The sequence below is a fragment of the Chroicocephalus ridibundus genome, chromosome 8 (assembly GCF_963924245.1).
Source record: "Chroicocephalus ridibundus chromosome 8, bChrRid1.1, whole genome shotgun sequence".
Taxonomy (NCBI): domain Eukaryota; kingdom Metazoa; phylum Chordata; class Aves; order Charadriiformes; family Laridae; genus Chroicocephalus; species Chroicocephalus ridibundus.
In genome coordinates, this window is record NC_086291.1 from 17,077,924 (window position 1) to 17,366,281 (window position 288,358).

At 38.8% G+C, this 288,358-nt stretch overlaps 5 protein-coding genes and 1 long non-coding RNA gene across 12 annotated transcripts; 4 read left to right on the forward strand and 2 right to left on the reverse strand.

Moving 5' to 3' along the window:
- Nucleotides 1–355: 355 nt before the first annotated feature.
- On the reverse strand, nt 356–22,910 carry ODF2L (outer dense fiber of sperm tails 2 like). Of its 3 annotated transcripts, none has more exons than XM_063344568.1 (15): nt 22,660–22,910; nt 22,024–22,107; nt 18,965–19,027; nt 18,662–18,733; nt 16,749–16,865; nt 13,447–13,632; nt 12,006–12,115; nt 10,371–10,506; nt 9,701–9,811; nt 8,458–8,562; nt 7,145–7,303; nt 4,979–5,100; nt 4,730–4,892; nt 3,704–3,829; nt 356–1,893 (listed from the first exon to the last, which is right to left on the reverse strand). In XM_063344568.1, exons 2-15 carry the CDS (start codon nt 22,093–22,095, stop codon nt 1,765–1,767), a joined length of 1,671 nt encoding a protein of 556 aa, XP_063200638.1. In that variant the 5' UTR covers nt 22,096–22,107; nt 22,660–22,910; the 3' UTR covers nt 356–1,764. The 3 variants fall into 3 exon arrangements, with proteins under 3 accessions (XP_063200638.1, XP_063200639.1, XP_063200640.1); XM_063344569.1 differs by lacking the exon at nt 22,660–22,910 and adding an exon at nt 20,046–20,160 and having other exon boundaries at nt 22,024–22,108; XM_063344570.1 differs by lacking the exon at nt 8,458–8,562.
- Nucleotides 22,911–33,109: 10,199 nt separating this feature from the next.
- CLCA4 (chloride channel accessory 4) lies at nt 33,110–51,527 on the forward strand. Its single transcript, XM_063344567.1, has 14 exons — nt 33,110–33,289; nt 34,852–34,992; nt 35,227–35,377; nt 36,050–36,167; nt 36,895–37,066; nt 38,775–38,999; nt 40,769–40,993; nt 42,485–42,662; nt 44,430–44,536; nt 45,966–46,190; nt 46,357–46,624; nt 47,819–47,983; nt 48,880–49,107; nt 50,427–51,527. The coding sequence occupies exons 1-14, from the start codon at nt 33,131–33,133 to the stop codon at nt 51,176–51,178; spliced, it is 3,114 nt and encodes a 1,037-aa protein (XP_063200637.1). The 5' UTR covers nt 33,110–33,130; the 3' UTR covers nt 51,179–51,527.
- A 7,610-nt stretch (nt 51,528–59,137) lies between these two features.
- On the forward strand, nt 59,138–85,966 carry SH3GLB1 (SH3 domain containing GRB2 like, endophilin B1). 5 transcript variants are annotated; one of them, XM_063344503.1, is made up of 11 exons: nt 59,138–59,335; nt 63,981–64,122; nt 66,745–66,873; nt 68,594–68,727; nt 69,100–69,192; nt 71,301–71,387; nt 72,610–72,633; nt 77,494–77,583; nt 78,128–78,228; nt 83,350–83,581; nt 84,376–85,966. In XM_063344503.1, the coding sequence occupies exons 1-11, from the start codon at nt 59,264–59,266 to the stop codon at nt 84,481–84,483; spliced, it is 1,212 nt and encodes a 403-aa protein (XP_063200573.1). In that variant the 5' UTR covers nt 59,138–59,263; the 3' UTR covers nt 84,484–85,966. The 5 variants fall into 5 exon arrangements, with proteins under 5 accessions (XP_063200573.1, XP_063200574.1, XP_063200575.1 ...); XM_063344504.1 differs by having other exon boundaries at nt 59,142–59,335; nt 71,301–71,339; XM_063344507.1 differs by lacking the exon at nt 59,138–59,335 and adding an exon at nt 59,528–59,899.
- Nucleotides 85,967–105,119: 19,153 nt separating this feature from the next.
- Nucleotides 105,120–133,041, reverse strand: SELENOF (selenoprotein F). The gene is made up of 5 exons (XM_063343479.1): nt 132,893–133,041; nt 129,428–129,595; nt 116,626–116,689; nt 107,695–107,744; nt 105,120–105,265 (listed from the first exon to the last, which is right to left on the reverse strand). Exons 1-5 carry the CDS (start codon nt 132,959–132,961, stop codon nt 105,134–105,136), a joined length of 483 nt encoding a protein of 160 aa, XP_063199549.1. The 5' UTR covers nt 132,962–133,041; the 3' UTR covers nt 105,120–105,133.
- Nucleotides 133,042–133,585: 544 nt separating this feature from the next.
- Nucleotides 133,586–216,559, forward strand: HS2ST1 (heparan sulfate 2-O-sulfotransferase 1). Its single transcript, XM_063344439.1, has 7 exons — nt 133,586–134,028; nt 196,741–196,979; nt 204,881–204,966; nt 208,580–208,718; nt 212,644–212,741; nt 213,773–213,930; nt 214,952–216,559. The coding sequence occupies exons 1-7, from the start codon at nt 133,905–133,907 to the stop codon at nt 215,176–215,178; spliced, it is 1,071 nt and encodes a 356-aa protein (XP_063200509.1). The 5' UTR covers nt 133,586–133,904; the 3' UTR covers nt 215,179–216,559.
- A 63,346-nt stretch (nt 216,560–279,905) lies between these two features.
- On the forward strand, nt 279,906–285,955 carry LOC134519280 (uncharacterized). Its single transcript, XR_010072179.1, has 3 exons — nt 279,906–280,149; nt 284,338–284,420; nt 285,943–285,955. It is a non-coding gene; the product is annotated as an uncharacterized LOC134519280 (long non-coding RNA).
- Nucleotides 285,956–288,358: the final 2,403 nt, after the last annotated feature.

Below are 288,358 nucleotides of genomic sequence, written 5' to 3' on the forward strand. Positions count from 1 at the left end.
AAGTCTAGATTAATAGAATGGAAATTATGGGTTGAGCTGAAAAAATTTCTAATTTTATAACTTAAATCAAGTCACATATACTTTGACATATCTGACATTTATTTGTAGACATTTAGAGGTAAAGAAGTACCTGAAGCTGTCAGCAACTTTAATAATTCCAGATCTATTCCTTGCAAATGACAGGAAGAAAAAAAAAAGGAGGGGGATGGGACGGGACATCTAATTTGCTGGATAGCAAAAGATAGGCTGAGATCAAGTTACCGTACATCTTTGTATCATTTATCAATGAAAAGAGTAAAATTTTCCATAATGACTTTTTAAAAACCAGTCATGGACTGGATTCAACTCTTTATTTCTGAAATCTTTCCTTCATAGATGATGACTTTCAAAAAGGTTTTTATATTTTATAAGTAGCACAAGCAGAACTAAATGAATACAAATATGGTTGTAAGTATGTGTGTGTAATGCAAAACCTCCTGAAATTTAACAGAAATATTTGCTACTAGCATGTCATATGTAATAAATGATAATTTTATTTTTAAAAAGTGCACACAAGCAGATCATTAGCACTTACCAGTATTTGTTAGGATGAATAAGCATTTGCAAAAAAAAGAAAACATCGACATTCTACATATCATAAATAACTAACAATAAAGTAATATGTTTAACAAGCAGGTATTGTCTGCGGATGAATTAACTTATGTTTTCAGTCAAAAAATATATATTACTAAAATACACATTCTAAATTACATATATTTATCTGAATGTACTACTTTTCAAAAAGCATATCACAGCATTTATACAGCATAAAAACAGTTACTTTCTCATCAGACTTGATTTTTGTATTAGCCCTGCGTCAGGTGAATATTTACATGTGTTTAACCTGAGGCATAAGTCAGTCAGTGAACAGCAGTCTTGTACTCAAACACAAATACTTAAATACCTTACTGCGGCTGCGTCACCGTGAAAGGGTGTATCAACATATTCAGAAATTAAACTGTAGCTGTATCTAAAACACTTCCCTACTTATATTTGTAAAGTATTTCTATAGTATACTTTTGATCATAATGGGACATAGGGAAAAAAGGCTGGATGGGACAGCCTTGTGGCGGCAACTATTCCATGCAGCGTGGTAGTTTGGTGCTAAGCTATAGGGAAAAGAAAGGAATGGAACCTAATGCTCTCTAAATTTTTGCCTGTCCTAATAGGATAGATGTTATTATCTTGGGCAATTAGATTTCTATAGTAACAGAAGTATAATGACCAATAAATATTATATAATTATTAATAATTAAAATGCGCAAATTACTGTGCAACCAGTCCACAGGTGTTTTCTTACCTGAGGTGAACTGAAAGGTAATCTGTGATTGTCTGCGTTTTCCATGGACTAAAAGGACGCACGTAAGATTTTACAGCACATGGGAAATTCACAGTCCAACTTACAACTTTGTATGCATACCCCACACTTACACACCTGTCACCACTGTCATGCAGCCTGCCTTTTCACTTCTGACCCATGAATAATACAATTATTTATATCAGTAATACCAGGCAAATTTCCCATATGTGACCAGCCAGTAGGATATAACATAATGACTGACCTGCTTTTCCCTGCCCACAACGGAAGTTTTCCTAGGGAAGAACTAACATTATAGTGCTCAATCCTGCAAGATACTATAAGGTCTCAACAGCCTTGCCTCCAACAAGACTTAGAGACAAACATTGAAAAGTTTCTTTATTGTTAAATAAACTAAACTAAAGAATTCAGCCAAACATTGTTACGTATGAAGCTTTCAAAAACTGCACATAATTCTGGATGCTCTGGTTCTTGTTCTCTGACTTCTGCAGGCTGTTCTCCAGCTCTTTCAAGCATACTTCATGGTGCTTTTCATTCTAAGGAAAAGGAGAAATGCAATGCAACTTAGAAATAAAATACAAATCAATAAAAATCATAATGTAAGGCTTATAAAAATTAGGTACTTGTTGTCTTATTTACCTGTGAAAGTTTTCAGAGGCTGCACAAAACTGAAGGTTCCCAAAAAGGCCTCAAAATATCAAAGCTTTATTTATGCTCAGTCAGGACCAAACTGAACATGTCTGAATAGGCTTATAATCCAGAAAAAGTCCTGGGAATGTAAAAACTAACCTTTTGAATTTTTATCATGAAAGATTTCTAACATCTTAAATCTATTATGGACTTAACACTCTCTCTCACGTTGATCTGTCAAGGAAACACCTGTTATTGATCTCTGATGCAACATGATTTTTGCCGCCTATAGTTCTTACATAAAAACGATGATTAATAGCAATATTACCTGCTCATTAGTTCCATACCTGATGCACACCATAGATCATTTGTTACATAAATACCACAGATATTCAGGTATTTCCTTTTATGTCTATTACAGATTTGAGATGCTAGTTTGCTAAAATAAATTCAGTTTCTAAAAAATGGAATTATAGTCATCAGATTTAAATCCAGCCTTAGAAAAATGTAATCAGGTTAGAATGAATAACTGGATAAAGTTACCTTCACAGTCCTATTTTGTTTCCAGTTTCACTACAGCAACAGGAATAAGACCATTTTATCATTTTCCATAATGCATTCTCAGTTATATGTAAATTTATTTGGAATAAAAAGCAATTAACTAATTTAGAACAGTTCTCTCAGACATATATACCTTTCACATTTATATTTTAACTGTAAGGTTCAAAGAAAATTTTCTTTTTTTTCTATTTTACTTATTAAAGTATACTGTATTCAGAACCATATCTCAGATGTCGTATTTAAATCTTGAAAAGAGTTTGCATTTAGGTTGGCTTGATTTTAATCTTGAATGCTTCAAGTCAGGATATGGAATATTGTTTTTGAAAGTCTAGGAGAGTGATAGTAAACCTTTTTAGTGTCTTTATATTTATTTTAAATAGCTTTGTAGCTTATTATTACTGATCACAGGACAAATCTCTAACTGTATCAAAACTTTGATTATAGAAAATGATTTGCCATCACTAGTCTAAGGAATTCAGCTATGTCTCACATTTTATTAATAGCGAATGTGCTGAAATTTTCTGGATTAGATAAAACAATAAATCAGACTTCTTTCGTTTGTTTGTTTTCAGAAAATATTACTCATCCAAAATACGTTCTTAGACTGTGGCTTTGCTGGATAGGTAAGTATCAACATATCAAAGCCTGGGCATTTAAAGGCTTGACACTTTGAAAAATCAGAATCTCTCTTTTGTTACTAACTACGTTTATGTGCAACATCTGTATATAAACTGAAAGCTTTTCAGAAATTCCGGTATGATCAGATTCTTGTAATCAACTCAGGGAAAAAAAACCAAACCCTCTACATGGAACTGTGATGCATTTATTCAAATCCAGGTATGTTTACTGAACATGATTAATCTGAAAGGGAAATTACAACTTCATACATATTGCTTGATTTTTGCCTTGCTGGGAAAACTGGATTGAGTAAGAGATACAAACTCAATAAAGTTCCAGTGATTTAGATAGACTGGGCATGTTAAGTCTATTAGAAATGTCAATATACAAAGTGTATTGTCAAGTTGAATTATTTTGCTGTTCCCGAAAGTGTGTATCAGTGCTATTAGTAGTGTGTTTTTCAATAAAAGGAACTTTTACTGTAAACAGTGATATGGTAAGTAATTTCTTAAATCATAAGCAGCATTATTTACTCACACGGTGAAATATGCAGAGAAGTTGTTTTTTCTCTTCTTGCCCCTCTCTCACTTCAGTTTCAAGAACTAACATTTTTGTCTGAAGGGCTTGCTCTTTGTATGACATTTTTTCCAGTTCTTCAGCTATCTATAATAGTAATGAGAGAGAAATGATGTTTATTTACTTTCACTTAAAGCCCAAACTGAATTATTTTCTTATACCTTGGCATTAATAGCTCTATTTCCTATTCCATCATCAATACTTTATTAATTTCCCATGCACAGAAATTAAACAAACCTGGTAAATATTATGGCTAAATTTGAAAGAAGTTTCAATTTGGAAAAAAATGTAATATTATTGGCAGGGAGACACTTTTGTAACTCATTTGTAAGTTAAGACAAATGTGTTATTTTTTCAAAACCAAATCAATATCCTCACACAGTATTGTGAAAATTCATATAGTTTATCTCAACATGATTAATCTGAGACAGAAATTACAGCTTCATACATATGTTCTGATTAAACCAATATAATTCACTGTAATCTAATCGCCTACATTTCCTCTTCCATTTGATTTACTGTTTGCATCCTTTCTGTAAATGACACATCTCTGCTTAATATTAAAAGCGTGCAAAGCCTTCCTCTAAAATGAGAAAGATTTCAACACCAAAGTTCTTCTGGGCTGCCTATTACAAAGAAAATAAGAAAAAGGCAAGATTAAGGTTTTTTTTTCAGAAACATTTTACCACGTGTGTGGGATTTAATATTAGGTGGTTAAAGCAACTTGATTTGTCACCAAAAAAATGATAGTGAAATGTTGGTCCACTGAACTTTGTTATTAATTTCAATAGCATCCAAATTCCACAAAGAAGATGAATTGTGCAATCCACGTTTAAACATGCAGAAATTCCCAGTAACTTTTTAGTTTACTCCCTACATGCAAAATAATCTTGTCCCATCTTTTCTTCTCCAGCACATTTGTTTTTAAAACTATTTTTAAATACAAAATGGCACACAAGATTAACAGATGTATTAAATCCTCAATACCATTTTTCTCCCTTCTTCCAAAGCAGATTCCAGTTGTCTGCTTAATCCATTATATTCTGCAATTTTCTCTTCAAGCTGGAATTTACTGCACTGAAGATTCTCATCTTCTTTTTTGAGCTGACAAGCAAGTTCTTCATTTTGAAATTCCATCTTTTCTAATTGCCTTTATGCAAAACAAATTAACACATTATAATTCACTATAGCAGAAAAGTGTAGGAAACAACTGCAGTCAGATTTTTAAAAAGTTACCTTTTAAGATCTTCATATTTCTTCCGAATGTTACAGTTTTCTTCTTCTAAGGAATGACTGCCCATGGAAATTACACTGTCTTCCTCATGTGAAAATGACAATTCGTTTCTAGTTGAAGAGGCCTATATACAGGATATTACAGTGTAAAGTCAGCTTGCCTATTAAAATCCAATCAAACAATTTAACTGTAATTTCAGGTAAACACTACATTATATTCAAGTAAACATTATCTTGTATTTAAAACAAATAAGATACAGCCAAAGTAGCAGACTAAAACTTTGTGTGAACACTTTAAGGCTGAAAACCTGCTACATAACAAAGTGAAGTCCTAACGAAACCCATATGCTGCTCATGCAGCCTTGTGTATTAGGAGTTGGCCGGTTTTACCTCCTTGTGAACTTTGACTCTTAAGCTTTAGATTCCAGCAAAAATAAGTTCCCTCACACTATTGTCACAGGAAGCATAGAAATAATACCGCATATATATAGTTATCACACAAGAACAGTGTAGCACTGGCAAAGAATTTCAGAAAGTAGTGAATATCAAAAAAGACAATCAAGTTCATAAAAAGGTGTATCAGTAGCAGATGCTGAAGAAAGCAGGAAGCCAAACTGTCTTCCCCTGCCCAGCATCCAGACTGACAAACTTTTACATGTTTTCTTTTAAATCCCATAACAGTAGTGATAAGATTATTGCTCTTGCTGCCATCCATCAACACTAGATTAGCAATAAACAGCCACATCACCAGCCTGCTGGCACCCTTATTTAAGGGGCAACCTCCATCATTCACTGGATTACCTCAAACAGTTCAGTCCAGTAATTTGAGCTAGTCTGGCTAATATTGTTTAAGTGAATTACAGGCTGCTCAGCCAGCAGCCTGGTAGTAGCAGAAACCTCCAGCAAAGGCGTAGTAAACTGATGTCCTGGTCCAGCTGAACCCCGAAGAGGGTTTCTGCACGTGTCCAGTTACTTCAAAAGGAATTTTTCTAAATTCTGGTCACAAGATCAAGTATTAGAATCTCTCAAGGGCATCACCAAGATTTAATGCTCACATTTAACTGCTGTTCCACAAGACTAGTGATTATATTCACAAATACTTCACTATACTTAAAGAATTTTTTTTGCATTTATTCAGGAAAATATGTAGTTAGATTAAAATTACATACATCATTTTATATATGCACCTCAGAATTAATTGTTGCTTAAGTACTTTGCTAAACAAAGATGGATTTATGAGCATTCCTGTAAGGAGTATTTAAAATTATACACTCAGGAACAAAATTTGATACTGTAAAGATCATCTTGACAAGAAATTTAAAAAAAATCAAGGCCTGTTTTTTTTGAAAGGCATACAAAGTCTATAGGGACACAGAGACTCACTATGTTTCAGATGAAGTTTTCTCACTGACACAGGAAGATTAAGCCCCTTTCTCACCCTACTGATTCGAACACCTTTGTCATTTGTGCTAGCAGAGTATTCTCTTCTAACTCAAAAGCACATCAAAAGAAAGAGAGAAAAGAGAACAACAAAAAACCCCAAACTTAGCCCTGGCATTGAAATTGATGTCACAGAAAAAAAACCACCTGAGGAATTACCATATTCAGGCCTAAGAGAAAATACAAGCAGTAGTGCTAAAATACGGCTAAAAATAGAAATTATACTATTAAAGCATATTTTAAAAAATATTTTATCAACCAACACAATGTAATCATTAAAATGTTAAAGTTCTACATCATCAACAATATAATTTATGAATATTTATCTGAGCAAATATTGTCTGGTTTATAAATTATTCATTAAAAACAAAACTAATGTGGAATTAAATTATTCCACTAGATAATAACTAAACTTGCACATTTATTTCCAGGGAAGAATTCTGCAACACTTCTCAGGACATAAGTATTCAAAAGGATCAAGAATATATTCACTTAAAAGACAGAATCTAAAAGTAACCAATCTTGTCACATACTGAATTCATGTAAATATAGTTGGCAATAGTTTTACTCGCATTATGCTATTTCTACAGAAGAAGCTTTTGATTTATGAAGCAAGTAACAAAGGAAACCGCACAACTATCACACATGCTAATAGGAAAAAAATGTTCCACAGACTTTCTTCCACATAATTTTCTCATTTATCTTTAAAAATCAGCATGTTCTAAGCACCTGAACCTGTATCTCCTTAAGGGTTTTGCATTTCTGTGCGTGGATTCTTTCCCAGGACACGAGCTTTTCCTGATATCCTTGCTGCTGTTCCTCAGCTGCTTTCAGCAAGTCACAAACATGTTCAAACTCCTTTAACTCAGCCTCCGTTTTGTCCCTCACCTGCACAGTAGCATCACAGGAAAAAAATGTAAGTGTAAAACCATAAATTAATTGTTGTAATAGTTAATTGCTTTCCATGTAAGTAATAAATCTGAAATTCTACACAAGTTGCATAATATCACCTATTTTATGAAATACTGACAAAGTTACAAGTTCACCATTGGAAAAATTTCCATCTCTGACTACATTTCATTAAATGACTCAGTAACATTCACAATAACAATTCACAAAATTATGCAAGTGTTAAGAGTTCATCATGCAATACCCATATTTTGATTTTATTTTTACTGCAATATATTTTAGGAGATGGCATACAGACACACTAAGCATCTTATAGAAAAAAATTTTGACCTTACAACTAGTGCAGTATTTGAAAAGAGGACAACACCTAATGCAATCTGAAGTCACATACAATGCTGTGCAAATATTAGTTATAGGCTAAGAAAATATTATTCTCCATTCTACAACTCGATCATGGAAAAATAAAGTTAGTATGGAATAAAATTAACACCTAAGATGCTTCTCTGTGACTAATTCTGTTCTCTAAAACAGAACATTGCAGGCAATGCAAAACCTATCCCTGCCTCAGCTTTATCGCTTAAAATAACATGTATTTTGCTGAGCTGAGGGAAGTGATTTCCTACCAATTTTGTATTGTTTTCTGATGTTTAAGAGTGTGTTAACTGTATTCCAGTATTCAGATCCATCTGCTGAAAAACTTAAAACTCTTATCTGTATGGATTCTCTGTTTTAACTGCTAGTTAAAACAAAGCAGTCTTACAGTGGGTTTGCTTCCCTACGCAACTTTCACAGCTGTTCTGTTAAGAGACCTAGTTTTAAAATCATCAACAACAAAATCACATTTAAAAGCGAAAAATGAATTCTTGATTCTAAAATAGCAGCCCAACTCCTTAGTCATTACTTTAGGAACCTTTTCTCAACTGTTTGCAACTGTGTAGTATCCAAAAAACCACCAGCTCACAAGTAAGAGTTAGTAAAACATTCAGTGAATTTAAAAACAATTTTATACACAGAAGAAGAAAAAAAAAAGAGCCAATACCTTGTGACTTCTAATAAGTGGATCACAATAATGTAGGAAAGATCAATGTCCTACAGAATTGTTTGGAAACATGCTTTATTACTGCAAAACTTACTTTATCTACTCCTAAGCATTTGTTTTCTGTTACTCTTTTGTTTTCATTTAAGACTGTTCCACATCTGGATTTCAATTCTTCTATTGCTGTTTGCAATTTTTGTACCTAAGACAACATATATTTTTACACAGATTTGCAAGGTGTTTCTTTTAAATGTAGAAAAGATAGAATCATTAGAATGAAGCACAAAGGAACATCTTTGATTTCTAAATAGAATTTCAATATTTATCATTATATGAAGTTATTTATTTTCATTATCTTACTCACCACAGCAACTATAAAAGGTAACCCAGTAAAAGCACTCCGATATCAACATTTTGTTTTAAACAACAGAGAAGGAGCTAGAGAAGCAGCCAGTATGACTCAATTCTCTCTCCCCAAATAACAAATATCACTGACAGTTCCCATCTGGGCTCACCAGAGGTATGAGCTAGGGAATTTCATCCCACTCACTGCTTAAGCATAGCTGCTCCCTGGAACTACATCTCCCATACTAAAGCTGGCAACATTAATTGTCGCTATGCATTCCAGAGACAAGGCACAATGGTTGTATTTAGATTTTGTATCACATCTTTTCTCTTGTAAAGGATTTTAAAAAGAGATAAGTAAAGACTGTCAGTGAAATGGTGCCTATACTATAGCAGAAATATATGCAACTTTGAATCAATGTTCAAAAATGTCTTGTTTGTGAATAAAGCCAAATACAAAAAAAGGAACTGATAAAAAGCCCATTTTAAGTCTGATTTATATGTTTTGCCTGTAGTTTCAATGTGGAGCTACCTATGTAAATAAAAAGACTCTTACAATAGTACTTGAATGCTGGTTTACTGTTCTTAGGAATGTGGAAATGAAGATAACTGGAGAGGTAAAATATCATTGGATGCGTCCACTAAAGACATCAGACTCAAAGTTTACTTTTAAAATATAGCTTACTGGATTGACAACTTCCTTTTTAGGAAGCAAATCTTTTCTAAGCAAGTATGTAGTTAGCTCTTTTTGCTTCAATGAGCTTCAACTGGGCTTCACACAATCCAGTAAGGTTTATGTGTGCTAGTACCAGTGTGGAGACTGTTCTTGGTTATGGTTTGTAATGGTACTCTCTTCTATCATCCTCAATGTTACAACAGTATTACAATCACCATGATAACAAATATGTTTTATTACAAACAAAACCTTTATCATTTCCTCAAAACTGCTTACAAATTTAAAAACCATACTTCAACATTTCAATTATGCTAGTCACCTGATTTTTGTACTGTTCAACAAGGTTTTCCTGCATTTTTGCCTTTTCTTGCAGATTTAGCAGCTCATTTTCAAGAGAAACAGCACTGTTTTCCAATGTAGCAAGGTAAGCCTTGATTAAAATATGGAAAATATAAAAATTGTAAGAGTGTTATTAAAATAACATAATCTACAATGTGATATTAATAGCAAGTGACCTGCAGCCATTACAAAGAGTGACACAATTATTTATCCTGTCAAAAAAAAATGATAGCCCACAGTTCGTCAGCTCATGAGAAGATTTATTTTGGAGGATAAATACAATGCAAAACCTGTAAATCTTTTAAAACTTGAAATTAATAACTGAGCTAAACTCAGTTCTTTAATTTGAAAGAAAGTTTTATAAACACACAAGAACATTTTCTAGTTAAGCAATTTTGTAGCTACCGACAGTAAAATAAATGGCATCCTGGTTAATCAGATGATTAGACAACCCTGTTCCTAGCTTTGCCATAGATTTCCACTGATAAATTTTTAATGTCTCATTTTCACTTACTGTAAAAAATGGATGACAAAATTTATTCTACAGGTTTGGGATCTGTAGACAAAAAGCCCAAAGGGCATTAATGTGGTTACTTCATTAATGTATCAGAAACACAGAGCCATTCAACAGTGATTTATAATGATCTCACCTTTAATTTTTCATTTTCAAGGTAAATCTTTTGATTTTCAGAGTTAACAGAATTTAGCTTTCCAAGAATTTCCTCATCTGAGTTTCTTCTCTGTTCCTCCTTTTTTTTCAGGTCTTCCAAAAGGCTTGTGATCTGCCTTGTTAGATAGGCAAGAACTTCTGCATAATATACAGCGCTTCCAAAACTCTCACTATGCAAATTAAATTGTAACTTAACTCATACTCCTTCATTGTTCTTATTTTATTTAAAAAAAGGGGGGGGGGGCAGGGGGAGAATGCATTTAAGCATCCCAAGAAAGGAGTATCTATTGAAATAAAAAACTGTCCAAAAGAGTGGTCTATCAAGGAAATGGTCCTAGCTCATTTATAAATAAATTCATTACCTATTACCTAGAACAACCAAGCATACTTCTAAGACAACTATGTATACACATCCTGTACAAAATGGAATGATATTAAATTTATAGGGTCTATAAGATAATGTCCTAATAAAAATATTCCATAGCTAGTTTAGGAATGGTACTCTCCATTATTAAAAGCAACAAATTGTGCTTTGCCTCACCATTTTCTTTTCATGTTAATGAAGTTAAACAATGAAATTTGTTTTGCTGTTTAGTAGTCATACACTGACTAGTAGGACAAGTCTTCCTAGAATGGCATGTTTCAAGCAAAGACTTATATTTTCATCTAAAATAAAAACAGCAAACAACAACTGGAAGCAGAATTAATACTTAAGGGAAGTATCATAGATGTTTCCCTTTTCTTGTTCTTTCCTAGGTGCCTCCTCATATACACTGTTAAATTTAAAATATGTTGAAAATATTTTCAGAAATATCAGATTTTCTGAAACAAAAACAAAAGAGTCAAGCCAATTTAATTTGAGATGTTACATATTTGAATACAAATCAAGTTCTTGGTAAACATTCTGCCTTAGACCTAGCATAAAGGCATCTACGACTTTCTTTTGTTTATTTGAATTACCGACAGAAAAGGTAAAAGGATATTGTCATTGTCTGCCAAAGAAAATGACATATCCTTCATGTAAATTAAGATTTGACTGCGTAGTTTGAATAACGTTGGACAATTTTGTGTTGTGTTTCCTTACAAGAATAAACTGTTCAAACATGCATCTGAGAGGAACCCTTCATTATCCTCCAGCGGGGCGAGACATTAGTAGAACTGAAATAATTTTGCCATCATTAGTCTCAAGTAGAAACTAGAAGCCCAAGAACCCTCTTCTATACTGCAGTAGACACAAGGGTTAACACTCAAGCTGTTGAAGCAGTTACTAGATAAGTGGTTTTGAGGAAGCACCATAGTAGCTACTAGCAAGTTCAGGCTAATCAGAAGTATGCAGTGGAAAGAATATGTTCCTTACTTATACGGGGGAACGAAGTTTTAAAAAAAGTTGTGAAATGCAGCAGAAAGAAGGCTAAAAATCTTAAATTTGTTCTAGTCTCCAACTTCTAAATTCTGCTCAGAATTTTTAAAAATAATTTTAAAATTTAAAAAAAATTTAAAATAATTTAAAAAAATACCTAAAATTGTTTACATTGTCAACACTGAGTACTACACTACTAAATATCAACACTGTCTGACTACAGAAACAAAAAATCAGATCAACAGTTTAACTTACTTCTTAAGATCTTCTACTTGAGTTTCTAACGTTGTCTTTCCTTCAACCATTCTACCATGCTGGCTTTTCCAGACATCAGAAGCTGACAGTATCTCAGACAGTTTGAATTCCTAGAGAATACAGGAATTATGAATTATGTAACAAAAGAATGTCACTGAAGAATGCCATCTAGTTCTACAAATTTTTCTAAACACAAGAGCTATTTAATATAAGATGGCTTTATTGGATCTCCCTAGTACAAAACAATGTAAATTTTGTCTTGTCTCAAAAGAATATAAACAAACCTACCCACATTTTAAAAAAGTGAAGTCTAAGTCAAGACTTACTTTCAAGGCAGAGACACAGTAAAACACTGGCACTGTATATCAACAATAGAATACAACAATATTTCAAAATTTAATATGAAAATATTTTCTTACAACAAAAATATTTGTCTCCAATACATCTCTACTAAAAATAAATTACAAAAAATAAAATTCTGCCAAAACACTTTAAGAATTAAAAAATAATAAGTAAGAAATGCAAAGCTAGGTAAATTCTCTCAAAGAAGTATGGATAACTAAGCAATACATGCTATCTTGAAAGTCCACCAGGTCTTCAATGGGGAAAGAAAACAACAGTGCGACTACAAAACATGAAAAGTTCAGGAGTTAGTTGCCATCCCTCTGTACTGATAAATGTACTTAAAGATCCACTACTGTCTTCTCACAAAGATCAAAGAAAACAAAAAGCATTATATACCATCTCCTGGTATACTAACTGGAAAAATATATCTTAAATGCTGACATATCCAAAACAATGGCAACACATCTATGAGCATTGAAAACATGCTCCTATTAGGACATCTAAATAAGGCAGTGAAGATCTCAGCACAGTTCTGATCCATCTGGCCTTTTTGAACAATTACACACTGTAGGGATATGCAGGGCAAGAATCTAAGGAGTAATTTGGACTAAGGAAGTTCTGTACTTGGATTTTGAAGTTTCAGAGCAAGCACCTTAGAAACAGAAAGCTAAGTATCCACATGAGATGTCATACATTGGTAAAAAAAGAAAACAAAGACTTCGAACTCCAGTCATGGATTCTCAGTTAATACACTGTGCTTTTGAGATACTCAGTGTAAATCCAGAAAGATTTAACGGGAAAATCACGAGAGGTGTAACTGAAAGCTGATCATACCCGTCTTACTTACTACAGTTTGAAATGTACAACCTCATGGCTTAAGACATTCACTAAATTTTAACAGAACAAAGGCAGTGAACGTAGTAACAGTTTGCATGTCACTTATAGCAACCTTTTCCTTAAGCAATGTGCAAAAAAATTAGAAAGACACAAACACAGAATGACCAACCAACTTTTCCTATTTTCCACAGGGGAAAGTCTCCCAGTTGTTCAATTTAAAGCAATACAGCACAACATTGCTCACAGCATAGTCACTCACACGTTCTCTTATTCTGGAGGTTAAATTTTCCACAGCTTCTTCAAAGCATTCAGCTCTTTGTTTCTGGGACCTGATTGCTTTTTTCAGAGCAGTCTTCTTTTGCTCACTTGTTTCCCTTAAGGCTAGCATCTGGTGCTTGTATTCACCAACTTGAAGTTTCCACTCTGCTATTTTCTTTTCTAGAGTCTGCAGCATAATTAAACATCAGCTGTTTTCAAATTCTGTACCTTACAGATCATTCTACATGTCACATTATTTTTGTGACATAAAATAATCAGGAGTACCAATTACATTTATAATCTGTTTCCGTAATGTCTTTGTATCTCAAATTTTATGGTTGATACAAGGAGCTAACCAAGGTATGTACAGCAGCAGGCAAGAGAAAATACATGAAGGGAAACTCATTATTAAGATGATCAAGAGATGAGGTGAAGGATGTGCAGAAGCAAGCAAGGGCTGGGAGAAAGAGAGCAATCTAACCATCACTGTGTGCTATTGGAAATGAATGCAGAATTTCAATGTAGAAGGCATGGCCCATTTTTATGACATGGAAAATAAAAGTGGTTTCATAGAATCATAGAATTGCCTAGGTTGGAAGGGACCTTTCAGATCATCTAGTTCAACCATCAACCTAACTCTGACAAAAACCATCACTAAATTATATTCCTAAGAATATCACCTTAACAATGCTACTAGTGATATTCACTAATGTAGTAGTAGTCTGTGTTCTGATTCTATAGTGATCATACACGTAACTAGGGCTGGAGATCAGTATAACTGCATATGAAATTTGAATATGAAAGTTAAGATGTTGGATTTGATTTTTAAGATCTTGCATTTGATTTTTTCAAGTCCAGAGGCTAGAAAAGGCCAGGGTCTTTTCTTGAATATATGTATTACAATATGGTCTGTAATTAGATGACAATATAGTATTTTCTTGCAAGATCTCTGACTTTTTCCCATGTATACAATGGCCCCACTCCACTGAAACAGAATTGTTTAGTGAAGAAACTATTTTTTAATGGAAAGTTATATTTTGTGTTCAATGGATAGTGAAGCAGAAAATACAAAAAGAAAAGATTAAGTGCTGCCTTGCCTACAGCAGAAAATTGTTGAAAGGTAATTAAAACAGGCTGTGATAAAGCTTAAACCACACCTGTAAATCACACATTGTAAGGACAACAAACAACTGTAATGTCCTCAGTGCTTAATTTTGCAGCACTCAGGAAAAATAATACATTTGCATTAAATGTATTTTTAATGCATGTAATTGTATTGTCAAATGTGTACAATGCCATTGAGATGAGAGCTGGGTTCTACAACTGTCATCATATTATCTTTTCTATTGCTGTTAATATTTCTGACTAACTAGATTTTTACATCAGTCTGATGAAGGGAGTGTACTGATCCCATCCAATCCAGGAAGCTGACTTCTCCAACTTCATGACTTTTGTATTTTTCATCTACATATCACTGTTATTTAAATATGAATGGAAAAAGAGACCAGACATTAAAACACTATGCGATGACATACAATAAAAGCAATACCGGACTCTGCTTCAAGGAGAATCCCAGATGTGATTATTTTTAAGGTCCTACAGCTTATCAAAACCCTGACCAAGCTACCAGTAGACAACTACTTTCATAAAGACAAGTGCAAGTTCCATTCATATCAGTTATTATCATTCTGTCAAACTACAGCAATGTAAGTAGGCTAGCAGTGTAAAATTTGTGTCACTGATAAATATCCTAATTGTAAGAATGACTAATGCATGTTTCCTACATTGAAGTTTAAGTCTGACACTTAATTATGTTCTACATGAATAAACACCAGAACGACATGCCATTTACCTACTGACTATGTTAATGTGCCAGCCTTATTCGATGTATGTGGTTTTCCAAGTAAAAGACGGTCTCAGGTACTGAGACTCACCAAAAAGGAAAAGTACTACTTCAAAAAATGAAATGACAAAACCCCACAAATATGCAGGAAGCAGTTTTCATATATACATGCTTATAGGGCATTTAATAAACAAAGACGTGACTTGGGGAGGGACAGCGGAAGAACACCTTCAATAAACAGAGCAAAGAGAAAATCTGAGTTTAGGTAGGGACTTCTTTAACTGTTGGTATAAGTAAATAACTGTTATCCCCACTTATAACCGCAGGAGGTCACAATCACACTAAGAATAAGTGCTCTGGGCATTATTCGGTTGCTGAGGTAAATTTAAATTGAGAATTAATTTCATAAGGGTAATGCTAAGTTTTCGCAAGCTTTTGTCCAGATATTAACAAAATCATCACCAGGATTTAAGCTAGCAACTAACTTCAGCACTTTTTGAAGAGCAAATAAACAAAACCTTTAAATAAAGATCGAATGAAAATACAGTTGCATATCAAGTTACTGTATCTAATGAAAATGTTGTTGGAATTCTATAATTGTACTAGCTAGAACAAGAAAGCAATATTTATTCAGAAGAAAACATGAGGCATTTATAGACATATGTGACTTTTTTTGAAACTGAGTTGCTATAGGTTCCTTGACAACTTCAAATGAGACCATTAATAGGGGATATACGCTACTAGAAAAAGTTCAGAAATTAGAAATACATTCTTTTTTAGCCAATGTTTGGTCATTCATGCCTACATTCTTGACAAGTTTCAAATACTGAAATCCGAAGCCACACACAGCTCCAGCCTCTGACACAACCTCTTCCTTGCCTTGTTCACCCACCAATAACTGATGCAAATGCCCATATTTACCTCTTGCCTTTTTTCACAGAAAATGTAAATAATTTCACCTACCTTAAACAAAGTTAGACATTAGACTTAAGTGTTTCTCTTCCAGTCAGTATTAAGAGGTTTATTGATTCCTTCCCAGTCAATAAAAAGAAAGAGGTGGTGATTCATCACCCTTATCTTACAACAGAAACTCATCCTGGGGAGCTGCCTATCTCTTCCTATTGACTACATGGAGACTGCCTCAGGATCGATATCTATCTTTCAGATAGCACAGTTAGGTCAGTGCAAATGCTTCTATGCTTGCTTAGCTTCTCTTCAGCAGAACTGCTAGTGTGCACAAGTTGAGAAAATGAAAAAAACCAAACCCTTGCGTGGTCAGGCAGACTGTGCAAAATATAAATGCTAATGATTTTTACTGTTTGGGATTTTTCTTTTACTAAGAGTTTGATTTCAAGTGAAACTTTAAGATTTAACTCTCATATCTAAGTTAAACTCTGACGACAATAAGGCTTTGTTAATTTTTTTCAAATAAATTGAAACACAAGTAAAAATATGTTGACCTGTATTTTCACTTTTAATTCATCATTTTCCACTTCTTTTCTTTGAATCTGATATTGCAGGTGAGCTTGTACTGCCTTTACTGATCTTGACAGATGGCCTTCTTTCTGTATATTGACCTAAGAAAATGAAATAAACACAAATCTATTGGTCTATGGAGACAGGCTGCATGATGCTATCTATATTCATTCTACTTTGCCGTAGTTTCTAACTGACATTTGCATGTTCTCAAAAGCTGGAAAAGATAAAACATGCTCTACAAGTATATTCACAAGCAGTAACTTGTTACTAATGTCGCAATCACAAACTTGAAAGAATGTATGTATAATTGATGCCTCATATTTAATCTGACTCTTTAAGTAGTAGAACGAGGCCTGGAAGCAGGAACTCAGAAATCCAGGCTGAGCAAAGGCATCTAGCTACCAGGTTGACCAAAATTAAGCCACACTGATCAGCTCTGCCCTGACTAATTAGACCTGACCTGATCTTCATTAAATACCAAAGATCACCACCTGCTATTAGATGTATTGATACACTTAATTCAAACTCTAATTTTGGGGGGATACATAAGGCACAAGGGAAAAGGCAACTTATGTCGCCAGAACTTAGGTCAGATGATTCTATGAAATTTATTGCAACTTGATTCCTTTGGCTCATTCTAAATAAGAAACCATGAAAACAGGCAGAAAGAAGTCATATTATGAGTTTAGACAATGTAATGCACCTGTGCAAATATTCATTATAGATACCAGTAAGAAAGGCAGACTCAGACTCAGTCAGGTATTGATGAAAATGCCATTTATCGGAGATAACATAAGAAGGAACAAGGGTATATAGATAATCATTTATCCCTTCAGATGCTGGGCACCCTAAATTGTTCTACATTATATAGATCTCCAGTCAGGTCATGGCATGCTGCACAGATACCATCAATGCTGACATTTGCTGACATTGTAGTCTTCAGAATCTTTATAGGCTTTTCTGTTCAGCATTTCTACTCTCAAGCAAAAGATGCTTCTGTGAAAACATGCTGCTTCACTTCAATATAAAGACAAGGACATGCCAACTGCCAGCTGTGAAAGTGGGCACCCCCACAGGCTCCTCTATTACAATCAGCTTGCTAAGTTTATCCTGCAGCCAAGGGATATGTTCTGTTGGTTAAGCAAAGAAGAATTCTTAAAGAACAACCATGTCTCTCAACAAACTCCGAGGAGTTACAAAAATCAAAGTACACCATTGTCCCCTTAAAGGTTTAACAGAGCCTACTCTGTTCCTTGCTAACACTGAACCATGCTGCATTGCATACACGTAAAGTGCACTTTAGGTATACAAGTACTGGAACACAGATGGCTAAACTAGCAGTAAAAAAATTTTGAAACTTTTGAAACTTTTATAGTAACTTCTTATACAGAACAGACAATTCTTCTTTTCCTATGTTGGTTTCCACACTGAGCCCCTTCCTTTGGTTCAGAGAACGAATGAGGTCTTGTCAGTCTTCGATGATATTAGCTATGCTGTCAGTACTACCTTTACCTATTCACTGGGCTCAAAGAACCATGGAAGCTAACTGTGAACAGTATCTGTTTAGTTTACTCTGTATTACTTAATTTTAAGTATTTTTTTTCCAGAGCTATTGCAAATTGTAAATGAGAAGCCAAAAGCCACTAGTCTAGATGCGTGACCCTCCGTGAACTGTGGGATATTAGTGTTAAGGACAACTTGTATCCTTAATAGGTTTGGATACAGTCTTGATGGCTTTAGGATATTTCTGTAGGAAACATCTTTCAGGATTTTCCTTTTTTTTTTATTTTTCATAGATCTTTGAAATAATTGCTTTTCTCAACATATAAAATTTGTAAATAAGAATGTAGTACATTGGGAGAAAACATTGATTCCAACAGAACTGGTCACTCACTTTTTCAAGTTGAAGCCTGGATGAAAGTTCTTTAACATGTTTCTCCCTTTCAATTATCTTTCTCCTGAGATCCTTCATGGAAAAAAAATAACAAAGCAATTATTTTAATGTCTGTAGACAGCAATCCAGCATTAATGCACACTGATGACCATTTCAGCTGTAAAACTGAGATTCCATTTTGTGATGATAAACCACAAATGCACCCACTTTGCCACTGTCACTTGAACTTGTATGTCCCATGATGTAGCCATTTTCAGACATACAGCATAGAACAAAAAGAGACAGAAATTTTAGTTTACTTACAGTATTTTGGGTTTCATTTTCACTTAACTTCTGCATCAAAGTGTCAATGTTTTTACTGTTTAACTGCAAGACAGAAGCAGGAAACGTTAAAAAATTACTTCCAATTATAATTAATTTAGAATTTTTTCAATGGTTTTGAATTTGCTACATTTTCAAATTTGGTACATATGAATATAAAAGCTCACATACTCACAAGCTACTTAGAGTTGGTAGTTTAAACCCTAAAGATTCGATTTATTTTGTGCACAGATATTCGTAGCTGAAGAAAACAAACTAGGGTCATTCCGTACACCAATTTCATTCTTTATTTTAGTTAAAAGGACTCTAAATACCATAAATACTTCAGTGTTATTTAAACACATAGTCAAATAGTAAAAGCATTTTTACAACTTGTAATATTTTAAAGATTAAAGTATTAAAACCTTTCAGAAACTTCAGTTAGATAAGAGAATTTGAAGACTGAACCAGAAAGCATAGGCTGGGAGAACACAAAAATCAACCTACATTAACTTTTACTAGAAATCCAAAAGAATTTATGTGCCTATAATATTGACAACTAAACTTCTCATTGTAAAATGTACGAATCTGGGGGGCGGGGGGTAAGTTTCCATTTAAAACAAATAGACCTGTGGGACTTTCAGACTGTAAATCCTAACCATTTTAATTTCACTAGTGAGAGGATAAACCCACTGCCTCAAGGCGGAAACTCTGGCATCAGAAGTTTTACTACAACTCCTTGCAAAGCATTCATCTTAGCTTAGCCTGCATGTTCTGAATGTACGGTATTCATTCCTCAGAATGTTCTGTAATCTTGATCCCATGTTTAACTGTAAAGCCAGTTCATGGACCCCAATTCTACACCCAGGTTTCCACCTCTGCATGCACAGCAAACTTATAAACATTGTATTCAGTAGTAGCCCTATCCTTTCCTGATTACACGGAGTCAGATTTGCTATCAGCAAAAAACTAATATATACACAGGAATGGTGTTTTGTGACCCCACAGTAATTTATTAACAAAACCAAGTGCTTAGAAGACTTCCCAGAATTAAGAAGTGACTGGAAACCTAAATTACTCATACCATCTTTCTATTCTCAGGAAATTGTCTTCCCCACAGTTTGTTCTCCATGAACTTTCTCTCTAACAATCAACAAAAAGCCTCATGCTGTAAGACAGTTAGCATTGTCTAAGAAAACCTGAAAATCAAGAATATTATCTTTAAAATTTAAAAAATAAGTTCAGAATAAACACACATCTCTTACAGCTTGCAAGAACAAGAGGTTAGCTTTATGACGTCCAAAAGAAAGCTAAGACAGTTAGCAATGACAAATCACATTTAGTTTTAAAAGAATACTACATTCTTCACTCCATCAGGTTTCTGTGTGAGTTCCATACGACACTACTGTCAAACAGGAATTCACTGTGATCCACCTCCAGTTTTAACATACATAGCCCACCAAATTCCCTCCAACTTTGCAGAACAGGGCTATGCTATGCACGGGACATAACAGAAAAATCTTCCCAATATGTCTGTTAAAGAAGATGGTAAGACTAAATGTTAGTTTAAGACTCATGTAAGAAATGTACATTTGCGTTGGTTCCATGTTTATGCCTTACATATACTTGGTGATCTAGACTGCCAGATTCTTTGCTTAGATCAGTAAAATATTCTCCATCTTGGGTGGCTTTTGTAGTTCTATGGTAATCCTTTTTATACAGAGTTTTTCTGCGTCTCCACGTGGCACATACGTTTTTCCCTCAAATAGCGTTCACAATTATGTAACATTTAGCATCACTCACAGTTAGGACACTGATCTTGCTAATTCAAGGATGTCAACATAAAACAAGTTAGCTCTTCAGGAGAACCGCTTAGGAGAAATTTTAAAGATCAAAGAAATGTCTCATTTATGACTTCCAGCAAGGGTAAAAGCCTGTGATATCACAGGATGTACCCTCAAACTGATCACTCATAGAACACACCTAATCTACAAGGTAAACAGTTTACTTCCAGCGAAGGTGGAGGCCAAGTCCTGGTCAGACACTGATACTATGTTTCACAGTAGAGTTCTTCCGATTTGGAGGCAGCAATGGCTTTTCTCATTTCCCAGTTTGGAGAGCTCCTCATCAGGCAGGGCTGCACAGGAATATGATGCTGCCTGTGTCATGGCAAGCCCAGAGCCAAGTATCAGTGCCTACCACCTAAACGCATCCCATTCCCTCCACTTCCTTGTCAAGCACCAGCAGCCTGCCGTCACCCTCACCCCTTCTCCAAATATCTCTCTCCTGCCTCTACCCTCACACTCCACCATGACTGATGCCCTTGCCAAGCACAAAGTTATCTGTTTACTCTGCTCAGTGCTCCACTGACTACTCATTTTTCCGAAGTGGATTGTCTTGCCTTCTCCACCCACCAGGACCCATTTCTCCTGCTTTCAGCCTGTGCCAGGTGCTTCTCCATCAAAAGGATTTGTCAGACTGAGTTTATATTCTTACATCCGTATCTCCTTAGCATAATTGAGACAATGAGTAACAGAAATTGAGAAGTTCCCAACTAAAAAACCCACTTCCTCACAGAATCAGAATGTAGATGGCTCTGCTTCCAACTGTTGCCATAAGGTAAACAACTACACTCCAAACATCTACTGTCTTTTTATTTTTTTAATATATATTTATGCGTCTTGGGTTATCACAGGCTGTGTTTCCTGGCAGACCTCAACTTGTATAACACAGTGCAGGTCTCAATAGCTTTTTGTTGGTTATATAACCAAAACTCAGTTCTTGAATGTAATTATTTTCATTACTTCTTCTTTTATCCTAGCCTATCTATGTTGGCAGAAAAAGACAAATAAGAATTTTTCCACAGTTTCAGTATACTGTTTTTATGTCCAGCACTCTCACTTACCCATTTTTTGAAATATCACCTACTTACCATGTGTAGCTCAGAAGTATGTTTTGAAATACCTGCTTTGAATCTTAACAAAGTAAACAGAATGAAAAAATCAAGCTTAACAGGAACAGAATGAACTTGCCTCAGTAGCATGAGGAAGAAGAAACCCTACCTGAAGATCGAAGTCCAATAAAGGAGCAGTAGGGTTACGTAAAGATGAGGATGACTGTGATGATGATAACATTTTGTTTTAATGCTGTATAAAAAGACAGTATACGTCAACATATATTGGTGTTCTGTGGATCACTAACTGAAACATTACTGGCATCCCAGGTTGTTCCCTGGAAAAAAATACAGTGTACCAGGCCAAGCAAACCCCAGCCTCATCAGAGATTAACACAGTTAATGCAACTGAAATCTTGCACACATATTCATGACTTGAGCAGCACTGAATTCACACATTTGGCGCACAGAGATCAAATCCCTCAACAGCAGAAAACTGAATACACAAGGAGGATGGAGTAAAGCTTGCAGCTGCAATTTCCCACTTCCCCGCTCCCCGGTGCGGCGGGCGAGGAGCAGGGATGTAGGCGCAGGCCACCCAACAGCGGCCCTCACCCCCGGCCCTGCTTCGGGCCCTCTACCCTCGCCAAAGGCCCCTGCACCCGCCTGCCTGCTGCTCCTGAGGGGTCCAGCGGGGCAGTGTCCCCTTGTACCCCCTCCCGCGGGGCGGTGTCCCCTCAGCACCCCTCTGGGGGGGGCAGTGTCCCGCCCCCGGCCTCCCCGCCTGCGCCCACCGTCCCCTCACCGCCGCCGCCGCCGGTGGTGCCCGCCGGGAGCCGTTGCCGAGGCAACCAGCCGTTGCCGCCGCCTGCTCCTGCCGTGGCGGGCGGGAGGCGGTGGCCTCACCACAGCGGGGCTCGTCCCCGCCGCCCGGTGGGGGCCGGCGCTCCCCGGGAGCACCCACCGGCCCCCGCCTGGGGCCGGTGCGGCCGGCGGAGGCCCGGTGAGACGGGGGGCATTGGAGGCAGCTGCGCCGGCCGCTGCGGCCTCCGCGGGCCTGGAGAAGCAGCATCGGCCCTTCCCCGAAAGGAGGAGGGTGGTGCGGTGGGGCTTCACGGGCGCTCCGGGACGTGGCCGTGTCCACCACCACCCCAGAGCTTGTGCAGATGGGGCCGCGTTCGTGCCCGCCCGGGAGGTTATTTTCAGAGTAGGGAGCTTTGGGTCCTCTATTTGTTTTCTTTCAGGGCGTTTCCATTAATACATTTTTTCTGAGGTTAAACAATACGTATTTATGTAACCTGACGGTATGTGAAGCTTTTTTTGCCCACGCATTGTCTGACATTGTAGAAAAGCCACGTGTTTTTAAATAAACACATTCTGATGAAAAAGAAACCAATTCCTCTTACATCACATCACATGAGAAAGCACTAATGACACTTGAGGTGACACTTTATAGAATACCTGAGATACCGCAATAGATGTATGCAAAGATCACTTTCAGATAATGAAGTGTGCAAAACGGAATGATAATGTGAGACAAATATGGTATGTGTAGATACATGTATACATACATACAGATATGTACATAGATACATACATATCTACGTAGATACATAGGATCATACACAATGATAATCTGCACATTAATTTTGTTTAGAGAAATGCATACTGACAGAAACACTACTTTTTAATATCTAAAAATGTGGGGATTGCTTATACAATATAGCAACCACTATGCATTGGTGAGGGCTAATTAGCATGATAATTAGCATTGCATTCTGTATCTCATAAACAAAGAATGACTTACAAGTTTCAGTCCTCAAAACTGCGTTTTAATGACTGTGGCACAATACACAGAGTGGAAAATAATGAAAGGAAGTATGTCATACAGTTCTACAATGACATTATTCCAAGCCTTAATAAAAGAGGTGTGCTGGAGAGAGGCTTCTTTAGAAACCACAGGAACTCTGCTGAGCGTTTGTCACGGCTCATGACTTTATCTGCTCCAAAGGTGTAACTGAACCTTTCATTTCTGTGTCAAGAGTCCAGTGCCCTTCTTTGTTCACTGTTTAATTCTGGCAATAGCCTGCTATCACAAAAGTCTTACAAAAGCAGCAGGTTTGTTGTGACCCTGTTTATACAGTGTTCCTTCCCCATCCTTTTATGCACCGCATGGTGTAATACTGACCAGAATTTCTTTCTCCCAGTAATCCTTAGACACTCACTGCCTTACATAGAAATTTATATCCAGTGGCGATGGAGAGATGACAACATTCCTTCCCACATACTCTTGTAAAATAGATGTGGTGGGTTTTGCTATTTCCCCAGCCTGTTTCTCAGCGTCTCCCACTCCATGTGGTGGCGTGCCAGCTTCTCAAGCGGGTAGACAGGAAAGTCCTTTGCTCTACACTGCAGCGGGCAGTGGGGCGAGCTGCCCCGTGGAGTTATATGATGCTGTAGCGCTATTGAGTTCCCCATGGACAGTCGCCCACTCAAGGAGCCTCATCTGTGCACAGATGACTTAGCAGGAGCAGTGCAAAGAGCAGCAGTGGGTGTTTCTGCACCCTCTTAAGGCAAGGAAGAAATATAAGGCAACTGGAAGGTACAGGGAAGTAGCAGGGAGGGCTTTCTCCTGAACAGCATTTTACATGGCAGCAGGGCTGGGTGCCCTTCATTTGGAGACTGTGGATACAATGTTTGGCTTAGCTTTTGGCCAAGGATGCTTGGGAACATCTTACTCCAGATGCAGGTTATAGCAGCTCCAGTGATGCAGAACTTCCTTATTACGTGTATTAACCTGCCTGGATCAGAGTTCTCAGTGCTAATTGTTCACCACAACTCCAGCTGTACAGGTGCCACTCCTCATTTCCACATGAGTCATTTCCAGCTCAGTCAGATATCTCAGCTGTTTGCAGGAGACTTTTTGCCTCTTCAAAGGAGGCATAAATAGCTTCAATTTATTTCTCTTTTACTAAACAGTCCTTAAATCCACTTGCATTCATTCCTCAATTTAGACTTTCTCCTTGTGCAATGCAACCCAGGGGGTGAGTATGATCCCCATTTGTTCCCCTTACTTACTACGTGCATCTCCTGCGAAACAGCTTGCTCCAGTTCCTAAATTGCTACAGCCCCTTCCTCACACTGCAAAATGGCCAGAGAGCAGGGTGAGGTGCCAGAACTAGGGCGGGTACCACAGGGGTCTGTTCAAGTCTTGGGAAATGGGATAGAGACCTTAAGGGTGGAAGAAAGAGCAAGAGTACACACTATAGAGTAGAGTTCCAAGAAAACGGTAGAAACAACAGGGAGTGCGTTGTATTTTCAAGATTAAGGTAGCTTAATTTGTATAAATACAGTTTAGTTATTGAAATTCCTTTCCAAGAGAAAGTGGCACACTCCAACATATAACTTCAATTTTAGACAGACTTTTGGAAGGCCCAATTCTTTATCTGGCCAAATTGTCACTGTTATCAGTGATGGCCCATTAAAAAGTAGCCCTGGAAATTCTGCTTTGCAGCGAGCAAAGGGAGAGACTCTTTTGTGCATGGGTGGAGCAGACAGCCGGGCTGCGAGTAGTGGGACACAAAAAATACCTACAGGAAAATGAGAAGTTCCTTGGAAGTGCTTAACGTGGCCAGCTGGAACTGTGAGCGGAAGCCTGTCTGGATGTCACACACCATAACAAACGTGAAGCCATTCTCCCTGTGTAAAAGCAAGGATCCCATACCCAGCTGCTTGTTCTTGGTGCTGCTCAGGGAAGATACTCTTAAACTTCTGCTCAAGCCCCAGTATCCTATAGGTTCCCCGGTCCTGGGCACTGTCTGTGGGAGCAGCAGTCCCTATGGCTAAAACCTGCAGCTTTTCCATGGCAGGAGGGCTGACCGTGGTGGGAGGGCTGACCTTGTCCTCACTTAGCACAGCCTGGCCATACCTTTGCAGAGGCCAGCCCCACATGGGGCACTGGTAGGCTTTGGCTTTCAGGATTTTGGCAGCACTTGGCCAAGGATGTCTATTCGGGAGAGAGATGGATCAGAAAGGCCCTGACTCATCCCATGCTGGGAAGCTGGGAGGGAGCTGGGGATTGCTGCCCACGTGGGGGCTGTTCCCAGGGCAGATCCAGCCTGGGAGGAGGGAGCCCGGCAGGCGCCCACTTCACCCTCCCACACATGGGGCTCCAGCCCTCCACACCCTGCGCCAGCTCTGCTCAAGTGTCCTTCACACTCACAGGCAGGATTTGGTTTTGGCATTTCTGGTTATCACCAATGAGAAATCAAAACACGAGTCCTATGAAAAGTTATGGCTCCAAGCCTGTTGTAGGAAATAGAGCGCAAGCTCTTTTACACACATTTATAAGCGCGCTGGTACCTTAAATTTTGATATTTTAAATTCTAAAAGGTGATGTGAAAATTTTTTCACATGAGAATGCCCTTAAGAACCAGCAAAATCATGATCTATGAACCACCATTAGTAAATACGTAAGTAATGAGCATCAGTAACAACATCAGTAATAACAGCTGTACCATCCTGTTGGTTATAAATGAACAAGGGCGCTGGACTGTCAGAAGCTACAGGTTAAATCTATTGTAGTCCATAAATGGAGTCCTTACAAGCTATTTAATCATTTTAGAAACCTGGCCTGGGACTGGTCTGAATAGCCTTGGTCTCAGTAGCATGTCTGGTCTGAACATCCTTGTGGATACACAGTTTCATTTCTCCACATTTATTACACAGAATAATCACAGAAATACACAGAAAGGTCAGAAACCTTTGCTTATGAGTTCCAGTGGTTTTTCCCCCCTTTACTTTCTTAAACCATCACCCCCCAGATAACTCCTGTCTGGCAATTGTGCTGAAGACAGCAGTAATACTTGCCCAGGTGGAGTTTCAGAGTCATTAGGGAAGGCCTGGCAAGAAATCCGAGGACAACAAAGGCAGATTGTTGCTACAGAGGCAGAAAAAGAAGCCGGGACTAGTTCATAAGAGTTGGCTAGTTAGCCTTGCTTATCCACGTGCCACTTTTCACTTGTGGCTATCATAAACTGAGTGATGATAAGAGACATGTCCGAGGTTTGCCTTCAGCTCTATCTGAAGCAGAGGTAGATGCTCACTACCAACCCCTCTTATTTGCAAGTGCCAACTCGCTCCCTCCTTCGGACGACTGCTGTTCTCTACATACATAGTGGCAACTCCTTCTTGGAAACACGGTGGTGACCTGTACACCCTACAACCTGAAGCGTGTGGGAAAATGGGAAAATATATTCATTTCACACCTAACTTCCTAGTAAACGATTATTTGATAGACATCTAAGGTGCACAGGGTAAATTACCTAAATCATTTTACTTTTCTGGTTTGCCCTCAGTTGTCTACAACTTGTCTACAAAAGACCAAAGAATATAGAGCATATGTTTTTTAACCCTTTCTTGTATGCCTCACACACATCTCAGTAGCATGTACTGCTGCGCAAAACCTGTATGTATAAATAAAAAAACCCTAAATGTATAAAGGTAGCCTTTTGTTCCTAATCCCTCAGTAGTGTGTCTAATGGAAAATGAAGCATTGGTTTGTTGAGGTTAGTTCCACTTACAATGACAAATATTTAATTACAATATGACGTGTGGTTTACTCTCATGTAAGTGTATATTAACAAGTATCTCTGTTTTATCATACATTTCTAGAGACTGAACTGAAGTTCAAACATGTAATGGTAAAAAAGGCAATCTATCAGACATGGGGGAAGCTTCTAGCAGCTTCTCACAGAAGCCACCCCTGTAGCTTCCCCCCCTACCAAAACCTTGCCACTCAAACCCAATACATCTCTGAATTCATCTTCACACATTTCTGTGGCTGATAGTTTGGCAGCGTTCATGGGCACGACCTTCTTCTGAACTGACACCAGAAACTTAATCACTTCTGTGCTCTGCCACCAGAGAGGAAATGGTGCTTGTACAGAAATCCCCCTTCCCCCCTGCTCACGGTGTTTATCTATCTAAGCTTTTCCTCTTCTCACCTCTCCCTTCTCCGAGTACACTGCAACTTTGGGGCTTTCCTATTTAGCTTCTGGGTCTCTCTTGCTTCAAACTCTTTTTCTTTTCATCTTTTCTACCTCTGCACAACTTCCCCCCATGTTCTCACCATTGCAGGAGTGCCTGGCTCAGTATCTGCTTTTCCCCTCTGTCCATGTGGCCAACGGACCTCAAGAAATCAAGTTTTGTTACAGCATATTTGACCTGCAACTCACTAGCCAAGTGCCTGTACATTTGGTAAACCAGAACGCCATTTAACAGGCATTTTCCAGGGTACAGCAGTATTTGGAAGTGGTAACTACTGAATTAATAAGACAACTTCTGCAACTATAAACTTTAAATCTGTAACTGTAATATTTTTACTCAGACAATAGACTGGAGTGATGGAGAAGAAAACAAATTTTCTGTCACTTTGCAATATATATTCATATAGTTTTACAGGGATAACTGTTTTATGTGGGCAGACTGCAGACCACACTCCAAGCACCATTAATGTCAGCAGTATATTCAGATGGGGTTTTTAAGTGGAAATGTATTCTATTTTAGCCTTAGCTGCTTCTCTGATCTTACTGGTATCTATATCTGTGAAAAAAATCCTACACTGAAGGTAATTGTATCATTAATACAGCTAACATGGCTTTTTAAGGAAAGATGTGCATTTATTTATGAAAGAAATGGAACTGCAGAATCGTCATTAATGTGTATGCAAAGTTTATAATCTGTAAGTACAGATATAAGAACAGATTTCTTTTAATGAAACATACTGTCATAAAATTTGCTATATCCTCTTTTTAGAAAGGTAAAATTTCAACTTTTATGTAAATCAACTGTAATGCATACTGTTATTAATGTAAAATGAAGTTTTCCTTCAGCTGATGTCTCAACTATATAAATCAGCAGTGAAGATTTATTCCCATCTCTATTTTTATTTGTTACTCTTCTGTTGCTTACTTCTGATTTTTGTCTATTCGTTTATCATTCTGTAATGAGCATAACCAGAACAGAGAAGCACCCAATCTGCAGAATCGAATATGGGACTACAGAAGCACATGGGAACTAATTAAAAACTGTACAGATTTTGAAAATAATCTATTCTTTAGCTTTCTAATGAAATAATAGATGATTTTGCTAAGAAATTAGAATATCCTTGAGTTAAAACACAGTTCAAAAAGGCATCAACTTCAGACTGCAGTCTTCTCTATCAGTTTTAACATACCATCAAAACCAGAGGAGCTACACAGATTACATATCAGAGAATAATTTTCCTGTTATTCTTATATTCTAGATAAATGAATTTAGAAAGCATAAGTACAACCATTTTTGTTTGATCTTAATTTATGTCATTTTTATATCTAGGTTCTGACATGGTTAAGAATGATGGTATCTATTCCAAGTACTTGTTTCCTTTCCCTCAGAATGGCAGATACAGCATGAAAGTTCACATCCAAGCTCATAGAACTGTTGTGCCACAAACTGCAATGCCATGGAGTCGTGCCTTGTCTGCACCAGGTCATGTAGAAAACAGTACAACAAAGTAATATTGAGAAAATTGTGCAGCTATTTATTCCAGCACCTGTATACATCAGGTCCCTTAATAAATACTAAGAGTAGGCGTTAGAGCAACAACAGCTAGCTAAGAGGTATTCCGTTTTGAACGCTTTCCAAAACTTGAAAAGTCAGTATTTCCCAGAAGTATATTTAAAGTAAACAGCTACAAGAGAGCAGCATTGATGTAATACAAATCAACAGGATTTGTGTTTTGTCTATGAAAAGAATAACTGTAGGTTTATTAACCAGAGTACTATAATCAGTCATCATAAATTAAGAACTGTTGAAGTTTTAATAAATTAAACTCGCCTGTAATTATTTTATAACAAGTAACAGTTACTTCAATTTCATATTAGCTTTTTTAGTAATTAGCACTTCTTGAAACTGTAAAGAAATAATTATTGCAGTAGAAATTAATTAAGGTTAATGGATTTTTGAGACTTAAAATCACAGAAATGAGGTGAAGTTCAGGCCACCTGCATACTACAAGAGTATGCATATACTTAAGATTAATCAGCATTTTTTAATCTTTTAGGTAAAATCAAGATGAACCCATCAAGACCCTCAGCTATTAAAAATGATATTCAGATCAGAAGAGGAGGTTTCCATAGAACAGCTGCAGCAGGCTCCTTCATAATATCTGCAGTCCCAATAAGACCTAAGGCTTATGTGTTTCTACCACGGAAAATTATTGATCCTGACACCAGAATAGAAGACGATAAGGTCATTTTATCACGGACTGCCTCAGGAAATTGTTTTGATGAAGGCCAAGGTACATTTTTGGCTTGCTATCCTGCCTCCTGCACAAGGCGAAATTGCAAAATGAATACATTTTCTGAGAGCATTTTAAGTGAGCTCCCAGCCTTTATCAACAGCATTTCGTTTCATCTGGAAGCACCTGTACAAGTGCCAGCTCAGTTTTTGTCTGTCCTTTGTAGCAGAAACTGAAGACTCAACATTTCTTATTCTTTATCATTAATTAAATTTTTGTTGACTACAAATGACTTAAATGTGCTATTCTAGTAATTCAGTGTGATACACATCACACGACACAGGATCTGTAATGGAGTTTAATCTCACTGACACCAGTGGGAATTCTGTGCAGTAGTTCCAGGGCTTTATTCTTGCTCTGCTCTTGCAAAGCTTTTAAATGGAATTAGCCGATATGTTTTTAGAAAGAACTTCTTCCAATTTTGATGGAAGGCTCACTTTCACTATGTTGTAGTAGTTTGCTATTCATGGAAGAGAGACATATATTCTGTGAATGTAAGGAAAGAGTGGAAAGAAATATCAAATTTGGACAAGAAATAGAAATTTTACTTCACTTAGTGCAAGGTCAAATTCAGTGAAGCCAGAAATACTGAGAGACTTCAGTGTGGGTTCATGATGACTGCCATCATCTATTAATTTCTGTGCTGTGCTGTAAAAATTTAATCATTCGAGCACTTGATTTAGGTAATTAAGATTTTGCAGATCTATCTGCCTTGCTGCATTTATTTTTCCCAGTAGCTGAACTAATGAAACTTATACTAAGTAAGTAATATTTTGAAAGTATCTTGCAATTAAAGTATTTTGAAAGATCAAAAGTTTGAATTATAGCTAACACACATGACAAAATTTCTATTATTTTTCTTTTCAGCTGCAAGTTATGAAATCAGAACAAGTGAGACTGGAACTAAGAGGCAATTTTTATAACACTGCTTTTGTGACTACTGCCCCTCTACCTGAGCACACTGGCTGCAAAGGTAAGTAAAAAACTCACTAACTAGTAGTGTGGAGGTGTTTAAAAAGGAATTAGTCATTACTATTTCCAAGGCTTCAGTGACTGCTAAAGACAAACTGAAAACAAGCATAATTTATACTGGTATGAAAAAAAACCCCAAACCACACACAGAAGAATTTAGGTATTTTTTCTGGCCAATATTTCAGAAAAAGTGAGATGATATAGTTTCAAAACATAACCATCAGGAGTTATTTTTTGATATACTAGGAAAACAGATGGAGGTATATCTTCAACCTAGTACTTTTAAGTGCATGTGCCTGGAAAATTTCACGCAGGAATTTTAAAAGAATTGCTTAAGACCTTCAGCAGCAGTTTAGTCTCTTGATTATTAATGACTCTTACAATATCACCAGGACAATATAGTATTTTGAAAAAAGGTAGAGGGCATGACCTGCAAAATTATGGGAAAATCTGCTTAACATCTGTTCCACAAAAATAATAGAAAAGCCGCTACAGAATTCAATCAATAATGAATTAAAGGATGAAAAAATAATCAGTGTCAACCACTACCATAAATTATGAATTTAACTAACAATACAGCTACATCATGAGATATTTGTGAACTGATTACCGTGTGATAGTCCAGTTCAAAATATGGTACTATGTGGGATTAACCAAGCAGCGCCTTAACAAATTAGGAACTACCTAGCTGAGAGATCTCAAAAGGTAGCAGGTAGGGAATCAACACCCAATAGACATTTCTCAAAGGATTGCAAATCAGTGATAGGCGTGATGCTATTAAATACTTTATCAAGGAATTGGAATAAAATATAAAGTCACTTCTGGACAAGTTTCTTCAAGTATGAAATAAGAAATGATGTGGAGGGATAGGACAGCCACACAGAGTAATGTGGCTTGCTTGACAAACTGTTCCCACTCAAGAAAAACACATTTTATTCCAAATGGGATGGTTATTAATCTAAAGTCAAATAATGCCTTTTAAAAGGGGAGATTTTACATACCAAATACTGTATACAGAATTTCTCAGCATTTCACTATCTCACTATCTAATCTTGCTTTTCCTATTGTTTCAATTCTGTCTTATGTAATTATTGCTGCGTTCAGAATTTCTTTTCCAGGAAATTCCAATTATGTTTTTGCAATTATTTTGCTCTTCTAAAACGAATAACAGAGTATAGATCACTTGAAGAGGGATAAGGAAATTAAACTGGGGTTTTTTAGTTCACAATAAAATATCAAGTATTTCCTCCTAAAAGTAACACATAACTAAATGCAGCCAACACATCCAATATAACTGTACTTTCATAGAACACCAGTGTCTTGTTGCCAACATACACCTCTTTTCAACACAAAGGTGGTGTTAGGAGTGAAAAGCAGGTGCGAATCCCTCAGAGATGAGGTACAACACTCAGTGAGTGAGAGGTTTGACCTTATGGAAAGTGAAGCGTTACCACAGTGGGAGTCCCGCCGTGGGAGCCCTGGGACACTGATACTAATCAAAAAAGGGACCCCATGCAGCGGAGCCCTGCTTGGGAGCGAAGCTCAAGGGAGAGCACAGAAGGGGTGGATAACAAAATTTGCACTGATTAACATATCATACACATGCAGTTTCCTGTTTGGCCCACTAGGGAGCTCGCTGATGTAATGCAGGTCTTGTGGTCTGACTACCGAGATCCGCAGCTGGCCGTCACATTGGCAGCCATGCAATAGAGGGGAAGCAAAGGACCCTGGGTTACAACGAGATAAGACACTCTTGGGACTCTACGAACTCGGATGGGAAGAAGCAAACTATCCTAGGTTGCATAATGCGTAACAAGATAAGATGTGCTGGGGCCTGTACATACTCGGATGGGGGGAGGCGAACTCTCCTGGGTCACCATAACAAAGCCTTCTCACGCCCTATGGGCGGTCATATAAATAAGACTGATAAGCCATCGCTTTTCTAACCAAGAACCTCACAGTAATGGAGGTGATTAGGAGTTTGATATTTTTGCTGTCTTTTCAGCTCCTGCATGTGGTGAAAGGTTCAATGGTAAGGTTAAATGAGAATGGCTATGAGGATTTGGTTGTTGCAATTAATCCCCACGTGCCAGAAGATCCCAACATCATCCTGAACATGATGGTAAGAACAATTAATTATTGTTGTTAATTAATTGGTAAAAACAATTAACTGAAAGAACATCCTATGAATGCTTGTTTAATAGCCATTGATTATACTACTGTTTGTCATCAGCTAGTTTGTCTCATAATGTTCTGTTAAAAATTGTAAAGGAAAAAAAAAAGGTTAGGTTTAGTGGCATTTCTGGGTTTAGCTTTTATTTCAATCCACATGGATGCCTCAATAGATAAATTCCCCTAGAACAGGGTGCTGGCCAGGTATCAAAGCAAAGAAATTGTTTGACTACAAAATCAAATCACTAGAGAGAAAACCTGCTGAATGGGCCACGTCTGACAAATGCCCAGGTTCTGCAGTGTCTAATGCCTACTAGACGCTGATGTAGGATTAACTCAGCTCCTTGTAATCTCTAAGATCAATTATGAAAGGTACCATGCTTCATTCAGACATAAATTTTTTAACATTTCCAGATTTCTTTCATCTTTTGAGAAGTTTACATGAAGTAAAAGTTATAGTTTGCTTTTTACCATCAGTCACTGACTGTCCCCTTTTTTAACAATAAGTAGAGTTTAGATCACTCCGTTTTCATTAAGGGACAAACCACTGAGTATTTTAGGGTAGATGTGTACAAGTTGACAGTTACTGTTACTGTGAGATACCTACCACATATTAAATTCAAGTTATAGCTGACCTTATGAGAACTTGCTCTTATAACATTCCTTCAGTTCCCTTGAACTAGTTAAAACTGCTCTGTTCTATCTGCAGAGCAGGCAAGGGGTGGCGTGGGGACAGCTGAAGTGGCACACCGCATAGTGGCACACTGCTCAGCTGCTCGTGGTTTAGCACTCTATCACTCTCAGTCCTGGCAAACTGAATCTCTTCAGGAAATCTCCTTTAGCTGAATTTGAGGTACAGGTAGCATGGATATTTGGTTCCAAACCCTCTGTCACAGCTTGTTTCTCAGTTTATGAAAAGCCTATGGGACAGATTTTAGTTCCCTCCTTCCTGCTTGTTTTTTTTCCCACTAAACACTTAGTGGAGAGAAAAATAAACAAAAGGAATGCTTTTTCTGATGCCCTACTACAAGAGAGGTGGTAAAAGAGTAAAAGGAAAGGAAAGTAATGGCAGCATAGTAGCCATAATACAAATAAGAAGACATGTAAAACAGCAAGTTTGACAGAAAAATGATTACAGTAGTAAGATAAATGAAAAGCAGGTGCAATGTTGAATCTTGCCTGCACTTGCTGTCAGGCCACTATAAATTTAAGGCTAAAATCCTTGTATTTAGTAGTTTTCATCTCATATGAGTGTGAATTTTGTCATAATCTCTGATTAAGAGCAGGGTTATAGAACTGGTGAGAGATTCCCAGAATTACAGCTTAGTCTTTGGCTTCTTTGTTTATTCCTTTCTTAGTGAAGTTCGTAATACTTTCTTAGTTTTGTGTGATGTGCTTCATTCTGCTTTACTGTAATGCTGTTTCTTGATAAGTCTAAATTATTCATTGCACATAGAATCAAGTTTTTAATATTAATATTGACATTAATATTTTATTTCTTTTATTCCATAGAACATGATTAAAAATGCTTCTAATTACTTGTTTGAAATGACAAAACATCGATTTTTCTTCAAGTCTGTAAAAATTATAATACCTAAAACATGGAAGAAAAACACCACCTATTCAAGATTAAAAACAGAATCATATGATAAGGTATGATTTAGAGAACTCTTTTTGATTAGAACAACTAGGAAAAGCTAGACTGACTGATAAGGCTACATTAGAAATCACAGCAAAATCTGGGACTAACCCTGGAAGTTCTTACTCAAAAATGTTGAGAGTGTTCGTAGGATAAAAAAAAAATTGTGGGACTGAATTTATTCAACAAGAATCGCCTAACTCTTCTCTACAACCATGTTATGTATAACTCTGGTCTTACCTTTTCAGGCAGATGTCATCATAGCAGACCATTATATAAAACATGTAGATGATCCTTACACCTTGCAGTATAGAGGATGTAAGGAGAAAGGACAATACATCCATTTCACACCTAACTTCCTGTTAAATGACAATTTGACTAAAGTTTATGGAGAAAAAGGTAATATTACAATTTAATTTAATTGCCTGTTTTATTGTTCGTATGAAATGACCAAGATTTCTGTAAGTAAGTGATTAATGCATTTGGGTACTTTAATTTGCTTGCTAAAATGAAAAAAACTTTGAGAGACGTATTTTTCAGAAGTAGTAAATACCTGTGAAATATCTGAAGTTAAATATTCAAGCACTGGATCCAGAAGTTGTTCATCCCTTTGAAAACCTTAAATGGATATTTCTTTGTACATAACTCCTGCCATTAGCAGTAGCCTTCCTTTTATGACTACTTACCAAAGAAACTGTCCAGTGTTTGCGTATCTGATTTTGTACTACACCGTGTCAAAAATATAAGGTTTGCTGCTCTGTGGGACAGAAGCCTCACAAAATCAAAATTTTCTTAGGTGACTTTTACCAGCTTTGGAGAAAGCCTCTACAACAGTTCTTGCATTTCTGAGAGTCAAATATGAATAAAAATTCTAGTTGTGGTTGCTAAACTGATGCCTTCCTAGTTTTACCTCAAGGAAAAATTATTATCCCAATTGTTTATGTATTTCATAACCTTCCTGTATTACCTCAGATAAGAATTATTTTAAATTGTTAGAATATCTAAGTAATACACTGGTTAACTTTTAAACAGTTGTATTTAGAATGTGCATGTGCTACTCTTCTTCAACAGGTCACGTTTTTGTCCATGAATGGGCTCACTTACGGTGGGGGGTGTTCGATGAATATAGTAATGACGTGCCTTTTTATGTGTCTAGAAATTCTAAAAAAGCAAGTGTTGAAGCAACAAGGTATTTTTTTTTCATATTTCTGCTTTTACATGACACAGGTTTAAATATTCCAATAACATTTTCAATATTCTCATTGTGCTGAGTTTGTATTTTGTAGAGTATTCACAACCTGTTCATATGATTACAAGATGCTTAGTCAGCAACATCTATTGCCTGCTCTGCAGCCCAGAAAACCACAGCTGCCTTCGGTGCAGTTTTGTAAGAGGTTCAGGAGATCAGGCTGGATAATCTTATGCTCTGTGTGCAACTGCAGACTTCGGCCACCATTTGTTTCATACTTATTTAATATGATTTTATTAAAGAGCAGTTATCAGCAACACTGAAATTGCCTGCTGAAACCATTGTAATTTTAAACAGCTTCTACAAAGAGGGACAATAACTGAATCGATGTAGAGAATTAGTTCAGGCTTGCCTTTTTTCCTAGCTCAGGCATGCCAATACAGTCTCTTTTATTGCAACCAGTAGCAGGATGTCTTTCCTGCATACCCTATAATTATCACAAGGAAGATCACAAAAGACCACAAGTGTTTTACGATTTTAACTATTTCTAGATAAGTTTGAGGACCCTGCAAGGCTCAGAAACAGCCGAACTATGTACTTGTGCAATGTCCAGTACAGTGCTGTGTCAAAAGCAATTTGGCTTTGCACAGACAAAATTCAAATAAATAAGCAGTTACAGACTATATATGGGTTCCTAACCAGCCCTGCCTATCTGCTTTTCCCTTAGCTGTCCAGCTGGTGTGACTGGTAGACCTATTTTTGTAGAATACAATGGAGACAAGTATGAGTCAAGACCCTGTAGATACGATGGTCAGCTGTATGAAAAAGGATGTGTATTTATTCCATATATACGACAAAATATCTCACATTCTGTTATGTGGATGCAAAACATACCTTCTGTAAGTATTACTCTTCCTTTCTGGACTGAGAGTTGAGTAACATTTGGGGTCTAGTCAGTTATTTCTGCTGGGGCCAATCACTTCTATTAAAATCTGTTCAAAAGGGAAGACAAAGGAGCTACTGGAAATGATTTGACAGATGTTTCCTGTCAATAAGGGTGAGATGTACTGCAGTCTCAGCATCCTTCTTGCTCTGTGTCTGGAGAATCAGGTCAACAGGCATAAAAATGAAGTATAGAATGACAAATGCCTTGCCCATATGATCAAAACTGTAGGTTTTGATCACACCTTATGTAAACTGGCACCTGAACTGTGCTACCTAGTTATCTCTGTTACACTCCATTGCACAGCAATCTGGTCTGTCTACCCCTAACACAGAAGCAGCAGCCCACCTCTCTTGAAAGCAGCCAGGACAACCAGAGAGGCCTGTTCATGCCTGTTCTGTACTGTTCCAGTGTCTGGGAGAGGGTGCTGGGACAGGGGTTAGCAGGACGGACAGTCTTCTTGCAGCCTAGATGTCTGTGGTACAGGATCACAATTCCTCCAGCTATTGACTTTATTTCTTTAGGCAAACTCTTTCCAAGAACTTTATGGGTGTACTGGGCCTGGCTAGGATACAGTTAGTTTTCTTCATAATGGATCATATGGTGCTGTGTTTTAGATTTTTGACCAAAACAGTACCAATAACACACTAATGTTCTAGCTTTAGCTGAAAAGCATCAAGGTCGCCTCTTTCTCACCCTGGCCCGCCTAGTGAATAGACCAGGGGATGCACAGTAGGCTGGATGGGGACACAACCAGGCAGATGACCCAAACTAACGCAAGAGATATTCTGTACCATATAAAGTCATGCTTAGCATTAAAAGGAAAAAGAGGGGGTTTTAGGAGGATTAGTCAGCTTTTGCTTGGGAACTGTCTGGGCATCAGTCCACCCATGGGAGGTGGTCAGTCATTGCCTTTGCATCACTCATTTTGTTTTATTTCTTCTCTGTTTTCACTTATCCTTCACCTATTAAATAGGGTTTTTTTGCTTTGTTTTATTTTATCTTGACTCTAAAGTTTGGGGTTTTTTAAATTTTATTCCTCCTTTCCTCTTCTGCCATCCTACTGGAAGGCAGAGGAAGTGTGGTGCTTATGTGCCCGCTAGTGTTTTAACCTACAACAATGGTCATGGCCTTCCCTCAGCAGTACACCATGGACATCCTTAGACATCTAAAAGATTATTTCCTGCTTCTCTCAAAGTCTTGACTTTGTATCTTTTGCATGTTTCCTTATTTCACTCAAGAAAACTTATAGGAACTGGTCCAAGACCATCAGCTTAACCCAAGAAGTTGGTTAAATATTCAGGCTGCTAACTTGTGCTGACCTCCATGCTGTTCACCTACAGTATCTATGTTAGTAGGCTTAAATCTAGTAGGACCTCCGTGAATCTGCCACTCCAAGGATCTCAGTAGTTACAGACAGAAAGCTTTGTTTTTGCATGTCACAACATGCTTGTGCTTATGTAAAATCTGAGATAAGTTCTTTTGGAGCACTTTCTTTGGTTGCCTCTTCTAAGATCCTGGCTGGCCAGGTACCGTGGCATGGAGGACATTCGCTGGAGAACACCACCTCCGTTTGTCCTGTCCCACATCATAAACTTCATATTTTCTGAGATATTTTCTTATGCTCACACTGTTGGCTTCAGAATTATTATCTGCCTTTTTAGATTGAATTTTGTGATAAAAACACTCACAATAGTGAGGCTCCAAATATGCAGAATAAGATATGCAACTACAAAAGCACGTGGGAAGTAATTATGGAATCTGACGACTTTCGCAACTCGGCTGTTGTAAATGCTTCTGCACCCCCCTCTGAGACTACCTTCACGCAACTGCAGACCCAAGACAGAGCGGTCGCTTTAGTACTGGATGTTTCTGCGAGCATGTCAGAGGTATGAATACTTATTTTATAAGCAATTGTTAGCAAAAAATGTAAGAAAAACTTACAAAATAAAAAAAAAATCAGTCAATTCTGTAATTAACTTGATTATTTTAGGAAAAAAAAAAAGGACTACTCTCATTCCCCTTGGTAATTTTATTTAGGAATTCCTACAAGATGTCACTTAAAAATACTAAGAATTGTAGGCCAGACTTGGTCTTTTTTTTTCTTGTAAAATCTCAGTTTTATATACTTCCTTTGTTCCAGACCTAGAATGACAATGCAGTTGTATTTCTTCCAAGCAGAAAATGTATCATAGATGGAGTTTCACATTGTATTTTTGTTATGAATGATTCTAAAATTTAAAGTAAATATGTAGGTCACAATATGTCAACAAATTGTTCTTTCTTCATTACAATATTGCTCTTTGTAAACAAGAATGTGAGCTGGCATAATGTTATATCTTTTTAACAAAGCTGAGGTTATGTTTCCTTTTATTTTTTCATAAAACTTTGCATAGGTTTATTCTTTCACTTCTTGTGGCATGAAATACTGAGCTTTTTTATGGATGCAACATTTAGTAAATGTCCCTGAATATGAGCTTATTTACACAAATATCCTAATATTTTTATAAAGCTGTAAGCAATGTGATGATCTGTAGGAAGATGACAAAATTATCTGGGTAGGTAAGGCAGCTATCTCATGATTTATGAATAGACTTCAAACATCTATGCATACTCTAACAGTTTTTAAAAATCAGCTTATATATTCTTTTGATTACATACTGCATTTTCATATCCATAACTTACCTTTTCCGCAGTTCAGTAGTGAGCCATTACTCTCTTACTGAAAATACTGCAAGTTCAATGTTTAATTTCTCACAGGAAGTCAAGCCTAAAAGTAAGATTATTCATCTAAAGAAGGTAATTCAAAAAGCTCAAACATGTTGAGAAATATTCTTAAATATTTGACAGTCATACCTTAAACCAAAATATACATGAAGAAACATAAAGCAGTATATGCTCCAATTCTTTAGTTGTAGCATACATTGTGGGATTGTGGGATTCTCCCATAGTGCACCATCAACAGATCTATTTCCATGCTGTTCTAATCCAGAGCTGTTCTTGAGACTGATCTTCAGTAAAGACCTGCAATTGTAACAAATTATATTATTTTTATTGTACAGATATCTACCAATCATAGTGCATTTTATTAAATCAGTTACTAAATAATAATGGAATGCTAAAAACCAAAATGAAGATAATTATGAAATAAGAACTGCAAGAATAGCTAGCTCTAGATAATGTCTAGATAAATGTTTTGAAATATAAGGTTTTTTTTTCAGTAATTCCTTTGAATAGTTGCATTTAAAATAGCCATACTTTTACTTTAATATTATTTATATTTTCAAAATACTTAGTCTGTAGACTAACCTACTCCTCAGGCATCGTAGGTGTTGTCCTTTTGCATTGCCAATAGGCTATCAAAAAAAAAAATTGACGAAAATCTTGATTAGGTATGAAGTCCTAGCATCAGAAGATGGATTTTGCCTGATGACATCTTTTCTGTAAGCTGCAGTTTGCTGCACTTTCACAAATACCAGAATATGGTTTACATATCCTTTCTTCTAGAACTGAGCACACATATGAGTTATCTTATGGCAGATAGTTTTCAGTTTCTAATTACTACCTGATCAACACCAAAAATTTCTGTATTTTGTTCATAGGCATAGCTTTTCAGAAGAGATTGCATTCTAAGGACATTGTTTTTCTTCACATACAGAGTGACCGCATCGGACATCTCCGTAGTGCTGCAGAGGATTTTCTGCTCCGTGTTATTGAAATCGGTTCCTGGGCTGGAATTGTCACATTTAGCTCTGACGCATCTGAAAAAGCTCCTTTGCAACAAATAACCAATGATGCAGCACGCGAAAAACTTGTTCTGTGTTTGCCTACAGTTGCTAGGGGAAAAACCAATATCTGTGCGGGCATACGTAAAGGACTTAAGGTAAAGTACAATGTCGAAATATCTCCTGGAATGTATAAAAAATGAGGAAGAAGCGAGAAACATACTTGATAGCCCACAACATGGATTTCCTATGCAATGGCAGAGTTAAGAAAGATAATACGATTCTTGAATCTATCAGGAGAAAATCTGGAATAGAAACTATTTGGCATTACCATTATATGGCATTAGAAAGAGTATTACCAGAAAACAGGCCAGATGTGATGTCCATGCTTCAAAACGGATATTGAAAAATAAGATTAAATTCCAAAATGAGCTACAAGAATGATCTAAACTTTAGCAGATCAAATTTCTAGTTGGAAACCTATGAAGCTTATTCTATTTAGTTGTTTAAGAGAAAGTTAAGAGGTTACTTTAATACAGTTTTTTAATTACTTCTAGAGGAAAGACATATGCAGTACTGCAGTCCAAACTCTGACATGACTGGATAAACTCACAGCCCAGTCACATTGCTGGGTGTATATACAGAGAAACGGCTGCAGACCAACACACCAGTGAACATCATATTGTATTTCTGCAAATTCTAAGATTTTTTTCTAGCAAAATGCGGACTGAGGAAACACCAGAGATCTGACTCATGAATCACTATTAACGTATAGAATAAATAAGTATTAAAATGGGAAGCTGTACAATGGTAGTATTGTCAGTTCCCACAGTTCACTAGTCATGAATCAAGCCCTTAAAACTTGAACCCCCTTGCAAATCATGAGATGGATAGATATTATTATTTATTTGTCTGTTTTACTTCCTTGGGCTATCAGTCTGAAGTCCCAGAAGGTATTACCTACTTTACATGCAAAACTGAAAATCAGGAGCAATGGGTAGGAAAAGGGAAGAAAGTGAAAGAGAGAAATTGTACAGAGAGGGATGAGACTGCTGAGGTAGCTGAGAGTCCAGGGTGGAGAGGATGCTCAGGACAGGGGGATATCAGGAGGAAGCCTGACAACCAGAACAGGGATGGAACAGCCGGGACAGAGGCCTGCCCCATGGGTACTCCCTACCCCTTTCTGCACCACCTTCAGTTACCTCAGAGTCCACCCTTAGACACAAGTCTGTCCTTTTCTACTCCTGAAATTTTGATTGGAGAATAAAGAGTAGTTCCAGACAGTGGACATAAATTTTTAATATGGTACTCTTAAATGTCCAGTCCCTGAACCAACAAAGCATATACAGGCAGAATGCTTCTGACATCTTCAGTTTGGGACAGGTTCTTCTAGGAAAATATATATTAAATATTCATTATTTATAACTGAACACTTACTAAATCTACTCAATTAGATGTCGCAATATCAATTGCAATAATTAATATTGTAATAGTTTCAGTGTTGAAAATTCAAACACTTGTTAAAGAATAAACTTGTCTTATATTTGAAGTATGTAAATGCATGTAAATGCATACATTGACTGCTCTGGGATAAACTAGTATTTAAAAATTATTCTGCTGCTTATGTAATTAATTCTTTCTTGATGCAGTTAATTGCAGATAAAATGACTACTACATATGGTTCAGAAATTGTGTTACTGACAGATGGAGAGGACAGACATATGGCAGCTTGCCTTGATTTGGTGAAAAAAAGTGGGGCAAAAATTCACACTATTGCACTGGGGCCAGACGCAGCCAAAGAATTAGAAGAATTTTCAAAACTAACAGGTAAATATTCTAAATACAGTCTTTTGCTGGCATGCATATTCAAGTGTGAAAATGTAAAAGTATGACAATTCATTGCTCTGAAAAAAAGAAACTTAAGAAATTTAAAACAAATTTAATTTTAAAGAATTTTGGGTTTCACAACAGGCTGTTTTAATACAGAGAAACAGAACTCTTTAGATCCATAGATTTGCTTTAAAAGCTGCCTTGGTTTAAAAAATGCAATAACCCGACAATACCCTATTACTAAGGAGATTGAACGATCATATTGTTATATAACATAAAAAAGAATTGTCTAGAATTTTATTTCTGGCATTACATGCAATGACTATAACTTTCTATATGCTTTAACTTCTAAGCATTTTTTATTACCTAAAAAATAATAATTTTCTTCAACTGTTGCAGCTGAAGTGCACTGGCTAGGAAATTGTAAACACAGGGACTACCCTTGTCATTAGCAAGTATAGCTGTCAGCTGAGCTGGAGCTACAGAATTAGTTTGAAAACAACCATTTAAAAACTATCCATAAGGGTGTTGCTTCATGCTACAGCACCTGCAAATGCCATGGAAGAATGAAAACTTGCGTAGATCCAGAAAGCAAGCTGACTCCAAAAAAATATGGTGAATAAATACTCTTTTTTGAGAGGTGTCCATGCTGTGCGTTTGCAGACTACAATCCACTTGTTTTAGCAATTCAAGTAACTTGGAATACCCTTATGCACGCTTCAACATCATTAGATCAACAGGACTAAGGGAGAGTCCAGAGTTGAATTATGTTCTGTCCTGCGTTTTAAGACAGAATTTGTTTAAGCTTCACTTGCAGAGTATTTTTTAAGAATGATTTGTGAGCTGGAAAGAAGCCACGTGGTCCTTCAGGATGTAGTCTTCAACCAGCAGGCCTTCCTGCTTAGAAACAAAAATCAATTTTCCAAAGATACTGAATAGATCTCTGAGCTAACACCTCCTCTGGCTCACACGACTCCACGTGTTCTCTCATGAGACGGAGCCATTCACCTGATGTAGCCGGCACACTGTATGTCAGCCTGTGCACAAGGGAGGAGGGCAAGAGGCATTTGGTGGTAGGGAGGAGCTGTGGGCAGCCCCTGCACACCCCAGGTAGGCTCCCCAGGGCTCAGCAGTCTCTCCCTTGCTCTGGGATTCCGGTAACCTGTGCCTGAGGGGCACAGTGATGGCTCAGTATGTCTGGCATGTACGATCCTAGTTTGAGAGAGAATTGCAACAAATGCATAAAGTGCATATGCTTCAGTAGAGCAGTATGAAGCCATATTCATTAATGGAGCTGCGCTGAGTATGAGAACCTTCAATGAACTAGAGCTGCTTGAACTCAGTATGCATGAAAAGACATCTAAACTTCACATTTGGAAATAAAGATGATCTGGATTTTAAGAATCAAAAACCGTGGAATGCCACTGTGTCTTTTCTGCAGAGGTATTTTCAGAGCAGAATTTCACTGAAGGGATAATATGTGACACAAATGTACTAGGGAAAGCCTAAAAATGCTGTACATGATGGTATGCTGCAGGGAGTGATTTTTTTGCAAACTCTGACAATGACAGATGAGTTGATCACACAATCCAGAATTTACTATGACACGTGCATTAACACAATAATAAAAGCATACATTTCTTCTTTTGATTTTGTAACAAATTTGCTGTCTCATTTGAAGATTCCGTACTGGAAGTCACATAAAATTTAGCAATTTTAGAGTAAAAAAATAGTATCTCTAATTCTTTTGCTCTTGTCTTTCAGGAGGTTTAATGCTTTCTGCTACAGATGGAGCCACTCCCAGTAAATTATCCAGGATATTCGGTGTAATTACCTCAGGAAGTGGAGATATTTCTGAACAATCTATTCAGGTCTGAATTTCAACACTTTTTCGTCCTATGCTTTTACTTCATCAGTAATTGAATTAATCTAGACATTAATGGTCCTAATTGTCAGTGACTCAATTTGGAAATAGGAGCATGTCGCAGATGGAGCGACGCACTTCATTCATAGAGAGAAGCGGGAATACATTAATTCATATAAAACAGGGATTTAACAAAATTTGATGGTAAATGTGACTATGTTTTAACAAGATTCAATGGCAAGGCACACTTGGTTATTTACTGCATAGAGGACAGGGCCAGACAGAACTGTCAGGGAGATCCTTCCATTGAGTTAAGGTTTCAGGAAGGACCTCCTTGCTTTCTAAACAACTTCTCAGAGAGGAGTCTAGGTGCAGCTGGATCCAGTCCTGGTCCCAGACTTGATCAATGGTTTATATCTAAAGGATTATTTATGTACAATAAATCCTTTCTATCACTTAGCTAAGATTTCAAAGTTTAGTCACTTACCAAGGATCTGTTGTGGCAAGGAATCTGTGAATTTCAAGAAGCAACCTTGAGCGGGTGTCCCTGCTCAAGGGGAGATCCTGGCGTACAGCCCACTGCCATTCAGGAGAGCTCAAAGGGCTCTTGGGCTGTTCATTATTTACAGAGGTAAGATGATTACCTATAGTCATATTTGCATATTGATGTATTACTCAAGTTAGCCTTGGCTATTGTGTTGTTATCTGTCTCCCTGAAACCACGTTGAGCCCAGATGCAGCCATCACAACTAGATGCACCCATTGTGACCACCAAGAGTGGTTATCACTTTGGCAGGGTTACGGGAGGTAAAGGTCAGGTTGGCACCTGGGGAGAGGGAGAACACCACCACAGAGCAAGTACATTCTTTAGTGATCTTCTACATTTCACTGCAATGAAATAAATGTATAATTTACATAATTTCTCTCTCTCCCAGGATTTTAAGACAGGCAAACTCCAGTGGAAATACAGTTTACTGGCCCAATGCTTTAGATAGGTAGATAAATAGTTTAGATAGAGAAATGAAGGACTTACCCTTTATGTAACTTACTCTGTTTACCATAGTTTTACACTTAAAATCAATGTTACTATGCAAGCAGCCATTTCATAAAGTGAATCTGGGATTTTATTAGTTTTCTTCATTCAACAGTGGTACCAAATGGCTCCTAATTTTCCTGTACATAGAAACAGCAGAACTAAAAAGCCTGCCATCTTCTCGATATGATTCCGAGTTGTACATAAGTAAGCAGAGACCTTTTTTCATGCTAGTTTCCAAAACACGTAAATGCTTTTCAGTTCTCTCCACCAGGACTAATCCATTTAAAGTCAGCAATGAATAGATACAATGTTGTACAATGGATGAGGAATCACTCTGAAAATATATTAAATGCTTCTTTACTAAATAGCAATAAGACAAATTTTATTTCTCTAACAATAGCTTGAAAACAAAGAGCTAGTTGTTCAGCGTTCTGGATGGATGAATGCTACTGTGCCTGTTGACAGAACTGTGGGAAATGACACTTTCTTCAGCATTTCATGGAGTCAATCTCAACCATTTTTTTTCCTGAGGGACCCCAAAGGAAAAGAATACGGAAGCTCAGACTTTACAATCAATAATTCAAACCGAAAGACAGCTAGACTCAGTATAAGTGGCACTGCAGAGGTAAAGACTGAACTTTTCTTTTATTTTCTGAATTGACATTTCCTATAGACTAGCATATGGCTTTCCTTTAATTATTTTTTTATTATATAAGGGAAACAATGACCCTGTTAGAATATGAAGTTTGCTAGGTTTTTTGGGGTTTTATATTTTTGTATTTTATTCACAGGTGGGTGACTGGCAGTTTTGTATTAAAAATGTTCATACGGCAACTCAAGGTATATCAGTAACAGTTACCTCTCGACCAGCATCTTCTGATGTTCCTCCTGTGAGGACTGCAGTTCACATGAGCAGGGCAAACGGAGCATTTAATCCAGTTGTTGTTTATGCAGAGGTTAGCCAAGGGTTTTTGCCTGTTCTTGGTGCAACTGTGATAGCCACCATAGAGACGGACAGTGCTGCAGCAGTAACCCTTGAACTTCTTGATAATGGAGCAGGTAAGGTTCCACATACATAGTAAAAACCTTTACATTTATGCATTTTGGAATCCAAGTCTGCATGCTCCCCTCAGGTTTACCACTAAGGACTGAGTCATGGCTATGACCTAAATCAAGAAGAAAATAAAAAGGGAGACAGAGAATCCCACCGCTTTAGGATGGAAGTAAGCTACGAAGCTTTTTATTGGTGAGGAAAACAGACATGGGCCTTTACCTGAAAAATTGTTCTGCTTTCTTTCCTGTGCTGTGATTAAGGGTGAAATCAGAAGAACTGTGCATGGTAGAGGGTACGTTGCTCATATCTACTTTCTGAAAGTGTGCTTCATGTAATGATCTGCCCTCAAGAGGCATGGTGAAAAGAGAACAAGCTGTTCTGTTAGTCCATCTCATATTCTATGAAGCTGGACTACAGTCTTAACATTAGCTTGCCAAATGTTAACTTTATCTTTTTTGTATGTTAAATAAATGCATTACTCTTTTCAAGAATACTCTTTCTTAGAGCAATAGCAAGATATTTATGGCATTCAGCATCCCTCGATCTCTTTTCATCTCTTCTCTTTTCTCTCACCACTGCTGCAGACCTGTAGCTTTATGAGTTCAGTAGTAGGCAGCAGTGGCTCCTCATTCAGTCCTTGCTTTCACATTGCTGTACTTAAAAATATAATAAGTTTTCAATGTATTATCCTGTGTTTCTTAAACATCTTCTATTTTCTGAACCCATGAGGTTATTTTTACATTGCTGCCAGGCTTTAAAATAGTTAGCTTGGATACCACCAGCAGATCATCTACTACAGCCAGTCAGGTACAAGTGCATAAGTTCACTTAAAGAGAAGGAATCCTGTCTTGATGAATTCCTGGCCAAAGGTTAAATTATGACATTTTTCTAATTTAAAGGTGCTTCATGTAGTAGATGGCAAATAGGTATTAACTTGGTGATTCTATATAGTAAGAAGAGATTTACCTAGTTAAAAGTGTTAATGCAAAATGGTTCTTTTTAAAAAAATGCATATGAAATGCAGGCTGTCGTAGTGGGACCACTCCTATTTTTAAAGATGTCCACATTACAAAAACACTGCCAAGTTTCCTGCATAGTAAGGTTCAGGTTTTGCGTTTATGTATGAACAGCAAAAATAACCTTGTTTACCAGCAAGGTATCTTGTTTGAAATATTAATTCTCAATAATTCTATACCAAGGTGCTGACACGATAAAGGACGATGGAATTTACTCAAGATACTTTACTTCTTTACAAGGCACTGGAAGATACAGTGTAAAAGTGCATGCCCATGGGAAAAATATAACCACCAGACTTGGCTCCAGGCAAAATCGAGCCTTGTATTTACCAGGCTACAAAGAAAATGGTAAAGTGCATTTATGAATCAGACAATTCTTTGCATGATTTGATGTAGAGGGGTGTACAGGTTTAGCAAATGGGGTCATTTAGATTCACAAAAATTGCATTTGATGTTAAAAGATGTTCCATCTATCATTTTCACTACAAAAAAAAGCCCAAACGAAACAAGCCAGCTGCAACTACTGTTTCCTGTGTATAAGAATAGCATAGAACGTTGTCTTTAATCTAAAAATGATTTTCTCTTACAGCCATGAGGATAAACATTGCTCAGAATCTGTATTGTAGCATCTCACAACAGGAATTTCAAATATGTAATTCTTCTTGAGACTTTAAAACAGGGATTTGGGGTAAATAAATTCAGTGTGCAATGTTAGTATACGAACTAATGCTGCTAGAAAACTTAGCTTTTAAGATTTCTTAGTACGTTTTAAGATTTTTTAGTACGTTTTCATCTTAATGCTTAGAAAAATATTATCTGTTGCAATTTAATATTCTCACACTTATACATTGTGAAATTTAGAAAAATCAGCATAAAAATTGTCTAAAACCCTTACAAAGTATGGCCTATATAACTTAAACTCTCTTAAGGCCTGCAGTATGGGTGAAGAGATGGATAGAACTACCTTATTTCAGCTATGACTCACAAACGTCTGCAACCTGCTTTACTGGTTGCATCATTTCCAACTTTTACGCATTTCAGACTTTGTCTGCCTTTTGGGTTTCCTAAATTTTATGCTGAGAATCCTGAGATCACCCTATTTTCTGTCTTTACCTCACTAACTTTCCACTAAATTTGAATAAGCCAAAGAAAACTTACAGGATGAGAAGAGACAATAACAGATAGCGAAAGAACATGTAATTCAGAGTTCTGTCATGATGAAAGTTGAAAAATGTTTTAAACAGGTAAAATTTGTATAAATGCACCAAGACCTAAATTTACTGATAAAGAAGCCCAAGCCACGCTGGGAAGTTTCAGCAGAATTTCAACAAGTTCCCTTGTAGTGAATACAAGAGAAGATTCTGCTCCTGTTTATCCACCCTGTAAAATTACAGACCTTCATGCTCGTATAGAAAACAACACAATAGTCTTGTCTTGGACAGCTCCAGGAGGTGACTTTGACAATGGAAAAGGTGAGTCAGACACTACATTTTTGTGACATGAGGTTAATATTTTTATCAGAAAGGACATACCCTGAGGATGACTCTTTCCCACCTGAAAATGTAACCAGACAGAAAGTTAACTGTTTTAGTTCTTAATTTTTCATGTTGAAAAAAACCCAAACTGGATAAACTAAGGAATATTATAAACAAATCAAGTAAATAAAATTATCATACAACCACCAGAGACTTTAGCAACAAGTCTTAGTCCAAGTCTGTGCAAAATTAAAAAAAAAAAAAAATCAGCCAACATGGACAATACAAATATTTAGTCTATTTACAAGGACGTAAATGGACTACAGAGATGCAGTAATGTTCTGTCCAAAATACTAATTTTAAGGTTGTTGTACAGGAAAAATGAAACCTAATTACAGATGAAATGTACAAGCATTTCCTTGCATAAGCCAGAGATTGTATGTTAAAATATACAACCTACAGTTATGCAGATTACAGTTTCAGATTAAAATCTTACATTTATCTAAAATTTTTAATAACCAGACACATAAGGAAAAATAATAATAATAAAAGAAAGAAACTCAACTTCTTTTCTTGCTATTTATTGCTATTTTAGCAACTATTTATCTAAAAGCTTTTATAGCTAAAGTGGTCAGTTATTGCATTATAGTTTAAGATAGCAGGTCCTGCACTGGTTTGGAGCTGGGTATATCATACACATCCTCTGCTATCTAAAGAGGAAAAGATATGCATAAGAGGAAGCGAGGGGGAAGAGGGGAAAGTCTTGAAAAGCTACAGACTTGAAATTGAAATGGCAGAATTCCCTCAGATTAATCAAACACATTTATAGCAATGTACCTACCAGTTTTTTGATTACAAGTGGGAGAATCATTTTGTGTCTTTTGCAGTTTTTGCTATCAAAACCTCATGTTGAGAGAGAGAATACAGATCAGATGCAAGGCCCACCCCTGCTATCTAAACATAGATATTAAATTGCCATTTCACCTGATGTTTGTATTTGGACAGCACGGTTTCTCATTCAGCTACATTTTGCACAGGTCTGCAGAAAGCTAACAGTGTTGGTGAAACAATATTTTAAGGCCAGTGAAAAGAAGGAATTCCCAGACTAAGCAACAGTAGACCTTTGACACTGTAAAATAAGGTTTAAAAACAAATTTGCCAACCCTCCATGCGGAGCAATACAGTCAGTAGTAAAACAGGAATCATTAGCACATTCTTTTACAAAATGTCTCTAGAAGTCCTATACTGTCACCACAAGCAGGGATATCAAAACATATATATTAATTTGTTCTTAACATGCACTCTTTTTTCCCTAGCTGATCGCTACATAATAAAAAGCAGTGAAAATCTTCTGGACCTGAGAAATCATTTTGATCGTGCTACTTCTGTGAATTGCTCTAATCTCATACCTAAGGAGGCTGGTAGAGAAGAATCATTTAAAATTAAAACAGACAATTTTGTAATAGAAATTGACACCATAATCTACTTCGCTATACGTGCTGTTGATCATACCAAGTTGATTTCAGAGGTGTCTAATATAGCACAAGTCACGTGGTTCATTCCTCCAAAAGCATCTGTGCCTTTAAATTATGACAGCAACAATGATAGCACTAACAGTACAGTAACACCAGTGCCTTTAAATTATGAAGGCAACAATGATAGCACTAACAGTACAGTAACAGCAGTGCGTTTAAATTATGACAGCAACAATTATAGTGCTAACAGTACAGTAACAGCAGTGCCTTTAAATTATGACGGCAACAATGATAGCACTAACAGTACAGTAACAGCAGTGCCTTTAAATTATGACAGCAACAATGATAGCGCTAACCGTACAGTAACAGCAGTGCCTTTAAATTATGATGGCAACAATGATAGCGCTAACAGTACAGTAACAGCAGTGCCTTTAAATTATGACGGCAACAATGATAGCGCTAACAGTACAGTAACAGTGTCAATAGCAGCTCTGTGTGTAGCAGTTGTCTGTACTATTGTAATTTCAACTCTGTATGCTTTACAAAAACAAAAGGGAAGACTGGATATTGAAACAATGCAAAAGCTTGTGTAAAATAAAATTAACAAATAGAAGGAATTTACTGTAATTTTTGCTACACCAGTTTCAAAGTAGGGAAAGAGGTATTTGTACATTCAAAAAATAAGCACATTGATTTTAAACGAAGTATTTGTCTTTTTTGATAGGCTTATAGATGTAAATTCTCAAAAGTATGCAATATATTCAAGCACATGTACACTGATTAAATGTTAAACATGAAAGCATGTACTCAGAAATACAGTAAACTATAATATGTGTACCATAATTTGTATCTATGTGACAAAAATACTTAACTCTTCTGTTATCTGCAAGATTTTTCCAATGCAGTTTTTTTTTCTTAAATAAAGAAGGCAAAGGAATGTGATACTTCCCTTATTTTTATTCTCCACATAACAACCAAGTAAGGTGAAGTGGGAAAAAGATCAGAAAAATCTTCAAGTAGTGCAATGATTTCCTATGTATCTTTCACATGTTTTCAGTTTTGTTTTGTTTTGTTTTTTAAATTAAAATATGTACCTCCAGGCTGATTATTTTAAAAAAAAGTATTTAAGTATGTATATCTACAGGTGTGTGGAAGAGTTCAGTATATAAATACTTTCAGAATGAGAGTTGCAGTGTACATGCAAATGGGCACATGGAAGATGTACCTAGGTGGAGACTAAACAAAGCTGTAAGTTTGGAGCTAGAACAAACCTTTATACAACAAGAGGTAATTTAAAGGCTGCTAATGGAGAAGGAGTGTGAGGGATACAGGGAGAAGGGTAATCTGTACGACTCTGAGCTTGCTGTCTAGCAAATTAACAACTGATTCAAACAAGAATGCTTCACACTTCTTACATGGCCAAATACTTTTTACCTCTGCCTTCCAAAAACTGGGAAAAATGTACAAAAACAATGAAAAAATGTTAAATTCAACAGTCAAATTATCATTCAAAGTCTAGCATTACCCAGTAAATATAGCATGTCTAGCAAACATGAGTACTTTCATTTACAAGCTTGATAATATTGATGCAATTTCTGAGCTAGGTCTCTTCTTTGAGAAGAAAAGGCTCAGAGGGGACCTCATCACAGTATTCCAATACTTAAAGGGCAGTTACAAAGAGGATGGATGCTCTCTCTTCACACAGAGCCACATGGAAAAGACAAGGGGCAATGGGTACAAGAGGAGTTTCATCTTCATACAAGAAATTTTTTTACAGTAACAACAATCAATCAGTGAACAACCTCTCCAGGGACATGGTAGAGTCCTCATCACTGGAGGTTTTCAAGATGGAACTGGACAAGGTGCTTGGTAATCTCATCTAGGCACCCTAGTTGGACCAGATGATCTTTCAGTGTCCCTTCTAGCCGAGGCTATTCTATGATTCTATGGTTTTCCTGCAAACACCAACAAATCTATGCAAACGTTGAATAATCATCTGAAGTTTTCTTCTCTGTCTTTAAATCTGCAACATCAAATTTTGCCCTTTGTTCTACCTTACCTTTTACTTTTTAACTGCACCAGCTTTTTAATATTTAAATGGAATTTCTCTACCTTTCCTATATTTATACTTGCCACAAGTTCTGCTTTTTCTTTATCTAGGTTTCCCATTTTTGTAGGCTTCTGCACTTCTACATAATGCCATCTTTTAACGGACCTTACTATTGGATGTGTTTTCAGATCTAAAATTCCATTTCCCCAAGCAATAATAAATGTCATAATTTCAGTTCATATCAAGGCCAGAATAGCTGTCACATTTTAGAGGAGAGAGACTCCTTTGGAGAAGAGAGTCAGTAATAAAAGAATTATTTGCTGATATCACCTCCCTCTAATAGTTTTTAAGTCACTGAATGTCCATTTATTCAGAAATATTTCCTTTGGTTTCTTCTGAAGTGTTTTCCTATTCCCTAAAGTATTTCTGCTGCATACAAATGGTTTGGTAGGAACTACATCATACAATCAGAATAAATGGGTTGCAGCACTGTTCTTGAAATTATTTCCTAGAGTTACATAAAAATATGACAGACCTTACACAGCCAATCTCCAAGTTCCAAGACAGCTCATCCATTACTCTGAAAACACCCAATCCTACCTGCCTAGCGAGCGGAGCGGCAGTAGTCTATTGTGTGGCGACACTGACATCTAGTGGGCTCCAACAACAATTCCAGTTTTCCCAAATGTTCCAAATACCGGTTTATATCAAAGCATCTCTCTCTGGGGTACTCTGACCGTAATATAAATGCATATTTAAAAGTACAATCGAAAATGAACAGTCGAACATTGAATTTAGTACTTAATGCTGGCTATTACTATAGGAGCATGAAGAAGATTTATTTAAATTGGGAGCTTCAGTATACTGACTTTTTTCTATAGAAAAAGCTCTGAAGAACTTAGTTCAAGTAACACAGGATTCAGCACTCCTCCAAACATGTCTGCAAAAGACAGACAAAATTTGTTCTTTCATGCTTCCTGACAAGCAAGTGCAAAGTGACAGGATAAGATTGTTCGGCTTATTTCAATGATTATATTTACACTAACAGAATGTACGCTCAAAAGCTATCTGGGCTGGCATCCCAGTTGCTGACACAACTGCCATGTGCCAGTTCAGGCTAGCTAGAAAAGATACAATAGTTAAAGTCAAAACCATATAAGCTTTGTTCCTCAGCATGTTCTTCCCATGCTCTTTAAATAATTTCAGCTTCCAGCTTCCTACACAAGACCTCACAGTGTTTCACGGAGATGAGTTTAGTTATTCCTATACCACACGTGGAGAAACCATAGTACCATGTGACAAAGTGACTTCCTCACAGTCATCAGCAGGGAAGTGGCAGAGCTGCAATTAAACCTCCAGTCATTAAACTATCATCGCACAGAAGGAGGAAGAAACCCCAAAACTTTAATTTTTATTTCCATAGGGGACAGTTATGGCCTACAGAATTTTCCATACAATCTTCCTCCAAGTATAAGGCAGACAGCTGGGGTGCGGGACAAAAGTATTAACCTGCCTGGGTATCAAACTAAGCCACTATGGCTCCAGGAAGTATGATACCGAAAGGACAAAGATCACAAAAACCACACATGATTTACCTAGTCCGGTTCCCTGAGATTTCAGGACTTTCACTTACTGAATGTTTTGCCAGTTGCTGCTTGCAGTTCTAGTACAACTCCAGTTTAAGTGTTTAGGGGAAGCACAGCGACAGCTGCCGTAAGGATCAGTAGAAGAGTGCACTAATGTGAAAAGGAGCATTAATTCTCACTCAGATAGCTGCAGTTTCTGAGCGGAAGCGTGCTGTTGAGAACAGCTGTTTTCTGGTTCTGTCAAATCCAGTCCCCAGATTTTTCATGAAAGCCTGATTGTACACAGGCCAGGCAGCTGGCACTACTGATTTTATAATCTTTGCCTTCTTATTATCAAGCTAAGCTCACAGTTCTTAATGTTGGCACAGAAATATAGACTCACACACAAACAAATGCCCTTACCTATTTCAGTAAAACAAGCTTTGACTGTTGAATGGAGGTAAAATTTAATAATGTTTGTTTTAAGTGACACATTCTGCTCCTTTTATTCTTCTATATCGTTTCACTACATTAATAAATGTTAAATCAAATTTACCTTCAGATTTTCATGCACATCTATTTTGAAAATCTGGTTCCAGGATTGCTGCTATTCTTCAAAGTATTTGTTGGAGTTCTGCACAGTTGTGACTGGTAATACATTGCCAGAACGTTTCATTTCCCGCTGTTTAACTGCATTAAAAAAAGGACATAAATACAAAAATATTCATAAACCAGCTGGCTTATGCAAATATATGCTGCGGTTATGTAATCATGAGTGGGAAGGGGAATAATGTATATACACGCAGTGACACAAGATGTGACCCATATAAGTCAATGTATTAGAGAACTAAATATATATGAATTCCAACGTGGATACTACATTATTGGGATTACACATACTACCAAAATGTGTTTGTTTATTTATTTTATCACATTTTCACAGTGATACAAACTGACTTATGGAGGCATTTTGGGGCTGTCTTTGTTAAATCTTTAACTCCAAAGCCTTTGATTTAAACACTACCTTCCCATAAAGTCAGAAAGCAGTACTGGGAGTCAGCTTAGAAGCAATTAAGTTATAAGATATTCTTCTTCATATAAAAATATTTTATTGTCTTAATTATACTATAAATCTTTATATTAATACAATTTTGATTGGTTGGTTTGAGTTTTTTTGGTAAATGTAAGTTTTTAAGCATATGGTCCAAGACTCGCTAGCATTGAGGAAAGAATATTGGAAGCACTCCCAATGAATACACTAGATATTGGTAAGTTGTATTCAAAGGATTGCTTTATAATGCAAATATTTTAGGATAATCATACATTCCAAACAAAATAAAAATTTACATTATCTATCAACCCATTCTGAACCATACTAAACTGTGCTAAACCTACAATTTTTCTGCAGTAACCTTAAAAAATGCTCAAGATTCCACACACTTTTAATGTTTTTGATTTTCATCAAGCTTTTCAAGAAAAGTCTAATGACAAGAAATAAAATCTTAAGATTAATTTCTTCACAGGTAATCTGCACACAGAAACAAAGTTAATACAGTGCTAGTAACAGCAACTGTGCTCCAGCATCTAGTTATTCAACCTAGAGATCTCAAGGTTCTTGCCCTATTTTACAGTGCAATCAAATGTAATACTTTCTTGCAAAACTTTATAGCTACATGATCAAGATTAAGGTAGACAAATGTAATGATCTGTAGAGATAAAAAGGGCTAGAACTACAGCAATTCTAACTATTGGTCTTATTTGTCTCCCACTTCAGGAACGCTTAATCAGAAATCCTCAAAGCCCTCACTCAAATTATTTCCAAGTAACAGTATTGATGTTCTCTATATAAATTCTACTTCTGATCATAGCCAGGGATGTTCCAGGGTCTGTTTATATCCAACAGCACAAAGCTGTAAAAGGTTATTTCTTCCTTATTTCTTCTTTTTGGATGTGTTATAAGCAAGACTGAAGATCAGGCAGTAGGCAAAGTACAGTGTTCATTATACCTGCTGGTGCATTGGTCACTCACCTCCTTTTTAATTGTCAGAGATGAGAGGACATAGCATGCTTCAATTTCTTTTTCAGCCTGAGATGATTCTGTAGATTCTCCTGTGGCTTCAGTACTCTTACAAGTGACCAACCCTGCCATCCACCCTACACTGCAGAAGAAAGATGCTGTTCCTCCAGCACAGGTGGCAGAAGTAACCAGCTGTTTGCAGCTGATTTTATCAGAATGAGCTGGGGTATCTCTACACACTGTACATTCTTTGAATATACCTTCAGAGCTCTCTCAGTCAGTATCTAGCTTGTAACTAAGCCCACGTGATAGGTATGGCTCTCCTTACCTGGGCCCTGACACTGATTTTGGCTCTGAATAGCAGCTGTAAAGAGGGGACCTCATTTCCCACCAGAATCAGATATTGAAGCTTCCAATAAAGACAGGACAGACAGCCTGCATGTGGTAATCTCTTAAAGTGACAAAGGAATCTCCAAGATTCAGCTGTTAACACCTGAATGGTTGTTCCTTCTAGGATGCCAAAAAAATTTCCAGAGTTTCTCCTGAACACTAAATTACAGGCCTACAGGTTGTGGAGAAAGTGAATTTCAAGAAAGGGAGTAACTCAGAAGTGTTTTAAGAGTAGTGGTACACTGTGGAACTCAGGAAGCATGGACTTCCACTTTGTGATCAAATAACTGAATTTATTCTTACATTGTAGGATAAAACAGGGAAAAAATCATCCAAACTAGGGTTTTACATGAAATATATAAACATGGACTAGAACAGATCTTCCTCTTAGATAAGTGTAGTAACCATTAGCCTGAAGAGTTATTTTCTCCCTCTCACTCACATTCTGACTGCTTAAACATTTGTGAAAAGAGGAAGGATGTTAAAAGTGAGAACTGAAAAAACACATCCAATGCCCCACATATGCCAAACAGCCCATCTGCTAAAGGTGGAAATGCCGTCTCCTTAAGGCATTTTCCTAAGAAGTGGTACAGTTGTGTCTATGGCTCCCTAGGAAAGGAGTAATTAAAAGCAGGTATTCCAAACCCTACAAGAACACTCTAACTCATGGGGGCTTAAAGGATGGGAGCCTTCTTCCTCTTCCATCTAGAGGGAGGAGAGGAGAGGTTATGCTAGAAAGGAGAGGTATCTAACCATTTTGTGAAGGAAAAAGCAGAATGTCAAGACTGTCAGTGAATATACCACAGAACGCAACACTGTCTTCTCTGGCAGGTGAGGCTCACATGTCATGGGCAGCAACAGGGTGTAAGCTTCAGGGAAGAACTTGCAATATTTTGTTTTAGGAAGAGCTATACTCTGTTGGTTGCTGTCAGCGTCAGCCTGGACATACCACTCTCCCAAGCCATTATTGGGATACATGTCACCTGAGGTGGTGCTTGCAGTTGTTTGGCATCTCTGTCTTTTTGTGGAACTCCATCAACAGGAACTGCTGATGTTTAACACCAGTGAAAGCTATGAAATGAAATAATTGCATCTGTGTGTCCAAATTTAAAATCTTTGATGTTGCTGTCTTTTCACATAGCCTACACTGATATCACAAGAAATTGTAATCAGCTCTTATATGACCATGTAGTGCTGAGCATTACAAGAGAGACCCATGGGACCTTTATACACTAGTAAAACTCATTTTAAGAAATGGAAACAAACTTGCCATATAGTTCTTATATGTAAGACTTACACCCATGTATAAGTGAGACAATAAAAGCTGAAAAAGGTAAAATGTGTTCAAGCAAAGCAAACACATACACACAATAGCTTTCAGGCCCTCTCCTTATCAGCACTAAAGGTACAATGGGAACTTTACAGAGCCTGGGTTTTGTTTTGGTTTTAATTCCTGGAATTTGACCGGCATGTAAGCAAGATTGCATTGATTGTTACAGTTATTTCCTTTCTCTGGAATCCACTTCTTGTCGTAACGCCCTAGGATTTCCTCTGACTTTATCAAATTTAGCCAAACTTTACTTTCTATTTGGATTATGAAGTAAATAACTGAATGACCAGGATCATTTTCAGGCTGGCAATACTAGATGTTGCCAATGATGCCACATTGTAAATCTGTTGTCTAATTGCTAGCCCACTTCAAAGGTCCTTTCTTCTCCAGCATTTGAAAATCATGATGAGAGATGGAATAATAATGGAAATTATTAAAATTAGAGGCTATTTTCTTCTTGCCATTTGCTTGATTAGTGACATTAAGTTTTATATATATATATACACACACATGCTGTTACTATACTCAAGGTGTCTTCAAATAGTCCCTTTGTGGTACTTTGGTGCTATTTTATACTTGTGTCTCGGTAAACTTTTATCTACACAAACTCTTTTAATAAGCAGCCTCTTTCTGAACGACTTCTTCAAAATCCTTTCCCAGTTTACATTTCCACGGTCTGTCCGAAGACTATTTTCCATGAAGACAAACAAGATTTGACTTACAAAACACTCGAGCCACGGGGGCGGGGGAACCTTGCCCTCTCAGAGCCGGGCCGGGGGGTGCCAGCCCCGGCGGGACAGGCCAGGCCGGACCCCTCCCCGGCCGGCGGGGTTTCCGCGCGTAGGGTCGGGGACAAACGTGCCCCGGGCGGGTCACCACCGCCCGTACAAGGGGACTCTGCCTTTTTCGCCTGCCCCGCTGTGCGTTTACGGTAAAGGCCGCGACGGGCTCTTGGGAGGCGGAGACAGCCACAGCCGCAGCCGCCAGCCCTGGAGGGCACCGATAACGGCCGGGGCTCCCTGAGGCGGGGCGCGTGCCGCAGCCCCAGCGGCCCCACCGCCCCCTCACGGCGGCGCGGGGTGGGGCGGGGCGGGGCGGCGCGGGGCGGGGCGGGGCCGAGGCCGAGGCCGGGGCCGGGGCGGGGCGGGGCCGCCGTCGCTCCACGGGTCGATCCGGGCTCTGCGGCTGACGCCGCGGCAGCGTCCAATCCGCTGCGGCGCCGGGCTGGGCCTGGCACCGCCCCCCCGGCGGCTCCCCACAGGGACGGGCCGGAGCGGCCGCCGCCGCCGGTGCCTGGGCTGAGTCAGCGCCCGTTCCCCGTCGAAGATGAATATCATGGACTTCAATGTGAAGAAGCTGGCGGCTGACGCGGGCACCTTCCTGAGCCGCGCCGTGCAGGTATGCCCTGGGTACCCGGTGGGACTGCGCTTCGCCGCCGCGGCCTCAGCTGAGGGAGGTGGGCGAGGCCGCGGGTTGCCTCCGCGGGGCCGCCGCCGGGCCCGGCGCGGGGCGTTGGCCGGGGAGCTCGGCTCCGCCCCGGGCCGGGGAGCGGCGGTCTGGAGGGGCCGGGCTGGCGACTGAGCCCGCCGCGGGCTTCCAGCTCTGAGGGAGCAGCAGGCCCGGCCGCGCTGGCGAGGGTGAGCCCAGACTGGCCTGGCTGGGCAGCGATGTCCTGATCGTAGAATCGGAAGGGACCTCTGGAGATCATCTAGTCCAACCCTGATGTGAGGCGGCTCCTTCTCCCCCGGGTCCCCTGCTATCCCAGGGCTTGGCAGGACCCCGGGATTTCGCCCAGGCTGGTTGCAAAACAGCTGGTCCCGGGGGGGCAGCGGGGGAAGGCTGAGGCAGCCCAAGGTCAGGACAGGCAACGAGGGGAGAAGGCGCCTGGGCCGGGCGTGATGGCTTGAGCAGGCATCAGCTGCGCGGAGACACGGTCGGACTTTATGCGTGAAAAGGACAAAGGTGTGTCTCGCCTGAAATAAGTTGGTGGTTTTTACTGGCTGCTAAAAGTGTATCCTGCTGCCGGATAGGTAAAACTCGAGCTCTGATGTGACACGTGAAAGCATCTGTCTGCTAAGCCTTTTTCTTTGTTGTTTTTTTCGAGCTTTAGTATCGTTTTTAATCTTGTTTGATATCCCATTGTTTCTGAATCAGCCTTCCTCTTTCTTCACGCTAAGGGTACTGTAATTGGCTTTTGTTCTTAGCTGTTGCCTTGAGCCGTAATCCCCTTTTTTTATATAATCAAACCTGAACAGATTTCCTGTCGGGAGAGGGACATCCAAGCAGCGCATAGTAATCCACTTTGGTTTCTCATGAGTTCTCGCTGGGTCACAGTCAGGTTTGGAACGTGATTAAAGTTGTTATCTGGTCTGATGTATTGCCCTAAATCTCAATACTCAAGCAGAACCAATGATCAGCAGCACAGCACAGCTCTGAAAATGCAAACTCGTCAGAAAACATCGTTCTTCAAATTTAAATGAACTTAAAGCAGTCATTGTGGCTTCTCTTTGTGATGGAGATCTTTCTATGCTTCCCCGCCTCCCCGCCCTCCCCCCCCCCCCCCCCCCCGGCTTCTTCCAGGTCTACGTATTTCCCAGACCGTCTCTTCCTTTGCAGCCTCCACCCCTTTCCCTTTTCTTGCTAAACAAGGAAAAAGGGAGATACGGTTTACCCTTCACTGTAAAATCCTGGGATGGGACCTTGTGATTTTGTCTCCTTTATCTTGACTTTCTATGTTTAAATAAGCTTATTGCATTAAATCTAATGTAGGCTTTTATAGTCTGTCATGGTTTAAAGGTGGTGTGAATTGTGGTTTACTTCAGTATGCTCTATCTGCATTGTTGGTTTACATCTGAATAGCTACATTAGTTATCTGCTTAATCTAAAGTAAAATTCAGTGGAAATGTGGAAGTAATAATTTTGCTCTACCAGTGGCAACTTTCCCCTAAAATTAGAAGTTTAATGAAGCCATTGAGGGGGAGGAGCAAATCCCTATCATGCTTTTATAATCTGAGTAATTTATGGTTTGTGTGCTACTGTTGTTTCCCCTGTTGGTTTGTTGTTTTGTTTTGTTTTGTTTTTTTTTAAGTTACTGTGTAAGGTCTACAGATAATGTTATGGGGTAATAATTTTGTGGATTCTTTTCTAATATAATTTGGGTACAGATTTTGTGTCCCCCAGTAAAAATGACAGTTTGTATTTTGAGTTAAACTCCTATGTGTCAGACATCGCCGCATGACATGGTATGATCTGACACTAGTTGCTTTGAGACATTAGAAACAAACAAAAAAACCCACCCCAAACCCTATGAAACAGTTCAGCAGCCTAAAATGGTATGTAGGAAAACCACTTAAAATTTCCATTTCAGCTCTGCTTCAACTGTTCTACAAGATGGTGAACATCTTGTTAGTGTTTCACAGGCTTATCAGGCTTTTCTGTTAGAAGGGAACTGGGGCTGTTTTACCCAAAACTGCCTGATATTCAGGTTCCAGGAAACCTGTTCCTTCTGTGGATGAGATTATACTGTATTCAGACTGACACATTCTGGCTAGTAATCTACAGAAAAATCAAGCCTACTGGCCATCTTCATCCAAAGCCTATCCTTCCTTCTGGCAGGCAGAAAATGCTTTGATGGAGTCCTCCTCAGTCAGTCCTGCAGTAGTTGCAATTTGTGGAACAAAGTAGCAAATGGGTATAGTTAGTGGTATCAGAGGTGAAATAAATAAGCCCATAGAGAGTAGAAATAGGAATGCGAGTCCTTTCTCTTGCCAGGCTCTGTATGGACAAGCTGCCTGCGTAGTGCTTGGGAATGAGCTGGGATTTTACTCTTTGGTAGCAGAAACACTTTTATTGTTCGTGACTTCTACCTGAAGTTAGAGGCTTATTTTAATGTAATTTCTCCTTCTAGTGATTTTGCAGTGTAGGCTTGAAATGTCGATTGGGCTGTGATAACCCAGTTGTATACAAAACAGTACAATTTCCTTCTGCGTGAGCTGGTCACATTCAGGCAACTTGTGTATATATTTTGAATTTAATAAAGATAGATGGATGGATTAAATGATTTACTGATACAATTTGTTCCAGCAGTGCTTACATTAAGTATTTCTGTATGACATGTTTTAAACCTTAATAAAAAGGAAAACAAAACTTTTTAGAGCTCTAATTGAAATAGAAAATCATTAGTGTCTGCCTATCTTGGAACAGTTTTTCTAAGCAGAAGGAAAGTTATTGATTCATAGCACCACTTTGCTTATTTTGATCTTATCCTTAAGAAGGGATGGAGTAATATCTGGAAAAGGTCATAAAACAGAAAGACCAGTTCAAATTTTAGGTTTCAGGGTAACTGAGATGGGAAATCAGAGCGGCAGTGTTGTTGCATTACAATGATGCTGGAAACCATACTTCTGTCAAACTACTGTTTACCACACTGCTCACTATTGCTAAAACTAAGTTTTTGCTTTAAGTGTATACGTGAAATCTAACATTGGCTAAGCAATCTTCACAGTGCTGAGTAGATTTATTGAGATATTAATAGGAAAACCCTCTGTAATTAGTAAAAAATAATTTCAAAACCATTTATACAGTATTCTAATGAACCTGTAAAAATTTTTGAGAACAAATTATAATAACTGACTTCTTTTTAAAGAGCTTTTTAAGCAGTAGCAGTAATAAATCCATAAATAAATTCTATTCTTCCCTATACTGCACCTGAACTTTCTCACAAAGGCAGCTTGCTTTTATGTAGAACTGCAAATGCTGCTGACTTTAGATGTGCATGCTGTCAAAATTGGTTTTATTCTCCATGTGATGGAAATTAAAACAAGCTTGGACAATGTAATTTACTTGTCTTGTTTTCTTGTTTCTCACTGAGAGTTTAAATATCCCACCGAAGAACTTACTAAGAATGAAGTTTGACAGTCAAAACGTTTCCAGTCCTATTATATTCTTCATTGTTAAGCTTGTTAGGAATTTAGTCGTAAGCCAGGTTCTTCTGAAAGTGCCTGACTTTGAAGTGGCTGTTAAGTGATGAGATCATCATCGTCATGAGGAACTACTGCTCTGAAGAGAGGCAGGCAAAACCCTCAATTCCGGTTTTGCTTGGTTCCCTGATGTGAAACACGTGTCTTTCCCCTCGCCCAGAGAATTGTGATTGAAGTACAAACTGATTGTGGATTAATAAGAGTTGGCATGAATTTAATGTCAAGTGAAATTTGGTTTATTTAGCTAAATGGAGTTATATTCTATTTAATTGTCACTGAAAACACAGCTTGGAAGAGAACAGCAAAAGTCGTTTTACCATTCCTGTAAGGCATAACAGGATCGGTTATATCTAAACACTTCGTCAAAGATTGATTTGTCCTATTCTAAAAAGCAAAACACCCCCCACCCCAGAAGATATTTATTCTACAACTTCCCAGGGAAGTCTATTTTAGCTTTTAATTCTTGTCTTTAAAAGCTTTCTCTAACGTCTAATTCTAATTTAAATCTTCATGCTGGAGTTTAAGCTCACTACTTCTTGTCCTGTTTGTCATGGACAGGACAACATTTTTTAGACACATTAAAGGTAGCTGCAATGGGAATCAGTTGTGTCTTGAGGTTTTGCTGTGGGAGAAGGGACAAACTTAATTAGAAAATATACAAGATTGAAGTAATCTTTTAATTGCCTTTGTTACCTCTGGACTCTCTCATTTTGGCTTCTGTTTCAAGGAGCACTATGCAAGATTGGACAAAATGCTTCAAAATGCTTCATCAAATTCTTCAATGCTACAGAACTCTCAGTACCAAGTAGAGCAGAGGATTTCTTCATAATGTTGTAAATTACCTTCCTCATCTTCATCTGATTAACACCCTCCTGCCCCTTTTTTCCCCTGATAGTAAGGGTGCAGTGTTGTACTTAACAACTTTCAAATTTATCCTTTTTTTATTGATGACTGGATAATGTGATCTGCAGCTAGTATGAGTGAATGGTTACTGCCTTAAACTTGTCCTGGGAAATTATTTCTGTGGATTAACAGTATTTTCAACTTGTCTGACTAACTCGTAGTTCACAGAAGAAAAGCTTGGTCAAGCAGAGAAGACTGAACTGGATGCTCACCTGGAGAACCTTCTCAGCAAAGCAGAATGCACCAAATTGTGGACAGAAAAAATAATGAAACAAACAGAAGTATTATTGCAGCCAAATCCAAGTAAGGAGCCCTTCAAGTTTTTGTTTGCAACTTTTGAATTAATGGATTTGCCAATGTAAATGTTTACTGCAATAGGTATTGCATAAGTTATGACTAAGTATAGGAGTTTTAAAATTTGAAGGCTGGAGTTAGGGAAACCACATTTTGAAGAGCTACTGAGAGTCAGAGACACTGTACCACTTGCTGTTTCTTCCTCAACCCTTCAAACGGTAAAAGCTTTAGACATAGCTCTTTATAGCATTGGTTCCATACTCTGGTCAGTCTCAGGTTGGCTGGTTTTTGAGTTGTCTCCTGTTTAATTGAATTTCCCACTGTAATTCCAGAAATCTTAGGTAGCAGTAAGAACTCTGAAGTTCTTCATGGAGTGGATGCAGTTGCTCAAGAAATTTCATTACTATTTCATTACTTTAAACTATCTGCATAATACAATTCTGCTTGAAGCAGGCAAGATGAACTGAAATGTCTGTCTTTAACAATTCCTTTACTAAAGAATGATTTTCACCAGATGCTGAGTCTTTATCATTTGCCAGCATTTTATATACCATACTTAGGCAACATAATAAAGCTTCAAATATGCTTCCGGCACTGGTAAATCTATTACTGTAACAATAACAGAAAAAACATAGAAGAAATGTTGCTTTCTGGTGTGTTAATTTTATTTGTTTCTGAAATTGCTGCTATGACTAGTTATGTTGAGGATATCAGTTTCAGACTCATATCTTACAGTCATCTGTACCATTTGTGGCAGTTGTACTAGAGTTGGCAGCAGTAGGAATTTGCGTAGTGTATAGATCTAGATTTCAAGTCAAGACCTGATCACTAGCTATGGGGCAAACTACTGTTACCAAAAAAACCTCTTAAACTTCCTTTGGGTTCCCTCAAATGGTAGAATTATAGTACCCCTAATATCTCTGCACTGAAAGCATAAATATTCTCCTTGTAGTGACATACTGAGTTAGGATTTATTAGGACAGGTAGATCGTAGCACTTCTCTAATGCCAAATAGATACATTCTTTAGAATGCTGATCTTTGAAGTATTATTTTGGAAGTCTGCTGCATAAAAGCAGTGTTTAAAAAACAAACATAAAAAATCGGAACAACTAATCCTGTGGGAAGGATGCAGTAGAATTTACAGAATAGACCAGAAGAAATAGTTGTCTTGTTCATTAGTTCAGTATTTGTAATATGTATTGACTCTTTCAGAAACTTGTAACTGTAGAATATTGAATGACTAACTGTAGGCTGGTAGAACTGCATGGGGAAGATTCAGCAGAAGGATAATATATAGTATTATCTCAGTTATGCTGACCAGTCAATTTTCTGATGGCTAAAAATACTCAGTGTTAAGCAGTGGTCTTCGTCTCTTCAGCTGTTTGGCAGCCTACTTGGAAGGACTATCGCATGCTGTAGAGAGCTTCTTTTGGTGGTTCTTAATGGAGCAGCTCGGTCTGGGCAAGGAAAAATGACTCTCAGTCACATTTTCAATTGTACCTTTAGGTCAGACCCATGTAATAGTCCAATAATTTTAGATTACTTTTTGGCTCTTTTTTCATTTAGTCAAAAATAAATATTATGGATAGAGTAAAGAAAAAACAATGAATTTGGATCATTTTTGGTTCACCCTTGGTGTGAATGCACTGGTATCCATGTGTGTCTGTGTCAGGTTAATTTTTGTGACCTTCATGAAAGAATAGTTATTTAATTCAGTGCTAATGAAAGTTGTCTAATTAACAGTATTATTTTTGGTTGCATCAAAGTGGCAGGTTTGCTTATTAGAGAGCTGCTTTGTGGTTCTCCATACTATTGCAGGCTGAAATTAGTTCATACTGACCGCATAAATAAAGCGAGCTAATTATGAAGTCAAAACAATTGGTCAGAGAAATCTGGTGTTGTATCTGAGGACTTTGGTATTGTAATTAATGCTGTTACTGTTTGTCTGGGATGCTTTTTCACACAAGAACCATACTGTGGCTTAATATTATGATCATATAGTCACAAGTTTTTTTGATAATTTTGTTGCTCAAACTGAGGAAAAGATGGGAATACGAAAGAAAACAGTTTCTAATATCTTTAGTGGTTTGTTTCCAAGCATTTCAAGGATGCAGGTGGAGTGGGAGAGAGAGGATATCATTTCTGGGGCTACCACGCTTTCAGAATTACTTAATAGGGAACCTACAACAGTTGTTGAACTTAATTCTTACACTGCTATTCCTACACTGCTAATTCTAGTGAACAATTTTCACAGCTTTTTCCTAGAGAGGGGAAAAGCATTCCTGGAGGGGGGAGGAGAAGCATTCTATTATGCTCTTACAATGCAAACTTCTGGACAAAATTTTGAAAAACTGTATAAATATACTTGTAGAAGGGAGAGGAAAAGTATAATTTTTCACTTTTACAGACGGCTCTAAGAAACACTTGAACATAGCGTGACAAACATGGAATATGGTCAGTTCCCAAGAACAGTATTTTCAGATTAACATTGTTCACTTAATGTTGAATTTAATGTCTGGATTTTGAAGTCCTTTTTTATTTTTCCTTTCCTTTTTTGTTTGTTTTTTCTGTTTCTATTTCTAACTTGTGTTTTGACTGGCAATAACGATTTCAAATAAAAATCTTTTTAGATGCCAGAATAGAAGAATTTGTCTATGAGAAGCTGGACCGCAAAGCACCAAGTCGCATGAATAATCCAGAGTTACTAGGCCAGTATATGATTGATGCTGGGAATGAATTTGGCCCAGGAACAGCATATGGTAAGTAGAAGCAAAAAATACGCCTTGTGTTGCAGAAAAGAAGGGGGGAAAATGCACATATCTATATTTTCTTAAAAATGTAAAATGGTATTTCCTGTCTTCCTCTAGATGAGACACTTCTATGACTTTTGTATCAGTTTGAGATGACTTGCTGAATAACTTTGAGCATTAGGAGATCAATTATTACATTTATATCCAAATCTAGAAATAGAACCTGCTGTTAAAATGATAACCATCTTTATGGATTTTCTTACCAGAACAAATAATTCTGGAATTTAGTTTTCTCATTAAAGGAACACATTTGCACATCTGACAACACTTATGCATTTTATTTGTGTTGTGGAGTGAAAATGTTATTCAAAATTAACTTCTCTAGTAAGAATCCTCTCTAACTTTACTGTATTCCTCCTTTTCTTAATATATAATATTTTGCTAAATATGAGATGAGAACATAATCTAAATTTTCTTCCTTCTCCAGAAAATTTATATACCTATGACAGGAGGGTTGGGGGGGGTTACATCTAATGTTTTTACACTGGCATTAATTATAAAGTCTAATTCTAGTGTTCTCTACAACTTCTTAAATTGATGATAACATATTTACCTGTTAATTTAACTTAACCAAATGAAATGCATAGGTGTCTGTATATAAAATACAGCCTGCAATCAAAGCCTGAAAGCTAATTCTCTTTTTTGCCTTCTTTAAAATTGCAGTGTGAGGAAAAAGTTTTGTTCTGGGAAGAATGAGTTCTTTATATCTGGAAATAATGGGGTTCCTTTTTAAAAGAATAAAGTGCACTTAAAAAGAGTAAATGTTTTATGGAAGACTTATGGATACAAAATCAATAATGGCAGGCATTGTTCCTCTTACTTCCACATGGTTTTATGTTGTTAATCTGTGGCCTGCCTTCTGATCATCAGCCTCAAGTCTTGCTTTTTAATGTCAAATAGAGTTGTACTTACAGGTACACTGTCCCTTAACTTGCAGATTTTTTTAGAATTCAGACAAATAACATGGACTACTAGCATAATGATAGATATGCTGTTAGCTTTCATATGGTGTCACAAAATATTATAGTTCTCTGAAAACTTAGTGTCTTTTCTAACTCGGCCATGTCAGTCTGCTGAAACATAATGATAACAGCTGTATTCTTGATACACTAACTTCAGTGTCAATACCTAACTTGCAACCAAATTTCTAAGTATTGTTCAGTTAATGTACAAATGTGTATTTAGAAGTTGGAGTTGATGGGGCAGGGAGAAGCACATTATTTTCCAGTAGTTAGGTGTGACTTTTCCCTGCTACCAACTACTCCTGACTTAAACAAAAATGTGGTATAAGGGGAGGAGATTGTTGGTTTAAAATATGAAGATACGATATCCAGTTCTAAAATAGGTGTTCACAATGGAGTTGCCATAGTTAGTGCCACTTCTACAATGCTGTATCTATTCCCATTGAAGTCTTGCCTTGACCTGTGATTATTATTAATAAAAATTGTTTGGTTTGGTGTGCGGGTTTGTATTGTGTGGCTGGTTTTTTGGGGGTGTGTTGTTTTTGGGTTGTTTTGGTAGCTGATTCAGACTTATTTTGAAATCCCTTGTGATGGCATTGGATTATATTTCAAACTGCTGGCCTAAACTTCCCTGCCTGTAGAACCTTCTTTTGTCAACCACCTGGCTGAATCACTATAAAACTAATTTATCTTTTTTCCCTTTGCAGGAAATGCACTCATTAAATGTGGAGAAACACAAAAGCGCATTGGGACAGCAGACAGAGAACTAATTCAAACTTCTGCTATAAACTTTCTCACTCCCTTAAGAAACTTTATTGAAGGAGACTACAAAACTATTACTGTAAGTTGAATTGTGCATTCTTCAGCATTTGATAATAATGGTAACTGTAAATCTTCAAAATGAAGTAGTAGGTAATTATGCATTATTGCTTTCCTCAAATTGATATAGAAAAAGTCAGGTAGAATTCGTGTCTTTGGTATATTTTCCTTTATTTTGACCAGGTAAAATAAAAATAATTCTGAAAACTTGATTTTTGTGACTGTTGTTCTATTAAAAGTATGTACCTTGAGTATAAAATGCGTGAGAATTATTAGGATCTAATTCAGCCCCTCTAAGCTTCTGAAGAAGCTTTTTGTATCTAGTACAGGTAGACAGGCTTTTGCTTTTGAGTATGTGTACCTGTTCTCACGAACTAACCGAACTTGCTTTCAGAAAGAACGTAAACTGTTACAAAATAAAAGACTAGATTTGGATGCAGCGAAAACCAGATTGAAGAAGGCAAAAGTTGCAGAAGCTCGAGCTGCAGTAAGTAGAAAATTTTTTTTTTAATTTGTCCATAATTTTCAAACTTATTGACATATATTTATAAACTCGACTGCCTGGCTATGTTTCCAGTCCTAGCTTCTTACCCTCACTGTTTTTCTAGATACTTTGTAAGAAATGCCTCAGTGGAACACAAGGAAATGAAAGTGAATTGCTGGTCAAGGAGTTAGTCTTTTATTTTTAGATGTTCAATCAAATTGAACTTACTTGACTGAAGTAAATATTCTCCCCTTAATCTATACTGGATGAGCCTATACTGCCAAAAATTACTTGCTACAATCTGCCAAGATGGTTGTATGTACGTATCATTCAGAGGTCAAGTTTTGGCATTTGAACCTCTACAAGTGTTGAAGCGTATGTATAATTACTTCCAACTGATGAACCTGTCTAGACTTGACCCCTCTATATCAAAAATATTTGTAGCTTACTGTTTCTATATTGTTTACTACTTTATACCACCAAACAGGGCAAGACTCTTAAACTTTTAACCGTTCTTTTTACCTCAAGAAATGCTTGTCCAAAGAGATTAAAATTAAAGTAAAAAAAGGTTTTGCTTTTTAAACTCTTAAAATGCCTTTGAATGGAGGAATAGGTAATTGAATGTGTGCGATTTCAGCAGGGTATGCTTATAGTATTTTCATAGCTATCTTTTGACTGCATTCCTAGAAGTGCAGCAACTAATGATGGATAGTGATTTTTTTTCTGTAAGGGTTAATGCAGACAGATGCGGAAGGGATACAGGCAACTTAAACACAGAGGGACAGTGTACATGATGAAGAGGCAGAAATAGGACTGTCAAATTTTGCTGCCTTTTCTGAATGGATTGCTGTCCTGAAAGATCTCAGAAGCATCATATCTGAGACTCAGCTTTGTAGATGAGGCCACTCTCATCTTTGCGATGGTGGTCCCTCTAAAAAAAACCAACATTATCTCTAGCTGATAGTTCTGTTTCTGTGTCTCAATCCTCCATGTCATGCACAATGTCCCTGTGTATTTCAGTTGTCTGTATTTAAGTCCATGCATGCTATTTCCCCTTATTATGTAAACTTTATGCAAAAAAGTTACTTCTCTACTTGTCAAGCTTCCTTAATTTGTAATACTAACAATGGAGGGCAGAGCTAGATTTTAGTCAGCTAGTTGTGGAATTTGGAAGCAATGGATAGAGAAGCAATGGAAAGTAAACTGTAACTTTGCTTGGATTTGTTCAGACTTAAGTTTCCAAAAAAAAAGTATTTTGGTTATTAACTTCCTTGTGGCATGATAGTAAGTATATACCTTACTTTCTGAAGCAATAGAAAGACCATAAGGGAGTTGTTCCCTTTGAACTCAATATTAAAAGAAAGGCTCTGTACATGAGGTTTAGTTCTGTCACCAGCATAATCATCCAGAGCTTGGTGATTGGACAAAATTATTGCCAGTTGCTGCTATGGCTACTTGACCAGTCTTAAATATTCATATAGCAAATAATTCACAGTTCTAATCACAAATGATTTCATGCTCTTAAGAGCATGAAATGCTAGGCCTCTTACTTTGCTACCTTGCCTATACTTCAGTTTTAATTGCATTTTAACAGCAGTGTGCATGTTTAAGAAGTACTGGATTGTAGAATTCCCAGAGAATTAAAAAATTGCACCTATTTTATCCTCTGCAATCTAGAAATGAGGACTAACCTGGATATAGGTGTGATGCAAATGATTCATTTTCTGCTCTCTCACTTACATATGAGGGAAAATATTTGACGAACAGTGCCCAACTGATAGGTTAGCAAAGTGTATTCAGTTATGATGCAAACTTTCATGCTTCACTGCTTTCTTTGACAGGAAAGAGTAATAAAATGCATCTACATTTGATTATTTTTTCCCCTGTTATAAAAATATGTAATCTTTTATGAAATCACATTCTCCCCTGCTTACTGTACAACTGAAATAGCTTAGATCACTATTTAAAATAGAAATCGAAACAGTTTTATTTACCTATATTCAGCTCACAGTCTTGCATAGCTTAAACTTGCAGTGCTTTGTGCCAATATTCTGTTCACCTGCTATATTCAGTGTTGTAACTTGATTTTGTCTTTTATCTATGCACTTAAGCAACTAAACACCTCTCAGCCTGAAGAGAATAACATTATGGTAAATGTCTCTTACGTGCTCAACTTGCTGCATGTAAAATGGCTAAAGGTTTGTTGGCCTCCTGTGTTCATTCATTTTCCTATCAAATGTTTCCTCTTGCTATCCAGCTCATTTGGTCCTGTTTCAGATGTTCTCGTTCCAAACTGGATTGGTGTAGTGTACTAAGTACACTTATGTCAGTACAGCATTAGATGTTGTTTTTTTATCAGAATATTTCTAATAATGTAGCAAAGTTTTACGAATAACTGAAACTAAATAATCTCACATAAACTAATGGCTTAACTTAGAGTACAGTATATTCTAAACATGTTGCAAGGGCTCATCAGTGCAGCTGTTTTTAGCACCATACCTGTGAAAGTGGAAAAGGAAGGGGTTAATTAATGATGTACAATATAGACTGTGCTATTCAGCCTGCCCTTGTTTGGGTGTTGGATCTGCACAGCATGGTGGGTCTCATCTCAATTAGTGTTCCAGATTTCTCAGTCATGATCAGATAAAAGAGCGAATACACTTGTTTGTTACAACTTGCTCCTGCAACCTTTATGCACATTTCTTTCTACCAAAGTCCTGATTGTGTCATCATCTTACAACTGCAGAAAATGAAGGTTAAAGGAGAATTGTATTGCAAGAGGGAATTTGAACAGCAAGCTGAAGTAATTAACTTCTAGAGTAAATTCCTTGCAGTTCTATCATTTTGCTGTATTACTTGCTACTACTTTAATACTCAGTTTGAGATACCTCTCTAGCATTTCTAATTAAATTTACGTTTCAATAAAAATGCTTGTGAAATAAGAAACCGGTAATGGAATTAGCAAGAGAAATCATTCGTCTGTTTCATCCTTTACTTAACAAGGTGTTAAAATGAGAATAGCTTTCCATAGTTTTCCAATATGTTACCACATTAAGGTAACTTAAATTCCTTCATAAGGTAAATTGGTTTGTCTGAGTCACGTCATTTTCTAAGTAGTTATGTCTTATGTTGTAATAGCTTGTTTTAAATAGATTCTTGTAACATATAAGTTCTGGAAGTCATACACTCTTCAGTATCTAATTTATTTCATAGATATAGTGTTACCCATACTCACTGTAGTTTCATTGTACACATTAAGGGCTTTGGGCAACTGACTTATAGCACTCCTCAAATCCCTGTGAAGTTCTGAGGGCAGGAAAGTAGTTAAAAGCCATAGTATGGTTGTATCCTGTATTCAAGTACCACCAATGTCTAAGTTTGTATGTTTTTATTTTTCCCCCCACTCTTAATGCTGACTAGATATGGGCTGAGGAAGTGACGAAAGTAAGTAAACATTTAGAAATTGCAGAATTCTGAAACCATAACTTGTGCTGGTCTAATGTAATAAAGGATATTGCATGTTGTTGATTTCAGTCTAATGGTGGCAGCCTGGTGCATTACGTCTGAATACATTGGGTCCCTTGAGGGCCTTTCAAAAACTAGTGGCAAAACAATGCCTGGGGCATGTCCTATAGTAAGCTGTTTCTGGCTGTCAGATAGTACCATACGATTCTCGTGTGACAAGATACAATAGAAAAAGAACTATATGACTTGTCTCTCAAAACTTACTGGTATGGCATCCTGTTAGAAATGACTTCTTAAGAATGCGCATATTTGAAAATTTTCAGAAAGGTTGGGGTCTAGTAATCTAAACTGTCCTGAAAAACACTGATCTTCAACTTTTACCCAGAACATGGAACAGTAACTAAAATACTGGAGTACATACAAGAAACCTCAGAGAAAACTCTGTTTTGGAGGGTTGGGTTATTTATTTTTTTTGCCCTGCCTTTCTCTCCAGTGTCACTAGAGAATGCTGTGCTGATCTTAAGCAACTGAAGTTAGGATGTAGGCACATCTGAAATCTGCACCTGGGCTGAAGGCTGGTCCATAACTATAGCATTAGCCTTGGGGTGGGGGCTGCAGCCTTCTCTTGTCACACCATCCCTTGCACAGGGACAAACTCAGCGGAGGTAGTGGAGTGTTATGCGATAGCTGCTCTGGTGCCGGGAGCAGGGCTGTTCTCAGCCTCACTGGCTCTGACAAAGCAGTATTGGGAACAGGCAGTGAGAAGCTGCGCTAACAGTTAAAAGGAAATATCTTAGGGGATTTCTATCGAGGAGAGGAAATAAAAATTAATGGTAGCAATAGAAAGTAAGGGTGACTGGGGGAGAGGGGCTTTGGAGTATGTTTTTTAAAGGGGGACTAGGTTTGCAGCTGTGGGAGGTGTAGGGAGTTGCTATTAGAAACTGGGATATGGAGCTTTGGGTGAAATCTTGAGGGTTGTGAGAGAAAATAAATGAAGGCTTCTTCTATTCCAACTTTCTGAGAGTCATGGTGCAAACAGGGTGGTGTATGTTTATAGAGTGTAAGGTGAGAGTGTAGGGGGAACAAGGAGTTTAGAGATTGAACTGTAAAGGGTGGGTTAGGTCAACTTTGATCCCAAAGTTTCAGAATTATTTTACTATTTAAAGTAACAATTTGGAAGCAGCAAATCTGTCTGCTGGAGTACTTGGTACTATTTGGGGAAGAACATGGCAGGGGAGCAGTACTACTGGAACGAAAACTAATCTTGAAGCTATAAGACAATTATGAATAAAACTATTGACTTTTCAGAGATGATGACAAGCAACTTTAAGGATAGTGAAATCTAACAGATTGTGTCTTGGAGAGAAAAAGAAATAATACAAAGTGCTTAGCTATAGCATAAAGGAGACCAAAAGCTTTGAATCCTGTAATAAATTATGTAATTCAAAGTTCCCTTTTTTTATTAAGTGAATAAAAAGCGGAGACTATTGAGAAGAAACTACAACACACGTGTTCTGCCAAAGAAACAGTAATCCATCCAGGTTTCTAAAGGCAATCTGTCATTGTGTGTTTGAAAGCTGGAGGAAGAGATTCATAGATGTTTTAAATTTAAATCTAAGAAGCTTCCCAACAAGGATTTCAGACTGTCCAGTAATCTCTAGATCAATCACAGGGTCTCTTTGAGTTAAAACAAAAGATCTGCATGCTGTCAGTGACAAACTTTCTTCAATTTAACTTCCCTTCTGAAATGTGGAATCAGAGGATATTAAATACTGCATCCAGCTCTGGAGCCCCCAACATAAGAAGGACATGGACCTATTGGAGTGAGTCTAGAGGAGGGCCACAAAGATGACCAGAGGGCTGGAGCACTTCTCCTGTGAACACACGCTGAGAGAGTTGAGGTTATTCAGCCTAGAGAAGAGAAGGCTATGGAGGGACCTTATAGCAGCCTTCAAGTACCTAAAGGGGGCCTACGGGAAAGATGGGGAGAGACTCTTTATCAGGGAGTGGAGTGATAGGATGAGGGCTAACAGTTTTAAACTGAAAGAGGGGAGATTTAGATTAGATATTAGGAAGAAATTCTTTACTGTGAGGGTGGTGAGGCACTGGAAGAGGTTGCCCGGAGAAGTTGTGGATGCCCCATCCCTGGAAGTGTTCAAGACCAGGCTGGATGGGGCTTCAAGCAACTCCCCATGGTGGAGAAGGGTTGGAACTGGATGATCTTTTAGGTCCCTTCCAACTCTAATTGTTCTATGATAAAACACGTGGGATAGGTACTGATATGACACACTTTATAAATGTATGGATTTTGTTAGGAGTCTTCTGAGGTGTCTGATGTAGTCAGTCAAAAAAGCAGAAGCTTTCAACACGTTGAAGTTAGATTGGTTTTGTTCATCAAGAGGAGCTTCCGTCTTTGACTACAAATGAGACAAGAAGGCCCAGCTATATTGGGTAGCATGAATATATCCATTATCACTGTTTTACTAACAGTGTGTCTAACAAACAACATTAGGAAGGTAATTTTATTTCCTATGATTATGTGTTGTCCTTTAGCTACAGGATTGCACACTATTTCTGGAAGGTCATATATTCTTATGTGAACTTTGGTGATACTATGAACTTCTGAATGTTCATATTCTGAACTTGGGAAGCAAGTACTATTTTGAGGGATCTTCATGGGAGATACCCCGTGAGGCTTTCTAATTGTTCTAGAAACAAAATATGACTGCAGTTGGGTGTCACAGGAAAGTTTAGGCTTGTAGTTTGAGCTCTTCATTCTGTTCAGAAACAAAGGTGATCGGGCCATAAGCTTCCCAGGTAGAAAGTCAGCTGTTTTTCACCTCTACCACAAGGTATGGTAGAATAGATGTGCTGTCCTGCTACTGTTTACTTCGCAGTACTGAAAATGGGGATTAGCAAAACAGATTAAACACACCATCACATAAGTCAGTTTATGCAAATCTCTACAAAACCAGTGCCTTTGGCTTTTGTAAAGCAATGTATTTAAAGTCACTCTGTACTAGATAGGTTAATACGTGTTACCACATTACTTACTCGCTTTGCCTTTTCTTATAGAAAGTAGTTGATTTGCTAAAATATTGTTGAAACAAACAGAATAAATCTGATGGATATTTCCCCTTCTTATATGTTCCTATTCTCATGTATTTACTTACCTGGCAGGAAGAAAGAAACAAATTAGCAATGCTGACTTTGGAGAAGCAAGAGACTAGATTATTTATCTCTAGATAAATGGTTTACCTGTGATTTTGCTCGTTTTTTTAAAAAGGAAATGAAGATGTTGCTGATACAGAAGGGAATCCTTTTCTTTCCCTCTTGGCTATCAAATCTGGTTTTTTTTCCACACGTTTGCCCTTATATTTCTCTCAGGGACTGCCAGCTGGATTTCACTGATATTTATACAGATTTAATAGGAAAATTCCAAGGCAGGATTCTTGCCTCAACGAACTTTGAAAACGTAATTAGTTCGTAACTTGATACATACACTGCTATCTTGGTTTTAGTAAGAAACACACAGTACCCTATAGCTGCTTCCTCACTGTTTAATTAATGTGTAAGCCTTCCCAGTAGCAGTGACTTCTGATGAAAAACATTTCTTGGGTAACAGCGTCATTCTTCTATGCTCATTTCTGAGATTAGGGTCCTTCCATGCAACTTTTCATATTGATTAACATTAGTGGAATGCAAGAGCAGAATTTTGCAAACACATAAAATCCTTTTGAAACCAGTGTTTTATCTGTATCACCTCATTAAGTTTCCTGAAAATATATTTTCTTACTCTGTTTTGTTGAGAAGAGTAACTGCCACATCTTTGACTTACTGCAAATTGTTGCCTTTATGTTTGTTTTTAGAGACCAAGGTACTAAGTGCATATAAGCATTGAGGCAAGGTAATCCAGATTCCAGGCTGAGGACATTCTGTCTTGGAACAGTAAATCTTAGATATTACAACACAAATTTTTATGTATTTGTGTGTTTTGTGTAGTGTCCTTTTTTTCACCAAAAAAATACTCTAAAGTAACTTTGGCTTGTGTTAGAAGGAAATCCTTTAAAACAACTATAATGTTATTAACTTATTTAAAAATTGCTTATAACGATATGTAGCAAGGAATAAATACAATGGGAATTATTTAAATATGAAACTTAAATACAATAATTTTAATAGAAATTTTACTCTAATTGAAGTTAAAACATTCGCTATAGTTTGGATTTACTTATTTTTAAAGACACCTCAGTTATAAGCTCCAGAAATAGTGTAGTAGCTTGGTGGTCAGTATGAGACATTAATTTTTGAAATATCCTGTTAAAACTTGCTGTCAAAACTTACGTATGGCTGATTGCCGTGCAGTTACATGCCAAAAGTAATGTGTGGTTTACCCTAAGCTATTTAGTCAGAGCAGAGCCCTGTTAACTTAAAGTACGGAGAAAAAAAAAAAATTACATTGTCCTTGGCTGCCACTGCTATGCTGGCAGAACCCCTTGGTGCAGACACTGTTACACCAATTAACGCTCGGTTTGTTACTGGGAGAAGTGGGATAATACTGGCAGAAAAATGCCTTCCTTTTGGACACGTTGACTCTGCGGTAGGTGTCTGATGATAAAGCTGCTTGTTGTATATGCAGGGCCTCAACGTTTCTGAACCCAAAATGCAATTACTCTTTTTGTCTAGTAAAGAACTGCAAAGAAAAAGCACGTGTTTCAAACACCTAAGCTCGTGATTAATGCATTTGTCTGAATAGCTCTGAATAAAATAGAAGTGTTGCAGTCAGAAGGTGTAACAGAGTGCATTGTACAAATACTTAATATGCATCCTTACTTTTAGTCTGAACAGGAAGTACGAATTACTCAGAGTGAATTTGATCGTCAAGCAGAGATTACCAGACTTCTGCTGGAAGGAATCAGCAGTACACATGTGAGTACCCAAAAGGGGGGAGAAGGGGAAAGTCAAAATCAGGGCACTTTCTAAAAATAGCTGTAGTAAGCTACGTGGGATCTTTGAGCTACAAGGTTTTACTTCAGCTTGTTAAAAGCATCAAACTGTGGGGTATTTTATTTTTTGAATTCTAGTTTAGTATCTACTGAATTTAACTTTAGTCTCATGTTAACCTTGAGAATGCAGGAGCTTTCATTTTTATCCTTTAAACTCAGCTTCCCAATCATCAAATCAACTGAATGTTGAAACCACAAAAACATGCTAAAATGTTTACTCGGTTGTGAAAACAATATAGGTAAATGGTATGATGCTGGTACAATACCTGGGGTTTTTTTTTGTGCTGAAATATGTTAAATTTTGTGACACTTTATCCCATATACCTGGTAAATCCAGGCACTATGCCTATGTGGCATAAATCCCTGTGTGCCAATAGTGGTGTTGGCACCTGATTAGGAGACCAGTCTTTCTAATGCAGCGTAGTACTTTTACAGACTAAACACTTGAATTCTTTGCTGTCTTGTAGGCACATCATCTTCGCTGTCTGAATGATTTTGTTGAAGCTCAGATGACCTATTATGCACAATGTTACCAGTATATGTTGGATCTCCAGAAACAACTTGGAAGGTAGTAACACTGTAAAAACTTCAGGAAAAAAAAATAGTTTTTTCTAAGTGCTTATGAATAGTAGGAAAACTTGCACTGATATAACAGTAGTGAACACACAGGCATGCTGGACTGAAAGGAAATATATCTGTTCTCTGGTAATTAATATGTAATTACCCCAGAGCAACTACTTGCCTAAGCCGACACACAGCACTAATGCCTTTTGAGGGTTGGTTTACTGAGACTTTGTATGCTTTGTAATTGAGTTACCTTTTTGTAAATGGTAACCTCATTTAATGGCACAAAAAATAATTTCTATAGATTTAGTTGTAATCATTCAGTTGTCTTATGCAACGTGGGAAAAGTTTCTGTACTGTTTGTAAATTTCTGTTACCTCTTAATTTGCTATGGGACACTACCTGATTTTAAATGAAATGGCATTCTCCACTGTTAAGTCAGTTGGCAGCATAAATATTGTATCTAGGGAGAAACGTACTTCATAATGCCTATAATCAGTAATCTATAGGACTCACAGTGGAACAAGCAAGTTTGTCTAGTCTTATTGTTTTGTGGGGTTAGCATTTTTAAAGTCAGAGAAGAAACTATCTGACTTCAGTTTGTGCTCATAATCCTTCTTTTTTTTTTTTGGATTAGATAGGTAAAGATATCTGTCTTTAGATAGATAGTAGATAAAGAGATCTACATGCTTACTTTTTGTAAAGTTTCCCTATTCTAATTCTTCTTTACGAATCAGCCTTTCTTAGGGTTATATCAGCCCATGTCATTTAGGTGAGCCTATGTGTTGAAGGATTGTCTGTACTTAGGAGTTTACTGTAGTGTCTGTTCTAGATAACTGTCTCTGTAAAGTATATCTGTTTATTTTTTTCATGACAAGGAAGTAAAAACAAAAGTGTTCTCCAGTCTTGTCCTTTTCCTGACTTGCAACTTCCTGTGGCATTTGATTTCATTTCCTCTGTTTGTTTGAGTAGGTATTTTAAAGACTTTATTAAAAAGTTTTTAAAACTGTGATTATTTTTTTTAAAAAGCTACAACTTTTAAGTTACATTGCATTGAAAGAAGTATTCAACTATAAAATTTGGTAGCACAAAACAAATGCAAGTTGTAGAATTGAAAGCTTGAAAATAAATGTTTACTGGATTAAGGACAAGTGCCTCAAATTAGAAATTAAGTATATTTACACAACTGTTTTGAGAGGATGTTTTTTAAAATCTGTACTCTTATCCTAGTATATTTAACAAACAGAAAGCTTTAAGCCTAATACTCTTAACCTAAGGAAGAACAGTCCTCTTTGAAATGTCTTGCTTTAGGATGTATAGCGTGTCCCAGAACAGCTGTCTGTGTTTAAAATGCATGTAAACTGCTACCAGTTACTAAAAAAAAAAAAAAAAAAAATTAGAAGAAAATACTGCCTTTAGGAAAACAAAAGGATGTGTCTTTATGTGACTATGATCTGATTAGTATTTTTGATAGAATTACTATTACTGCTAGAAGACCAAAGACATGGAGGCTTTGCAAAATCCTAAATGCCTCAAACAGCCAAATGAAGTTTCTCTGCCTGTGTGGATTAAAACAGTAATAGTATTAAATCTTGGGTGTGTCGGTGTGTCTTTCCTTCCTTGTGTAAGGAAGTCCTCCTGAACTGTAATGGAGATTGCTGGGATAGTTGCTTCTTGCTTTGGAATAGTTCCTCAGTTTATAGGCACTCGTGGTGCGTAGCACTTGCATTAAATAAACAGATGAACAGGATATGTGTAGTGTTCTTCCTGTGTTACATGTAGGCAGATGTAGTACCAAATAAATAGCTTAGGCAGCTCAGCTAGGTTTTGGTTGTATTTGCCAGTGCTCTGTTGGTTAACAAGGGATAGATAGTGCTGAGTTACACATGTTCTTTTCACACACCTAAGAATGACATTGTTCCATGTTCTCATATGAAAGAGAACCAAGAGCTGTAAGGGGCTGATTTTTGTTTTGAGGTTGCTGGTGAACCAAACGTGTTCAGCCTCTAAGTGGGATAATTTGTTGCTTGAAACAGAAACCTGGTTCTCAGAATAGATGCATATTATATATTTTAACTGGATCAGAATCTAGGGTATAAACCCTAAGCTGGTTCACATTGAGACTATTCAAGTTCCAAAGCTGAGCACTGATTTTCCTGATGTACTCTCCAGAGTCAGCTGTAGGGAAGGTGGAGAGAAAACCTGTGCTCAGTACTTTTTATATTAATAGACATGGTTTTCTGCATGTTTCTCTTCAAGGCAGCATCAGCTGCTTATCTACTGCCCCCACCTCCTGTGGGGCTGCTTAAAGAATCAAATCTCCCAGGTTAAAAGCAATCTCTCTCTTTTTTTTTTTTTTTTTTTTTTTTTTTTTTTTTCAGTTCCCCAGAATGAACTAAACAAATGTATTTCAAATATTCTGGTACTCTGACTGCTTTTTTTTTTTCTCATGCTGATAACGGCTTTTGCTCTGAATTTTTCTCAGCTTCCCTGACAGCCAAGGCTTAGCTTTGGCATCATTATTTTTTCAAATTATCCATTACTATAGTCCCCTACTCTGTGAAACTCCTGCTACTCAAGTGTTCAAAAAAATTCCAGACAACCACTGTGTAGCTGAAACTTTCCAGTAACATGCCTACATATGGCTTTGCAAAAAGAGTGAGACTTAATGTTTTACTGATTGACAGAGTGGTTATAAAGCTTTAGCTTTCTTTTCCACTAGCTGTGCAAACCAGTGACCCTTTGAACTGAGCAGATTGATTTACAAGTAATTACTGTGTTAACAGAGAACAGGTTTAGCAGTATGCTAAACAGTAATTTAGCAATATTGAGAAACAGCTGATTGTCATTTAAAATTAAGTCCCTCTGTTTGAATGCCGACTAATCAAGTAATAAACACATCATGAAGCACAGCTGCTGAGTTATCCCTACAAAAATGTGGGGTCTAGCTTTTCCTTCTGTTGTTTTGCTCACTTGATTTGTTCAAGGAACATGGTGAACTGGTTTGAAAAACTGATCTGGCAAATGAAAACCAGGTTTTTTTGGTGAGTTGTAGTCTCTTCTTGGTGAGTTGAACCAGCTCTTTATGATCAAATGAGGTCAAGGTAAGCCATAGGGGGAAGTGGGACTTCCCCCTTTTGATGGTGATAAACTGCTAACTAAACTCACAACAGTCTCTTGAAAAGAATACATGCAATTCAGTCTAACTGTAAAGGAGCTAGTTCTGTCCTTCACAATATACTGCTGCTGTTTGCCTTCAGTCAGATATAACAATTGTATGACTGCAAAGTTTAACAAAGTTCTGGTAGAGAGTTAGCAATCTTCTTCATGATTTTTGTTAGATCAGATCACTGAATCAACTCAAAAGCAACAGATTGCTAGATCTGACTCAAATGACAGAGAATGAGCGTTTGCACAATAAAGGGGTAAAGGACTGGGTCCACCCTGTTTGGTGGCAGTGTAAATTTACCAGATTAAGTACAGTTTGAAACTGTAAACTTGTGTGCAGTGCTGTTGCAGCTGATACAGATTTTAGCTGCCTTAATTCCACCTATGTTTATGGCCACACAACCCAAAAATTAGTCACTATACTGTTAGACTTAGTGTTCATCTGCATCAGCTCCCTACATCAGCTCCTGTTATGATTATATGAGCACCAATATGCTGCAGACATGGGTGTGGGAATAATACTGATCTTGATTCATGTGGTTAAAGTTGCCAGTGAACTGCATTTTTAAGAAGAACTTAACTGGGGAGCGTAGCTGGGAAGGGATGAGATGAGACTATTTTCTGACAGGTTCATGCACACAGTATGAATAGATCTCCATTATGCCAAAAGACCAGGCCAAAACGAAAAGGGGGGGGCAATATGTCCACATCCCAAATGTTAATGAAAAAGCATCTATGTAGAAGGACTGATGATGAAAGTTATGTCTGGGAATTGACTGACTAGTTGATGTGTAAACTGGTCAAAAGAATGGCAGGAAATGCAGCTACAGTTCCACATCACCCTGACTCAGTCTAACTCCTTATTTTCTGACCGTTTTTCACTGCATCAGCTCTGCTGCTTTTCAGAGCCTTCATTGACTTGCTTTTAAGGTAGAATCAGATGAGTGTTGGAACAAAGGAAGGCAGCTTTGTCCCTTTGACAAAGAACGACTACATCAGCTGCTAAATAAATAAGTTTAGTCTGCCATGGAACTGCATTCCACGATGTAGGGCAGAGTGATGTGAAACAATCTCACAGCTCATCATTGCCCCCAATGCTGTTCCATTCCATCTACCCCACTGCCCTTAAATCTCTTGCTTCTTTGCTCTCCTCTCTGCTCCTTCTACTTTTCAGCCATGTTATTCTGTCCTTTCCCTTGTATCTGTCTCTCATCACAGTTTTTTTTGTGATTCAGCTCATTAACTTAGTAGAGGACTGTACACTTTTTTTTTTTGAACCTTTTTTTTTTCAGGCAGGTTAATGAGTTGAATTGACTTCATGGAAGGGTCTGGCAAGCACTGCAGCTGGCACAGAACAAGCAGCAGCCTAGAAAGGAAGGGCTTAAGTTGATACAAGTTCATATTTAATATAACAAATACTTCTGTTTTACAGCATGCAGTTAGCTGAATCAACAAAGTGATTTAGATTACAAAAACAGTACTGGGTTTTTTTTTTCCTTTCAGACGGAGGCTGTGTTTTTAACCTACATTATATTTCCCTGATCTGGTTCACCAGCACAATCTTTTGTGTAGCCACATAGTTGAGGAATGAGCGGGAGGAGGTGGAGGCTACTCTTACTGGCAGAGCTGTCAAAAGAAATGTTTATTAAAATACAGTCTGAATTAAATCAGACCAACAATGCTTTCTTCATTTTGCCTCTTTTTTAAAGAGGTAATTATCAAGTTTTTTTAAGGTGGCAGTATTTCTTTTAAAGTATATTGGTTTGATTTATACTACACATCAGGAACAAGTATCTTTATTTAGGTTTATAAAAAAATATCAGTGCTATTCTATTACTGCTGTCTACTGGTGTTTATTCTGTAGTTGATAAAAGCAAGAATACTAATTTAGCCATGGAGGGATGTATAACTCCCCGTGTAACTGATTCACTCAGAAGTCTTTTGTTTTCTCCCACAGCTTTCCATCTACCTTCCTCTCTAACAATAATCAGTCTTCCTCAACTCCTATGCAGAGTGTTTCTACTCCCTCAGTCTTGGCCTCAGCCTCTGCTTCATTGCCTTCAGTAAGCAATTCAATAGTTACTTCAGGCATCAGTGAACTGAAGTCATCGAGTGGCAGCAGGAAAGCTAGAGTCCTCTATGATTACGATGCTGCAAACAGCAGTGAATTATCACTACTTGCAGATGAGGTAAGAATTTTCTATGTACCTTGATCATTTAAAAGTAAAATCAAAATGCTTGTGACTAGCCAGTTAAGATGTGCTACATCAAGAAATCTGTGTAGTTGGTTTTATTTTTTATTAAACTTCAGTAGTACTCTTAAAGCATTGTCCTGTACCTTTATGGCCTAATATTCTATAGTAAGAGCTAACACCATCTTAGTTTGCAAGAACATTTGCTTAGACAATCAAGATGCAATTCTGCTCTCTTCTTTTTACCACACCTTTAGCACTGTTATCAGTAGAATTAGTCTTTTAGATGTTAAATATTGCAATTGGGGACGAATATGAAGATACAACCACTTCTCATTTTGATGATGGTGGTTGTGCTGTGTTTATTTCTCTTCCAGTTCAATTGCACTCTTAAGTCAGAGCCTATACAAAGCAGGCAGAGATATACAATGAAGCAGGGCGGTGGAACAAAGTTCCACCTAGTAATGTGACTGTAGCTTAACTCTGAAGACGAGCATCCACAGAAAAGTTTTCAGACTTTTTGGTTTTTAAAATGTGCATTTCGTATTTTTTCTTATCTAGACAGTGGCTTAGATAGAAGCTGTGGCCTAAGATTTTTCTGTTAAATAGAAAAACGTCAACCCTATCATAATGAAATAAGTTTTATGAACACTAGATTATGTTCCATGGATGCTCATATTAAATGCTTTGTTTGACTTGGTTAATCTTAGTTCTAAGATCTTGGAAATCACATGGACTGTAATATTTTTCCCGGCAAGGAAAGGTTATAATAATGTGTTTCTGTTTTTTAGGTGATAACAGTGTACAGTATCCCTGGCATGGATTCAGACTGGCTGATGGGTGAAAGGGGAAATCAGAAAGGCAAAGTGCCTATTACTTATTTAGAACTGCTAAACTAAATGGTTGGCCTGAATAAAGACTGTCAATTATGGCAACACCATATTTATATACAATTAACGTTATGTAAGCAGGTTTTAAGTGTCTTCCATGTTATTGTCTTGAGGGACAAATACCAGCCATTACAAACTGGCTTTTCTGCCAGCATGGTTGCATGGTAAATATTCTATTCAAACTTAATGTGTTTAAAGCTTTTACTTCATGTGCCAAGAACATGTTTCCTACAGATTTGTTTCTACTGAAGTTTTCACTAATACAAGCTTCTACTTTTGAGTAATCTAGATTGAAAGCAGGAGGTACTGTTTTCTACTGAAATTTTTCATTAATGGCAAAGCTTTTCTTCACATAAAATAAACTTATTGTGAACTGATGAAGGTGTAATGCACGTTATTTGAATAACCAAAACCAAATGTGAAACATAAACCATAAAGAAGTCCATACGGTTCTGTTCCCAACACCTGTGGAGTACAAATGTGCTGAGGCATATATGGCTATCTGCTGAGTAACTCGTGCATTTAATCACCTTTGAAAAATGGAAATGAATGTTTTCTCTCTGTTGAAAATTTAAGGCAAGTTGCTAGTATGTTGAGATTTTAAACTGCACCTAGGTGGACTGACACAAGCTAGTGACATAAGCTCTGACTTGTTTTTAATCTTGCCTTGTATTTTTTTTCCCTTTAATTGCTTTCCAGAAAAGAGGCTAATTCAGTTTGATTAGTAATTAAGATTCTTTCAACTGCAAATCAGTCTTTGTGTTAAATTAAGCACTACATTTTGCTAACTAAATATGCACTGTCTCTCTACGTATAAGTAGTTCTATAGATGAGCATCTATTTGTTCAGATTATAGATTTTAATGAAAACATGCATTCACAATTCTTATGCAGCAGTTTATTGTCGTGTTCTAATTGGATTCAATTAGCATTACACTTTTTCTGTTTTGCAAGAGGACCTCCTTTAAATATGTGAGAAGGAAAAAAATATTGTTTGAACCTAAAAATCGCTTTAACTAAGGTAGTATTATTTGCAAATAACATAAATTTTTCCTAAACGTTGCACCCTTTAATGTTTCATAAATAGCAGATTTTTTTAAGGCTGTAAAAAGATTAAAAGGATAGATTGAAGGGAATTTTCTTTTTCTTTCTTTTTTTTTTGATGTTCTAGTATATTTATTTAATTGGGTTTTGACTGGTGGAAGGAAATTCTTTACATTTAGAAGATTATTCTCCTTGCAGAAGATGCAACACTGACAGAAGTACACTTTAGCTCTCAGAACACTGGTACCAGGTGCTTAGCCTAACTGCTTCTCGTCGGCAACTTTGTTTGTTTGCAATGACAATTCTTTAAAGAATTTTTGACATTGTCATTGCAAACATAGTGATGAAACTTTGTGATACAAATTACTTCAGTGGAATGGATAAAATTGTACTCACTTAGGTGATGTGGTTGTTTAATTAAAAAGTGATAATTTTTCCTTTGAATTGCACTTCCAGAAGTAGTCTCTTTCATTTTTAGAGTGCAGAGGTTACATTAAAACAAATACATTGAATTCGTTCATCAATTGCAACCTTTCTGGAGTAACTACCAAGCAAATCCTAGGTTTATCTGGTCTGTTAAATGCAAAAATTAGAGGAAACAATAGTAATAATTACTGATGAATTAGAAGTAACCATGAATAATTCATGATGCATTAAATAAAATTAATAGGAGGATAATGCTGTACAGATTGGAAGGAAATATACTTTAACCACAATGAGGTCTTCTCCAGTCCTCTTTAATGTGAACTGCCATCAAATGTGTTTAAATTCAAATCAATATTATTCATTTGACTTAACTTATAGCATATTCAAGAATACATATGTAAAATAATTAAAAATATAATTGACTCTCTGCTGTGCTGGACCGTTTACTTCCTATTTAAATGCAATAAAATGTTATAGAGCAGCATTTGAAAAGATGATAGGGGTTTTGAGAAATGTAAATAGTACAGCAGTCAAAATGACTTTTTGTTATACGTCAGCAGTTTAAGCTGCGTGCAAGAGAAATTGTGATTTACCCCTTAGTCTAAAAAACCTGCAAATCCTTATTCACAGTTCTCCCTGTTTCTGTTTTAATTTCAACCCAAAAGTAATTTTCCTCTTAAGTAGGGAAAGCTGTTACTGTTTCCCAAAATTCATCTATCTTGAGGTTCTCTGTTACACCATTGAGAAGGGAAGCTAGTAGAAAAGTGCTTGTTTAACACTAGTATTAAATTGAGCAAGTAGTCCCAAAACTCAACCTCTTTAAATGCCATTTTATGGGTAACTTACAAACAAAAATTGACTGAACTTCTTTAGTTTTGCTTTCCAACTCAATAATTTTTGCAGCAAATATGAAAGTAACTGAAGTTGGCTTTGGGTTGCTTATTTCTTCAATCAATTCCCTGTTGTCTTAGAACAAGCTTTATTGGTTGAAAGGAAGAAAAAAGGTAAACCAGCCCAGAAAAACCCTGTATGAAAGTTCCAGATGTTTGGGAAATCAGATTCCAAACATGGAAAAAAGCATAGAATATGCATTACCTTATATTTAATAACTGGTTTGGCAAGACAAGTGCATTCTGAATTGATACCTAAGGATGTGTGCACAGGGGGATAAATACTTCTGTTGCTGTTCAATGCATACCTTTTTTCTATGTTTACTGGCATTTTACTTCATTTTTCTAATTAATGCTAAGATTTTGGATAATTTCAACTGGAATAGCCATCCCTTACATACTCTGTAACAAACTTGAGTGAGTTTTCATCAAAGATTATCGGCTTGTGTGGCAGATGGGATAATGTACGACATCATTAGTGTGAGTAAATGAATGCTTTTAGAAAACTGAATAATAGCTTTAAATAGTTTCTACCACAATTGCTGTTTTTAATACTTTCTTAGTCAGGCTAAGTTTGAAAAGTAGCTCCTACTGATTCTTAACAGAAATCCTGTTTTGGACTTTTTGCAAATCATGAGGTTTTTATAATTGCTATATTGCTTCTGTTTCTTTCTAGAGTAGTGTTGTATCTTGGAGCAGAATTTTCTACCATATGGAATTTTGGCTACAGGTAAAACCATCAGTATATAGTTTCTTAATTCAGGCAAATGCGTGTGGGAAGGTGGAGGAAGGAAAGAAATATATCCGTGAAGTACATGACTGCGCAAAGATACTGAACTTAGCACAGGGCTCTGCTCAAAGTAATTAGTCTTCTGAAATGCATGCATAATTAGCCCACTAACAAAGCTGTTATTACAGCTCTACCACCTCTGGGATTGGAGCTAGCATCTCACATACAGTATGTGAAATAGTGTACTGACATATTAATTCTTACATTGTCAGTAGCTCAGGTACCTCTATAATGTGCAATTTAGTGAACTTCATGGAAGTTGCAAGAAAGGATAGAGCTAAGCCCCGTATATTCTAGTTGCCACGATATCCCATATCCTGGAGGAACACCGTAAGGAGAGCGTCTTGTCTTGTTACAATGCAGATACTGTAGCAGTAGACCAAAGCAGTAATATGAAGATTTGAAAAAGATGAAGTTTAATAACTGTAGGTGCTCTGCTAAAACAGAATTCAAGAGAATTACTTACAAGCTGCTTAGGCAATGACCATCAAGTCCATATCCAATATAAACTTCCAAAAGATGGTTGTGATGTGCTGAGGAAAAAGAAGCAAAATGGGAAATGCCCAAATGTGAAACCTAAAGATATTTTGACAAAACTGTGCAAGTAATTGGAGTTTATGTATATGCTTAGCATATGGCTTACAGGAAGTAACCACTGAAATAGGTGTATTCTGGAAAAAAACATCAGCAGAATACACGATGAGAGTAATTCAGGTTCAAATACTTGCATATGGTAGTTGTAGTTTGAATTTTTTGGCTGTGGGTAGGTGTACAATTGAACCCTGAGTTTGGCCACAGGATGCAGCTTCATAATTGCAATTTCCTGTATTGTTCTTAGTAGAAGAAACATACATGATAGTTCCATTTTTAAATCTGGCCCAGGGATGAGGTAGCATTAAAACCGTTTTGGTTCTGCTATCAATAATACATTTAGAGTTTAATCTGGGAATTAATTATAAAGCATCAATAGGTTAAATGAGATTAAATAGAAATCAATTAATTCCTTAGTGTTTGGTTATGAACAGTGAATAATAGCCTCTTAGATCTCAACTCAGTTCTTTTTGGAAGATAGTGCAGAAGTGACCTGAGGTGTATTCTAGGACCCTAGGTGTGATAATATATGGAAAATTAGTTAATTTGCCTCTATAGTGCTGCAAAATAATTAGCAATACAAAAACTTATAGAATCATAGAATAGAATCATTTAGGTTGGAAAGAATCTTTAAGCTCATCAAGTCCAACCATTAGCACTGCCAAGTCCACTACTAAACCATGTTCCGAAGCACCACATCTACACGTCTTTTAAATACCTGCAGATGGTGACGCAACCACTTCCCTGGGCAGCCTGTTCCAACGCTTGACAAACTTTTCAGTGAAGAAGTTTTTCCAAATATCCATCCTATAAACCTCCCCTGGCACAACTTGGGGCTGCTTCCTCTTGCCCTATCACCTGTTACTTGGGAGAAGAGACCGACCCCCACCTCGCTCCCACCTCCTTTCAGGTAGTTGTAGAGAGAGATAAGGTCTCCCCTCAGGCTCCTTTTTTCCAGGCTAAACAACCCCAGTTCCCTCAGCTGCTCCTCATAAGACTTACGCGTTAGACCCCTCACCAGTATCGTTGCCCTTCTTGTACTATGTGCAACTTCAAGCCTTGATGCTTGTACTATATGCAACTTCAACGCAGTTGTGTAGAATGTGGCTTTTTTACATCTGGCCTTTCCAGTCTCCTCTTAAAGAATGCTTTCTACCCAGCAGTTTCATTCAAGCTCATTCTGCAAGTTTGACAGATGTTTTCTCTTCGTCCTTAGTAGTTGCACTGATGCATCCATAGAGCCACTTTTAACACCGATTGTCATTTTAATATCCCATGACAATGCCTTTTACTATTGTCTCAGTCAGTTGTGACACAAAATAAGCATCAGAAGTACAATGTATGTAGCTGCTTTTGCCAAAAGATCATGGTCATGATTGCTTGGTTCTAGCAATGAGTTCCTGCTGTCAGCAGTCTGTCCATCTGGCTTTTAGACTTGGCAACAACACAGACATTATAATGATGTTCCCTTTCAAGCACAGGCATTTGAGAATATATGCTGACTCCAACAACTACTGGTAATTACACAGTACTCTTAAATACAAGGTACTACACAGGGTACCCTAGCAGAATCCACTGGGGATATGGGTTGTTCCATAATGGTTCTGCTCCTTCTTAAGAAGTCGTCATACCTTTAAATATTAAGATGTCCATGTTATAATTTAAGGTTTAGTATGACAAGAAGTCTTTGTATAGAACTGTTGCAGTATAATGCCAGTAATCACAGGAAGATACATTTAAGACATAGTATATTGAACAGAACAAAACTGGTGGTGTATTTTTAGATTAGTGGTGCTCAGGGTCTGGGTTTCTAGGAATCTCTCTGGCTACACTGTCTCATCTGTCTTGGAAGAATTCTCCTGTTTTTCTGTATATCTGGTGGTACTGAATATAGAGACATCTTGAATTTATATTTTGCTTTGTTTGTCTGTCTTAGCTTACTCCCAGGTCTGACTCTTGGTGTGAAACTGGCCATCGACACTTTTATAAACTCCCCTTTAAAACAAACTCAAGTATTTAGAAGTAAATAAGCAGCTGAAGAAGGCAGGAATTACAAAATCCTAAAGACTGCAGTATTGGAAGAAAGCCTGAGTGCAGTCTGTTGTGGATTTTTTTGCAGAGCAGTGAAGGACACGGGGCACGAGCACCAGTCAGCAAGATATGTGAATGATAAATTTCTTCTTTAAAGTGTATAGTACAAAAGTTCCTTTAGTGCAGGATATAGTCTCCTGTATCCATACAGATCTGTCGGCCAAACCTAAAGGAGAACTATATTTAGGACTTACTTTGCTGTGCATCAAAGGACTCCCGTCAGCTTTGGTGAGGGCTGAACTAGTCTGATAGCTTACTGATAGTCTAACTGTGGTAGACCTGATCTTTACTCATGCATGTAGCATCATAGCTAGGGATTTAAATGCGATGGCTTAGGAAAGCAAATTGGGCAGGATTGGCCTCATCTGTATTTTGTACAGTGAAGATGTGGGTACTTCAGATTTTACAAGGAGCTTGCATGGGCTTCCTGAATGATAGAACATGCCAAGAATATATTGCAATTTGGAAAACATAGGAACAAATATAAAACTTGTTAGGACTTATGCTGGCTCTGCCTGTACTGTGGAAACACCTTGTCTGGGATTTCAGAATCAGAACTATTATTCACTGTAAAGAATTTTAGTACTGGCGTCCACACAATACCATCAGAATCAATTGAAATAGCTGAACTGTGCTTCATCCTACCTTGAAAGCTGGGAGGGCTTAAAAACTGACATTGTGAAATAGGTCATCAGTCTGGGGTTTAAGCCAGGTACTGCAGTACTGTGGAATTGTACGGGAACAGCAACAAACTTCTTCCTTTGTTTTCATTTTAAAAGCCCCATGAATTTGCCATTTCAATGTTGTACACAGAAAGGGACTCGTGACAACCCACGAATATGGAAGGCTTATGAGACAAAGTTCTCCATTCAAAAGACATCGTATTACTTGTCTGGTGCAATTTTCTGGTAGGAGTCCCATTAGTAATTTTTATGCTTCCACCTGGAAGGAACAGGCAAAAATATTCCCATTTGTATTCAGCACAAAATACTTGAGCATAAAGGGAAACAGGTTTTCAGTTCCCCAAAACCGGAGACTGAAATTGTTGGTGGGAAGTTGTGAAGACCTGTGAAATTCTGCAGTGCAACCATCTTTCAGGATTTGTGGAATGTCTCCACCTAGCCATGCAAAACTACACATTAAACAGAGCAAAAGCACTTGATGTTTGAATCTAATAAAACTGATCAGTAGTTGATGATAATGTTTGTGGCTTCCCTTATCCCATTTCAAAGCTAGTCTTTCATAGAGGGTCAGGCAGTCATCTGGTCTGAAATAAATACTGCTGGGAAAGGGTATAGGGTTATCAAAGCGCCGTCAGCCCTAAATAAACTAACTCCTGGAATCATGTTTCACAAAAGCTCCTGTGAGAGTTAGTAGATGAGTTTGTCTGTATATGAGGTGATGGAAAATTAGTCATTGCCTCTCTGGCACTATGGTCACAAGGGCTGTCTAAACAAGGACTGCAGAATTAGGCTGTCTTATTTTCTATGGGCTGCCAAACTTATATATTTAGTTAGGGTCAAGGTCTATTGAGTTCTGGGAGACTAGAGTTGAATCCCCATATCTCAGAGCTACTTGAAACCATTTTAGTTTTTTGCTCCAATTCATTCACTTTAAGAATTTATGAATTGCTGAAAATCCTTGCTAAACTTGGCCTGCAGCCCAACCCTGATCCACTTCCTTTTTCTTTAAGTAGAATTCCTAACCGGATATGTTCTAATATAATGGGCTGTAACCAATTAATCACACAGCTATTAATGGAAGTACAAGGCAGCAGTACATTGCAAGCTTGTTAGTTTCACTTGGCCATGTGAATTTGTATTTGGTGAAAACGCAAAGACATCAGTGAAGCTTTCAGACAAAACCTCAGTCATCTCCTGTGCTACTGCCCTTGCCATTGTTCAGTGACATGGAGCATTCAGCATGGCAGCTGGCAACGAGAAACTCCTCCAAACAGATTGGGTAGCTTGGTGAATTCTGTACCTTAGCTGAGGGAATGGCAAGAAAATGTACTGTGGATGAAAACACTAAATTACCGTACGAACGTTGCACCTTTTATAAGTAGTTTCCTGCCAGAAGTGAACGACAGGAAACACATTAGCATGGGGAGCTTGCATGCAGTTAATAATCTGAATGCTAAGAATTTTTTTTCCTACTGACAGCACAGAATTGTTTTATAAATTTTTTAAAAATGTGAAATAGGTGTTTGACATGAGCGATTAAGGGAAGCTATTTAGAATTGCAAAATGAATTAAAGCTTTGAAACGTCTTTACACAATTATAGGCAGAAGCAAAAGTACTAGAATTGGAATAATGAGCTAGGAAATTGCTTCTTCGAAAGGAGAAACATCTGAAACCAGAAATAATCTTCCAATTTTACTTCTCTGAGTTAAATTGCTTTTAATTCTAGATACTCAACAGTGATGTTGATATACCTCAGGAGTCTCACAAATAGGGTTGGGGTTTTTTCTATGTTAGAAGTTTTTGAACGGTTGAAATCCCCTTTTTGGAGATTTTAGGGAGTTACGTTTCTTGCATCTTTGGAAAAGGGAAAGGCCAATGCCACTGAGGCTTAATTTCACATTTCCTTTACACACTATCCAGTGGAAATAGCATTGGTGTTTCTCATTGAGAATATTAAGAATCTGGAAGAGTCTCTAGGTTTCTAATCCTGTTCCCCCTGCAGAGAAACTATTCATTATTATTTTCAGTGTAATGCCTCCATACTGCTGATCTTAAACTTCCTTTACAAAGGTGAGTGTCATTGTTTACCTGGGAGAAACTGCAGCACAGAAATGGGGGATGATTCATCTGCGTTGTCTTAGTGATGTGGTGATTGACCCTACCATTTATTAATGGCTTGTCCCTTAGTCACCTCCTCCTGTAAAGGCTGGCTAAAAGATGACCTCTCAAGGGCTGTCCTCGCATTTTGTGTTGATAGCAAGAGGGAAAAAATGCTTCAGATCGAATTCATTCTCAGTCGTTGTCCTGAAAGGAGACCCTGACATTATTCTATTGTTTCCTCAAACTTTCATTTTGCTCTGTTGCTTTGGTTCTTAGACAGCACATTTAGAGAAAAAAATAAAATTAAATTATTAAGCAGCAGTTGTGAGAAGGTCTGGCAGCCACTCAGGGAACACAGAAGTAGACAGGGTCCAATCTGGATCAGAACAGACGTATTTGCCTTGTGCTAATAGAATAATTGCTAATGTCAACTTAATAGTGGTGGGGTTTTTTTCCTATCAATTAAAAGCTTTCTAGCTTTTTTAGATCTGTAGATTTTAAGATACTTCTAGAGGCTACAGTATTTCTCTCAAAAGCATTATACAGTGACTCTAGTGCATCAGGTGAAGATCTACAAGTTACCATGGCTACCCTAAGGCTTTTCCAAGTCGCACTTGACTGAGCTCACACAGCTGGTAGCGCTTGAGTTTGCAGCTGTGAACGACAGGAACCAAAAGGCAGGCTGGGTTCTGCCTCCACCAGACCCGCTCTGTTGCTGCACCACTGGAGTCTGAAGCTTCTCTGCACCATTTGTGCCGCAAGAGATGGCTTCTTGGAAGTGCAGATTCTTCCTCCTTGCAGCTTCCCAGACAGGCTTCAAACCCTGCCGTTATTGGAGCGCAAGAAGGTAAGAGGTTGTAAGGTTACGGATGGTGAGAAATGAATGATTAGAAAACCAAAATCCAACCTCACCTGTCAGGGTCTTGTGGAAACCCTGTGGTTCCAGTTGCAATCCCAGTCGGGGTCATTAGGTAGCGTGTGTTTGCGAATATGCTGAGAGGCTTGGAGAAATCCATGGTAACAAGGGAGGAACATAAAGCTTTTTTATAATTGTGTTACTCCTGTAAAAAAGGCTGTAGATAACACACTTTTTTGGTGAGTTTTTTTGTTTTTGTTTTGTTTTTTTTTTTTTTTTTGTTTAAATTAAAGACATGCTTAAGGATAAATAGTATTCAGGTAAATCTGGCATGGAATGGCTGACAGAATAAATGAGGAAACTGGTTAAGATTAGAAATGAGGGGAGTCTGGTTGAATGTGAGTTCATGGATAGGGTGTGATGGGCTAGGCTGGGAGCTTAATGTCTTTAAACCACTGTAGAATTTGACCAGAGAGGTATTTAAGTTTCGGTGCCAGATGAATATTGAGCAGGTGTGCAATTAGTTTCATTTAATTCTCCTGGAGACTTCGATCACTATGTATGTGAGACTTGTATAGATGGTAGTTCTTCCCAGACTGGACACTTCCAGCTACTTTCTGTCCCAATAATCCCTGTAGGCTACTGCTTCTCTGACCATAGAGGACCAGAGCCAGTGGCATTAGTTTCTGTGCTCCACTGAACTGCTCTCAGCTTATGCAAAATCCTGCATGTTTTGAATTTAACCTTTATTTGCCCTAGTTTAAAAAAATGCTGATGTCTCAGTTCTTTGCAATTACAAGGTATAGCATACTTATGAGTCTGAGTCCAGCAAACCTTTTAAACGTGACTATACGAGTAGGATGGTTTGTACATTCAGATTATGTATATTTGTAAGGTGTTTGCTCTATGGAATAAAATGCTAGCTGCTTTGCAGCAGTAACCATTTGAGGAAAAAAAGTGAAGAACAGTGTGTTATTTTAGCCCACTCTGTGGCACTGCTGCCAAATGACGATTCTGTCTCAATGGTGATTACTGTAGTTGGTTGTCATCCTATCAAATCTGTAGCAAAAACCAGTGTAACAAATATGCTAAGTATAATTTTTAAAACCACGCAGTAGGATCGTGAGCAATGGTGACAAGGCTGTCCATCCTTAAATGTGCAGGTGTCAGGCGCTGCTGTTTGTCAAATGGCTGTGCTCAGAGGAAGGGAGACTTGGACAGGGTTTGATTGTCTGCATTGGTGTTGTGGTTCACAATGGGAGTGTGCTTTTGATGTGAACCTCCCAATTGTCCTCGCTTAGTGTGGTTTGGTTCACCGCATTGTGGTCTTAGAGTAGGTGGTCTGGATTCCTTTAATGTGGAATGAAAGCAGGAGGTGTTTCCTAGGAGCACACCTGGCATGTGCTGTCTCGTAGGTGTTGGATTCTCAGCACCAGCTCTTTGGCTCTGCAGTCCTCTCCCTCTGTGCCATGCTAATGTACACAAAGGTGGTGAGAGGAGCTGTAGAGCAGTGAAAACTGTTCAGAAAGTCTCACAGCTCTCTGAGCTTGGATGAAGGTTTTTTACTTGAGTTTTTAAATCATTCTTGAAATGGTACAGCTTTAAGCAAGATCACACCTTTAGCTTGTTTCACAAGCACTGGCATTCAGCACGGGCAAACAGCCTCCCTCCTCCTCAAAGACAGACTATTACCATAACTAATACCTGTTAAAAAACACTGAAAATGCCAGCATCTTCATAGTATGCTCCTATGTCAACAGAAGACCTGTCAGAGGTATGCTGACAGGCTCTGCCCTTTGGAAGCCTCTTCCTCCTTGTGAAGGTGCCTGACCAAGAGGGGGCTGGCAATAGGCAAGTTGTCACTCAGAACACTTCACTGCAGGGCCGTTCACATACGTGCCTTTCTACGTGTAGAACTTATCTGCTAATGACAGCAATTCTTACCTGGATGGCAAACTTTGGATCACGTGAAAATGGTTGACTCTGACACAGAAATTAATCCAGACAGTTTTTTAGTCACTGTTTTAGTAGCCTGTTTCAATACAGAGTTTACACACCAATATGGTCATTAACGACAAGTAACCCATGAAAGATGTCTATAATTGTGCAGCTCCAATGCAGACATATCTGTTATGCATGTGTGGTCTTCATGGTTCAAATGGCCCTTTTCTCCATCCCTGGTTGACACAGTTAATGCTCTCAACCTGGGGAGATTTGATGATGAAGTGATGCTTCCCTCTGATTTTGTAACCAAAGATGCAAAATTAAACTGGGGTAAAATTTCTCGCTGAATACAAATGCAGAGTGTGTAAAGCAATGTTCCCTGTGAGTACATTTTAAAGGAATAACTATCTGATAAAAATGAAGAGGGATATGATTACGTGTATCTTAACAAAACCAAAGAAACTCAGGCTCGCGAGACCTGTAAGGGGGAGAGCACTAGCAGAGCCACCGCACAGCTATAAGCAGCAGGTGATAGCCTGAGTTTTGCTGAGAGCAGGGTCGGTCCCTGTCACCATGCTCCAGTCCCAGAAAAGGTGCGAAATGGGGGAACAAATGCTCCTAGTATTATTAAAATTTGTGGCTTTGCAGTGCTTGTACATGCCTGAATGGTGAACAGCAGCAGTGCTCATGTTAGGCTAAGGGGCAAGTTTCACTTTCACTGAGATAATTTATGGCGATCCCCAACTATTGAAATGACAAATGATGATAAATGAAGTATTTTCACAGTGAAGAATCTTTCAGTAAACTAAGCAAAGGGTGAGCCGGGGAGGCTGCAACTGGCTAGAGGTGAAGCTGTGTGTGGCTCTGAGGCTTAGGACAAGCAAACTCAATGTCCTTTTAGACTTACTTTAGTTCTTTTAAATAAAAAAAGGTAAGAAAAGCCTACTCTTATACCTTCTTCCTTATGTGTTTCTGGCTCCCAGATCACCTTAGGAAAGTGTGTCAAGGTCAGCCTGGCATTAGTGAGTGCCCTCGGCTGCTGAGGAGACCAGTCCCCTCAGCCATGGTCACTGCTGAGGGCAGCCAAGATGGCGCCAGGAGCCTGCAGCCGGGCTGCAGAAGAGTGCAGAAAAAAGTCCCTTTTGTATATACACACCCGCCTTTGTGTGGGTGTCAAATGTCCTCTAACATTTGTTCCATGGCAATGTGTGCTTTGCCTGATGGCAGGATCTGCCTTTTGTTCCAGTGATGCAGAAATGATCTGTAAGGCTTATTTCTTGGCCTAGCAAATCTGTTTGAGGGCCAGTGACAGCTGCCATGCTTTTCTTCGGCAAATCCCAAATGTTTGCAGCCAGGATTAAGTAAAAGCTCTGCTTGATTTAGTTTCTCCTTATTTGCTGTTCTGACAGGCCGTGGCCTCTGGTGTGACAGGAACGGGGCTCCAGAGGGAGCTGCTGTGGACGGCAGAGGTCCAGCCTGGCCCTCAGCCGGCGAGACACATCTGTCTGTTCCACACAAGGGGCAAAATCAGATTATGAATATTCTTTGTCACAGTCCCTTCAGCGACCTTTTGGCAAGATGAAGGTGGCACTTGGCCGTTCCCCCGGGGGCCCGCTGCCTGCAGGCAGGGCCGGGCTGCCAGGGCCGCGTGTGGCGTGGGGGCCGGCAGAGCTCAGAAGTGAAAAGTCATAAAACTAGAGACTCTGTGACCGATGCAGATAATCTAGCAGAAGCATTAGCGAGACTACCCTCTGGAGACACAGCTGCTTAGTTTGGGGCGTGCGTGGCTGAGTAGCACTGGAGTGTGAATGCGGGTGTTTCCTCGCTGCTGGGAGGGGAGGGAAGCTGCGGTTTGTCACCTTGGTACAGCTCTGCTCTGTCACACCCAGGAGGGGGAAAAAACAAGCCAGCAGCATTGAGTCCGTACAGTCTGACTGGAAACTCTGCAGATTGAAGCCTGTCTGCACTGAGTAAGTACAGGGGCCCTGAGGTGTTTTGCCATGAGCCACCTAAACCTGCTAGTTAAAGACGTGTCTGTTCTCAAGACCTCTCCTTATCGAAGAAAGTTGCTTTCCAGAAACTGTGTCGGGTAGGCTAAAATGTAGAGTAACATTGGAGAAACCGAGTCATTGATTGCAGGGGGGAAAAGGCAGGGTAAAAAATTATGTTAACTATTGTGTTTTGTGCTTATCCTCCTGCCCCAAAAATCTCTGTTTGCCCATGGAATTTCCAGCCTAGTCAGAAAATGTAGCCTAGAGATAGGTTTAGTAGACATCCTGCTTTAAAATTACATACGTCCTGCATCAGAGAAAACCGGAAAAAATTTCTGCCCGTATTTAAAGTGAGGAATGCTTTGATCCATAGTTGTTCCACTGAAATAACTACATGAAGATAATACTGGGTTAAAAAGAATTAAACTATACCAAAACATGAATGCCCTCCTAACCATAGCTTGGCCCCAAGCATGCAGAAGCAAATACGGAACGACGTGCCGTGCTACCAGTCTCGCTTTAATCTTAGGGGTGGAGTCAGAAAGGCTCCTAGCTAACCAAATTAAATCCAAATCATTGTCAAGAGAACATCAAGAAGTCAAGAAATGTTTTTTCAGGATAGAAAACTTAAAAATAATGGTATTGAAATTCCTGAGGGGTGCACCTAGAAGTACTTTTAAGGAAAAATTTGCAGCTGACCTTCAAGTTTATACCCCAGAAAACAAAAGCCATAGCTCCCCTTAAAGGTCTTCCACTTTTAGGTACCACTGAGATTCCCTTCTGATTAGGTTTTACCCATCCGTATTCCTGATTTTGTGTTTCTTGGAGACTGATTGAGGTTACCTGGCAGAGACGGTCGTGCTGCTCTAAGCCACAAAGCTGTGCAGTCCTAATGTCTTCCCACTTTCTTCTTGTTTAGAGTGATTCCTGAATAGTGGTTACACCCTGGCATGCAGGTTCTGCCGCTGTCGCCCGCCCTGTGGAACCCTTTTTCTGCAGTTACTGAGACATACTGCGTAGATTACCTTCCCACGCATGGCTTTCTAAAAGAAAGGATGAAGTATTCTTTTACATCCTTCCTAACGAGGCACCTGCTTGGGCCCCATCTACCAGGTAGGTAGAAAAGTGCTGTGGAATGTCTCTCTGCCCTGTTCTCACCCATGAACACCGCCTTTGCTGGCGACTTCAGAAATGGTTTCTTTTGTGCTTGATGCACTCAGCCCCAAGGGGGGATGTATTCCTGGCACCAGGGTATGTGCTGTACAGCAGTGCCAGATGCTGGCTGAGAAGGTCAAGGTATGGAACTGCTCCAGTGAATCATTTTGGAAATGTTAAGACTTCTACCCTGTGAATCCATTATCCAGTTATTCCTATGTATCAAATACCAACACAGCCGCCTCTGAGGATTTCCATGATACAGAAACTAGGAAATATATTCTTAGATGAATTCGTGGTTTTACAGCAAGACTGATTTACTCCTTCCCGTTCCATCCAGCATGACTTATAGTGGGACTTCACCACAGTAAAATCTTGGGAAGAATACTGAGAACTAAACAATTCTCATAGTGTGCTGTTAGGATGTTGACTCACTGGAGTGATTGCTTTCCTGCTGCTGCTGAGTAAATCAGGCACTTAAAACTAAGACAAAGCACAAGTATCCCAGCCTCTGGAGTATGATTCTGATAGTTTGTTAACCATTTTTTTTTTTTGTGATGCATTTTGTATGGCACATGAACATACAACTACTTTTCTTTAGAAGAATAACTTGCTGAAAGCCTGTGTAATTAATATTGAGTAAATTAAGCACGGCTTTTAAACCAAGAAATTAAGGTTCTCTATTTTGTGTACAGATCTTTGCTGTTTTATTGAGATCAATCCCATGAGTTACTTATGAGAAAATACTACACTGCTTCATAGCTTTGTGGTATCCATTGATTTTTACTAAACAACTTAATTCTTACTCAAATTACTGCTCAGTTGTTACTGTCCTGCTGCTTTCAGTTCATGCCTTTGTTCCTACTAAATATAAAACACTGTTAAATGTGCCTATGAAAAATATGAAATTGTTTTCCCCTCCACTCCATTTCTAAAATGTTCTTTTATTTGCTGTCACTTTTGGGAGATGTTCAGAACAAAAAGTATCTTTGTATTCCGGAAATGGATAAAGACAGATAAAGCAGTGAACGGGTAACCCTCCAGGACACAAAGCAGCAGCGCTGAGGGCGCAAGTGCAGCACACTGCAGCAAAGACATGGTTTAAACTTGCGTTACGTGTGCTTGGCAACTCTGGTATATACTCTAAGATCCCTCACAGTATTCATGGCTTGTAATGATACTCATACCAGTGTGTCTTAATTTTTTGAAGCTAGTCAGACTACAACTTCCCAAGGCACAGCATGTGCTCTTACCTGACTTTGATGTGGGACAGACCTACCCAAACTTATCACAACCACCGAAATGCTCATCCTGGCAGGTATCTGCAGCTCTAACTGAACTCCTACACACTGGCATCACTTCCCTTTATTCTTAAGCTATATTAAGCGTATATGACCTCTGAAGGCTGTCCGGATAAAATACTAATATTGCTAAAACCTTCCAAAAGATGCACAATTAATAAGTTATTAATACAACTTTGTCCTGGGCCCCTGTAGAATATGCGTGTGGCGTGTATTTTCAAGGAAAATCACTGGTAGGAATCCCCATGTGAGGGTATGTGCGTCACCACTGTCTGCTTGAAGCTTACGCATTAGGCTGTCTAGGTTATCTGGGACCAATGCAGTGCTGCAAGTGCTTTAAAACAAATATGCTTGACAACACAGCCTGAGCGCAGGCAAAGGGAATGATGATTCAAAAGAGGCACTTGCTCCATGCAAGGGTAAATCACGGGCAACTCTTTCAATCTTGGCTGCCTTAGCAGTGGGAAGTGTTGAGAGACATGTTCCATTTCTCAGTGTTCATAAGCTTTGTTTAACTTGTATGTCAGTGGACACAAGTGCTGCTGTATGTAAGGCTTTCAGTGTACAAGGGTGCAACTGAAATCCAATGTAGTTGGATACCTTGCTTCTCGGACAGCAGCGAAGCTGACAGGCCTCGTTCAGCATCAGGAATCCATTTCAAAACATATCGGATAATCAGGATCTCTTTGAGACAGCCTGTGTTCACCTGGTGCCACGGTTCCTATTTAAATCAATAAATGCAAGAATAATCTGACTGCTTCTGTACTTTGTCTCCTGTCTGAGCTCACTAGGTGAGTAATTTCATAATGTGTTTCCTTCTGTCCATCCTTTATGACAAGTGATAAGGAGAAAAAAATTGCTGAAAGTATTCTCCAGCTACCCTCTGCTTAGACTTTTTGCGAGTGCATTTGGGAGGGAAGCTCGTGTTCAATAACATAACGTATCGGCGGGCTGCCTGTTCTTTGTCTCCTTGGCTCTCTTGTCCCTTGGGCTCTTCGTCTTAGACATGACAGCAAATTTGTTTCAAAGTAATTGCATTGGGCCTTAACAGTTAACAACTCAAGGAAAAATGCACAAATTCAGGAGATGGTGTTTTCTTTAGCCACTTTTGATATAAATATTCTGTGTTTTATTATTTGATGGACCCGTCTCAGGCACACTTGACAAATTTCAAAGTCCATTTCCTTTAAGTGGTCAAAGCACCTCTGGCAAAGAAAACCTTGTACTTTGTCTAACCTTCCTTACACACCGTAAGAACCAGCAAATGATGTCGTTCCTTGCAGTGCACTTTTGAAACTATCTCAAGTTAGATTTGAGCCTGTTTGCCTTCATGAGTAGAGTATCGAGAAGTTCTAATGCAGCTCTAAAAATCCAGCTTCCATGCTAAAGAAGCAGAACGACAATAAAGCATTTTTTATATTTTTTTATTTCTCTTTGTTTTTTTGGGGAGAAGGGGGTGTAATCTCCCTGGCTGAAGAAGAATATCAGAAGACTTACTTTGCTTCTGAAAGCTCAGGTTCAAAAAAAAGTTACATTCTCAATAGGAGCCCAGGTTTCTGAACACACAGACTTTTTTGTCTGTGTGCTCTTCATTAAGTTGGCAATCTGTTCTTGTTCTATTTATGTGATGAAACAATAAAACAAAGACTGAGTTGAATACTTACTTTCTTCCCATGATTTTAACGTCTGCCGGAAGGTTTCTGTTAGCTCTGAAACGGATTTTTGCCTGCTGCAATTGTTTTGTTCTGGTTCACATGCAGGAATCTATGACTAAGCAGGTACCCAGGAAACCCTTCCAAGTAGCTTGTACGCTATGCTTCAAATTCAGCTACATACCATATGTAGAAAATGGAATGTACAAACCTTTTTTTCTTTTTTTTTTTTTAAAAAAGCACTTCTACCCTCTCTTGCAAGATGAGTTGCCTTTTTTCTTTCCTCCTAAAAAGATAGGAGGGGGGAGATGGACACTTCATGTTTCAACTCAGTCATGCATGCTGGGTGCTTTTATTCTTCCTTTCATTAATTCTCTCAAGATTTGGCACAACAAGAGCATTATATAAGACTAAATAATTCTTACATAAATCTGAGTGAATGCCTTTCATGAAGTACTGGGTGCTTATCATGGCTATGAGTAAAAATGAATCACTTCCTTTTTAAACGGGAGCTTTAAACCTTGTATTTTGTATAGTTAATTGCCACAAGCCAAAATAACCTTTTGAGCTCTATGAATTTTCACAGCTGCAGACTGGAAGAAAAAAAAACCACACACCGATAAATAGAAACTTAAGAGTTTCCAAAAGAAATTATCCCCTACTCCAACTGCCTCTTTTAGCACAAAGCCCAGCTCATTTTTTGCCAGAATGTTAAGTGTTCCTAGCACGTGTCTGTAGAGCCAAGAACCTGAGCATCATCTAAAGGATAGAATGAGAAAGAATTAAAGCAGGGACAGTATCAATCTGACACTTCAAGAACGGCACAGAGAACAGTCAACAGGTCAAGAAGCACAGGTAATTAAGCTTTTGCTAGAGGCTAACAGATCAAGTAGGTTCAGAGCTCAGCAGCTCAGTAACAGAATCATGGAAGACTCTCAACGTGTTCCTATATATAGGGAAATACAGGGATTTCAAGATAAGAGAATAAATACCTGTATTAAGAGGCAAGATTAGTACGTGGAATAGGAATCAGCAAATCAGGAATCTAGGAGGAAAACTGGGATAAAAGATAATTTCCAGTCTCCTTGGTGAAAGTAAGTGAGAACCAGTACTGGAAAAGGTCAGAGGCTGCAGAAACAGTTTTGGGACTGCAGTCATAAAACCCAGTTATGCTGGAGGAGGAATTCTTTAGGCTATCATCCTCCTCCTCCACTGTGGGATGGTCATCTCCTGGTACAAGAGTGAGTTCCTTGCTTCAGTGAAAGACAAGCAAGAGCAGGAGTGAAGACCCTGGTGTTGGAAGAGGAAGTTTATGTAGGGAAGTAGTGGGCTGGCAGTAGGAAGACATGGAAAGAAAAGGGAGGTTGAAGGTCAGAAACATACTGGCCATCACATTAAGGAGGAGGAGGAAGGAAATAGGGAGAAGTGGTGAGAAACATTTGGTAAATATCAAACGAAGCAAACAATCTCTACCTTCAGTGGTAAAGAGGACCTAAGGTTGGGGAGAAAGACAAGGTTAAAATATTCTGCTAAAACAGCATGATAAATCATCAACACAGAAACTGAAATCCCCTGCTGGCAAACACAGGAATAAGTAGTATGTGATACAGTCAGTATAGTAAAAGACCAGTGGATGGCAGCATATTTTTTTACTACCAAAATACTGGGTTGTCACGCAACATGTTTTGGTCATTGCTCATCTGCTGACTAATACATCACATACCCCAAGAACAAATCCATGTTTGACTCTGATAAATTAGCGTACGCTACAAAGAATTGCGCTTTGCGTGTAGAGTTCATATTTCTCTAAGTCAGTGGTGACCACTAATGCAGCTGTCCCACATTGAGTCATCCGGGAGATGAGCAGCATGTTTTACAAGGACAGGAGTGAAAGGTATAAAATGCGAGAGAGAGAATGACAAGGATCACATCACATGACCTAGCTGTATGCACCTTCTAAAAGTTTGTAAGAATATTTCAGGAATAAAAACTGAGAAGGCTACACCTAAAGAATCACCTTTGTGTATTTACTTCTGATAACTCAGTGTGGTCTCATTCCCAAGTTTGTTGTTCATTGCTATGAAGCTGAAGATTTTTTCCTCAAAAGTTGGGAATAAAACCTGCAAGTTGTAGAGAAATTTCTTGAGCTATAAAATTGTATATGAAGAGAAAAAACTGAGTTCCAATTCAGGCCACCGTATAACATCCATCCAACCAAAAACTGGTGTGCATGAAGTAGTTAAAGGGAAGACTTATCTGCTAATTAGACTTCAGAAAAAAAACACGTTATTCTTGCTTACCATATTTATTCACTCTAAGTGGAAAAAACCTGACAAGTCATAATGGACTTGACATACATACTGTCTATATTCCCTGTTCACATAAATTTCAACTGAGAAAGAAAAATATACATTTTAAAAGAACAGTTTATAAATTCATTTGATAAACAGACTTCCAATAAACTTGTGAAAGTTAGAAGGAAAGGTTTTTGAAGACATAGATCTCATGTTTTCTGAAGCAAAACACTTAATGTAAAGCACACCTGACATCTGACTTCCATATACCTCAGAGGTTTTCTATGTAGTCTTCACTAAAGTGTACTTACTAAATGTTTCACAGTACCAGAGCATGAGTTCCTCCATCAGCTTCAAAACCTGCGATCTAGATACTCACTGTAAATAATGCTGCTGTAAAAAGGACAGTTCAAATACAAAAAAGAAGAGGGCATTAGCAGTCAAGTTTCTTTGGGAGATAGTACATTGCATTTGGTTCTGACTTTCTTATAAAGAGTAGCAGACAAAAAGCATGGTAATCATTTCAATTATTTGAAGCTCTTCAGTTCTAAGAGCATTTGTAAAAACAGGTCCAATTATAGCAAACTGATATTTGCATAATTAATTCTGAAACAAAGCATTTTGTTAGTGATAAATGCATTAAGCGCTGAATATTAAGACAAGCTATTCTGTTTGTCAACTTGTCAGTTGTGTGCTGAAGCTTCCCCTTCTAATTACAAGACGTCTAGTACAGCACAACAGATATTTTGAAATTAATACAGAAGCAGAATGTTTTTTCAGTTGTAGCACACTACATCTGAAAAGATTACCATGACAAAACATGAAGAGGAAAGCGGATTGAAAACAATGATTTATAGGCGTTCTAATTTTTCACTTAGAAATTCTTCCACGCTATCTGTATTCCACTTGAGGATGCTCAGTTCCTCTGCAATGTTCCCACTGTCGTCCAGCAGCTTTAGTACAGGGTCAGAACCACGCACATACTGCAGGGGGGAAAAAAAAAAGTCAGTTACCTTGGCCTGGGAAATGCATTAAATGCATTCTCCATATTAACACCCCCCTACCCCCTCAATTTAAATCAGTTAAAAAGATGTCCAAGCAAGAATAGTAAAAAGTCCAGAGTGTGACACTGTGAAGTACAAATAATTAAGAAGAGAGCACTAAATTAACTCAGAGTATTCTGGCCAAACTTTGGCAATACAATTTGTGCTAAGAAATCAACCTAAGCTTTGGCTTTTTAAGGCTTAGAATTCTTAAAAAACAGACAAGCTTGGTTGTTTCTGACAAAGCTCAATGCCATAAATACCCTAGTGGCACATGTTTGGTTCTGATTTCATTACTGCAGTGTTAGACAACAAGGTATTCTCTCTTCTTGAAGAAAACAGATCTATAAAAATCAAATTAAGCTTATGAGGTCAGTCTTTCAGCTTGTTCTAACCTATGCTGCTACCTCCTCTCCTCCGATATCTTTTCACCTACTGTCCAGATTCAAAAAAGTAGATGTTCAAAGCTGGAGTTTGTGTGCGTGTGTGTATGCAACGGAAGAACAGGTAAGAGGGGAGACACGATACTGAAGCTTTAAAGACAGAGATGGTGCAGGTGGCACACTCGGCCAGCAGCAGTTGGCCAGTGTTTGCAGCTCTGGATTAGATGCTTTCTTGCCTAGTCCCAAGGAATGAGGGTGGGAGAAAAGAAGGAAGCATAAGGGACAAAGAGGCCTCATTTCGCAGGAAATTAAAACACATTAATTTAAGAGCAGTAAATGTTTATCTTGAGATCCAGAACAGTTACTCGCCCTAAATAAACCACCTAGCTTCAGTTCAGACTTGCATTTAATGTCAAAGAGAGGAAAGTGGAAGAACAAGTCAAATGAAGAGACGTGTGCACATGTGTAAGAAACATCTACTTGTTCTCCTTGGCCCACTACACAACTGAATGCATATGCAGGGGAGCAGTGCCATAAACCTAGCTTTGACATATGGTATTCTACTGCAACTGGTTGAAGTTACTGAAGTTGGATTTTTGAATCAAGCAGCTGAATGATTTTTGTCATATAATCAATAGCCTTTTTAGCATTTTAGAAATTTCCAGTCGTTTCAACAGCTCCGCTATCAATTTCTAATGTAATCACATTCCTTCCTGCTGTGTTGTATCTGTCTAGTAGGCTTTGCTGGTAACATAATACTTTAATGCTTCTGAAGACAGAAGCACAGTCACAAAATATGTAACGCAAATAAAAGCTTTTAACAGTATTAGAAGGCTCTAACCATTTAAGTTTATGGAAAGATTTCTCCAGGAGTATTTTACTTTACCCTACTGAGCTAACCTAGTTGGTTTTACTTAATGAAGCTAGTGGCACCTCTAATCTGTTTTCCAAAAGTCTTGTAAAATAAATACCAGATCCATTTGCACTAAATTTTTTCTGGTAGTGCTCTGTACCAATTGTAGTCTAGACTGCTTTGATGTTCAATACAGCTACAAAGTTTAAGATAAAAATGAAACAGTCAGACATGCAGGAGAGAAGGCCTTTGAAAGAAACTGGAGGACACAGAGACATGAATACATGAGACAGACAGAGGAAATCTGTTTTAGATGGAATCTACTGCTGAGAAGACAAATCACTTATTGCAGCCATGCATCGCTACGAAGTGATTCCAGATGGTGCTATTTGGTGAATAGAGATGGGAATACAAGATGTGAGAATCAAGATGTCTATCTGTGAAGTACGCTGGAAGTTCACACAGGATTATAAGAGGAAGGTGAAGTCTTACACTAGATCTTGAAACCAAAGAGTTGTTTGAGATTAAGGCAGTGAAGCTTACGCAGCTTTGCATATATGTAAGTCATAAGAAACACTATTCAGTATATGCATTTCTATAGAGCTGGACGATTGACGACTATAAAGAAAAACAGAATCACAGAACACAGCAAGGAAATTCTGAGAGAGAGGAGGAAAATCTAAGAATGACGGAATGCATGGAAATGACAGCTCCATCAGAAAATGAGGGGCAACCAGAACATAAGAAAAGGAAACTATGGCAGAATAAGCTTGAATAAATTCAAGATATCCACAGAGTAAGGACAGAATGCAAGCATTCCTCACATTCTTTTGCCATCTGCTATTACTTATGGATTCCAGTATATTTTCTATTGCATTAAAAAAACACAACCAACCGCAAAAAAACCCACCACCACCAACCACCAAAAAATTGGTACCAAACAGTTACCGAGCAATAACCCAGTTAATATTAGCAGCAGGAACTTCTAAAGATTTATATGGGCAATGCTAATATATGTCCTCTGCTAAAGGATTACTTGATCAGCAAATAAGGAACAATCCACAGAAGGACTGTCTCCACCAAGCTTAATTCTTCCTAACATCCCAAATAAAAAAAATTACGTTACTACTCACCTTGATTTGCAGTCCCCTGAAGAGTTTTGGCTTATCGCTCCTGACAAAAGCTATGGTTCGGAGAAAAGAAAGAAAGATAATCAAACTCTTCTCCACTTGCATAAAGTAGATTTACATTCAAGCTAGTATTCCCTGAATTATTTCTTTTGGAATAATGCTTTAGAAGGTATTTTAATGTTAAAATTGTTAATATCCTCACAAAATTAATAATATTAAACCTATTATGCCTAAGGGACATCCTATTTTTGCTAGTATTCCAAACAAGCTTCATATCTGCTTGGATTTGCCTCCAATACTAGTGCAACTGTCTAAATCTGTTTATCTGCATGTACAACTGACAGTCTTCAGTAGACTGGCCCATATGCTGCTGTGATATGCAAATGTGAGGAAAAGTGTTAAAGCAATCAAATCTGGCTGAAGATAAGCTTTGTAAGGGAGGGTAAATACGACCCGCGTCCATCAGCACACTCCACACAGGCTGCAGCAGCGCGGGTGAAAGGGCGCAGAGGAAACTGTGGGTAGAGGTGTTATTCTTGTAAACAAGACGGACAATCTTTGTCTTGCAGAGATCTCTGAGATTACATGTCAAAAACCAGCAAGAAAACAAGAAGAGAAGCTGGTATCTCCTCTGCTCTTGACACTCCTAAAGGCAATCAGGTTTAAGATGGGCTCTACAGCCTGCATGTAGGTATGCGGAGAGAAGTTCAGGTCCGAGGTGGGCAGATGATGGACAATTCTTCACCTGAAGTGCCCATCAGCAAACAGTGGGCATTAGCAGCAGCACAGTCCCTGTATCCCTACAGCACAACTCAGGCCTGTGTTAACATTAACTTTTAAAAGAAAAGACAATATGAATTATTTCAGGACAAAGCGTGAGCATAATCCCCTACTTCCAAACACTTTAGCCTAATGAATGTCTGAGTTCTAGAAGTATTTAAAATTTATTTAGAAAACAGCATAGTCTTCATTCCTCCTTCTTACATTCCGGTTATGCTAAAGACTGAATTTAGTATCTGTACTGCCATTAAGTGGATTCAGGACACTCCTGTAGTATGTCAGCAGAGTCTCCCCAAGGATGAACCCTGTCAGTACAGATTGACTCCCACAAAGGTACTAGCTGCATGCTAAAGCTGCTCTTTCAAGGTTAGACAACAATGAATCTCTCAGGAATTGCAGTGCATCCAGCTGGTGCATGGAGATGAGTGCAACCTCAGGACTAATGTTTCATACTGCCTCACAAAGCATAGTGCTTTCCTCAGTAATTGTGAAGATGTCCCCTGGCATCTTTATACCTAGCTGTATATTACTGTAGACAGTTACCTTAACACTTTCCCAGTATGTATATACAGAGTGGCATTTATTTTCTTCCCTCTTCCACTGTGCTCCCGGTACAGATCAAAATCATATACTCCTCCTGCTGCACCAACCACTACACACTAGAAACAAGCTGAAAAAATACCAATGGCCCAATGAGCTGCCAGATATACTAGACCCCTGAAGAAGAAAATAAGGCTTGTCTTCATTCTTCCCATAGAACTATATACTGATGTCATATTGTAAGCTGTACTTGTTTAACAATTTCAAATAGCACTAAATAACCAGTACTTGCTCACATACTGCTGTTCAATTCTGATGTAAACTCACAAAGACATAATTTTCAGTGTTCCCCCCATGTCCTTGTGGCCCGGTAGTTTTCTTGGCTGTCATCAACAGTAATGTGCAAGTAAGTGGCAAAGATATTTCTTATTCTTTGTTAAGTCCACAGCATGTTCAGCTATTTCATGGGGAAATTTTACACATTTTTTTCAATTTAAATCTAAAGCTGAAATCAGTCTCTAGGGCTTTGTATGAAAAGGAGGTTGTAAGAAGCAGTCAGTACAGTGGGTAACATGAAATGCAAAACTTAAGAACTGTAAGAGCATAGTAAAATGGATAAAGTTTCAGAAGCAAATCTGAAGTGTGGAACTCCACTGTATTAAAGAATAGCCCTTGGGGGTTAACTCAGGTTACAGTACTTAAAGCTTATAACAGGTGTGAGGATTTGTTATTTGAGTGACAGATGAAAGCTCATTTGGACGTTGGTGGCTCTTCTCTGGCTGCAGTGTTGGGCTGAACAAGCTCACATAAAATGGGAACAAAATTAGGTGGAAGAAGAAAGTATTCTATAGGCAGTATTACATTTTGTCACTTTAAAAGTAGCTATTACACACTTGTATCAATGTCAAATGTCTAAATCTTCTGAAAGCTGAAGCACTGCAGAACATTTTTCCTGAAATTTTAGACAGCTGGAACAAAATCGGTTTCTGTTAATGGCATATTTATTTCTAATGGTGATCATAGTGACCTTCTGCATTAATCACTTGAATTTGCAATGCAACAAAGAAAAACACTCATTGTACAAATAAAATTTGTATATTCTCAATTTTGGAAGCTAAAGTGAGAAACTAATACAGTGTCATGCATTAAAGATACAGATTATCCCATCAAACACTTTTTTTTTTTCCTTTTTAATTTCTGCAAAATCATGCCCTAAGTTGAATAAACAGCCTTTGAATGGAACTGATGGGGTTAAGAAGTCAGAGGCACAATTTGGGACACCCAGCTGGTTGCTTATCATGTGATGTGGTGCCCATGCTCCACCTCCAGCACTGCCCCAACAGCTTCCCTTCTATACCTGGACATCAACATTGTGGCTTCCTATGAGACTATGTCTGAAGGCTACTTGCACATCTTTACACCACTATTTAATAGTTTGATGTTGAATACTAAAGTCCTAGCTATCTCCCCATTTTCCCCTCCCTGTAGCAGCATGTTACACTGCAGAGAAACAAGCAATTTATGTGATCCAACCATGGGTGAGCGAGGAAAGCATTTTCCATTTTGACTTCCTTAAGATGAACTCTGAGCTTTGTGCCATGACACTGTGTTCCGGTGCATTAAACATCAGACTAGAAGTCAGAGCTGTTCTACTGCCAGCTTTGCAACTGTCCTTTCACATAATGTTAAGAAAATCACTTCACCTTATGCTCTTATAAAACATGTGCAATACCAAAGCATATGCCTTCCCTTTGAAGGCAACCCGGAGGTGAGCCTACAGAGCAGACCTGATTGCCATGCAATCAACTACAACTAAAAGGTCAGAGAAAAGAATCAGGTGTGTATGGGCATTTTAAAGCCTGCCCAGCACTAAACTGTTTTGCAAAGAGAGGCGATACTGAGCAGTGCTTTTAAAGACCTAAGAGCAGCCTCTGCCTAAGAACAGAGTAGAAAGAAGAAACTCACTGCTATCATTATAATGTCACATAATTTTTATATGTAACACCTCTTGGTTTTAAGAAAGTCTGTGAAAACTAGTCTGTTGGAATTAGCCTAGAGTCCTAAATGGAGATTACTAAGGAATCTAAGAATTACTCATGCCCAAAGAGCAAGTCTACGTACATGCACGCACACACCTGCACTATTCTTTGAGGTACAGTAGGATATACCATAAGAAAGCTTCCTGACCCAAAACGGACATGACGCCACATCTCTCCATGCAGAGTTGCAGATCTATATGTTAGGCTAACTTCTTTGTAAACAGAGTTGACTACCTTCTGTTACATATTAAGGGCATGACCCAGATTACCAAGGATATCTACATTCAGGAATATTCCCATTATTTAGATTCCTGCTTTAGGGGCAAAGATCTCCTGCTTGATCTGTGACTGAAAAAATACAAAATGATGTTGAGAAAAAATTAAACTTATCTCTTGAAACTTGAGTGAAAGCCGATATACAATGGCAGTAAAATCTCACACTACTTTTCAAACAACTACCTGCTCTAGGTGAACCTGCTCTGGCAGGGGGTTGGACTAGATGATCTCCAGAGATCCCTTCCAACCGCTACCATTCTGTGATTCTGTCGCTATGCATACAGACCAGCATTTTTAATGTTGTCTGTCTCTACATGCATCAGAAGGATCATAATGGCCTCAAATCAGAAAGGCCTGGTAAAGATCGAAAAAATTTTACTATCTCTATTATATCAGTTTCATATTTTAATGGCACAAAAGCACAAGTCAGAACTAGTCAAATCTTCAGCACAAGGTCAGCAATAAATTTTTACTGCACAATTTTTCCTCCTGGTAAGCTACAGCATGTCTTCAAGCAAGAATCTAATGTGATTAAGTATCTGCCAGTAATGGAAAAGTCCACTTGTTCAAACCTCTAATCCTTTTGTTATTTAAAAAGCTGTGCTTTTAGTTTAGACTTATTCCATTGGTTACTGTTGTAACACTTGTGAGGACTACGTATGCCCATGGGGATTCATCCAACTTTTTAAACTGGAGATACACGTCTCAGTTTATGCTGCTTTGCTAGTAAACAGAACCCTTCAGCTTCTTCTAAACTCTTGATGCTGTGTACAGATACACAGCTTCCTACTACAGACAAGTCTCATTAAAAATGCTGATTGTGCACTGAACTGCACACTTTTTTGATGAAGGTGACTATCCCTCCTGTCCCTCAGTATTACACCAAAAGAGCCCATTATGTGATCAGGGCAAAGGATTGTTAGTGCTCCGAGAGCAGCATCAGAAAGGAATGCTTCCATCATCATTCATGAGTAAGGAGGAATGTTTCAAAATTATTACAAAGGATGATCTATTTTTAGAGAAATACTTAAAGTCTTTTTTGTGATGCATTCAAATGTTTCACACAGTGAATTAGCAATAGGAAGCACATGAATTATTACTGTCTTTCAAAAGACATTTTATTAGATAGTAGCATAGTACTTCGTGCAACTCAATGCAGCGTATACAACATCTTTAAAACTCAAAAGTAAGAAAGATGGAATGTATACAAAATGTGTTGTAGGAAAGAACTGATCTAACACTAACACACACAAGGATGATTAAAGTACATCTAAGATTATCTATAGTTTTTCTGAGTTAATTTCAATAAACAGAAAGCAAATGTAATATTACTTAGCATAAATGAATAAAATAAAGGGTAGTTTGCTTAACTTGGCTCTGAATTACTAGATGCAAGTGGTTTGAAAGTAAAAAAAATACACTTCTAAAACACGAGTTGGTGCAGACTGTCACAGATTTGTACATAAAAAAGGCAAAAAGGACTTGAACTTTTTATACCTAAATGAACTCGAATTTAACAATGGTTTTATCAAGGCTTTGCTAATTATCAAGTGTTAAACCTATGGAAAAGAAGAGGAACCAAACCAAAAGAACGTGCAGCAGAGTTATATTTTATTAAGACAAGAAAACCCAATGTTTAATTACGTCACATTAATCTAAGCAATGCTAAGACAACTGGCAATATTTGCCAAAAATATGAATGTGAAAAATCACTGGGAATACAGCAAACCAAAAGGATTAATTACTTTCCTCAGACTCTCTAATAATTTGGTTTGGGGACAAATACACGCACCTTGAGCCTGCTTCAAAAGATACCATGAGGGCCTAGCGAAAAGACGGAACTAAAGCAGACATCAAGAACTCATTTACATTTTAATGGCTATAGCTCTTTACCTTTTGGGGACCTCAGTTTGAGATAAGAATTTACAAATGTGGCACATCCATAACTACTATTTGTAGTCTGTTAATCAAGTTACAATGCAGCTGTTCATGATTTTATACAAAGCACCACGTGCTTTCAAAAGCAAATTTCAAAAGCAAATTTAATATAACTTTCTAACTTTCTTTCATCAGTATTTAAGAATTACAGATTAAAATAACCAGGAAATAAGTGATCTTACCTAAACATACAATCCCATAACAAATTACATTTTAGAAGCTAAAAGAATCCCCCTCACACTTGCAGAACTCGGGCAATACAGTAGAGTGCTTACTGACTCTGAAGTCTGAGGATCTAATGTAGTTGCATGCTGCAGGAGTTCAAGGATTAAGGACCTTGTTTCTGTAACAGATTTGCTGGGAGCACGTCCATTTCTTAACTAAGAGAGTCACACAGGGAGAGGTGAGAGTTATTCTACTGATGAACAAAAAGAACGCGGAGAAATATGAAAGAAACGTTCAGTGAAAAAACCCAGCCTAATTCAGTTTTTGTTAAACAAACTGTAAAGAACATAGGAGTCTAGATACTGTGATCTCCTATCTCATCATGAACAGGACACGGCTGCCCCTGAAAAGTCAACTGAAAACAAATATGCTAGATAAATCACTGGCCCAGCAATCCTATCATTCTATTTCAGAGCCTTTGTTTTATGGATGTCAGCCAAATCTGTCACATTTTCTGTATTACCTGGTATAATAAGATACTGCTTCATCTATGAATCTTGTCACATGTTTTCAATATTCTACTTCGATGGATGTGCTTTTAAATGATAAATATTTAAGAACAGTTTTATACAGAACAATCTCAAAACATATGTAATATAGGAATTAATTTTACAGGACAGCATTTATAATGGAGCTATTTATTTTAAGAGAAACTTAACAGGAAAAATATTTCACTACTGAGCTTATTAAAGAGACTTATAGAAATGTTCTCTGTTACCTGACTTATCACTAGAAGCTGTATTTGGAAAATAATAATAGACATCCTTGGCCATATTCACAAAAGCGTTTAGTAGTTTGATATGATATTACAAAGAATAACATTCAGTTTAAGATTGAGATAATCTTGCTGAGGACTACATTTTTTTTCATCCTCTTGCTGAGGACTAAATTTTTTTCATCACTTGTCACTTCTTTGCTTTCCCAGTATCTATAAATATATTCCATATGTAATGATTCCCACATTTCAGGCACACAGGTGTATTCAGCAACTATTTGTAGCTAAAAATTATATAACCAGTAATTTTGATAGAAATTTTGATACAGAAGGACTGTAGGATATTGCATTTAGTAACCACAAGCAATAATCAGGTTTTTCCAACTGTGTAACTTCCTTACTGTGTAATTTTTACAAACCTTTATTAATTCAACAGATTTTCATCCTTAACTATTTTAAGATGTGAATCTCATTATAAAAAAAGCACTCTTCATCCTTTGGCCAAATAATATATAATCCAGAAGTAGTCCCTGACAAATCAAGTCCGTGGGAGTAAGCCAAGTGACAAAATTTACACAGGTACATAAAAGTGAAGACTTCACAGTCAGGTACAGAAGTAACATACACTAATCCGTGGAATTCTAATACATACATAGTTTTGCAATTACTGCCATTTTGTGTATATTCTGCAAAAAAAAAAACCCCAAACCGTCACCTCAACAAAATCCTAGCAGAAGCCATGGGAAAGGAATCAGAGTTATTTGCAGTGAGACATTGTCAATGACAAGCTACGCAGTTCAATGAAGCCTACAAAGACAGTGCTTCAAAAGCAGCAGCATGACCTTCAGGCAACCTAACTTCCGTAGCAAACATCCAAGTGAAAAGTTGAAATAAAAACACTTCTTGAATGTTAATGTCTTAAGATGGAGACACTAAATACTGTTTCTGGCAGAACTTGAAATCAAGAGGAAAATCTAAGTAAAAGTATTCTGAGATTAATACTAATGTGAGGACAAATACCATCTAGAAGAATATATTCTACTGCTTTGTACAATTTCTAAATATGCTCTTACAAATTATCCCATTTTCCAACCTGTTCTAATACCCTAGCAGTAAATTTGGTCAAGATAAATTTAGATTAAGTGACTGCAGAAATTGGGGATGAAAAGGCAAAAGAGATCTTTAAGTGCACTAGTCGGTCCTTTTTTTCTTCTAACTGTACCAAAGAAGAACTAATAGTCAAAATAGAGAACCTACTGAAAAACTACTGAAATTCAAAAAAGCTATATGATTAATGGAATCAATTAATCTAAATCTTTGAGCAGGTTTAGATAACCAAGGATTGAAAGGAAAAAAAAATCTTTAAAATTGTCAAGTTTTTCCTTTTGTACTGTAAGCTTTTGGAACATGTTTCATGGTGTGGACACAGTAGGAAGTGAGGGCCGTTCCCTTTTAGGATCTGCACCTGAAGATAACTGAGGACATGGTGCAGTTGACCTTCTCCAAACCTATAGCTCAAAAGAGCACTTAACTGTTAGAAATTCACAACCATACAGAAGCCCAGTGAATGGGCAACAACAGCTGGGAATGTTCTTATGTTTGCTAAATTTGAATGCTCATGGAGATAATATGGACTCCTGTGCTAACAAAGTTAATCTCCTCACGCCCCTGTAGTAGGACAAGTCATTTAAACAATTCTTGTTTTGGCATTTTAAACAGTGGGAAAGAGAAAATAGCTTTGCTCTGGTCTTGCAGTCAATTAACTGATCTGTGTGTGGGAAGAAATGGCAGGAGAGGGTCCAAAGCAGCATGACTTATGTTAGTTGTAACCTGTTTAAAAATCCTTTTTCTTTTTTTTTTTTTTTTAACTTATTTGTCAGTCAGCGTTCAAATGTGAAGGTATTAATACTGGCCATCATAGATTGAGACATGCTATTTGTGCAATTTTATGTCTAAAGCTAGATTAGTCTTCGTTCTCTATGTCCAACTATATCCAAAGTACAGTATTAGGACCTTCATTACAGAAAAAAAATAAATAATCAAAGTACTATTATCACCTAAGCTCTTCCCCCATTTACGAGGAAATTCCAGTTTGAAATTTCTCACAGATACTTTTCTTGCAGCTTCCTCCTGCCGCACGCTTACGGTACTGCTATATTCCATTCACTTTAGTTGACTGTCATTATCCGCTGACAAAACAATTATACTGCAGGATCCGTGAAAAGAAAGTAGTTCCATAAGCGCACAATATAATTTCATCTATCAGTTACTGGAGACCACTTCCATGAGTCTCAGGTCAATGCAACTTACCTGATATAATATACAAAATTTATGACTACTTGTAGTAGTACTTAAAAGCACATTTTGTCATTCAGCTGTGACAGTATTTCATATTTGAAGAACAGCAGTGGCTTTACTTACCCTGGACTTGCGGGAACCTTCCCAATTTTCATCCACATACCTCTAGGACAGCTCCTGCATAAAGCTGTAATAATAAATAGAAGCTGTTAAGATCAAAAATCTAAATTACTAGTTTACTTATGCTGTGTTATCTGCTGAACTATCTTTCTTTGAGGAGACAATTTGCTATTGTGTTGATGGTAACTCCAGAGAAAAAAGATCACAACTCCAGACTTGTCTCCGATTTATGCGACGACTGACTGCTGAAATACATGATAATTTCCACTCATTATATTGAAAATGTAAAAACAGGAAAAAGATGATCATTTGAGATATACTGTTGCTGGAAGCAAAGCCTCAATGTTTTTGTTTTTGTTTTTTTTTAAATGCAATTGGACATGTTACAATGGGAATTATGGACTAGTAATAGGAAAACTATTTCTTCCTCCCCAAAGATGCTTAGAAAGTCCCATTAAGTGACATTTTAGTTTCCATTTTAAACTTCACTTGGACGGTGAAATACTGTTTATAATAAAGATAAGGCAGTGACTTTAGACTTCTCATTTGGGCCAACAAGTAGTATTTTACTGCAGTTAACTGTGATCACAGAAAGAGGACAGATCACATTAACAGGCCTATGGCTGAAGTAAAACGTACAAGCTGGACTAACTTTGATACTTGCACTGAGATGTCAGTCACTTCTGTCAGCTATGCAAGATTTTCAGATTCAATGTTCTTAAAGCAAAGCATAAGTTCATTTCAGTTTTATGTAGTATCTAAATAAAAAACAACTATTGATCTTGTATACTGTCATATGTTTTTAAACTTTAGGGTTGGTTTTTTTTGGCAACATGCAATTGATTCTATAGTTTGCTGAATCTGAAATATAAATTAACAGCATATTTTTTTGGCTACTAAAATAGAACTTCATGCCATTTTAATCTTACACATGGTGGTCAATACCATATAACAAATCTTGTCCTTCTAATGATGAAACTCGACTGTTTATAGAGAAGTTGACAGAATAAGCTTAAGTTAAAAATTTTTAATTCAATTCAATGCCTTCCATAAACAATTAACACCTCTGCTTTCTTTTTTTTTTTTGGGAAGTGTTTTCGCAACAAACGTGCGAGTCAGGACATAGAAAAATATAACCCTACTGGAATGAAGAAAATTCACATTTCACTTAAATAGGAATCATCAATACATGTAATTAAAAAATAATCTTTCACTATGACATTTAATGAGTACTAACCTCTCTGAAAAAGGAGTGACAAGTCATAAAAGCAAACCACACACACTACGACAGAAATCTTGAAGGCAATTTTATTCACACTTTGTCACCTATCTACGTAGGCTTTATGGACAGTCAGGAATACATCTTCATTTCAGACTATGAATATTCTGGATTCAGGATCAACTCAATATTTGCCTAAATACCACAAATTAGAACGTAAGAAATGCTCTAATCATTTGCAGGGAAATTACAACTTCTTTCCTAACATGAACTAATCAGGAATCATTACTTCCACAGGAAATAGAACTAAAAACGTTACATTATCTGTTCAGAACAGCATTTCAGAAATTTGCTTAAATACATTTACATTTTCAACTAGACATTAGACTTAAGTCTAAAACTAAGATTTGACTGTTAAAACCCAGAACTGCTATGAAACAATACTCAAGAGATCAAAAATACCAGATTTTTTTAAAGCATTTTTTTCAGCACCCAAACGAAGATTTTAATTAAAAAAAGCACTGATAAACAGCTCAGATACTAGCTTGCATAATTAAAGCTCCTCTGGACTTAAAGCATGAAATAATTACAAAGATGGAGGAAACGTGGAATAGTGAGATTATAAACTTCACTTACGTTGTCTCTCTTCATTATTCTTTAAAAAATGTTCAACAACAATTTATCAGCAATCCTAGATTTAGATATTAGTTTGCACACTAATACACTGAACATTTCTACTGGGGCTCTGATACTGACAGTTTTCTGCATTTGTCTATCAAGAAGTTAGTATGAAAAAGTAGACAAAGGAATAAATAGCCTATTTCTATCTAGTTAACTGATTATTTTATATATGTGTATAAAGAACTAAGTACACCCAAATTTCGGACAATGGTAAAACGACCATTTGAATTCTCATTACTGCAAATCATTCTTACAGTTTATTTCTTCCTTTCAAACAAGGATTTCTATGGAACAACATCACTGTAGAAATGTAAAATATGTAAGACAGCTTGTAATTACAAAGTACTCCCAGTTTGTAACGCCTAGCCAATATTTGATAAAAGTAAATTTTAACAAAGAAAATGGCTCAATCATTGATGTCTATATTTTGAACTTATAACTCTGCCGTAATTGAAGCCCAACTGGGCTGGTACAAAAATGTTCAGATTCATGCTGGGACAAACAGCTGCTCTCTAGATGGCTAGACAAGAAAAGAAAGAAAAATCAATTGGCTTCATTTATAACTCTAAACAAAGGTGTCTTTTGCAAGAAACACAGGTTTATTTGCATCGCTTAGCCCACAACAAAAGCATACTTGTTAATATCTACTGCTGCCACCATCCCATCATGTCCAAAGCAGATGGCCTCCAACCTTCCTCGTGAAGGCATTTACTGTGTTCAAGTGTTACTAAGAATGACATGTACCACTCAGGCTGGAGGCATACAAACATGACGAGTCAGTTCATTATACAATGCTTAACTCGTAAGTTAGTTCATTTTAAAATAATGCTTCACTTTAGTGAAGCTCATGAAAATGAGTTAAGTACTACAAGCAATGAAATAAAGACTCTTTAAAGAATTACTAGTGTCCATTTTAACATCAAAAACAAGTGCTGTCATGATTTCCAGGCTAATTCATGTCTACATCTAGAGAAGTAACTTTTTTAAAAAAACATTCTAATAGTATGCTTTCTAAAGCCACTGTGAGAAAATCTCAGCTTTTCCCTCATCTTTTACAAAGCATCAACTTGAGTTAAATTTCATTCAAAATGTTTTTGTAAGCACCTGTATGTCTTGTAATAGTTCACACTGATGTAATGAGGATGGCCCTCCACAGTTGAGAGGAGGAAAACCACAGTCATGCCTCCTTATTGCTGAAGGAAAGTGGTAATTACAAGAGAAAAAACCACCATTTACATAAGAATAGTTAAAAATACGTATTGTAAAAATAATTGTTCCAGCAATTAAAACCAAGGAACCTTAACTTAGGTGAAGGAAAACATTTCACCTGTTATTAGAAAGCAATTAAAGTTATTTCTGCAAGACAAAATTCCAGTGGTGCTTCATTTATAAATAGATACGGTATTGTTATCACAGTTACGGTGAAAACTCCAGAAGAAAAGTTGCATTCCTGCTATGAAGCTGCTATAGAACTGTTAGTGTTTACAACCAAACAGGAACTCAGACCAAACCGAACTGAAAAAATGGTACTTAACAGAGATTGCTCCTTAATCATAATAAAATGGTGTTAAATCAAAGACGACAAAAAAAAAAAAACTTTTGTAAAATACAATAAATTATCTTCAATTTTACTTCTATAGCACCTATACTTTGCACACTGGTTTATTCCAACTACTGACTAAGCCTGACCCTGCCCGGGTTACAAAGTGCCACTCAAGCTGCATTTGTACAGCTGTTTGTAATCGGCTGAAAAAAATTAAAGTACCATAATGTAGTAAAACATGCAATGAAACAGGCTGTTAAGATAAAGCCACACAACGGCAAATCGCTATCTTACGGTATCTGGATTCTCCGATATCTGCATATTTTCCTCTCCTAGTATCAAATGGTTTAAAAAAATAAAAGTTCAGCTCTGAGAACAAGCAGTAAAACACAGCTTATGAATACTGCTAGAACTCTGGAATTTTCACTTGCCTCAGGTGCAAGACAGCCTTCCACTAAATATTTACCAACAACTAATCTCTTTCGAATGCAAACAATTTTTGTTTTTATGAAATTCACTGTAACTTTGATTTCATATTACTACATAAGCAGATCTGCCAAAGAAACCTCCTCATCCCCTATCAACTCACACTATTGTTTTACTTCAAAGAAAAGTCAGGAAAAACACCGATATTATTATTCTTGTTGGCAAAAGTTGATTGTTATGTGCAAACTGTTATTCTTTTAAAACAGGGTGCATGATCTCTTTTTTTGAAAGGCATGCAAATTAATTTTTAGTGTGTCTCACCCACCCAGGAAGCAAAAAAACAAGTTAATAATTGATATTTGTTCTTCTGAGAACTGAAGCCACAAAGAAGAGATTTTGGTGCAAGTTTCTTCTGCTCTTTCCTAAACTCTTAAAACTACCAATTCATTTGTTACTTTTACTAGAAAAATAGATTAGTTAAAGTAAGGAATATACACTGAGACATAAACTATAAAATATTTTCTCTTCTCAGGGGGAGAGAATGCAGGGTATTTGTATGGACAGCTGGAAGTTTTCAAAATCACTCTAGTCTTCCCGTTCCCTGAAAAACCAGGGAGAATCTGTGGGTTAGCAGAGAGCAGTCGGGAAGCCTCACTGCCCGGAACCTTATGAATTACTGCTCTGTACTGCAGAAAGCCAATAAAGTCATTGCTACACACACATCATTCCGAACTGATGTCATCAGCAAATTTAGCAACAAAGAAACTGTTCCCATTCACAACTCATTATCCTGTGAAGAGTTTGGAAACAAAGAGTCAAACAGTCAAAAAACAGTTACTGATGAATTAGTCCTATTCCTGTGATTAGTACTATGTATTACAGGCAAATTCCTCTGCACAAAACTGAAGCAGAATCTAAGTGCTCATTTATTTGCGGCAAAGGAAATTCCAACTGAATATAAGAGTGAAAAAAGCCACAATGAGGGTGTTTAAGCACTGAAATAATTTACTAAGAAAGGCTGTAGAATCTGTAGCCTTGCAGATCTTCAAAACTTTGAGTTCTGCTTTGAGTAGGAGATTCAGCTTTTTTTTATACTGTATGTACATAACATAGCTGTGCATTACTATTACAATCTTCAGCATATGGGAAATGTGTCATCCATCTATGTGTTTTATTCTTAGTGTTAAACAATCTCCTCTTTGCAGTATTATGTAAACATTTTTGCTCTTTAAATCCAACAACCATAAAAAACGCCAAAACAACTCCCCTCCTGGCAGAGCATTTTTGTTAACACTGCTCTCTGAAATGGTTTGGTCTAAGGTGGTGTGAGCAAGAGATCAGGCACAAGCGTGAGAGAGAACATGCAGAAGCTGGGAAACCATCAACTTTAGACCTCTGCAGCTGTAGCATGGATTAGGGGGTGTGAATGCCCAATTTATTGGGGGGGGGGGGGAGGGGGCGCACAGTAGAATAGAGAAGGGTGGCAGAAAAAGGGCTCATATATACAGGTGCTCACTTGGACTTAGTGAACAGAATTACGTAATCTAAAAAGTAGAGACAGAAAGTTAACAGTTTAAGTTCCAATTTTGGAATACACTGTACAATTAACTTAGCTATCAAACCATCTACTTACCTCTAGAAGTAGAATCCCTGAATATCGTTTATTCTCCAGAATCTATACTTTTATTAAAAAACAAACCACCTTAGAAGGGTTGCAAAGAAAATAACTGAGAACAGAACTCATCAACTGTTTATTTGACTTCGCACATTTAAGTAATTTGTAGACTGTGTACTCTTTGAAGTTGTTTCAACAAATGTAAAGTCAAATGCCAGTACTTTATCTAGATGTGTATCCAGATGAAGGTCAGACTTAATTCGCTAATTAATTCACATTCACCAGCACAGATGCACATCAACAACTTTAACTCACATTTAGCAAATTCACATTTATACTTTCCCTAACCGTTTCTTTTTCACTGATAAGACTAGAAAGAGGTCTTCCATAGGTAAGGTTTGCCCTACTACAGAACAGATAATGTATTTTATCTTAGTGTACCTGACAGAGACGAACCTTTGGTGAATCTGATCCAAACAAAAGATGGTAAATTTCTGTCTTAGGACACTGACTAGCTAGCTGCACCTTCCTTATCTAGGACTACTGTTTGTCAACAGTAATTTTCATTGCTGATAACATCATGTACAGAATGAAGGAAGGCAAAGAGTGTACACGGTAAAGTTCTTGAGAAGGACATCCACTTCATCACATTCTTAGTACAAGGAATGGCTGTGCATAATATTCTGAAGCGACAGTACTCCAATAAGAGACTTCCTCAATTAGCAAGAACACAATCATCTCAATTCCCCAACTTCCCTATCAATATTCCTCATAAAATTATTCCTTTGTGAACTGTATGGGACAATTTTTAGTTAAAAGCAAACTTTGAAGGGAGATCATTTGACATATAAGCCTTAATTACAGAGTTCTCATTATTTACTTGAGTGTTAAATCTGCTGTCGTTGAATTATGCTATTTTTAATAGTCTCACTTGGTAAGAAACAATGAACATGAACCATTTTTATATAGCATGTTAGAAATAAGGATTACGGCTATGTAAAAGCACAATTTAATTTTTACAAGGCAGACAAAAGATTTTATAGAACACATCAAAAGACAGAAAAAGCTGGAGTTTTTGAGAAACAGCTACAAGTAAACTAGAATTCTAATTCATTTATACAAGTATTGATATGACTTACACTTACATTACACCACCGAGATGTCAATGAATTCTAAATAGTTCTCTATTTGTACCCATTGAGTTAAAAACCTAGAGATGAGACTGCTTCATTGGAACTATCATATTAAGAGCCTCTGGCGGAAGAAGCAGGCAGCCAACAGTAATTTTTGAGAGTAGCACTTTAATTAGTGAAATGAAAAGAAAAAAAAAAAAACTGAAAAATGAAACTAAATTGGGTCACACAAGAGTAGCCTAGAGCATTAAAAGCACGTAAAGTTATTCCAGTTTCAGTAATTATTGTGAGTTTTGTAAACTATTTTGAGTTTTAAAAAGTAAGTCTGAAAAAGAATGTCACCTTATTCCTCCTTGTAATTCATACAAGCACATTTAAAGGTCTGTACATGTAAAAAGGTGGAGTTTTAAGGGAGCTTTCAATTTGATTTTTTTTTTATTAAAAGTCGCACACAGTCATAATTACAGTGGACAGGTTTATTACTAATATTACACTAAATATTTATTTCACTTCCAGAAGGGGTCTGACACTAACTCCACCCAAAGAACTAATTTTAAATTATGGTCAAACTACATAATGAAGAGAATACAAGTATTATCCATTAGGATTAAAACAACCTGTTCTGAGGAACAGTTTCTGCATATATGCTCATCTCCTACCCTATAATGTTTAAAGGCCTAAGTGACAATTTTGTTGTGAGTGACAGATAAGGCAGACTACAGAAAACCGAATTTGTACAGGCACGTTTTTTACTTTTCAGTGAAATTAAGAGTCACCTTTTCTTCAGATTAGACCAAACTGAACGTTAGCAGCTATTTTTACATGGGTTAAATAATTCACTCTTCTTTTCTATATCCTCCTGCACCTCTGTATTTTTCAGCGACAAATAAATAGTGTGATACTATGCAGAAACAGGTGGCTGATGTGGAAGAAGGGGTCAGAGCCCAGGCCTCGCTTTCAACAGACTAGAAGTTCTGTGGTTTTACAGTGTTGAAACAGGCTGAATCATTCATGTCTTAAAGTGACTTCCCACAATATCAAATAACAAGGACTTGCAAGGAAAAGAATTTCAGCTTGATGCAGTGAAAACGTGATATGATCTTCCTGCAGAAATGTCAATGTACCTGGTTAAGTACAGCATTAATTACAATGCAACACCTAGGGAACAGGTCTGCAACATGCTTAGCTGCCACATGTTTTCATCAATCTAACTGCAATGAAGACATGCTTACCCTACTGGCCAGTGGAAATCCAGAATAAAACTCTAGGAAAGGTTCCTCTGCTATGCTTTGACTTTTCTCCCCCCTTTTCCAGAGTGTTTTAGTATGCATTCTTAGGATTTTCTCCACAGCTAGTTCCCTGGTTTCAGCATTTTTCAAAGTGTTGAGAAAAAACAATACTTACTAAAGGTCACTAAATACCATGATTTTCTAAATCTCATCCATTCTTTTTGTCTACAGCAAATGGGGTTATGTCCATAGACTTGCATAAACTTTCAAACAGCTGTCATAAATGCTGAAAATCATTTTAGGTTAGGTAGGATGTAGAACGGGAATCTGAACGTAAAGCAACCTTAGGATAGGCTTTAAAATTTTTTTGCAAAAAGAAATAGCCAAAGTTTAAGCTGACAACATTTAATTCAGGTCAATATTTCAGAATACTTTCATGTCAAAATGGAAGGAAACTTTTATATTTGCTAGTGCGGGAAGAACGCCAAGTTGGAAACTTCCCCTCTTACAGTACAATAATCAATTTCAAGCTCCTGAAGTTATTTATATTGTTACATCTAGTACAAGTCTGGTGAAAAATAATCCTAAATTTTTCATTATCTTAGCAATGCAGAGGCCAGGTATTCCAATAAATTAGTAAACCATGCTTTGACAGCTTATCATATTTTGACAATCCTGATGTGCACAAGAAAGTTGCTAAAAATCTCAGGATTTTAGATGTTTTTGCTCAAATTTGTACAGTGTAGCAGTTTTTACCCATCTCTATGTTACTTTAAAGGTATGCGTATAGACTTCTGTATCATTGTGTTTGCCTTGCTTTACAGTAGAATCATAAACTATTTAGAAATGGCGTATGATAGACACATGTCTATCATGTTACCTATGTGTGATAATACCCATGACAACTTGCCATCTAAACCATCCATTTTCATGTTTCAAATTTCCTAGCCAACTTTTGCTTCCACCTGATGTCAGGTTATCTAATTCACCAAACACCGTAACATTACAACATGACAAATACTTGACAGCAGAAATTTAAAATGCTGAAGCTCAACGCATCTTAGTGAGCAAAATATATTTCAAAGCTCCGTTTAGAAATATTGATGACTTTTAAAGGTTGTAGCAATCCTGCACAGTGCAACTGTGAAATTTAATGTATTGCAAATTTCATCACAGAGCTGATTCTTAAAATCAATTTGGATTTTGACATGCATATATTGTTGAGATAAATCTAAGATTATAATATACAATTAATGGAATATGCTTAGAGCTATGTCTGAAATGATCACACAGCATAAGTGAAGCTGCAGATGGAGCGTGGCTATTTTCAGCTGCTGCAAAATATGGACAATCTCTCCTGCTACTACAATTTCACGCACAGTTAGCTTCACCTCCATTTCATCCTTCTACGTTTTACACACCAGCAGCACTCTGCATCTGACAGACTGAGGCTTAAAACTTGCAGCTGTCTAAAGCAATACTGTTTGAGCTGGCTTCTGAATTAGTCTGAAAGTGAATATAAAATCTCTAGAAGAGAAGACAACCAAAATATTTTTTTCATTTTACCCACAGTACAATTATGAAGTAATTAAAATATTTCACTGGACAGGTGTCAGCAGAAGTTAAGAGCAAGACAAATACTGGGTAACAAGACTACCTCATAGCTATTTTCCGCAATGTCAATTCACAGAATACTGGACCAATAACAAGACCAGGATTAATAAACATTTTTCAAGGATATGAAACAGTTGAAATCTGTAAACATCTCATTTGAGGTTGCACTGATACTATGCAGCACAAAGTATTTTTAGGACTGGGCATATTTCATTCGTGAAAAGTAGCAATGACACATAAAAATTTTCAGATACACATGCTATCCCCCTTATCTTTAATTTTAAATTCTGATTTAAAACTCAGGCGCAAGTCATGCAATAAACTAACTCTTGCTTTCTCCATTTCTAACACTTGCCACATACTTACAAGGCAAATTAACTTAAAATCCCAAAGTCTGTCCTGGAATTCTAATAGTTTGCAAGTCTGTTTGTAGCACAGACTACCAACATGCTGCGTCACATGATGGGAACAAATATCTGCTCACATAATGAACAAGCTAGGTCATCTACTGGAATCATGGTTCAGAAAAAAAAAGATTCCCGTACTTTGAGGATGTTCAAGCATCTACTCACAGCATTAGCAAAAGCCAGAGCACCACTGCCATGGAACTTGGCAACATATAAGGTTGCTAATCAGCAAATCAGACATCTTACATCTAGATGCAGGTTTTTAGATAAAGACTAAAAAAATTATTCAAGCAAGAGGGTATGAAAAAAAAAAGCACACCACTTTTAGGACTTTCAACATCCATTCGCTCTCGACTATCAAATTTTCGTAAGAAAAAAGATTTCTACAGTAACCTGAAAAAATCTAGGAAAAAGGAAAAAATCTAGGGAAAAGGAAAAAATATAGCAAAAGGCAGCATTCAGTTTTTCTATTCTGCATGTGTATCATGAAAATAATAATTTAGCAAGAAGCTACTATGAATTAGATTGTTAATTTTTATGTAAGAGTAAAATCTTAAGCTCAATTACAGACACCTATTATAACCGGCACTATGTTAAAATACAATTCAATCCAAAATTTAATGATTCTGAATACAATTTGTTAAGATAATATTTGAGGTCCTTTCTCCTGACACTGATTTTCCACTGGCTAGTCTTCAAGGGAAGTTACTCAGTACAAGTTTTACAAAAAATAATAATAATAAAAAAAATAAAATAATCAGCGAATCCAAAATATACATTTCCAAGCAGTGGTTAACAGTATAAAAAATTTCCACCTTCTGAAACAGCATTCAAAAGAATATTAGAAACGATGCTATAATTTAGCACTCAACCATATAAGCATAATGTTAGAACAATCCAATATTTCTATTCACACAGAGAGTACAGAAAGCCTGCATTCAAACCCGGATATGAAAATGCACGAAAATAGAATCATAATCACTTCTACAGTTCAAGCTGATACTTAACATGCTAGCTCCAAATCTCAAGTATTGTTTGTATTAAATTTCTTCAAAACCGTCACAGAAGTAAGAAAAGATAAAATAATAATCAAGATGTACACTGAATTGTGCTATAGCAGCAAGTTGCTCATATTTACTACAAAGCGTAAGCAGAAAATGAAACTGGGCAAGCCAACACAAATAGATGAACAAAACAGCAATTTACACAATCTCTTGGTTCCTATGAATACACAACAAATTCTGGTTCACTGTGAAGGGATTTGTCAAACAACCTTGAGACCCCCGTCAAGCCCTGTGCTATTTGTTCTCCTACGTTCAGCATGACTAAAATAGAAAAACTTTTGAGACTAAAAATATTTACAATGTAAAGCCCTGACTGCAAAATGGCATTTGATTAGTCTTACACAAAAAGTGTGATTATCCACTCGTTGAAATCTAGGTCTGATTCAGGATAATCAGAAAAATATCTATTGATTTAAATTCTGTTTGATCAAATTTTTACTAATGCAATATTTATAATACAAACTAAGTTACATCCTTGACTAAATTACTGATAAATTGATAAAGACATATATTTTCTTCCCCCCTCAGAAGTCACAATGACAAAAATGCAACATAACTCCTCTAGCTTATTTTCCCAACAAATGACAACAGAAATTATCCTGCTCCACAAGTTCTTGTGCTACATCTTATGCACACTGAGGCAAAACTGTAAGAATATTACCTGAGCAAATAAAAGCATCTGCTCCTTATGTGAGCACAGGAAGCCTCGCTACTGTAACCACAACTGTTACTAGTTGTGGTACACAACCACATCTCAGCTGGAGATCCTTTCTTATTTTTCCATTCCCTTCTAATACATTTCATTAGATTTTGTTCTGAAACGTTTCAGCTTTTGTGTGTGTCTATGTATATGTATAGTTATGTACATAGATATATGCATAAAAGAACCAGAACATTTTCCAGAGACAAACTTTTCTTTATAAGATTCATATATCTAGCAAAGAAAAGTCTTAGATACCAAATCCCGTAAGGATTGTACTAAAATATTACTGCAAGCATTCTTTTGTCAATATATGAAACAATACAATTTACAGTCTTACCTGTACCTTAATAGTTTCTCAATATTAAGGAACTAATTATTAATTCTCTGCAAATCTCAAACACTTGCTTCTTGATATTTAATATATTGCACCTAACACTGTAATCAGTGATTTTTTTAAAAAATTATAGGCAGACTTTTTTAATATTATGCTGAATTTAACTGACAGGAAAAACCTGCTAGATTTACTCATTAATTTCATGTTGATGTACCTTAAGCAAGATGATAGATATTGATTTACTACAGATAAAGGGAGGGTTTTGCCTTAGCCTAACTGACTGAAGCACAGCATGGGCTCTGAGCAAGATCATTTCCAATATTTCTAGCTGTTGGAACCTTGTTGCTACCACTGCTGTAGAATGGAGTTGAGCAGCCCTGCTCCTGGCAGGTTCATGACACTTCAGCAGTTGACCTGACGGCTGCACCAGCCTTTTGCTCCTAGGGACGGAACTGAACTGAACTATCCTGGCCATTACGCTATGGGTCAATGACCACGTAATAGCTGCGATCAAAAACACCACCCTCCTTACCCTCTTTTTTTGTCCACTTCAAATCCCATACACCTTTCAATAAAGTGACAAATCCCGTTAGTCACTTCACACTAGAGAAGGGCTGTCACAGAACCAAAGATTCCTCTGCTCATACAAGGACATTATTTTAGAGCAGTTCGGGAAGTCTGCAAATCTAAACCCTATATATATTGGACTATCAAGAAACGTTGCATTTTTCTCTTGAGAGCATAATCCAGATTCTCACGTATTTTTAAACTGAAAAGTTTCATAAACATAATGTAAAGTGTTACATTATTCCACCAAGGATTTGGTCCAAAACCCACCTTTCTAGTTTCCAACTGAGCTTCTTCTTGGCAGCACTGCCTGCAGAACGGATCCAACTGATTCAGATTGAACTGTCCAAGAAGGTTGCAAGAACTGCATAGCAAGTTACTGGAGAAGCCCAGTTCTCTGCAAGCTTCTGATGACAACTGTGCTCCATATGCACTTATCTGAAAAATCAATACAACATTATATTTAGTATTAAATTAGTTGTTTAAAAAAGGAAGATTTTAAATACTTTAATGATTAGGAAGAACAACTAAGTCTCTTGTGACTGTTTTACAGTAATGCCTAATGGTCTACCCATAAGCGCAAAACACCACTTTATTTTGAAGAATGGTCTTAAACTAACAGTATATTCTAGACACTCCTAATATGTATATTTTAAGGTATCAGACCTGCCAAAATTCATTTATATACACTTCTGACAACTCTACTGTTTTTCTGTTGCTAGCTCCAAATTAATAAAGAAACCAACATAATGCATCAGCTGAAATGCACATGGCTACAGCTCTCTGAAGCCTGCTCTTTTGAAACAATTTCAGTAAATTTCATATCACCAAAAACACACTTGGAAAATAAGTATAACACATAAGCTTGGGAAAAGCACAAACAGGGAGTGATGAAATAGACCAAACTGCTCAATAAGGCATACAAGTAGGATTTTTATTTCATGATTGCATTAATGTTACATGAAAATGGCATACTAAAAGTGGAAGTGTAGATAAAAACCTGCAATTCTGATCTACTAGTAATACATTAGAATAGGCATCTCAATTATATCGCTTCTGTGTAAAACACCAGTTCTGTTTTTAATGAGCAGCAAACACAATTTTACTAACTATCCCAGCACTTAAATGATATTTGGGTTTTGTTTTCACATTCCCACTTCCCTACCCAGGGATTTCTCACACCCTAGCTTAAAACCTTTCCTTCCATTTGTATGCTGGGAGGGGGGGAAATGAGAAGACACAGTTTTTCCAGATGCTTCTCAGTCTAGGTGAAACACCTTGAGCAAAACCCATAACTTCTAAACCACCAACAAAACAACCAGCAAGCATCTCTGTGTTCAGAGAAGAGTGAGATGATACCAGCAAACTGGACTGGATGATGACAGACCAAGAGGTAGAAGAATTATGCTGAGCCAAACAGAAAAATACAGAAGAAAAACTAAGTTTGTCCTTCAGCAAATCGGACACCACATTCACCCACCATTTAGTATACACAGCATACCAAAGTAAGGTAGAGACAAAACCTTTTTCCTCCCCTGAAGTGTCCAACCTATAGCCAAACTGATGTGACAGATAGGAAATGTTATGGATTAGGAATTGATATAAAATATATTAGGCACCTTGTTACTCTGTTTCTCTGTATCTGCTAAAAAAGTTAAAGCATGCACAAAAAAGTATAATATACAGAAAACTATTTTGAAATTACTATTCTGTCAGGTGGAAAGCTATTTTTCTTCTTTCTACAGGACACTGTTAAAGTAATTTCCACATACGAGAGCAGGCAAGCAAAAATGGGACCCTATTCCACTGGAATAATCTATTTAATTTATCCTTTCTGAGGGATACTGGCAATAAGAAATATAACACCACCATAGTAGTATAGAAAAATCTAAGGAAGATGCCAAACACTGCCAAAGCTACATTTTAATTATTGTTCACTTATTAAATTAATGATGATGACAGCAACTAGAACAGTTTTCTTGCACTTTGCTGCTTGCCAGATACCCTTTTTATACTTTACTGTCATCTTTTCCTCACTTTTGAATCTGTTCACCTGGAAGCAAAAATAGCATTACTGGCATTGTCATTTTGCTTCCACCAGCAACACTCCTCACACCTTTCCCCAGCAGAGCTCTAGAGCACATGCATATATAAGGCAAATAATTTCCTGGTTGTTTTTGAGGGTACCAACCAAAAAATAAACAGTGTATGAAAGCAAGTAAAGTCTCCATTACAAGAGAATTCCTCTGTGAATAAGTTCTGGTTACATAGCAAACTCAAAGCAGATTAAGAAAAAAACCACAGGGAGGGAGAGGAGAGGGGCGGGAAAGAGGAAGAAACTGGGTCTCCCAAGTCTTTTTCCCCAATTTTTAGTACCATAACTGTTGTACTATCTGAAATAACAAGTATACTAATTATACTATTTATAATTAATGTCTCTGTTTAGGATTATAGAATCATAAAACCATAGAATTGTCAGGGTTGGAAGGGACCTTAAAGATCATCTAGTTCCAACCCCCCTGCCATGGGCAGGGACACCTCCCACTAGATCAGGTTGCTCAGAGCCCCATCCAGCCTGGCCTTAAAAACTTCCAGGGATGGGTCTTCCACCACCTCTCTGGGCAACCTGTTCCAGCGTCTCACCACCCTCATGGTGAAGAACTTCTTCCTAACGTCCAATCTGAACTGACCCATCTCTAGTTTTAATCCATTCCCTCTAGTCCTACCATTACCCGACATCCTAAAAAATCCCTCACCAGCTTTCTTGTAGGCCCCCTTAAGATACTGGTAGGCCACAATAAGGTCTCCTTGGAGCCTTCTCTTCGCCAGACTAAGAAGCCTCATATTTCACGAGCTAATTTCCCATCAGGACAAGAAAACTTTAGCTACTTAGCCAGTGATGCACCTCATTTCAGCAGCATGCTCTCCTTTAAAGCTTTGACTACAAATACACGTTACGCAACTGCTTTGCTCTCCCATTAGATAACTTAATATATTAAAGCAAATGCAGCATCGATGCAAATCGCTTTAGGAAGTACTTCACAGTTGCTAGAGTGAAACATTTGAATAGGTCTTTTGTATAACCTCATGTGTCTGGAGCTCAGGTGGGTCAGAACTTTAAGGGCATCAGATGCACTAAACCAGAGAAGACTGACCTCTCTGGAAAACCTCGGGGACAGCCTTTCACAGGACAACCTTCAGCTAGAAATCAAAAGCCACCTAGCTTCACTTTCCAGACCCATTCTTAACATCGTACTAAGGATAACCCGGCTCATGAGGTTTACCACAAAACACAAGTCCCATTAAAATTGGGCGAGGAAGCCCGTAAATTTATTTCAAGAGTCCCTGCAACACGCGCAGTGATCGCCACGTTTCCCGAGCTAAGAGGGCAAGCCGGGACGAGAGAGAAGGCGGAGGGGCGCTGAAGCTTCAAAACGCGGCTCTCGCAGTCTGGAGGCGCAGAGGCGGCGACAGCAGGAGGGAAAAGGGCAGAAGCCTCCGACAAAAGAGGAAAACGAGGCGGCCGCGGAGGCAGGAACGGGACACGGCACGGGACGACGCCTCGGGGAGGGGATGGGATGGGCCGGGCCGGGCCGGGCCGGGCCGGGGCCGCTGCCTCCCGCTGTAGGACACGTCTCGCTCCCGCCCCGCCCCCCCTTACACCCTCTCTCTTTCTCTCAGGAAATCGCAGCCGCGCTCAGCCCCGAGGGCGAATACGCCAGAACGGCCTCTCACCGCCTGCAGCCCCACCAGCAGCCACAACCAGCAGCGCCCCGCGGCCCTTAGCTCTGCCACCGCCGCCATCTTGGTGCCGGAACGCTCCTGCCAGCGTCGCCGGGAGGCCGCTGGAGGACCTCACCCATCGCGGGTGTCCCACACACCGCCTGACGCGGAAGGGGGTTGACTTGCTCCCAACTCCCGGCACTACAAACAGAAGCAGCTAACTCGGAGCCTCTGCGAGAAGTCTACAGTAAAGCTATTTCAGCCTGGTCAGAGTAGTGCTTCACAGCGAGAATACAGGAAATACCGTTCTCTGGCCTTAGTCAGGCATGGAGGAAACAACCCTGAGTTGGGTCCTTTCTCGACCCGGAGAGATGCTGCCAACCGGCATACAGGCCCCTAGACTCGGCGATTGACAGACGGTCTGAGCAATACTATCGTGCCTTTCCCAAGTGCCGCGGTGCCTGTGCCCAATGAGAGCGGGGAGGTGGGCGGGACTTCAAAAAGGGCCTCCCAATCAGGAAAGGTCGCATGTAGGCGGGACACCGCCTCAGTCCGGCACCTCAGAACAGCGGGGGGGAGGAGGAGGAGTCAGTGCCCCGTGGGCGGGGCGCCGCCGGAGCGCGGCCAATCCGGTCGCGGGAGAGGCGAGGTGGCGGTAGCACCGCCCAATGGCGGAGGGTGCGGGGGCGGGTCCCGCCGCCGGGAATCGGCGGCGGTGGCGGCGGGCGCGCGGTTGGGCGTTCGGTTGCTGAGCAGCGCACGCAGGCGGGGGAGGGGCGCGCGCTGGTGGCCGCCGCGCGGCAGTCGGTGAGGGGCAGCGGGGACCGGCACCGGGCGGCTCCGTGGGGCGATGTGAGAGCGGCGGCGACGGGCCCTGCCGCGCGCCCCCGGCCGCGCTCCCTTCGCCTCCCCTCGCTCGCGCCGTCCCTGCGGCAGCGGCGGCGGCTCCCGCCGGCCTCCGCGGCCGGGCCCCGCGTTATGTCGTGATCCCGGGCGGGCGGCGCTGCTGCTGCTGCTGCCGCCGATGGGGCTGCTCAGGATTATGCTGCCGCCCAAGTTGCAGCTGCTGGCGGTGCTGGTGTTCGGGGTGGCCGTGCTCTTCCTGGAGAACCAGATCCAGAAGCTGGAGGAGTCCCGCGGCAAGCTGGGTGAGCGGCGGCGGGGCGCGGCCGGCGGCCTGGAGCGGAACGGGCCGGGCCTGGGGGCTGGGGCAGAGCGCGGGGAGCCTGAGCGGCGGCGGGTCGGCAGCCGGGCTCAGAGCCCGCTGTGTGCCGGGGCCGGGGGGGCGCGCACGGAGGGCGGCTTTTCCCGTGTGTTTACATGGCCGAAGCGATGAGGGAGCGGATCAATACGGTCTGGGGACTCGGCAGGAGGGGCTGCCCGCAGCAGGGGCAGCAGCCTTGGCCTTTGAGTTCATGTGCGCGTGTGTTTTGCGAGATCATGAGACCTCGGAGAGGCCGGCGTTTGGAAAGATAAATATTTCTGTCTGGGGTCTTAAATGGGTTTTCCGAAAAGAGCAGCGGTGTTCAAAGCCTTTGGGAGCAGCGTCTGCCCGGCCGGTGCCTGCCGACAGGCACCGGCAGCCGAGAAGAGCAGCAGCAGCAGCAGCGGTGGTGCCCAAAGTCACTCTGGTTCGGCTGCTGCAGCGAGCTGTGGTCTTCTTCACGTTTCATGTCTACTTCAAACGTTTTACTAAGGCTTGGCATTGTAAAGGAAAGCACAGTGTGTAAGAAAAGAAAAGCTAAAGGCATTGTTCTTAATGACAAATGGGTAATTTGTTTTACTCCCATTGAATGTAAGATGTTGTTTTCTGCCGTTTGCTGAGTGTAGCCAGTGATCTCCTAGACTGCCACTGAGCTGTAGTTAAACAGAATAATGACGAACTTGGAAACTCTTGTGTAAGATTCCTTTTGCTTTTCCTGCCTTAAAAAGAGCTCTTTAGCGTAATATCTGTCTGGTAGGTAACATCTTAATACTTTGTCTGTTGTATGTAAGGCTGCAGAACTTGTATAGATTTTATATTGCTTAATTAAGAGTCTCAGAGATGCGAAAAATACCATTCTGAACCTAGTTTGTGGTGCCTAGGGATTGCAAAAACAAAGCACTGGGACTTCTGGTGTATACAAGTGCAGGGGCTGGTTTACAAACACTGTTGATTTGTTTTTGTTTTCTCATATTATTTGACTGTACTAAGATATTTAGACTATGAACACTTCAAATTTGTAGGAAGAAAAGCGCATGTAGTGTTCCTGCTAGTATTAAAAGTAGAAGTCGACTTTGAGTGACATGGGAAGTTTAACAGTGAGCTTCTGACAGAGCCAGAGTCAGCATAACTTAATGTTGATCTGTATGAGTGCCCTCGGGATTCTACTTCTTGGCATTTCTTTTCCACCTTGCACTCTCTGAACTGGATATTAGAGTTTAGGACCCTGGAAATGGCAGTGGTTGCCTTCTTGAGTTCAGGATGCTTTTGCTCTGCATATTTTCCAACTGAAAGTTCATACCAGTTATCAACAAGGCATAATTTTTGCAGGGTCTCAATAACTGTAAACAAAAAATTGAACAAGAAGATGAATGAAATTGGAAGATAATTAAAGCAGATGCTAATACAGCGCTCCAGATTCAGTGGAATTTTGTATACATCTGTTTTAGATCGGTTGGTACCCGTGGTTTCAGTGCCTCTGTTGCTGACGGTGTATGTTACTTTAGGGAAATCTACCTCCTGATGTGAAAAGATTAACATAATGCATGTGAGAATAAAAATTTTTGCTGGTAAAACTTCCTGTTCCTCCTTAATGTATACACAGTGGCCATGATTAAGTTTCATATTTAGAGGATTAAAATACAGAGCTCATACTGTTTTGAGACAAGAATCTAATTACTGTGTTTATTTCTTAAGGAGAAGGGAAAACTATTGTAAAGTTTATTAAAAGTATGATGTAAAGATTTGCTTTGTGAGCAACTTACTAGTGACCTCTAAAACCTGCGTGAGGAGGGGAAGAAAAGGCTTTCTGCAACAGCTTTGAACTCAGGTTCTGGTTTTTTTTTAATGTAAGAGTATGCTTTGTTAAAAAGCTTCTAGCTGTCTGAATGTTGCTCTTTTTAAGTGTTTGGTATGTGGTTTATGACTAGAAAATGTTAAGGTTTCATTACAGATTTTTTTTTTTTTCATCATGGTTGGTGATATTTCTACTGAGCTTTAATATGGAGAATGGTTTTCTCCAAATCAGACTAATCAGTTGGCCCAATGCATCTGAATTCTAGTCTTTCTCCCTGCCCCACAAAAGAATGGGGTGGGTGGGTGTGTTTGTGTGAAGAAGAAGTGATACTATGATTTGACGATAACAACAAAGTAGTTCTTTTGGCCTCTCACTTGTGTTTCAGTGGGCACTTGATGTTACAAGTCACATTGCACATTGTTTGGGTACTGGGTTTTGAACCATGCTATGGTCTGTGTTGATATGTCGGATGATAAACGGTCATATTGGAAGGTAATTGTAAGAATTAGGCACTGATTAGGAAAACCAAATTACTTCAGATTTGATAGCAAATAAACGAATACTGCCATCTTATCAGCAGTTCTAATAATATTCAGTCATACTTTCTGAATGAAAGGGTTTTATCTAATTTCTTCGCATATAAGCAACTCCTGATTCTCTGGGGGGGTGGGGTTAATTTCAGTTCAACATGTTAAAATATCTTGCCTATAACATGAAATTGGAGCTTGTTTCTCGGCAAAAAAAAAAAGAATGGGAAACTCTTTCATCCTGTAAGCCATTACATAGGTAAAACTCAGTCACCATGGAAAAATTTTCTTTTTTAAGTTGAGAAGTACAGGAGATAGAAGCAAATGACCATCACAGATGCTGATATTGCTTTTCTTCCCTCTGTGATGAGATTATTATGTTCTTAATATAATTTAAAAAGATTTCTAAACTGGTGGGTTTCTTCATCATATGAAAGATAACTCCGTAATTAAATAAATAAAAATATTAATTGTAACTTCTCTGCAGCTGTTGTACTTCTTAAGCTTGTTACAAATAGTTTGTAGCAGTGAGATCACAAGCAGTCAGAACCCCGTTTGAAGTACTTTTTTGGTGAGGTTTATACATACAGCTATTAATCTTTCATATTATTTTCAAGTTTACATGTAAGGGCAGCTAAATTGACATTCTCTCCAGACTAAGCTGTCCCGACTTGACAGTGAGAACTTCAACGTTTTTATTTAAGCCTGGTGTAGGTACTTGCCCATTAGCTCTGGGAATGTGCAGCCCTAATAGAGAATATTGAATGTGAAAGGCAAATGTAGAGATTTGTTCTATCATTCCTGGAAGAGAAATAGTGTCTGACCGGCCCCTTTGTTTTTTGTAAGCCTGGTGGGTGCAGCTCTGCCTTTGGTTTAAACTGAGCTAGCATTAAACACCTACTATGCCATCTCCAGCATTGCCATTAGTGTTCATGGTGAATTGGATCAAAAAACTGATCCAGCTGGAAGTAATCCAGCCACGTCTTCTCCTCCCTCCCCAAGATTTTGTAATGCATTGGTGGGGAGAAAGAAGGGAAAAGGGAAGTTTGTATGTATTCTAGTTCTTTTTTTTAATTAACTTTATTCTACAGTAGCAAGCACTTCAAGGTTGGGTAGAGGGGTGGGGGAAGACAGTGCCTCATTTGAGGAAGAGTCTGTAGGATTGATCAGAGAAGGTGAGGATAGTAGATGGGTAACAGGGAGAGCAAGGATCGAACAACTTTATTACTGTTTCAGATTATTGCTTCAGATCATGTTGAAACATGGTTTAGCTGTACTGTGTTAGAAATACTGTATTTCTGCTAAGGGATAAAGAAACTTCTGACTAGTATCTCTTAATTCAGCATATAGAAGTCTGTCATTTGAAAGAAATTCTTAATATTTTACTTTTTTGTTTGTTTGTAAATACGTGAATAATTTGAAAGGCTAAGGCTCTTTTCCTAAGCCTAGGGAAGAAAATTTAATTCATTATTAATTGTTTGCCAGATTTTTTTTAAATTATTTTTTAAGGTGGTTTCCTAATGCCTGTGGCCCTTGCTGGTGTAGTATCCTTCTAAGCACTATGCAAGTAGCTAACAAATCACTGTTCCTTTGAAGTTAAATGATTTAACTTCCCAATCATTAAATCTTATGCTGTCTAGAAATAGAAGAGTTTCTACTTTTTTTGGGATGTTGAAATAATAGGCATATTATGTTTCCTTCATTTATAAAAAAAAAAAATCTCCTGTCAATAGGCCTGCCAGTTGCATGTGTTTGGAAAATGCCTCAGAAGACTTCTTAAATTGTCCTTCATAATATAGCATGCATGGTTCCTTAGTATATTATTTATATTTGAACTTCTTTTATAAAGAGTAGTTGTGATTTTTGGCAGTTCTGGCTGCACGCAGCTATGCAAATAATTTACTAGCATTTCTTTTAAATATAGCTCTGCTGCGCAATAGTTATTATTTTCTACTGAGTAGCCGGAGGCATTCTTTCAGAAGCTGTTTTCTTGTGTACCATGTTTCCTGAAATAAGAGTTTTAATGCTGCTTCCTCAGTATATCTCCAGCCAGTGGAACATCTTCCACTTTGCCTTACTGGTGTTCTCATACTTTTCCATTTAGTTCCCCCTTACCATTACCCTTCACCATGCCCCTGGTTGTCCCAGACACTTTCAGAATAAATTTTAAACTAGTCCCATACCACACTTCTACTTCCCATTGAAAAGTGTGATATAGAGCAATTGTATGAACGTTATCTATTTATTTATTTATTTATTATGTTACTGTTTATGATTTTATATTTATTTAGAACTTTTTGGGGAATAAGTGTTGCAGATGCTGCTGTTGCGTTTTCTATGAAATTGGTCATGTCTGAATTTTGACTAATACAGAACTGTGCACATACCCAAGCACACACCAAGGCAGTTCAAACTTGCTAATGGGCTCTGAGGATTCATCTCACCCCCTTTTGCTGGCACTCCAACATCTGTTTTTAACAGTGGAAATAAGAGGCACAACTTTTAAAATTTTTTTTCCTCTTCTGGAAGACTGAACATGAGAAACTTTAGTATTGCTGTACCTAGTTTGCAGGCCTTGAGCTTTTAGTGAAATAGCTTTGAGAATTAGTGGTGTGGTGAGAGCTGTGCATTTGCTTCTAATAGCAGATGCTGTTCTGAGGAGTTATCTGGCAAGGGGATATTTTTGTTAGAGATATTTTGAGAGCAGTTCTGAGAGATGAAATGGACTTGAGAAATCAGGTAAAGCAAACACCTCCAGTCCTTCTAGCCACCTAATGCAGTGGGGTAGGTGATCACCAGGTAAGGCGCTGCATTGTTCTAAGTTCTCCATTGGAAAAGGTCAGGTCTGGGCCACTACATATCTGTGTATGTTAGTTTGTTAATGCACAAATTTAAGTTGAAGAGCACAAAGGCTTACAATAGCATCCTCCAGGAATATCCTGAAAAGAGCCACAATTACAGTCAGCTGTTTAGGATAGAAAAGGCTTGTTGTACAGCCAAAGAAATGCAAGTGCCATGCCCTTCTTTTTTTTTGTGAATTAATGCAGTATTACAGATTTGGTAATGGTAGCTATGAGGTAGGGAAATAGTTCAAGGCTGAGAACCTCAGGAGAAAGTGTTTAAACGAGTTCTAGGTCCTGTTCTTCCATATCATTGTTTCTCGACGTAGGAAGGGTGATAGGGTCATTTCAATAATGAAATAACCTGGCAGGTTTCAGTAATGTGCTTGGCACTGTAAAAGGAAAAGTGGTAGCACTACTGGAAATCAGAATAGGCTACTTTCTAATGCCTTTAATTACTCTGTGATAAAGCAACTAAAACAATGATGTTGTGGCACAATGCCACGCCAATGCTGCCCTTGTTTTTCTTGTCTATTTTCTACTTCTGAGCATGGCAAAAGTAACTAACATTTTCATGTCTGCAGTGTGCCTTTTAAGTCGAATGATTGGAAGTTACCATGTCTTCTTTTTAGTTCTCACTGGAGATTATTATCAAAGGAGCTGGTTTAAAACACAGCAAAAACCCTTAGAAAACCAGAGACCCCAAATGCTTCACTAAATTAGAATTGACTGGTCGTGTGTTTTATGTATGTATATGTGTGTACGTATCTATATTCACACATATAAAATGTACATATATTAAATTAAAAAAAACAAACTCCAAACAGTCCTTGCTAAACTACTTAAACTTTGGTGTTAGCATAACAGGTTAAACCATTGCTTTCCAGTTTATCATGTACATCTGAAGTGAAATAAATAGTAGGATTTTTTTTTTCTTCCTTATTTCAGAAAACTGATGTATTGGCAGCTGGATTCTTTTTTTGCACAGCTTTGTATTGTCCCTGGCTGTTAAAGTTAGGGACACGAGAACAGTTCATGAACAAGTAATTTCCATATCTACTGACTGGCAACCCTGAGTCACTCACTGTTAGACTTATTCTGGACAGACTTGTCTTGTCTTCTGATAATGAATGCCTTCCCTCAAATTCTTATTCCTCTTTAGGAAATGGATGGCTTTTGCATATGGAATCCTCCATGATTACCACTTAATTGGGTCAAAAGACAGCCTTTTGTGTAGTTGTGTGCAGTCCATAGTTTTTGTCACTTACCTCAAGTGTATTTAAACCTTGTCAAAGCAGTATTAAAATAGTGGTAAGTGCTTTGCTTGAAGTGTGGTGCTATTTATCTGTTTATGTATCTGAAATACTAGCCTAGCAAGCATAATTAAAGTGCCATGCTATAGAAAAATAGCTGAAGTGTTACAGGTATTTGCATTATTTTTTCAACCAGAAAAAAAAAGGATAAAAGACTGAGTGAAAGGAGTCCAGTGTTGAGAGAGGCATCTGAAATTTGGCCAGCTGGCTGAAGCCTTTAATGAATATGTGCAGACTCTTAACTGCAATCTGTCCTACTCGCTATCTAGTTGGGGGGCAGGCAGTATCTTATTCAAACCCATAGCTTCACGTGATGCTCAGGCTCATCAGTTCTGTTGGATTTGCCCACTTCCCTAAAAACTCGTGGCCCTGTGAAGTTGCGTTTGAAGCCCAGCATCTTGAGAAAGGCGCCATTCAGAGAAGTCTTCAGTTGCTTAGGAGAGAAAAGCTGACATCTTTTCTTCCTGGAATTGGGTCAGTTGGTTCTTTATTCACTCTCCAACTCCTCTCCACTTGACCTTTTGAGTTTGAAGTCACTCCATTTGGCATTCCTATCAGTAATTGCCTGTATTAAATATACTGCTAGTGCTGATTATAGTTGGCATGGCCAGGCACTTCACTAAAGGTATACATTCGCGATACTTGTGGAGGCATTCATGTTGCACATACGTGTATGTTTTTGCGTCAGGAATATGCTGACTATCAGGACATCAATGTTATTGCAGGTTGTTCCCCTGAGTGTCAGGGTCTGGCTTCATATCGAATGTCTGTTTGTTCCCAAGTGATTAATTCATTGCTGTAGTTTAGCTTTTTATGGCTATAAATTAAGAGCATATTTTTACCATAGAGGTATTGTTTGCAAATGTCTCTGCAGGAAGCCCAGCTACATCCACGTGTCTCTTTATTGTTTTTAATATTCAGTCTATTATTGTTGTCCTTACTTTGCAATACCCTTGTGTCATTGATGTTCCAATAACATTGCTGTTGTAATAATTATTATTCAAGCTTTCTGGTAGTGATAAAATTCATCATGAGTGGCTAGGAGTCTAGGGCAGTGAGAAAATTAATAAGATAATTAAATTACAAAAAGTATTTGGAAAGAAGCTATCTATCGCTTTGGTCCAGTCTTTGTCTGCCTCTGCCTTCCTTTACGTCCATTCTCTCTCTATATCCGGTTAGAGTTTAAAATGACAGCTGACATCCTTTTTTTTTTTTTATCAACTTGCTGTTTAATTCTGAATACTAATTTGTGTTGAAACATATGTAAAACTTAAGTGCTGTTTTGATAAAACAGCTTTTGATGATTTTGAAGTGTTTATGCAAACCTTGTGCATAATTGCTGCAAAACTGTAAAGAGTGTGGGGATGGGATCTTAGGTTCCTCAAATTAAAATGCATATCTTCCCCATTTACTTCTGTAGTGATTTTTCTCTCAGAAAAAGATCTTATTTATTCTTCTGGGTTTTTTTAATATATATAGAAATTGTGTAGACAAAGGAGAGTAAGAAGTGTATAAATTTATAATGTGTATGATTATAATAAATATAAATACTATGTATGTATATATTCCTCACTCTCACTGTCTATATTTTCCAGTGTTGTAGTATAGGACTGATCTGTCTTGGACAACGAATTGAAAGGCATTTCATTTCACTTTGAAAAAGGTGCAAAAAGGCTGTCGAGACCATGTAGGAACTTGGAGATATGAGAGCAGTTGAACAGAGGTTATGCTTGTTCCTCTCACTTTCTGCTAATTAATTTTTTTTTTCTCCTGAATCTTTTCCCTGCATATCTTTCCATTTTCAATATTTCTATTATCTTCTTTTCTGTATATATTGTTGTTGAACGTATTCAGAAAGATTGCATCAATAGCATATCTGTGTTTTCTTTGAAATACCTGCATTTCTTTACATTGATTCTGTGGGGGGCTTTGGAGGAGGTTTTGCAGTAGCAGAAGTCTCTTTTTGCAAAACGGGGCATTTGCAACGGGTTTTAATATAAAAAGCATTAATCAGCAATTGATTGTATTACATCAGAGTTGATTTTGATCATTCATTCCGAGCAAAGGATTTCTGTGATTCTGAGAACTTACCAATTTAGAGTAAAAGGGAATGAAGTCAAAAAGTGGGATGTGAAGATGATAGAATCTCCTTCTGACACATTAGACTCAAAAATGTCTCCAGAACAAAACAAAGCAGTGTAAGATTTTGACACTCTCAGCATTTGAATGACAGATGTAAATTGAGGAGAAAATAATTTTTTGGAAGATCTAATTTCAAATTTTTGATTCCTTCAAAAATGGCTATTAATTTTTACAAAAGCTGGGTCCGGACACATCCTTTTACTGTTTGCGGTAAAAGTAGTATCTTGTAGGGTTTTATTCCCATGCTAAAGGACAAAAATACTATACCTTGTCTATTGACCAAAACACTCTTGAGTGTTTGATCACTTTCTGAAGAGATGGTTTTTTATCTGGTACACAAAATACCTTGTATGGGGATCCATGTTTTTGGAAACAAAGTTGTAATGTTAAATTTTTTTTGTATCCCGGTGTTGAATGAAGTGTTTCATAGGTAGAATCCTATTTCAGCTGTACTCCCACTTACAACTTTGGAGCCAAGATTTTTCAGCATCTCATTTAACAGTAAAACTTCAGCAGTGTGTGCTCTTAAAAGTGAGAGAAGATATTTTCCCAGCAAAATATCTATAATTGCATGTATTCTTGTTACATTATCCTCGGAACTGGGCTGAGATGACCATAGCACTAAAATGCTTTCCCTTAATCAAGTTAGTGCCTTTGGAAATATTGAATGTCTTATAGTTTGCCTCTTTTTTTTTTTTTTTTTTTTTTTTTTTTTTAAAGCCAAAGAAAAGAAGCTTACAAAGCCCTCCTGCTTATCTGAGAATAATTTAGTCTGTTTTAATAGATTTTTAGGCAAATTAACTTTGGTGATGCTGCCAACAAGGCAAGCTTTTGAGGATAAGTACCTAATAAATAGTTTGCTGTCTTATGATGAAGCGATTAGATCTTGCTGTCCAATTTGACGACTTGAAAGTGTGTAAAGTGGGATGGGACTGAGTACGTTTTTGGACTCCATTTCACTTACAAAGATTGCATTTCAAGAGTAGATGTATATTTTCTTTTGGGAGAATGTTCTTGTCTACAAAACGATCTTTTGGAGTATGATCATTTAGTAGGAATTGGAATGTTTTGTGTTGTTACTGTTTTCCTACTTTTATTAAAACAAACTTTATTTTTTAAATACTGCTGGGCTTCCCTCCCTTTGCTCTCTAAATTGTGAATCCCAGTGTGCTACTTGTGCAGCTGCTGTTGGTTTGAGTGAAGACAAAACTTGCAGTAGCTCCAGTGTTTTAGCAGGACCTGTTTAAGGTTTAAAGTTATCTTCAACAGGAGTATACTTCATGTTTTTATTTGATAAAGCTGTAAAAAAATCCTAGAAAATTTCTGGCATACTGCTTGATTTATACTTCTAAATTAGGGTTAACAGTCTGTGTGTTTAATGCGTATGCAGTAGTCCAGGTGTTTCCTGCTATGAGAAGTACCAGAACTCCTTACCTTCTAGTAGGCTAGTAGTATTTCTTCTAGGCCTTGAACTGCCTCACAAACATGCTTTCTGAGTCAAAAGCAAAGGCTGAATGACCAGAAATACCTGTCTAAGCTTACATTTAAACATGGCAATGTTCAAATCTTGTCATGTCTGGTACAAACTTGAATTATATCTTTGAAACTATTCAATGGCCAAAGCAGTTAGGGTTACGTAAAAACTTTTCCGTGGAGCTCTGCTGAAACAACATTTATTCCAAAGTTTTGAATTTTGAGGAGAGATTTTGGAGCGATTAATGAAGTAAAATTGCTGTCAGTCATGGAGGCTCATAAAAGGGCTTGGAAAGTCGCCAGACCTGAGAGATGAGCTGTCAAAGTTAGCAGTGGGCACATAAAATGTTGTTGCCCCAGCAGCGTTCCCGGCACCCTCGTGGGAGAGTGTCAGCCCGTTGCCAGCCAGGGTGGTAACCAGAGGTGTGCCCAGCTCCTCCGCCAGCAGATCTGAGCATGGAGCGTGAAGTTAAAGCACTCTTGATTTCAGTTTAGTTTAATGCTTTGGGCTTTGAGCTGCAGAGATGGCGTATGTTTGCTTCTGGATGGGAAAGGACAGCCATGCCTTCATCCAACACAGAAAAAATTGGTAGAGGATATTTGTCAGGCTTCTTAGTTATTCATGAGGCATGTTAAATGCATTTGGCCTAAAGGCAAATTTATCTTGTAAGCGCGTGGTCAAGCTTAGAGGAGAGTATTAAAGATGAACTTTTGAAGAGGGGAAATGAGCAGTAAAAGGATGTGGATGTGAGAATCGGTGCAACTTTTGCATATGTAAGCTATCCAGTCTGTCTGATTCCAACAAAAAGGCAGAGAGTATTGGGGAATACACTTACTTTCAAGGCTGGCTTTGCTCTCGCTTAACAGTGTGAAAATGTACTTACTTCTAATTCCTATTGCTTTGTCGTTTACCCTCTAGAATACTATTAAACCCTCCTCTCCTTTCTCAAGTGAAAAACCAACATAAAACTGAGGTGGTGGTTTGGCAGAAAGAAACGATAAATCAAACAGTAAAACATTTATATATATCCTCTTCTGGTTTTCCTGTCTGTGCTTTTGAAACTGTACTCTGAAAAACATGGTCTTGCTGACATATTTGTGGGAGCGTTTTTCTAAACATTTGTGGTCACTGGAGCAAACCAAAACATTGTTTCTAGTGATTTTTATGTGCCTACTTATGTGTGATTGCATAGTGCAGATGGCAAAGCAGTCTTAATATGAGAATTATAAAAGAAATGATATATTATTCACACATCAAGTTTAGTGAAAAAAACACACATGCGAAGGAGGAATGAAGATATTGAAAGAGGTTTTTCTTTCTTTTTTTTTTTCTTGTTCTAGGCCATAGAAAGAAGCCCTTAAAAACTGAATGGCTATTTTTATATTTTCCAGGAGCATTAGTGGTGATTATATGTACACTCTTTGACTGGTGGAAGCTTATGTCAAGGTTGCAGTTAAAAACATTTACTGTTTTGTATTAAGTAATGGGATGTAATAAACTTAAATTTCTTAAACTGGTGCTATAGAATTTACATACAAAATATTTGTTTTGTGAGAAAATATTTTACATATTAACTGAGATTGTAATATTAGTTTTCAAGAATGAATGTTGGAGAACAGGGCAAATGTTTTTTAGACTTGCTTCCCTCATTGTTATGCCATCTTAAACCAATATGGAAATACAAATAGCACTTAAGTCATGTGCCTTTTAAGTATGAAAAAACCCTATTAAATGTCTGACAACATGACACATGGGCAACAAAATCTGTCAAGTATTCATAGAGCAGCAGGAACGTGAAATACGGTGGTCGTTCCTACATCTCCTTTACATAATATATATTAAGTATGTGGATGTAAATGTAAACATGAGATGGCACTCTAGAGGTAACTAGTATGCAAGAGAAACCTATATGAAAATCCTCTCAGATATCCTGAAATTGATTTGGATGGGGTTTCTGCCCTTGATGGAATCGCTTGTCTAGAAACTCTCCGCAAATTCTGTTAATCCTTCAACCTTTGCTGTATCAGGTTCCACAATTAAATAGTGACCTAAATTGGCAAAAGTATTTGGCTTCTCTATAGAAAAACGCCTAGACCTCACAAATACATATGAGGCGGAACTACCAGGTAGTTTAAATCTATACCAACTCATGAGGCTTAACCAGGTACAGACATAAAATCATAAAAAGGGATTGTTCTTTTTCACTTATTCAAAACCTTTGTTACAAGGAATTTGAGGAGCTAAAAAACCTGTGATATTTAAAGATCTGAAATGCATTGATTTCAAACTTGACAAAACTTGTTGTCTTGTGTAGTTTCAGTAACACCCTTCATAATCTTCCTGCGGTATTTAATATAGAACATTTTGTGGTGACAAGATTTTAAGCAACTGCATGCTGTGCAAGATGGAATATGGGAACACAGTGTGTGCTAATTGGTTTTGTATGAGTCCTCGTCTCGTTCCAGGGAGACCCTCGTACAGGTTTTGAGTGTTTGGTTTGGTTTCAGAGTAACGAATCCTTGTTTTAAGCAGTTTGTAGACAGAAAGAACTTAATGATTTGAGGGTAATTATTGCTGCTTCCTGTTTGATCTAAATGCAAGGTCAAAATTAGCTAAAAATATCCCAACATTCCTTGAAAAGTATGGCACTTAAATTATTACCAAATAGGAGGTGTACCATTCAAGAACTATTAGCATATGTCAAAGAGCATATGAATTAGTTGCCAGAAGTATTCTTGGATAACAGTAGCTGTTTTTCTCTAACAATTTCTTTAGAAAACAAGTAACAGCTGGCACTTTTCCAAACTATGGCTTAGCTTACTGCAATAGTTACATATTTTAGTGCTATTGTTTTATTGTACTCTGCTGCCTTGACAGCAATACTGATTTTATAAATGTAAAAATTAGTTATGCTTTGATTCCTTTTTTGGAATGAAAGATAGTCTGATCTAAAGCAAACTTCCTAAATTGCACTTAAGTACTTATTAATCATTCTGTGACTGTAACCTCCAGTAGGCGTCACAGAATGCTTGTTAAATGAAGTAGTTCTGTTTCCAAACTAGAACCAGACACAATTTTGTGTAGGGTAGTAGTTCAAGCATTAACTAGATACTTTCATCTAGCATTCTAAATCTGATTTTTGGATTGTTTGTTTGGTTTTTTTGTTTTTTGTTTTTTTTTTAACTGCAGGCTTATTTCAGGTGAATTTAGCGTGCTTTGGATTTTTATTTTATTTTTTTTTATAAAGAGATTGCTTTGACCAGAAAATTTTAGTGTAACTTGTACTTGAGAATTTTATGTGATAGACTCGCATATTATTAACAATTCTGGTGGCAGTCTTGTGACTAGTATTTTTTATTTTATAATATTTGTAATAAAGCTATACAGTGAGTGGTTTCATGATTGGTTGCTAAAGAGCTAAATATGTTTTGGCATGGAAGAAACTATTTGGTTTGGTGAGGTTTTTTTGGAGGACGGAGGGTTGTTTGGTTTTTTTAAAGTGAACATCCAAGAACATTTACTAAGGTCAGCTGCTGGAGTGGCTTTTTCTAATGAAAATTTAAGATCTCTTGCCTTGAGTGGTTTAGCCAGTGGATCAACAAAGTGCATGTGGCTTTCCTTGTTTGCGTGTCTTGTGGAGATTTTCCCTTTTATGCTCTGTGAGCTTTGGCTGTGATGTTAGAATGAAGAACATGTTTTATTGAGCTTTTTGCCACTTTACAGGTTAATTTGTGAACCACTGACTGAACAGAACAACTTTTACAGACTATAAAGTGCAGCCTTGTAACATTGAGTAACAATCAAATAAAACAGAGTCTGTTGGGGAAAGTAATTTTCCCACATCTTTAAAGAGTCCGTACTTGATGCAGAGGGAAGGTTGGGGCTGTAGGGTCTTGTGATGATTCATAGCAAGACAAGAGGTGACGGGACAGAAGAAGATTAATACTAATGGTGTGGGCCACAAATAGTCATCAAGCTTGGAAATATTTAGTAACACTTCTGCCTCTGCTCCCCCTATCTCTGAAGTCCCAAGAATATAGATGTTTGGTTTATATGAGGAGGGAAAAATAAACAAAGTAGTCTTCATATTTCAGATGGGAAGTAATTTTTAAAATATCCATAGGGACCACCCTAATACAGAAATGACACAATCTCTCTATTTGATCAATGTCCTTCACAGGTATGACATTATAAACTTATGTATGTATAAAAAGCCACTGTTTGTATTTATACTCGAGTTTAAACTTGGTATTTCTTAATACAAATTTGAGAAATACTACTATGGATAGAAAACCGTATTGGTATCCTTGTGTTGCCTGACCAAGAACTACTTAGTCTCCCTTACCCTGTTTAAACCATGTGAGTTAGGTTTGAATGAGCCAGTATGTTTACTCAGGCTACTGCACCCTCTCTTGAAGATAGGAACTTGGCTTCTCTAACCATGTTTCTGCCCAGGTATTTGTTCCACAGCTGACTTGCATGTTTCTGAAGTGCTGCATTTATGATGTAGACTTAAGCATCAGTCTGTTCGTGATATGTGTTGCCCTGAAGTTACTACAAAAGAGAGGTTTATGGGTCTTCCCTTCTTTCTATGCCATTTGTTCCATTGTATATCACACAGAATATAGAGCAACTTCTTCCCTTGGAGTCCTGCACCCATCTTAGTGCTGAAACAATCTTTATTGGGGTTAAAGGATTTCCTGAAATATTTTTAGTTATTAGTCCATGTGGTTTGTTAATTATTTAAATAACTATGTTCAGTAGGCACTGAAATAAAACCTTTATAGAGTTAGTTACTTTTTAAATTAATTGGGATTAAGCCCATTAAACTAATGTTTCAGAGGAGACAGCGTATGTTTAGAAGACTGATGACTGTTTCAGGGTCAGTATATTATTTCTGCACAGTACCTCATAATAAAATCATGCTATTAGAGACTTTCCTATGTTTAATGTGTATATGGACAAATGTGTTATGCTTATTATTCTATTCCTTAGATAAGCAGTAGTCTGTTGGCCTTGGGGGCTCACTGGCTAATTCAAAAATTTAACCTGCTTTGACACTTCCATGGTTTCTTCCTGTAAGTAGCCTGAATACCACTTACTCAGCAAATAAGTTCAATAAAATCAGCTAAGGAGAACAGCATACTGTAAATGATGCTGGTAACAGAAAAGACATGTAAAATTGCTTGTAAGATGATAACATTTCATAACATTCTGGAAAACAACCTCTCATGTATTGATTTTTTTTTTCTTATTTTTTTTATCCCCCCCGTCTGCAAAGATGAAGTGTAGTCTTTCAAGGAGTCTTATTCCTTCCTTGAAGACTTGCTATATTGATCTGAAACCACAGAGCTGAAATTGGTCATATTTTAACAGTGTTCCTTCTCTAATGACAATATATGGCCCTACTGTTTAAGTGGAAAACTTGCTGTGGTATTTCTGTTACTGGAATTTGTGGAACAGTCAGTGAGGGACTTCTCTAAAAATCTCTTATGAGATATTGCAAATGGAATACTTCGCTGATGTCTGTGTGAATGGTATAGCAGACCTCTGCATATGGGATTCCTTGGTCGTGCTTCATGGAAGTATACCACCAACTTTCTCCAGAATTAAGTAATGGGAGAGATGTTGAGTAACCCCTGTATGAATACAGATTTTTGTGTTTTCTTTTTGGCCTGGTCTTCCACTTATCGCAGGCCAACTCATCAACAAGTTCTTGTTAGTACCACTTTAGGTTTCTCAATTACTAATAAATGCAAGAAAACTTATCTCCCTCAGAACAAGGGACAAGACAATTTCTTTTCTTCTACCCCCTTTGCCAGACGGTGAATTTAAAAGCTGCTGGAAATGAATTATTCCCCACGATAACTATGTTAGCTGTTGTTGCAAGGCCTTGCTGTTACTCTAACTATGTGGTAAGTTTAAAAAAAGTATAGGATTTACCATTAATGAGAGAGCTTTTCCCTCTTTCTGAAAAAAAAAGGGAAAAAAATTTGTAATAAATAATACACAAAGACTTGTGGGGATTTTTTTTTTGAAGTCTGTTTCTGGAAACAAAGGAAGTACTGAAGGTCAGAATAACTGTAGAATTTTTGGTGCTTTCCAGCCTCACATGTTATTTTACCTCTAATGTCATAAGCCTGTTGCTTCAGAAAATGGCAGTGTGTTTGTAATCTCTCAGTGGAAATAAAGATGGGTTACATAAGTTTGAGAATAAGAAATACCATCTTAAGCTAATTTAGCCTGGTTATTCAAACTCGTGGCACTCTATATACAATAATAGAATTACTGTATTTTTAGACATAACAATCTGCAGGGTGAGGATAGACAGCTGAAGGATGTCAAGAGTCTGTGCAAGCTTGGCTTTGGGGAAGAATAGGAACCCAGTGGGTCTAAGTGACTTTAAACTGAGCCCTTTAAATTTACAGTCTCTGAACAGATTTTTCTCTTTTACAAACCGCACAATATAAACTTAACATTAAATCAACAGATAATTTAACTGTAGACGTGTCTGCATGAACCATGTTTTAAAATCCTACTGTAGTGAAATTTATGCCAGGAATATGGGCCTGAAATGAAGTGAACAAGGAAAACTATTATAAAACATACAGTCTGAAGTTTTGAAAACTTCAAATGTCCAAAATGTTTGTTCTTATCCAATGCACAGGAAAACCAGTTGGTTAATAATGTCACAAATGGTTAGGAACAAAATGAATTCTGGATGATGCACTCTCATGTAATATAAACTCTTGCAGAAAGCGGTGTTACCAAGAGAACATAAAACACTAAGCAGATGTATTGTTGCACAGAAATTATAAAGTCATGTTAGGCACAGATTTACTGAAATGAGATAGGAGCTAGACAGTGAATTTGATATTCCTCCCCTTCCCTATTGCCACTATGCTATTCTCATGCTCATCACATGAGAAATAGTTATTGTGTGGTTTCACAGCACTTTCTCTTAGGGAGGACAGTGTTACCTCCAAGCTAACTGGAACTATGTGGTCTCAGCATTGTAACATCACTTTGTATATTAACTAGTAAAAGCTTTTGAAGTTTCAACAGTAAAAGAAACCCCATGATTGCCCTTCCAGTCTTTAATAAAGGCACATAGTAGGGTTGGTTTAAGTCTGAGGGGTTTGGAGGAATACACAGTTGTTAATAGTAAAATTGATTAATCTGGAGTGTACTTCTGCAATTAGATTTCTTAAGTTTCTAATATAGTCACACTGGATACGGTAGTACCCAGGGAATGCTTTTGCATTTTATTAAAGTGTATCTTTAAACTTAAATTCTGAAGAAGTCTGTTTAAAAAAACTCAAAAATAAAAACAACTCTGTTGCTTGGAAACTGCTTATATGTATTTTGGAATAGTGGACTTTAAATCATTGAGTGTTGGGGTCTGTGTGGGCTTTTAAAAATAACCACACAGTGTGACCTCTGCAGGTATCTCCTCCTTTACATCTGATTCCTGCTCCTTCTAATGCTTTAGAGAGAGGGTTGAATGGTAGCTGAATGAGATTTGTAATGTGTTTTAAAAGCATTTCTGTCCTGTTAATTAGCTGAAAAAAACTGAATCTTTTGAGGATTGTGATTAGACTTGTTACTTGTATTTTTTACTGAGCATTAATTCATGATTTGAACTTGAGAGGCACTTTTCTGTTTGTTTTAGAGATTATTGTGCATTGTGGGATGACAGTTTGCTGACAACAAGCTATTCAGGGGAAGAATCAATATCAGGTGACTGGATAATGGCACATGAAACTCAATTTTGCAATATCTAATATCTGTATGTATTTTGAGAAAAAACAATCACAAATTTACATTTGTTAGATTCTGAATGGTCTGTCCTCACTGAGGAAGGAGATATTGGACTCAGAGAAGTCACCTCTATGAAAACATAGCATCAGTTCTCAGCAGTGGTCAAAAATGCATATAGCATGCTGGAAGCCATTAAAAACAAGTGAAGAGCCACGGGAGATTTTTTTTTTTTTTCCATTGGATACAGCAATTCTGCTGCATTGTCCTTTCTTGCCCTTCATCTTGGAAAAGGTTATAGCAGAGTTGGAAAAGATATATGACTGGTGAGGATAATCAAAGGAATAAAGCATTGCCCATATTGGGAATGATTAAGTAGACCAAGACTCATCAGACTTGGGAGAACGTGTTAAGAAATGAAAGGTAGGAGCTTGTAAAATCATAAGTAGTGTGGAAAAAGTGAGCAAGGAATACTTATTATACAAGTCTAGGATGCCATCAAAAATACACCATTGGTTGATTGCTTAAAAAAAAAATGAAACAAACTGGTAAACTGTAGAACGCAGTGCCACAGCATATAATGATTACTGAAATGCTTAGACAAACTAGAGGTAGAAAAATCTTTGATCTAAAAATTCATTATCTAACAAGTTGCAAGTAGGTGGACAATGGTAAATACATCAGGAAGATATGACCATGTGCTTGACCTGTGTTTATGTCTTCTTCAGGCATCTATTGGCCTTTGTCCAAGAACAAGGACACTGGAGCTTTGGTCTGAACTAATAAACCCCATTAGGTAATGTATGCACCAGGCCACTTCCCTTAAATACCACGTGTCCCTTAACGCATCCTGTTCATCCTTTCGTGCAAGGACTTGCCTGACAGTTCTTCAGCATTGTGCAGATTCATCGCTTTTGCCTCTTCAGAAGGCAATTAAAGACTTAGGCTGACCTTTTGTTTGTCATTAGTCACTTAAATTTCAAGTGGTACCTAAGGAAAAGTTTTGCTAATCTATATCTCCCATGTGGAGATCCAATCTTGCTTTGAAAATATCAACAAGAAACAGAGCATTTCATTTGCTCATTTATGAATGACCTTTGGAGCCTTTCACTGTTTTGAAATAAGGCCTCAATTTCTTAAAATCCGGACATGGTTGGTCTCGCATTACAGCCACTGGATCTTGTTATGTTCTCTGTACTCCCCTCCCCTCCCCTCCACCCTGTGGTATTTTTCCCTGTGAAGGTACTTATATCCTGTAATCATCTCACTTCTCAATCTCTCTGAAAAACTAAGCACATTGAATTCCCTAAGCCTCTCATTGTAAGGTAGCTTTCTGATCCTTGAATCATTTTTATGGCACTTCTGCACCCTCTCTAGTTTTCCACCAACTACTTTAAAATGTGGACAAAAATACTATGCAGTGTTTCTGTAGCAGCCTCCTCCTTGCCATGGAGTCGGTTGTTTTTCCTCTGTTCTGCCCTCCTGACCCATCTGCAGATGCTGTTCATGTGTGTGGTGGGTTGGCAGCATCACTCAGCTGCTGATAAAGCTTAAGTGACCGGTTGCGTTAACCACATGCCATGTTCTGACATCTATCAATTTTTACTGAAATCAAATACTAGATAGAACTCTGATAACGGCAGCATTATATGAAATTGAAAGCAGAGAATTTATCATATTATCTCCAAACTAAAAATGCCAACAAATATTCCATTTCAATTTATTTGTTAGATACTAGCAACTTAGTTTGTAAATCAAAATACAGAGCTCTTATAGTATGGAGATGAAAGTATAGCTAAAACTTCCTCAAACTCCTTTAAGGAGTTGATATTGCAGTGCTTAATGATTTTTTTTTTTTTTTTTACTGATACGAAAATCTGTTGTCTGCCATCTATTGAATACTGTGAATATCTAGTTCCAGTCCAAAAACAGTACAGTTGAGCTTGCATGGAACTGTATTTGTGCAATTGTGCTGCTTTTATTTTTGAGCTGGTTTCAGGTTTGTCCATACGATACTCAGGGGTTCAGTAGCATTTCTTTATAGGAAGCAAACCAGGAAAAAAACCCCAGATCTTAATTGTAAAGGTCTAAGTAGCATTTGGAGAGAGCTTAAATGTGTGTGAATTTAGTATTTATTTGAAGCACTGCATAGATTTTCAGTGTTATAACAGTATGAAACATGATAGAACACGTTTAAGGATGACTGACGGATTACATTCTGAGTGTGTTGGTGGAATAAATAACAGATCTTAAGATAACACGTTTCTTCTTTATTACTTGTAATAGTACAGTGAAAAAGAAAGTAACTCGCACTTTTATCTCTCAGGTAGTTTGTTTGTTTGATTGTATTTCCTTAAGGAAAACTGTTTCCCCAGTTTTTCCTTGAGAAAGTAGTTAGGCTTTTTGGATTTCATAGTTGAGGAGTGGTACTTCTGCTGTTTAACTACCTTTAAACATTTGAAATTTAATTTCTTCTGCTTGAGAGGAGAGCAACAGTTATTTTCCTGCCTGAGCATTCTGATTTCTGTTTGTGATGTGCTTAAGGTGGAGATAAAGTGGTTTGTAGCTTGTATTTCTGTTCCATAGCTGATATTGTCACACATTAGAGGTTGGAAACCCTTGTGGTAGTAGCTCTACATTGAGAACATGTCATTCATTGTAGCAGCTGCTTTAAACTGCATTTATATTTAAATAGGAGAAAGTGATCTATTTTGAATTTTAAGCGTTGTTCCCATGGCAAAGTAACTTGCTGTCTTGTCTTTTTCTTCACTATTGATTGATCTATTTGCTTACTTATCCCCAGGAGTGGGGAGGAAGAAACCCAGAGTGAAAAAGCCTTCATTTTGGAGAGTGTGGAATGCTTCCTAATAGCATTTGACTTCAAAAGACCAGAGTCCTCTGGGTCTGGTTTATTTATATAGTTTTAATTAGAACTGAACCTCTTTAATGAAAATGTGCAAAATAAAACAAGGGCATCTCTTTAAAGTTCAAATATGTACATTGTGATGGTGTGATTTGTGTTTAATCTAGGAAGCTGTGAGTTAGCTACAGCACAGCGTTCCAAGTCAACTGTTCCAAAAGATCTTACCCATATTGACCTTTAGTATTCACCCGATTCTCCATTTTCCTAAATTAGTCATTGTTTCATTGGATGTAAACTTTTAGAATTGTTGGTCAGGTGTCTGCGTTCCTGGCTTCAGAAGTGAAGAGTTTGAATGTAGCTGAGAAAATGATTGCCAACTTGTTAGAAAGTCATCTCTTCTCTGTTTTATGAAGAAATGTTGTTAGGGTGCTCTTTGCTTGGACTGAGGTTGTGACTCTGTATTGACCACCCTGAGGGAGAGAGAAGTGTGTGCTCTTTGTCCCTCTGGTTGCCTATCCAGATTTTTTTGGATGATGACGGAATAGAGCAGCTATAATAGTTCTGTTCTTTTTTTTTTTTTTTAAATGAAAATATGGAAACACAGGCAATCATGGCTGTAACGCCAAGTGTGTGAGCAGTTGCACTGCTTTATTTCATTGGCTTTTAAAAGCTAGTTAGTATTTTGCTGTCTTTGTTGGTTTTGGTTGTGGTGTTTTGGTTTCTTTCTGGAATCAAGACCATAGCTCAGTCTGGTATGTCACTGGATACTGGGGGTAATGTTTAGGGGAGCATGTGTGTATGAGGCTTACTATAGCATCAGCATGCTGTCAGGCCAAGGCTGGAACTACTGTGCCTCCTAAGGTGCTGTCAAGTACCATGCTGGTCCCAGTTAGGAGAGAGACAGACAAACCGATTGGGTTATCGGAGAGCTTGTTTTCTGCCCAGCAGTACCCCTTGTGTGATCGGTATTGGAACCTCTCTCCGACATTGGTAATGCAGGAGTAATGCGCAACAAGCAGTTTGCTGTGTTAAGAAGCAAGCTTATGCCTATCTCATGCCTTTATCAGAAAAAACAGACTTAATTTTTCAAGTGCAGTCTTGTCACAAATGTTTGGGACAGAGAAAAAAACACGGATCAAGTATGCTTGTAGTAGCTTAAATTTGTGATTATTCTGGATTGCAAGCATGTTCCTCCTCGTTGAGAAGTACATTGCATGCATTTACTTGAACTTTGGAATCATTCAGTTTCTCTTCCCTCGGATTTTAAGAGGAGGAATGTGTAGAGAACTTAAATGCATGCAACATATGGCTGAAATATTGCGTATACCAAAGATCTAAAAATCAAAGTTGCTGTTTCCATGACAACTGTAGCTGAGCCAAAGAGTTCTTTTCATAAAGACAGCAGCCGTGCAGAGCTAAAGTTCAGAGTCTGGGAACCTGATTCCTAGGATGCTTCGGGGTCCACATATAGATCTCCAGGGAGGTGCTATTTATGTTTGTATCCACTTCTAACTTAGAGTGTCACTTGTTCTCAGCTACTGCCTACAAAACACACTGATGGGAGTAGAGTGTTTTTATGATATCTAATTGATATGTCTGACATCTTGCAGATGGGCACAGCAAAGTAAGAAGTAATACCACTTTGGCAAAGAGGAGTTTTAAATGGAAAATAGGAGCATTTCTATCTTAAATTTTGGGGGCGAGGGACGATGAGGGCTTTGATCTGCAGCTTTGCTAATCTGAATTGTTTATATGACTACCCATAACCAGATTCTTTCTGTGCAAAGACTCTGATAACAGAAAAAATTAGGCTATTCAGCTTTTCTCCTGCAGTACATATTTCAGTCATGTCAGGTGGAAATTTAATTTTTTTTCTGTCTTATGCTAATTGTTTGTGTCTTCACAAACTAGGAAAAGTGAGTCTTGGCCACAGTTAGTCGAGATAGTGAAGTGAATGAACCAATATCCTAAGTATGGCCAGTTCTCTGTAACCATAGGGTTGCATTAATGTATTTATTGTGCTTAACTCCAGTTTAATTCAGATTTTAAATTGATACTGGAACAGAAATTTTATGAGATTAGTTACTATTTACCCTTTTTTGAGTATCCAGACATAGAGATAAATCAAGTGTGGATTAACCAAATCTGTCTGTAGTAATTTTCCTTCATCTAGGCTACCCAGCAGAGAAGCTTTATTTTACTTAACTGAAGCAAATATTTCAAGTCATTTTTTTGGCTAGTATCCGATTTCATCCAAACATCTTTAGTTTAAAATTATAAAATGGGTAACCTAGACATTTTAGTTCTGGTGAAGAAAAGCCCTATTACTTAAAAAAGAATGATGATGATAGTAATAATGATATACTGCAATTTTTTCCCAATTAAGAAGTAACACTTTTCATTGAGGAAAAAAATCTTAAAAATGTAATTGAACTTTCAATAACCCCATTACTGTAACTGGTTGACATTACTTTGATTTGAAGAGTTCAAACCTTTTCTACTGGGACAGCCTATATAAAAATAGAATTGTTCCTTTTTTCTGCTCTGGCTCCTTTATATTAATGTATCTCAGTGGCAGTAATCAAGTTTGATCATCACGTTTCTGGAATATTAATTCAAGAAAATATAATCCCCTGATGATACACGTTAGCCTTTCCAAATGTGCTGTTACAAATCCACATGAGAACTGAGCTGGTGGTGGTTGGCAGTCAGTGTTAGCACAGTAGATTGAAGCTAAGTGTTTAGAAATCCATTGCGCCTCCTTCATAAACGAGCTCTGATTCATATTCCCAGATGGATTTTCCTATCTTGGTTTAAGTGGTTCTTTGCCTCATGGGCCTGACCTTCCCATCTGCCAAAGGTGGTGCTCCTTGGCAGAGACAGTAGAATGGGCTTTGCGCCAGCTCATGGCCCCATTTACACTGATATCCCTCAAGGTTTGACATGAACTCTAGGCTTGACCAGAAGCAGAATCTCTTGGATGAAGGAACAGCATAGTACATGAGCATTGGAGCTTTGGACTGGGGGCTCAGATACATTCAAGCAATTTTATCACTACCTACTTATTTGAGGGGATTGGGGGTGAGGGTAGAGAAAGGCTTCACAGGGCACGGGCATGTGAAGTGTCTGACTAGATTGGCTGGTCAGAAATTTCCAAATACAATATGAATTCATTAATAATTTTCTATTAATAAATGACAGGAAAAGCATTAAAAATACTAGCAAATGCCTAGCAACAGATTCTATCCTGCTTTCAACAATTTAGGAAAGGTTTGTGGACGATGCCGCTTGCCCCCATTCTCCTGAAGTTAGTGCTTTGTGTTACCAGTGAAGACACCCTCTTGATTTCATACGTTATAGATGAAGATTGCAATAGAAGTTTTAAGTTGGCTTTTTAAGTTACATTGATTTTTGGGGACATATTTAGAAACAAAGCTGTATTTCCTGACAAATGGTTTTACGGTTAAATTTTTTGTTATTACTTGAAATAACTGAATATGCTTTAACTTCTGTCATTAAAGTCTTGGCTCATACATCAGGTTTTGAAATTGGATTTGTAGATGGCATTCTTGGAAAAAGTGCCACCCAAATGAAATATTTTTCTTCTGGTTCTTTAAGCACCACAGATGTATCACAGGCTGAACATGGATGTCACTGAACCAAAATTCTTAAATGCTGTTTTCAGAACCAATACACTGGAAAATATCACCTCTCACTTAAATTTTTCTTTACCTCCAAGCTCAGGTAATACTCTTCAATTTCTGTGAAGTACATGAGACCACATCACAGCAAAGTTGCAGATTTTCTGAGCAATGTTGGGTTTTAGATTGTGCAAGCTCTGTCATCTGTCATAATTCTGCAGATACTTGTAAAGAAAAGCATAGTTTTTCTCTTCTTTCTTTTTGTTTAATAGCAAAAGATCATTTCATTTTGCTAGATTTCAAGAGGGACTTTTCATGACTGGTTTCCCTGGCTCCATTTTGTTGATCAAAAGTCTTTTGAGAATAATTTATGATCTTTTGCTTTAGCAAAGTATGTATAATTGATAAGCTTCCTTTTGAAAGTAATCTTTAAATGTAGAAATCAAGTGTCTCTGTTAAAATGGTTAAACATTGATTAGCAAGAGACAAATCCTATCTTCCCCTGCCTAATTCACAAGTGAGGAGGGTTGATGAGAAGGAATTGCCATTGACAAGACTGTTAGCATTGTATTAAGAGTACTGGAAGCATAGATGAGCTTAAGCTACTGTATTGTGTTGAACCTTCTATCCCTGAAGTTCTGTACATGCAGTGTTTTCCCTTTTCTGAGGCCTTTAACAAACTGCTGCTCTGGCATATCAGATTTTCTCCCCTGAGAAAATTTTTCTTTATGTATCCCATGCCGCTTTGTACCTTTAAGGCTTCCATATCCTCCTGTTATTTTTGTTTTGTTTTTTAATTATGGAAATACAACTGTTGAACAACTCTGGTGCTCGATTATAGCTGCTTTCAAGCATTTCTTAGAGTGATTTATTTATTTATTTATTTTTGCCTGTGGGAGAAAGTAAATGAGAATGGCTCTTAAAATAGTAAACATGTGAGGAATCATTTTCCAATTCAGAATCCAAATCTTTCTAATTAGTGTTAATGAAGTCTGGCCAAAATATTTAAAATCAAGCTATATTTTTGCTAGTTAGAGGTTTAAAAATGCATGATGTCTGGGTTCCAAACTTGTTTTCTACATAATAAACTGAAAGATAGTAGAATACAAAAGCTTTCTCTTCCATAGTTTTAAATTGTAATACGAATGTATTGGTTGGTTAGCTAAGCAGTTGCAACTTGAAATTTTATTTATAACTGATTTTTACAAAGGAAGCTTCTGGTATTGACATGGTTCTGCCAACCAGTACATTGTACAGTGGGAGTACTGTGCTTGGCAGTTTACTACTAGGAATAGGAATTCTTTTTTATATTTACAAGAGTTCTTTCAGTAAAGTCCATCAAGCTTCAGTCCTGAGCAGAGATCTTGTGATAATCTGATTCCTTACTTTTAAAGCAAGTCAGGGTTAGGTGAATCATTGAAAAATAAATTACTAAACCACAGTGAATGCTACATGTTGATGCAAGTTGATGGAAAAAAATAAATGGATGTAATCTTTGGCTTTTCGCTAAATAAAATTCTTTGTACAGACATAGTTTAACTGCTTCATTATTGTCTGGTATAATCCGTATAAGCTTGCCAGTCGTATTTTGGAATTTGGAAGTATGCATGGGGCTGATACTTTGAAATATCTTAGAATACTTACACGATCTAGTGCTGGTTTTAAATAGCAGTTTGATCTTGGCAAGATTAGCCTGGGGCTTCCTCTAGCTGAGGTTGAATAATGAAATATTTAATGCAGTGACAAGTTGTGAGGTTGGTAATAACAGTCTGGGTCGATCAAGATCAACTTTATGCTTTGTGAGTTGTTTTTTAATGGTGATCACCATCTAAATAATGTACTAACTTGACCGTACCCTTAGCCCATCTGAGCTTCTATTCTGGGGCAGGACGCTGAATGAAGCTTCCTACCTTCTGGGCAAAGACTCAAACTACTAGTTAAGCTGTAACTAGTTAAAATTGTAACTAATTCCTCTATGTGTTATGTTAGGATCATGTAAGAACACATTGTACTGTGACTTAGTCTCTCCTTTATAAAAAAACTTAAGGCTTCATAGCTCTGGTATTACATTGTATCAGTTTAAATAAGGATTGAATAAGGAAAGGGATGAAGTGAAAATGATCATAATTCAGCAGAAAAGTGTTTAAGCATTCTCTGACTAGTCTAGAAAATGGTTTTAATTAGTACAGGAAAGAAGCTGAGCAAAGAACAGATATTTATTAATAGTATTTGGAGAGGAGGATAGTACAAAATAGTTACCTTGAAAACTCTCTGCCAGATTATTTTCCCCTTTCTTTTAAGAGTAGAAATCGAAAATGTGAAGATCTTTTCAGATATTTGAAAATACTTTACTGTATTTTGTACTATTCTATGGTGTCTGACTTTGTGTTATATATCTCTTTTATTTCTGTTTTAGGACTTTACAAATCTGTGCTTTTAGAAGCAAAGAGATGAGGAGAATAGCGATTTAAGTTTGCCTGCAGACCAGACAGCCTTATTAACAAAACCAATTTTGTGTATTTCTTACTAGTAAAAAAAAAACCCAAACACACCAAACCAACTCATCTTCTCACCTCCGCTTTTGTGGTCTGTCTTTGTTGTTACATTTCTGACTATTAAGTTTACAGCAGATGTGTGAATTTCAGCTTTTTATGTACTGTACACATACAATAAGCATGAATTCACTAAGATGTGACAGTAATGATCTGGACAGTTTATTCGTTCTCACAGTCGTGTATATTTGAAATAAACTGTTATAGTAAGGCATTAAATGTACACTCATGACTCCTCTTTTTTTTTTGATGATACTTCCACTAAAGATATAAAAAAAAAAAAAGTAAGTTGCATTACCTGTGGAATACTGCTTAGCATTTGCATAAACATACATTTACCAAATTGTACCAAGAGGGAAAATGCAACATAATCATATCATAATTGCATAATCAATTCACTGTGATTATATTTTCTCCCTTGATGCAATTTAGTAAACGGGAGTTCGGGTGAATATGAAACAGAGTTTCTTGCTTGCTGTGATTTGTTCGGTTATTTTTGGGTGGCTTCTCTACTTTAGAAATAGTAAGAAATACCTTACTGTTCAGTTCAGTTCTGAATTCAGTTCAGCTTGGAATGTATTTCCCTAATGACCTTTTCAGATTATGCAGGTGTTTTCATGGAGGTTAGATCTGTTTCTCACGGTTTAAGTGTCTAGATTCTGTATAGTCTAGATTTAAAGCAGAATAATATGTAAAACAATTCCTTAACATAAACCTCTTTTTCCATCAGTGTTAGTTTGATTATTCAACATTTGTAACATTCCTTTACAGTAGCTAGGGATATAGGAAGTCTTTGCGGGCAAAAAAGGTGACAAAAGAAAAGAGTCTGAGATCTGGAAGTTACTGTTAGTGTGTGGAAGAAAAACTATTTCCTAGTTAATACAGAATAAATACAAGAAAATAGGTTAAATATTGGGAGTGTCAGTATAACATAAAAGCAATCATCGGGTAGATTTTGTAAGTCTAGTTTAAAGCTTAGTGTAACTTTCTTAATTGTGCATGACAGGACTCAATGGTCAGCAACGTGTGGATTACCACCGACTATAATGTTGATTCATACACGTTGTACTGTATTTAAGACTTCGTGGTGTGTTTATATAGGGTAGAGCATATATTCTAGTCGCAGTTACTGAAACACGGATAGATGTCCTTCTGCGAGCAACTAGTTAAAAGAGCCAGAACCCTGTCATGATAGTGGTTTTCCTGTTTCAATGCAGTGTAATGATGTGGAGGCGTAGGAGAGGAAGCAATAGGAGGTATAGATGTATGTGGTCCTCATAAGTGCCTCGCGCATATAAATTAACCAGATGCTATTTACTTTAAACACAGGGTAAGAGTCCAGGGCTTTGTGTATGTCAGTAGGTGTCACCAAGAAGCTCTACCATTAAAAGTAGAATACAAAGTCTGCTGGAATATGGAGTAAATCACAAGGCAGTGATAGTTTTATAGCTCTGATTTAGAAAAAAGGGAATGTAAGCTCTGCCCTGAGGAAGGTAGTAGCTAAATACATAGGTTCAATAGTGATGCTCAGAAGGAATGGATGGGTAGTGAAAAGATGCACTCTCCTTTAAGCAAGGACACACGTTGCTTCTCTTCATGCACTTTGACAACCTTTCAAACCTTTATCAGTACTGAGAATCCCAGCCAGGACTTTTTTTCACTGTAAAACTAAACAGTCTTGGGTGCTTATTTAGCTAATAGAGAATATGCCTAAGTCCTGGGACAGAGGTCCTTCTCTGGATCTAGCTGTGCTTGTAGAAGGTGTTGCTGCTGCGCAGCTGGAGGTTGTACCCTCACTGTTTTGCTGAAAAAAAGGGATTATGTGCATGCTTCCTCATCTGCTTTAGGCTGGTAGTTTAAGCAGATGATAAAGGCTGATATGAGCTAACTCACCTCACCTTGCCTGAGGTTGTTTTAGGAGAGCTCATGTAATCCTTAAACATGACTTTTCCAGAGGAAAGGAAGTGAGTAATGTCTGATAGAGGTCAGCAGTTGAGAACTGTAAGGTACAGGGTTTTTTGGGTCAACATCAGTCTATCACCTGAGGAAGACAACCCTAAGAAGTTTCTATAGAAAGAATTATGTAGATACAACTTGATGATTTCCTCAATTGGATAGGAGTTAAGTTACATGATTTATCAAGTCTAGAATTGTTTTAACTTCAGTGGGTCAGTAGGTGTTGGCTGACATGTTTAATAGACAAAGGTATAGCACTTTGGGATTTTATGTTTGTGCATTTTGGCCTTGCTCTTTACATAAGCAGGATTTATGACAGCAAATTGATGATTTTGTTTGTTTTTAACAAGCATATCAAACATCAGTCTTAGTGATGGACAAAATGATACTGATTTTACAAGCAAAGTGTTTAACTATTATACAGTGTATTCATAGAGATATCTTAAAACATTTTTGGTGTTATTATGAACATGTTTTTAATACACAGGATATGTGATTATCTCCATCATACAAGAACTAAAAAAATAAAATAAAATTCTGCCCCCTAAACAAATGAAAAAGAAAGCCCCAGAAACCTAAGATTTCTGATAACAAATCATTTTAAATGTGACTAGTCCTGTACAAGTGAGTGGAAATACTCATGTGCTTAATTATCTTGTTGAACTGGAAACTGAGCTATTAGCAGTACCTGCAACCAATACAGGATTAGATATTTAGCTCACTCACATGCAGAGGTCCAAGAATTAAACTCCTGGGGCATATTGTTGGTGAATGTGCTGTCTAACTGGGCTCTCCTCCCTTTCTGGAACACTGAGCAGAGCTTTTTTTCTACTGGGATAAGTAAGTGTAGCTTGCAAAATTGCTTTGGCTATATGTTACTGGTTTAGAATTTCTAATTTTAGGAAGTAATACTACAAACATCTTGAAATACACAAATTTAGTTACTTTTCTATTAAAATGTTTGTGATTTATATCATGAAATAGTTGGTAGTTTTTGGTAAGGCTTTTTTCCTGGAAGCTGAGTCACATTACATTGAAACGTAGATTTTGTTTGAAAATCATGTCGTTTTGGTTTTTTGTTTTGTTATTTGTTTGTTGTGTTTTGTTGTTTGGGGTTTTTTTTAGTTAGTTTTTTTAAGACATCTTAGCTGTTCTTACATTCTGTTTTCACAGATCCTGCGAGTTATATTTCATATCACTTGGAGGGCAAAAAGGCTTTGAGAAGAATGTTCCATTTCTGAAAGGCAGTCTAGAATCCAGGCATATTATTTATTAATTCCTCAATGTTCTAGATGTCTTAGGGATGTACTTTGACATGCATTATTTCTGGCAGCAATGCTGACTTAGGCATACCCCGCTCCTCCTTCCTGTGCTGCATGTTCCACATTCTCTATAATCTTTGTGGGATACAGAGGTAAACTGAATCAGAGACTTGGTTTACCATGTAGTAAAAGTGGTACTGGGAGGCATAAGGACAGAAAGACCAGTGGAGAATGCAGATATTGCTTAAATACCTGTATATCGACGTGTTGGTTTTTTTCTGTTTCTTTCCTTTATTTCTCTGAAAATAGGTACTTTTTAGAAATAAAAAGAAATAGAGAGAAGCTAGGTTCTGACGTATTGCTGCCAGACACTGGAACAGGAAATTACGAAGTTGATCTCACAGTAGGGGTAGCACGAAGAAGACGAAAAAATATACCCTGAGAAGAACTTAGTTTAAGTATGTATGCTCTGTAAGATTGGATTCCACCGCACCACTGTGTACAATTAAGCTATTAATGAAAGGATGGTTGAAGGTGTGTTTTATCCCATTGTATAGGAACTCTGGTGAAGAATAAAGAATGGTAGGTAAAGGGGACAGAAAAGTAACAAGAATTGATGTTTATTTCTAGTTTTCCTTTGTCTTAAATTGGCATGTTGGAAGTCACTGGAATCAAGACTTCATAAAAGATGGAAGATTGCAGTTCAGAATTCAGGAAAGAGTCTTAATTGTTCTACTATGTTTTCACTTCAGTGCTAGATGTAGGTTATTTCATAGTCCGTGTTTCATCTGCATCTTCCATGGTAACTGTTACTTGTGAAGTCAGTAGAGATGCTCTACTACTACTTTCATCTCCATCTATTTGTTGAGCGTTCTTTGTCTTCCCAGTATGTAAAAAAGATAGGGAGCCAGAAAGCTAAATGACGTGCGCTTTAGTTTTGCTAAAGATAATGAGGGTTTTGGGCAGAAGGGGCAGCAGTTTTAGAAATGAGCTGTATTGGTAAATGCAGTTTGATTTGAAGGCATAAGGCCTTCAGCGTGAAGGTGAATTGCAGTCTGAGTTGTGAGAGATTTACTGCTTGTTCTTTGGATAGCCTGGGTAGCCAGGAAAATGTATTTGTCTCCAGCTGGCCAAGTGATTGCAGCTTTTCTTTGAGGATTTGAACAAAACTGCAGGTATCCATCTTTGTCATCTTTAGACTTGATTACTATAGCACACACTTTCTTTACGTACTTTATGCCTGACATTTTGCTCTAATCAGCATTTCCAAGTGAAACTGCTTGTAATTGGGCTTGCTAGCTTAACATGCTCTACATTTTGCATTATTTACAAGTTTACTCTTGGAATTGCTTAGTATTTGATTATCTGACATTTCATATACCCAGAAACTGACTTTATGAGGCATATATTGATACCTCTCTGGACACACTAGCAGCCTGTTCAATTAAGACCATTCTGGTTTTCATGAGAGCCTGAATGTTACCATTTCCAAGTCTTGATACATCGATCTGAGCTGTCTATGCGGATTAGTAATTTTTTTATCATCCTTGCTTACTGAGTTCCCTCCCATCTTATATTTTTCTAGTTTGAACAGATTTTCCTTAGTTCTTGGGGGTTTTTTTGCATCACGCAACTGGTAGTGTCTCTTGCAGTTACTTATGATTAGAATTGTACTATTTTTAAGCTTCTGAAAATATTTGGAGTTCTGCACTTATTAATAAATAAGGCTTCAGTTATGACAGCAGTAAAAATAGAAAAGTATAGGGATTGTATCTGGAATTCGCAGCTACAAATGGTATTCATGGATTCTTTATGCACACTTGTTATGACACCCCCTCCAAGACCCTTAAACCAAGCATCAGTATTTTCTTCAGGCTTTAAAACTTTGTAAGGTCTATGAATACCGTGACTGCCATTAAAAGAAGAAATCAGCCAATTTAACTGTTGATACTTTGAATAGTACTTCCTTACATACCCTGAAATACCTTTACAGATATAGCACTTTAAAAGGAAATGCAACACTATAAACAGCGTCTGAGGAAATAAATAAATAGCTTGCCAAATAGTCTGCTTTATTTATGGCGTGACAGCTTTACTTGTGCAGTTGGACATATAGACTTAGACAAGCGTATTTGAGAAGGTACTTGAGAAATGTTTCTCAGAGCTAGCTCTATAGAAAACCCATTGACCTGTAAAAGTGTGCTGCGAAGTGCTGTATGTTCATCTGGATAGTAAATGTATTTTGTTACTCATTACTGGTGCTAGTGGTCCTGAAGATGTTCTAATGCATACTTTATTTAACTGAGATTTTCCTCTGTACTTGCAATCAAATGTTACTCTGTTTTCATCTGATTTAGTATAACAATAGCAAAGAATGGCCCTCAACGTTTGGTTACAAGAATAAAGGCACAAAAATTCTGGAAACAGCCTGATGCAAATAGTGTCTGCATTGGTAGGACAATGCTTTTGTTTCCTCTTCACCTTTAATTAATATTAATGGTGAATTAATTTGCCGGGTCCTGCATTTTGGTCACAACAACCCCGGGCAACGCTACAGGCTTGGGGCTGAGTGGCTGGAAAGCTGCCCGGCAGAAAAGGACCTGGGAGTGTTAGTGGACAGCCAGCTTAACATGAGCCAGCAGTGTGCCCAGGTGGCCAAGAGGGCCAATGGCATCCTGGCTTGTATCAGGAAAAGTGTGGCCAGCAGGAGTAGGGAAGTCATCGTGCCTCTGTACTCGGCACTGGTGAGGCCTCACCTCGAGTATTGTGTTCAGTTTTGGGCCCCTCACTACAGGAAAGACATTGGAGCGCTGGAGCGTGTCCAGAGGAGAGCGACCAAGCTGGTGAGGGGTCTGGAGAACAAGTCCTATGAGGAGAGGCTGAGGGAGCTGGGCATGTTTAGTTTGGAGAAGAGGAGGCTGAGGGGAGACCTCATTGCCCTCTACAACTACCTGAAAGGAAACTGTAGAGAGGCAGGGGTTGGCCTCTTCTCCCAAGGGAATAACGACAGGACCAGAGGAAATGGTCTGAAGCTGCGGCAGGGGAGGTTTAGATTAGATATTAGGAAGAATTACTTTACTGAAAGAGTGGTCAGGCACTGGAATGGCCTGCGCAGGGAGGTGGTGGAGTCACCATCCCTGGAGGTATTTAAGAAATGTGTAGACATGGCTCTTCAGGGCATGCTCTAGTGCCCAAGATTATTGGTTTGTGGTGGGGTGCTGTGTGTGTGGTTGTGGGTGTGGAGTTTAGTAGGTGGGTGCTTTTTTTTTGTGTGTGTGTGGTGTGTTGGGTTTTTTTTGTGTGTGTTTTTTTTGTGTTTTTTTTTTTTTATGTGGTTGGACTCAATGATCTCAGAGGTCCCTTCCAACCACTAAGATTCTGTGATTCTGTGATATTGGTAATGGGAGTGTCCCTGACCTCAGGACAATTTACCTCCCTTGGAGGAAGCTTGCTAATTTTTGTTAAATTATTTCTCTGTGTTTCCCTTAGATATCACATTACTGACTGTTGTTTTTAATATCATAGGAACTGATTCCCTCATTCTCCAGGGAAAGTATTTTGAAAAAAGCACCACATCCCATCTTGTAGCACAGGAACATCTCTGATGTGTCCATTGGTAAAAAACCAAAATGACACAAGGGAAACAAAACAACTCTTGAAAGAAATCATTGAAGTTATCTCTGGGGGGAAAAAAAAAACCAAACAACATAATGGAAAATAAGGAAGAGAGAAACAGCTCCAATTTATGGCTATAAATACCGGTTTATTGCAGTGGTGAATGGGAAATCCCTGGTAAGGAACTGCTTGGTCAGTAACTAAGTGCTTGGCTTTGAATGTATTTATGAAACAGATACTCTGGATATTTGCTGCAAATAGATGAGTAGCCTATTGCCCCTGACTCCTATTGCAGCTTTCTCTCACTTTTTTCTGTGACTTTTATAAAAATCTAGAATTTTTTTCAGTTTGATAGATGGAACATCAGCTTTTCCTGCTAACACACTCACAATTGATTTGCCCAGGAAAAGTGCAAAAAATCTTCTTTTAAGAATGTATTATAGAACGTAAATGGAAATATTTACCCTTGTTTCCATTCACATGAAGGAATTAGAGATGAATAAGAACATTCAGATCATATTTGGTACGTAGTAACACTTAAATTCTTAATAGAGTTTTGGATTTTAAAGTTAATTTAGGTGGCTATCTGTCTTGCACAAAATGAGATGAGAACAGGGACCTTTTGTTTTACTATAAATTTTAATGAAATTCCGGAATACATTGACAGGCTCTTCTGTGCATCAATAGGGCTGCACTAAAATGCTTGCTGTTTTCCTTGGGGTATCTTCCGTTACTCTAAAATGTACAGCAAACTAGTCATAACAATATTTTCTCGTGAGAATAGTGGTGAATTAAGGCCTGGTTTTTACATTGACATTATCAGCTCAGCTTCTTTGTGCTGCCAGAAAAAATTTGTACTGTTTATAGCGATATTTCCAACTATATTAGTTGTGATGGTTTGTTGGTATAGTGCATTATAAATACCATTAAATCCTTAATAAAAAAATTAATGTAAATAATTAGTCTATTATGTGTAGAAATCAGCTGGGACTGATTTGCATAGACAGAGGTTGTGTGCTGATTGATGACATCCATTACAGTAAGGCTGTATTTGTTTTAAACAACAAATAGGTAATTATGTGCAGACTGCCAGGTATAGAAGGTAATTCGCAGGTAGATAAATTATAGTTCTTGATCTCATTGATTGGATCTGCTGTGGGACTCTCGATTCCTATTTGTAAATGTTTCTTATCAGGTTTGTAGAAAAACCTGAAAATAGGGAAACCTGTCATAAACTTCTACATTCCTCTAAATATTAGGATATTAGCAGAAAAATCCACTTTGGTGACATGTAGTTTCAAAACAGTAATTTAGATTAGTTCTTAAAGCAGTAACTGTTCTAGGGAGCTGTAAGAGTTACACATTGAAGTGAATGTGGAAGCTGGGAACAGGCGGAGCGGGTTATCTTCCTGAGTTCTGTCACTAGACTTTGCAGTGTATTGAACGATAATTTTTGAGAGAGAACATGTATTTCTAGAACCTTAAATTTCTGTGATTTAATTTTCTAAAACTCTGGTTAGTTAATATTGCATAATTCATTGGATAGATTGGATTACGGATTGATGGTTTCTTATTCTAGTCAGCAAGGGAATCCTACTGATTGATGATAAACTGTAGTTAGTATTAGATATGTTTTAAAATTTTTATTAAAGCTCTTCATTCAGTTTTAATCATGTGAAGGGTTAATGTACAATGGTATGCAAGTTGTTTTTTCTTAATGAATCTAATGCTTAGAATATGAGTTTACAGAGGCTTCCAAGAAAAAAAAATGTGATAGAAAGGACAAATAATATTGGTCATGGAAACTGCAAGATGCAGAGAATTGTCTTCATCTCCAGAAGCACAAAGAAGTTGATTGAAGTAATTTTAAGATCAGCTTTAACATTGAGTATCGAAGTGGAAAAACAAAGCAGTAATGAGCCCAATCTAACAAGTGCAAAGAGGCCAGCAAATCTACCTCTGCAACACTAGCTGCCATCCACAAAGGAAGCTGAGGAATACAACCAGGTTCTTACGTAGCACTGCATCTATTTTTGAGGCTAACACTACTGATGTTTTTTCACTTGACAAGGACTTCTTTTAGTGAAATAAAGCTTGCTTTTTTAACAAGGTAAATAAATATTGTGTACAAATTTACTATCAAAGAGAGAGATGCCCTTTTCCCAAAGATTCATCTCTAATAGTCACATACTCCTTAATTCATAATCTCTACAAAAAATCATTAAACAATTACTACTTGTATTGGGGGGCAGGGGGAACATGTATCTTGAATGAATGTGCCGGAACTTCTTTCACCTAGCTTTCAAACAGCTCGAACACTCTACTAAATCATTACTGATAGAGCGCAAGAAACATCCCACGGTACCAACCTTGCTAGAGCAATAACTGTAAAGCTTGCGGGTCTCAAGGGATGCTCAGACAAATACGTCAAAGTACATGAATTTTGTGTGTGTACAATCATAATTGTGTATTTTATTTAGTCTGATCCTCTGTTTATCCATGTGGAAACCATGTTGGTGGAACTAAAATGAGGATGAATTCTCAAATAATTTCTTGGTAAACAGCTAATTGCAATGTAGTACTGTATCATTGATATCTTGGGATGTCTAGGTAAGATAAGTCTGATAACTGAAATTCAAAATTTGGTTGAATAAAGCTTTTATGTGATAGAGACTGATTTTTATTGCTTCCCTACCCCCTGCTAGCCCCTCACTAACCAGGTATGTAGTAATCTTTCTCTCTCTTTATACAGGTACTATTGATGTGGTCCCACGCTAATAAACTCTTTGAAAGCTAGCTATCCTTTTTCTCTCAAGGGGCCTAATTAGTATAGTTAAGTTTAACTAAGCACAATTCTCTAAAACTGTAATTAGTTTGGAAAGTGTCACTTCTTGTCAGACCTGACGCTTCAGGGACTGAACACTTGCCCACCTGTTTGGTTTTTTTTATCCTCAAGTATATAATTTTGTATAATTTGAAATGCACTAGAGAAATGAGTAGGGAAAGGTAAACTTTTGATGACAAAACTTTTTCTTCTGATAATTGTGTGAAATCTATTGTCATCCTCAAAGGATAACAGTGACTTAACTGATTTTGGCAAGATATTGCACTTCATGCAATAATATAATTGAATTATCTGCACCGAGTGCCAGCTCCGTTGCTAGCTTGACTCTCTGCAGTATGCAAGATTCAAACCTAGCGCAATATGACCTTTTAATCCAGCTACTTCAGGGTCAAGTGCCCAAACAGGTAATTTTATGCGTATTAGAGAACTACATTAGTAGCAAAGTAGGGCAAAAGGTGATACTGCAGCAAAATAAATCCTATCTAGCTATTTAACAAAACATTCTGGTGAAGAAATAGAAAACAAAGTATGCATTCTCGTGTGCAGCTGAGGTGTTTCTTCTGAGAAACAAACTTGAATAAGATTTCAAGACACGCTTCTTGAAATATCAGCTGCTTTTTTGGATCTGTCAGGGTTAGAGCGAGCTATGACAAGGCAAACAGACATTATGATTAAGGTCTGAGCCCAGGATTTATGCAGTCTAGCTTTACATTCTGGTGTGGGGGTGTGTGTACACATGCAGAAATGGCTACTTTGTGCTGCACTTCCTTGTTTATAAAATGGAAAGATACATCTTCCAATCTCAAAGGAGTTTTGGGTGATTAAATCCATAAATTCTGGAGGCATGGAGATTTCATGGCAGATGTGGCCATCGTGGTCCTTCCAGCAACTCCTAAGATACAAGGAAGCACCACCCTGCACTAAAATGCCCCAGACACAATGGTCAAGTTAGGTTCTTTGTAGAAATATTCCCCTTTTTTGCTCGGCTTTTAAAAATCTTTTATGCAGATGATCCTTCATTTTAGGAGTATACCAGCTTGCAGTCAAATTGCTATAGATAAATGCAATGAAATTTCCTTGGCATCAGCTGTATTATTCTTCCTTATTACTTGTATGAAACAAGTCCCTGTTCGACATTAAAAACACTCTCCTTGCTAAGAATTTAAACTGAGGCCAATATTCATTTAGTAAATAGTTGCACTCATTTCTAAGTTTGGTATTTATATTGTGGTGGGTTGTTTCCCTCTTACCAGAAGTGGAAGAGAAGAAACTAGAGCAAATTCCAGGGAGGAAAGAGCAGCTCTGCTGCAACATTTCAGTCCTTTCTGGTACTCCAAAGGGAGGAAAACTCACTGTAGATTTGGAGAGATGTTTTTAGGAACAGAGTTCGGCAGTCAAGCACTGTAAGCTCTCAGAAATTCAGATGGGAATTAGTTTTGGAAGAAGTGAAGTTCTTGCCAGCTACATTCCCTCTGACTACACTCCCGTCTTGGAATCTGGGAGGGTGGCTGGAGGAAGGAGCAGGGAAGGAGTCAGTTCTGTACGTTTAGTCGATACGAGGCTCAGCAAAACATGAAAACTTGGTGCTGTCCTTGTGAAGCTGCTTTTAAAAGCATATGTGTAGATTCCTTTGACATGGCAAATGGCTTCTCTGATCACACCTATGAAGATTTTTACAAGAAAAAACTTCAAACTGGAAACTGTATTAATTTTTCTGTTACTTCTAAATACCTGCTCCATGACTGGCATTTATTCTCTTTTTTTTAATGTTCATTTAAAGCTATGAAAAAGCAATTGTCTATTTGATCTTCATAAGTGTATTCACTAATTTTGATTTCTATTTTCCAGTGCAGTGTAAACAGACTAAAACTCGTCTAACTGTAGCAGTAGTAGTTCTATTGTTTTATTGTATAAAAATCATAAATATGCAGCAGTTTTTATCAAAATATGTTTTACAAACTTTTGATGAAATTAATAGCATTCCTGGGGAAGAGCCAAGAAAGTCTGTCTGTCTAATATGCTGTTTCACAAAATGGAAATCAGACCATCATCGGTCATTAGACTTTATGTAGCAGTATATTAAAACTGGTCTCAAAATGGGAGTGTTCCCATCATTTCATCCTGCATTTAAGCTTCAGATCTACATGTATTTATTGTCGTAGAAATTTAATTGTGTTAATGTAGTGCCTGACTCCTAATGAATAATTTGCAAAAGAAGTGGACTGACACTTTCTCAGCATATTGTGTTTGCATCTTAATGAACATTTTCTGCTTGGTCATGATCAAAATAGGAATACATTTACATAATGTTAATCAAGCACTTGTTCTTAGCATTTGGAAAAGGGCAGAACTTAAATTTAATTTTTAGTGTGTGCGTGTCTAACACAAATTTAACAACTAGTTTTAACTACAAGTTGCTGTCATAATGAAAACTGATATTAACTATCCCTTCTACAACCTCTATATTAAATGTTCTTTTAACATGTTTTATAGATTGATATTTTATAACTCATTCCTATTGCTTGCTCTCTAGACATAAATCTTATCTGAACTTTCCCTAATCTTTCTCAACCTTTTTAATTTAGATGATCGCTTTCCATTTTTAGCTATTCATGAAGCAATAATTCTTTTCTGCTAGTTTGGTACTACTTCATCTTTGGAACCAGAGAACAACAAGTGCTTAAAATCGTGTTTAAAGATTTTTGTCTCAGACCCTAAAGGAAGCAGTCTTTTTTTTTTTTTCTTTTCTTTCCTTTTCTTTTTTCTTTTTCTTCCTTTCTCCAATTTTAAAGTGTAAATCTAATTAGCTTAAACTTAAGAGAAACAGAGAAGTATATATAGAGTTAGAAATAGTTATTTTTAGGCAAGGTATTGCCTGTTCTCATTTTGTTTGCTTCTTCTGTTCTTGGTAATAGTATTTTGTATAAAAAAAAATGAAGAAAGGAAGCATAAGAAAATAATTTGTGACACTTTAGTTGAAAAAGAAAATGGCAGTCATGGGCAACCTGTTTTGACTATGTAATTTATTTTTTTTTTGTCTCCTTTTGGTTTTTATTTCATTTCTGTGGTGGGGTGTTTTCTTTGCTTCCTATTCAAGACTGTCGTGTATTTTTCATTGTTTTATTAATTGACATCCCAAAAGTTAGTGTTCTACCTTTCTGGAATTGGGAAAAAAAGCTTCTGCCAGGGGGAGAATTTGAGGCAAGAGAAATATGTGTTGGCTCCATTGTGAGAATGGAATCTTTCCTTTGGCCAAAAGATGATGTGGCAGTGGCCAGGGAAGCAGAATGGAGAGGTGAAAAATGTGAAGGATGAGAATATAGCAAAAAAAAGTGAGACCACTTTGCAATTTTGCTTTCTTAAGTACTGTTTAAAATAAAGCAAAGCATACTGTGCATCTCTCCCTCCCACTCCTGTATCTTTCAGAAACAGCTAAAATGTGCTTTTCTCATTTTTCAGTGGCAAACAGAGTAAGACTACAGGGACTCGTATACTTTCAGGCATATTGTAAGAATCGGATTATGAGGGAAACAATCAGCAGTGCAAATGCACTGTGTAATCTGTTGGATTCCGGAATGGTGTTTGAAGTCATTTGAAGCATGGGCTTGTGTTAGAGCTTCTGTGACAGCATCTTTCATCCGCTAGCGCTAATTGTGCCTGTAATGGTTCTTTTGGGCCTGCTTCGAAATTTCAGTGCGGTTCCAATATGACTAGAATCCGGTATCAGTTCATGTAGTAATCCAACTGTCTCCCAGTGTTTAATTGTCATAAAAATCATATGCAGACTGTAGGAGGCAATTCTGTCCCTGATCTTGGCTCTCACAGGTAAAACGACTGTTTGCTATCAGCTTCTCACTAAGATAAATCATCCATTATCAGTGTTAAAACATAGAGCTTCAGGCTGCACCTCTTACTCTGCTGGTAAGCTCAAACAACTTGTTTTCTTTTGGAAAAATAGCATATAGAATCATAGAATTGCTGAGGCTGGAAGGGACCTTTAAGATCATCAAGTCCAACCTTTAACCTACCCTGACAAAAGCCACTTCTAAACCATGTCCCTAAGTGCCCCATCTACCCTTTTTTTAAACACCTCCAGGGTATCTGTGTGTACAACGTGTCTGTAGGACAACAGCAGGAAAAAAGATGAACTAATACTGGGAATAGCAAAACAAAGACGATTTACTTTCTTTTGATAATATTGTAATAAATAGAATAATGTTTGTTAATCAAATCAGGCTTTCTTAAAGGCTGGTGAAAACTTACACTGTTTCGACTCTTCACATACTTAAATCGCAGGCATCCAGCGTGCTATCTGGTGCACTTTGATACCTCAGGGCCTAAATCACAGGCATCCGGTGTGCCGTCTGGGGCACTTTGACACCTCAAGGCCTAAATCACGGGCATCTGGTGTGTTTTAACACTTCAAAGGGAAGAGCTAAGTTGTGAGATAAGCTGAAAAGAGTCTCCCCAAGGACACTGATAAAGATGAGGAGCCTTCAGCCTCACGACCATCAGGAGGCGGGACAAGACCGACCCCCTAGCAACACGTCGCTCAGACACGGAATATACCAGGATTGACACATATACGGGAACCAGAAGAGTATATAATCAACTACTTTCGGGAAGTGGGTGTGCGCCATTGGCGGAGCAAAGACTCCCTGGCCGCCCAGCGCTGTTTTGCTTGCTGCCGCTTGCTTAATAAACTAATTTGATTAATTGGACTGGTTCCTGTCAATTATTGGGCCACAATCTATAACAATATTCATCTATATATGGTGACTTTATTCATGTGAATTGTTTGATTAGAGCACATGAATTTACTGAGAAAATTTCAAATTTTCTCCTGATTGCCTTTATGCAAAAGAAGTAATAATCAGGCTTTTGCGCTGCCAAACTTTTTTTAGTCCGAATGGCTATGACATTTCCTTAGTGCCAGACAGTTCTGCCAAAATGCATTCCTCTTCACCCCTAGCATTGCTTCCCAGATGAAGCAAAAATCATAAGAGGATCAAATTGAGAATCATTCATTGGTTCTGGTAGATGAATTTTGCTGTATTTTGTTGCGGCTGTTGAAAAAGTGCATCTGTCCTCAGTTTCCTTCCGCTCTCTGCTGTGTCTTTATTGAAAGTTACACCACTTGTTTATGGTTTACCATACTGGCTTTAAGCCAGACATGGAGATAGGTTTGTGGTAAGAGGCTAAGATGGGAGGTAGGGCTGAGGAGGAGCAGACACATGGCCCATTCCTTATTCCTGGTATGGAATGGTACTTTCCACCCTCTACTATGTCTATCTGAGCTCTTCTGTACGATAACTCAGAGTCCAAAGGAGCTGACAAATATTGCACTGACATCTGGAATTTTAGAAAAGCCAAACAAAAGCACGTGAAGTCTGCCATCACCTTTCTTACAAATACTTTGACAGAAGCAGACACTCTGGTAGTAAAGCACAAGTTTAATGGCAAGCCTTGTAAAGACAACTACTGGTTTTGATTTTACAGAGAGTTTGACTGGTTTACTAAGTGTATGTAGTAGCTGAAGTTGTATAATGAGAAAATGATGGTGTGTAATGTGAAGATTTTGTTTCGAGGAGGAAATGCAATGTTTTGATAGTCCAGGTTCCTTCTGAAAGAAATAAATTAGCAATTCGCTGTTGTGAACCTTTGGAGGGTCTGAGTAATCTTTAAATACATTCACTCCTGGGAAGAGCATTGCAAGCTGATGTGTAATAGCTGCTTCCAAAATAGATATTGACAATGGACTCTCCTTGTGAGAGAAGGAAGAATGGTTGAGTATTTTTACTTTGAAATCAGAAGTCTAGTGTCTTTAAATATATCTGAGCACTATTTAATTATTTTACTGACAAAATTTTTTTCCCACTCAGAGGAAGTTCTGATTTTGGTGTCATTAGGTATTCCACTGGGTCTCTGTACTTCAAGGATGGAGAAATTGATCCCTTAGCATAAGTTTCATTTGCATAAGTATGCTATATCTGTGCTGCATAATTATAGACCACCAGTACGAGCAGCAGAATATTACATGTCTGGAACTTGAAAAATTCTTTAAATTTGACATTTTTGTATTTTTTGTCAGTCAAGGGTTGGTTTCATTTTACAGAATAGTTGAATAAGGAAACTATGATTGAAGTACCAGTTTCAAATATCTACTCTGTATATTAGTCATCAGCATGCTTGCTATATCAGTGTTTTATTCTGTATAAGAATTTTGCCTTTTTTTTAAGCAAAATATAGGCATAAAAATGCATATGGCTAACTTGGATTGGGAGATAAATCTTGAAAAATACAGCATGGAGCATAAAACAAAAACAACTGAAAAAAATCCCGAATAGTTCCATTTGTCACAGTGTAGTGATTATCCACATTTTCACATATATAAGAGAGCTTAAGAATAAACATCCTACAAAGACAGGTTGAGAGAGTTCAGCCTGGAGAACAGAAGGTGCCGGGGGGACTTTATAGCGGCCTTCCAGTACCTAAAGGGGGCCTACAGGAAGGATAAGGAGAGACTCTTTGTCAGGGAGTAGAGCGATAGGACAAGGGGTAACAGTTTTAAACTGAAAGAGAGGAGATTTAGATTAGATATCAGGAAGAAATTCTTTCCTGTGAGGGTGGTGAGGCACTGGAAGAGGTTGCCCAGAGAAGTTGTGGATGCCCCATCCCTGGAAGTGTTCCAGGCCAGGCTGGATGGGGCTTTGAGCAGCCTGGTCTAATGGGAGGTGTCCCTGCCCAGGGCAGGGGGGTGGAACTGGATGGACAATCATTGGGGTGTCTTCCAACCCAAACCATTCTATGATTTCCAAGTGATTTTATTTTATTTTTTTTGTCTAGTGTTCACAGCTTCTTCAGAGTGAAGGTGAAATCTTTCCAGGAAGCATCCATGTATTACCAAAGATAAATATCTAATGAAACATTTAAAACCTAAAGTTGAGGTAGCAAATGTTGGCTATCGGTAGAATTTGTAAAATGTAAAGTAGAACAAAACTCTTCTTTTAACTGTGAAAAAGCTTAATTTTTATTTATTTTCTGTAGGTGTTTTTTCCTGGGTCAGCTATCTTGTTACTGCTATTATTTTAATTTGGGGGCTGCTTCTGCATCAATAGATAAAGTGCGGATTTTCTTAGATAAGAAGAATAATGTTTCTATCCATAAGTGTTTAGCTTGTTTATTCCTGTTGCTTTGTTTTTAATTGTAAATGGAAACTAGGCAACAGCAACTTGGATGCAGGCTTCTTAACATTTGGGATTATTTAAACAGAGGAGTAGGAGCTTCAGTGTGCTCAATAAGAAGCAGGAGAGTTTAGGGAATCTTGGGGAGATTTGATGCTGGAAGCTGAAGAGCTAGCGGCTTGGTGCTTAAAATGAAGTCAGTGAAGGGGGAAAGGTGTGTTTGAGAAGACACTGATAGCTGTGAACAGAACACAAATAGGGCCATTGTAGCTGAAAATTCACAATTGTGGACTTTGTTACAAAGTATTTGGCATAATTGTGTACTGGTAAGCAGTTTCTGATGTTGGTGGCAAGGAATTATTTTGGGTGGGTTTTTTTTTGTTTTGGGTTTGGCTTTTATTAGGAGGTACTATAATTGAGTGTTTGATCTTTTTTTCCTCAAGAAGAAGTAAATGCTCTGGCTTCCCACTGTCAGAGCTTTGAGAAGAAAAGAGTTGGATGATATATTCCTCCCCTTTAGTTTATGGGTCTGCAATCAAAAAAACTTGTTTACTTTGGTCTGCCAGCACAAATACCAACTGTATTGAAAGATCCTCTGGTTCCTCGCTTTGATATATTGCTGAATGCTAGTATACTTTCTCTGAACAGATCAGTGGCTTTGTATACTCGGTTCTTTTTTCAGTCTCTAATAAATGGGCAAATGAAATGTCTTCATTATTTTTATAGAAATAGGTACATTCTGTAGAGCAGAAGTTTGTGCTTGGAGGGAGTTTAAGGGGAGTTAAAGTGATGTCCCCAGTGTTTTCAGCCTGCTTCACGAGCCTTTTGTATGTCATGTTATATTACCTCTGAGTTGGAAGATACTAAAACAAAATCCATTAAGACAAGACCTAATGTTATCTCAACTACCTTACATATAAAAAGATAGATGAAGACCATCGTTCTTCTGTACAAAGAAAGCCCCGTGTCCATTCCCCTTCAAATTCCCGAGGCTTTATAAACAAGCATTTGTGTTCATTCTTTGATAAAGCAACCACAGAAGAAAGGCTGAGGCAGTTGATTGCATAAGCCTGATAGTTGGAAGATGGGATCCTCAGGCCTCTCACTGCGTTTTGGCCTCAGAATGTTCTCATTCAAGTCTATTAAAAGCTACCTTAAAAAGTTTAAAAGCTTCTGAAACTGCTGGAGTTTTTTGTGTTTTTTGTATGGAACTAGCACTATGTCTTTACCTCCGGTGCACCTGGTTACACTTCAAGGGTGTCTGGTGTTCTTTCATTGTACTATACAGGGGTATATTTTTCTGTTCTCTGAGATGATTTCCCACCTTTTTAGTGGTTTCCTGGCTGTTTTTTCTTCAACTTCACTTGCTAGAAATATGGTTGTGTTTTAATGGTGGTTTTCAATAAAGCCTAGGATTCCTTCTCTCCAGTTTGGGTTAACAGGAGAGTTGTTATTCAGCTGCATAAGGTAAAATAAAAGGAGAACATTGTTAATTATACATGACTGGCCTTATTAACTGCGTCCAGGCATATATTGCAGAATTCTGATGCCCTTCCCAGGGCTGAGCTTGAGATGGCTGTGAGCTGCCAGGTTTACTTTCTGTATAGACTCTGTTCCCAGCTCTCACGAAAATAACCTAGACTTTTTGAACTTTTACGCAACTGTATGTGTTTGTATGCATAAATAAGAAATTCTGGATTTGAAGTTTGCTAATTATTGGAGTGTGGAATAATACAGCATATTCTAATTGATAGCCAACTTGTACTTTTTTTTCTTTCCAATTCCTTTCCTTCCTCACCATTTTTAATGTACTCTGACATCCTGAATTCACCACATTGATTGGGGAATTAAGAACGTTGTCTTGGATGTGCTTGAAGCCCTAACTGTTGTTAGCTTGGTGTAATTTAAATCCTTTTGGAGGTTGTCAGTGATCTTGAAAGTTGGTTTGTCTTTAAGACCACTGAAACAGAAGGAAGTCTCTGTGTTCCTTTGCTTCTCTTGTGTTTGTGCAGAAAGAGAAGTGGAATGAAAGAAGCCAAATGTATGGAGAAAATAACATTAAAAGTGTTCATTGGTGACTCTGGGAATAACCAGCAAATTCAGGCCATGTACAGACTAAAAATTTATGCTTCTACTGACTTACATGCTAAAGGAAACATTGGTGTGTTCTTAACATGCCTAATGTGTTCTAAAGTCTTGATGAAATAATATTTTGGTGATTTGCTAGTTTTCAGGTAACTTTACCATTTATCAGCTGTGAAATACAACTCTATTGAACAATAACCTGAACGTATTCTATTTAATAAGGTATGCTAAGCATTTCAAGGAGTGCCTCACATCTGTATCTTACCTCCCTTAGCCCCACATTCCTCTTGGATGTCATGTTCAGCATCTGTTTTTCTGACATTGGACTTTACTAATGATCTCTGTATTGTGCTTTAATAGCATTAATATTTACTTTTTTTTTTTAAGTCCTGGCAATGAAACAAAAGGTTCTCATTAAGTGTAATCCAAGACAAGACTGTATTTCAAAATAGTTGTACAAATTACAACAGCTGATAATACTTTGCCCTTAAACGAAGAGAGCAGTTTATTTTCATACTAAGTTGATGTTATGCACCTTGATCTTTGCAACTCGAGTAACTTTCATATCTGAATGAAATAAACAATGCATTTGCTGTTCTAGCCAAGACAGTTCATTACAGCTCATAGTGGGAAAGTTTAATACATTTCTGGGCCATGATCTCTGTAGAGCTTCACTGACTTCCACTGATGTTCAGTCAAAAGTAAGAATTCAAACCTGAGAAGTCTTAATTCTTAACTGTAACTGAAATGCATTTTCATGTGTGTTCTTTGCTGGGTAGTTTATTGGTTTTGATCCTAAATTGTGTGCTGAAGGGTGAAAACGTAGTCTTATTTATGCCTGTTTTGTATGCAAGGGACTTGAAAAAAAAAAAAGGATTAAAAATAGGTTGCTGTGTCATAGGCATTACATGGATTCTTTGATATTTTTCAGTGATTTGATGTTGGCTAATGGAAAATGTTGAGCATATTTCCCCCCCTTCTTTTTATATAAGTTTCTGACAGGAAATCTGTAGCTAAATATCATTTTATGATTTCCATCTGTTCATGTATAATAGTGTTTTATAATGCAGTCCAGATTGCCGCCCAATAGAAATGTCCTGTAGCAGGAGATAGGCTTTCAAGTGATTGTTGTACATACTAATTATTTTTGTAATGTGTGCTTCATTTAATTTTGAAGAAAAGTAACTCATTTTAAAGACAGCTTCCTCAATGCAAAATTTTCCACTAATTAACCAAGATCTCATTTTTCTAGTGCCTGTATTTTTTTAAAAGAGAGTCTTGAATAGTTGTACTGCCATGGTAAAATAAGAAAATAAAATGCACCCTTAGATTCAGATGGAAAGAAAAGTAGGGAGCAGAAACAGGGAACTGTTGCTGAAATGTTTCTTAGCAGCTAACTTTTATGATATCTGCAGTGTTTCCCAGCTAGTGAGGACTAGATTAACGAGCATTTACGGTAACAGATGTCATTTAAATTTTGACAACTCAGGTGATTTCCTCAAGTATTAAGAGTAATTGATAAAACTGTTAAAACACTAGCTCTTGAAAGATGTGTGTCAGCATATGTTTTAAAATGAAAGGGAAGAAAGGCTTGGTGATGGGAACCAGGTGTAGCCTTATGGTGGGAAAACAAGAAGGCAAATAAAAAAAATTGTACCTGTGTTATTTGTGCTCTTCATTACATGTCAATCTCGATTTTTTTTTTTTTTTTTTTTTGTGCAACTGACTGTAGATCATTGTAGGGAGGTTGGACTAGATGACCTTTAAATGCCCTTTCCAACCCAAACTATTCTATGATAAATGGTAAATTATTGTTGCTTTTCTTTATAAGCTTTGCAATCAAGTTGTCTTTAAATATCTTTACTGCCTGGGAATTTCCATCTTTCACATTTAATGATAATCTGAATAATAAAATTAACATCTTTTTAATATTTATCAGTTTAGGACTAACTTAAGGACAACTGCATTGTGTGTTAAATGAGCTAAGACACTTGTCTGTGAGTTCCAAATTGGGCTGAAAGTGCCTCTGAAAGGGAGGGCTGTGCTCCACCTAGTGGGAATTAGCTTTATAATAGCCTAAATAATTATTATAAAGAGCTCTCACTTCCTAAAAAGAAATGTGTTTTGTATCCATGTTGGATTTCCTTTCACCAAGACAGTCTGCAGACATTTTGATGGCATGAATATGAAGTTTTGTGGGGTTTGCAGCTCAGTTGTTAGCAATTCAAAAATGTTCTCTCTAGATAAGCTAATTTCCTCTGGTTTGTTTCCTGTGGCTGTGTGCTTTGCACAGGGTGACCCTTTTCAGAGGAGGAGGCAGTAATCCATCTGAAGTTCCAAATTTGGAACTGTTCATGTATGTAGTCATGAGGGAGGATAGATGTATCATTTTGTAAAATGAAAGCCATTGGATTCAACTGCTTTTTTGATGAATATACTGAATGAGTTAGTATCTGGGCTGAAAGCAGGGATTGTTCTCAAATGCTTATATCCACAACAGATGTGCAGAGACAGCTAGTCTGACTCCCACGGCTCTGTTGGGCTAGACAGCGCCATTAAACTTCTGTCAATTACCCCATTGCCAGTCACATCACAGCGGCTTGCGACATCTTTCCTCTGATGTCAGGAGAGACGTCTGTTGTGTTCTGATGCAGAGTCATGTTTTCCTCCTCGTAGAGAAGCAGCGTGAAACTCCTCTGCTTCAAAGATGTTGAGAGGCAGGATTTAAAAACAAAACCAAAACCCCACAACACTTAAAACAACTTTTTCCCACCTCTAAGCAGTTGGAAGATGCAAAAGCAGAACAGAGCTGTGGCAGCTCAGCTTTTTTTCTTCGACAAGAACCTGCCAATTGGAAACATGTTATAGTTTGAAATAAATCTTACTATGTACATTTGTAAATATAATTTTTAGAAGGTAATATATTGCAGACGTTCTACCTCAGCTGAAGAACAGGTTAAAAAAACAGTTTGAGACATAAAAAAATTACTGAAGTTTCAGATATTTTTTTAAGTGGTACATGTAAAGTCGACTGAAATTTCTGCTACCTGTTCAATTTGTAGGCTTGTAACATTGACTACAGAGTGTGGGGTGGGGTTCTATAGTCTCTGGAAGAAATAGCTACTGTTTTAATGAAAATATCATCAGGATAATTTGTCGACATTTGGGAACGTAGAGGGGAGGCCGCTTGGATAGATTATTCTCTTTAACATTGTTTTGCTGAAAAAAAATAGATCTACATATGTACTGAAGCACAGCTCTGTATCTTGCTTGAGAGTTCTCTTATCTTCTCAGTTGGCCATAGGCTAGTAGCATACAGAGATGTGAAGTCCTGATCTATAGCAATTTCGATACAGAATTTTCTTTTGATGAAAAGTGACCCATTTCCTCATTGATATGGTGATGTTTGAAACGTAGTGAGAATTTTTACCCTGAGACAATTTTAATCCTGCAAATTGATGTCAGCCCATGATATCCTCTCCTTCCTGAGAAGAAGATGGCATGGTATGAACTAGGTGTGAAAAGAGGTGTAAGAGGTGTGAAAATATTTTGAGGAGCCGTTTCAGAAAATAAGAGAAGTTACTTTTATCTAGGAACATAAAAGTAATAAGACTTCAGCAGTTATTTTAGTATGAGCAAGGGAGGTTTTGTTTACAACTTACATACGGACAAAGTATTTCCTCCTTTTGAAGGATAAATTGTGTATTGGAAAAAAAAAAAAAAAGAAACACAACAAAACTAAAAAAATGCTTGAATCAAAAGGCCAAGTGACTTTGCACTTGAAAAAAGTGCAGTAGCAATGCGGCTTTTGTGTATGTCTTTAGAAAGTGTTTGTAGATATCAGGATTTGGGAGAAGTGCATTAACACCAGCCTTCCAAGGAGTCAGTAGAAACGTGATCCTTGGTGTACCCTAACGGGTCATTGTAAGTCTAAATGATCGATGGGAAACCGTGAGCAGGGGCGTATGATTATTAGCAGGATGCCAGGAGTGTATGAGGAGAGGCTATAGCTATCTGAAAGGTTCTGAGGAAGAAGACATGGCAAAAAAGTAAAAGGCTTATGAAGACATGAAATAATGCAATTGAAGGAGACTAGTAGGCAGATGCTATTCTGTAATGGGCATACTGTACTGCTAAATTATTTGTTACCAAACAGTATAAGTTTGTCTATTATTTATTTCTAAGTACCAATTTGCTGAACTCCTTGTGTGGGAGTTCTCATTCTTTCTCTCCTACGCAGCTGCTTGGTTCCTTTGTATTCCCTTTTTCAGAAGGGACAATGTTGTTGCTTCCTTCAAGGAAAGTCCAGCAAAGCGAAAAGGGCATGAAGTGATGAGGATAACGTTAAAACTTGACATTAATTGTTGATGGTGTGGATCTAGAGCAGTGACTGAGGAGATGAAATATGGGAACGTGCACATTCTCACTATTATTTACTTATCCTGGAGCTTCCCGTGAACCACATGGTACTTATATAGGACTAATGCCTCTTGGCTTTTGCCCCTCTCTTCTGCCCAAACTTTGCATCGGAATTGTTCCTACAATGATATGATGTCTTTAGAGCTCTGTTGGTACACGGGTAGTTCCCTCTCTAACCACTGCAAATAAATTTGCTGAGGATTGTGAGAAAAATTTTTCTTTAATTTAATTTTTGTTATTATTCCGTATGTAACAATGTTGCCAGAGAGTCTATGTCATGGCAAAGAAGTACTTTTCATGTTTTCCTCTGCTTGCTCAGTCTGAAGAATAACTTCAGTGTGTGACATGTTTCTGGAAGGTAATATGTCATCTCCCTGGAAACAGAATTCACCAGTGGTATTTTTTGCTTTGAAGTATCCCAGATAAATAAGCTGTTTCTTACCGAAAACTGTATCAATTGGTATATCCTCCCACAGAAGTTTATAATAGTCCGTCCATCCATGTCCTTGCCGGAGTAATGGCATGGATTTAAAGTATCTTTCTGACTTAACATTCCGAAGAAGTAACTTCCACTTCACATAACAAAAAGGAAGACTTGTGTGTTTTTTCCATACATGCTTTATTTGAATTACCTAAAAAGATATATATATCATTACATGGTTACAGCTTGTTAACATAAAAATGAACTTTTCAACTTTACTGTTCTTATACACAAAAATAGTAGTTGAGACTAATGGAATTTGGGGATGGTGACTTTATGCAACAGCAAGGTAAATTTACATTATATATATGGAAAACATCTGTGGACAGTAGAGACTTAAACCAAAAGCAACTCAGGAAATTTGGAGTTCATGTATGGAGATGTGAAGAACAGAGAGTAAAAGCTTGTTTTGGATGACTTCAATACCTTTAATACTGACACAAAAAGGAAGTATTATGGTTGTACAGCTTCTCTGGGGAAAGCCGAGCTGAGACGGATACCTGTATCTCTAGCAAGAGCGCTTTGTTCTCAATGTCACACACCTTTGTTTGGGAACATGGGCCATAAAGTTTCAACAAATCTTTGCTTTAAAACATAGACTTAGCATTGCTACTCTTATCCGTGTTGACCATGTAATATGTTCTTTAAAATCAAGTTAAAATGTCTTAAGTGGCTTGGTATTGACAGGACAAAATACTTTCTCTCTGAATGACAGCAAAAGGATTATTCCCTTACAGAGATCTACAGGTTTCAGCCATATTAGAAATGGGTTAATGCCAGATTTTAGGCTATTGACTATTGTTGGAAGCAGATTACTTTGCTTGTATGAAATAAAATCTGACAGTCTTAATGTCTGCAAAAGATAATCTGACCAAATAAGTGGGTGTTTTTGGTGGTTGGTTGGAGTCGTTTGGTTTTTTTTTGTTTTTTGTTTTTTTTTTCCCCAAGACCAGTCAGCTCTTTACACACAGTGCAATTCTACATCAACTGCCAACAAGATGATATGTAAAGCTAAATTAACTTCCTAATTGTTCCAGGGGTTTCATAAAATTAATAAATTTGAAATACAAAAATGAGAATCTTGAGTCCTTTTTTCTGTGGCCTTACTGGGGGATATGTATAGCAATTCTTTTTGGCTTCTGTTTCTGTGGCATTGCATTATCCAGCATAACGATGCAGTTCTGACTTTCAGTAAGTTCAGTGATGATGTACCTTTTGATAATGAATAATTATGGTATATTTTATTCAGAAAGGATTGTTAGAGATTGATGAATACAAATCTGTTGTATCCCTTACTGCTGTGGGACCAAAGGTCTGAGCAAGGGGCTGGAGCTGGTTTTACCTTTTTGCAACAGCTACCTAAGGTGCAATGAGGGAATTGCTTGCCCTTTTGTTCTGGTCAAATTTTCATCAAATAGTCATCCGTGTTCAAAAAAGGACTGATTTGGGGGAAGAACAAAATATTTCTCATGCACGAAGGGAAAGAATTCTTTTTAATTAAAAGGCTTAATCCAATCTATATCAGGATTAACACCCAGAGGCTTTCAGTGAGCAGCTGGCTCTGCTACCAGTAGGAAGTTTTTTGTACAATACCCCTTTACTGCACACCTCATGAATCCTGGACTGTTTCCTCTTTTTACCAAGGACAGAGCGCTCTGTATGCACTGCCATGAAACTAGATAAAGCTCTTGTTTGTGCATTTTGTGATTTTGCTAATCAATATCTGCTGCGAAGAGGTTTTGTAGTAGTGTTGTTGGTATGCAAGTGTATTTGAACTGAGTGTGACTGCCACTGTTGTGCAGCATGGAGTGAACGTGGAAGGTTTGCATTAGCTGGCTAGTTGTGCCACAGGTGTTCTCTACTGTACAATTTCAAACTAATCCTGGGGATTTCATTTGGGGTTCTGTTGTGAACGCGCATCTGAGCTTCCAGGGTAGGACCAGGGAAGGTACGTGTTGCAAGGACTTGCAAGCTTTCCTTTGTAATATTCCCTCTACTGACTCCTTCAGTCCACTAAGCCACTGCTGCTTTTAATCCTCTGAGAGTCAGAGAGGAAGGGCTACCTTTAAAGCAGGTGATTATTTTATTCAGAAAGGAACCAGGTCGATGCTGCATGTATTTGTTTTCCTAGTTCTGCCTGAGCATAGCTTGGACCCCTCAAGTGTGAAGAGGTGTAGGATATAGCAAGAAGAGATTTCCAGAGGTAGTTTAAAAACTATTTAATTTAGTGTTCATTGTAGTTAAAAAGAGTTTTTCTTGTACTTTCATTTACTTAAAATGGCTTTGAGGTTCCTGAAATGTTATTTTTGAGTGGTCTGTGTGTCATTAGAGCTTATCTGTGATCAGAGGGCTGGAGAACCTCTCCTGTGAGAACAGGCTGAGAGAGCTGGGGTTGTTCAGCCTGGAGAAGAGAAGGCTCCAGGGAGACCTTATAGCCCCTTCCGGTACCTAAAAGGGGCCTACAGGAAAGATGGGGAGGGACTCTTTGTCAGGGAGCGTAGTGATAGGATGAGGGGTAATGGATTTAAACTGAAAGAAGGGAGATTTAGATTAGATATCACGAAGAAATTCTTTTCTGTGAGGGTGGTGAGACACTGGAACAGGTTGCCCAGGGGAGTTGTAGATGCCCCATCCCTGGAAACATTTAAGGTCAGGTTGGATGGGGCTTTGAGCAACCTGGTCGAGTTGAAGGTTTCCCTGCTTATTGCAGGGGAGGTTGGACTAGATGACTTTTAACGGTCCCTTCCAACCCAAACTGTTCTACGATTCTGTGGTCTTTATTCATGCTCATTTTTTTCACCTCTATCTCAGATGAGGTCTTTAGGCTGCAAGCCTAAGATTAGAACAGAAGATAAGGCAGTGTTTTTTTTATATGTTGACATTTAAGCTATATGAGCTAGCAAGTCTCTTGATTGACAATTTGGAGATTTTGGGGAAAAATAAGATGTACTTTTAATTTGCATATAAAGCAACCAGGGTATAGAATGAAATTGAAGTTCTTAAAATGAAGCTAAGAGCAAGATAAATGGTTTTCACAAAGAAAACAAAAATATAATCAAAAGCTTATCTAGTCAGTATTTTAAAAATGTAATTAAAATTAATTCTGCTATGACTTAACAACAGTTGCATGCAGATTCACTTCTGTTTTTTCAAAGGACTTTACACAAACTCCTATAACTACATTAAGGTTAGAAATCATATTTATCACTGTAAATGCTTAGTCTGTACACAGACTATGTTAATTAAGCAAATATCATGCTGTATCTGTTGGTACCACATAGAGTTACCATAAGCTTGTTCGTGGTACTCTAACTTCCTAAGATTCCTAATAAAATATATAGATCTTCTACCTTAAGCTTGATCAGAAGGCAATGCTGTTTGCTGTTTTCCTTTTTTTTTGGCTGCTAGACCAACTGGCAATAGTTTGTTTTCCAGGTTAGTTAGTTAAGCCAAGTGTGAAGACAAGCTGGGGTATAAGTTTAATATGTTGGAAATAACAGTATATTTTTACCAATCAGTTTTATTAAATGTGATGGTGACTTACTGTAATACAGCATTGTCCACACAATGATTTTAACACAGGTCTTTCAGTGATTTTAACAGTTTAGTCATCCTTTTTGCTTTTATGCTAGCCAGTACCCTTTTAGAAAAAGTAAATGACTGTATGCCTGGAGAAAGCTTATATAAAATAACAAAACAGTCTCCAGGCTGCCTTACTAAATGGAGTCAGATGATCTATATTGATCTTGCTTTCTTTCATTACTTGAATTGGATTTTGCTTGAAGGAGTGACATGCACATTTGTATAGTGAAACGCTTGTGACAACTGTATCCGTGTATAAAACAGTTCCATTTACTTTTCTTGCTAACACTGAAGACCTGCATTACAATATTAAGGCACTATAAACAAGAGCAAACCCTGCTGTCACATACTCAGCTGCGGTTTATTATTTAGAGAACAAATCCCTGATTTGCAACTATTTTTTCATTGCCGTTAATCATAGTCACAGTGTTTCATATTAGTTTACTGATGGTTTTGGGGTTCTGGACAGCCACAAACCTTTTCTTTCTGTGATACATCCTTCTCTTTACAGCTATCTGTTATTCAAGTTTCCTTGTCCAAAAGAAACCTGAAATTGCAAGTGACTGGGAGGAAAAAAAGATGAATGGTGACTCTTGTGTCTGCTCTCATGCTAATGCATTAACTTGAATTCAACACAATTGTGTCAAGCAAAACAGTTCAGTCTAAAGTTGGAGGGTGTATGGAGCTGTTTGACATATGCTTATTTTTAACTCTTACTACTAAACCACGTTGCCTAAAATGTTTCTATAAATTTTTATGTACCTTTGTAATTAGTATTATTTGCAATACTCAGGAGTCACAGCAGGGATGCTATAGTTACAGCTGAAGATGTGGTTTTAGTACGTACCTTTTCAAGGTGCTTTTCTTTTTTTTTTTATTTCAAGCATTTACAAATTGTTCAAAATTTCATACTTGCTGGAATGAAACCTTCTTTTTTTCTGTTTCATTGGATGTTATTACACAAAAATGTCTGCTATAAGCCATACTTTTTCTGTGGGTAACCATGCTTGTTGGGGTATCCAAGCTTTGGTCTATAGATGCAATTCATCTGATCTGTGACTTTTCATGAGTTTTTGGTTTTGCCCTTCCTGGGGCATTGTTACCTGTCCTATGTATTAGGTAACTAAAACACAGGCTGACTTTATAGTACGTGTGGTACATCTGGTCTTCTATCAAAAAAGGGCCACAACATAGTCTTTCATTAAAATATCCTGCCCAACAGAATGCTGGAAGAAAAATGTGTAAGGCTGTATGTTAACTAGTTAAAAAAGAAAAAAAAAAAAAGAAATACTCGGTCAGAGCTTGATTTTTAAATACTCTGTTCCTCACAAATGCAGTTGATCAACTAAAAATATTTGCAGAAAAATGAGACATGCAGGCTCTGATGTTGAAAACAGTTTGGATGCATATATGGTATAGTGATTTTACTGTTGGGTAAACATTTTTATTTTTTTAGTTTAATACCAAACCCTTAACAATATCACACACTAATCAATATGCTTCTGCTTACGTATTCAAAATAAAGCCCTGGCAAAAATGCAATCTTGAAATTAAATGACGAGTATCAAATGCTAATGAAACTGTAGCAGGTTTTTCAGCATCACTACTTCTAATTTTCAGACAGCTGCTGCATTAGATTTTAGTTAATAATCTCAATGCCTAGCTGGAGGTGCCTCCTTGCTGGGCTGTGTTAGTGTTTTTAAGGGAATTATTTTTGCTTTTAACTAGTTCCAATGTGCGTTTATTGGGAGTTTAAAGTTTGGAGTTTGAAAACAATTCTCTTCTGTCTGGACTGTTCTTTTTCCTTCTGTTCTGAAAATGCATTAACCACTATTAAAGAAAATGTTTCGGCAATGTTACTGATTTTTAATTGTTCTCTAAACAATCTTTTATTATAAAAGATCCTTTATACCTGTTTCTCTCCATGCCTTAGTGGAAAAAGGCAAGCTGGAATGAAATTTCTAAAATTTAGTCATAATAATCTCTTGACCCTAAGGGAACTGAATTTTTAGAAGAGGAAGAAAAAGATGGGGGGGGGGGTTGACTTGACTGAAAAAATTTAATAACTTTTATGGTATTATTTTAAGTCCTGTGCTCCGTTTCCATCCTTGTGTGTGCTTTGCAGATGATCTTTCGTTGCTGTAGATCAGAACTTTACCAAGAGCACATATGTGCTGAAGCTGTCCTGGAATTTGTGGACTTTTTAAAGACAAATATTAAATTAAAGGTTTTCATAGATATTTCATAGATCGATTAAAGAGAGCTAGATTTGCAAATGAGACCAACAGTCGCTTTTGTCTAAAATGCAAATAGCTGAAATATCTTAAGGGTTCATATGTTAGGTAAGTTGACTGAAAAAACTTAAATAAAATTGCAGTTATGTTTCTTAGCAATTCTTTTATTATTTTTCTTAATAGAAATTTGGTATGATGGGGGAAAGCGTGCCTGTGTTGTATTGTTTCACACTAAAGTTGTATTTGCTTTACCAGTGGAAAGTCACTCAGCTCTGATAAACAGCGATGTTGCAAGACTAGCAGTTTGTACTTCTGTGAAATAGCCAGCATTTTGCTTTCCTTGTTTCTTAATGTTGATTGTAATATGCATATTTACATATGCTAATGGTGAAACAGAATAGTTAATTACGATTTTAAGGATAGTCATTTAGAGATAGTTGTAAGGAATCACACTTGAGAGAATCTAAAGTCTCCTGGACTGGTTTTAAGAGCACCGTAGTTACCGGAGCAGGAAGGTAGGGTTTGCTGCACTTCACTGACACCCTCTCCCAGCACAATGGCAAACCCAGAATTGCCTTTGCGACTTGTAAGCATTCATTAATCAGCAATAAAGAGACAGCAGGCTTCACGGAATACTTTTTTACAGAGAAAAAGAAAGTAGGAGAAACCGAAGGCTTGCCCAAAATACATATTGGTCAAAGTCATGAAGTTGCTAAAGAACAAATGTGGTGGGTTTGCTGTTAGTAAGACTTAAAACTAGAGCAGGATAGAGCTGTAAAGGTCTTTGAAAGAGTTGGTATGTTAATACTGATACATTGAACAGATTTAAATTTAGGCATTTTTTTATTAGTTAAGTCTATATTTTTTCCTGCGGCTTTAATTGGGTATAGTGACACAAATCCTCCATGGCCATAAATTGTCATGGCACCATTGATTCTTTCTCTCCTCCTCTCCATCCCTGAAGGATTGATATCCACATCCAGCAGCACTGCTGTGGTTTATAAGTAGTATGCTGCTAAACAGCTCCCAGAGGAGGCAACATTTCAGTGAAGGATGAAGGCTGCGTGTATATGGTGGGCGTATATAATTTGGAAATGAATCAGCACATTAACTTTGCTACATAATTATGGTTCATTTTTAAGCTGCTGTTCAGTTTTCATTGTTCATCAGAGAAGAATGGAGTCAATAGGTTTTCAGTCCTGCTCCAGTTCAGTATTTAGGCTAATCATGTGTTTAATGCAGCTTTTGGGCAGGGAACCAGCTTGAGAGCTGCTCAGTGCCTCAGGCTACCACCTGCCTGCCTCATTGGCCTGGGAGCACAGTGGAAAGAAAGCTGAGGCACCAAGTTAGCTGGCTTCAATATTGTTCCCAACTGGAAGAAACCTGCTTATTGGTTGGAAATGGCATCCAGTGTCATAGATATACAGCAACTGTTTGCTCAGGGATGGTGTTATCAATACTAGCTGTCCAGTTCCATCACATCAAGTCAGTGTGAGTAAAGTTTGAATCCACATCTTTTTCTTCTGTTGGGCAACACTTGAAGACTGCTGAGCTAAAATTTATTTTAAGACCGAGCCTTTCCTCATCTGAGTGGGAGGTTTCACAAAGAAGCATGGCAGGCACATAAGACATATTGAAGAGAGAGCCTAAATAATATCTGTAGATACAGGCAGAAGGGAAATAGCCATAGTGGAATAAGAGCGTGGTTTGGGAAAGTAGAGTGGTATGCTCTGAATTATTCTTCTGCATGCTCACTTAACTTGACTTCAACAGCGAAGTTCAAAATGTATCCTTCATCAAGAGTGGTAAGTGCTAAGCTATAGTGGAAAGAAGAGTTTCTGGGTTTGGTAGATTTCCTTGTTAAGAAATCCCAGGAGGTTGTTATGCTTTTATGAAAAATGTAAGGAATATTAAATATTTGGTTTTGTTAACCTTCAAGTTGTTAAAATCCATGCCACTCTATTTTGCTTGGGAAGATAATATTTTGTATGCAGTTAACACTTGGATTTGAAGTAAATTCTAATAAACTTGGTTTATTTAAGACATTCTTCTGTTTGAATGTGCAAGGAATGTAGACAAATAACTGCTTGTGATCACAGTGATTTGTTTCTATAATTACTTAAATATTGTTCAGTTGGTTGATTTGTTTCTATAATTACGTAAATATTGTTCAGTTGGGTTTTCAAATATTTTTATAGGTATGTATCTGTCTAGGGCACAGGTGATTTTATTAGTTGAGACCCTAAAAATATAGGGTTAAGCAATCAAACTTCGTCAGTCCATTTCTCTCCAACTGCTTTGACTTGAAAGGGCAGTGATCTTGAAGATAAATAATTCAAATTTAGCCATAATCAGTGGTGGCATACAGATTGAATGCTGCTATTAGTGCTTCTGCCAAAGAAGACATAACTTATATGTTATTTTCTGGTAGCATCTGACTGGCAAACCAACTTGTTGCTAGCCATGGTATTTCCTGGTGTTTTTGCTACAAAAGGATGGCTCAAGAAACATAAGTTGTGGAAAATTAGGGCAGTTACGGAAATGGAATAAAGGAGGATTTCAAAGAACATGTAGACAAATGGGTGAAAAAATAAGCTTGTTCTGTTGTTTACAAAACAGCTACTTCTGCCAGCTGAAGACTTTCTGCAAATTCCTCTGCTGGTAAATAACCAGCGTAGCAGCCTTTATTACACTGGTCATGTATGGTACTGCCTGTGTGCAAACTGTCCTTGCCGTTGATGAAAGATTGCAAGTAGGACACCTGCAGATGACACAACAGCATTTTCCCCATCTGTATAGTAATTATATTATTCATTACAGTGAACCTAAACAGGCAGTAATAAAAAAGTGTGAGACAGAATATCTTATGCCTTAAAATAATCATGTATTATATTACCACGAAAAACTGTCTTGTATTCAAAGTATCACTTACTTAAATGCTGCTTAGCTTTTTAAATCGATATAGTTAATTAGTGTTAAACTTAGTGTGGACAGTCTTAACCCAGTTTGGACATTTGGCTTTTAATAATTTTGCCTAGGTGTTTTCCTCACAAAATCAAGTTTAAATAGAATGCAATGAGACTATAGGACATAATTTTGTCCACAGGATCTCTGGTAGGAAAGAAATGACCTACCTGATTCTCTTTTTTTAAAAAAAATTGATTTCAGTGAAATCAATCCAACCTTATATGGACAAGTTCTCATAATTAAATTTAAATTTGCAGGGCTGTTGTCTAAGGAGATTTTTGCTAAACAAAATGTATTTAATAAATACCTAGCAACTTCTTCCTCCCCAGCTTTCATGTAAAAAGTCATTAAAGCATACGTTGTGTTTTCTACTATACTTCTAAAAACATGTAAGCAATGTTCATTTTTCAACCATTACAGGAATTTTGCTTCCAGGATGATTTACATATTGTAGAAGAGCAAATGAAGTAGTTAATCAAATGTTCATCAATTCCTCAAATTCTTTAACTCCTGATTAACATAGTTACCCCAAGGACTAGCCAGAGTTGCATGTTTCCATTAGTGGAACTCTTCCCCCTCCCTCAGTAAATAAATAAATATAATTCATATGGGTCAGATCACGTGCCATTTAAGAGTTAAAATGAATTTTCAGAAAGTAACAAAAAATTTCCTGATGTCATGGGGAAAACTGTGAACTGTTTATTACTGTGAAAAAAATGTGTGCTTTTACAAAACTTGCAATTTTCTTTGCTGTCCTATTACTAGACTACAACGAAACAGGCCATTAGGATGGCTGACCAGGTTAGGCACTTCCAGGTGCTTCATCTGCTTCTCACTAGCTTTAGCTTCCCTTGCACTTCAGCAGTTTATGTCCTGCTCTTCATCTCAGCTTTTGGTTTTTAACTATTGCAGTTATTTCATAAAGGTCACTTCAGTTCTTTATCATGAAGATTAGTTTTCATTTTAATTTGAAGTTTAAAGCCTCATTATTCTTTGATAATGCAACTGTCTGTGTACTTCATACCAGTGAAGGTTCTCCTCCCTGCATGGGTTCTTGCTTTCCCCTCTCACCATACAAAGTTGAAGGTGATCTTATGCAATAGCCTTTCTGCTAATTGCATCTAATCATACATCTTTTATACCTCATGCATAGCCTTTAAAGTGCACTTATGACATTAATTCTTGAATTGTCATGGTTTCAAATACCTCGTTAGAGGAACACTTCTCATCCCTCTTCTTGCAAATCATGTCTGTTTCTCACAAATGTTTACTTCTTCCACGTAAAAGGGAAAGCTTCCCTCCGCACCAGCCAGCCTCATCAGCCCTGGAGTTCTGTGCAGTTATGATTCAAATCTAGCTGAGATCTGCTACTTTGGAGTGGAAAATACAAATTAAATGTGTTTCATTTCAGCCTCTCTAGGTGGTATTCAGTATCTATGTAGCCTTGGGCAGCCATGTGGTTAACTATGTCCCCTACCAAATGCTTCCTCTAATCTGTTACTGGCTGGAGGGGGAGAGTTGCCAGTCCCTTTTTGTTGTACCCGTCTTCAGATAGATGAAACCTGAGTCTGTTGCCTCATCTCTTTCCGAAATAGGACGTTTGCCAGCAGTGATGGGAGAGGTAGCAAATGAGAAAGGCAGGAGCAAAAACTGTGACTGATGTAGTGGGGAGCAACAGATGTCATGTGGAAAATTGAGATATACTCAATAAGCATTTTCTACAAACATTTTCATACTGGTGTAACTTAGTTATGGGGTGTGAGATATGAGCATATGAGAAAGTGAGTGAGTTTAAGCTTTGAAGCATTTCAGACAGATGGAAGTTTGTGGTTGAAGACAATTTATGTGGAATTACAGGCTAGTGGTGTTCACAGCTTAATGATTCTGCTTTAAAAGTGATTTTTATGTTATAATTAAAGAGATGTGGTGAAAAAGAATAGAAGGAGCTGGGTTACAGGAAGCAAGGGAAGTAGAGACCAAGAGCTGCTGCTGTTAAGAGCCTGTCATCCAGAAAGAGCTATACCTTGTGTAAGAACATAATACAGAGAATTACAGGGTACTCTGGTGGGACCGACTTCAGCTTGCATTGTTGGCCAACGCAGATTTCTTTGAATACATTATTAAAGGCAATATCACAATAAATGAATCAGAAAAAGAGGCTTTGACATCTGTATTACAAATCGTATTAAAGTATATACTTATCTAGAACAGAACAAAGCTGTGTCTGAATCAGCATAATGTATTTGATATGCAGTAGCAGCAAAAAAAAATAATGCTGTGATACTGCGGTTTTTATTTTTCCAAAAAGGCTTTTAGCACTTGAAGCAGAGTTCAATTACTTGGAGTATTGCCCTTTGTATAAAAGGAAAATGGTTTATTTGCAATGTACTCACCTTGCCAAAATGTTTTGTTCATAGCTTGCTTTTCCGTGTTTCTTTCTTTTTGATGTATTTGGTGGATTTCAGTACTCGGAGATCATGTTTCACCTTAATGTCAACTGTTTCGTAAGCCCTTTGCTTCTATTCTTGTCAAACTTGAAATTAATAAATCTAATTGAATTTTTGCAAACCCATTTATTGTAATGCTTTACACTTGGGGCTTATATCAACTGTAATAACAACACAATGGTTTCATCTGAATTCCAGTGCTGCTACACAGTTAATTGACTAAATCTCTAGTGATAGTATTTCTGCTGTTTTCGGAAAATTCTTATTCTCCAGATTGCTTGAGTTATTCCTCTTATTATAATTTTTAAACAGGTGTTTTATATTATTTGGGATATTTTGGGGGTGTCACCATTTTGGTAGCACTTTATAGACATTTTTCTTTAGAGATGATGGCTTCCAGTAACCTTAGCGTGAGTCGTAGAATACAGAATGTGTTCCCTAAGTATATTGTTTTCTAGGCCTTGTGTTCTGTGTCAGACTAACTCACCTTTTATCATTCATGCAATTTATAGATCAAGTTTTGCTTCAAATGTGTCAGAAATATATATGTGACAGGCAGGTGTTTCCTTTATTACTGAGGAGTTGTTGCTTTTCACCTGGTTGTTTGCATTCTATGGTTTCAACTCAAAATGGTGATACTTACATTGAAATTCTGTATTTTTCTTCCTTAACAGAAAGGGCTATTGCAAGACATGAAGTCAGAGAAATAGAACAGCGTCATACAGTAGATGGCCCCCGACAAGATGTGACACTGGATGAAGAAGATGATGTGGTGATTATTTACAACAGAGTACCTAAGACTGCCAGCACATCCTTCACAAATATTGCCTATGATCTTTGTGCGAAGAACAAATATCATGTTCTACATATCAATACAACCAAAAATAATCCTGTTATGTCTCTTCAAGATCAGGTAAGCTGCTGCATTTGGGATGTCTTTATTAAACAAGGAGAAAGTATAGAAAACTTTTTTGCTATTGCAAGCTTTTATATGGTCTGATAGAATGGACTTTTGTGTCTAATTTTCCAACATAAATGAATTCTAATGTGTTTATATTTTCTTTGTAGAGAATTAGTATTATTTATTAAATCATAGGTTTAAGGTTTTGATGGGTACTGGAGGTGGTAAGTATCTTTTTATTGGACAAAAATTAAGCTAAAAAGGGACACAGGGCAGACATGACCTTTGTTATCACTGTAAAAGTTTACTGTATTCTCAACTGTCTGCCTTTTGGCTGTGTAATAATATTTGCCTGTCGTCTCCATCTGCAGTGAATGCAGTTTTATGTGCTTTCCTCTCTGAGTAGTGCAGGCGCTGTGCCACGCCGTCAGGGCTATACTTCTCTCTTTGGTACTAGATCTTGTCAGTTCTCACAGGTGATAAAAAGCAGGTAGAAATAAGTGGTTGTAAATAGTTTTCACTCTAAAAGATGGGTCACTTTGCATCCACTTATAGCTAAAATTGGTGTACTCCGAGGCTAGAAATGATCATAGCTAAGATTGCATCAGACAATGAGTATTAAAAAAACAGATGACTGATCAATGCTCTGTTTTTCTTGGGGTGTGGTGTGGCGCGGGAGTAGGGGTTTTTTATTTTATTTTTTTTTTTTTAATATTTCTTTGCTCGTTGTGAGTGCGTGTGCAGGGAACCCAGGTCAGAGGTCTGCAACATCACTATGTCATCATCCCTGTCGGTAAAACAGATGTTTCCAGACTCTCGGGTATGTACTACCAGTTTTATGCTGCTCATCTTAAGTTGATATGCAGCAGAGGCAGGAGCTGTTCTGCATTGCAGCATGTCAGTACTGAGGCTTACAGCTCCTGTAAGTGCATGGCTACAGGCAGAAGCAGCTCAGCACAGCTGCTGGAGTGGGGCAAGGGGAAGCAGATGGTACGGGCCCTCCACTTCCAGTTCTGTATTTGGGAGAAAGACTGAGGTAGGCATCTCAGTGCAAGGCACATAGAGCGTACTTGGGGTGGGACTGGGAACCTATTTTGTGATAGTGGGATTTTGTTACTGGTGGGTTTTTGCTGTTGTGAAATCTTTTCCTAAATATGAAGGTGATATTGTCATACATGATTACTGAGATTACTAAGGGTAAATCTGGTAGCCATCCCTATAGTCTTGTCCACTGCGTAGAACAAATACTAGAGACCTGTGCACCAACAGCAGAGTGACTTTTCAAAAGATTTAACAAGCCTATATCTGTTAATTAAAATTCATGCTTGAGTCAGTCATACTTAGTGCTGCACTTCCAACCACAGATTCTGTTTCTGTCAAGGTGTCTCTTTGAATTGCAGTGGTCTGTCCTGAAGGATAGGAGATCTAGTCATTGATGGTATAAATTAAACATAGGCAAACTTGCCTTATGTTTCTACTTATGTTTGAATTTCTGTGGTAGTGCAGACACCCCACCTCCCCCCACCTCGCCAGGCCACATTGCAATGTCAGCACCAGCAAACATTGTTCTTGCTTTAGTTACAAGGACAGTGGGCCCAACATTGTTCTTGTTACAATTGCAAGTGCAGTGAGCTGGGACAATCTGGCACTTTCTGACCTTGCCTGCTGGGGCAGTGAGTTGAGACAACCTGGTACTTTCTTGTCCCAGTGCAAGTGCAGTGAGTTGGGGTGATGAGGCACTCCCTAACCACACCTGGAGCTCCTGCTGCCTGGGAAACGTATCCAAGAGCCCTCCTGCCCGGATCACAAGTCCACTCTGAAAGATGCCAAGATCAGCTGACAAGAATTGTGCCCACAATGGAAAAGTGCTGACCAAAGTCAATCATCTTGTGACCCTACAAATACCGATTCTAAAGTGATGCCCTTTAGAGCACTCCGGGATTGCAGCAGGCTGCTACCCTGTATTTCATGACGTGATTCAGACCATCCGCTGATAGAAGCCAACAAAGGGAGCAGTTTCATACTGTTTGCTGATAGAAGCTGACAAAGGGATAAGAGTTAGGAGTTTCAGACCGTCCACTGACAGAAGCTGACGAAGGGAAGAAAGTGCGTATAGTTCCATTTCAATCATTGGGTACCCAAATTTACTATAACCTGCAGAAAAGGAAACATCTTAATCATCGGTTAACCTCTATATCTCTGTGTGTGTGTATTCATGTATGCAATTTGATTTAGGAAACTTTGTTGAATCTTTAGCTAAGTTGCTGTGTTTGATTTTAAGAAATTGTTGATTATTGAGTAATTAAGCGTTTGCTAGAAAATCATACAATCTAACTTTGTGATTTGTTATAGTACTGTTAAGGAACCTCAAACTACTCCTATTCCAAGTTCACACAAGACTCATAATCACATGTTGAAGCAGTACACTGAAATCCCTACGCATAATGCCTTGAGACATAAACTGTTGACCAAGTCTGAGACTAGGCGTGGATCCAGCCACACCTAGACTTCTCTCAGAGAAGGAGTTCAGAAAGCAAGGGGGTCCAGTATGAACCTCGTGACTCAACGGGAGGTTTTCCTTACCCCTTTATTAGACATAAACCATTGCCTTCCACATTGTAAGTAATAGAGTGAACCTTGCCATCAAACTCTGTTAAGTTGTGCTTTCATAACCTCATATTAAAATCACTTTTCTAATATCTTTTATGGTGATTCTTTAAGCAGCCTTAACTTCTTCACTCCCTTCGTGACAATTTCATTCAAATCAAATTTGTTCTTTGCTGACTTAGTTTTGTCTAGAAGAAACTCTCCTCCCCATCTTCCCTCTAATAATTACCTATTGAAAAATAAAAATCCATCAGTGCTGGGCATGTATACAACACTGAGAGTCCTGCCTTCATTTGATACTCTGCTATTGTCCAAGGTGGTGAATTATGCTGTTTAATTAGACAATTGGTACTCTTCCTCTTCAGTGTCTATTAACTGGGGGATGCTGATAATGAAAACCTTAATATATATTGCATAGTTGCTTAAAGAAGAAGAAATATTTATGTTTAGTATACTGAGATAGCAACTTGCCGTTGTAAGTCATAACACGTAATTCTGGAGAAGGCAAGGGTGCAGAGTAGTAGCTGATTTAGGTTTACTCTTTGTGGGCGTGGATTTGCATGAAATATTCACGTGCCATCTTCATCAGTATAGTTTACTTGAGTCTGTTAGGAGTATATGCACCAGTAGTAAAATATGTAAACATATCATAGAGGCAAAATTGTTTTATCAGTGATAAAACTGTTACAAAATATATATACTCTGTGTGTGTGTGTATATATATATATATAATCACACACACAGAGTATGGAAAATACTGTTTATATTTGTATTTTTAAAGCAAATCTCCCTAAGCAAGGTGAAGATTGTCTTGGGCCTGACATAACTTTGTAAAACAGTGAGCCCTCCGTTATGCACTACTTCTGCTTTACTTTTTCCCAACAACTCTAACTCTGTAACAGATTTTAAGTTCTCTGTCCATATGTGAAACCTTTACGTTTTGACTGCAATCTGAAAAAACCTGTTTAAAATCCACTCCAAATATAATCTGTATCTGATTTGAGATAATCCGATAAGAGTCCCTAACCCCATCCACTTTAGTTTCAGATGGAACTTGTCCAAGCAGCTCTCCTTTCTTTTGTAGCTTCTCTGACAGCAGGATCCTGGGAGCTGCCCCTCTTTCCACAGCTTGGGCCTTTTCTTTGCAGCAAGCTCAGTGCCGTGTTGCCCATGTTGCATTTCTGACCTGTGTGGTCTGTAACAAAAACACTTGCTTTCATTAAATCAGAGTAGTTGTTTGGCGGAATTTGTTGCTTGCATGTTTCAGTACTGATACTTTTTGCCCCTGTATGTATGCCTTCGTTATGGCTGGTTAGATAGCATACCGGCCACACAAACTTCAGCTTTTTTGCTACGTGGTGAAATTGTCCTCTAAAACATTTAAAACAAAATTACTAGGTTCTGTCTTGCAGCATGTATTCTTGATATATTATTAGAGAAGGGGCTATGAGAATGCATTTTCTGTACTGTTGTGGACACAGAAAAACCATGGCACAATTATCCAGCATTTCATTCCCTCAGCTTGCTGTTTTCTTTTCCTTGTTCTTTTTTTCTCACGCAGTTTCTCTTTCCATTTTTCTCAAAAGAGCAACCTGAAAATTCGTAATCTTGCTTCCAAATGTATTCTAAAACAGTGGCCTCTCAGAGGATAGCACACTCATACTGACTTTAGTAGTACTTCCTCTGCTGGTGAAGGTCTCAATGGCTGTTGGAAGTGCAGCAACTCTGTTAGAAGTGGAAGTACTGTCATGAGCTCCTGAACATTTAAGAATTTTTCTCTTGGAGTTAGATGGCCTAGTGAGTACTAGTGTCCACTGCTGTACATGTGCCAATTGTATTTTTCTTTCTGAGGAAGAGCTGTTCGTGCGAGGCAGGTGTCCCGGCTGTACCATGGCTGAACTGGTGAACTCTCGTCTTTTCACCATCTCACAAAATTGCCTCTCAGCTGCCCTTGCCTTCTGCTTGCTTGTGGTTTCTCATGACCTGCAGCCAAAGGTGAGCTGCTAGCCTGCTTGCAGCATTCCTGACCCTCTGATTTAGAGCTAACTAGAAGTTATTCGCTTGTATGACAATTTGGATAGCGAAGCTACCGGTGCCTTCCTGCAGAGGGATTCTGATTTGGTTATCCCATCACACTTTGTCTTTAAATCTGAATCTGAGATTTCCTTTCATGGGGACAGTGTTGGTCTTCAGTCTTACTTGAGAGCCCTATTTTTGTAGTTCAAATGGAAAATCCTCATGTGTCCTCACCAGGTGGGGCATGTGACATTCATCCCCCAAGTTATTTGTAATTTTAAGTCAGTTCCTCTGCAACTGACAAAAAACCCTAGAATATAATGGCATGAAAAGCTGGGGCTTTTTTGGTGTCCAAAAGTCCATGTGATACCAGGCCACAGGGTAATGACCATACCACCTTTTGGGGGCAGCAGGGGTGTGTGGGGGGGTGTGTGTTCAGAGTGTAGAGAAGAGGGATTGATGGAAGCAGTTAGTGGACAGAGGTGACAGCTTACAACATCACTTTGGTTTGCATGCACAGATTTCCCAGGGCTTTTCGTGCACACCAAGTATGCTGGGTTGGATTTTTTTGAGTTTTTGGTTTTTTGGGGTTTGGTTTTGTTTTGTTTTTTGGTTGTTTTTTTTTTTTTTTTCCTTTTGACTCACTGGGACTTGTTTTAAATTCTTATCATCTTGGAAACTGAATGTATTTAACTTACCTTTCCGGACATCTTACGCCCCCAGAGTACGTTTGATCTGGCTCTTTAATTCAGTGAAGCTCAGCTGATTTCTCACTTCCTAAAGGCTGTGAAGCAACTTTGTAGCTGATTATATAAAAGCACCATGAAACAACTTCACAGGAATTCCATTCACGTCTATCTGAACTTTTAAAGTAACCTCAAATTTTATTCAGTTGGGTTCAGATGGGAGAAGCTTGCTCGGTCTCTCAAAAGCTCCAGTATCTGCTGAGCCCCGAAAAGAAAGGTAAAATTGATCATATTTAACAGTACGAAGCAGCAAGCAATATTCATCTTTGCCCTAAAATATGTGAATCCAGACTCATTAGGCTGGCTGTGACCTGGAACAATTCTGATTTTTGGAACACTGCAAACTGGGGAGAGGAGGGGGGCGAATCTCTTGCTTGCAGGCCTAGTTATAGGTGTTAAAAACTTAAATTCTCAGGGGCACAGCATGCTGCCGGTCTATCTTACATCCATCCAGAGGTAAATGTCACAGCTGTCTTATAAAACCTTCCTAGCCTTCTCTTAGCTTGCCTGGTGTTAAAGTTAATACGAGGCTAGAACATCCATCCTATGTTCATAAAAATTATTTCCTTAACAGACAATGACATTGTAACACAAAGGCAATAAAGGATTTTTTTAACTATTACTGGAACATCTAAGGTTTGATGCTAGGTGGTGCCATGGGGATTTAAGACATAACTGACCCTTGGGATTTTCACTTAACATTGCCCTGTGTCTAGTCCTAGCCTATTACAAACTGAAATCTAGCTAGTGCTAGATTTCAGAAAGCCTGTTTGTGGAAACGTAACTGAAATGTACACTTTAATATGCATGCTGCACTACACACAATAGGTAGCATAACTGGTTTACTTGCCGAGTTGTATCAACCAACTGTGACGTTTTGGGGTTTGGAGGTGGGAGAACAGACTATAATATATACTTTGCATTTAGGAACTTCTTCCCCAGGTATAGAAATATTCATAGCTGAGGCTCTCCACTCAAAATATCTTGTCGTTAATCTTTGAAAGGTACAGTCGATGAAAGTGTGGTAGTTCAACTGGATTCAAAGTCTCAGGTATATTATCAGATTGTGCTGTAGACAAAACCAGACAGAAAGCCAATGCAGTTTGTGAAACACCGTTGTATAACATTGTGCAGTGCTTTTCAGCTAGATTTGCCACAATTTTCACATGCATTATATGGTTTAAATGGTGAAATGCCACAGACTGCAAAACTTGTACACTGAAAAACTGAATGCTGCCTGTTATTAAAAAGTAATATCCATTTCTTTTACCTGAGGCTCCAAGAGCCAGTTTTTGAAGAAATAAGCAAAGGTTATCAACCTCTTAAACTGTAGACAGCAAGTTTTGCACATTTGAAGAAACACCAGCAGGCCTGGCTTGCCTCTTAAAATCCTCAATTTGTTGGTTATAATAAATAATAAATATGTTTCAGGACACTCTCAATCCGTTGGACCTTACACAATGTTAGTGTGTTGTCTTGAGCTCTCAAACTTTCCTTTTTTGACTCTCTTGTCTCACCTCAGTATCTTTGTGGTTATCTATGTCACTGTGTAACAGAAAAGATGATGTAGATGTGGAGGGAACGCTATCTTCTAATTCGCAGCTTCAGAAATGGCATATCATTGTCAGACAGCTCAGGCAGTACAAATTTATCATCTTTTCTTTATTATCCAATTTGCTAGTTTTGAAATAACTTTCAGAGTTAAATGCTTTGATGTTAAATATTCTGTTCATCTAATAAAGTTAAGCTATATCAGGATTTGTGTGTCCCACTTAATTTGATCATACTTTCTGGTTTGGGGCATGTATCTTTCTTTGTTTTTATCTTTGAAATGTAAAGCTATTCCTATTTTTGTGAAGTTTGGTGATAACTGCTTCATCAGCCCTTGTTTAAGGGCTACTTTGTGCTTTAACATGGAAGTTTCACTGAAATGTTAGGCTTAAGATAACTATTCAAAATGGTAAGCTATAGATCTAATTTACACTATATACGTTTATAAAATTTTGGATTACTCGTGCATTGCATTTTGGGATGGTGGAGCAGATGAACCATCTGCTGAACAACAAGATTTGTTTCTTACGTTGTAGTAAAATAGGTCTAAAAACATGCTTGTAAATCTGGTACACTTTTATTTGAGCGACTTAATACAGATCAGCCAATTCCATCAAAGGTGTACTTGCACTTCTGCTTATTGCTGAGGGAATTCTGCATCCCTTGCAAATTACAAATGAAATGGACTGACAAATGTTTAATGTTTGTCTTGCTAATGTTTTTGTGGTAGCTTTCCTTGAATTACCCTTCTGATTGCTGTATTCTGCTTTTGGTTAGTTTCTGATCATTAAGTTGTGGTGATCTAAAATGAGTCGTCTGTATGCTTGCAGTAAAGTCTATTTTAGCTGGCACAAACCCTTGGATAATATTCAAAATAGACTTTTTTTTCTAATGCATTATAAGATTGTACGTACAAACCGGAAAACACCATGTATGGGGCAACTTAATGTGTTCCAGCTGTACAGAATCATTTTCTGCTGTCTACTTTTACAGGTCCGATTTGTGAAGAATGTGACTTCCTGGAAGGAAATGAAACCAGGATTTTACCATGGACATATATCTTATTTGGACTTTGCGAAGTATGTTACCCTTGGATTTATCTGTTGAGTAGCATAGTAGGTTAAGTTGCTTGGCTCCAGCTGGGATGTTAGTGCCCTCTAGTGATTAAAGTCTGACAACTGCAGTTTTGAAAAACACTGAAATTCCTATGATGAATAATATTTGGTTTTGAATTTCACAGTTTTCTCTTGTCTTTTTGCATGATAAAATGTAGCGGACTCTAATTTTAAAACTACTTATCTGCTAGGTTTAGTATTCCTTGTCTGAATTTTACAGGCTTGTTTTACTGAAGATCCTGGCTTTTCTCTGGAACACTGGCAGTTCTGCCTTAAGGTTGGCTTCCAGTTCTGGGAAGTTTAAGAAACCTGTTCTCAAATATGTTTCATATCACAAGTACTACCACCTGCCTCTTAAGTTGTGTAGTTCTTCTCTGTCAGAGTATCTCTTTACACTTTATCAAAATATTAAAAGTTATATTTTAAAGCAGTTTTCTGTCCTATTGTAATTTGACTTGCAGTAAAAAGCATTAAAATAATTCTTGTGGAGTTAAGTGCTGCTACTTCTGAAGTTAATTTAAAAGAAAATGAGGTAAAAATCCTCCCAGTGACTTCAAAGGTTCAGGATTATCTGTGTTCCCTCCTCCGTGTATTTCTTTTCTTGTCTTATTTTTGCTTCTGGATCTGAAGCAGTGATCCTCAGTAGCTCAGTCTTGTGAAACTGCCTCTTGAACTGGCAAGTCGGTTTTGCTTAAGATGCTTACCAGGCAGTGCTTCATCTTGCACTTGCAGCATGTGGAAAATGGTTTAAATTTGAAAGTGGAATTTTCAGATCTCAGCATATTTGACTGCACAAACAATAGTAACTCCTACGTTTACCTCTTGCTGATGGTCAGTCCTCAGCAGTGTTATGTTTCTATGTATTAAAACATTTATTTAGTGAAATTAGTTTTTTGTACGTAAGAATTTCTTTTCTTTAGTCATTGTTTTTAATTATTCATTCTATTATGTACACTGATTTTTAATTCTAGCTTTTTATTACAAAGAATGAAAAAGGGAAGTGAGAGCTTCACAGATTCCCAGTACAGTGTATTATATAATATAAAATGCTAAAAGCTACAATAGGAGCTGGAAATTACCAGTGGCACCAAGTAAAAGCTTGGAGTTTACAAAAAGTAACAGGCAAGAGGTCTTAATTGCAAAGCAATCGATAAAATAAAATATCAAATTTCATTAGCTTCCTTTCTGCCTTTTGAAAGTTAAAATGCTGCAACATTAATAAACCCTTGAACTGAGCAACAGCTTTCTGGAACAACAGAGGTGAATGTTATTTTACACATTACTCATTTCACAAAGCTGAAAACATTTTTGGATACTGGAACTTTTAAAACTAAAACAATTATTTTACATCTAGAAAGCATATAAGCAATTTCACAGATTTCTTTCATCTGCATCTTCCCTCCAGGACTGTGTTATCCTTGTGTTTGTTGTTTGTTATCCTTTCACTGAAATGATGAATTTTTTCCCCCACAAAAGCTTGCTTTCTCATATTTTGGAGTTTCATTATTAAAATAAAATCTTGAATACTCTGCTCGTGCTTGGCAAGACCCACACTTTTAAGGTTGTGAGGTATGTTCTTGTAGTGAACATTCTTGTAGTTGAGAAGTTAAAAATATTTCAGAAAAGTCTATGCCTGCTTATACGCAGACATCAGACTTAGGTCCACTGTCAAATATCAGAAGTACTTCTTAAGTTATGCTGAAGCTTAAAGAACTGGATTCAGTCGATGTCTTACAGTATTAAGGACAGGTTATCATAACCCATCCATGTAGAAGTTATAGCTGTAAAAGTTCACATTTTTTCCTTTTTTTTTTTTTTTTTTTAAAATTTCTGATCCACCATTATTCCATATTTTCTCTGGTAAATGGTTGGAAAAAAAGTTCTTTGACAATGCAATCACCAAATGATTATCACTATTAATAAAGTTACAATAGTAAGTGGCTTACGTTATTGTAACCGAAGCTAGTTTTGTGAGGTCATGTGCAAATCCATATGAATGTACAATCCAGCACAAACATTTCCAAAGGCTTTGACACCTTTATTTAACCCACAGATACATAGTATTGGTTGAGGCTGATAACATATTAAAATGGTTTGTTACAGCCTTCTACAGCACTTGCAATAGAGTCTGTAGAAGGGGACACACGTGCGTGTCTCAGGCATTTTGGTGGACCTGAAAGAGGGTGCAGTTCAAGGTCTGGACTTGGCATTAAAATGGTTGAAACATTCACACGCTCCTGTTTTGCAGACTTTGGGGAGTAAGAGCTGGCATACAGACAGATGTCAGCAATGCCGCCTTTAACTGCTGCAGTCTGATTCGTTGGTACTCTGCTGGCAACATCTGAAGAATCAATTGGTCTTTTTGTAGCCTTTAACAATTTCAGTATCTGTAGTGCTGGTCTTTCGCCAAAGTAATGCCTTTGAATTGTTTTTTTCTAACTTCCTGTTTTCTGCCGCTTATTCTATGTTTCTGTTCTTCAGCTTTTCAACTTAAGATTCCTCATATGAGCGGTATCTGGAATTAAAATTTACAGAGTACCACTTTAACAATAATGGTATTGCATCTTAAAACTACGAGTGCTCTCTCTTTTAGCCAAGCTAGGAGGCTTGAATGGCCCTCTGTCAATACAGAACATTTTCCCTGTTTGCATGGGAACAGAAGAGAAGTTTTTTCCAGCTCCTAGCTTTACTTCAGGGCACTTTACACACTTGCAATTTCCATTGTGATGTAACCTCTTTAATATTTGGATACCATATTTATTTGCCACAGTGATGTCTCAAAAGGAAAAGAAAATAAAACTGAGAAATGTATTGTAAAAGCTGTCTTGAACGTAGATCATTTCCTTGCAATACAAGGTAGCATTTGCACAAAACAGTTTTGGTGGTTTAATCTTTCTCATGTGTCCCATGAGCTTACCACCTCATTTCATCAAGCTTCCTGTTTGTACCACAGTAAATCAAAATTTGCTTAGGGTAAATGTCTAAGGTAAAATTTTATATCTCTAGATAAGGAAGTTAATATGGTTACAGATACTATCTTAGGCTTATATTTAATAAGCATAGCCATATGGATTCAACCCCGGTAATGGATGAGCTCTGAGCTTTGTCTTCCTTCTCGTAGAATTCATGTCTCTTGACAACTGGAGACCTGCCAGGAAAACCACTTGCAGCATCGCATAGCACACTTCAGGAGGGCAGGAACTCAATATCAAACTTCCTTGTACTTATTATTAACATGTACATGGCTGCTAGACCTATTAAGGCATTTATAGACTCAGAATGGTTGTATAAACATTTTTAGTATCTATTGTGTGAGAATATTTCAGTTTTGCTTGTTTCTCTAATAAAAAAAAAAACTAAAATCACAGTCCTAGGAAAACTGGAGTTGAACTGACTTTCACACCCACCTAACACACTGGATGTGGGGGTGGGAGGAAGTGACATTTAAGCTTCCTTTCACCATCGTCTTCTCTGTATATAGATAGATTTCAGTTATATCAACAGAGACAGGCTTTTAAGTATTAATGAGAAGCTTTGATTTGGCCATTAAAAGGCATTTTTTCCTCTTTTGCTTCAGATTTGGTGTTAAAAAGAAACCAATTTACATAAATGTCATAAGAGATCCTATAGAACGACTAGTTTCTTATTATTACTTTCTGCGCTTTGGAGATGATTACAGACCAGGGCTACGGAGGCGAAAACAGGGAGATAAAAAGGTAAAGTACACTTTATTATATATGTTGTTCTTACTAAAGTTAATGTGAAAACAATTTAAAAAAATGTCCTGATAAAAACTGAATAGTTCTTGTATGAGCCTTGGTGATGATGATGGTGGCTTTGTAAATGATATTCTTCCCATATGTCCATACTGGACCAGAGTGTAACATTAAGTATGTTCTTTGTAACCTTATAAATTCACTTTATTTTACAGTTTATTAAAAAAAAATAGGTAAAACTAAAAAATGGTTTCAAGTATCCAGAGTTGTAAGTATCAAGTTAAGCTTATTCTCCTATGTCAGGTTAAGCTTATTCTCCTGCGTAAGAAATCTACATCTCTTGTTGAAGACTGAGAGATACATTTTTCACTAAAAGCTGCAGAAAAGCTGATGCTTTGGTTTTGATGTGTCAGCAACATGGACAGTGGGATTGAGTGCACCCTCAGCAAGTTTGCTGACGACACCAAGCTGTGTGGCATGGTTGACACGCTGGAGGGAAGGGATGCCATCCAGAGTGACCCAGACAGGCTCAAGAGGTGGGCCCGTGCAAATCTCATGAAGTTCAACAAGGCCAAGTGCGAGGTCCCGCACATGGGTCAGGGCAGTCCCAAGCACAAATACAGGCCAGGCGGAGAATGGATTGAGAGCAGCCTTGAGGAGAAGGACTTGGGGGTGTTGGTTGATGACAAGCTCATGCTTCAATTGCACATGAGCCAGCAACGTGCACTTGCAGCCCAGAAAGCCAACCACATCCTGGTCTGCATCAAAAGAAGCGTGGCCAGCAGGTTGAGGGAGGTGATTCTACCCCTCTACTACGCTCTCATGAGACCCCGCCTCTGGGGCCCCCAACATGGAGTGAGTCCAGAGGATGGCCACAAAGATGATCAGAGGGCTGGAGCACCTCTCCTATGAACACATGCTGAGAGAGTTGGGGTTGTTCAGCCTGGAGAAGAGAAGGCTCCAGGGAGACCTTATAGCAGCCTTCCAGTACCTAAAGGGGGCTACAGGAAACATGGGGGAGGGACTGTTTATCAGGGAGTGGAGCGATAGGACAAGGGGTAATGGTTTTAAGCTGATAGATAGGAGATTTAGATTAGATATTAGGAAGAAACTCTTTACTGTGAGGGTGGTGAGGCACTGGAAGATGTTGCCCAGAGAAGCTGTGGGTGCCCCATCCCTGGAAGTGTTCCAGGCCAGGCTGGATGGGGCTTTGCGCAGCCTGGTCTAGTGAGAGGTGTCCCTGCCCAGGGCAGGGGGTTGGAACTAGGTGATCTTTCAGGTCCCTTCCAATCCAAACTGTTCTAGGATTCTATGATAAACACCATATGACTAATTATTTTGTGTGCACCCTGCCACACAATCCAAATAGTGTCTTTTAAATATTGGGAAGAGACCATTCCTCTTTCCTTTCCAGTTGATAACAAACTGCTCCTCTGTTATTTAGGTTTTGGCGCCATCTTCAGCTACTGCATTTCAGTTTGTCCAGACACCCTAGAGCATAGGTAGAGGAAAGCTTCAAGCAGAACAGTAATTGCAATTATGCTTAAAAAAATGTATCTTTATAGACCAACTACAGAGATGATTTGGTGTTATGGTATCATAAAGGCGTTTTTAGAAAGGGAGACAGGATCTCATATTTTGTAACCTACTCTGTTCCTTTTCATGAGGAACATGGTTTGGCCAGTGGAATTCCTTCCTGGTAGAGATGGATGAGGTAGAAAGCTCAGCATGCTACGTAGTTCAAGCTGTTTATAGGACTTAATATTTATTTAAAAGAACAAAATTTTAAAGTAGTGTTTTATTTTTGAATTATAATCCAAACAGAATTGTTAGGTAGGCACTGGGAAATGTTAAGCCAAAATCTCAAATGCTACTGCTTGGTAAACTGCACTTTAAGTTCTGATTTACTGGAAATTTGCTGAGAAGTTGAAATGCATTCCTATTTATGTTTGTAATGCATTGCATTGATGATTTTATGTTTTTCTATTTATGATGCTTTTTTTGTTTTGTCACTAGCGTGCCACTCTATTTAGGTCTAAGACTTAGTTGTTTCTGTACAGATTTAACTTTTCCTGTAAGCATCTCTAGTTCATCTGAAGTGAAATTGATTTGATATGCCAAGTTTCAGGGTTTCTTTCATTTATATCAGGTAATACTATTTTTCCATGGTGTGTCCAAGAAAACTGTGTGTATATGGATGGTGTCAGTTTTTTGTACATTTGATATAAAATTTGGTAAGCTCAACAATGGATTGACCTAATTGCAGTGTCTATAACACTGATATCTATTCTAATCCATGTTACAGTAGATTTACTAAGAGCTCTTCAAATGAAAAATGGAAAAGGTCAAAAATGCAATCTTTCTAATGGAAGTCAATCGTGACTTTATTAACTGGAAAGGAATCTCAACATACTTTACACCCTCGCCCTCTCCCAGTCCATACCACAGTATTTCTGTGGAAGAGTTCTTCATTCATTTTCTTTCTATATCCCTGTGCATCCAAAGTTGTAGGTAGGTTGGGTCCAGGAACAGAGTCTGTAGAGACAAGTGTTTCTTATAATAAAATCACTGGATGGAGCAGTCAAGGTAACTATATAAGAGGAAGTGGGGAAGGAAGCCTGTCCTATTTCATCTTACTTTAAAAATGGTTTGCTTTTGCGTGTTAACTATAAAATAACCTGCAGGTATAAGCAAAGGAGTCTTTCTTTTGACAGATACCAGTTCGTATTTAGTATTTACATTCGTAAGTTAGGAGGTGCATTTAAGCAATTTAATTCTCAGGTAATGTTAATGTTATAAAGTACTCATGACAGATCGGTGCAGAATTTCTCTAGAGAACTATGCTAGAGAAAGTATAGCAATATCTTGTTTTCCTAGCTAAGCTGCATTTTTATCTGTGATATGTGACATGTGCGAGCAGTTCTAAACTCAAAGTGCAATGTGGAACACGACACCACAGGTTAATCCCTGCTTTGGCCTGATATCAGTAAATTTTTTAAGATTATCTCAGAAACTTCATCTCAAAATAGAAGCAAAGGACGTTGTCCTTGTTCTAACACCAAATAATTAAGCAAATGTATTTTTACGTAGTTCTTTTGAACAGAAACTTGTAATTATGCAGAAGAAACAGTCTATAAAGTTGTCATGTGATCACGTATTCGTTATTAAATACTTCTTTAAAAATCTATCCTAGATACATGGCTTATATCTTGATTAGAAATATCATAAATACTTACTTTATGGTGACTGGGTAAAATATTTACAAATTCTTTACAGTGCTAATGGTGATCTTATTGTAACTGTGTTACTGCAGCTGAAACTCTGTTGCTATGGCCGTCTGTCCAGGTAGAGCCCTGTTGTGTGGAATATTCTGTTACGCAGGGAACAACTTGCTTTCACTTCTGACTCCCAAAAAACAAATTAGCCTCTGAAATGGCAGTTATTTGTCGTAATATTTAAAATGTAATAGAACATTGTCTAATCTAAAACACTAAATGCACGGCGTTCTGTGGTTTATATATCCAGTTGTTCTAGTGTCACACAAATCCTGATGGCGTTTGATGCTGTATCTTCAGTGACTTCTTTTGTAAGGCAAGAATAGCGATACCAATGCTTATTGACTGTTTACTTGTTTTGGTTTATAGCCTTTATCATGGTTATATGAAAGGCATATCAAATGGATCATGTAGCTCAAATTGTTCATTAGTTCTAATCATAAAAGACTGTCCAAGTACTATTTTAATTGAGACAAATAGGTCCTCCTAATAACACTGTGAAAGCAAGGCTTGAAAATGTTCCTCTTTTTTTCCTTTCACATCAGATCTTGTGTTTTTCTGTCCCCACTACATTTAGCAGGTAACAGGTTGAGATGTTTGATACATACACTAGATTTTTAAAGCTCAGCTCAATTTTGTCTTTGTTCCAGACCTTTGATGAATGTGTGGCAGCTGGAGGTTCAGACTGTGCTCCGGAGAAACTCTGGCTTCAAATTCCATTCTTCTGTGGCCACAGCTCCGAATGCTGGTAGGGAGATAAATGTAGCTTAAGTTGTTAGTCAAGTATATCAGTGATGAAATGTAAACTTAACAAATTTGAATATGTAGCACAGCTGGGGAAAGTGTGAGGGACTGGACAGAGTGAAGCGGCATGTATCTTAGTAATGTATTTTCTTTTGAAGATGCATTTTACTGAAACAGTCTTACAGTTCTCTAAACAAGCAATATGTTAGGATACTCTATCAGTGGTACTATGAGAGAAAACAGATGTTTTCAATCTTAAAAATAATTTTTGTAGATTTGGAGTCTTGACATTTTTCTCTTATGTCAGGCTACAATATCTGTCTTTCTGAATGGAGATATTTTGTTCAAGCTCCTAGAGTTTCTGTGGAGAATAAAATAAGTGAGATCAGCATAAATTTATCTTCTTAAACCTTTACTAGACATCCAGTAGCCGATGCTACTTCATAGAAACTGAAACAAAAGCAAATAGTGTCCATCTGTCAATGCCGCATGTTTTATAACAATGACGCAGACTTTAAAAAACTCTACAGCAAACTAAAAAAAAAAAAAAAAAAAAAGATGAAAAAAAATGTCGGTTTAATTTCTCTCTGTCATTCAGTAGGGAAGTCCTCGCATTAAGCGCAATGACTTCCTAGTTCAGAATTATGTTTGTAGGATGCAAAAGGGAAGGTGTGTTCTTGCCAGAACCATTTCTAGTATCTAATGTGGAAGTGGAGGCTGAGTATTGACATTGAGAAAATGTAAATCCTCCAAAAATTGCACTAATAGAGACAGTTACCAAATATACACACACGTTGGATTGGGTGCATTTTTTTGTGGATGAGTTATTAGTCAAAATAACTACAGGAGTTAAATTTTTAGAGAACAACACAGATGAGAGAAACTGGAAAGGGAAATGGAGTTAGGAATGGTTGTAACTTGAAATGAGTCTTGCCTTTCCTATACAAATGTCTTGTTATGAAGTAATCTCCACCTAGGGACCAAGGATTGTTGGCTGACATCAGAACTTGCTGTAATTGTTCTCTGTCATTTTAGGAATGTGGGAAGCAGATGGGCTTTGGAACAAGCCAAATACAATCTGATTAATGAATACTTCCTAGTGGGAGTTACTGAAGAGCTTGAAGACTTTATCATGTTATTGGAGGCAGCTTTGCCCCGGTTCTTCAGGGGTGCCACAGAACTGTACCGTACAGGTATTTGAATGATTTCCATGGATTCCATGCATTTTTTTATCCTCTTATCACTTTTTTAAAATGTGAATTCTTTAGGCCTAGATGAACAGTTTTGAGTCTCTGCCAGGTTTGCCCCTCAGTTGGTTGATCTTCCTACAGAAGAGGCAAACTCTTTTAAAGACTCTCAGTACAACTTTTTGAGGGCAGCACAGGTATCTTCCTGCCTTACACAAATTGTAAATATTTACTGTTCAGGTAAAGGCAGTTGTGTATATATACCACACATAACAAATTGTGACAGGTGTGTATCAGAACATTTTTGAAAGGTCTTGCGGAGGCAGATTTCCATTTCCTCAGAAGCTCTGCTGATGAAATTAACTGTGCTTGATGCGACCTGGTTGGCTGTGCAGAAAGACCTGGAGTTGTAATAAGGCATTTGTTACATAGCTAATAGCTCAGTTTCTAGGAGCTGGCCATGCAACTTATGATGAAGAAAAGGTCCATCTTAGCAGGGCTTCTGTCTGCAAATAGAGGGAGAAAAGGGTCTGATGTCTAGAGCCTAGATGTGCAGTATTAGCAAGTTTATTATAAAGCAACAGATAGCACTTCTTAGGGAAAATGCTGTCATCATTTTGGTCATCTGTGTCTCATGAAAGAAGTCTCTTGCTCTGCAGTTTGTAAAATTTTTAACATTTGATATCAGATTAGTGTCTAAATAATTAATTTTGAAAGACCAATCTTGCTCGGAGTACATTATGTGGAGTACTTTTGCTCCTTAAATGAAGTGTTCATTCCCTGGGTTTATTAGAGTAAGGAGAAAGAATTGAAAGAACTGATGCAAAATTCATTAACATTTAGTGAGAGAGACTGCAATTTTTCCAACCCCGCATGTTATGTTAATAAATTCTGAATTAAATTCTGTCATTTCTAATGCAGTTTATCAACATGCTGAGAGTATAAAACTCCGTAAATAAAAGGACTGTAAACATTTTTTAATCACGTGAACTTTAAAGTGAAGTTATTGCTTTCATTTTGCATTTAGGAAAGAAGTCTCATCTTAGGAAAACAACTGAGAAAAAACTTCCCACAAAAGAAACTATTGCCAAGCTACAACAGTCTGAAATCTGGAAAATGGAGAACGAGTTCTATGAATTTGCACTGGAGCAATTTCAGTTTGTCAGAGCACACGCAGTTCGGGAAAAAGATGGAGAATTGTATATTCTGGCTCAAAACTTTTTCTATGAAAAGATTTACCCGAAATCAAACTAAGAACACTATATTGTTAGATTTCTGGACCTAAATCTTTGGTCACATCGTCATCTTAGTCCTCAGCCATGGAACCTAGATTGCTTGTAGACCTCCAAGACGTTTCTTTATAGATCTGAGGAAAGTGGGCTGTGGATCACCTCCAGGGCGTTGGATACTGGCTAACTATGTTGGTAATCCAGAAGCAAAAGCTTCATTTCTTTTATCTAACTAGTACTTTCGGTGGGACTTAATATCCTTTACCTGAAGAAATCTACACTTTAATTCGGAGTAATTAATACACAGCAGTTCTAGTTGAAAATATAAACAAACAAAAATGCTTCTGTTGATGCTCTTTTTAATTTTCAGAGCAATTTATTTTCATTTATACTTCTGTGAAGAGGAAATCATTTTTCCCAGCTTTCAACGTGGAAATTTTGGTTGTATACAATATGAGTAGTGTTAATAACTGGTTGACATCTGTGCTTTGTTTTTGTGAATCATGTCACATGATATTAATTGGGACGGTTAATCATGTTCTGCTGAGAAATGCTGCTGCTGCTGCTGAAACTGCCCATATTTATATATGTGGTTTTATTAAAAAATTACAACTAATCATAAGCGTTAAAACATCATTTCCACATGAACGTTGTAAAAAGTTAAAGAATCAAAGCAGTGGGGTTTTTGTTTTGTTTTTTATCCCCACCACCACTGACTGAGGTTGGGAAAACTACAGAGAAAGTTGGTATTGTCTCCAGTTCTAGTTGATCTTTACACAGTGGTATAAAAATCGTAAATTCAGTATTAAGTTTCTCCATGGATTCTTTGTAATAATTGTAAACTGAGGTATTGGTGAATCCATATTATGACTCCATTAGTGAGCTGTGGTATGGTTAGGGTTTTCCTACTACTTCGATACTTTTACCTGTAGAATATTTTTACTAAGGTGCTTTATAACGTGTTTTAAAGCATTGCATTTACAAAAGGAGTAAAATGCTGTAAATACTGCTTATTTTATGTATTTGGACCAAAAGGTTTAAAGTAACTAGTTTAAAATGGGTTTTTTGCACCAGTTCTGTTATGTGTGAAGTGAAAAACATCACATCTACTTCCTGGTTTAACTGTTGGACATTGCGGAAATGCACCTCAGTGACCTCTCTGACTTCAATACCAGAATGTTGTCCAGGGATTCTCTTTACAGAAATGTGGTCTTCATCCTTCTATCGTGGTAAGAGGACAAGAAGAAAAGTGTCATGTGTAGTCTGGTTGAGAAAGATGCAGTGAACTTGATTGACATAATTGTATTTATGTAACTGCCTTACGTGACTATTGTAAATTTGTGAGTTGCCATTATTAACAATGTGAAACACCTGGTAGATGAAGTAAATTGAAATTTGAGAACAGATGTTTGGGGCCACTGCTTTATAGCAAATGGCAGTGGAGAACGACAAGAATTTGTTTCCTATTCAATTTTCTTAAAGATCTGAGTATTTACACATCTTACACCTGCCTTTTCTTAAAGTGCTTTTCACTGGGTTTGATGGGGGAAGGCACTGAGGAGACAAAGTAAGGAATGGTGGTAAAGGTTTAAATTCCTAAGGGATGATGTTGAAGGCTTAGTTTAAAATTACCGAGTGGCGTTTCTTTAACCAGCTTGTTCTTGTAATGAAAACAAAGGAAATGGAAAATGGCCTGTGAACTGGATGTCTGCAGCCAAAAGCAACAGTCCAATTACAGAGAGGATAATGAGACACTATCAAGTACATCTTGCATTTTCTTTGTTTTCTTGGTTTTTTTCCCCTTTGCATTTTAAAAATAGATCTCTCTTTGTTCTTCCCAAATAATCAGGGAAGTTCATTCTGATAGTTTACCGTTTATATAGCATGAGCCATGCATAAGATTTCCTGTTCTAGTTCTTGTCTATTGACGTCATTAATAATGCCAACATGTTTGGGAATAGGATGTGTTAGTTCACACTTGAAGAGATGTTTCCTAGCTAAAGAAATGAACTGAGGAGTAATACACAAGAAGTAGCTAAAGGAGATCTAAAAATTTCCATAACAAAGCAGTGACTTTTTTGAAATAAAACGAATACTTATAATCCCAGGAAAGAGTGTCCACTCAGTGATAGTTTCATGTTAGGTATTATTTTGACCATGTTGTTTTCCTTCAGAATGATTTGGATCAGTTTACCTTCTTGAGTCTCCTTCAGAATTTTCGGAAGAGCACCTCTAAGAGAGCAGAAGAGTTTACTAAGTGAAAACATAAAATATTAATCTAAGTAATGAAATAGGTATGTAGACAAATGTTTCTGTATTAGCAAGAAAAAAATAGGCAAAACTTCTACTGAATTCAGTACGGTCTACAGAAACCTCTTCTATTCTGTAAGCAATTTTAAAAGTTGTGTTTCTTTTTTTTCCTTCCAGAATTTCTTAATTATGAGTCTTCAGTAACAAAAACAATAGAACAATGCAATTTTTTTTACTTTTAAAAGAGCAATATATTTTTCATAGTTCATATAAGAAAACACATTTTATTTAATCAGATATCGCTTCCTGTTCTTTGCTGTGAGCTGACAGGTTTGAGACAAACAAGAATTTTAGGAATATTTTTTAAAAATGCTAGCTACAATTGGAGAAGTAGTCATCCAAATGTACTCTGAAAATGTTATTGTCTGCGGAACGCAGAAGGAATCAAGACTGTCGTCTTTTATATCTGGTGCAGCCATTAAGTCAACTGTGAACTTTTTAGAATTGTTTGAATTCAGAACTATCAAACTTGGATTTCCTAAAAGACAGTTTAGGAAAAGGAGCTTTACAGATTTTTAATAACCTGCTCTTTTCATCTTCTATTCAGAAATGGAAACAATCCAAATTGTTCATATTAAAAATATTTTATAGTATATAAACAGAATATATCTTGTGTGTTTTCCCTTAATGACTTATAGTGAAAAGCAGCAATACATGGAGTTTTGGTGTTGCAGGTTGTACGATCAGTAAACTTACTATGCAGCCTTCTCAACACGGATCTTTTACCTGAAGTCACGGTAGTCTCTGCGCAGGAGTGAGATCAGCTTTTTGCGGGGCTGGGTTCATTTGAAAAGTGCTGAAATGCTCATATATATAGCTGAGAGTAGATTTTGTTACACCATTCTGTACCTTTTGTACAAAACTAACGCCCAGATTTTGTGCAAAACTGTAGTCCTGTTGAAAAACATCATGGGGCTAGATGCAGCTGCACTGGTAGCTACATCACCGTGACCGCCACACGCCCGGAGCACTTGTGACACACTGGGCAGCGTTGACAGGAGAGCAACAGTGGTTTTAGCTTCTTCCCATAATAATTCTGCAACAGGAATCTCACTCTTATTTTGTTAGTGCATCTGTAAGCAGACAGAAGGCTAGGGTGCAGACTGTCCTACGTACACATTCCCGCTTGCTCTGGGTTGATTTTCAAGCAGTGTCTCTACTTATGGTACGCGGATTATGTCTTTGTTTTCAAACAGGCATGAAAATTTATAGCTATACGGTATGGGAGAGGAAGAAGCAGCACACCCTGGTCTTTTGAAATGCCTTTTCTGGGTACTTAGTTTTTCTGAAAGCACTTAGCTATTTTTACTTTCCAGGAATAAACATTTGCTTATTTATGGTCTCAGACCAGTTGTATTTTATACCAGGGAAAATTCACTTATTTTCTGTTATAATTCTCTTAAATTTTTCCATGAAGCTTACCCGGTGTTGCCGAACGTGTATGTGACAAAAAGGTGTATGGATGACTCTGTCTGAACTGTGCTTCAGCAGTCAGTGGAAAAGCCTGATTCAGGTGCACTGCCAATTTAGCTCTTCAAAATTAGAGCGTATTTTATGACTACTAGAGATTAAACTCAAAGGAAACTGTAAGGCTGCTTAGTTGCATGGATGCTTCCTCTACTGCAAGCCTGTGCAACTGTGTAACCTTTGCAGCAGTATTTATAGAAAGAGCCCTCTTCCTGAGACTTTTCTGGAGCATAATTATAAATGTTCATACACTTGTACTGTCTGATATTTACATCAGCAGCTTTCTGTAGCTTCTGTAAAAAGAGACAGGTTTGTGAGCATTTCTAAAGCAGTCCTGAATGTAATTTTGAAAAACATGGATTGTCCTTCATGACTCTTTTCTTTTTAAACACACACACAGCTAAATAGTGCCTTTTTTCCTCACAGTCCATGTTGAAGATGCTCGCTCCCACTCACCCTCCCTAAATTGATTCGTTTGTGCAATACTATTCCAACTTGAAACCATTTTGTCACAGCTGTTTGAGAAATAATCTCCATTTTTCCTTACTATGCTGCCAGCTTTCTGTTGTTGAAGTGTTTCAGTTGATTACCTAATGCAAATGCTATAAAATAAAACACCCAGTGGGAAGGGGAAAGAAAAGAAGTCTGGTGTCCTGTCTTAATATTCGCATGTCACATTCACATTAAATGCTTTTTTTTCCTAGAAGATGTTGTTACGCAGTTTTGTGAACTTCATTTGCAGCTATTGTGATTTTGGAGGGGAGGCGCGAGCTGGAGTGGAGCTCGTCTGTAATAATTTCATATAGCTATAACCAAATATATTTATAGGCTTTTAGAATTTGCATTGGGCTTTCTGGCCAGAAATGTAATAAATTTGCAGAAGGTGTACACTGTGCTGAACGTGTCAATGAACAGTTCTTAACATATAAAACCGAGATTTGTAAGAATAGGAAACTGACATTAAAACAATGCGTTGATACGTAGGAGCTTCCCTGCCCGAGGGAACAAACGACCTGACCGATTCCTGTGCTCGGTTACTGCAGTGAGGAGTATGGTGTAAGAACTTGAGTAAAACAGAACTGTCATTTGCATTTGTAAGCAAGCACTTAAGACAAGAAAATACAGCGAGCATGGGTACGCGACTCTGGTTAGGATTTCTGACGTGTACTGTAACCGCTGCCCTATAAACATTGCGAACCGCACTGTGGAGCTGAACAGTCGTCTGACCCAGCCAAGTCTCTTAATGCGATAGTTCCTAAATATTTAGTTGTCAGCCTCGATGATTAAGAACTATCATGCAGTTACTCAGCAACTTCCACTCGAGGATTTTAATGGCTTTTAAATCCCCCTTTCGTTGAAAGTAGACTTTTCCTTACTTCTCTCTGTGGAAGCGATAGGCGTAATTGTGCGCAGGAAACAAAGTCTCTCTGCTTGTATCAGCCAGGGGGAAGTGGAGGAAAAAATTGCCTATATAAAGGTACAGGACTTCCTAAGGTCACTGCACCTCTTTCTGAAATGATGTAGTAAACAAAATGACAGCCAAAAAAAGTAACAATACAAAAAATGCTTTATTTAAAATGACGGTACCTTCTCCTGTGAAAGACAGAATGACGGTAGCGTTAGAGATATGTGTTAAATACTGGTTGAACATTTTATTTTATTTTTTAACTGATGCTGCTGTTTGCACAGGTAATTAATCTCATCACTTGGAATTCATGGGAGGGGAGTGAAAGAAGGGAAAGGGCTTTTTTGTTCAAAGCTAGATTTTTTTTTTTCAGGTTCTGTATTTTCATTTTATTTATTGTTTGAATCTTGCATTTGATTTCAGTATAGTTTCCTTACTTCTTAATAAAATACAAGAAGTTACTAGTGAATGTCAAAGCAATGTCCAGATGTTTTCTTCAAGCACAAGTCCCCTGCTATGACCTCCCCCCGGCTTCATTACCACATAACGCAGATGTGGTAACTTTCAATAAGAGCTAATTTAAAGGACTAATAATACTCTTTATTAAAAAAAACCTCTACAAAGAACACCTGTGGCCTAAAAATGAAGGCTTTGAGACCTTTCACCTTGTCATAATAACCAACTGCATCCTCATAAAAATGGAAAATACTGTGATAAACATTCTCTGCCCGTTTTCTGCACGTTTACAAGGCTGGTCCTGAATCCACTCTCAGATTTGCTGCACACAGACATTAACTTCTCATAATAAACATGACTGTCAAAATAATTGCACAAAGAGCAACTCCCCGTCTTCGTATAGAAAAGAAACCAAACCATACCTCGGAACAAAATAGATTAAAATAGTGATTCATGGGAATTGTGGTTATAGTTCAAGTATACAGGTGTCGCATTCCTCTAATGCTTTAAGAAATGGTTCGTACCTTGCTGTATATGTGCATGTGTTGTTCCACCCTGCTATTGATTTGAACTCATCTGTGGTTTTCAACTAAAAAACCATTGTATTTCAAATATAAACTCAGTATTAATAAGGAAAAACACTGTTCTATTTTGAGAGAGAAACATACCTAATTTGGTATGATCATTTAAATGCTCTAACTCAACCAGAACTCTGGGTTTGATGCAGCAGTGACTGGAAAATATTATGAACTGTCTCTTTACCAAAAAAAGAAAAAAATGACTCTAGAGAATAATGGTCTTCTGGCCCTAAAGACATTATTGTCTTGACAAATATTGATTGCCGTTTTTAGCACAGAACAGAATTTGGCATCCTTAATCTCCTTTATTTAGAATTTAATAACTTTTAAAATGTTGCGTGACTGAGAATTGGCAGGGGGAAAAGGAACGCTTCGCTGCTAGAGGCTGGTGCAGTTACAGGCTGGCTTTGTCAGGCCTGCCTCACTGCAGCGTGTAACGTGAGTGAATGTATGGGCAAACGCTGCGTAAAGCAGTCGATACGGTAATAAAGGGTATATAAGCCTCTGTGAAGACAGTATGTAAGGAACGCGGAGGAAAGTGCGGGTAGAAACATAAACCGCTGTATAGGGTTGCAGTAATTCCTGAAGTTAACAGCTATGATGGCTGTCTTTGGCCTAATTATCTGTTTTGGATCTTCAGTGCCTTCCCTTGACTGAATTAATGAATTCAAAGTTGCAGCCATTAAGGCCGCTGCTATTATAAGCGAGGCCTGTACACCCACAAATGAAATCTCTCCTATTTATAACCCCGGACCAAATACCTACTTCCAGCACTTTGTTCCAGTGCTACTTATAGTAAAGCTATAGATCTGGAAAAGCAGATTACGTCGACTGGGAGGCTTGTCTGCTCCGCATTTGGGATCCTTGCTTCTTGAAGATAAAATAGTCGGTAATTGCGTGATAGAAGTCAAATCCATGAAGTCTGGGAGAAAGCATCTTATGCTCAGATTATGTGGAGCAAAAATTGTGCGTTTTTTTTGGTGTCCGTTCAGAATGAGTTCTCTGGCTCAGGCAGATTCCAACCAGACATCTGTTAACGCTAAACGCTGCTTTAGAGAGATGGTTGGAAACCTGAGGTTTACTTTTAGCAAAAATTGCCGTAAATATTGTTTTTCCACAAAACTTTTCAACAAAGGTTTGGTTTGTGTTTTTTTTTTTTCTTTAAGACAAATGGGTAATTTTTGCCTTAAAAACAGAGCAAAACAGGAAAACATCAGTGCCCCACCACCCCAGCAAACGTTCTTTGTCAATGCCCTTTTTTTTTTTTTCTTTCCCCCAAGTGTATGGAAAAATGTGTGAGCGTGTATGACATCTGTGCTCTGCCTCTCCCTTTTCTCAGCTGGCTCTCTGAGATAGCGTAATAGGTTTCGTTCCTTCACAAGCCTTCCAAAGGACAAGTCTTATCTTGCAGGTATTGTTGTAGGACGTGAGATCACGCTCCACTACGGAGTTTATCAAATGCGGTGTTTACTCAGGATCACCTTTGAGAGGCCGGTGGCAATAAAGATCCCTGTCCTGCGTGCTGGGGGGAGCGCTGGCGTGTCGTGCTGAACTAGCTTGTGCGCGCGAGTGACTCTGCATACAACGGTTTGGATGCATTTACTTGATGTATCTGACAGTCGTTTCATCTAACAAGGATATTTGTGTATTTGTTTTTTTTTAATCTTTGTGCAGGACAGGCTGCAATCAACAGGGTTTATTAACGGAAGCTTTGCAGCCAGCTCATGTGTAACTGGTTCCGTACCCCCCCTCCCCAGCTCGCCCATCCAGGAACGTCCTCTTACATGTATATGCGTGTGTGTGTCTGCACATCTATAGTCATAGTTCTCATCGCTTGATCATACGGAGATAAATGGAGAGTGAATTACAAAGCCAAAGAGATTCAAAGACAGCTTTGGAAGCCAAGTTTGAAAACCTTGTCAGTAGTCAGGGGGAGCAAAGCACGCCCAGGCAGACGCGTGAGCGCGCTTTCAAAACCCAGCTGCTTTGTGTATCTGAAATGGCCTCTCAGCATCTGTGGAGCAGTCCAGTCTGGGCTTTGCTCAGTTTGAGTACCCAGGAAACAAATTTAAAAGAGCTTTCTGCAATGAAAGATCCTGATATTAAAGCTTATTGCTCCTTTAACAACGGTGTTTTCCGAGACAATCACATACCTTGTGACTGAGAGAGGAGGGTGAAACCATGTTGTCGTGGTTTATCATAGACATTGAGATGGTTGTTCAAATCTGTTTCATCGTTTGATGTTCTGCTTATGTGTGTTGATTTAAACTCATTATTTGTCTTGTGTTTTCTCATATGCATGAAAAAGGTGTGTTCAAAATGCAAAAAAATGGGGTTTTCTCTATAGCTGCATTGGTAGACTCTCCCCCATGCCAATCTCATTTTGTTTACTCAAATTCAAATAATAATTGATAACTGGAAGTCTTACCATCTAGTTCCAAAGATCCTGCAGAAGACTAGGAAATGGGGACCTGGGTATCGCAGCCATACAGGATATTCTAAAATTTCTTGGATTCTGTGATATTCCATAGGTAAAAGCAATGCGAATTAAGTGTTGTGATAACAGTACTTGTCAGTTTTTAAAATGTGGAGCCTGAATGTAGGTATTTATCTTAATATGTAGTTATCTAATAAATCGTTCATGGGTTGTTTTTTTCAGGTTGAACAAGTATCAATAACTTTCTAGGAAAGCAGAATATCTAGTTTTGGTGCCAAGGTATTAACATCCATCAACAGTTTGGCATCTGAGTTTGTAATTGTTGACTTTATTCTTTTAAAACCACACAGAAAATTGTTTTCTGTTGTTCCTTCTTATGAAAATACATTTCTAACAATTTTTTTAAAAATCGTTTCCTCTTCGTATTCTCTTCTGTAATCACATCTGCAAGAAAAATGTGAGTTAGGAACATTAATCATTTGGGAGCCTTGTGTCTAAGTCTTTGAAGACAAAGTGCTGCTTCTGCTGACTGAAGACTTTTTGCCCAGGGTGGTTTCCTCTTTCCGTATAAATCAAAAAAACCCATACTGCTGTTCTTCCCAAATCAGGTGGGGGCAGGGGGGACCCTCAAGGAATAAATAGATGTTTTTCATGTGATGTTGCTGCCATAAAAACCAGGCCAGCAACAGTCTTGAAAGATTTTTGAGAAACAATGTTTAAGCAACATAAATGAAAAACAAAGCCAAATTCTCCACCTGCCCGAAGCTGGGGCAAGCCCCCATTCACATGACTTCAAAAACGGATAGGATCCCGCTCTCTGAACGTCCCTTCAGATCAGGAGTGTTTCTTAGGGTTCTGCAGGTTGGTTTCTAGGCTTCAACTGCCAATATGTCAGCTGTCTATAAAGGCATCAAATAATAAGATTTATTAGCAACATTTGTTCATGTCTCAAATTTCTGTGAAGAATGTGCAGGTGATGGGCAAAACTGGCTGCTAGGCGAAGACTTGCCTAACGAAAGGTGCAGGAGGAAGGTTAGTTGTGGAATATTGTTGTCCGGTTTTAGCAATGATGATCTTCCAGCCTGTCAGATGACATAGAGCATAACTGAGAAGTTTAAGTAACTTCCCCACAGTTACTCATCAGAGACACATGTTTCACCCTGCACGTGCAAAGCAAGTAGGCTAACGGAGATGGAGGAGGTGAATTTCTGCATCTTGTGGTTCTCGTCTTGCTACTCGTCTCTGGGCATCTGTCGTCACCATCATCTATCCAGTAGAGAAAAGTCTCTCCATCAGGTAAGAGCTTTCTTTTCCTGCTTGGGAGCAGTGTAGATGCTTGTTCTTTGCAGATAACTTGGTGTAAGAGCTGTGTTAGTGTTATTGCACATAAATATTTTTATGGGCACATAAACCAATAGTGCTGCAGATCAAAAGGAAGCCTGTGTTGGTAAGCAGTACTGGCATGTGGCTGCCATAATATCTGATTGTTACCAGATAGTATTGAATAGAGTCCTCTCATCCATTGCAATGTTTTTGCTAGAAAATCTGGTGCTGTTATCCTGTATCAGAGGTAAGGCAGGGAAACACAGGTGGGATTTAGCTATCCTGAGAAAATGCCTCTCCTGATCCTTCCTGCTGCCTGTGTGCAGGCTCAGCCCTCACCCAGCTCCGGCGTGGGCCCGCTGGCACTCGGCAGGGATGCCCCGTGCAGGGGAAGGAATGGCCCAGCTGGATGCCCATTTCCGCCAGCAGCGAGAATGCTGCTGCCAGCCACTGTGTACAGCAAACAGGAACAGTTTTGAGGAACGGGCCCTTGACCTGGTGGTGGGTATGCCTGCTGAGGTGTTTTGATACTGATTCATGCTGGGATCACAGCAAGATTGGGCTTTTCATTGCACTGCTAAACCAGGAGGTGCCGCAAATATCGGTATGTTGGTGTAGGTGAATTGCCTACAGCTGTGCAAGAATGGTATGGAGGAGCCAGGAATTCAGCTGAGACCTCCTGAGCCCTGCAAGGGCTTCTCCTTTGCCTCTTCGCTAATCTTCTTCCCATATAACTTTCTACCTTGGCGTGACTAATGCTTCCAATTAATGTGTACTAACCTCTAGCATTTTAATATAAAAAAAAGTAATAATTTATGTCTTAATAGGGAATTTAATTTTTGTACATGCCTGTCCTGTTTCAGGCACCGGGAAGGGTCAAAGAACAGGTGTGGGTTTCTGGGGAACACTGTGTTTGCAGGGCTGGTCATGAGTTATGAGTCCCTCGAACTTGCTGTTGTTGGCTGAAGCCATATCAGGGTACAAGATGTTGTTCTTTGAGATTCCAAAATGAATCCTAGCCCCTGAAGTGGGAAATACAGCAACATACAACAACTTTCTGAAAGTTGGAACTAACTCCTTTGACTCATTTGGAAAAGGGTCAGAAGGGGAACAGCTGTCTGTGCTGGCAGCCTTAGGGGAGCAGAGTGCAGCAATTGCGCCTGCTGTTCTCCCCCCAGGTCTGATTCTTGCTTCTGAGGTTTTGTGTGATTGGAGAAAAGAAATGCCATGATTACCTTCTTCATTTGTCCGCTATATTAAAAAAATACTTCAAAAACCAATGAGAAAAGATCAGAGAAGCTGATCTGATCCTTTTAGATGTCAGTAGCCATTGAGAACAGTGGTGGTTTAGAGTCCTGTCTAGTGAATGCTTCAGATAGCTTTGTAGTCAACTATGCAACTGGTGGGAAGAATTGGGGAGGGGCAGATAACATCATATTACGTAGAACCTGCCCACTTGTGTTCCCAGACCAACATCCTTCTTGCCCAAATTCTACTAATGTTTAACAGGGTAAAGACAGGTTATTTTTGCTTAATTTTGAAAAAGAAAGCGAGCATCCTCCCCTGCCCCAGCAAGGACTGGTTGTACAAAATGAAAGCATGAGGATTTTGGACTGAGATCATGCCAAAAAAAATTTGATGTTTTGCTATACATTCAGGCCTATGTGCCTGTGCCCTCCCCATGCAGGAACGCTGTCAAAAGGAATATTACCCTCCCCTACACTCTAAAGAAATACTGTTGGGCCATAAATATGTGCCTGTGCAAGCTGCAGGCTGTACCATCACATCTGCTTTAGAGAGTGATGCCCCCAGGGCTTTCCATGCCCACAGGACCACCACATGCTTCTGGGGGCTCTGGGCAAGCAACAGATTTAAACTCTGCACAACCATTGCAGCAAAGCCATTGTACTGCCCTCCCTGTCCCTGATCATCTGCCCTGCGGTTTGGTTTTTGAAGGGGAGACTTGCTGTCGTGGCCTCTGAAAGCTCTCCCTGTCTCCAGAAGGGCTGGGGGTAGCCACCCTTCGCAGGGCAATAACTGCTTTAAAATTAACACGCGTCTCTTCGCACTTGCTCCAATTATTTAGAAACCCGCATGTCAAATGACCCACGTTAAGCCAAAGAGCATATTACTAGGGGTGTGCTAACAGCACCAGTGCACTAAACCACAACTGACAGCCTGACCCAGCACAGTGCTTTAAAAGGGCAGGGCCGCAGCGTTGGAGTTGGAATTCTGCTTTAATTAGGCCATTACCTGACCTTCAAAGCTGTATTTTCTTCCTCCTCTGCATGCTATGCTGGAGGAAGGGCTGCTGGAGAAGACAGGAAGAGCCCTATCTGATCGTTATCGGGAGCGGACGAAAGCCATGCGTTGCTTTTTCCTTTTGACGTGTGCAATTAGTTTGGCTTGTGTGGAAGAAACGTGTCAAGGTAAATGGCTGTCTCTGTCTTTCCCCTTGTTGATCCCTGTCAAGGTCCGTCATTTGCTCCTTATGTGAAAAGCTTTTCAATCACCTGTTGGCAGTGGTATCCCTCAATAAAACTTGCAGTATATCCTGATTATACACCACCCTGGGATACCTTTGCCCAGGCAGTGCATCACACGGTGGTCTGCCACTATCGTTAGGCTGTTTTACAGGCTGAGTGCACTCCGGCTCTCCTCATAAAACTTTGTTTGAACCTGGGTGTTTCTACATCCCTTTGCCCCCCTCTTCAAAAGAAGCTTTTCCATTTTTATGGCGTTACAAGGATCTTTCTGTCCTTGAGCACGTGACATCTGTGGTGCTCACCAGGAGCATGCTGCTGTTGCCCCTGCTCCCAAGCAATCTCCTCCTTGCCGGCCCAGCAGCATCCCACAGCTCTGCCACCTCCTTTGGCCTTGTCGGAGATGTCGCGTGTCTCCTGCGTTTGCTCTGTTGCTCTGTTTGCTCTGACTTCTCAGTCTTCTCAGGCAGGGACCTGTGCTAATGCACTTACCTTCGGAAAATCAGTGAAATCAGTTCCTGCCTGGAACTGCTGCTGGCCGCGGCCAGCGCTCAGCACACACAGGGGACAGACCCTCCGCGGCTGCGTGTTGCAGCTGGCTCTCACGGAAGGCAAAAGACTTAGTTTGTGGGGTTTTTTTTAATAGATATATATAAGAATTTATTTCCTCTTTAAAGTTCAGTTCACTAGATTTAAGTAATGCTCTGCTTGTGAGAAACAAAGTCAAAAGCAAAGAAATCTAATGGAAATGCCGAGAGGGAGTTCACTTTTAAATCACCTTTTAGGCCAATTGCAACCGCTTTGCTGATAGGTTTTGCCAAAGAAAGGCATTAAGCTCGCTCCATTTTTGTATCTCAGAAGCGTGTGTGTGTGTGTGCTTCCACTGCTGCTGAAGGGGGGCCCCCTTGCCGCTCCCAGCGTGAGCCATGGTCACACGTCTCCGGTCATACTCTCCGCCTCACTGCAGATTTCCTGTGTGGCCAGGGGAAAACCGTTTTAAACTCGTGCTATCTCCTTTGCTTTGACCAGAAGTGCTGCTAATCCTTTTCCTTCTTGTGAAGTTGAATGTGTGTGAATAGTGAATGCTGCCGGTGTGGCGGGACGGTGGCTGCGAGGGCTCTGTCTGTCCCAGGACTGTGCGGATGGTTTGTGTTTGTGCCCATTTGCGTCCTGTACCTCAGCAGGTGGAGATGCCAGTGCTCCTCGGTGTCACTTAGGACAGAGTGGAGAACATTCCAGGGAAAGGTTTGCAAAAAACCATCTTTGTTTGTTTAATAACAGACATTTTGGTTTTTTTCTCTACTTAATATTTGAAGGTGATGGAGTAGCAGCTGAGCCCATCAGGGGACGGAAATCAGATAATGTGTTAGAAAAAGAGGGATATCCAGAGATGAGGATAATGGAAATAGCACTGGATTTTTACAGTGCTATTATGCAGTTAAAAAAGTACTTAGCTCTGTTTTATAAAGGGGAAAATTGAGGCATGGCAAGATCCAGTGGCTTCCCCAAGGGCATACAGGAAAATTTTTTTTGTTGGCACTAATACACCAAGGGATCTGGCCAACAATCGACTGAAGTCCTGTGCTGCTGGAGAGCCCTGGGAGCGCAGTGGCTGAGCGGGACAAGGCCCTGTCCTCACCCCCTCTTCGCCAAGACCCTGGTCTGCAAACAGGGACCAACACGTGTCTGCCGAAGTCCAGGAGAGGTGACAGGACCTGTGCTCGTGCGGAGCTGCCGCAGGAGAGGAGGCTGCGGGCACTGGGGTGCTGCCTGCGCCTGGGTTTGTGTGCTGGCCTGACACCTCCCCTCTTTAGGAGGTGGCAATTGTACAGTTACAGTGACATGCACTAATCAGAAAGACCATCTGTGCGTTTTATCACTCTAACTATTGCCAAAGGGCCTGGTCTTTAATCTGATGGCGTTCAGAGCTGAACCTGGGGGCAGATAAACCATTGGCTGCTAAGTTCAGTCTTTATCAGGCCCTGAACAACTGGCGGGCAGGGACCAAGTCCTCGCTTTTACCCCACACCGGTTGCCCCTGCCTTGCTACCCTTTGCCCTTCCCTTCTGAGAACAGACCCAAGCGTAAGGAAACGACCGACCTCATCTTAATCGTTTCGTTTCCTTCACAGGCTTCTGTACAGAAAAAACTGCACAGTCCCCGGCGCGGGGGCGGGGGGGAGGAATAACCCCCCGGGTCGGTAACGGCGGGTCTGGGGGCAGCAGCCGGCTGCGAAGCCGCCGATCCGTCACTAGATGGTGCACAAGGAGCGGCACCGCGGGGCCACCGCCCGCCCCCGCCCCGCCGAGCCCCGCCGAGCCCCGCCGAGCCGGGCCGGGCGCGGGTGGGGGCCGGCGGCCGCCCCCCTCCGGCCACCGGCAGCGGGCACGGCGGTGCCCCCGGACCGCAGGCAGGGACCGGCGGGGACTGCCGCTGGGGTAAATACGGGCGCTGTTTTTTCTTGCCTTATTTTAAGCAAAGTGGCTTTTTTTTTTTTTTTTTTTGGCGGCTAATTTCAGTGCTAAATTGAGCCTAATTATTATAATATAATGAAGGGCTGCTTTAAGTTAAATAATGACCCTTGCATTGTGTTTATATGAATGAAGAATTAACCTTAAAAGGTTGCCCTTCTCAGAAAATGGATTGCACACTCGGTTCTCTCTATTGATTAGTTTAGGTATTTAAAGTGCTGCATTTTATCTCACCAGCCGCCCAGTAAATTTGTCATGATGATACTTAAAGGAGCAAATTGACGTTGTTTATTTTCCCAAACCTTTTTGGCATATTTCTTGCCTTCTTATTGCACCTTTGAGCTATATAGTATTGTATGAAGGAACAGTGATAACGCTTCTGCTTAAATAAGCATGACAGTATAACATCTCTGTTGAGCTGAAACGCCAATGAAAGGGATGCTGCAGTGCGAAATGTATATTACATTGCAGCTGATGGAGTGAGGCTAGTAATCCTGAAGAGGTTTTCAAGAGGACTAGAGTCTTCCCATATTGAATGATGGGAGGGTTTGTCAGAATTTCTGTTCGCTCCAAAAATTGGAGTTCATTTCTTCTTGGGGCTGCCAGATAACGGGAGCCATTGTAATAATTGCAAAGTACTTCGAGACTGCGTAGTGTTTGGGATTTTGATGTGGCATGTGCAACTAAACAAAAAGAGACAGGACACATGCGTTTCTGTATTATAGATTTTTGAGGAAGTAATAGGATGATGTCAAGTTCTTCAGTTAAATATGGGCATCTGTTTTTCTTACTGAAGTTTTTAAACGTCTTTAAATTTTGCCAAAAAATTATTGGGGAACAGGGGGAATTTTGTGGCCCGATGCTGACAACAGCTGAAAATCACTCCTCCGCGCAGGAAGCGCCACTAGCCGTGGTTGTGCCCCCGGAGACAGGGTATCTCCCCTGCTGGCGCCCGGTGAGCAGCCTCGGCACTGCTTACCCCGGGTTCTCATTGCTGGGGGTGGGTGAGGGCTGTGCCGTGGCTCAGTGCCCCCCAGGCTGACCCCACCGCTACCTCCCATGGGGGGCCAGGGAGCGCAGCCGTGGTTGGCCCATGTTGGGGAGCGGGAGGTTTGCAGGCACCTGCTGTGGCCGAGCCACAGCAGCATCCCCACTCCCCACGCTGGGCCGGGGTCCCGCCACCCCCTCAGGCTGCACTGCCTAACGCGTGCGAGGGGCAGGGAGCTCCGCCAGGGCGGCTGTTTCCACAGCTGACAGTCTCTAACGTGCTCCTCCAGTTACCCTCTCTGGTTTCTCAAGTTTACAGATCTGCTTTTGGTCTCCGAGTGAGTGATTGCCACCCCTTTCCTAACCCCACATCCCGGCTGGCGGTAGGAATAAGTGCACTGCTTAAATTCCCCAAACAAAATGGAAATGGAAAGTCTTTGGTTTAGTAGAAAAGAACAGCGAATTCTGCTCGCAATCTGTAATGCAATTAGCGTTATTTGACTTGGCAGCCTTCAGAGAGCCTGCGTGGGCTGCAGGCTGCGAGGGCCTGGAGTCAGCCTCCGTCTAGGAAGCAGGACTTGGGAGGAACTCTCAGTAATTTTTACATCTGAAGTCTCTCAGTGGTTTTTCTCCCCCATCTTCTCTTCCCTCCATCTTCGGCGTTCCGATGCTGCAGGCGGTCCTTCTTCCCAGATGGGAAGGGGTGAAGCTGGCCCGTCCTCCAGCCCCTGCCCTCCTCCGCGCCCCCACCAGCCCCGCGGGTGTCTGCATCCCCCCGCCTGGCCACAGGAAAGTAATTCTGGGTCAGAACTCACTGAGCCATCTGTGTTTCTGAGGCTAAATTATTTCTTGCAAGGGAAATAGCATTAGGTTGGTGTATCTGGCCTGCTAATTGCTTTAACTGGCTGAAAAGATTTCGGTCTGCTCTTGAACTGTTTGTGCAAGCTTAACAGAGTAGTGTTACCTTCAGATCCTGCCCTGTCCACAGCCAGAACTTATAAACAAGTCTTTTGGTAAGAAAAGCAGCACAAAGTTTCAAGCTATGCTAGCAGAGGTTATGAGAGACAGGAAGTTATGGGCAAATTGATTTCACCACTGGGAAACCAAGGATTCCCCCCACCCCCCAAGTAACGACTGTAAAGCATGCTAATGCTGTTCAACATTAGTGCATTAAAGTGAGGCCTTATTAATTCAAGACATAAAGGCAACAAAATAAGCTGTTAAATTTAAAATATAATACATATATAATGAGAAAAAATGTATGAAAGCTTTATTCAAATGAAAATGCAGAATTGTTTGAGCTAGGGAAGTATCTTTTGTGCTGAGTTATGAGCATATGTAATAGATTTAATTATTAATTTCTCCATTGTTCTATGCACACAGACAGGGTTCAAGGCACAGTCATTCTCTGGCTTTCATGGATCTAATTTGTATAATTATTGCCTGAATAAAGAATTGCTCCGATTCCTAGCTCACTTTTTTCCCCTCCTAAGTACTACCTCACTGCTGCTTTCCAAAAGGAGAGCACCTGCCATTTCTTCAGGAATCAGCTGATCACTTCCAGTGATGAGGCACGCTCCCGGTGACGTTCCTTTTCAAGCCTTTTTGTCTAAATGAATTATTGTGCATCCTTTTTAATTTTATTGAACAAATTACATTTGTCAAGGTCTAGCTTTGTAAATAAATAGCTAGAGACACATGGATGCATATTGCTGCTGTTCAAGGTCTCCTGTTCTATTTATGGAAGCCAGATGAATGTGAAACAAAAGAGAAACTTTTCTCTAAAAGCAATTATCTTTCTGCATTCCCATCAGTATAATTATATTGCAGGGAATTTTAAGAAGTCATACAAGTAGAATTGAATACTTAAAATCATGGCTGAATCGTTATGCAAAAGCTGAGCAGAGCTCAGAGCTGAGCTGAGCCTCATGCTAACAAAACATGCTCCGGCTGCCTGTTCTCTTACACCTTTACACCTGAAATGTATGTGTGTATTTGTCATAAAATAAGAACCTGAGATCCATGCTATACATATGAAAAGTATTTGTGGGAATAACTACAGATTTCCTCTCAATTTTGAAGTGCTAATATTAATGGGTTGAAATATTTTATCACTCAGGCATTTGAAAAGTCATTGCACTGCTCTGTGAGTATTTTAATTCCAAGTATTTTCTTTGACTTTGGAGACACATTATGTTATTAAAACAGGGCATCTTTGTTAATGGAAAGGTCTTCACAGATGGTAAAAGGAATAAGGCCCAAGAACATACAGCAAGGTCCAGACCGTGTTGGTAGAGGAGTTTGGTAAAAAACATTATGTTGACCATGCTTAGAGAAAAACGGCTACAAATTTTGAGGAAGCTGCAGTAGTGGCATTGTTGGTAAAAGGTCGCATCGTTCTGTGGGGGGAGTAGAGAAAGTCTCTACTGCAGTCTGCCAGGGGAGTAAATTTTTTTTGTCCATTGTCCCATCAAATTTTGAGAGCTTTTCTTGAAAATATAGTTGTATTTTCCCTCCAATTTGTTGGGAGAATGCTGTCAGACCACCAAAATAAAAATTGCGGGGATGTTCTAAGCATGCTTTTCCACTCCTATCAGAGCAGAAAGCTCAGCAAAAGCAGCTGCAGGGGTACTTTTTGATGAGAAGCATGACCAGGCCTGGCTGAAAGCCGCTTTCCAAAGCAAAGGAAACAGAGGTCCTGCAGCAGGGATCTGCTGCCCCAGTTAATCTCTCAGCTACCGCGTTCCTTTGCAGAGAGGTGCTATGGAAAGGTGAGAATACGATAGTGCAATTAAAAGCCATGAAACAGTCCTTGTATGAGGAAGTGAAATAAAAGTGGCATGGGATAAGTATATGATGTTTCCAGGTTTGAATTTGGAATCTATACGTTTAAATGTATATTTGCATTTAATACTAGTAGACAGATGTAGTTTTTCCAGCTAGATTTTTCCTCTTACCTCCCTCCACTCCTGTTGTATCCAGGGTTTGCTGTCTTTTTGCTTTGCTCTACTGACCCTTTTTCCTTCTTCCAGCCTTTCTCATGTCAAATAGGAACAAGTAAATTAAACATTTAAAACCCAGCTATGAAGAAATGAGGTATTTAGCCTGACCTTGGAAACCAGCTTTAGCAAGTCAGGAAATGTTCGTAACTCCCCGTGCCATGGCAGACGGCTGAACAAAGCTGCGTGCTGAGAGGTGCCCGTCCCACACGGGAGCAGCTCTGTGCTGCACACCTACAGCAGCTCCAGCCCAATGTTTTCTTTTCTGTGAAAGCCATTTTGACTGCCATGTGTTTGCATTTATTTCCTTTCCGGCTCCGTACATGACTCATCTGCAGCAGGATGGAGGAGCCAGGGCAGAGCTGGGCCGCCCGGCAGCTCCTTTCCTTGCTTCCCAGCCCTGGTTTGGGCAGCTTTCTGGAAGGCGGTCCCACGGCGAGGAGCTGGTTATCAGGCTGCAGGAATTAACCCGCTGTCTTCGTGGCAGCTGGGCTCAGTGTTGCTTCTACAGGGCTGGCATGCGAAGCTATCCTCTTCCCGTGCCTTGATACAAGAGGCCGAGATGCTTCTCCCTCTGTAAAGTGATAAAGGCAGCTTTTATTCACTCTGGCTTTGAACCTTGCTGTGCCCTACAGGTTACCCACAAAGCATACTGCCACAGGTCTGCTGCTCCTAGGTTTTAGTTCAATCCAAACCTAATCTTTTCTTCTTTTTCCAGAAGTCCCATTGGCGCCAGAGTTTTCTTGCATTCAGCCATGGGCAGGGTTACAGTAAACGGTTTCCTTTTGCTTCCTTCTGGGATCCTGTGCCAGGGCAGGAGGTATGTTTCCATCTGAGGATCCTCCTTGGGAAAGACTCTTATTTCATGGGGGGTTATGCCTGAGCCATAATGGTATTTTAAATGACTTTTGGTTTTTAGTAAATTCTCCTCCCCCCTCCAATAATCTGCAAATCTGTTACCAATCAGAATATGATACGTATCCTCAGCCAGTTTCAATGGGGCTTATTTCTATTACATCTGGCAGTGTGTCCAGTGGGGGAGAAAAAAAACTCTACCAGAATTAGCTGCACTGAAATCAGCTGAATTTTGGATGTGTTCAACCTTTTTGGCCAGACTCATTCCGTTTCATGAGAAGTAATTATCTCTTGAGCATCACATTAATATTAAAGATCCATAGGCATTAGCGTTTAGGCAATATACCTTCTTCCCAGCTCAAAAAAAAAAAGATGTGGGATAATTGATCTGAACATGCTCCAAATGTGCATATGTCTTTATTTATGAATTCCAATGTGGATTGTTTGGGAGGAATAATAAGGCAGAATAAGGAAAAGCAGGCAAAAATATTGAGACCTCTCATCTCCCTGGCCATTTCTGTTAGGAATAGTTATAATCCGCTGAAAATGAGTTGTGAAAGCTAACAGCATGTTAATAGCGTGTGTTACAAACACTAAATCCCTTCAACTGGTATTTCTGATTTACACCTTTCCCTATTTCTTAGATCAGGGAATTTGTGGTGGGTGGAGTTTGCAGCGGCCTGCAGCCAGGCCGGTGGCTGGAGACCCAAGTTTGGGCACTAATGACTCCGCTTCCTAAGGTCGGTGTGAAATTGCACCCCAGCTGCTGCCTGCTGAAGGAAAAATTGCCCTTGGAGCACCCAAAATGCTGTCTCCTGTAGGGTGTCCATCAGCTGGCATCCATCGGCTGCAGGGATGACGGGGTGACCTGTCCCAGACGTGGAGGTGATGATGGCTGTACTGTGTCCCAGGACATGGTGGCTGTATGTGTAGGAACCCGCAGCCTCAGATGTTCGGGTACCACTCACAAAGTGTGGCAGGACCCTGCGAAGATGGCAGCTCTGCTGACTTGAGCCACCGGGCACCCCCACACTGACACACTCCTGTGTTGTCCATCATGATGGTGACCCTTGCATCTATGCTCAGGTATGCTTATGGGTACGTCGATGGTATTGCATCACTAATCCTCCCACCAGCAGAAAATTCGATTACTCCACACTAGCCAGCAATTACATTAAATTGAAGGGGAACCTTTTCCTTACTGAATTTTTTATTGTGTTCAGCTTCACTCAGTCCGGGAAAACAAGTCTATAAAAGTGCCGCTAGCTTGTTTCAACTTCTGCACGTGCACCCACCTTATTTTCACGCCCTGGCGAGGGGTGTCAGACACAGCCTGGCTGCCCAAGCGATCGTGGAGTGGCCCAATTTCCTGCAGAGTGCAGTGAAGGCCGTAGATATCAACTTCAAAGGTAAACAATTACCTTTTATTATCACACATGGCTTTAGCTCTACCAGTTTCAAATAGCACATAATCACAAGTCTGTGATAACATTTACTCCTGATGAGAGAAAATTTACCAAGTACTAAATTGCTGCTGAGATGACGGGAACATGAGCCAGGCAGGAATTAACTCCAATGATGAGTCAGCAGACGTTAATGTCTTGCACCATGCTGGAGACATCTGCTGAGCCGTCCACTGTTGAATCATCTTAAATATTTCTGTGTTATTACCCCTCCAGGAACAAGCATCGGAGAATTTCTGTGTCTCTGTGTTATATATGCATAAGCTATTTTAAAATAAATATATGCAGGCACATAACAAGTATATGCGTTTAGGTATGTAGGTAATTTTCAGATACGGGAAGGATGAGCAACCAGCAACTATTTAAAGTAAAACATGCATGGAAATGCTAATAGCAATTGCCTACATTTGGTGCTTGGAAAGCGATAGCTTTGCTCAGTCATGGCTCTGATGAGGCTGGGAGGGTGACCTTGCGTCCACGCCGTATGCCCTGAACCTTCATGCAGACCAGCCTGGCCAAGCTCTTGGAGTAAGAGCTAGAAGTTCACTAAAGGCTCCCCATGTTTTGAAAATTAATCCCTCAAGAACAGCTGCAGGGTGCTCTGTTCAAGTGTATCGTCGCTTCGTTTTTTTCCATTTTTTTCTATATGCCCAGAATGTCAATACGTAGTTAGATAAATGTAGTAACTAGGCGCAATCAAGAGCATCAGACGAATTCAGTGGAGAGGGGCAAATGACTTCTTAAATGAGATCCTTTTTCACTGAAGGGCCTGCAACTGTGCCATCACACTCTGTCCTCCTTCTGCAGCGGATCTTCAGCAGATGCTAAGACAGTGGCATATAACTGAGGGTGCCGAAGGGCTTTACTCTGGACAACATGACCATTGCACAAAGGAAGAGGCTGAGCATTTATTTAGTAAATTCTTTGTTGCATTCAGCTTAACTCACTGCAGCAAAAAGTATGTTTTCTGTTCTGGCCTTAATTAATTTAAATTTCTGCATACATAATTACCCAGTTGTATGCACGTGAGAACTGCAGTAATTCAGTGCACATCGTGCAAAGCTGCATTTTTTGAAACTCCGACTCTCTGAGGTCTGGAGGTCAAAAGTTAATTCTAGTGAGATATGTGAGAGTTGTCCATGTTTGCCAAAAAAAATTGTTGTTTCAGGCATTCTGCAGTCTGAGTGTCACTGCTCCAACTTGTGTTTTTAAGGTTTCCCCACCCCCTGAATTTTCAGTTGCAGCTTAAAAAAACCACCGCCCAACCCACCCAATGTTTTGGAAAGCAGGGTGAGAGCAGGCTTGCCTGTTGCGGAGGGGACGTGGGAAGCACAAGCTGACAGCGGCGCTGGTGCCCCGCAGGTGCAGCCGTGGGGTGGTGGGACCAGGCAGCCTCGTGGTGTCTATCCTCCCTCTCCTTTTGTTCTCCTCCTCGCTGCCACTGATCCTGGGCTTGGACTCTGCTCAAGGCAAGCCCGTGGCTGCCTGCCATCTGATGGAGCTGCTCTGAGCCCGTGTCCCCCTCTCCCTGGGACCTGCCAGTCCCCACTCATGGGCCTGAAGATCTCAGGGCTTCTGAACAGCTTCGATGCTGGATGCTTAAAATAGCTCAAAGGAAATTACGTGAACATCCCCTGCACACTTGGTTTTGCACTCAAACACTGCTTTTTCCAAAAATTAGCTCTAGCAACTCATCTTGAGGTGCCCTAAAATAACAACTTAGTACTTAATGAACATTAAGGGGGAATTAAATTAATCTAAACAGTAGCTTGGTTTCAGACGTCTCAGTAGTGGCTGCGCAAAAGTAAGGCAGTGTTTTTAGACCAAATAAGAAATCCATCCTTTGAGGATTGGTTTACAGTCCTCCAGAATTTTCCACGGGGTTAATAACCAAGTGAAACGTCCTGGCGGGAACGATCACGTTCCCGCTCCTGCCCAGTCATTAGAGTGCTGTGTTTTGAGTAAGGTTTGAGAGGTTTTGAGTAAGTCACAGTATTTTTCTTCTGTCGTGGAAGGCGATGCGTCTCCATATTTATTTAAGAAGCTTTCTCCCATTTTCCTTTGCATGCTGAACTTCTTGGGCATTAACTCTTCTTGAAGTACAAAATGGAGAATACAAGTGCCAGAACATTTTTGTCAATGGTTTCCAAAAACTATGGAATTTCCTGCCCAGCTACATCAGATCAGCCAACAACTTTGTAATTGCTAAAAACAGCCTGTTGATTTTCCTCCCAAGTGTTTCAGCTGGCCTGGCTGAGCTTTCTCTTTTCCACTGTCTTGAGATGTTTCTCTCATTGTGCACTGTGCTATATTTTTATGGTCAACATATCCTATAGCAAACAATTTCAGGCTGATGGCGGAAGGGATATTGGGTTCAGGTTAGAGATTTGAGCCCGGGATGGGGAGCCAGGAATGCCTCAGTTCCTGGACCAGATCTGCCACTAAATCAGGAATCCACATAAAGCAAAGCCACATGATGAGCAATTGTATGATGATTTGATTTTCTGTGCAGAGGAGGAAGTGAGTGTTTGAATACGGTTCTCTCCTTGGCGCGCCCGCTGCAACTGAAGCCGCGGCTACAGGTGGGCCGTGAGCTGGGGGCAGGGAGCAGGTTGCCTCCGAGGGGAGGCTGAGGTTCAGGAGGCTGCTGTCTAATTGGGGACCAGGAGTTTTCACCAGAGTGGTACTTGGACTGACATCTCAGTGGTAAATGCAAATAAATTAGTTAAGTACGCCTGTATGAAATTTTCCTGCTGAAAAATTCATTCTATAAAAACATTTATACTGTATTCTTTATTGTCAGCTAATCCTGCCCAAACTCATTAAATGGCAGTGTGTGGGTTACTCGCTGTCAGTGAAATTATCAAAGGCATTTTTCAGCTGGTGCACCGGGAAAGCATGTGCTTCAATGCCAACTAAAACAATAACGAGGAAATGTTATGATCAGACTTGACCAAATGACCTTTCCCATTTTAGATTAGTTCTTAATTTCAGCGCAAGGGTCATCCTGTGAGAATACTTACAATAAGTCACTGCTCACCTCTCACATGAAAAAGAAGTGACTTATTAGAAATCTCACTGTACTCATTGCAGTTAATGAGATGTGGAAAGCTTTGTAATTTGATTTGCTGGACCATATGCTGTAAAGGGATACTGCTGATTTCATTCCTCCACATTTAATTTAAGCAGTATGCAATGGCTTCTTCGTATGGCTACTTATATAATAAAAATTAACTTGAAGTATAAAAAAAATACACCATTGTGGGGTTTATTACTCTATGTGGTTGAGTTTCAAGTGTTTTTCATTGAAACATCTGTAAGTAATGTGTAGGTCTAATTTTAAATCCTGGCAAATATTTTCCATTTAACATTTGGTTTTACTGACAGGCTTGGAGCAGTGGTTTTCAGAGCTTGTCAGTAACAGATACGCATTTTCAAAGATAAACATTTTTTTAATTGAAGATAACTGCAATTCAATACCTGCTTTTCTTATCCCCCTTGTATTTTAGCAGTTGCAGGCAGGAACGCAGACACTCGTCCCCTCTCCTTGCAGACCCCGGCCATGGCAGCACCGCCATGGCGGCTTGGGCTTTCCCTCATGGGCGGTCCCAGGGGTGTGGGGCGGCCGTGGGGCGCTGCACAGCCTTCGGCAGAGCGATTCCAGCCCCACGCATGGGCTCATCCCCCCGAGGGAATAAGTCGGGAGATTGCGAACTGCCCAAGGATGTCTCCTTCTGACTTGTCCCTTCGGACATTTTGCGGGAGACGGTGGATTTGGGCCTCAGCCCCGGGTGGAGCTTGGCCATGTGCCGCAGCTCAGCAGCACCCGCTCGGCTCCCACGGCCAAGCGCGCTCGCCTGTACCGCAGTGGCTCACCGTCAAGGCTTGATTTCAGGTTATTTGATTTTTCAACTGCAGACTAAATGAAACAGCTCGAACAGGCAGGCTGGCCTGCGTAGGCCATAAAAGCGAAAACTAAGCTGACTTGTCAGTGCATGTCGCACTGCCCAACAAGGGCTCGCGCGCTCTTCTGGTCATGGTGCCTCGTGTGAGAGCCTGAGCCGCAGCCGGGCTAGAGGCGGTGGCAGAGATACCCTCTGTGAGGCCATGAAAGGTCAGTTCAGAAGTCAAATATTAAGATTATTTTAAAACAGAAGTCCTGGAAGGCTAGACATGCAGGAGGTTGCCCAGTTTCACCTGACAGAAATGCTACAGCATTATTTGCAATTAAGGCCATGGTGTCCACAAGCCCTAAATACGAGGCCTGTGTGTGTTTTAATCTAACCTGTTGGTTAAATTTGAGATCAGGCCAAGAAATCCTGTTAAGTGAAGTTGCCCCCCGTGGAGGAGTGTGGTGAGGGAGGCTGTGGCCCTGTGCCGTGGCAGGGCTGCCGTGGCTACAGAAACACCATTTTGTGAGGTGCATGGCAAGGGGATGGCGCTTGTTTGTGTCCCCCTCGCTTTACCTCTCTTTCCCTCTGCGCTTTACTGTTTCCTCACCACGATTTCAAAAACAAGTTTGATTCCGCTTTCAGTGAGAAATAATAACAGTACATTATTTCCCTTAGACCCAGGCTGTCATCTTATTGAACCCTGAACTGCAGCAGCGGAAAACTGTGTTTTGGCGCAGGGGGATGAGCTGTGGCGAGGAGCGGTGGCTGGAGGAGGCCGGAGGGAGCATGGGGACCTCCGCTCTCCCGCAGCGCCGTGCCGAGCTCCTAGGAAAGTGCATCAGCACTGCCCGAATTTAACGGCTTTATGTTTAGAGGCAAACATGTCTTTGCAACCAAAGATGACCCGTTCCTTTTTAATTTGGAAACTGACTTTAATGCTTTGTGATGGGCTGTGGCATGGATTCAGCGGCTGAACCAAAGGCGTGAGCTCAAGCCAGCCCTCTGCGCCTCTCGGGTCTGAGCCCTCCTTGGTGAGGACCCTGCCAGGGATCGAAACACGGGCGCTTCACGCGCGGACCTCCGGATTAAAACAATAATAACAAAATCATGTTTCAATTTTAATATGTCCCTGTTTTCTTTCATCAGAAGTTTTGAAGTGCTTCTGAGGAGTTTGGTGATAGTCATAATTTCAGCTACAGTGATTTCTCATAAACATTGAGAGGAACTGCAGCTTTGCTGAATATAGTGTCTGTTTTAAATGGCTGGTGGTTCACTTGTTTTTAATATGAGTACAAGCACAGAGGCAAGTAAAATCTAATGAAAGTGCTTAGAAGATTTTGTTTTGATACCCCACAGCAGCCCTGCTTTATACTGAAGGGGGGAAAGATTCCTTTATAGCCAGGCCTGCAGAAGCCAGAAATTTAATCTTGCTCCACAACTTATTTTATTGCATTTTTAATTTTCTCTTGCATTACCCTGACCCTTTTCTATAGCTTTTGACGCCTGGTGCTTAATTACTTATCATTAGCAATGTACATGGGGGCCTTCCTGCATATTTATAAATGTGATCATTAGTACATGGGAAGACAAAGACTTCTTTAAGACCATCATTAGTTATTCTGTTTTCATAGAAATGTTCATTAGAGAACCTACCCACCTGGTTAAATAATTATAATTAAGAATTGGTAATCTCCTTTGCATTTTTAACTTGATCTTCAGGACGTGTGTGCATAGCTAAAAGAGCCTTGTTTGGCCATCTTACTAGCTTTTCTTTTTGTTTTGAATTGTCAAGCAGATTTAAATGCTGTGTTTTGGAACTGTATACCCCAAGAATGATTTATAGAAAGATAGGTTATTAAAAAAAAAAAGAAAGAAAGAAATCAACCCAGCAATTATCTCTGAATTCATTAACTGCACACTGGCAGCAAGAGGTTATATAAGCCATTTACTGTAATGCACAGTATGGAGTTAAAACAAAATGTCACTGGAGCCTGATTTCTCTGCCCTGTCTGTGGTAGTCACTGCAGACACTCAGACTGCGGGAGAACACTTGCAGAAAGGTATCGTTTCCATGTCACGGTATGGTATTACTTGGAAATGCTGACAATAAACGTGATAGTGTCAGTACTCTTGCTCCCAGCCATCATGTGGGGAGCTGGTGGGAAACCCGACCGAAATGTGTGCATGTGCCCGTCTGCTGCGAGGCTGCAGGGAAGGGAGAGCATCACTTCTCTATGCTCATGGTGGCTGGCACGGGGAGGGCTCACCTCTGATAAACCACAGCGATGGGAAGAGCTTGGCAGTGGCATAAATATAATCTGTAAACAATTAAGCAGCTACTGCTCATTCAGGGCAGTTTTGAGAAGCAAAGGAAGTCTGCAATCAGTTATATCTCCAATTACCATAAAAATATATTAGCCATTCATTCATTTATTAATGATTCATCAGTTAACCACACATAATGAGCAAATAATTAGCAATGCTGTACGGTTGCCAAAATTGAAGAAGTGTTGGCATTTTAAAGATGAAAGGTTGCATTTATGTAAAAAGTCGGGTGGTGATAAAGTTAATACAGAAGATAATTATAAAAGTGGCTGTCCTATTTTAGAGACTGAGGTCCCGCAAAACTTGCCTAATTGAACTGAAATTAATATTCTTCAAAAGCACGCATGTTACTGCATACTAGCTGCTGCATTTACTTGGAGATCTCCCTTCAGTAAGGTACGTCGCACAATACAAGTTAATAAAATGCCAGACAGCAAGACTGCGTTCTTTGTTTGCTCGGTTCAGGGCCTTGTGGAAAACAATAAATTGCATTCATGTCAGCCGAGGCCCATCCCTTTGCTAATTACCGTTTGGTGCTGAAATGACTTCTGTGAAATTGGGAGCATGAAGAAACACACAGCCGTACAAGGGAGGCTTTTCAGACTACGGCAGTAAATGTGAGATAGGCCTTAGGCGCACAGATGTTAAAACAGTGAATTCCCCTACAGATTACACTAATGGAAACCCTGTCAGGGTAAGTCAAATCCGGGGTCTATGGTCAAAATCTAATTAATGTTCCTTTACTTAAAAAGAATATGAATGCCTGGAGGTGATGAAGAACATATAAGAAACTCGCTTGTTTGTAAAATTGCTCGTGCGGATGGCAAGCGCCGCTGAGCCATTCCTTACGAGGTAACACCTGCTGGAGGAGCTGCTTACGCTGCTTGGTGCAGCGCTGTGGGCACTGGGCTCGACCTCTCTTGGAAGTCCTACATGAAAACGGCTGTTTGCGCCTGGGCCACCTCCCCAGTGGACAGTCATCGCTGTCATTAAACACCACCTCTTCATTCAGAGTGACCGAGCAGTGTCGGCATCACTGTTCAGGAAGCACTTGTAGCTGAAGACATAAGAAAGGGCCAGCTCCTCTTTGTGCGAAAACAAAGGCTTGCCCATTTAGGTTGAGCTTGAGGACACTGCTGGGGCTCTTACAGCGCTTTCACAGCTGCACTGTGCATGGCCTGCGCAATTACAGAGGAAATGAATTTATAATGCAACAATCTCTTCGTTTTCACAAGCACAAAAATTCCCCTAAATACTTAAAATAACACTCAGAGTGGGACAGACCTTAAATTTTGAATAAATGAAACCCTAATCCAGTGTGTTGCTGAAACAAGCTTGTTATTAAAGAAATAAATTTGAAACAGCAAGTGGTCTGAGAATTTTGGATTTAATTATTTAAATCTACTTAAGATAACTCTCTAGCACTGTGTTTGGGTTTCCTGTTGAGAGCATGTTTTCCAGGAAAGGTAACCCACCCAGTGCCTTGGAAAGATTAACCTTCTCATGCAACAGTGGTTTAAGCAGTAGAGACAAATAATTATTATTGTAATAAGGCAAGATATTGTATGGCAACCTGGTGATATTTCCTGGATGCATACTGTCATGAAAACTGCACAGAGCTGTTTGGGAATTTGGAGAGACCACTGCTTTCCTTGGATAAATGGTGCACGTAATGTGGCTCCAAATGCTCTTCAGGTAAGAGAGAGAGTAGTTCCCTTAGTAGTGTCACAGAACCAGCCACGACTAACTGTACCTGAACTGGCAGGATTGCAATTTTAAGCTAATTTGAAGTATTATGTATTATTTAATAGATAAATGTTGGGAATTGGACTTTGTTCATTGGTGATTGCTATACTTTAGTTAAAATCTACTATTTCATCTTTAGAATCCAAGATTGTCTCCTAATGTGGCACAGATCAAGAAGGATATAAATCTGTCTTTTCTTTTGTAGGGCCATAACAGGAGCTTCCTGGATCCTGGGTCTGCATTTAGGGTAAGAATCAGACAAATATATTCAAGATGTCCCTGATCTGCATAAAACCCAGGAGAGGGATAAGATCCAGGGAGGTGTTCCTTGTCCCCATCCACAACCCAGGCACACGGGAAGTCGACTTCCCCCACAGCCAGGAGTGAGCAGGGGAGACAGCTCTGGCTTTGAGTCACATTTCCTTCCCCTGGGCTTGTGCTGGGACAGAGGGACGCGGCCATGCTGTGTGCTGGCTCGTCCTCGCCACTTAGCTTGGCTCCTGCAGGGCAAGCATGCTGTACGTATGCTGGGAAGAACGGGAATGATGTTTTTGTGTTTGGATATCCTCACAAGTAATCATTTATGTCTTCAGGGCAGGATGCTCATCCTAACCATTTTCTTTCAATATATTCTCTCTGCGTTGTCTGTGTTTCCCACACAGCTCTTGGAGGGGGTTACTTGCTAGTTTGGGGGCCAGACTGTTGCTGAGTATTGCCAGCACTCACTCTGTCACTCATGTTGGCTGCTATGGTTCGTGCCACTCTCTGCCACAGGGATGAAGCCTTTCAGCTTTCCTGATGCTACTGAGATTGCTTTTATGTAACTGAATTTGTCCTTTCTGTCATGCATAAGGGTTGTGTCTTAGGGAGCATTCAGCTTTCTAGCCAAAGTTCGTGGGGACAAAAAAACGCAAATCCAGACTTTCAGTTAATCTAGTTAAATGGTTCAATTAATACTCGCGGGCCTAATGATCAACGTAGCTGTGTCACCATCTGAATCCAACACCACCAACCAGTTCAAGAGCTGGTGCTCAGTTCAGCACTGGGTTGTCTAAAAATTCACAAGAAGTGTAAGGATGATGTTCAATCAAAATCCAAAAGATTTGCCTGATTGTCGTCATTCAAGCATACTTACTGACTTACCTTGTGGTAATTAGCAATATTTCCTTTTATAAACAGTATTTTATTTTCAGGAAAAGGTAGTCCTACAAATTTTTTTTCTTAAGAAGTAACGTCTATATGTTACATGAGGCAGATGTTAGTTTAAAGCTTAGCTTTTGCTTAAGAGAGATCTTTCAGTCCACTGAAAGGGGTTGATTAGTGTCCTCTAGCTGAACCATTTTTTCCCTCTGTTGCTTTGACCCATTGATTTAATTAAGGTCTAATAAAGAGAGGGCTGAAAGATTGTTAAAAATCCTTTTCTTTTTTTTTTTATGGATCTGACCTATGCTAGTCTGTCAGTGCATTTTTGACTTGCACATGCCCTCTTTAATATGTAAGCATACGGATACAGAGGTTGTCTTCCTTAGAGCCAGGGGCTTTTTTCCCCTCAATGGTAGATCAGATTTAATTTTGGTTTTAACCAAAACAAATGCTTTTCTGGAGACCTTTTATTTTGGTGAAAATAAGTAATGAAAAAATAACCAAAGCAAGTCACAGTACCAAAAGGAAAGACCTTAGAAAGCTTAGTGTTGACCCTTTCTTTCTCTGTTTCCTTTCCCATCTTGCCAGCAGAGAAAGAGTAATGAAAACTCTGGTTTTGCTTTCCAATTAAGTAATAAGAATGGATTGAAGCTTATGAAACTGGAGGATTTTTCATTGAAAATGCTTGCTACTTTGCAACTTTGTGTCTTGCCTAGGTCGGTGTTAATGCTCAAAAAAATACTTCACACTGCTTGTCATATTGCCAGCCTCCCTTTTCCTTGCCCTTCTCCTCCCACCAGCTCTGCAGTTTGCTGCTCTTGGGTCAGAAGAGCTTTTCTCAGCATGCTAATTTTGCTGCTGAGCAGGTTCATCTGTATCTTGTAAAAGGGAGATTACCACAAATGTGCCACCTCTCCACACTCTGCTTCTGCTGTAGGAGAGGACTTCTGGCACTGGAGGTCCCAGTGCTATCCCGGCTGCGCAAGGACCGCTATGACGGTCTTCAGAAGAATAAAAAAGGGAAAAAAAGCCCCAGTTGCAACTTCAAGGAATGGCTCTAATGTGTTCTTCATAGCTTGAAAGAACAGCATTGGTATCCACAGTGGCAGTTTGTGACTCTGAACCTTCTTAGATGGCTCTCATGCTCAGATTTCCATGCTGCAGCTTGTTAGCCGGAGACCTAACAGCCTGCGGGGCTGCGGCAGGTTTGCAGTACAGCAGGATGTGCTTTAACATAAAAATCTGCTTAGTGGTGGTGTGATCCCAGTACTGGCTGGGCACTGGCAATTAAAACTGGATGAGAATAAGCCACCTGGACTTCAGAACTCCTGGAATGTGACATACCACTTGCTGAGGGCCATCCCTAGCCAGGAAGGTGCTAAAACAGGTGTATAAATCCTACTGTGTTCAATGGGATTTGGGCACCTTCTTAAAAGTTAAGCGCTTGTTTAGAGAGTTTCCTGAAGGAAAGCCTGACAATTGCGCCCAAGAGTAACTTTGAAATTAATTTTAATTTACTCATCATTACCAGCTCTCATGAGTCTGTGTAAAAATGGTTTAATTTTGAATAGATGAAAGACTTCTCAGGCCCTTGGCTTTCATGTGAGTGCCCTTCCTAGATGCCCAGCATGCTGCTGAGCTAAAGCAGCCCTGCTCAGCCCTGCTTTTATTCCAGGTTGCTCTGTGGTCCCGCTGGGGCTGCAGTGCCAGTCCCGCACTCTGCAAAGCAAACTGCCCTGCCAGCAGCTGAAATTGCCCGACTGCGCCTCACCAGCCATATCCCATCTGAGGAAATCTCTGCAGGCAACAACAGAGGAAGAGAAAGTCCATGCTATATTTAGTAGGTGAGTGCAAAGGAAAGTTAGGGGAGCGAGAGAGGGGGAGAGGAGATTTGTATCCAAATGGAAGAGTCAGCTGGACCTCCCACTCGGAAACATAGCAGGCACCAAGTCATTTTGTGTCATGGGAGTCAGAAAGCTTCAAGAGCTTTTCCTTTTAGGAATTTTTTTCCTTTATAACTCTTTCTTACAACAAAGTTTGAGGGTTGAAAATAAATCTAACGTTACGCTTACAACCACCAGTCTCAAAGGAAAACCAAAATCCAACAAACTCAAATTACTACTTAATTCTGTATGTGAACATGTTTACATGCATCATCTACTTAAGGCAAGCAGGACTGTGTCCATGTAGCCAAGAGTTATTTTATTTTTTTGCTCAAATGCATGGTTAATTAGGCAGTGGATGATACCACTGTTTTGTAGCTCTTGGAAAGACTAAATTTGCAATTAAAACATTTTAAAGGCTTTCTTTTGGAGAGTCCTTAGTAATTACGATGAAGTGCGTGTACATTTCCATATATAAAGGTACTGGAGCAGTGGTAGCTGAGGTAGTAGTTAAGGTCAGGTAGAAACTAGCCTTGCGTTTAGAGTCTTTTTTCCAGTACCTCACACAAAACCTCCCTAAATCTAAATTAATCTTCCAGAAACGTGTGGGAAATTTGGTTTATGAGGGGAAAAAAGATCTTGCATTATTACCATAGTCTATCAGTCTTCCCTCAGCATGATTCCATTCGTTTTGCGATGCGTGGCTGTTCAGCATTGCTGCGACTGAACTTCAGAAGACTTTTGCTAGAATAAGGCATATCATGGAACTGGGGTGCTCCCACCAAGGCAGGCGCAGGGCCTCAGCCCTGCCTGGCTGCAGCCCGGGGGCTGGGGGCAGATGTAGGTGAAGCTCTTGCCTGGCCCACGAGAAGGAACTTGGGGACAGCATGGTGCTCAAGGCAGCTGCGACAAACCTGGGAGCAAACCTGGCTCCGCTGTTGTGTCCTGCTGCAGCGCTGCTGTGGCCTGCTCCCCTCCCCGAAACCCCCCGCTCTGGGCTGCAGCTTCCCTCTCTGCTTCCTGAAGCTGTTCCCTCCCTTGCAGTCTTGGTTCCTCTCCTCCTTGCCAAGTACACTGACTCCAGCCTGATCTGAAAGTTAATTTTAACAAATAACATCTTGGACTGAGCCAAGTTAGGATCTGGAGATAGGACACGCTGCGGGAAGGGAGCGGGGTTGGGGGGGTGTAAGAGAGCATGAACGCTCAGCCTTGTAATATGTGTGAGAGCTGATGCTCTCTGAGCAATCGAGTGCTTATTATTATTTCTCTTGGATAGGTCACCTGGGAGTGGAGGAATTTTTCATTTTAAATTAAAAAGAAATCTTTTATAATGCTCATTTCTGAAAGGAAAAAAAAAACCACCACCTCATCATGGAAGCAATTAGATGGAGGACACATTGAAAGGAGTGATTAGTTGTTAATTTTTTGAGCTGTTGGCCCTGACAGAGGGTTTTTTTGTCAAGGATTTTTTTTTTAAGGTGTCTTTCATATGCCTATAGTCCAAGGTTACTTCTCATTCAATAGCAATTACCATATGTCCATTACATGCTAGAGACTGCTTGAGGTGGATGCAGTGGTCCCCATCAGAGCGTGTGCCAAGTCGAAATGCCAGCAGCCGTGTGAGCCACAGGATAATTGTTCCTATCTGCTTCTTCTGTTTTCCAAGTCCCAGTAAATGTTCTAGGGAGTAACTTCCCCCTTCCTTGACGCGACCTGAAAGTACAGCCCTCCGGTTTGCATTTCAGGTTCCAAGTCAGCCGTGTCAAGATTTGAACAAGAATCAAGGAGGATAATGGGTCAGATGTAATTAAGAGGTAAAACTACTGGCGAAATAGCTGCGCATTTCAGTTTTCTTTTTTTCTGCCCATCAGATTACAAACCTCAGTCCCACCACCACTTAAAAAACTAATCTGTAACTGCGAACGCTGTATAACTGCTCTATTGTATCAGATGGAAACCAACTAACCAGACACCACAATACAAAAAAATAAGCATATTGTACCTCAGAAAAATATGGGGCTGAAAACACACAAAAAATGCAGTCTTGTTAAAAAATGGACATAATCCAGTAATGGAATGAGTAGGGAAACTTGAATGGATCAGAGTCAAAAAACACTCTGCTTAATTCTTGGGGTTTTTTATTCGCCATTCAGCTTACATCAGTGTTAACATCTACTGAGAAATGCAGCCATTTACAATTTGCAGTTCAATGTGTTACTTTAATTAGTATGAAAATTAAAGGGCAACTATAGGCCAATGTGAATGATTATGGAAATACATGTGCATCACATGCAATGCTCTCATTTAATTAATCGTCTTGTAAACTATATCGAGCACTTTAAGTCAGTTGCTGAGTATAACAACTCTATTTTAAATAACCACTTAATACTTAACAGGATGTGGAGAAAACACTATAGCACACGACTGCTTCTCAAGTTTCAGTGTCTGAGATTTTTTAAAGCTGACCCAAGTCAACCCAAAGAATGTTTAACACCCCATGTCTGAACACAAGAAACTCTGTGATGTACAGACATTCAATTACATTTTTTTAAAAGTGAGAAACATTTTGTAAAATAGTGACTTTAGAAAACTAATTGGCAGCAGCAAACTTGAGAGTGAAGGCCAAAGCTAGAGGGGACCTTTTACTACAGTAACTCTAGTCAAGGAAAATGAAAATAAAGGCATCTTTGTTTCTCAGTCAAATTAGCTGATTAAGAAATAAAACATTTTAACATGCTTTAAATACAGCATTAATTATTTATATGAAAAAAATTAAAGCCAGGTTCCATGAATTACACTTTGTGTGTGTGAATTGAACGTTACGGGAATAGTAATCCTTTTACATTCATGCCTTACTTCATTAGGCAAAAGTAAAAATTAAGGGCTCTATTCATTCAAAAAATTTTTATGCATTCAGGTCACACTTTTTCTATGGCCTTTTTTTTTTAAGAGTACAATTTACAGCACAGATTTTTAAATATGATTCAGAAAAAGCGAACTACTTCTACCGGATGGGTTCTAGTAAATGGATGTGTTTAGAAAAGGACAATGATACAGTGGTGGGTCTTGCTTGTCATTAGTGAAAAGGCCCAGAGTAAGTCGTATTGTATGATCTCAAAGCTGCTGTAATAACATAGAAAATCAGATGCATTACCGATAGGGAAGCTCTGAACTCTGTGATTCCTTTTTCCTATAGATTGATTACTAAATAATTCCCCCACCACCACCCCACCATTGATTGTTTCCAATGACTGGGCAGTACTTTGTTCAGGTGAATGAAGAACACAGGTTATTTACTTGGGCAGGTGTGTTCAGGGATGTACTTTTCTATTTTCCATATATGCCCATTTTAGCCATGGTGTGTCCCGTGCTTGGGTCCCTGGGAGCAGAATCCATCCACTGAAGCTGCACTGATCTGTAGTAGGATGTGGTTAAACTTTGTCTGGGATCATCAAAGCCACCTGTCTGCTCTTTGAACGCAGACCCATGAGGTAAGGAGCTGGTGAATTAATTAATTGCTTTGCTAACACCTATGTGAAAAGAAATACGAACTCTGGTTTGTTTCAGCTTCTTTCCTTGGGTGTTTTGTTGTTGGTGTTGTTTTTACTGACTGAAGAGAGGAACAGCTAGAACTGTGTGATGATCATCTTTAACTTCAAAATAATTAAAAGATTCACTTAACATTAAAAGAATAACTAAGAGAGAGAGAGAGAGAAGGAAAAAACCCAAATCCAAGCAAGAAATTACAAAAAAAAGGTATTACCCAGAAGCTTGCAAGTTGTCAGATGGCTGACTTTAAATAAACTTTTGGGAAACAAAATATTGGGAAATGGGACAAAGCGTCAGATGGTTGGGTAAGATTGATGTATTTAATAGTTTAGTTAATATGGATCAACATCTGCCTTTAGTTACATCTGCACAACCCCCTGACTTCAGCAGAGTTCTACTTTTGGAACCAAGTTTGGACCAATGTTTTTAAATAGGCCCTGGTGCAGTATATCTGCAGAGAGCCTGTGCTGCTCAGTGCCGGTGTAACCAGGCAGCTCTGGAGAGAATGGGTAATACAATATGTTATTGTTTCTTGTGTAATTTTTAAAATACATTGAGGAGTAATATATTTTTTTATAATAGGGTGCTCCCTGTCTCTTTAAGTAACTGTCAGATGTAGGATGTCCTCGTGCCAAAATGCTACGGTCTGCTCCCTCTGTGCAATTGTTAATTAAATCCATCCCTTATTGTAGAGCCTGCCTAGTCTCCTACCCGTTCTGCTTATCTGTGATACCAGATGATGCTCAGTAATTCATGGCCAACCTACTCCCACCTTCAATAGGGCCTCCTGTGCACTGACCTTAACCAGCTTCACCTTTTCATTATTCCCAAAGAGAATGGAGCCCCGGAGGCAAGAGTTTTATCAACTTTTCCTGTTGACCAGATGATGGTTCAGTGATAAATAAATGGAGTGTGCTTGAGCTGGAGGCCTCCCACACACCATCACCTCCCTGCCCCTTTCCGGCTCCCGCTGCCCACCTGGACGCAGAGCTGTGCAGGGAAAGGGGACTGTCCTCAAAGGGCACCACAGGCTGCACTGCCGCTGGCAGGTAAAAACCGCTTTTGCCTATCCAGGTAATGTTACTCCGCCAGTCATCATGTCAGCTGAAAACTTTCTGTGCTTGGTACTGAGCTATGCCACCTGCAAATCTCTTCACTCCACTGGTAAGGCTGCTATACAGGAGCTGGTAGGAATATTTTCATAGCTGACAAGCTGTTTCCCATGAACAGTGTCAAAGATTTAAAAGCCACTTCTGCAAATGGGACTTTCTGACAAATATAGACTAAGCAAATCTTTTATTATTACCACATGGCTAGAAATACTCCTAGAGTTCTCCTGGAAATGGGTACTGTACCAGCAGAAAGCAATATTCTGTTGGCCTGTGCATTGCCTCAAGGGTATTTACTATGGTAATAAGATCAGTAATTCATCTCCTAAAATCACTGGGAGTACAAATGCTTATTTAAGTAGATGGTATCTTGATTGCAACTGAGTCAGGAGAGCTCTTAAAGCTGCCTGTTTAGGCTACAGATCTTCTGTTAAAGGCAAAGGGCTGGTGGTTCTTGGTAAACACAAGTACATTGTGTTTCACAGCTACCTTACATTTTCAGCAATTCACAGTAGAGGCACAGCACATCCCTTGGCAAAATGGGTGGGTACAAATATGTCAGGAAATTATGCCTATTGGGTTGTGGGTTTTTTTTTGCTTTTTCCTTTCTATAGCAATGTAATTGAAAGTGAAATAAATCTCTCTCCATCTCCAAATGGCTGGTTAGAACAAAAGAGAAAGAAAGTCACACTGCAGCAGCACATGGAGCCATCTGAACCCTGTTGTGCTGGGGGATGCAGCACCAACATAAATTAAGAGCCAGCCTTGGCCCAGAAAAATAGATCTGGGAGTAAAAAGATTTGCTTTATCACAGAGTAGGCCAGTGTTAGAGAAGTATTCTATGTTCTTGAGACTCTTGCAGCCTCCCATCTGCTAGCTTGCAAACTCAATGGGCCTCTTCTCTGGAAGTCCTGGAGGCAGAAGCCTCCAGTCTTGCTCAGCTGCTTTTTGTTGTTTACAAAGCTGAACAAGAGACACCATGGTTTTATGGCAGAGACATCAAAATAGGACCCAGTTTCCATTCCCAAACTCTGCTGCAGGAAGTCTTCACAGAAAGGATGATATAATCCAGAAATACAGATTCATCAAATTGTTTTATTTGATGAAAACTATTGTTTGACCTCTGAGAATCCCAAATCAGTGCCCATAGCCCTGTGCCAGGAAAGTCTCAGGTGGTCCATAGTGATTCATATTGGTGATGTGGCATTGAAGGTGAATCACAGAAAAACTGAGCTAGAAGTGCCTAGAACAGATGTTCTCTAGTTTGCCAAGAAGCCCGAGCCCTTAATGAGGACATGTGGCTGAAACGGAAAGCATTAACAGTTATTCTGCAGAATGTTGTTCTGTACTTTAACTTCATCAATACTGTTCCTTCTTTGCACAGTTATTAAGCTAAATATCACTGAGGCATGTGCAAATTTGATGAGAGAAATATTTGTTTGCACTCTCGATATATTTCAGAAATTAAAGATTTTTCAGTAGGCACAATTCTGCCTCGTGAGCCAGAATTTTCATTCTAATTTTTTCTACAGTCATGGAGCATAACAAACACCAGCTTGATCACTGTTGTCAGAGTATATATGCAAATGAAACCAATAAATTTCGCTAAAGTTCTCTGAATTCCACCAGAATGTATGGAATTGTCTTTTGTTAGTTAACAGCACTTAACACTTATGTAGCAATTTCCATCCTCAGTGACAAGCTTATTAATCAATGCAACACCTCTGAAAGGAGCATTGCTATGTATTCCTATTAGAGTGTGAAATTTAAAATGTATGGATGTGCTCTGAAGTGTTGGTCAAATAGCTGAAGAAACCTGGGTTTCGAATTTGGGAGTTTGTGGTTTCTGTCCCATGATTAGGCCAGACTCCTTTGACACACAGACCCCTTTATGTGTTTAATAGATCACGCTCTGCTGGATTTAGAGCCACACTTCAGCGTGGCCATGCTCTGACTTTGAAATGTGGCGATAACACAACTGGTTTTTATAATTGCTGCCTAGAGGACCCGAGATGGGGATATGGCACACTGCTGCGATTTGCTCTTTGCAGCTTTGTTAAGACTCGAAGGAGCTGGAAGGTGTGTTTCCAATGCACAGTAAATAGGGTTGTGCTAAATGACCCCTGTCTTTTTTCATGCTAATAGGTGTGACAGTGTTGGGCTAACAAAGAAGTCAATCCTGACATAGCGATGATAATTTTATCTAGAGTGAAATCCATTGAGTTCCCTCACCTCTTTTCTGTGCCTGCTATTGTAGGACACTAATGGTACTGCTGATCTGCTCTCCTTGCAGCCAAGAAAGTGTCAGATGAGAGTATTTTCTGCCTGCTACATCCCAGGAAAAAAATGTATGTTCTATCCAATAAGCTTGGTTTGGGAAATGAGTTTTGTTCACTGTTACTAGGTCTGCAGAAGCCACCAGGCAAGTGCAGTGAAAAAGGCCTCCTATAAAGGGCATAATGAAAGACAAACCATTTCAGTTGGTGACTAGAGGCATATCAATAAAGATCACCTCCTGCATATATCAAGTGATTGATAGCAAGTTTTAGAGCTTTTTCAGTTCCCTGGTAGTGCCATCCAGCTGCAATAAAACACATGGATTTCTCTGATACCCTTCCAGATAAACCCCTCTCATGCTGCATGTAAGATGAGCTTCAAGAATTAAAAAAAAAAAAAAAAAAAAAAAAAAAAAGGGTACAGAGAGTTATTACTTTTAAGTAGCTCAGTCCATTGCTTTTAAGGGTGACAATATCTAAACTATAGCAGGGGGGAACTGTTAAACATCTTGTTGCTTTGCTCTGTTGGTAGGCAGTCTCTGAGACACTGTCAGCAACCTGATGTAAATCGGCCTGCTCAGGGGTAACAGCCAAGGACGTGCCCTGTGAGCCAGGCAAGGAGCTTTTGGGATGCCTGGAGGGGAGGTTTAGATGAGAACAGCTACCTAAAAATTCATACTCCTCTGGCAAGCTCAGCAAGCGTAGTCCCTGGTGCTGGGTACCTTGACAGGACAGACCAGGGCCGTGATGGCTCCCATATACCTGCCTCCAAGGCATAGGCTGTGGTCCCATTCTCACTGCCTGTCTCCTCGATAGCTAAGTTGCGGGTACTGCCCATGGTTTGGGGTGGATGCTTGTAGCTGCTCCTCTCCCTTGTGGATGCTGTGTCTAGCCCCTCAGTGCATCTGGTGCTCAGTCTTGTGCTGTTAATACGAACCAATTGCTCATGTTTAAAAGGACTCTGTGTTCTAAGGATTTGTGCATCCAGACGCTGTGAAACCTAAAAGCTATGGAAGCATTATATGAGTTTTTATGACCAAATCTGTACCTGTTTCATTGCCTCATGCTCATGGAAGTCTTGTGTTAGCTGTTGGGAGCCCACAAAACTTGGAGAAATTAAGGGCCTTCTGGGAAACTCTTACTGAGATGAATTTTGTAGTTAGATGCTGTTCCTTCTCACCAAAGAAGGAAATGCAGGTTCATGAGACTCCAAGACCTGGGAAAGCTCTTTGAAAAAAACAAGGTTGATCTGCTTCATCCACACACAGCCTGTTTAGAAATCGGTTCCAGCTACAAGGCTTGGGTCTGGATCTGGGTCCAAATATACCTTAGTTTAAAGGTGAGATCGTTATCCTGCTGATGTCAATGTGATTTCTATCACTGCCTTAACTAGATGAGGGTCTACACTGTGTTTTAAACCACAGAGTTTTAGTTTGACCTATATGTAATGTAAAGATGGGCATTAACAGGGAAGTATGAATTTCTGGAAGTGTCTCTCAGTAGTTCTTATTAAATTCACTACTCCAGCATAACGTAGCTTTCTGTTCTAATCATAGCATTGCTGTACTTGGGCATGGCACATCAAAGGGGTTACCTTGCTCTCGTAGCAGAATCCTCCTTAGGTTCACTCACTCTGGGGACCCACACCAGATTTCTCCAGTTCTGCGCACAGGCCAGATTTTCAGCTCCCTTTTAATCTTTGGCAATTTGAATTTATATGGAAAACTTACAGGTGACAGTCTGGCTACACGGAGACAAGTAGGATAGAAACCATGTCAGAACAGTTCCTGAAAGTCCTACGATGTGCTTAAAGCATTTCAAGAGAACCCTTGATCCAAAGTATCAAAGGGTTACAGTAAGATCAAGAAGAATTAAAACTGATGGTGTGCCAGAAATCACGTGCAGCACAAGGTCATTACTCACCCTCGTTAAAGCGGTCTCAGTACTGTGGCCTGATCTGAAGCTTAATTGAAAAGTTTCAAATGATGCATTATAACGAAGACAAGACAGCCACTGCCCATTCCACGACCTCTGCTAAAAAAGGCAGATCGGTAATAGGGCAGAAATCTAAGCAATTGCTTGAGGATAATCAAGGCCTAATGAGGTACCCACTTCAGTCTTTCAAAGGCAGAGGAACTTCTCCCTGATGCTGGAGAGAAAGCAAGGGCTGATGTGAGCAGGTTCCTGCATCCAGGGAACAGGCCACCTGGCCAGGGTAGTCATGGTCCTCGGCAGTGGAGGGAATACAAAGGGCAATGCCATATCTGTAGTTTTCAGTTGTACAAAAGTTTTAGTGCCATGGCCTAGGACAGCCTCCTCTCAGTTGCCTTCTTTTGCAATCATTTTCTGTTACCACAGACCTTGACCCAAAATGATCATAAGGAGCCAATCAGGTCTGAACTATTAGTTGTGTTAGGAACCAAGACAGTGACAATAGGAGATAGCTGACTGCTGATTTTATCAATTTTCCCTAAAAATTCACAAAACCCCCAAAACCCGTTGATGTTCCGTTTGAGCGTGATAACAAACTGCAAGTCATAATTACCCAAAGAAATCAAGTATCTCTTCGGCATCTTCCCCTTTTTTTGTTTTATTATCTGTTCTAGCAGAGAGGTCAGTGCCCATATCCACACATTTATCTCCACATCCAGCTGCCAAATTGTGAAAGCTGCTCTTCCCGGGCTACTGCTTGGGCAGCTGTATTAAAGGGTTTGTGCGTGCCCCTGCCCGATGAGCAGTTGCAGTGTGGAATCACCTTTCAGTCTGCAGAAGCCAATGGGTTTTCACCTTTTGAAATAATCGGCCTGCTCATTTTAACCCATATCTGTAGGCTTTGCTTTTATGAGGAGAGGGTGTCTTTCCAGATTCATATCTGTTTGCTGAGCAGGTTTGCTTGCTGTTCCTAATCTCTCCTGTTTTGATAAGATCTCCCTCCTCTCTTGAGATACGCTAGCCATGGGAAGCTAGACCAGACAAAAGCGTTATATAGGGTTTCAGGTTCAGTGACAGTGTACAGCCTTCAGTGATGGACTTACTTAAAGGCATCGTGCACAATGACAAGTTAGAAAAATCACTTAGCAGCATGGGCCATTTTCTTTGGCCTTCACATTCCTCCCTGTCCCTAATTTTAAGTCCAGTAAAAATCAAAATACCTGCTTTCTTTACTATGACTCCTGCTATAATAATCTTCTCCTTTGTCATGTAATTTCTCTAAACTTTAAACATAGAGACTAAAAATGAAGGCTAATATAAAGTTATAGTAAAATAACGAAAACGCCATTTATGCAGCTCTTCAGGTACTCATCTTCAAGACCATGAGAGGTGCAACTGGCTTCAATGGAACTCTCTTGGGCTTAGTGCTAAACCATGTGTTTTGCTGAAGTAAGACCTTTAATATATGACATATGGCATCAGCTCTACAAAATATTACTGGTTGGCTGACAGCCCTGCTTCTGTCTGTTGCTTGCAAATTAATACTGTAAGTCTGTGTGGGTAAATAGGTTGTCATCACCAGTGCCCGTGGCCACTGCAGGCTGCACCCACAAGCCTAAGGACTCTGTGTCCATATTTTCCTTGAGAGGGATTTGCATGTTAAGCTGCTGGTGCTGTACCCATGAAAGCAGTGGCTGAGCAGTCCTGCCACTGGGGGATGAAACACTGCCACTGTGTTTCCAGGTCTCCGAGGAGCTCTGGGACAGCACAGGAGGATGGGGAGCTGCCAGCTGCTGCATGAGAGCTGCCACGGCGGCCGGCTGGGCTCTGTATGAGCTGGAGCCTGCCACAGCATTACGGGGGCAAGCAGTGAGAAATGGGCTGCCTGTACCATCCTGAAGGTACAGTGTCAAGAGGCATTTCTTATTATATTGTTTCTTTTTAAGAATCATTGATTGATTTAGCCAGTTACAGGATTTTTTTGCTCATCTTACTTGTATACGAACAAGGACAAAGTGCAGATGGAGGGATGTCTGGTGTGGCTCGGGAATGGGTTCCAGTCTGCTCTTCTCGGGTGTCTGCAAATCTCAGCTAGGGCTGATCTTTTTGACTTCAGGATTGCATTTTCCTCATCTGTTGCAGACATTACAATTGCCCATGCTCTCCCCATGTCACTGCAGCATTCAGACAACGCACTGGGTCTCCCTGCTCACCTTACAATATCTTGGGCTAGGGAAAGTTAAGGCCAGTCTTAATTTGTATATTCTACAGGTGCTGTATGCATATGTGCATGTGGGGGGTGTGTGGTGGGTCATGGATTGGCCACTGCTGGTTTGGCTATGAAGGATAAGAAAAACTTTCCAAGAACTAAAAAGTGCAATTGTGGGGGGTGGGGGAGAGAGTGAGAGTGGCTAGTGAGAAGATGTTCTACCTATATGCAACCCACTAGCTTTGCTGAGTTTTAAGTAATGAGGGGAGAGAAAAGCTGTAACTTTTTTTTTTTAAAAAATGTAGATGCTGGAATTCATGTGGCAAAAAATAGGGCAGTTGAGTTATCAGTATCTGATGAGAATATGAGAAGAGTAATTATTGTATAGTCCTATTAATGAAATTGTACTGCAGCACAAAAGAAAAAAGAAAGAAAAGTCACCAAAGAGAGCCTAGTGAGTCACTTCAGGGGAAAAACAGCTTCTATTATATGAATAGAAATATCAGCTTGTTAGCTTAGCAGAGAGCTCTGGACACTTATGGAAATTCAAAACATTTCCATATATCCCAGTCCAGGATGGAATTAAAGTGTTGCAAAGCTTCCCTGGAAGCCAACATTTATCTAATATGTAAGCATATTTAGATTTCATTTTGAAATGGTTGTTAAAGGCTATCCTTTGGCTGCACTCTATCCTTCATTCTAACTTTTTTTTGTTGAATTGTTGAACTCTAAGATTTTTATGCTAAGAAAAATGTACTTTCAGAACCAGAAATGCCTGAATGACCAGTTACAGCGTGTACTAACCCTGAGAGATATCCATTGAATCATCTCTCCTCCTCCAATTTACTTGCTGTTTTTCCAATCATGCCTTGCATTAATGTTCTACACTTAGCTAAACTGTGTGTATTATATTTTAGATCTATTTTTGTTTTGTCTAAAAAATTTCCAAATTGGCATGCAGTATTCAAGATGTAATCTCTGTAGCAGGAAACTGGTTATCAGATTCATATGAAATAACTGGGCAATAGAAATAACTTTGAGCAGAATGCTTTTTTTTTTTTCTTAGAATTAATTTAGAGGGAATTTAATGCCTATGAAAGGTGCTGGATTGCAACATCAGAGAACTGAAGCTACTATTTAACCACAGAACGGTTACAGGATGGAAGATGGCTTTACAAGATTCCCCATGAGGGTTGACAAAATGTTTGTCTCAGGTTTAGTTCCTTTCATCTAGCTGGAACAACCAAGCTTTCATGTGTCAGTAACAGTCACTCTCAGGTTGTTAGCTTTCACCTGGGTGACGGAGAGAGCCCTTCTGTAAAAAGAGGAGGATTTTGCCTTTGTGATTTTTTGATTTTGTTTGGCTAACACTTATAATATCGTTAAACCTAAAAAACTAGATTTACTACAGCTGAGTTGGCACATTGCTGTAAGGGACAGTCCTAGGTAAGAAATTCAAAGCACAAGGTGTGTCCACGCTGTCCATGCCCCATGTCACAGAGGCAGACAGAGCTGGGAGGGAAGGAAGGGGCAGACGCTGTGGCCTGCACCCCACTCCACACTCTGCCACCACCCTTATGATGCCCCCAGGCACAGCGCTGCTGTGCTTGGACCCCTTCAGAGGGGCTCTCAGGCCCAAGATTTGCATCTTTTGCTTTCAGTTGCCACCTATTTATCAGAGGAAAGATGAGAGTGGCAAGCTGTAAGATGCTGTTATTGTAGCTATGCCAGGTTCAGGGTCCCGTTCTCATCTTTTCCCTTTTTTTCCCAACATTTCCACAATGGTTATCTCTGAAGGCCGTGTATAGTCTGCATGGTTTGAGGCTCAGGTCTCAGTCAGGCTCCTATTAGACAGGTACGGACAGTATCATGCGTGCTAACTGGTAGTCTTTCCAGCTGCAGAAGACACTGAAGAGCATTTTTCATTATACATGTTAAACTTCAATTTATATTTGCTGCTTAGTTAATTTAATAAGTCTGGTGTTGATGGTTTTTACTGACTTCACGAGGAGGGGGAAGGGTTAGTAGCCTCAGGGTAGTTTTTACTAATTTCTCTCAAAGGAGAGATTTTCACAGTACTGCCTGCCTCCATGTGAGCTCATCAGGAAAAGAAAATCACCCTTTCCGTGTTTTGCACATGCCTGGTCTCATAGGTGAAGCGCAGCCTGCCCACACGGGACGCTCAGCAGGCGGTCCACCGTGCCTCTGCTGCTCTCACAGCAAGGCCAGCATAAATACATCCACGACTGAACAGATCAATAGGCTTGTTACTGTAATGCAAAGTCGACTTATGGATGAGTCCACTAGGAACCAGTTAAAAGTTTTTTCCTCTGAAGCCACATTCTTCTGCTGGTTGTGGTATGTTGGATAGAGGCTGCATTCCCTCGCACTGGAATTTCCTGTATTAGCACTGCACAGGAGTGGATTTATTTTGTAGTCCTTGAGATTTCTGAGCTTCATCGATTTCACAGCCTTTATGTGCCATGAAACAATGATCTGGTTTCTACTGAGGCATTGTAGAAAGGATGAACATCTGCTGACTTGTTGGTCTTCCAAAGATTGATGCCCTCCAAGACTAGAGGTGACCCATTCTGGGATTATCTCACTGAAGACTGACATGGCTCTCATATAGCTTACATATGCTTTTTGTACTGATTTTTGGAGGTAAAAGAAACGTTTCTTTATCGTCAGTTTGGACCCTAATATACTGCTGAGGGAGCTCATGTTGCTTCTGTCGTAGCAGTAATATGGTGGTTACAATCTGTAAACCACTAAACTATGCCAGGGCATGGGCATCCTGCTTCAATATCTCCCACCCTAAACAAGTCTGTGATCCCCTGGGCTTGTGGGCTCAATACTGTAAAGACAATGTTACAGGTTCATTTTGTGTTGAGGACTTTTTAGAGAGGCCTGTGGACTCCTTCTCTTTTCTCAGACTCACCTGACTCCAGCCCAGCTATGGTTTTCCCGCTTCCTAACTTAATCAAAATTGCATTTCAGATATCTGACCCCCAAATCTACAGCTTCATTGAAATGGAGACAGGTTATATAAGACTTTACACATAGAAATGTGCAATATATTATACTATATTGAGTTTTGTGCAAGAGTGGAAAATATCTGTTCAGTTTTGGAAATACATTATAGAGTTATTTAGATGCCAAGTTTTTCATTGTTCTACTAATGTCTTCCTGATCTGCAAGTTTTTGAAAGTAAATCATTAGACTGTTGCAAATTTTAAAAGCATATATCTAAGAAATTTTGCACTGTGGTGTTGAGTCAGGTCTCAGACCTTTGCAGGAAACGAAGGGGCAGCTGTGATTCTGTGGAACAGGTTTCCGAAAATTGCCCCAGCCCATCTCTTCACCCTCTCTCCCTTATGCACTTTCCCACCTTAAACTGCTCTTATTGAGCCAGTTTGCCAGGGGCTCTGAGTGACTGATGAAGCAGACTGAAATGCTCAATTTTCCCAGTATTTGTACTTTATGACTAAGCTACATTATTGGTTTAGGATTTTTTAAATCTAAGTAAGAATACTTTCCACCTTAATTGCACGCTAATTAACATTTTGCTTTGTGGAGAGTTAATATTATATGAAATGTATAGCCTTACCCCAGCCACCTCTTTCCTATACCTACAGCCCAAAAAACCGTTTGTTTTACATTTTCCAAAGATGACTGTTGTGCTTCCCAGCAGGCCAAAACAAATTTTCAGACTTGTCGCAAAGCTTCACAAATAACCAGTCAAACCTCCCCCACCCAAACCTACTTGACCGAGTCTTTATTTAATATCCTTACATTCTTTTTTTTAATTAAATTTGCCTCAGTAATCAGTATGTCCCAAACCTGTGGAGTGTTTTAGGTGGGAAATTTCATCATCCCCCCCTTAGAGGAACATTGCCATCATGTCCCTGCTGCAGCTCCCATTTGCCTGGGCAAGATGTCAGAGCACTGGTTGATCTCATCTCTCCCAAGCGCTCATTTCATTTGCAAAATGTTGTGGTTTTTTATAAAGTGTGTGAACTTTCCTTACTCTGTGTTCTTGAAACATGAATTAATGCTCTGTTTTCGTCTGTATGGCCTCGGTACATATCCTGCCTTTGTACACAAGTTTTCAAAGCTGTGTGGCAAGTGCGGTATGAAAACAAATTACCGTTAAAGCAATGATCTTAAATTTTCTGCGAGTCCCACTGATAGGAAGTTTGCAGTGGTCCTTGACAGTGATACCCTTATGAGCGCTCAAGTAAGGGCCAAGCCACCACACTTGGGTGGATGTGTCTTGAAGCACTAACATGAATACTTAAAACTAACTGAAGGCAAAAGAGAGCAATAGGAAAGAGGTGAACCATGGTGCAGCTTTCCCTACAGCTACAGGCAGGTCATGTACTCTGTGCTCGGGTAGCGTGCTGGTGAGGTCCTGCTATGTAAATACTTACAGAATGATGGAAAAGTTTGTAATTTTCATGGAATTCTTAATTTTTCCTCTCCAAACTTCATTCTTATCATTTATATTTGAAACCATCTGGCTTTTAAATCAGGAGTTAGTATTGCTCCATGCAGTATCCAGGGCGAGCTCCAGTTTGAATTACCTGTTTAAAATTCCCCTTGTTTTATAATTTCAGCTGAATAGTTTTAATCACTTGTTGCGAGCCATGGTGCTATACAGTGGGCTGCACGTCACTGAGAAGCTTCAGTCTAGAGGTAGTTGCACTTCAGTGCCAAGAGAAATAATAACTGGATGGATGGAAAGCATCTGGGATTGATGTGGTTTAAAGGTGCCGTTCGTGCAAGCTATTATCAAGGAAGGAGTTAGGGAAGAGATTCACTCTTAAAATGCAGGTGCTCTCGTGCTTTCTCTGACAGATGTGTTCCAACAGTGTTTTGAATTCTGTTTAAAATTTGAAAGAGCTAAACCTTCAGGCTCTTCTCTTCCTTTCTTAAATTCATTTCCCTGTTTAGATGAAAAAGAAACATTTTGCAACTTACTTTAAACTTTCTTCAAAAGAACTGCTGGAAAAGGAACATTCATGTGAAGCACATAAGCTGTAAACGAATGTTAAGCACAGCAGACGGAGCGATTTTAAATGTGCTAATGGACAGACATTAGACTGTAGGAATTTAGAGAAAACCTCAGATGTGGAGGGACTGCCAGGCGGGGATAAAACCCCAATGAACAAGCCAAATGATAGAAAAGTGTTACCAGAGTAAAGAGCTGTACATGTGAAATAAATACTGAAATGGGGAAATTGCGCCAGCAAAGATAATGGAAGATAGAGAACATTTTGGTGAAGTAACTGATGCGGGAGCATGCACACACAGCCCGTACCAAAAATACAAGCTCTTAGCATGGATCTCTCTCTCCCTTTTTCTCTCCCCCCACCTCTTTTTGGCATTTTTCCCTCTGCTAATGATGGTAGCCTAACAGAGTTAACAGAATTAATGGGCAAAGCTCCTTCCATCTAAATGCGCAACAGACTTTTTTGCAGTGTTCTCTCAGATGTTTTCAGGTGTGTGCTTGCCTTGAAATTTGTGACAAACTGTTTTCCTCAGATAATTTTCGATTAATTTTGTTAGGCCTCCTGGCTGGGGGTTACTTTCTCTGGCTGTGTGGAAGTAGCAAAGCAAGTGGGTTGAGGTTTGCATGATTTGTGAATATGAAGGGGAAAAAAGAGCAGTCTAAAAAAAAAAAATACCCCACAGGAAAGAAATAATGGGCAGTATGTTTCCTTTTGAACTTTTTCAAATCAACCTCTGGAAAAGGTGTCATAAAGCCCCCAGAAATGAGTAACAGCACAGGGACAAAGAAAACTCTGTTACAGATGTCCCTGCAAGTCTATGAGCAAATTGTTTTTTTCTAAATAACTCCAGAACATTACATGGCCTTAACAAGTTTCCCAGGACAGGAACTCCTAGTTTATTACTTGCTCACATTGTCATCAGAAATTAATTTTGTCCCTGAAAGACAAATTGGCTGGTAGCTTATGAAGTTAAATGGAAAGAACAAGTGAGCATCTGTTTCTTCTGCATTTTGTCTCCTTGGTGTCTTACATATAAATGAATCAGAGTGTTCAAACTTAAATTAAGATCTTTGGCTAGATAAACAGTTAAAACTGGTTCCCATAGCTACCTCTCACACATAGCTGTGATTGCATTATAATCCCCTAGTAATCAGGTCTAAATGAAAGAAAGATGATAAGGGTGCTATTTTCAGTTTTCAGTACTGATTTTTATTAGCTCTCAATCAGATCAGGACTGCTTTGCCTTTCATCACATTGTGGCAGTGTTTGTAGAATCATTAGAGTAATAAAGTGTAAATCTTACCGAGGTGCATTTTTCTTGAGGTGTTTTATATAACGAAAACTCTGAAGATTACATTGGCGGCTACAGGAAAGATTTGTTTCTGCGACTAAAGTGAGGATGTAATGTATGCTATATTCATTTATTCTTTACCCAAGCGAATACCTAATGAATTACCTTGCCGAGGTAAAACAAAAAATAAAAATATCCAAAGAATCAGCCTGTCTGAACATGGTCCTAATATACTGTATATTGCAAGTACTGAGTTTAGTCGTTTTTTTAATTTGCCTTATTATCTCGTATCATATCTCTCCCTGTGCATTACCATGCACAAATGAATTACAGGCAAAACCACAAGCGCTGCTATTACCAGCCTGCTGGTTTTAGTAAACCAGTGCAGCCCAATAAAACATCATGTTGCAGCAATATATAAGTATTTATTGTAGAGTAAATTTCAGCTAAACAAAAGCACGCAGGGAGGCCTGATCCTGCTCGTAGAAGAGGCAGTGGCAAAGCTCAAGTTCGGCTCATACATCATTTGTGTCTCACCTGCACCCTTGATTTGCAGTATCCTTTGAGGTAAATTTTACTTAATAGCTTTACTTCTAAAAGGTTCCTGACTGCCAAATTTGGAGAAGACTTCACCCAACCGTCAGAGGTGTTCCTGGGTGTTTCTTCAGGCAGATCTATGCTTTAGCCCAGAAATTGCCTTGTGTGGTGTTGCAGGATTGTTTGCAGAGTTTGCAGGTGTGCCCCACATTTGCAATTAACTCCCAGTTTAATAGTGGACTGATTTTACTTTCCCATAGACTTATTTTTTAATATCTGGTGAATGTTACAATGTATCATACTATAGAATAGCTATTAAAGTGCCTCCCTATTTAAAATATTTGAAATTTATGTATTCTATATTTAAATGAGGAGTAAACTGTCCCAGTAATTCAGTGTTAGATCTCTACAGTGATCCACACAACTGCAAAATTATTAGCTAGGAACAGAAATTAGTCAAAGATTTGAAAAAGAAAAAGCAAACAAACAACTTTCTGGTTTTCGATTTGATTTTAATGTACTTGGTGTAGAAACTATGCCTGATATTAACATTGACAAGTTTTACTTACTTTCTGTTCTATAAAAGATGAATCTGTTCAGCCATCAAATAGTGGTCTTTGCACAGTTAGCAAAGTCTATGATACCGTCTGATGTTAGGACACGGAATACTTTAGGACAGGGAGCATTTAATGGATACAAATTTATACCTGAGATAATTAGATATTGGTATTCACATCAGGCAAAAAAAGAGTAAATCGGTTCATATGAAACAAAATTTATGTTTCAAATTTTAATCTATTAAGACGTCTAAGATGCAGAGAGGATCTCAGTCTAAAATGATTAATTTGCTACTAATATTTTAAACTACAAAAAGCTCAAATTTAAATGCTGTTTCAAGGCAAATAGGCAAAGAGAGTATTTTGGTCAGAAAGGTTTTGTGTGTGTTTGTATGTTGACACGCAAATGTAATATGTCTGGAAGATGTTGCTATGTCTAATGACACAAAAGAGAGTAAATTGTAGAGCCTGATTATCAACAGATAACAAGACATACTGTATATAAATAAATGCTCAGCATCAAAACCCATTATTGGATTAGCTATATAATCATGTTTCAGGCTGTAAGTCTGTGCTGACAAATGAACACTTTTCATTTGGCTCAAGGTCCTCATCAGCAACGGAACTAATTTTACATTCTCACCCATTAAGTGAATAAGATGTGGAAAAAGCTGTCTGCTTTTTGAAGTGTAAATTTGCTGCTACAGGCTGTGCAGACCAAAGCTCTTTTGAAGCAGTGAAATGAGATCATCTCTAGGGACATGTGAACCTGACAAAGTTTAGGTCATTTCTGTGGAAGGTATGGCGGGGGGGGAGCCATTTGGATATGGTTTCAGTAGTGACTTATATGGGGCAATTTGGAAGATGCTGAACTTTACAAGCTTTTTGTTCAAATTTGTGAGAGAACTTGAACTGGAAGCACAGATGCAAGCTTTCAGCCCTCGGAAAGAAACCTCCATAAACAACTGAACTGGGGACTTGGCCAGCACAGTTTGGGAGTGCTAAGCAGGCTGTGTGCTGAGCCTCTCCTGCTCAGCAGAACTTAACCAAGTCGGTTTTAGGGGCTGGATACTTCCCTTGCTTTCCCCTCTGTATACACACACGCGCATGCACACACACACACACACACAGATCCAGGAACTAACTTGGACCTCTTTCTGGAAAAGGCACTGGAGGTGGAGGAACTAGACCAACACATCTCACTTTCCACCCCTGGAAGTCCCCTAGGAGAGAGGAAAATTGCAGCTCTGTACCTCATCTGGCTGCCAGCCCCATAAATTGCAGCATGGCACCAGCTTTTGTTTGCCCTCTGGAAGCCCTTGGCTGCAGGGGAGCACATCCTGCTTGTGCCTGTGGGAGAGAGGCATGGTGGGCATGGTGGGCATGGAGGGCAGCATGGACAGAAGGGGAGGCAAGAGGACTCCTCAGAGGGCTCAGTAAGAATCCCCTTAGCCAGGTAGTGTAAGGGGCAGGATTACAATAAGCTCTAGGCCTTCCATGCTAGGAAGCGGTGTTGTGATGCACCACAGTTCAAGCAAGGGTGATGAAGATGTTGCTGGCACCAGCTTAGAAGAAAAGAGTCTCATGAAAATCATTTAACTATTTAGATTTCCAGACACGCAAAAGCAGTGTTTAACCACTGTTTAGGATCACGAAAAAAATATCCCCAGGCTGTTGCATGTCTAACCACAATGCTTTTCATTTGCAAACCAACTAAAAATTAAGATAGGCTTTGATTGTTCATTTGTTAATTTGATTTCACCCCCTTCTCTTTGTTCGCTTACTGGAACATGCTTGTACAGCTTAGGCTTTCGGTCTTCCTTGGAAAATGTGCAGTTGTTTCATCCACTATTTCCTGACGTCTTGTAGCCCACCAGTGGTCCATGGACCACAAGTTAAGAAACACTATAAGAATCCTGTATAGTGCTGTGTGGGTATAACAAAATTAAAGAAAATTGCAGAAAGCCCAGGCTGGCATATTTGCATGAGAATATACATCCTTGATATGCCCCTGTGTAAATGGGGCTAGTTAAATCTTAGTTCAAGCACCTTGAGCATATGGTTTTGAAATTGTTTTTCTAAGAGTAATGGCTATCAAAGAGTAAAGATGTTTGTCAGGCACTTGTATAAAGCAACAACAGGGTTTTAAAAATATCCTCTAGGCAAACAATTGCACTGCTTTCTCCCACAGTGTTTTTAACCAGATGTATTAATATTGTGTAGGAACATCTGACGGGCAGAACTGAACAGAAACCTAGGTGGGTAACCTCTGTGGAGTCTTCACCTAAAAAATAAACTGGAATAAAGGCAGATGAAAGAAGGATTTTGCACTCCCTTCCCTGAGTTCAGCTTTGTGACTTTGCTGCTGCTGATGTTGTGCCCACAAGCAGATTTAGTTGTCTACTTCCCTGAGCACACGGATGGGGATTGTGGTCCTTGGAGCAGCCCCTCTGCAGTCAGCATCGATTATTCAGGACCTCCCCTTCACTTTCCTTGTCAAAATAAAGCTGTTAATAATACTTCTCTACCTCATTGGCATGTTATGAAAATTAATGAGTTGATGTCTGCAAAAGACTTTGAAAGTATAAAATGGTGTGGAAGTTCTAAACACTGTGTTGTGAAGGTCTCCCTTTCCCAGTTTAAGGCAGAATGAGTTAAAGTTAGCCAAAGGGGATAAGAGAAACAAGAGAGATTTTATGAGTGTATCAGGGGAAAAGGAAATATTGAAGAGAAAACAGACCCATTAGCAAATGAGGAAGGAGATGAAATGAATTATGATTTTTAAAATGGATGAGCAATAGAACCACTTTTTTTAAAAGAAAAAAATCAGTCTTTAACAAAAATAATAAGGACTGACAATTAGGAAGAAGTGAAGGCCTTGTGAAAACAGGTGTTTGATTAAAAAGCGAGGGGGAGAAAACTTGTAAAACAAGAATATATGTAAATAAGCAAGTCTACATGAAACTCGTCTTAACAGCAATGTAAAACTAATGTACTTTTCAAAATATTTTCAAGCAGTTTGGAAAAAACATGGCGGATGGAGAAAAAGTCGTATCAGGAAAAAAAAAAAGCAATAACAGCCACAAAAAAGCTAATGATGTTTGGAAAAATGATGCTAGTGGTTACTGGCCAGTAAGTATTCATTTGTACTAAAAGTGAGAAGCACAACTGGAGTGAGCAGGAAAGTGTCACGTCCATTGTGTTATGAAGCCATGCAACACAAATGAGGTTTTGTTATAGAATTACAAAATACAACAATGAGAAACCCAATACATGTTGGATCATATCCAGAATTGCGGCTCTGCCTCTTTACACCACCAGGTTTATTTGTGCCATCTGAACTTGAGTAAAACATTTGACAAAAATACCTTGCAAAATTGTGTCTGAGAAAAGAAATCCAAATTGGCTTTGATAGGAAGGGTGTCATTTGGGCTGGAAATGGCAGTATGAGGCCACATAGAGAGTGATCTGAAGACAAAAATTAAAATAGAGTCTGGTTGTAAATATGTTATGATTATTTCAGCATAAAGAATGATTAAGACATAATTATAAAAAGAAAAACAAGTTACTGTGTGAGCAGCAGAACTAGGGCACCCTGGTTCCCAGTGTGTTTAGACGCTGTGGTTGGATTCCCTGGTGTCTAATAGGTTTTGTCTGTGACAGCTCTTCCAAGGGGGGGGGTGGGCTGGTGCCTCGATGGGGGCATTGGTAAGGGTGCGCTTCATGATACCTGTGATAGCCCTGTGTGTTTGAGACCTACACAGCCTCCAAATACAACTGGGATCAAAATGGCCAGCCTTCCCAAAAGTTACGAGGAGAAGGACTCAGAGAGGGTGATCACATTTTCCACATCCATTTACTGGGGACTCATATTTAAAAATATTCTGAAAGGGTAAATTCTGAGTGAAAATTGGAATGTCACAAATGAACAAAATTCTCTGAATTTTGAGTCTCTGTTGCTCTCCTTTCTCTTATTTCCAAAACACTGTATCTACATGGATGGACTGCATACAGGTAATAGCTGTAATGATCTTATTTTCATACCTACTTCTTAGCCACTATTTTAGAATCTCCCCCTCTCACCAAAAGGACAAAGTATTTTTCCAAGGAGCTATTTCTTCCCTTTTAGCATAAAGGATTAAGGAAATGGAGGGGTTCTATACTGATTATTTTGAAATATATTATTTTTTAAAACTGCTGTTCAGAGTCTCTTACTGTTGAACATGTACACCCAGCTATGATCAATAAAATCACTTCTCAGAGAATGATGCATACAGAATCTCAGACAGGTTAAATTTGCCAATTGTAGGGAGGGGATCAAGGCTAACATAGTTTATGATATTCAACCTTCAGTATAAAGCTAGATCTGCAGAACCTGCTTAATATCAGGGCTATGTCTCCATTGCTGTACTGGGAACTGAAGTGAGGAGAAGGGCACTATTTCTTGTCTGTAATCAAGAAGTACCACTGGGTTACATGGGGCACCCAGTAGCTTCTTATATGAGGAGAGAAGGATGCAACTATTTTTAAGGACACAGGAATAATGTTACGGTTCTTCCTTTTCATGTCCAATTAGTTTTCTTCTCTACTCATAAATACCAGAATTTTTAAAAGGTTCTAACCCTATTAGAGTTCACATAAAAAAAAAAAGTTTCCTACATGGTTTCACACCAGTAAAGAGGTCACAGCACACATGCATGGAGAAGCAGAAATCCCCTTAAACAGCAGGAACTGTGTAAGTAACACCTCAAATATGGTTTTGAGAAAAGTGACTTAGCAATTTTCATAACTGTAAAGCTGGCTCATAGATGCATAGAAATCTATGAAGAAATATACTGCCCCATTTTCCATCAGGATTACAAAGCCCAGAATGGAAAACGTAGAGGGAATGGTATGAAAACACAGCCAGTACATGTTTTGTAAGAGCAGCAAGGCTCAGAGAGGCCAGCTCCCACCTGTAACCCCTCCTCTTCCCATGGCTCCAGCACAAAGTTACGTTTGGAGTGGCAGCTTTATGTGGAGAGGATTAGTGCACTTACAGAGCCCTCCTTCTCCTCTCCCCTTTGGCTCACATATCCGGGGAGCACCTATGCACCTTTGCCTGCTGCTGGGGTAGTGTTGAGTGTGAGGATGTGATTTGCCGATTCCTTCCGCGTTCATTAGGGTCCTGGTTTCCCTCTTCCCCTGATTTCCCTTTCAGATTTGCTTATTTCTTAATAGTGCAACGTAGTATATTGTGCATTCGCTGGGAGCCTAAAAAAGCAAGACAGATTTTATCATTTGGACTGTAGATATCTAATGCCCATTATGGGCTGACTAAATTTAGTAGAGTGGCAATTCACCAGACTACTAAATTTAGTTAGGCCATCCGGTCATATCATTTTACTTAGCTTAATATTGGATATCATAAGATAGGGCCTAGCAAACAGTATGGCTCCAGCTTCCCTAGCTGCAGATTATATTATCATTATAGCTTTTCAAAACATTCATGCTGACTTTTTTAGAACCTTGACATTTTTTAGTTTGTATATTTTGTTACAAGTTTGTAAACATAGTCAAAATTCATTTGATTTTCACTGAAAAGATCACTGTTAAAAAAAAAAAAAGACAGATGCTGCTGTTTTAATTTTAAGCAAAACCTATGACTTTCCCTGTTAAACTTTTACTTTAATTAGAACAAGATTAATTTTATCATCAAAGCTAGGTAGACAAGGTGGAGTTCAATTTGGAGAGAAATTCTGCACAGTGTTTTTCATTGTCTTCATGCATTTCTAGTTGCCATCGAACCTCAGTTCTGTTCAGACAGAAAAAAAGCTTTATGAGAATCCAGACAACCTGGACTGTGACAGCCAGAAAGAGTTCTCAGTGCTGTAAATTCAAACTTGCCTTGTGCAGAGTAAATGGGAAAGAGATCTTGGTAAGGATCCCATGCACAACAGCTGGAGTTATGGTGATGGGATCAAATATGACTAACAGAATGGCATGTACAAACTCATCAGCCCTGCTATAATTCTTCCTTAGTATATGGAAAGAAAGTTGCAGTAGCAATATTCTGGGAGTTTGTAGACTTAATCTTTTTTGGTGGGCCTTGAAAGGGAGCCAGTGTCTCTCCATCCCGAGTCAATCATTCCCTATCCAAGTAAACTGAACTGAGATCATCTAGATGCTGGTCTTCGTTTCTAATGAGTTTTCACAGTAAAACAGGAAATAATAATCTTGAAAGGGGAAAAAAAATGGTCAAAAATCAGCCAGAGAACATTTAAAGGTTTGTTCTGAACAAGCAGGGCTAAGAAAAAGGCCTGAGAAAAGTGTGTCCTGGGATCACTCACAGTTAAAGCGCTGATTAATTAAGCAGAGGGTCATTCTTCAGAAAGACTCAAGGGCAGTTTTGGCCCTGGGGCTGTAATTTGGACACTTCTGGAGTTCTAGATACACTGAGCTATTCTGTGCTGGGCCTGTGAATATGTGCATTCTTCTGGCTGAACAATGGCATCTTTATTCAAATGGGAGCGACTAAGTAAGTGGCTGTCTCCTAATATGGGTGGTATTTCTTCCTGCTCTGCCTCAATCTCTGCTGCTTTCCCGTTGCCTTATCAGTGCTTTGTAGCACAACTTACAAAATGAAATCTATTCATAATGCTAAAAACCTCCCCTTTTATAGACACAGGAAAAAAAGCCCCAAACGCTTACATATCCTCCAATTCTATGGCAGGGTGTTTACTTTTTTAAATGCAATTCTGCTTATCTGACACTGGTTTAGAAATTAATAAAATGGTGCCTGGCTTTTATTGTTTTGACTATGGGAAGGAAATTAATCCACAACTATTACAAGTGTTTGATCCAAACAAGCAGAGATAAAGCTACGGTTTCAAGAAACGTTGTTCCCTGTTTGTCAGGTGTCCTAGTGCACCTGACATGTCTGATTTATTCCTCCCATGTTTAGCAACAACACTGTCCAGGTAGATGATGCCCATTCATCTTGCTTTGTGTAGGTATTTCTTCAGGGTGGCTTTATTTATTATGCCTTAACTACTGTTTCTTCTTACTCACTAGGTTGCGCTCTGCCAGAGGTGAGAAAAGAGGTTGTTTGTCTGAAGAGACAAGGGTGTGGTGAAAATATTCTGTGCCAGCCAACTGAACCAAAACACTATCTGAATTACAAAGCAGGCTGGAAAATAAAATTTAACTGACAGAAGATCTAGACCCCACCTGTGCTGACAGACAAGAGAGAAAATGAGTCCCTGGACCTGGCCATGTACAGCTCCCTGGAGGTAGGTCCGGAGAGGGGGGCTGTGCCCCACAAAATCCTCTCGGCAGCTCACAGTGGCAGAGCAGTATTTATAGCATTACTGCATGGGGAAAACTAATGTCACTGTTTATGCAGCATTGCTTGGTATTGATAATAGTTAATTTGGTGAGAGCAGGCTTGCTGTGAAACGGTACTGCAGAAATCTGAGACTTCGCTTATCGTGGGGACTGGGCTGTGGTACCACACACACAACAGTCCTGTCCCAAAGCCCACTGCAACTAACTGACAGCTGCTGGAGTCTCAGGGATTGGTGCGGTGGGGCAGATATGTTACATGTTTCCACCAAAGACACAGCCCAGCCACCTTCCAGCTGCATGTGCCTCCACAAATAGCACTTCCTGAAATACTTCTGAACATCCTAGATAACCACCAAAAGACACTGTACAGAGCACTGATTTGGTATTTCGTACAATTGCAATGTAATATAAAATTTACCATCCTTGGAGCAGAGTCTGGCCTCCGTTTCCTCTGTGTGAGCCCAGCCATGAGCATAGGCAGCCACTGTCCCTCTTCCCAGAGGCTTTCGCTCCTCTCCAGCATCCCACGAGTGCCAGGCAGACCAGCAGCCATGCTGGAGGTGTCCCCGTCCCAGTGTCTGGTGCAGACTGGCACCTGTGGCCCTCAGTGGAGGCATGAGTTTTCACAAACCATGTGGCTATCATCTAAACCTCTGCTGAAAACACCTGGCAGTCTTTGGGATGGGGACAAAATGGGAGGAAAAATGACTGCCGTCATTTTTAGTTGCTCCCTGCTAGGTCCTTCTGACCTGCTAAGCAGTGTGTACTGCAGGAGAGGGCACCAGGTGGATCTGCCTCCCCATGACCATGTGGGGATGCAAGCCACGAGTGGAGCCCTGAAGGAGTCCAGAGAACAGAAGTTTTGCATTAGCGATGAGCCAGAGTCAGTTACTCATATTTAAACAATACCGGGCTCTGGGGAAATTCAGATGCAGACCTGAAATACATGGCTTGGCAAAAGACTGTTGTTACTGTCATATGTCTGACCTCTTGAAAACAACATTAATTCAAAAGTTAAACATGTTCATCTGACAGTGATGGAGTATTTGTGTTAAGGAGGAGATTTTTCAAAGGCGCAAAATCAACTTAGCAGTGTGTTACAACTGCCTCATTGACGTCCTACAGAAGGCCTGAATGCAGCAGGTTTTGGGGGGCTTTCAGCTGCAATGAGGCACTCATTGCACTGAGGGGGGTGGTTGTTAGCGCCCACTAAAAGGGCTGTGTTTCCAAAGGGGGTTCTGAAGATTCATGATCTTTTTGGACATTTTAAAATACAATTAGGAAATTATTTCTCTTGGTTTAGTTTCCAAGTAGGCGGTTAGACCTGGCAACTACAGACATAGATCTTGTAACTGGCTTTGAAGAGAGAAAGCAGTACTGCCGTAATTCTGGAGATATCCCTTTCTTTTCTGAACTGCATTGGCAGCTCATGATACCAGCATGTCAAAATGACATTCTCTCTATATTACATAGAGCGTATAAAAGCTTGTGTTTACATTTTGTCTCCTTTGCCCTTTTCAGTTTTATTTTTTTATAGTTACGTAATTTAAGCAGTACATATTTGGGGATGTTTTTTTCCATGCCTTGTCTAGCTTTATGGCTTGTTCTGGCTGAGGCATCCTTACATGATTTGATTTTACAAGAAATATAGGCTAGCACATATGTATGTAATTGTTCCACAGTGAACCAATCTGTCTGGAGCACTGAGGGAAGATATACGTTAATACCTTCTTTCATGCTATTTACAAACTAAATTGCTAGATCTACAAATGATGCAAAATATTAGGAACTGCAACAATAAGGCTTGCACTAGTTAGCAGGAAGCATAAAAGTATGGTGGAGCCAGAGAAACACTCATCAGAGTAATATTTTCATCAGAAACACAATGTATCATAACCAGGGGAGATAAGCATGAGTAGGCAAAACCAACTATGCTTAGGGCCGACATGCAGCAGCAGCTACAAATCACACACTGCTGAGTGAAATCTGAAAAATCAAAGCCTGATTCTTCTACCAGGAAGAGCCCCTCCCTGCTCTGAGGAGCAGGGGGCAGGTAGCGGGGACTGCCCAAGTGTGCCAAAATGCATCTGCACTGAAAGCACAGAGCAGGAGAGGAGGAGCTATGCCCAGTCACTGGGAGACCCGCCACTCGGTCCTTGTGCTGGTGGCAAGTGGCCCTCTGATACCAGAGGGTTTAAGGAACCGGCACAAAGCCAAGTGGATTGAGAGCAGGAACCCATCGTGAAGGGGCTGGTTGGCCTTTGCCACACAAATCTGGGAAGACTTTGGTATTTCCAAGTACGAGAGCAGTGGAGAAAACAGCCAAGAATTGATGCTGAGGTAAAGTAGCAAACCCTGTTTAATAGAGGGTGCATTGCAGTGGTATCAGCAACGTCAAGTCACTGCTGCAAGTGCCGCATACTAGGACTTATTTAAAGAGGCTATTGTAAAAGTCTTCGAGCCAGTTAATTACCAGTTTTTGTTATGTCAGGAACTCCTTGAGTTAAAGCAGAAAGAAACTATTCATGAATATGTTCCAGTTCTGTAGTTTAATGGGACAAATTTAAAAAAAAAAAAGAAAGAAAGAAAGAGAGAGAAACTGATAAAATGATTTAGTTCATGGAAGGATTGAAAACCCTCACAAAAAAAGCTGAAATTACATATTGTGCCCCATCTACTCTTGCATAAGCCATTGAAATTGCTGGAGACTTAATTGGACTAATCGTCCATTGCAGTTATGCATGAGCCTTGGGGAGCACACAGGGTGCATACGGGCCAAAGCACCAGCCTATGAAAGAGAGAGAAATTATCCAATAGCATTTTAAAAAAAGTAGATGTCCAGGTATGAAAAGCCAAGAGGCTTGGCTTGCATTTAAAAAGTATTAAGGGCAAGTGAGGAATTTCATTTAATTTATTCACCAAGTGGACTTGAAGAGGTGTGAAAAAAAGACAGAAGTGACTTTAGGCAAGAGAAAACTTTAAATGGAAAACAAAAATCTATAGAGGACATTAATGTAGACTCCTTCCCTTCCTGCTTAACATCAGCTTTTCCCTCCGCACCTTCCTGTTTGCTGTGAAGTTACTGATGGACCATGGTTATTGCACGTAGGTTCAGGCCTAGAAATTCCATCTGATCAGAAAAAAAATCATATTGCATGCTGCATATTGAATCGAACCGCAGATATTGGAGTAAATGGCAGTTTAGGGCCTGTCTCATACTATCAGCATTCTTCAGACATTTACTTTGCTGCCTTCCACTGTTCAGAACACCCTGAAAATCACCAACACATTTACTGAATTGAGGTTTAAAAGCAGAAACAAATCATAGTTCTTAGCTCTGCTGTAGGTGAGAAGAACTCTGTTGCCGAGGGTTGCTTCCTGCATGCAGCTGAGTACCTCCAAAATTACCTGTTGTGTATACATGTGTCCTAGTTTCTCTTTTACAAAGAGAGTTTGTTAGGAATTAAACCTAACTCTTGGGAGAAAAAACAAGTCCAGCATACCAAAATGCCCATCTTCCTAATTTTTACCATGCCACAGACTGAAATCCCAGACCTGCTCATATATTATGAAGCATCTTGGAGAAAGCTTTTATGATTTTGTGCCTATAAACACAATAATCTCTCAGGATATAGAGACAGTGCAGAGGATATAGAACACAGTCTGTTGGAGCTTTTCCCTTTGTATTACTTGCATCTTCTCATCCCTGGTAAACTTCTCTGTGCTTGGCTTTTCAGAAGTCCCCTGACATCCTACACCAAACACCTTCGGTGATGATACTACTGTAATGTAGGGTTGACCACACTGTAGATGTTGGCCTTTCAGTGGTGCCCCTATTCCCAGGGCTGTTTTCCCATTTGGCATGCTGCTTCCCACTCCCTCCTGCTTCGCTCCCCTCCCCTGGCCAAGGGCTTTGCTCTGGGTGCGGGAGTCCTTATGCTGCGTGCTGCTGTGTTGTTCTTTAAGGTGCTAGCTTGACCTTACTAATACATTTTCAATGGTTGGGATTAGCGGAGCTTGTAAGAACATATCAGACCTGTCAGGTGTACAAGTCCACTTGCCACCTCCACGCTCTTACATATATTTTTAAATAGCTAATTAGGAGATAATGCCAGTGGAACCAAATACTGTCACAAGATAATGATCTCACACCATTATAGAAGTGGTAAGTGGAAATGTTTATTTTCAAAGGGAAGAAACACTGATCATGTGCCTAATCCTATAATTCTTAAACAAGTAAAATTCCTGTAGATTTCAGTACAGCCTGAGGTGACAACATCCTATTACTGTGGCAGTATTTCTGGATACCAAACGGCCGTAAGTGATGCAGTCATTTTCTCCAAATGATACCGGTGCAGTATTGGAACAGATGTTTCCCTTACCTTTATTAGCCTGTTGTAACTTCTAACTTGGAGGACAAATTTTGCATGTGCTTCACTGCACCAGCTTAGATAATTATTTTTTTTTTTAGATGTGCTTTAGGAAGCAGTGAGCTGTGGTTTGGATGAAGTTATGCTCATTTTTAACTTACTGACAGTTCATAATGGTGATACACAAGTCTGTGTTGCTACTGCAGGCTCCCTTTGGTACACTAAGGATCATCTCTGTTTAAATCAAAGACGGCCTTTCCTCTGTCCTTCAGGAATTCTGGAAACAAGGGTTGTCTTAAATTCACCTTTCAAGAATAAACCACCTTATTTTTCCAGTGGGGTGGAGGAGTACACACGGGCAACAGGTACAAGTTCGTTAGCTGCTCTGCCCCTGCACCCCTATAATAGATGTGAGAATTTGGGGCAGCTTTACCCCTCGTTCAGGCCCATTCCTTGTATTTGTATTCCCACCAGCAGCGTCGGTGGGGGCTGTGCTGTGCAAATGCTTCCTCGGATTGCCTGCTGGGGAGCCTCTCACTCTGCTAGGAGGCAGCATTAATGGGATGGGTACATTCACCTTTACTGCCTCCCCTCAGGGAAGTCTTCTTTCTACTGCAGCTCTGGACTCACTTTAGGTGCGGGGCTGTCGTACAGACAGGTGAACACTGCAGTGGAAATTGGAGGCAGATGCAGAGCTGCTTTCAGAGAAAAGCCTGTCAATGAAAGCATGAAGGTTTATCCTAGTCAGAATTAACTTGCACAAGTTGTTAGTGCTTCACCATGGAAGGTGGCCAGTGGTTTTTAGAAATTACTGCTGCTTTCACGATTAATGAAGATTCATCATTCCATTAGATCATCTCTAACCTGCTGTAATTGTTCTGATTTTTATTTTTTACCTTGTTCGCCAGTTCATGTCTAAATAGAAGAAGATGTTTATATTGCATACATTCAGCTTTAATTGGCCCTTAAAAGAAGGTGTTGATTAGAATCTTCTCAACATCAACAGCTCGCTCGCACAACATTCTCTAATTACTGTTTATTAATTTAGTTCAAGTGGCATAGTTGAAAGCCCTGTTCAGATGGGAGAAGTAAATTGTCACTGGTATTGAATATGTAAATTATGTGCCGTGTAAGTTTCCATGAAGAATGTTTAAAGTTAAATGCTATGCACATAAAGCCTTCCAGTTTCATCTAACCCAGACATATGACAGCTTTGCAAAAAGTGTCATGAAAATTTACCAGCTCTGGCAAAAAAGTACTTGCCTATCCGTTACTTTTTTCTATTAACATAATCATGACGATAATAATAATAATAATTTATTTGCCAGTCAAAAAAAAAAAAATCCTTCATGCTGGCCGGCTGGAGGTTTGCAAGGCTGCCAATTGAATCTGAACTACACATTGCTGTATTATAGACGTTCAGCAGCCTGGATTTCTTGCCCTAGTGCAGTAACCCTTCCTTCTCTTTAATTAGCTTATAAAGTCAGAATTTCTTAAACAAAGTACTCATTAAACATTGCCTTGTTACATTACTTTAAAATGCAATTAAAAGTTTTAAGAGTGCTGTGGAGTTTGTGTACCATTGTCAGCGTCCATGTCACTCGCTATCAATTTCCACCCACTCACATAGATCAGAGGCCTCCTGTTAAATATAGATGGCACTTCATAGCTTTTGTATATAGACTAGGCGTAAAACAATATACTGAGGAGGATGACCTGACTGCATCTTATACTTCAAGGAATAAGCGAGTAATGGAGGGGAGGGTATTCTAGAGGAAGTAGGAGCTCGGAGCGTTCATTGTCCTTCCACCTCTGCAGTTGTCTCTGCGACCTTCTGCGTGGGAGTAGCTGCGTGTTGCTGGTGCGTGTACTGCTTCAAAGCCTTCCCAAACAAAGCAGCATGGGAATACCACACAGTTATTGTATTATGCATCTGAAACAATGAGACCAGACATCGTGTTAAAAGGGAAAGAAAAATATCCAATGCCTGAATGCTGCCTGGGCCTTCACCCAGTCCTCACACTCTCGCTGGCTGCTGTTATCATGAATGGCACTAATCAATTCCAGGAAATCTCTACACCAAGCATTATGTCACATGCGGTTACATCATTCCCTCTAACCTCTAGGGCTTCCTGTTGACATCTTTGGAACTCTTCTACTACCAACTGGTAACAGAAGAAATGCCAGACGGTATTTTTAGCCATTTCTGTCTGCCAAAAGGAATCCAAATGTTTCCATTTTGCAGCTTTCACCTGCTGGATCTCATCTTTGCTCCCTAAAACAAGAAAACCTTTGTGGGTCTACTGTGTGTCCCCAGGTGTTTGCATGAAGGATGGTGGGAGCATGTGAGGGGTTTATTGAGACAGAAGGGGCTAATGCCTCTGCAGAATTTATTTATTCTTAATGTCTACCAGATTGTTAATCCAGCCTGTCACTTGTGTAACTTCTGTTATAACTTCCATTCCGGGAGGCTGTTTCTCTTTTTCTTTCTTTCCTAGGAGATGCTGCTTCCCAGTGTGTCCTATGTTTCACCTCGTGGTTGATTCCCAAGCATTGTCCTGCAGGGAGTTCCCCTCTCCATTTGCAGGTCCACCCCCACAGGTATGTAGAAGCCATTTCTCTCTTGGAATGGACAGTGACACCCCATCAGCTGCTTCTTGCAACCCTCACTTTTCCAGCTGCTCAGCTGAAAGAAGCAGGGCTCAAAGTCTTTCCAGATCTAATTAGCAAGATTATTCCTTCTTGAAAACACTAAGTTTCTTGGTTTGAGACTTTTTTTATTACTATTATTTGTCTGGTTTATACCTTCCTTTCATTCTAACAGTTTGATTTTTGTGGCTGTTTCTGTGTTTGTTCGCTGCTGCAGTAGATATCAACAACGTGATTAAATTCCAGCTCTGACTGTTGCAACATAAGCGCTCTGCCTTCATTATCCGTGGTGCCTAAAACTATTTGATCTCTAATAAGTTCGCCTGCAAGTGTGCCTCATTTGCATGATGAGGCTAACTGGTGCAGCCTGGTTGCATATTGGTCTGTGATTTCAGTTTCTCTTCGATCAGATGCATCAAACAGAAGGAACTATTAGAATTGCCAGCAACTGTATTTTTTTCTGTTAATCATGCCAGAATACTAGGAGTCCCAGGCAGCCTTACTAGGCTGGATAAATCCTCCAATAAAAGGAATGGGAGAGCTTCTTGTGTCAGGTCGCATAGAAACTAGCGCTGTGCTGGGGATAGTTGGTTTGGCTTGATGGCACAAGCTGTTAAGATCACATCCAGCTCCTGAGCTGGCTGTTCGGTAGCCTCCTTTGGTGAGCTGGACTTTCTGTTGCCACCAGCCCCAAGCCCGTGAGGGAGCTGTTCCACCCAGCAAGGACCTCTCCTCTGTCCCATCACGCTCAGAGATGGAGGTGTCCTTCCGCCCCTCTGAGGATCTCAGCCTGACTCTGCCCCCAGCTCACATCCACCCTCTCTGGTCCTGCAATTAGACCCAGTTGCCATTCATTTGGCAATAGTGCCTCCTTGGGCTTTACTACCCAAAGTTTGCAGGGAGAAAAAAAATGTTTTCTTACACGAAGCTTTTAGGAGTCTGAACCTTTCTTTGTGTCTGAAATGGAAGCAGCAAACTTCAAAGCTAAATGTAAGTAGAGAACAGCAACTCAATAATTGTGAGATTCATAGCAATAGTGCTGGAAATGTGTCAAGTTGCCTTTTTCCTTTCTGGATCATGCTCAGGATAGACCTGTGGGTTTCTCTCTGTTCAGTATGATTTTTAAGAAATGTGATTTACCCCACTGCAGCATCCCTTACTTCCCTGATTTCAGAATTTAACTTCTTACATTGTAATGTGTACCAAATACCTGCATTTTCATTTGGGACAATTTTTAATTGAGCTGAATGACCTCTGACAACATGGAAATGTCTTTTATTGATCCGAATGAGTCTCAGACCGAGTCCTTATTTCATACACAAACCTCACTTTTCTTTTGATCTTGAGTTCGCACAGAAACTAAAAAACTAAACCAAGCAGAACCAAACAAAGGAACTCTGAGGATCTCATCAGCAGTATTTGCTTTGCACATGAACAGTAATTTTTCCCTAGCACATACTTCCAAGAATTTTTTAAAATGTCACCCATACATCATCTGCCCTAGCAGACAAGAGTTGTTCCAGAGAAGCTGTTGCTCTCTATTAGGTCAATGATCAGTGAACTAAACATTTTCTACTTAGGCCTTCATATGATAAAAGCCTAAGAGCTTTGAAGAAGCCATTACAGACTATTGCCTAGAAGAAATATCCATTTGAAAATTCAGCAATTATGTACTTCTATAATAGCGTGTAAAAGGAGCTCTGGACCCATTATGGGTTATTGAGTAAATAATGTATTTTTAAAAGTGTCTAAGTAATTTATATGATAGCCTGTATTGGCAGCAAAGAGTGATTGTAGACTAAACATTCTGTCTTTCTTTCTTTTCAAAAATCTCATTTAAATCCCTAAATAGCAATTACAAAAAGAAATCCCTGATGCAGTTTCAGTATTTCTATAGTAGTCAATAGCTAATGGCTCTGACTTTACTCCACTGAGGCTGCCATTTTGTGCTGAGCCAGTTTCCTCTGGTCTGACTTAGTTTTTTTGTCTTGATTGGATAAGACAGGAGGCTTCATTATCAAATATAATATAGAAGTGTCCAGAGGCCTCCTGGAGGTCAGACTCACAGTCATCAGACCTACTCATAATCAGGAACAGCCACTAGCCAAAAAAGCCACGAGTCCAGAGAGAGAAGACAGGAAGCTGTCAGTCCCTATTTCAGGGAAAAATTGAGGCTTGGAGGGAGGAAACATGTTGCCTGAGATCATGCGGGGGACAAAGAACCTCTGCCTCCCAAGACCAAGTTTAGTTTCCCTGCTTTATGTTCGGCCCTTCTGTGGAAAAGTACAGTCTGACATCTTGTTGCTGTGGATCCTCAGTGCTAACGCCAACAGCTCCTTTATCAGATGCCTGCAACAGTTTTGCTTTAGACCACTGCAGTCAGCCCTTTCAAGCACAGGCCCCTGGTCAAAACAGATAGGAAAATACTGCAGTTCAAAAAATGCATATTGCAGCAACAATGTGCCGTGAAACAGATGTGCTGGAAAAAAAAACACTTTTCTACTTTTAAGTGTGGAGTAAGCTTTACTTAGTCCTCCCCTTTATTTATCATACTGCTTCCTGCCATGGCAGGGGTAGCCGCCTCTTAGATAACTTTCTGTCAAAAATTGAAAGAATAAGTTGAAACAGTTGTTTTTAAGAAACACTGGTGTTTGAGGTGCACTGAATTTTGGAGTTTATCTTGACGTCCCCAAATACCTGTTAGGCCAAGCAGCCTGGAGTGCCACAGGGACACTACCGTACTTACATATTACATGTACATTAAAATAATGCAATGGGCCTGGCTTGAGAGGACAAAAGTAAAACAATTCTCTGCCTATGGTGATGGTCCACCTTAACTCTTTTTGATGGTACTTTCCCTGGCATAAATTTGAGACAAGAAGTCACTTAATCTGGTGTTCTTGAACCTGTAGGTCCAGGCCTGTGTTATAACTAATCTTGTACATGAAATACTCTAACAGTCAGCAGGAAGCAGATATCTGTTAACATGACTGTCAGGAGTTTTGATTTCTTTTTTTTTTTTTGAGGCTATGTAATGCCTACCCCTGCATGTGCATATTCAGCGCAGATTGTGTGCTTCCCATAGCTGGCTACGCTTTTCAATCAGAGCTAAGAACATCACCTTTAGACCTGAATTTGAATACATATGTATAATTTCTTATTGTTTAAGAAATGTGATTTTGATGCAATGAATGAAAATGTGGCATTTTGGCTCTCCTCTGGGGAGATGACAATTGATGGGTCTCTGTAGCGAGGCCACTGGCACATGAGAATCTGTTTTTCATGTTTTTGGAAAGACATAAAGAAGAGAAAAAATACAAGGGTGTCAAAAAGCACATAGCTCAAAAGACAAAAAAAAAAGGAGGGGAGAGGACTGACTTAGCGAAAAAATAGTAAGGTAGTAGGGAGAAAGACAAAGTAAAAAAATGGTGAAGGAGAGATAACAGAGAGAAATAAATGGAGAAGAAACAAGGTGAAAGGCATACATTTAAGTTGTATTTCAGCAAAACATACAATGTCTAAGAAAGCAATCAGTCTCTCTCACTGTTAGACTGTATTTGTCACTTAGGAAAGGACAGTTATCAGTTGGGATAATTGACTACAGTGGTGATGAAGTCTCCATCACCGGAGGTTTTCAATGACAGAGTAGTCAAAAATCTGGGAAATACTGTCAGGTATTGGACTTTTTATTATCCCTTCCAGCTCTTACTTTCTACAACCTCAGCATCCCAAAGGTATGAGTGGGAGAAGTACCTCAGTTGTGTGATTATGGGAGACCTGCTTCTGGCCTGGCCACCTCCTGGCTGAAATTCTGTAAGATCTCACAGAGTAAACAAGGCACATACTTGGAGGTGAATTCTATGAGGAAGATGAACATGCCGGGGGTGGGGAAAGAAAAGGAACTGGTTGATCTGAAGATAACATTTTCTTCTGAGCTATGGACCCAAGGCCACAACCCTTATATCTTATTTCTCAAGCTGAAGAGACCCATTCTGCAACAAATACATAGTTTGGCTTAGATGCAACACCAAAGCCCTCACAACTTGATATAAAAGATCTTGGGGACTTTCTTCCAAGAACAGATTTATTAATTGCTCTACTGTGCTTCAAACCTAAATAATTCTGTTCTCCCTTTCACAGAAAATTACCCCTAATTTCAGCCAAAATCATTCTTCACTTCCTTTCCTGGCTTCTCTTGGATGATGGGTGATGAGAAGACACAGGTATGGAGTGGTCTGGGATTATTCCAGACTGATGATTATTCCTATGCAAACCACCGGTTACCATTGCAGTACAAAACAAAGTGTAAAACAGGCTTTTAAAAGACAAGTCTGGAGAGGTGTCACATTGAGATGAAAGAAAGTTTCATTCTCCCATCTTGTTGAGTTTTTCGTTTCCTCCTAGGGGATCTAGCAAAGACCAGTGTGATAATATCAGTGGTCCTCCCTTGAAAGCAAGCGGCTTGGGTTGCTCTATTACTGCCATAGGAAGGCACAAGCCTTTAAAGTGACCACTCCTTCCCAAGGCAAATCTGCCATGTAGTCTCCATTTTTCCATTCTGGGCTACCAAGTACGATGCTGCTAACTACAGTAAACTGTGTTTTTTTCCTGACCTTACTTTAGAGCCATTATATTCATTATTTGAGGGTGTATGAGATTCTGGAAGTACAATTTACGTCTGCTATGCTGTGAGATATTTGGTATGATATTGACTCATTCATTGGCACCTGAGAGAGGTTTAGGGAATTCAGCAAGCCTTCAGCAATCCAGTTTGAGAGATTAAACAGAATTATGGCTCACTCAGGTTTGTCCTAATTTTATTAGATTTTCACCATTTCTAATTGCATAAACATATGCAGCCAAGTATACAGATGGGGACTGGGAAGATGTACAAGGACACTCAGGCTCCATAGTCAGCTAATTGGTGGACTAAGTAATAGGGCACTTGGAAAGATTGATAATTTTTTTCAGAACATTTCAGGGTAAAATCCTTTACCCGTTAAAACTGAAGCAATCAAGAGAAGAAAGGTTTTAGTCGTAGATTTTTTTGGAACTGGAGAAAGTGACGAGAGGAACTATGTGATGCAGATAAGATCCTGGATGAAGGATGTTGTTTAGGGCAAGATTCACTACTGATTTGCCTTAGCCATAGGAAAAAGGTAGAATGTCTCAAAAACATAAAACAACTAGCCTGATCCATATGGTGACATCAGAAGGCTTTTGATCAGAGCTAAACACAAAATAAACAATTTCCAATATTGCCAGGGCAAATGAGAAGTCATTTTGTGTGAACATTGTTATTAGTAGCAAATGCCAAACCGTAATGTTTTCAGAAATATTTTTTATTTTCTTTTGGAAAATAAATCTGGTTTTGCTACAGCTAGGAGAATTCTTGAGCCACAAGTCAAATTATGCTATGGCTATTTCTGGTTGAAGGATACCAGCTGAGGTACTGGCATGGCTGTTTATATGAGTAGTTTCACATGAAATAATATTGCTGTCCATATTTGTTAAAGGCAATGCTGCCGTTGACTTATTTTCTACAACCAAGGCAGAAGGGGGCAGGAGGGAAAAGTCTACGCTCAGTTTTTTCCTATTCAATGTGTTTTATCCCTGATACAGCATCTGCACTACGAAATTCACCCTGAATGAATGGGCATTCAGGTGTCTTCACCTCCAGGAGACGAGACACAACTCTTAGCCTGATTTAGTCCCAGTTAGTTAGTTTTTTTTAAATCCCCATAGGTAACAGACGTGGAAGACTTTTCCCTCTGGCTGGCCTGGACTGAACATTGGTGGGTGAGTAAAATGTCTTTTTTTTTTTTTTCTCTCTCATGAAAAATAGAATAAACCAAACAAGTTGGTCCCATATTTGGACCTGGCCTTCTCAGCAAAGTTTTGCAAAGTCCTCTAAAAAGTCAGAATACATAGTAAATATATCATGAAATATTTTCCAACAAAAAAAAAAAATACAAGAGAGATTTAACAATGTTGGGACATAGTTTTCTGTTAATTACTTTGTTTTCTTCTTCCTCCTGTTCAGGCAGTAACATGCGAACTCTGACCACATCACCGGTGTGAAATTGCTGATTAACCTTTTGACTCTGACAATTGGGATTTCTCTCAACACCAACTGGTAATGCAAAAGATCATTAGTAGTTAATACTGGGACATCCCAGCTCCAGATGTCAAAAGGTTAATGAAAAATCAAGTGTCTTGCTTTTACTGGGCAACTTGGAAACCTTCCCCCCAAACATTTCATTTTTTGTGATAAATAAGCCAGACTGCCTGAGCTGAGAAAGACGGGTGTTTTGCTAATGTGTACAGCTGTTAATTGAAAAAGATTTTGTTATGCTTGTTCTTCTGGACGTAGATAAAAGAGAGATCTGTTGGCGAACTTTAGTTGGTCTTGAACACCCCTTTGTCCAAATACACTACTTAATAATAACGCTTTGTTCTTTCTGTAAAAGCCATGGAGGGATTTTGAGTGGAATACTCATTTTCTTTAAGTCATATCTGCCAGTAATCATTCCTGGCTTAAGACCAGCTGCCATTTATGTGTTTTATGAAAATATAACACCAGTTTTACGCTCAAAACTATTCTCTTTTAGGTAAAAGCTTCAGTACAAGCTGGTTCCCCATATCTACCATAAATGCTATTTATCACAGATTTTGGTCTTTAAAACAGAAAGATAATGTTAAAACATTTTGATTACCCTTTCCTTACTGCTATCATTCACAAACCATCTTTTCTAATTATGGTATTAGGACATTTACATAACCGGGAAAAGGGTCCTTTAACTACATTTCTATTATGTTTGGCACTTGTGTGAAAGGATATTATATTCATGTGCATTAGAGATTGCTTATAAAAGATCAAGACAATAATAGCAGATCAGACGATAAAGGTTCCCTTTTCTCCTCCCAGACAGGCTGTCTCTGACAGAAGAATACAGTTCATCAAAAGTGTCTGCAGGTTGTCAAACTCAGTGAGATTTGGGGACACTCGGAGGCTGTCATGGCCAACAAGAAGATTTTCTGTAGGGTTCTGCCATCATTCACCCTCAGGAAATAATCACTCACTACATTCTGCATGCTCTCATGATAGAGCTCTATTTGAGAGAAAAGAGCCATTTTATCAAAGGACAATATATCCCTTCTCTTGGTCCATGCAGCTTCCATTATCAGACCATAATAAATCATATTTATGTTCTCAGTTAATAAGACTGATTACAATGCAGGTTACAGGCATAGGAAAAGCAAAGCAGGTGAAAAGATGTTTTAATGAAAATATGATAAGCAAACAGCTTCTTGTGAACATTTCAGGCTGTTATTTGTAATGATCACAGGCAATTTTTGATACATCTTCTTTAGCAATGGTTTAAGCTGCTTAAATTGGCTTGCCACTTTATATGTTGAAATAGGAAGAATCTCAGTGTCCTTCTTATGTTGTCTAGAATCATTATATACATTATAAGCATAAAATGAGTTTAATGTATGTGCTTTGAAAAGAAGGGGAAAACAGAAAATCAGGGAAGACTGATTTTAATGCTGCTCAAAATGATTTTGAAATTTTCTACTCATCTTTGTTACTAACGGTGCATTTTCCATGAAATTTAGGAATGACATGTACTGCTTTCATCTCCTTAAAATTAATATACTGTTCTCTCTGTTTTCCTCAATTTCTTCAAAGTTCTTTTTAGAGCACTGTGCAAAGAGACAAAGAGAAATTCTCCACTCGACGTGTGAGCATATCTGCTATTAATGCTGAGGGGAGTTAAATGTGTGCTTCTACAGGAGAATATGCTCCAGCGTTCAATACTGAAAGGTACCCTATTAAAAAGGTGCAAGCATGTTTAGCTCCAGCGCATGTGATGCATTCAAGGGCCAACTTTCTTAGAATTTTTTTAAGTGATTAAGATCCTTTTCGGTAAGGTAAAAGTCCTGATATGGTTTCAGCATATAACTGTATGGAGGGAAGTGGCTGATGGACTGTCTTGCTCTGGTCTTGTGAAAAGTCTTCTTTTGTTATTGTTATGTTCAGCATCATGCTTTAAAGGTGAAGTTAGAAATTTAAGGAATAATTTCCTTCTGTTGATATGTAATTTTGACCAAGTTTCTGAAATTCTACAGCACTTGCAGAACGCTGGTGACAAAGACT

Coding starts and splice junctions, on each gene's coding strand:
- ODF2L (XM_063344568.1), bottom strand. CDS start 22,095: ATGTTATCATCATCACAGTCATCCTCATCTTTACGTAACCCTACTGCT. Junction 19,028..22,023: donor TATTGGACTTCGATCTTCAG/GTAGGGTTTCTT, acceptor TCTGTCTTGCAG/TTAAACAGTAAAAACATTGA. Junction 4,893..4,978: donor AAATATGAAGATCTTAAAAG/GTAACTTTTTAA, acceptor TTTTGCATAAAG/GCAATTAGAAAAGATGGAAT.
- CLCA4 (XM_063344567.1), top strand. CDS start 33,131: ATGGAGGTGATTAGGAGTTTGATATTTTTGCTGTCTTTTCAGCTCCTG. Junction 39,000..40,768: donor TTTCTGCGAGCATGTCAGAG/GTATGAATACTT, acceptor CTTCACATACAG/AGTGACCGCATCGGACATCT. Junction 46,191..46,356: donor GTATAAGTGGCACTGCAGAG/GTAAAGACTGAA, acceptor TTTTATTCACAG/GTGGGTGACTGGCAGTTTTG.
- SH3GLB1 (XM_063344503.1), top strand. CDS start 59,264: ATGAATATCATGGACTTCAATGTGAAGAAGCTGGCGGCTGACGCGGGC. Junction 64,123..66,744: donor ATTATTGCAGCCAAATCCAA/GTAAGGAGCCCT, acceptor AAATCTTTTTAG/ATGCCAGAATAGAAGAATTT. Junction 83,582..84,375: donor TATCACTACTTGCAGATGAG/GTAAGAATTTTC, acceptor TCTGTTTTTTAG/GTGATAACAGTGTACAGTAT.
- HS2ST1 (XM_063344439.1), top strand. CDS start 133,905: ATGGGGCTGCTCAGGATTATGCTGCCGCCCAAGTTGCAGCTGCTGGCG. Junction 204,967..208,579: donor TCTTATTTGGACTTTGCGAA/GTATGTTACCCT, acceptor CTTTTGCTTCAG/ATTTGGTGTTAAAAAGAAAC. Junction 213,931..214,951: donor CACAGAACTGTACCGTACAG/GTATTTGAATGA, acceptor TTTTGCATTTAG/GAAAGAAGTCTCATCTTAGG.